This window comes from Hemitrygon akajei, chromosome 16 (assembly GCF_048418815.1).
Source record: "Hemitrygon akajei chromosome 16, sHemAka1.3, whole genome shotgun sequence".
Lineage (NCBI taxonomy): Eukaryota > Metazoa > Chordata > Chondrichthyes > Myliobatiformes > Dasyatidae > Hemitrygon > Hemitrygon akajei.
Window position 1 is genome coordinate 70,068,721 of NC_133139.1, and position 288,358 is coordinate 70,357,078.

General features: G+C 44.5%; 1 protein-coding gene across 2 annotated transcripts; it reads right to left on the reverse strand.

Annotated features, from left to right (window-relative positions):
* Positions 1-12,969: 12,969 nt before the first annotated feature.
* LOC140740161 (microtubule-associated serine/threonine-protein kinase 1-like) lies at positions 12,970-232,871 on the reverse strand. Of its 2 annotated transcripts, XM_073069135.1 has the most exons (27): positions 232,176-232,871; positions 193,437-193,468; positions 134,655-134,743; positions 130,489-130,564; positions 123,242-123,320; positions 121,210-121,370; positions 119,469-119,544; positions 117,605-117,814; positions 109,143-109,244; positions 105,008-105,140; positions 102,768-102,835; positions 98,343-98,428; positions 94,827-95,035; positions 90,155-90,293; positions 87,634-87,766; positions 79,582-79,747; positions 69,866-69,967; positions 63,793-63,915; positions 62,831-62,940; positions 54,058-54,212; positions 52,835-53,103; positions 49,347-49,556; positions 46,571-46,800; positions 43,395-43,517; positions 40,898-41,034; positions 36,017-36,207; positions 12,970-30,029 (listed from the first exon to the last, which is right to left on the reverse strand). In XM_073069135.1, exons 1-27 carry the CDS (start codon positions 232,212-232,214, stop codon positions 28,123-28,125), a joined length of 5,355 nt encoding a protein of 1,784 aa, XP_072925236.1. In that variant the 5' UTR covers positions 232,215-232,871; the 3' UTR covers positions 12,970-28,122. The 2 variants fall into 2 exon arrangements, with proteins under 2 accessions (XP_072925236.1, XP_072925235.1); XM_073069134.1 differs by lacking the exons at positions 193,437-193,468; positions 232,176-232,871 and adding an exon at positions 180,241-180,399.
* Positions 232,872-288,358: the final 55,487 nt, after the last annotated feature.

Sequence of the window (288,358 nt, forward strand, 5' to 3'; positions counted from 1 at the left end):
ATGAAAAGCTTAATATATGAGGAGCATTTGATGCTCTGGGCCTGAACTCGAGGGAATTCTGAAGGATGAGGCCATAGGACCAAATGAATTTCACAGATTCACCACCTTCTGACTAAAGAAAATCCTCATCATATAAATTCTAAAGAGTCTGTGTCCTCTGGTCTTAGACTCTTCTACTACAACAAACGTCCTCTCCATGCCCACTCTGTCTAGGCCTTTCAGTATTCAATGGGTCTATGTGAGATGACATGACTAAGATCAATGAGGGGGAAGCCTCAGTTAAACCTACCGAATACTGGGTAGATTAGATGTGGAAAAGGTCTTTTTTATTTGTAGGGGAGCCTAGGATCTAAGGGCACGGCCTCAGAATAAAGAGATGTCCATTTAGAACCAAGGCGAGGAGCAATTTCTACCACCCGTCTGTGGAATTTGTTGCCATGGGGAGCTATGGTACCCAAGTCATTGGATAAATTTAGTCAGAGGTTGATCGGTTCTTGATTGGTAAAGGGGTTAAAGGCCGTGGGGAGAAGGATGGAGAGTGTTGTTGAGAGAAAATATTAAGCCATGATTGAATGACAGAGCAGATTTGATAGGCCAAATGACCTATATCCACTCCTACATCTTATGGTCAAATAATGGAATCACAATAGCGGTTATGAGTTAAGCATCTCATAATGGGAAAAACTGGTTGATAAATAAAGTGCATGGAAATGTAAGGCAGCACACACAAGATACTGCAGGAACTCAGCAAGTTAGCCAGCATCTACAAGGGGAGTAAATAATTGACATTTTGAGCCAAGACGTTTCACCAGGAGGTTTAGGGCCTGTATTGGAAGAGTCAAATGTGAAGTGCTACTGATTTACACTCTCTAAACTGGCTTGGTTACTTTCAGGTGGATGTCTGATACCCATTACAAAGCTGACACGATTTCAAATCTTATCGGTACATTTCACAGAAATTAGTATAATCCTTGCAGTATTGAATGGGCAGAAATCTCCAATGCCTGACTAGAAGGAAATAATTACAGAATGGGAAATTTTATCCATTGCTATAAAACCATGTGGAGGGGAACGAGGTTGTTCTGGTGAAGACATTGAACTTCCTTTTAATGCATTGGGCAAGAAGAACCTGGTACTCGTCGAGGCATATTGTATTTTGACCATAGGCGTAGGAACAGAATTAGGCCATTCAGCCCATCAGATCTGCACCACAATTCCATCATGGATGATTTATTAGCCCCATTCTCCTGTCTTCTCCTTGTAACCTTTGGCACCCTTACCAATCAAAAACCTCTGCTTTAAATATACCCAATGACTTGGCTTCCACAAACAATTGTGTCATTGAATTCCACAGATTCACTACCGTCTGGATAAAGGAATTCCTTCTCACCTCTGTTCTAAAGGGCTGTCCATTCATTCGGAGTGTGCCAATGTTTAGAGTAACTTTAGCTCATCAGGCTTAGGTGAGAGCAGGTTTGGGTAAGGTACATCGTCTTTCAAGTTTCTCTCTCTCTCTCTCTCTCTCTCTCTCTCTCTGTCCTTACTTGACCATTCCCCATCTGTTAGGGCACAGTAGATTCCTGAAAATGGCTCCAGGGACAGTGTTTTGTACTCCACGTGGGTTGTGGAAAAATCTGTGAGAGAACACGTCTGCCCCAGGTGCACTGAGCTGCAGCTCCTGAGAGAACGTATCAAGGAACTGGAACTGCAGCTTGATGACCTTCGACTCATGTGGGAGAACGAGGAGGTGATAGGCAGGAGCTACAGGCAGGTAGCCACCGCTAGGTTGCAGGAGACAGGTAACAGGATAAGGAGGGGAAATGTACAGCCAGTGCGGAGTATACCTGTGGGCATTCCCCTCAATAATAAGTGTACAAATTTTTGATACAATCAAGGGGGACAACCTACTAGGTGGAGCCACAATGAATGGGTCTCTGGCACTGAATCTGGTACTGTGGCTCAGAAGAGCAGAGAGGTGAAGAGAATCGCAGTGTTGAAAAGAGATTCCTTACAGGAACAGAGACATGGTTCTGTGGGCACAATAGGCATCCGGATTGTATATTGCCTCCCTGATGCCAGGATCAGGGATGGCTTGAATCGTGTCAGTGGCATTTTCAAGGGCGAGGGTAAGTAGCCAGAAGGCTTGAAGCATATTGGCACCAATGACATAGGTTTGCAAGGTGAGGAGGTTCTGAAGAGAGATTTTAGGGGGCTAGGTAGAAAGCTGAGAAACAGGACCTCCAGGGTAGTAATCTCTGGATTGCTGCCTGTGCCACATGCCAAGGTAAGGATAGAATGAATTGGCAGGTCAATGCGTGGCTGAGGAACTGGTGCAGGTGGCAGGGGTTCAGATTAATGGATCATTGGGATCTCTTCTACGGAAGATATGACCTGTACAAAAGGGATCCAGAATTGGTTAGAGAGCTTAAGGTAAAAGAACCTTTAGGGGAAGATGATCGTAAAATGACCGAATTCACCCTGAATGTTGAGAAGGAGAAAATAATGTTGGCTGTATCAGTATTACAGTGGAGTAAAGGGAATTATAGAGGCTGGAGAGAGGTGTTGGCCAGAATTGATTGGAAAAGAGCACTGCACAGAGATGATGGCACAGCAGCAATCACTGTAATTTCTGAAAGCAATTCGAAAGGCACAGGACATATACATCCCAAAAGAGGAAGGAGTATTCTGAAGGCGAGATGACACAACTGTCAAGAGAAGTCAAAGCCAACATAAAAGCCAAAGAGAGGGCATATAGTGGAGCAAAAAGTAGTGGAAAGTTAGAGGTTTGGGAAGCTTTCAAATACCAAGAGAAGGCAACTAAAAAGTCATTAAGAAGGCAAAGATGCAATATGAAAGTAAGCTAGCCAATAATATTAAAGCGGACACCAGAAGTTTCTTCAGCTACATAAAGTGTAAAGAGAGGGGAGAGTGGAAATTGGACTACTGCAAAACGATGCTGGAGAGGTAATAAAGGGGTCAAGGAAATGGCAGATGAATTGAATAAGAATTTGCATCAGTCTTCACTGTGGAAGACACTAGCAATATGGTGAACATTCCAGGTGTCAGGGGTTATGACATACGTGAAGTTACCATTATTAGAGAGAAGTTTCTTGGGAAACTGAAAGGTCTGAAGGTAGATAAATCATCTGGACCAGATGGTGTATGCTCCAGGGTTCTGAAAGAGGTGGCTGAAGAGATTGTGGAGGCAATAAAACGATCTTTCAAGAAACACTAGATTCTGGAATGGTTCTTGAAGACTGGAAAATTGCAAATGTCACTCCAAGAAAGGAGAGAGGCAGAAGACATGAAATTATAGGCTCTGTTACCCAGACATCAGTGGTTAGGAAGATGTTGGAGTCAATTGTTAAGGATGAAGCCTCAGGGTACTTTGAGACTCATGATAAAATAGGTCATAGTCAGCATGATTTCCTCAAAAGAAAATTTTTTCTGACAAATCTATTGGAATTCTTTGAAGAAATAACAAGCAGGATAGACAAAGGAGAATTGGTTGATGTTGTGCATTTGGATTTTCACAAGGCCTTTGACAAGGTACCACACGTGAGGCTGATTTTCAAGTTACAAGCCGTGGTATTACAGGGAAGATTCTAACATAGATAAAACAGTGGCTGACTGGCAGAAGGCAAAGTGTGAGAAGAAAGGGAGCCTTTTCTGGTTAGCTGCCAGTGACTAGTGGTGTTCCACACGGGTCTGTGTTGGGACCGATTTTTTTTACGTTTTATGTTAATGATTTGGATGATGGAATTGATAACTTTGCTGCAAGTTTGCAGACAATATGAAGATAGGTGGAGGGTCAGGTAGTTTTGAGGAAGTAGAGAGACTACAGAGGGACCGAGACAGATTAGGATACTGGGCAAAAAGGTGGCAGATGGAATACAGTGTTGGGAAATGTATGATCATGCGTTTTGGTAGAAGAAATGAAAGGGTTGACTATTTTCTAAATAGAGAGAAAATACAAAAAAACTGAGGTGCAAAGGAACTTGGGTGTCCTTGTACAGGATTCCCTGAAAGTTAATTTGCAGGTTGAGTCTGTGGTGAGGAAGACAAATGCAATGTTAGCATTCATTTCAAGAGGACTAGAATATAAAAGCGAGGATGTAATGTTGAGACTTTATAAAACACTCATTTGGAGTATTGTGAGCAATTTTGGGTCTTTTATCTTAGAAAGGATGTGCTGAAGATGGAGAGGGTACAAAGGAGGTTTATGAATGATTCCAGGTTTGACCAACTTATCATGTATAGAGCATTTGATGATTCTGGGCCTGTATTCACTGGAATTCAGAAGAATGACAGGTGACCTCATTGAAACCTATTGAATAGTGTAAGGTGGATTTGGAAAGGTTGTTTCCTATGGAGGGAGAATCTAAGATCAGAGGACACAACCTCAGAACAGAGGGGTATCCCTGAGTAAGGAGATGAGGAGGAATTTCTTTAGCCAGAAAGTGGTGAATCTGTGGAATTTGTTGTCAAAGGCAACACTTGCGGGCTGCCCCCCCCCCCCCCCGCACATCCTTAGTGTGTTGGTTGTTAACGCAAAATGATATATTTCACTGTACGTGAACATGTAACTGTAATAAATAAATTTGAATCTGACTTGAATGCATTGCAGTTGTGAACTTTGAACCTCAACTGAGAGCTGATTGGCTACTCAATAATTTGTACCTCAACCAGTTACAAACTACCCACATCAGAAGATCTGGTAGTAGGTTCATGCTGGCTGGTGAACATTCTAAAGTTGGATCAATAGATCTTTTAAGTAAAATAAATCTTTCCTCAAGGTATTTTGTTAAACTTTTCTTCTTCCTATGTCCATACATCACTGTTTCATTATATAGGAAACTTACAAAGGATCCTCTTCATATTCTTCTGTGGTAGTCCCTCAAGATCGAGGGTGACAGCATTGTGTGATCTGTGGCACCTAATGCAGCCAATGTGGAAATTATGGACTCTTCCAGAGACAGGATGGTAGGTAGGATACAAACCCTCTCTCCACTTATGCAGGCCTTCTGTGCACTCCAGGTGCACAAAACCTCAGCATTCTAAATACGTACCATCCCCAATGCTCCTTCTCCACTTGACCAGGGCCAGGAACTTCATGGATGTTTCATTTCTTCAGGGAAAATTTGAGGAAATATTTTCCTCTCCCTGCCTGGTCACCTCCTCTGTTGACATAGGTTGAGAGAGCGACTTTACATAGGATTAGAAACATAGAAACATAGAAAACCGGCAGCACAATACAGCCCCTTCGACCCAAAATGCTGTGCTGAACATGTACTTACTTTAGAATTATCTAGGGTTACCCACAGCCCTCTATTTTTCTAAGCTCCAAGTACCTATCCAGGAGTCTCTTAAAAGACCCTATCGTATCCACCTCCACCACCGCTGCCGGCAGCCCATTCCACGCACTCACCGCTCTCTGAGTAAAAGACTTAGATAGATAGATAGATAGATAGATAGATAGATAGATAGATAGATAGATAGATAGATAGATACTTTATTCATCCCCATGGGGAAATTCAACTTTTTTTTTCCAATGTCCCATACACTTGTTGTAGCAAAACTAATTACGTACAATACTTAACTCAATAAAAAAATATGATATGCATCTAAATCACCGTCTCAAAAAGCATTAATAGCTTTTAAAAAGTTCTTAAGTCCTGGCGGTAGAATTGTAAAGCCTAATGGCATTGGGGAGTATTGACCTCTTCATCCTGTCTGAGGAGCATTGCATCGATAGTAACCTGTCACTGAAACTGCTTCTCTGTCTCTGGATGGTGCTATGTAGAGGATGTTCAGAGTTATCCATAATTGACCGTAGCCTACTCAGCGCCCTTCGCTCAGCTACCGATGTGATATCTCCCCTGTGCCTATTACCAAGCACCTTAAAACTACACCCTCTCATGCTAGCCATTTCAGCCCTGGAACAAAAGCCTCTGATTATACACATGATCAATGCCTCTCACTATCTTGTACACCTCCATCAGGTCACCTCTCATCCTCTGTCACTCCAAGGAGAAAAGACAGAGTTCACTCAACCTATTCTCATAAGGCATGCTCCCCAATCCAGACACCATCCTTGTAAATCTCCTCTGCATCCTTTCAATGGTTTCCACATCCTTCCTGTAGTGAGGCAATCAGAACTGAGCACAGTACTCCAAGTAGGGTCTGACCAGGGTCCTATATAGCTGCAACATGACCTCTCGGCTCCTAAACTCAATCCCATGATTGATGAAGGCCAATGCACTGTACACCTTCTTAACCACAGTCAACCTGCGCAGCAGCTTTGAGTGTCCTATGGACTCGGACCCCAAGATCCCTCTGATCCTCCACACTGCCAAGAGTCTTACCATTAATAGTATATTCTGCCATCATATTTGACCTACCAAAATGAACCACCTCACACTTATCTGGGCTGAAATCCATTTGCCACTTCTCAGCCCAGTTTTGCATCATAACAATGTCCGCTGTAAACTCTGACAGCCCTCCATACTATCCACAACACCCCCAAACTTTGTGTCATCAGCATATTTACTAACCTATCCCTTCAATTCCTCATCCAGGTCATTTCTAAAAATCACGAAGAGTAGGGGTCCCAAAACAGATCCCTGAGACACACCACTGGTCACCAACCTCCATGCAGAAAATGACCCGTCTACAACCACTCTTTGCCTTCTGTGGGTAAGCCAGTTCTGGATCCACAAAGCAATGTCCCCTTGGATCCCATGCCTCCTTACTTTCTCAATAAGCCTTGTATGGGGTACCTTGTCAAACGCCTTGCTGAAATCCAAATACACTACATCTACTGCTCTTCCTTTATCATTGTGTTTAGTCACATCCTTAAAAAATTTGATCTGGCTCATAAGGCACAATCTGCCTTTGACAAAGCCATGCTGACTATTCCTAATCATATTATGGCTCTCCAAATGTTCATAAATCCTGCCTCTCAGGATCTTCTCCATCAACTTACCAACCACTGAAGTGTGACTCACTGGTCTATAATTTCCTGGGTTATATCTCCTCCCTTTCTTGAATAAGGGAACAACATCCACAACCCTCCAATCCTCCAGAACCTCGCCCATCCTCATTGATGATGCAAAGATTATCGCCAGAGGCTCAGCAATCTCCTCCCTCACTTCCCACAGTAGCCTGGGATACATCTTGTCTGGTCCTGGTGACTTATCCAACTTGATGCTTTCCAAAAGCTCCAGCACATCCTCTTTCTTAATATCTACACGCTCAAGCTTTTCAGTCCGCTGTAGGTCTTCCCCAGTCACCAAGATCCTCTTCCGTAGTGAATACTGAAGCAAAGTATTCATTATTACCTCTGCTATCTCCTCCGGTTCCATACACATTTTTGCACTGTCACACTTGATTGGTCCTATTCTCTGATGTCTTATCCTATTGCTCTTCTCATACTTGTAGAATGCCTTGGGGTTTTCCTTAATCCTGTCTGCCAAGGCCTTCTCATGGCCTTCTCCTTCTGGCTCTCCTAATTTCATTCTTAAGCTTCTTCCTGCTAGCCTTATAATCTTCTAGATCTCTATCATTACCTAGATTTTTGAACCTTTCGCAAGCTCTTCTTTTCTTCTTGACTAAATTTACAACAGCCTTTGCACACCATGGTTCCTGTACCCTACCATCCTTTCCCTGTCTCATTGGAACGTACCTATGCAGAACCTCACTCAAATATCCCCTGAACATTTGCCACATTTCTTCCAAACGTTTCCCTGAGAACATCTGTTTCCAATTTATGCTTCCAAGTTCCTGCCTGATATCTCATATTTCCCCTTACTCCAATTAATCATTTCCTAACTTGTTTGTTCTTATCCCTCTCCAATGCTATGGTAAGGGAGATAGAATTGTGATCACTACCTCCAAAATGCTCTCCCACTGAGAGACCCGACACCTGACCAGGTTAATTTCCCAATACCAGATCAAGTACAGCCTCCACTCTTATCGGCTTATCTACATATTGTGTCAAGAAACCTTCCTGAACTCACCCAACAAACTCCACCCCATCTAAACCCCTCGCTCTAGGGAGATGCCAATCAATATTTGGGAAATTAAAATCTCCCACCACAACAAGCCTGTTATTATTACACCTTTGCAGAATTTGTCTCCCTATCTGCTCCTCGATGTCCCTGTTACTATTGGATGGTCTATAAAAAAACACCCAGTAGAGTTATTGACCCCTTCCTGTTCCTAACTTCCACCCACAGAGACTCCGTAGACAACCCCTTCATGACTTCTTCCTTTTCTGCAGCCGTGGCATTATCCCTGATCAACAGTGCCACGTCCCCACCTCTTTTGCTTCCCTCCCTGTTCTTTCTGAAACATCTAAAGCCTGGCACTTGAAGTAGCCATTTCTGCTCCTGCACCATCCAAGTCTCTGCAATGGCCACAACATCACAGCTCCAGGTGCTGATTCATGCTCTAAGCTCATCCACTTTGGTCATAATACTACTCACATTAAAACAGAACATCTCAAACCATTGGTCTGAGTGCGTCCCTTCTCTATCACCTGCCTATCCTCCCTCTTGCACTGTCTCCAAGCTTTCTCTATTTGTGAGCCAACCTCTCTTTCCTCTTTCACTTCAGTTCGGTTCTCACTCCCCAGCAATTCTCATCTAAACTCTCCCCAATAGCCTTAGCAAACCTCCCCGCCAGGATATTGGTCCCCCTGGGATTCAAGTGCAACCCGTCCTTTTTGTTCAGGTCACACCTGCCCCAAAAGAGGTCCCAATGGTCCAGAAATCTGAACCCCTGCCCCCCCCCCCCGTTCCAATCCCTCAGCCACACATTTATCCTCCACCTCACTCTATTCCTATACTCACTGTCGCTTAGCACAGGCAGTAATCCTGAGAATACTACCTTTGCGGTCCTGCTTCTCAACTTCCTTCCCAACTCCCTGTAGACTATTTTCAGGACCTCCTCCCTTTTCCTACCTATGTTGTTGATACCAATATGTACCATGACCTCTGGCTGTTCTCCTTCCCACTTCAAGATATCGTGGATGCATTCAGAAACATCCCGGACCCTGGTATCTGGGAGGCAAAATACCATCCATGCTTAGAAACATAGAAAATAGGTGCAGGTGTAGGCCATTCGGCCCTTTGATCCTGCACCACCATTCAGTATGATCATGGCTGATCATCCAACTCAAAACCCTGTACCTGCTTTCTCTCCATACCCCTTCCATACCATGCTTCTTTCCTGCATCCACAGAATCGCCTGTCTAACCCCCTAACTATAGAGTCCCCTATCAACATTGCCTTCCTCTTCCTTTCCCTACCCTTCTGTTGCTTCCCCCAGGTAGGTCGTCTCCTCCAACAGTACTCAAATAGGAGTACTTATTGTTAAGGGGGACAGCCACTGGGGTGCTCTCCAGCATCTGCCTCTTGCCCTTCCCTCTCCTGACTGTTACCCACTTATCTGTCTTCCCAGGCTCTGGAGTGACCACCTGCTGCAGCTCGACGCACCTGGTGCAGATGTGGCCATCTGGGAGGCTGGGAGTCTCCAGGACCTCCCACATCTGACATCGAGCACAGAAAACCAGCCTCACACACATGCTTTCTGTCTGTATTCTACCCAGATAACCTACCTCGCCTCGACCCTTTATCGCCGAAGCCCCGTTGAGCCAAAGCCTTCCTACTCTACCTCCCTCTACTCCGAGGCCACTTCTTCAATGTCCGCTGTAAAAATCTGTCTTCTTTTTAAACTCTTCTCACTGTTCTCACTGGCTTCACACTCCACGTGATTGTGCAGTCGTGCCCCGTTCAAACTGCTGAAGAATAACCATCACCTTTTGAACTCTTCTCGCTGTTCTCACTGGCTGACCTCTACACGTTTGCACAGTCGTGCCCCGTTCAAACCGCTGAAGAAATAAGATTCTGGTGTTGGACGTGGGCACATATGGCCTGCTCAGCTAAGAATAACTAGAACCATAATACTAGGGATGTTGGCCTGGGCAAGGATACCAACATGGCTTAATTTATCCATCCAACAAACTTGAATGATTTTTCTGCCAAGTGCTTCATTGCAAACTTGAGTAACTTACCTGTTTGATTGGTGCCCTTTTGGGAGTTAAGAATCTCTCTGTTCTCCCTGAAAGCTGCAGGTAGACAGGGTGATGAAGGTGACATTTGGCACGCTTGCCTACATCATTCAGTGCACTGAGTACAGAGGTTGGGATGTTATATTGCAAGTTGTACAGGATATTGGTGAGGCTGCATTTAAAACAGGAACTTGCTCATAGGAAAGATGGCATTACTTGGGAAGAGTGCAGAGATTTACAAGGACGTTACCAGGACATAAAGTTCAAAGTACATTTATTATCAGAAGTATGTATAAATTATATAACCTTGAGATTTGTCTCCTCAGAGGCAGCCACAAAACAAAAAAACCAAAAGAACCATTTAAAAAAGAAGACCCATGAACACCCAATGTGCAGAGAGAAGGGGAAAAGAAACTAATCATGAAAACAATCAATTAGAGCGAGAGAGAGCCTGTGGGATGTTGAATACTGGGTGAACGAGCAGTCTTTGAGGTACTGCAAGCCTGTGTCTTTGTCATTGTTTGAGTACTCAGTGGTGGAAGGGGGAATCATTGTTTGCTGCCAATTGTGCACGGGAGGGAGGGGAGCTGGGGGGTGGACTCAGGGGTTCTAACATTTGTCGTTCATTCTTTGGGGGCACTCCTCTGTTTTCGTGGACGGTTACGAAGAAAAAGAATTTCAGGATGTATATTGTATACATTTCTCTGACATCAAATGTACATTCGAAACCTTTGAATAGCAAGCAAATAGCATTCCAAATGAAAGTGAGTCCTCAGACACGAAGCTCAGAACAGCCACGGCAGGCCTCAGCCTCAGTGCAATGAACAGCGGAGTAAACGTCGTGGAGCAGAGAGCAAAACCGCCACAACGTTTGCCTCTGGTCCTAACACCCTGCCTTTTCAATCCATCTGGCCCGCTTAAATCATCCAAACATTGGGCTGTTCCACACTCCAAGTCCCAGGCCCCGTTGCACCAATACCTTCTGGGCCTGGACCCCGCTACCACGTTTTGGCGTACCTGAGTATTCCGAATTGGCCCGGCGTTTAGATAGATCAAACCTTGCTCTTGGTTTAGGCGGACAGGCTCCGAATCTGCCGCTCCCCCACTCCAACTTTGCTCTTCTCCGCTCAGCCTGACTTCACCTTGCATCCGCTCTCTTCAACTTCGCTTGCCTCTTTCTCATTTACCATCATTTGCTTTTGCAGAAGAAGTATCATTTATAATAAAGTATTTAGTTGCATTTCTTATTTTGTCAACCACCAGCAAGTTGGTGCTTGCCTTCAGCAGCGCCATGTTAAACCACACAGAGTTATAGAGGTTGAGCAGGGTTGGAATCTTTCTCATTTGAGCGTAGGAGAATGAGGGGTGAATACATGGAGGAGTATAAAATCATGAGGGCAAGGCACAAATAGGGCCAAAGTGCACCATCCTTTTGCCAGGGTTGGGGAACCAAGAACTAGAGGATCCAAGTTTAAGGTGAGAAGGTAGAGATTTAATAGGAATCTGAGGCGCAACTTTATTTTATTACCCAGGGGGTAATCAGTGTTAAGGCAGGTACATTGAGAATATTTAAAATGTACTTGGGCAGATACATGGACAGGAAAGGTTTAGAGCAGAAGTTCCCAACCTGGGATCCATGGGCCCCCTTGGATAATGATAGGTATAAAAAGCTTAGATGGATATCGCTCACCTATATAGATAAATGGGACTAGTTTAGATGGGTTTTTGGTCAGCATTGATGGCCCTTTTCCGTGCTGTATGACTGTTGTTGTTCCTTTTCATGGCTTGTGGAGCATCGGGAAGCATTTTTTTTTACCATTTCCGTAGCTTTTTGGCTGATTTTTATGAGGTTGAGTGACTAGCTCGACACTCAACCCAGCATAAATGGAAAGTGTTCAAGAAACTGGCTGGATTCAAACTCGGGACCATTCTCCTGGAAGTCCAGTACCGATGCTATTACAAAACCGGCCAGCTTTGTACCACTGTCACATGACCACAGTTTCGATTCCTGTGAGTGTCACGTGACATTAGTTTCATTTACTAAGTGTGATGTATCTATGGTCTTGTTTTGCTAGAAGCTTGTAGTTTCGATTCCTGTGGGCGTCACGTGATCGTAGTTTCGCTTTGCTGGGAATCCGTAGTTTCGTTTCTGTAAGCTTCACTTGATGACATATACCGATGGTATAAAAGGAGACGCAGTCGCTCGGTAAGGAGTCATTAAGGAATCGACGAGAAGAGAGAGTGAGAGTGAAGATTGCAGACTTTGAATGAACCCAAAGGATTGGGTTAGCCAGCAGCGCTCTGTGCATTTCGAATGTGACTGACATTTCGTATAATCGATTTGTGGATTCTACCACACATACTTTTGGTTAACCACTGCATGATCTCAGGTGTTGTACGGTGACCATTTTGGCGAAAGGAACATTCCCTGTCAATTACTCTGTGAAATCTCGCTCTTCTTGGATTCTTTGGAAAAGGTACTCCAGGGCGGCAAACTATGGTAACTGTTACTATGTCTCTGCGAGATCGCTTCTCCGCTGTATTGTGAATCTCCAAGATCGTCTCTTTGTTGCATCGTGAATATACAAGTCTCTCCTCTCACTTATTTCATGAATCACCTGGACTTTCTAAATTGCCACTCTAAGACTGTGCTTGAGTAAGACTTTGTTAAGAATTGTTTCTAAGTTTGACTGTTTGGGAGCTATAGACTCATAATGCAACTAACTTCTAAGTTAGTCGTTTGTTTAATTTTCTAGATTTCTGCATAAATGTTAATAAATTTAATTGTTTTGCAATAATTCCCCGACTCCATTCTACATCTATCGTTGCTGGTTCGTAACACCACTCTATGACTCCCCTTAACTGTGTCAAAAATATGCAACCTCAACAAACATGGATCAATTTTTTAAATTAAATTTTAATGTTTTTTTCCACACAGTGAAATACAGAAGCAGTGAGGAAAATAAATTTAAGGCAATAAGGAAATGAAATGTATAAATATTACATCAAGCTGCCTTGCAATATCCACTGTTTAACAGTGCGTGGGTATCCAGCCAGGAGCCCTTGACAGCTTTATTTTACTTTAAACATTATTCTGTAAAGATGACCCAATATGTACAAATCAGCTCTAACACATACTGGACATTTATAAAATACTGATCTGTTTATTTAATATCACTTCAAGCCCCATAATCATAATTGGAGACGTGCTGTATAACATATTGTTGAGAGTAGATTTTCCCTGGTCCACTAATATAACATTGTGGTTCTATTTTTATGCTTGTTTCTATTTTTTCTAAAATTACTGAACAGTCAAAAAAACCCTTCGGGTATTTTCCCCATTTGCCCCAGAGCATCCCATCCAGCACGCCTCCACCTGCACATCACTGTGTTGTTAATATGTACAAACTGTTAACGTGCAAAGGAGTGGAAGGGAAATTAATGAGTGGATTCCGCTGCAAGTTTGACCTGCAGATTTTTTCTTCCCCCCTTCACCTGCAGGATTATTGTTCCCGGGGTTCAATTTCTTGCAGTGTGTGGAGCTGCTTATTGACTCATCACTCCCTTTGCAGTGATCCGCATCTTTTGCAATGTTTCACCTACCTCATCTGGATTTTAACCTCAGAGATTTTGCATCCTTTTGGGACCCGTGCTTGAGGTTGGGTTGGATTCTCGCTGGGTATACTGCATCTGCTGCGGTGCAAACAGGTTTTGATGCCTCCTCCTTGCCTGCTGGGTTCTGGGAGATATAGAGGAAGGAAGCTGAGGGCTGGAGAGTGTGCAGAAGAGGTTTACCAGGATGCTGCATGGATTAGAGGGCACGTGCTGTAACGAGAGGTTGGACAAACCTGGGTTACTTTCTCTGGAGTGGCAGAGACTGAGGGGAGATCTGATAGAAGAATATAAGAATATGACAGATACAGTAGGCAGGCAGCACCTTTTGTCCAAGGGTTGAAATGTCTAATACCAAAGGTGAGAGGGATTTTGAAGGAGATGTGCGGGGCATAATTTTTGTTTTACACAGAGAATGGTAGGTGCCTGGAATGGTGGTAGAGGCAGATACATTAGAGATTTTTAAAGACATGTTTAGATAGGAAGATGAAAATGAGAAAAATGGAAGGACATGGACATGGCAGAAAGAATCAGTTAAGTTGGCTATTTGATTACTAACTTAAGTCGGCACATCATTGTGATGAAAGGCCTTTTCCAGTGCTGTACTGTTCTATGTTCTATAATTGTTAATGAGAAATTTGTACATCAAGGCCACATTCAATCCCACACTCAACATTCTACCAGGAGATCACAGTCCTGTGATCATGGGATAATTTCTGCACTCAGATCAGTTGTTGGATTCATTTTGCAACAGTGTACAGTGGACTGGACAAGTACAATTTGTTTATTGAAGTTTGATTCAAATTTGTCTTCATCTTGTAAGGTACTGTGCTGCTGCAGCAAATATTTAATTTTCAAGGAATTTACACCCTGTGTATGCACATCTATAACAATAAACGAACTTATTGCTAGGCAAATGTTTTAAGACTTAATTTTGTCATGAAGATCAAGTTCAAAATCTTTAGCAATGGCAGATACGTTTGATATTGTTACCTAAACAGCTTTACAAATAACATCATGAGTGAAATCTCGTCATAGGTTCTTGTGATATAAACTTTGTAAAAATTGTCTTCATGGAAGAGTGACATTGAAAACTCAAGATGTGGAGCCAATCACAAGTTATTTATTAGCTGAGTTAACTGGCCACGAGAAACATCTTCACGGAGTGAGGCAAATGATGTGTGTGTCATGTGATATACTTAGCAAGCTTTCAGACTTCACTGGGAGCAGAAGATGCTGTATGTGTACACATCTTTGGTCAGAATACAGTGCAAGTCTTCTTACCTTACTGAAGGTGTGACCATAATCATATCATGATGACGTCAAAAAATGGAATGTTAATTTCGGAAGCAATGATATATAATTGTAAATAATGTCCATACTTCTGTCAACTCTGAAGATCTATCCTGGACCCAACACGTTGATGCAAAAGCAGACTAATGGCTATATTTCATTAGGAGTTTGAAGAGCTTTGGTATGTCACCAAAGGTTCTAGCAAATTTCTACAGGTTGCCGAGGAGAGCATTCGAACTGGTTGCATCACCTCCTGGTATGGAGGTGGCACTCTACAGGATTGAAACAACTTCATCGTGGACACTAGTCTCCTCAGCATCAAGGACACCTTCAAACTCAAAGAGTTGGCATCCATTATTAAGGAGCCCTATCACCTAGGATGTGCTCTCATTACCACCATCAGAGAGGAGGTACAGGAACCTGAAGACACACACTCGGTACTCAACTACCTCACTATTTTTTCACTATTTATTTATTTTTAAAATGTACTGTATATTCCATATTGTAATTTATAGCTTTTTAATATATTGCCTTGTACTGCTGCTGTAAAGCAACAAATTTCACAGTAATTGTCAGTGATATTCTAATTCTAATTTAGCTGAATTTTATTCACTTTTTTAAATGGCCTTTAACATTCCAAAAGCTGCTTAACTTCTTAAATTTATAAATTCCATATTTATTGGGGAATTTGATTTATTGTGAGAACTTCAGAATCAAGATAGATTTAAGACAGAGTGCATCCTAACTGATTATAGCAACCGGCAGAAGGTTGGGCAGATCAGTCTTGGTCCTGTGATATTACAAGGACCAGCTAAGCACCAGAAATCTGAATGTGAAATTGAGCAGGAGAACCCAGTGCGTTGATCTAGATATTCATGAACGTTCAACCATCAGAACTTCTGAAAAGAGATTAATTTAGAACATAGAACATTACAGAACATGTCATATTATGCCTACTTTTTAATCTGCTTCATAATCAACCTAACCCTTCCATCTTACATAGCCCTCTATTCCTCTTTCATCCACATGGCTAAGAGTTTCTAAAATATCCCTAATTTATTGTCAGATTAATTAAGTCTAAAACTGAAACCAGTTAAAAAAAACAGGAGGAGGGTGGTGAAGTGAGGAATATAAGAAATACCATTAGTAGGAGTTTGATCCTCACAAGATTGGAGAATTTGGACAAATGTGAAGGTGTTCTGAGACAAATAGATGACCTCGCTGAGATGTATATATAATAAGAGGCACAGATCGTCAGTACTTTTCTCAGGGTGGGAAATGTCAAATATTAGAGGGCTAAGTTTTAACATGAGAGGGGAAAAGATTCATGGATATCAACAAGGCGCTTTCTTTTATTCAGAGGCACCAGAAACACACTGCAAGCAGATGCAATTGCAATGTTTAAGAGCCATTAGACAGACACTTGAACAGGTGATGAATTGAGGGGCATGGCCCATGTGCAAACAGATGTGCAGTGCAAATTGGCATGATGGTTAGCACAGACATTGTGGGCTGAAGGGTCTGTTCTTTTGTTGTACTGTTCTATGAGATTACACCAGCACACCTGGGCATTCCTTGAGCTCTACATTCCCACCCTCAGTAATGAATACAAATATCTGGGGGGGGATGGGGCACAAATGTCCTATCAATTACAACAAAAACATGCTTCCTACTGAGGCATGGCAATGTCTCTAAAGCTGCAATGACATAGTGATAACATGTTCTGTCCTTCCATGGATATGACTACTTCTATGTACATTTAACTTCTGAGTTTCATATTGCATGTGACCCCACCCATGTTCTTGAACTCTAGTGTTCCCAATCCTGATGTGGCTCTAGTTCTGTCTGAACACCCTACCCACACACTTGCCTCATGTTGTTCCCATCCCCAACCTCGTCACCACGTGCATCTGTGCAAAAAGTGGTCAGCAAATAAAAGAGACGTAACATATAAGCTGTAGAAACTATTTACTTCGGGCATGCTATGCTGGTGTGGTGACATTTGCGGGCTGCCCCCAGCACATCCTCAGGTGTATTGGTTGTAAAGCACATATAACGCCAATCATGGTATCTTTAGATCTGAATGTGATAAATAAACTTGAATCTTGAAATCAAAATTACCCCCCTGATCCTGAGACTCTCCTCCCAAGTTTTAAACTGAAGAAGCAGTTATCCACCTATGAAGAATTTATAGTTTCTAAAAATGTTCACACAGAGATGGATCAGGAAGTTGTGTGTAATTTTGGTCACTGCAGTACGGGAAGGGCGTGGAGACATTGGAAAGGGTGCAGGAGAGGTTCAGCAGGACGCTGCCTGGATCACAGGGTATAAGGAGATCGGAGAAACTTGGATTGTTTGCCCTGGAATGTCAGAGGCTGAGGGGCAACCTAATAAAAATTATACAATTCTGAGAGTCAGAGGGAGGATAGACAGTCAGAATCTTTATCCCAGGGTAGAAATATTAAAAACTAAAGGACATGCATTGAGGTGGGAGGGGGAGTTTCTAAAGGAGTTGTGTGGGGTGGGGTTCTTTTTAACGTAGAGAGTGGTGGGCCCAGGAGTGGGGTGGTGGTGTAAACAGGTACGGTGGTGGTATTGAAGAAGCTGTTAAATAAATACATGAATGTTTCAGATTCAGGTTTAGAGATATAACACGCTATGGCACTGTAATAGTTTTACACTAACCACCATGCTACTGTGTCACCCCAGAATATTCAGGGAATATAGGAATATGGATCATGTGCAGGCAATAGTGATTTTGAGTTGTATTCTCCATAGTGTTTAGTATGGACATTGGAGGTCAGGGGTCTGTTCCTGTGCTGTCCTGTTCTGCACACTGTGGCCACTTTTTTAGGTACACCTGCTCGTTAATGCAAATTTCTGTGGCAGCAACTTAATGTATAAAAGCAGGCAGATGTGCTGAAGAGGTTCAGTTGTTGTTCAGGCCAAAGATCAGAATGGGAAGAAATTGTTATCTAAGAATGGTGTGGTTAAAAGCAAACAATAACATCCAGTGAGCAGCAGTTCTGCGGGTGAAATCACTTCCTTATTGAGAGAGATCAGAGGAGAATGGCCGGACTGGTTTAAGCTCAAAGGAAGGTAGAAGTAGCCATGCGTTATGATAAATGTGCAGAAGAGCATCTCTGAACGCACTACACACCAAACCTTGAAGTGGATGAGCTTCAGCAGTTGAAGACCACAAACAAACATTCAGTGGCCATTTTATTAGCTACAGGAGGCATCACTGACTGTATGTTAAGACTTGAGCACAGAAACAGGCCCTTCTGCCTACAATGCCTACCGATAATTATGTCAAATTAAACTAAACCTGTCAGCCTGTTCTATGTTTTTAAGCAGTTCCGAAGTGCATTTAGGAATATTCCATGCTGCAGGATCAGACGGCTTTCAACCTTGACTACAACCCCCGAAGATCACATGGAAGATAAATCACCGCATAGGATCAATACATGTTATCATAAACTCAAGTGATTCTGCAGACGCTGGAAATCTTGAGCAACTATAACTCAGCACGGCAGACATGACCTAAGTCGTGGAAGAAACTGTTGGTGTTTCAGGATGAAACCCTTCATCAGAACTGGAAAAGAAATGGGGTGGAAACTAGAACAGGAAGGTGGGAGGAAGAGGGAGGATTACGAGATGGCAGCTGATAGCTGAGGTGGGTAGGTGAGATGAAGTAAGGAGCTGGGAGGTGATGGATGGAAGGGGTAAAGGGTGAAGAAGAACAAATCTGATATAGGAGATGACAGTGAATCATGGAAGAAAAGGAAAAAGGAGGGGCACCGGAAGAAGGTGATGGGCTGGTGAGGAGGAGAGAGGGGTAAGAGCTGAGTAAGAATTGTGAATCGAAAAAGCATAAAAGGGGGAAGAGGAGAGAAATGACCAGAAATGAGAGAAATGAATGTTCATGCTGTCATGTTGGAGGCTACCCAGACAGACGCTGAGGGTGAGAGTGGCTTCATGACTGTAGAGAAGGCCATGGACCAACAGGATGGAATGAGAATGTGAAGTAGAATTGAAACGGCTGGCCTCCGGAAAACCAATACAGGGTTGATGCTTTGCTCAGCAGGGGTGTCTAGTGCCAAGGATCACCACCTCGAATCAGGGATCAGCTGTTTAGAGAGGAGAGAGATTTTCACCCAGAGATGATTGGATGTGCACAGTTTCCATATCTCCCTTATTGTCTGACATACTCAGACACACTGAGAGCACAAGTTATAAGAAACCATCAAGGAGGTCTTTAATTCGCAGCTCATATGGGATGGTTGTTGTTTGTGCAGTGTCCACATGATGCTGAAGATGGTGGTGACCTCAGGAGGGTTATGTGAGGCTTGGAGAAGGTGCAGCACAATCCAAACACCATTTCTGTGGTTCTCTTTCCTCAGATGCTCCCTGACCTTCTGAGTATTTACCTCAACTCTGATTTCGTGCCAGCAACGTCACTAAGTGTCTCCTGTCGCCCAGCTCTGCCTGTTTCCACCACGACTATCTACTGACGTCCCCCTCTTGTGAGTTCTGAACTTCCTCCCAACAGCTGCAAGGGGAACCCCTGAGTTTTATGCGGAAGATGTGGCCCGATGCTTTTCATCTCATTCCCACTGTCTGCTCTGTCCTCGGTCTCCTACGCTCTTCCACAAAGCTCAGCAATACATCAAGAAACACTTCTAACCTCAGCACTTTACAGTCACCTGATAATAAGTTCAACAATTTTTTGTGTCTGCTTATCCCTCCTCTTCCTGACTCAAATTTTATTTCTTTCAGAATCAGAAGAAAAGCTGGAAGTTCACAGCAGATCAGGTGGTATCCATAAAGAGAAAAAAGTTAACACATTTTCTCCTCAGATGCTGCCAGACCTGCTGAGCATTTCCAACATACCCTGTTTTTAACTCAGTAGCAGCTGTATTTTGCTTTGTATCAATAGTTGCATTGTGCCCAGTGGTGGCTCATGGTTGCTCCTGTCCAACTGAATAGATCATGATCAAAATCTGGATCAGATCCATAATTTCAAAGGTGCAACTGCAGGATTTTGCTGGATAATAATACCTGCATGTACTTCAAAAAAATTATTTATCAACTCTGTGACTCTATAAGTGCTAGCAAATGGGACTAACTTGGATAGGGCAGCGTAGGCCAGTTGGGCTGAAGGGCCTACTTTGGTGTTGTATGCTGTTCAGTGTGTGGAACTGAATGCAAATGGTATCAAGCTCACAGAAAAAAAACAAATCAACAACACAGATAGGGCTGGAAGAAATGATTCAAGCCAGCTGAAAATGTAAGTAGTAAAGCCTTAATGGTGTGTTCAGTATTTACCCTGAATTTACAAGGAAACCTCAGCTTCTTTTGACAGGGTTATTCGTATTATTGTCTATTGTGCACAGTGATGGGCAGGTAGGTGGCAGCTGCAGTTCAATGCTGACCGATTCAATACCTTCTAGCCAAGAAAAGTGTTTTAAATGTCTTATGTTTGAAGTTATTAATAATTTATCTTTCACAGAACTTTAGAACAACTGTATATATTAAATAGTAATAATTCACATTTTTTTTTAAGAAACAGTACCTTTTTTCAAACCTACAGAATTACAGTATAACAGTGCAGATATGTTGCACTAACGCATCCAGGAAGTGTCATTACAGACAGCGACATTTTGCTTCAATGCATAATCATTGCAACTTTATGAAATAACACACAAGGGGAAAGTGGGGTGAGGGGGGGAAATTAGAACGAGAGCATCAAGCGAGTAATGTTCAACTTTGCATAGGGACACGATGAAGCACATGGTACAGCCAAAACTATTGGGTGACGTGGAGGATTGAGCTCGCACACGGGAAGCGGGGCCATGGGGTGCAGTGGAAGTCACTGCATTGACTGGTGGCGAGGAAGATCTTGCGATAAACTGCACGAGAATGCTAAACAGAAACTGGAAAGGCCCTGTGGTGCATTCAGTCTTTACCCAAAACCCATAAGCAAACCTGCACCTCCAACAATCTTTTGCAATACTGCCGGAACCAGTACGTATAGCTTTAACATGTTACACATAGAGAAGACCATTTAAGTTTGGAGCAAAAAGTAATGGAAATACTCTACAGGGCAGGCAGCATCTAAACAGGTCATTGTCCTAGGCTCAGATGAAAGTACAGTTAACTGAAATGTAACCTCATGGAAGCTGCCTGACCTGCAAGGTATTTTGAGAACTTTTGTCTTGCATTATGAAATGTTTTTCATACACTCAACTGACAGGCTGTGATCTGCTGCACTCAAGCTGATACATTAAAAAATAAATACTTCTGTTGCTTTTGACTACGGATATAGTTGGAGGTGTAACCATTCCTGTCCCAAGTGTCTGCCGCCCACAACCACAAAAATACTGAGTGAAATCTAGAATGAGACAGAGTTTCTCTTGCAACACTGCAGGATGGGAATAGCGTTTAAGTTACAGAAGGCTTTAGTATTGATCTGGAGAAAGGAATTCTGTTGTCTGGGAGAGTGGAGGGATTTAAGTTCAGTTGATGAAATGTTTCTAAATTAATAACAAGCATCAGTAATGACAATTTTCTGTGTTCCATACCCGTGAGGAGAAATAGCTAACTACATCGTTATTGGCCTGATTGATCAATCTATAGTTGATTCAAACCACAGCAGTGTTAATCCTCACTGAAATGTCCCAGCTACATTGAGGGATAGGCAACTAATGCTGGTGTTGTCAACACCACCCACACCACAATGATAAATAAGGTCTATAATAGCCATGGACACAAAGTGCAAGAGAAGGGGTGTAAAATCGATAATACAGCACATAAATTTGCCAGGTTTCTAACTCCACAAGCCTACCCTTCATTCCACTCTGGCTTCCACCTCAAGCTCCCCTTGAGAGGAAGTACTACAGCTGGATTAAGAGGGTCCTTTTGTAGATCACTAAAGTCAGAGAAGAACTTAGCAGATTTATTTTCCCCATTTGGCCTTGGGTGTTATTTTAATTCTTGCAGGAGATCACAGTAGAGTGATCAGTAGGGTAGTACAGCAGTTTGCGTGACATAATGACAGCTCAGAGCATTGGAGTTTGGTGTTCAATTCTCCGCTGTCTGTAAGGAGTTTGTACGTACTCCCTTCGACCATGTGGGTTTCCTCTGGGTGCTCCTGGTTGCCTCACAGTCCAAAGATGTACTGGTTGGTAGGTTAATTTGTCATTGTAAATTGTACTGTGATTAGGCTAGGGTTAAATAGGTAGGATACTGGGTGGTGTTGCTTGTTGGGCCAGAAGAGATTGTCCTGTGCTATATCTCTAAATAAGAAAAGCAGAAAACCATACATGGCTGGGGCTGAGCAAGGGGCCACAGGTGTCCACAAGAAGGACGGAGAAGTCATAACTGAATGACCACACCGATATGACGGATTAAGAAAGCAAAGGAAGGTTTGCCTGACTGTAGCTGTTACATCTCGCTCTCTCTCTCCAACGAGACCCCGTGAGTGGGGATAAAAGTGAGGTCTGGGGAGACACCCCTCAGACACACCAGGACACACACTAGTGAGCACTGCTTGAGTGTTGGAACCCACGTGAAGGTGTGGGGCATCGGAGACCGAACAAAGGATCGGTCAGTTTAACTCACAGTGTTTATAGCAGGGCCGGTGGGGGCTTGTGTGTGTGTCCACCCTTGCCTGGGTGACGAGTCCACCACAGAAGAACGGTCTAGCTGAAGGACAGAGGGGTCATACCCGAATGCCCACAACACATCGACGGATCAAGAACATAAAGGAAGGTTTGGCTGACTGTGCGGGAGGTTTGTCAGACCACTGCTCTCTTTCAAACCACTGCCTCCAGATATTCTCACACACAAAGCAGTGAATGGGATAAAGGGTTTTGATTTGGTTTTGGCATTTTAGTGGCTGTTAACTTCAGGATAGGACGCATAGCTAACCTACAAATTAGTTCTTCTCCAAATCGAAGAGGATGTGTCTTACCTAGACAGTTGATGCTGAACTAGCTGCCGGCTTTCCACACACAAAGGCTAATGGGAAGCTAATGCTGGTAGGATGTAATATGAAAGGATGATTTACTATCACCCCTTTGTGATAGCTTCTTCCTTGAAACACAATTGTTGTCATGCTTGCTAATGCAAACATCTAATCAGCCAAACATCTGGCAGCAACTCAAGGCATAAAAGCTTGCAGACATGGTCAAGAGGTTCAGTTGTAGTTCAGACCGAACATCAGAATGGGGAAAGAAATGTGATCTAAGTGACTTTGACCGTGGAAGGATTATTGGTGCCAGATGGGGTGGTATGCGGATCTCTGGAGCTGCTGATCTCCCGGGGTTTTCATGTACAACGGTCTTTAGAGTTTACAGAGAATGGTGTAAAAAAAACATCCAGTGAGCAGTGGTTCTGTGGGTGACTGACCAGAGGAGAATGGTCAGATTGGTTTTAGGCTGCCAGTAATTCAAATAACCAAGTAACAGTGGTGTGAAGATCATCTCTGAATGCACAACATGGGTGGGCTACAGCTGCAGAAGACCACATTGGGTTCCACTCCTGTACCCAATAAAGTGGCCACTGACTGTATCTTTGAATGGGACAGGACTTACAGAAGGGATTGCAATCTGCAGCAAGCTCTTAAATCGATAGCAGCCTGATGAGGTCAAAAATCAGCCCAGCCCTGACCTTCAGCTGAACATCTCAGCCCCCTCAGCCAAGGCAAGAAGCAAGCTTCTCATCCAAATCCTCACTGTATCTATCATCCATTCCAGTGCATAATTCCACACAACACCCCTGTCCCAAAGAAATAGTGCACAGCATATTTGCAGCTGCTATTTCAACCAGAAAGGAAGTGACTAATTAAGATATCTGCTTTAGACTCAGAAATAAGAAAAAAAATCAGAATGCCAGGAAAAATATTCGTTATGCTAAGAACACTTGATTTTGCTGTTTTGGACAAAAATTCTTTGTTGATTGCATTTGTTCTCAGTCACTTAAATATCATTGGTTCAAGAACATAGTCACAATTGCTTTCCCAGAAAACATCTAAAAATAGGTAATAAATGTCCGTACCCTAAAAAATTAACAAATAAAGCGCTGGGCAGAGCTGCAACAACAGTACTGGACTCTAAAAACATGATGGTGCTGTGACTGTTTTACAGGCAACAAAATAGGCACCTAAAGGTCCAAATGCCCATTCCCTAATGGCTGGTCAGCTCAACAGGCTACACTGACATTGAGTTCACTGGAAGGGCAAAGTGTGGGAATGGACATCTCAGTCCCTCTGCCATACTGAACGCAGCTGAGGCCAGCGTGTGCTGTTGCTTACCTCATTGTGAGGGAGCTATACTGTGCTTCTGCTGCAAGGCCTCCAACTCCAATGGAAGAGGCTACAGAGAGCAGTGGATGCAGCCAATTTCACTATGGGAACAGCTCTCTCCACCATGAACATCTACAAGAGATGACATCTTAGGAAGGTGACACCCACCGCTAGGTACACTCATCATCCGGGCCAATCTCTCTTTGCATCACTTCCATCAGGCAGAGGGTGCAGAAGCCTGAAGACCTACACGTCAGTGTTCAACAATGCCTTCTTTCCCACTGCCACGAGGGTCCTGTACTGGCCTGAAAAATCCCAACACTACCTCGGACTATATCCATCAATTTGCATTGGTCCATTAAGTTTTTGTAAATTTATTTCAGTTTAAGTGTATGCAATGTATGTTGTATTTGTAATGTACTGCGTTGCTGCTCCAAAATAAATAATTTTTATGGTCTTTATACCCTGGGTACATATTCCTCTGACAATGAACCTGAGACCTTGTGGTCTGCATGGTGCCCGGAGATGTCCCACTGTCAGAAGCTCTCAAGCAACTGGGGCTGCACAGTGGCTCTAACTGAGACACAGAGTGAACAGTTCATACCGTGAGGTCTATAATGGTTCTCAGAAAAGCAATTGCATTGATCCTAATCTCCTCCTCCTTATTCTCCTGAAACCCTATGTTATTGTACCTCAACTTAATTCCCTTTCTTTCTTTTCGTTACTTGTTTTCGCCAAAAGTAACTTGGCAGTCGACAGCTGACCTGATGCACACCTTTAGGATGTTCGAGGAAACATGTAGGGGAAGCCCACACGGTCATGGGGTGAGCATGTAAACTTCACAGACAGCACCGATGGAACCGGGGAAAGTACGGCAGCAAAGCGGCAGGCTCCATTGCTGTGGCCTTAATCCTGGCCAGGTGGCCCAGCTGCTCGACTCCATTGGCTGAACTTAGTGCTGACAGGAAGTGGGACAATTCCAATGGAACATCTACCTCTGGAAACCCCCTTACTCACGGTATCAAGTGACTCGATAATGAACTAGCAATTGAATCAACACTGGGCTTCGGGAGTGGTGTGGAGAGAGAGAGAGGGAAACATAGAGACAGGGAATGTGGATGAAGAATGAAAGAGAAATAAGGAAGAGAAAATGTGAGAGAGAGAGAGAGAGAGAGAGGATATTGGAAAGGAAGAGTGGATAAGGAAAAGTGGAATTAAATAAGTGAGGAGAGTATTGAAGGATATTGGGAGAGGGAGAGAGGAAAAGTAGAAAGAGGGTGGAAAATAGTGCAAAAATATACAGTGTGGAAAAGGAGAGCAGGAGAGAAATTGTGGAGAGATTTGAGGGAGAGAGCCAGTTTGAAAAGGGGGGAAAGGAGGAGGAGGGGGAAGGGAGACCCTATTTGAGAACTGGGAGGGATTCTTATAAAGAGGCAGTTGATCCTTCAATAAGTAGTGAGCAGTAATGACGTTTTGCCTTGTCACACAATATCCCTGCAATATCCTCTCCCTCCAAGCTGTGTATTGTTGCAAGGCTCGGTGGTGGCTGGGAACTGCTACAAACACTAGGGTCACTATCTGCAGTGCATAATTAAACTCTGCATTCAGCTAGAAACCTACTCTTCCCCAGCACTTAGACAATTCAAGTAAAATTTGAGAACATTCAAATAGAAATTGCTATTATTTCATCTAATGCCAGGATATAACTAAGTGCACGGTAATGACAACTTCATTAAACTAAATTAATCTCATAGCACAGCAGGACCATATTTGGCCCATTCATTACACCGACTCTTTGACAGAGTGAACAAATTAGCTCCAATCCCCTGCTCTTTACCCCATGCTCTTGCACCTTTCACACCTACATTTTTGTACCTAATTCCATTTTCAAAGTTTACTTAGTGCAAAATAATTAATTGTAGCATTTGGCTAGACTCGTGGAAAGGCACAGTAGAATTCAACCATTAAACCTTTTGCTACTTGCTGTGGCTACCACTGCAATGCATCGATGTTCATTTCTCTATGAGAGTATAACACCACACCATCATTCATTCACAAGGCCAATGCTCATCCAGTGACTGGGATAACCAGCTATGTGTAACCAACATGTACAGAAGTCTTTCAGGACCTGTGACCTCTCCCCCACCCCTCACCCCTTGCTACATCCAACCGTGCCAGGTTTAATTGGTCGTAAGAGTGAGTGATATTCTCAACATTTTCCAATGTAACAATTCAGCAAGCGGCTTTTAGCAGTGTTGGTTACTCCTTCTATCAACTTGAGAGCATTGTCAGTAGTCCAAGTGTTTTTCTCGCAACTTACGTACTTATTACAACAAGCCAGTAGGCCTAGGAACACAATCCCATCAGCCAACTCTCCTTCATCTAATTCCTTTCAACATGTTCTCACTCACATGCTCAACAACCTTCACTTTTGCGACTCAACTACATAAAGGGCCACCATTTAAACTGAGAGGTCACTCACACGGTCAGAGGGAGAGGTCAAGAGCACCTGAGGTCAGGGTCAAGCCATGTCTCAGGGGCAGCCCCAGTGGGCCAAAGAAACAAACTGAGGCGGGGTGGGGGAGGGTTTGGAAAATGGCAATCGTGTTTTTGTTCAGAGCCATTGGGACAGCAGCCCCAACCTTGCCTCACAGTCATCGGCAGCTAATACCATGCAGGTTTTTGGCAAGCTGGGTATTAACACGATGACTGTTTGGAGAATAAGCCACTGCCATAGCAACAGGCTAGGAATTTTCTGCGCTCAACTAGTGCGATCAGAACTCTTGTTTGGTCTGGGAGTTCTCTCTACACCTATATAGTGGCGTGCCATTTCACAAGGACCCGGCCCCACCTCGGAGAAAGCCGCCCGCGCTGTGGTTTTCTACTTCTCATCGCACTATGTGGACCTCCGGTCAACAGAACACATTGGGATTCATCATCCGGTTTAACAGTCAATGTCGGGCAACAGAAATAGCCATCAAAAGCCGGCCAGAGAAGTGCTACGGTACAGCTGTAACATGCATGAATGCTGTTGTTGAAACCAATCTGGTTCACTAGTGAAGGAAGTCCGCCATCCTTTCCCGGTCTGATCTCTACGGGACAGTAGACATGGATGCAGCGTGCCTTCTGCAAGATATTCGGAATCAGCCTGATGAGTCACCGTTCAAGGGATAAAAGGAGGTGGCCAATAGTGCAGGCCTTACTAAAAAATCCCACATCGTGGCAATGAATACCCCTTCTCCTCCACAACATTTCTATATTAGAAAAGAGGGGTAATAACTGCCTCAAGCACATTAACTATCTACTTTGCGTAGAAAAAGGAGGTTGTGTCCCTTTAAGAACACATGCAGCGCTGATTCCGAGCTGTTGGGTACTTCCTCAAGTCGAGAGGTGTTGATTAGGGTTAAATGCTAATTTGCAGCCAATTTACATAACTTCAATAAATTACTAACCCCTTTATACAAGAGCACTTCAGAATATTTAAGTATATGACATGTAAAAGCAGTTTAAGCATGTAATGCACTTAGCCAGTATACTTTATACACAAACATGCAGTCACGTGATGCTGATACACGAATTTTTTGTTTGAAACCTTTCACATTCTTTTGAGATATTCGTATTATTTTTTTCAACTGAATGGGCACCTTGGCAAATCAGAATCCTAGATTCTTAAGTGTTTTTTTTAAATTCCCCCAGTTGTGTTGTTTACCTCAGGAAGTGTTTGATTTTATATAAACGCCCAGTTATTTGCAGGTGTTTTTTTAAAACATACACACACGCACGTGCACACATACATGTGCACACACACACACACACACACACGCACACACAGCCCTTACTAAAACTTTTGATGGTTTATCGCTTTCTTTTCCAGGAGAGATGGGCACTCTGTGTCCTGTGTTGTTGCTGCAGATACGGGTTTAGGAACCGGTGCTGAGGGGGTGGTGGGACTCCCCTGATGCTCAGCGAGTGTCTTTACGCTGTCCCCTGGCTTCCATCTCTCCACAGTCGAGGGGGTCATGGGGATGGCCATTTTCACCGGCCCGAGTACACTCTTTGCCACTGTGGCCAAGTGGTTGACAAAGCTGGGCTTATCTCCAGATGTCACCACTGCAGTCGAAGAGCCTGGCCCGGCTCCGCACGTGATGGAGGCCGGGGCCTTCTTGACCTTGCCCTCTGGGATGGCGTTACTCTCTGTGGCGGTTTCCAGGACACCTTTGTCACAGTTGACGGGGGCACTTTTATCTGCAGCGTCTTGCTGTTTGGCTGGAGGAGGGAGGCGATCTGGAGGTAAGGCCTCGCTGCTCTCAAGCCCGCACGGTTCGTCAGCCATCTCTTTGGTCTCGATTGCTGACCTCCTCTTGTCTTTGCCATCCTCGGCAGCTGCAGTCACGTCTGGAACAGCAGGGGTTTCAGTAGTTTTCCCTCTTTCCTTGGACCCTAGATGGGAGCCGCTTGCTGGAGATGCATCTTTGGCCTCCGACACAGCGTCCTTGTCCATCTGTAGCGTGTATCCACCATCCCAGCTGGGGCAGACGGATTCCACAGGCTCAGTTTGCACTCCCTGGTGTCTCTTGCTGGGTGGGTCACCGGATGGCATCTTCTTGGGCTGGAGGGGAGGAGTTTTGTCCAGGGATTTGCCAACGGTGTCAACGTGGACGGAAGGGGTCATGCTAACGTTGAGGCTGGCAATTACGGCACCTGGAGATGCCTTCACCTCAGAGCGCGCTGTCAGCGTATCAGGGCGCAAGGCCTGTGGAGGTCCAGAGTGCTTGCCTGCACCCGCCGCTGGAACGGAGGAAGGAGGCGTACCACTCCTCCCGCTCGGTGAACTGCAGGGTGTGGCCTTGTCCTGGCCTCTGTTTGCAGAGGATGCGGTGGTCCCTTCCAAAGGAGGTTCAGAAATCTGGGGTTTCAGTGGACTGGAACTCTTCAGGGCAGGAGAGACCGCACAATCCCTCCCTGGGCTGACATCCACACCTTTTGCAACGTTGTTGGTCCCACCATGGACAGAAGGGACTGTAGACCAGGACCTCCTCGTTTCCTCTTTGACCCCTTCCTCATGATCACTCGTCTTAACTTCGAGCTCCTGTACAGGGTCAAGTCCTTCTCCCCGCTCTTGCCTGATGCTGGAGAATATATCTCGATCGATTAATGAAGACTCCTGTCTCCCCAGCTTCCTCACGGCCATCTGCCTGAAGGCTCCCACTTCGGCGCCATCGGCCTTTGACCCCAGAACCTCTCCCTCCGACTCCGCCAGGCTCTGGAGGCTGAGTTCCGCGTGCAGTCCCTCCTTCCGGAAGTCCGCGTGGGAAGCCTCGAGGCTGTGCTTGCGTATCGCCAGCTTCTTCTCGGAGCCAAGAGGCATGGAGAGCTTCTCGGCGGACTGCACCCTCTTCAGCAGCGGGGAGCGGGGGGGCTCGGCGCTCTTGGGCCGCGGCCGGACCACCGGGGGCGAGGAATGGAGCTTGACGTGAAAGGTCTGGGTGGTGTTGGAGCTGCCCACCGTGTGGGAGGGCAGGGGGAAAGGGGGGTGCTGGGGCGAAGGGTGCGTGGGCGACGGCGTGTGGGCCAGAGGGGACAGTGGGATGTTGCCGGCCGACTTGCAGCGCGCCGAGCGGTACTGGCGTTGCAGCTTTGGGGACAGACCGTGGAGGCTGCTGGGTCGGATGTGGTGGGGGGTGGCTGGGGAATTCGGGACACTGGAACCCGGAGAGCTGCTTTGAGATGAGTTACCTCCTCCTCCTGCAGAGATAAGAATACACAGTCTCAATATATAAACTCAAAACACATAATCTTGTTTTGTGATTAAAACAACTTGCAATTTTACTTTTAGGTTTAAAAATTAAAGTGATTAGCTTTACTTTGTCGCATTTACTTTGGACCGTACAGTGAACTGTGTTGTTTTGCATACTGGGGGTAGCCCATATCTCTCACCAGACTTCCAGCGCCAACATAGTGTGCCCACAACTTACTAACCGGAACGTGTTTGGACTGTGGGAGGAATCCCAAGCAGTCACAGACAGAGTGTATAAACTCCTTACAGAGCGCAGCAGGAGTTAAACTCCGATTTCTGGTGCTGTGAAACGTTATGTTAGCCACTACGCCACCATGCCATCCCATTTTAAAGGTTAATACAAGGTGGGGTGGGGGGGGAGGGGGGAATGACCAGTCAAAAAAATCGCAGACGCTGAAATTGTGAGATAAAAACAGAGCGTCCTGGAAGCGCTCAACAAGTCCGGCAACGCCTGTGGGTGAGCAAACCTGCGAATGTTTCCGGACTGAGACTCATGGTCTGAACTCCCCTTCCCAATTCTGAAGGAGGATCGCTGACCCAAAGCATTATCCTTCACTCTTTCCACAGTTGCATCCTGACCCGTTGTTTCTCCAGCATTTGTACGACAGAATGTCATTTGCTGGGAATGTGGAACTCACAGACTGCAGGTCAGGAAATGTGTGGAAATAACACAGATCAACGTTTCAGCCTGAAACATTAACTGTCTTTTTGTTTTTACGGATGCTACCTCACCTTACCGAGTTTCTGTAGCCTTTTCTGGGTTTTATCAAACTGATGGAAATCCACAGGCCCCTCTCTCAAAGTCACAATCAGTGACACAGTGCTGTAGTGGTCAGTGTAATACTTCACAGTACCAGCGATGGGAAGATCAGGGTTCAATTCTCACTGCGGTCCAAAAGGAGTTTGTAACGGTTTCCCTGTGAGTGTTTGGGTTTCCTCCGGATGCTGCGGTTTCCTTCCACATTCCCAAAAAACGTACGGGTTTGGGTCAGTAAGTAGGGGGCTGGATCAGTAACGGGTCAGTAAGTAGCGGGCGAGATTGGCAACGAGCCAGTAAGTAGCGGGCGGGATCGGTAGCGGGTCAGTAAGTAGGGGGCCGGATCGGTAACGGGTCAGTAAGTAGCGTGCCGGATCAGTAACGGGTCAGTAAGTAGGGGGCGGGATCGGTAGCGGGTCAGTAAGTAGGGGGCCCGATCGGTAACGGGTCAGTAAGTAGGGGGCGGGATCGGTAGCGGGTCAGTAAGTAGGGGGCCCGATCGGTAACGGGTCAGTAAGTAGGGGGCGGGATCGGTAGCGGGTCAGTAAGTAGGGGGCCCGATCGGTAACGGGTCAGTAAGTAGGGGGCGGGATCGGTAGCGGGTCAGTAAGTAGGGGGCCCGATCGGTAACGGGTCAGTAAGTAGGGGGCGGGATCGGTAGCGGGTCAGTAAGTAGGGGGCCCGATCGGTAACGGGTCAGTAAGTAGGGGGCCCGATCGGTAACGGGTCAGTAAGTAGGGGGCCGGATCGGTAACGGGTCAGTAAGTAGGGGGCCGGATCGGTAGCGGGTCAGTAAATAGGGGGCCCGATCAGTAACGGGTCAGTAAGTAGCGGGCCGGATCGGTAACGGGTCAGTAAGTAGCGGGCCGGATCGGTAACGGGTCAGTAAGTAGCGGGCCGGATCGGTAACGGGTCAGTAAGTAGGGGGCCTGATCGGTAACGGGTCAGTAAGTAGCGGGCCGGATCGGTAACGGGTCAGTAAGTAGCGGGCCGGATCGGTAGCGGGTCAGTAAGTAGGGGGCCGGATCAGTAACGGGTCAGTAAGTAGGGGGCCGGATCGGTAATGGGTCAGTAAGTAGGGGGCCGGATCGGTAACGGGTCAGTAAGTAGCGTGCCGGATCAGTAACGGGTCAGTAAGTAGGGGGCCGGATCAGTAACGGGTCAGTAAGTAGGGGGCCGGATCGGTAACGGGTCAGTAAGTAGGGGGCCGGATCGGTAGCGGGTCAGTAAGTAGGGGGCCGGATCGGTAACGGGTCAGTAAGTAGCGGGCGGGATCAGTAACGGGTCAGTAAGTAGCGGGCGGGATCGGTAGCGGGTCAGTAAGTAGGGATCATGCTACATGGTGCCAGATTCATGGCAACACTTGTGGGCTGCCCCCAGCACAACTTTGGGCTGTGTTGGTTGTTGACACAAATGATGCATTTCACTGTATGCGACAAATAAAGGTAACCTTTAATCTTTTCACTTAAGAGCAGGGTGAGGGAGTGACCTGTAACCTGAGAATTTGGGAGGGACATGGTGCAGTTGCAGATGGATGGGACTAGGCAGATCAGGTCAACATAGAATAGATGGGCTGAAGGGCTTGTTTCTGTACTGTAGTGCTCTATTTAATTGAGAGAGCTGCGCATGTGGGATTATGCTGATGGCTGTTATTGACTGATATGGTTTTGATGGCTAAATGGTTTCCTATGTCGCAAAATGGCACAGTTCCGTTAGTACACTTGCGACAGGGTTCATGATCATTGATCTAGAGATGTGAGTTTAAGTTCTACTAGGGTGGCTAAAGACTATAAATTCATATAGCAGTGAAAAGCCAGCCTCAGTATAGCTTCTTCCTCCCCAACATCAAGTTTTTGAACTGCCCATGAACCCATAAACACTATTTCACATACAGGATCCCATATCTAAGAGATGTGCTGGCTTTGGACAAGGTCCAGAGGAGGGTTATGAGAATGAATCCAGGAACGAAAGGGTTAATGCATGTGGAGCATTTGATGGCTCTGGGCCTGTGCTCACTGGATTTTAAAAGGATGAAGATCACGATGAATCCAAGTGAATGTGGAGAGGATGTTCTCAATAGTGGGAGAGCCTAGGACCAGAGGGGACAGCCTCAAATAGAAGCACGTCCAAAATGAAAGAGAAAATTCTTTCACCAGAGGGAGGGGAACCTGTGGAATTCATCACCACAGATAGCTGTGGAGGACAGGTCACTGGGTATTTTTAAAGCGGCTATATTTGAAGTTGATAGGTTAGAGTCGTAGAGGTCTACAGGCCCTTTGCCTCATCTGGTCTGTGCTAAACTGTTACTCTGCTTAGTCCCATTGTCCCATATCTGGCCCTTAACCCTCCGTACCCTCAACCATCCAAGTACTTATCCAAACTTTCAAGCAGTTCTTGATTTGTGAGGATGTCAAAGGGTACAGGGAGAAAGCAGGAGAATGGGGTTGAGAGAAAAAAATAAATCAGCCATGATGGAATGACAGAGCAGGCTCGATAGGCCAAATGGCCTAACTCTGCTTTTATGATCACTATTTCTCTTTTGCACTACTTACTTGTTTTTTTTTGTAACTTAAAATATTTGCTAATGTGCCTTGCACTGTACTGTCAATACAAAACAACAAGTTTCACAACATATGTCGGTGATAACGAACCTGATTCCGACTCTTTTACCACTGTAAAAACCCACTGGGTTCCCTAATATTATTCTGGGGAGGAAATCTGCCATCTTCACCTGATCTGGCCTATCTGGAACTCTACATTCATCAATATACCGTACAGTGCAAAAGCCCTTGGCGCACACACGCGCGCACACACACACACACACACACACACACACACACACACACACACACACACACACACACACACACACACACACACACACATATTCATTCCAACTCCCACCCCCCATGGGTGCTGTGTATGTTTGTTTTCCCTCAATCGCGGGTTCTCTATCAGAGGCCTGGGAGCTTGAGGGTTCAGTGCAGTATCCTTGCTGTTCCTAGTAGTGTGCTCTTCTAGAGGGAGAGAGGGGAATGGGGGGGGAGAGGGTGAGTGGGAGAGGGGGAGAGGGAGTCACGAGGGGACGGATAAGGTGGATGGTCTGAGACTTTTCTCCATGGTTGGGGAGTCACACAAGTTAAGCGGGGAAAGGGACAGCAGAGACAGGAGAGGTATCTTGAAGCAGCTTAGTAGCGTAGTGGTTAGCACAATGGTTTACAGTACTGGTGATCCGGGTTCAATTCCCACCACTGCCTGTAAGGAGCTTGTACATTCTCTCCGTGACTACGTGGGTTTCTCCAGGTGCTCCGGTTTCCTCCCACAGTCCTGAAGATGTACCTGTTGGTAGGCTAACTGTTCCATGTAAATTGACCTGTGATTAGGCAAGCATTAAGCTTGGTGTCGTGGCTCAAAGGGACAGAGGGAACTGTTCAGTGCTGAATCTCAATAAATAAGTAAATAAACAAATAAAATAAATTGTACAAGAAGTCGTGAATATCTGGAGTGAGGTGCCAGAGGAAGAGGTTAAGGTGGGTAAAAGTGCAACATTTATGAGGCATTTGGATAGGTACACAGAGGGGGGAGCTTCAAGGTTATGGGCTGAATGCAGGCAACTGGGACTAGCAGAGAGGATGCTGTGGTCAGTATGGATCAGTTTGGTCAAAGGACCTGGTTCCATGCTTTATTACGTTATGACTCTATGGAGCAGGCTTCTTTGGATCACAAGCATAGACCAGTTGGTTGAAACAGTCAGGGAGTGGGGGGTGGGGGGTGGGATCATGTGCAGGTAGATGGGATTTGTTAGATTAGCAGCAAAGTCAGCACAGATATAGTGGACGGAAGAGCCTGCTCCTGTGCTGTACTCTTCTATGTTCAAAGGGCCTGCTTCCTGATGTACGTTCTGTGCTCCGACTGCTTACTGCTTCAGCTGAACTCTGCACAGAACCACCCCCAAGCTACGCCACAAGACAATGGCTGTCCTTCTATCCAAGGAATCACACGAAACTCTCCCTTTCTCACAATGAGATGTGAGAAAGGGGCTTTCAGAACAGAATCAAATTGGTGCTGAGGAAAAAAGTCACCTGCAGGACTGCAGGGAAATAGAACAAACATAGAAGTCATAGAAAGGGTGCAGAGGAGATTTACAAGGATGTTGCCTGGATTGGGGAGCATGCCTTATGAGAACAGGTTGAGTGAACTCGGCCTTTTCTCCTTGGAGCGACGGAGGATGAGAGGTGACCTGATAGAGGTGTACAAGATGATGTGAGGCATTGATTGTGTGGATAGTCAGAAGCTTTTTCCCAGGGCTGAAATGGTTGCCACCAGAGGACACAGGTTTAAGGTGCTGGGGAGGAGGTACAGAGGAGATGTCAGGGGTAAGATTTTACTCAGAGAGTGGTGAGTGCATGGAATGGGCTGCCAGCAACGGTGGATACGATAGGGTCTTTTAAGAGACTTTTGGATAAGTACATGGAGCTTAGAGAAATAGAGGGCCTAGTAATTTCTAAGGTAGGGACATGTTCGGCACAACTTTGTGGGCCGAAGGGGCTGTATTGTGCTGTAGATTTTCTATGTTTCTAAACAGTTTTGTTCTTTACAGAGCTAGCACAGATTTACTGGTCTGAATGGCCTTTTATTGTTTATTTTTTATTGATTTAGTAACAGGCCCTTCCGGCCTAATGAGTCCACACTGCCCACTTACACCCACGTGACCAGTGAACTTACTAATCCGTAATTCTTTGGAATATGGAAGGAAGCCGGAGCACTGAAGGAAATCTACAGACATTGGGAAAACGTCCAGACTCCCTATTGACAGCGGTGGAATTGATCCTGGGTAGCTAGCTTTGTAATAACATTATAGTAACCGCTACACAATCAATCCGTCCCTTAAGTGCCTCCCCGTCAGGGAATCGAACGCCTGTCTCCCAAGTGAAAGGCCCATTATGCTAACAAAGAATCAATAAATAGAGCTGAAACTGGGGATTGAACCAGGAACCTTTAGGTCTTTAGTCTAATTCTCTCCCTACTGAGCTACCGGGGCTCCAAACGTGTTTTGAAAAATCCTAAACAGAAGTATATTGCCACTTAGGTCTGACTTCATCTTAAAAGGAGAATTTTACACCGAGACTCCCCACTTGTAATCACCCGGCGTGAAATGGTTCCTTGGATCAGCAGTACCTAAATAGCCAGAGTCAGGTGTCGGCCGGTAGCTCTGCGTAGGAGAACGGGCGGAGAGACTGTGGGTGGGAGAGCCAGGCAGACTGTCGCTGGACGAGAGCGAGCGGTTCAAGGACGAGAGGCTGCGGCTGGTGTGCAGGAGGTTGGACTGCTTTGTTATTTTCCGGAACAAGGAACTGCGTTTCTTCCCACTGCAAGGGGTTGAGGGTGGGGGAGAGAATGGAACAGAGAGACAGCCTGGATCATCACAACATAATGAGAACACCGTCAGTCTACAGGTACCTCTACCACCCCCCCCCCCCCCCGATTACAGAACAGAACCTGCTCTACTCGCCTTACACTTCTGACTGTGAGGCAAAGTACAGCTCCAATGCCATATTTAAGTTTGGTGATGGCACCACCATTGTTGGCTGCATCAATGGTGGTGACAAGTCGGTATACAGGAGGGAGTTGAAAATCTGGCCCAATGGACCCACAACAATACCCTCTCAGTCAACATCAGCAAAACCAAAGAGGTTAATATTGGCTGTTGGAGGAGATTGTTCCAGGAGCCAGTCCTCATTAGGGGATTGGAGGTGGAGAGGGTCAGTAACTTTAAATTCCTTATGATATGGTGTTATCTTATCAGGGGTTTAGTCCTGGGACCCCTTGAAGGTTGTAAATCTAGTCAGCTCCAACTTGGGTACTAGCCTAAAAAGTACCAGGACATCTTCAGGGAGTGGTGTCTCAGAAAGGACCTCCAGCACCCAGGACATGCCCTTTTCTCACTGTTACCATCAGGAAAGAGGTACAGAAGCCTGAAGGCACACACTCAGTGATTCAGGAACAGCTTCTCCCCCGCTGTCATCCGATTCCTAAATGGGTATTGAAGCTTTGGACACGACCTCACTTTTTTTTACTATACAGTATTTCTAATTTTGCACATTTCTTAAAACCTATTCAATATACATAATGATTTACTTGTTTGTTTATTATTATTATTTTTATTTTATTTGGTTTTTTTCTCTGCTAGATTATGTATGGCATTGAACTGCTGCTGCTAAGTTAACAAATTTCACATCACATGCCGGTGATAATAAACCTGATTCTGACCAGCACTTAAGTGCCATTTCAATGGCAGCACCTCCACTTCCTTAGAAGTTTGCACAGATTCAGTATGTCATCTAAAACTCTGACAAACTTCTACAGATCCACACCGGAGAGCAACCTGACTGGTTGTATCATGGCCTGGTATGGAAGCACCAATGGAAGAGCTCACAAAAAGTGGAGGACACAGCCCAGCCTATCACAGGAAAAGCCCTCCCCATCACTGAGCACATGTAGCACCGCCAGGAGAAAGCTGTGGCCACTCTCAAAGACCCCCACCACCCAGGCCATGCCCTACTCTCAGTACTACCAGAAGCCTTAGATCACATACCACTGTAGATAACAATCACCACTCCTCTGAACTAATTCTACAACCTACCGACTCCATTTCAAGGACTCTTTACAACTCATATTCTTAGTATTATTTCTTACTTGTCTTCTTTTGCACACTGTTTTTTTTTTGTTGGTCTTTGTTCATGATTCTTTTCACATTTGTATTTCTTTATTGTAAATTCCTGTAAGGTAGTAAAAGTAACATATATGTAGTTGGTTGTCATCCGTCTGTCTCGAAGGACAGTGGGTGATGATGGTCATCATCACAAGCCTAGGCAGAAGATGCCCAGTCATCAAGATTCCACTCTTGGCCTCACCAGGGTGGTCTAAAGGAAAGCTTATGAAGCAGTACGTTTGGCACCAGCTTGGCTGCAGGAGCTGCCAGAAGGATGTTCAGTGACGTTCAGCCGCCTAATTTGCTGTCTGGATTTACTCCCTTCATCTCTCTTGAGGCTGCCCACAAGGCAGTGGGGCTATTTACCCATAGCTGGGGATCTGGTTCACGAGCACCGGGGCATATCCACACACCGGTGGGCCTATGTGCCACGTGTGCAGGGGCCAGACATCCTCCCTGTCCTCTTAGTTCAGCCTGGGTCCGAAAGGAGTTCAGTTTCCGTGTGTCGCTAGCGAGGAGGCACCGCGTGAGGCTTGCTGTTGGAGAGGCTGCGTACTGACAAGGGAGAGACTGACACACTCTGCTCTCCTTTTCTCAAGACTGCAAGTAGCGGTGGAAGCTGAAAGCGAGAGCGCCAAGCACTACCCACTACACTACCACACTAGACACGTCACAACAACCATTATGTACTTTGTTAATAAATTCGTTTTGAACTTTGAACATTGAGGTACCTCTTCTTCTGATTACAGAATGGAACAGACGGCATGGCGACAACAAAAAAGGAAAATTATGGGATGGTGAGGGTAGGTGACACATAGTCCCCAAGATTTTACTCAAATAGAGCAAGTGGGTTAAGAACAAAGTTCTCTGATGTCTCTTACATAACAGAGATACTCTGCGTCAAGTTAAGACACCATTCACCAAGCACTGAGCATTGAGGTATGGAGTTTGCAATGCAGGGATTGTTACTCCTGCTGCTATTGGGTTAGGGTCTACTGTATACTACCTTGAAATTCATTTTATTACAGGAACTTACAAGAAAAATAAAGAAATTCAGCTGATTCTGTATTTTTGTAAACACACAAGAGATTCTGCAGATGCTCCACAAAATTCTGGAGGAACTCAGCAGATCAGGCAGCATCAGTGGAGAGGTATCAATACTTCAGGCGAAGACTCTTCAGGAGGACAGGAAAGGAAGGGGAGAGAAGCCAGAATAAGGTGGTGGGTGGAGAGGAAGGTGATTGGTGAACCAGGTGAGTGGGTGTAACCATAAGATTTATGCCTCACTCTTGGCTTCTAAAGAACCTCTTGGACAATAACATCTCCAGATCCAACACCACTGTAAGATGCAAAGTTACTATGTCACTACTGGAATGGAAATCATAGCCCTTTAACAGTCCTTGATGGCAGAGATCGGAACAGTCACCAGTGGATCTGAGAGGGTGAAACTCTGTATCTACCATACTGCAGCAAACTTGAGGACCTCTTGCATTTCAATCCCATGACTTGGATGGATTCCCACCATCCCTACTTGGAAATAATATCACCATTATTGTGACCCAAAAGCAAAACACTACGACTGCAGGAAATCTGGAGAAATCCTTCATAAATGCTGCAAATGCTCAACGATAGCAAACATGATAGAGTTAGAGAAAAGATGTCTTGAAACTGCTGTCAGAGGAGGTGCTGGAGTCAGCTGGAAAAGATTTTTAGACAGGAGCTTAATCGGGTTATTGTGCAGAACAGGCCCTCGTGCCACGGCATTGCCTGTGGCAGCCACCCAGGGGAGCAGAGGCCAAAGGTGATCTAGGAGAGAACAGAGATGTGGCGGGCATGCTGGAATCTGTGCTGGGCTGGGGACACCTCCCTGCAGGCCGACTCTCCCTCAGTACTGCTTTCCAGCATTCACTTCCAGGAAGACAAGGTGATTTGACATCATCTGCAGGCGACCCAGCATGAGATGAGAAGCTGCCGCATGCTTGTTCTTGCAGAAACATGGCTCCAGAATAACATCCCATGCACATCAATCTTCAGGCCATGCCACTCTGGGGCTCGTGCGAACATTATTTTGCGAGCGCATGTGCTATCATAACTCTATGTACTGTGTGTGTGTGTCAGTACATACTGTGTTTTGCACCTTGGCCCCTGGAGAAACAATGATTCATTTCACTGTATCGTGTGTATCGGTGAATGAAAAGTAAACTTGAACTTCAAACAGGCACAGCATAGAAGGGTGCGGTTCAAGTGCAGGGAAGTGGGATTTCATGGAGATGGGCAAAAAAAATCTGCATGGATATCGTGGAAGGAGAACCCATTCGTGAGCAATGAGGTCAGGCAGCGACTGCAGGAATTAATGTTTCACGTCGGTGACCTCTCATCGGAACATTCACTCTTCCCTCTCCACAGATGCTGTGTATTTCCAGCATTTACTGCTGTTACTCCCACTGTGATATGGCACCTCTTTACCACTGTCACTGACCTTCACTGAACACTCAATTGGTGGCATTGTGGTTCAGTTCCTGGGGTTATTTTCCCTGGAGGAATGGAACATTGACTTTGCAATATGATCTAGAATCCAAGCACAGCATCTTGATAATTAAGACAATTAAATAAATAAATAATTCCAACTAGAACGCTAGTATGTGACTTTGGTTATTATGAAACTCATCATCATCATTTCTGTGTATGATGTAGGAGATCACAACCAGGATTGTTCTTGGCAAATTCTTCTACAGAAGTGCTTTGCCATTGCCTTCTTGTGGCCAGTGCCTTCACAAGATGGGTGACCCCAGCCATTATCAATACTCCTCAGAGATTGTCTGCCTGGCGTCAGTGGTTGCATAACCAGGACTTGGGATCTGCATCGGCTGCTCATACGACCATCCCCCACCGGCTCCCAAGGCTTCACGTGACCCTGATTGGGGTGGGGGGGGGGGGGATTAAGCAATGTCTTACACTTTGCCCAAGGGTGAGAAGCAGACTAGCAGAAGGAAGGAGTGCCTTACACCTCCTTTGGTAAAGACGCAGCTCCACCCTGCCGTCTAATATACAATAAAACAACCAGACGGTTGTAAAGGCCTATCTGTGTCATTAATGGATAATCCACTATCACTAACCAGTCCAACTCCAGACCTAGCAACATGCTGCCTGTGATCCGACCGCTGAAACTAAAGGATTAGGGATAGTCAGTAAACACTGGCATTGTCAATGACGACCAACTTCATAATGAATATGAAAGGTACAACAAGGAAGCCTCTGGGGCCAAGCTGCTCGTAAGTCTCACAAGCATCAGGAGCGTGGATATAACGTTTGTGTGTGTGACAGACAGCATTAGTTTGTCCTCTTACCTTTCCTGTCCTTCCTTTCCTGAACTCTTCTTATTCCTTCTTGCCATTTTGGCTTTGTAGCTAGACCTTCTGGCTGGCCCAATCTTGATGGAAGTGTTCTCAAATGGTGTGGTGGTCACTGTCACTTTGTTTCCGCTCTGAGGAAAACACAAGGCAAGGGCTGATTAAGGTGTGAATTCACTGGGCCAAATCTCACCTCAGGCAGTGGCACCAAGAGGGCAAAACGTCACTTCAGCACACAGCACCATGCGACTGAATGCCAGAGGCCAAAAGTAGTTGTTTAAACAGGACACAGCTTGTCTGGGTCCACGACTGAAACCAATTGCTAACCTGCAGAATCACAGTGAAGTGTAACACTATATCAGCCAAAAACAGACATCAGGTCAATCTCATATCCCAGCTCTCCGTCCGCGGCCCTGCATATCATAGCTCCTTAAGTACTTGTTCAGATACAGCTGATATGTCGAGAGTGTTTCTGCTCTGGATTGATCATCCTCCAATCATCCTACTAATTCATTTAACTCCGAGCTCCTTAGCCACTAACCCTTTTGCTCAGGGAGGCTTCCCTTTTCTACCTATCCTGTGTAGTTCTTTCTTAAATTTCAACACTGCAGCTAAATCTTTTCTCAGTCCCCTTTGTTCTGAAAAAAATTAACCCCATCTTCAAAGTGCAATCACAAATAAGGCATGCCAGCAGCTATATTTCATTCGGGGTTTCAGGGGATTTGGTATGTCACCAAAGTCTCCCGTAAGTTTTGATAGACGTGCAGTGGAAAGCATTCTAACTGGTTGCATCACTGCTGGTGTGGAGGGTCCAATGCACAGGATTGTTAAAAGCTGCAGAACGCTGTAGCCTCAGCTGCCTCCATCATGGATACAAGCCTCCCCGCCAGATACAGAAGAAGTCGTAAGTCTGCCAATGCTGGAAATCTGAGCAACACACACAAGATGCTGCCTGGCCTGCTGGGTTCCTCCAGCATTTTGTGTGTGAAGACCCCTGTTGTGACGACTACTCATACCACTGGGTCCGGACTTCCGAGGCCGAGAGGGTGAAACTGCCCCAGTGCAATGGCTTTTCCACTTTACAAACTCTCCCGCACAGATTTCAACTGTTCTCATCGGATACCATGTACAACCAATCAGCCAGTGTGGAGAGCATCAGACTGCTTGCATCTGGTATGGTCTGGTATGGAGGCTGCAACGCATGGGACCGAGAAAGGCTGTAGAAGATTGTAAACTCAGCCAGCTCCATCATGGGGCCTAGCTTCCATTAGAGGACATCTTTGAAAAAGGCGGTGCCTCAGAAAGGAGGCATCCAAAATTAAGGACTTTCACCTTCTGGGAATTGCCCTCTTGTCATTACTAGCATCGGGCAAGTGGCACAGGGCCCTGAAGACCCACGCTCAACGATTCAGAACTTGCAACTTATAGTCATTTATTTTTATGTCTTGCACTGTACTGTTCCCAGAAAGGGTAGTGCTGAGCTGTCACCTTGAAAATCTGCAGTCCTATGGTTTGCTGTGGTGTTGAGTGGAGAGTTTCAAAGTTTAGACCCAACATTGGTAAAGGAACTGTGATGTAATCGAAGTAGTCAGCTCCATTCTGTCACGCTGCAGAGGTTTAATGGAACAAATGACATCTAGAGGAGATTCAACAGCGATGAACTTGAAGGGCTGATACTTTAATTGAATTTAATTCAGTATCCATCTTTCTTTGAGATACATCCATTGTCCCTTCTGTAACAAGAAGTCCACATTTTGGAACTCCCGACCCATCAGCCCTGCGAGAATACTCACACCACGGCTATGACACAATTTATGGCTGTGGCTCGCCTTCACTTTCTTAAAGAAGTAGTAGTGAGCTCCCCGAGTCGAGTATGACATTCTCCTAAGGGGCTGTCTATCGATGGGTCTTTAGTTGCCTGTTGAGGCTGATCTGGGGCACACATATTCTAAGGGGCTTCCAGACCTCACAATTCTGCCACTTTGCCACTTGCTGATCACCATAAGACTTAAGCTGGGGGGGTTATGGTGGATTTCATTAATGGAGAACACCAGTGCGTGACTTTGATTAATGTGGGACGGCTGATGCAGGGGCAGTCACCACAGGGTCCTCAACGGATTGGAGTCAGGGCCCAGTGGCAGGAAATGCAAGATGACTGGAGACCCCTCACTACCGCAGACTTCCTGTGCCCCTTCTCGAAGATAATCCGTCATAGAAAACAAATCCCACCAGTGAGTTTCCACGTTATAAAAAAAAACTCAAGGTTGCATCCAACGGCTTGTCTTAACATTGGCTTACACTGAGAATACAAGAAATTGGGAATCAGTATTTGATTATTTACAGCAGCTGACATTTGTTTAGCAACTTTAATGTACTTAGTGGAAAAACACCCCTAGAAACATCTACCAATCAAAACCTGACGTCAAGACATATATGGAGATTCTACAAGAGCAAGAGATTGGACAAAGATGGGCCGTAATGAGAGACCTCGTACCTTCAGTATAAGTTCCACAACTTCAGTGTGAACTAGTCCATGGACAGGCTCCCCATTGACGTGGGTTATAAGGTCACCAGCGCACAGCCCCGCATCGTGTGAAGGTCCTCCATCTTCCACATGCTGCAGCAGGGAAATGGAAAATTAATGAAAAGGAGGCACAAGAGAGACTGGAAATCCAGAGCAACACACAGAGAATGCTGGCGGAACTCAGCGGGTCAGGCAGCGTCTGTGGAGGGAAATGTTTTTGATTATAAAATCTGAATACTTCCTGCTCCGCCGGGCTTGGATGCTGCTTGCTATTCGCTAGGGAAAGTGAAGGGAGTGGGATTAATGGGATCGCTCTCCAAAAGTGTCAAAACAGAGTGAAGGTGCCAAATGGCCTTTGCTGTGGTCTAATAAAATAGTTCTATATTTCTGAAAATCCTATCTTCTGTGCGAGGGGCTTTGAGCATCTTTCACTGTCTTGTGGTATTTAAATTTATGGCTTCTCCCCTCTGATATATTTCCATGCTGATTTTCTTTGGGTGGCCAGTTGGGACAGAATGGAAATTAGATAGTTCCCACAAAATATCAGGAAAGGCTTGGGCTTCGAAGTTCAAAGGATATAGTTCAGAGGAAATTTATTATCAAATTATGTATATGTCGCCATTTACTACCTGAGATTCATTGTAATCACAGTGGAACAATAGAACCAATGAAAAACTGCACATAAACCAAGACTGACAAAGCACCAATGTGCAAATACACAAGAACGAACGAACAAACAAACAAATAAATAACACTGAGGGCAGATGTTGTAGTGTCTTTGAGAGTCAGTCCACAGGTTGTTGAATCAGCTCAGTGCTTTTCATTAGTTGGTCTAATGAAAACAGAACTAGGGATGGGTATTATGAAATTCCCAGGGAAAAGCAGCGAGACTAGCTTACTGGACAAGACCAGGAGTACTTACTTTTCTTAGGAATGTAGTGCCCCTAAAGCTATGTGATGCTGCACCAAGTGTGTTTCCCTTTGCACCTGTGCATACATGTCCTTGTGCACACTGTATGACAATAAAATCAACTTGATTTTGGCTTGTCCAAACACCACAAAAGAATCAAAAGCTTTTCCTAGTGAAAATTAATGTTATTAAATACAGTCGGCCCTCCTTATCCTTGGGGAATTGGTTCCGGGACCCCCCCCCCCCCCACAGATACCAAAAAACGCAGATGCTCAAGTCCCTTACTTAACCTGTTTCAGTGTGGTGGTCTTTAGGACCCAGCGGAACCCCGGACCTTATTTAACCTGTTTCAATGTATGGACGTTAGGACCCAGCAGAACCCTGGACCTTATTTAAGCTGTTTCAATGTAGTGGACGTTAGGACCCAGCGGCCGAGCTCTGAATCTGCAGTGTTTCTGTTCACGAAAATAATCACGATCACGATTGAAAATAAAGTGGAAATAATAAAGCGATCGGAAAGAGGTGAAATGCCATTGGTCATTGGAAAAGCATTAGGCTACAGTCGGTCAAAGATCGGAACAATTTTAACGGAGCATGTGAAAGGCCCTGCCCCAATGAAAGCTAAAATTATTACTAAGTAACACAGTGGTTTAATTATTGAAATACATACGTTTCATAAGTGTATTATATGCCTAGAAAGGTAAAATATATACTATATAGTAAGATAAACTGACGCTAAATATCACCGGATGTACCTGTTCTGACTTCAAATCAGACTTAAAGATGGACTCAGGAACGGAACTTGTTCATAACCCGGAGACTGTCTGTACTTTTAAATAATCTCTAGATTACTTATAATACCTAATACAATGTAAATACTATGTAAATAGTTGTTATACTATATTGTTTAGGGAATAATGACAAGAAAAAACAGTCTGAACATGCTCAAACAATAAGTGCTGGAGAAAGTACTTCTGGGTTTTCCCGACCCGCGGTTGGTTGAATCCACGCATGTGGAACCCGCGGATAAGGAGGGCCGACCGTACCAGTACAAGCGATTGACAAGTTTTAAAAAAAAGCAAAAGCTAAGAAACTGTTGTCATATGGATGAATTTTACCCAGTTCATCACAGGTAAAATCCTCCCCACCACTGAGCACAGCTACAAGGAGTGCTGTCCCAGGAATGCAACATCCATCATCAAGGACCTCCACTATCCAGGCCACACTCTCTTCTCTGTGCTGCAAACAAGAGAAAAATCTGCAGATACTGGAAATCCAAGCAACACACACAACAATGCTGGAGGAGCTCAGCAGGCCAGGCAGCGTCTATGGAAAAAAGCGCAGTTGATGTTTTGCACGGAGACCCTTCATCAGGACTGGAGAAAAAAAGATGAGGAGGCAGAGTAAGAAGGTGGTGGAGGGGAGGAAGAAACACAAGGTGATAGGTGAAACTGGGAATGAGGACAGGTGAGGTAGAGAGCTGGGAAATTGATTGCGGAAAGGGTTAAAGAATCTGATAGGAGAGGACAGAGGCCATGGAAGAAAGAGAAGGGGGAGGGGCACCAGAGGGAGGCAATGAGCAGGTAAGGAGATTAGATGAGAGAGGGAATGGGAATGGGGAATGGTGAAGGAGGGGGCATTACCGGAAGTTCGAGAAATCGATGTTCATGCCATCAGATTGGAGGCTACCCAGACGGAATATAAAGTGTTTAAAGTGTTGCTGTTCTAACCTGAGTGTGGCCTCATCATGACAGTAGAGGCGGCCATGGACTGACGTATCGGAATGGGACTGGGAAGTGGCATTAAAATGGGTAGACACTGGAAGATCCCTTTTTTCTGATGGATGGAGTGTAGTTAGACAGAAATATGAATGTGAAATGAATTATATTAAGAATTTGAATTGCATCATGATCAGAACAGACATGATGGGCCAAAGGGCCTGTACTTGCGCTGTACTGTTCTGCATTCCAAGTTCTAGTTCAGGTCTACGGTACCAGCAGTATTGCTCTTTTTTGTTGAAAATTTAACAAACACAGAACTGAAACAAAAGACAATTTGTACTATCTGGTGTTCATAAACATTCGTATTTAACACAACTCAGCCTTCCAGCATAGCTTTCTTACCTTGCTTTTCCCAGAAGCCGTCCAGTCACTTGGCTTCTGTGAGAGCAGGACACTGGAATGGTAAATTGTGGAAACTCTAGGTGTCCTTTCTGACGTTGATAGATGCTACTCACCCAGACCATGTGATGAACACTGTAGACATCTGTGTCCCCCATGTAGACCCGGATGGCGCGGAGCGTGAATCCGTACTTCTTCCCCGAACGGTGAATGGTGATCGGGGACCTCAAGCTGGTGACCGCCGGCGAGAAGTCTCGGCTGGGTGAGGAATCGCGGGAGGATGGATTGGATGAGAGCGAGCGTGGAGACATGGGACTGGCGAGAGGTGACCCACTATGCTGATCCACTGGACAATACAAGAAAGATACAATGCAATTGGCTGACAGGGCATACAACACCCATGCTATTATAGACATAGGAGCAGGCTACTCAGCCCATCGAGTCTGCACCACCACCATTCCACCAGGGCTGATCCCAGATCCCACTCAACCCCATACATCTGCCTTCTTGCCATATCCTTTGATGCCCTGACCGATCAGGGAACTATCAACTTCCGCCTTAAACATACGCACGGACTTGGCCTCCACCGCAGTCTGTGGCAGAGCATTCCACAGATTCACCACTCTCTGGCCAAAAAAATTCCTCCTTAGCTCTGTTCTAAAGGGTTACCCCTCAATTTTAAGGATTTGCCCTCTAGTTCTGGATAGCCCCAACACAGGAAACATCCTCTCCCACATCCACCCAATCTAGTCCTTTCAACATTTGGTAGGTTTCAATGAGATGCCCATGCATTCTTCTTAATTCCAGTGAGTACAAGCCCAAAGCTGCCAAAGTCATGGAACAATGTGGCGACAGATTAAGAAATAGACCACAGGAACACAAGAAAGTCTTTCAAATCTTCCTATTTCTGTCCTCTTTACCAACCCCTCCCCTTCAGCTTCCAATCACCTATCTTCAGCCCTATCCAGCCTCTTAGTTCCATCTGCTGACCATGCACATAGTTCACCCTGCAAGTATACCAACCCCTTCTCTTACCTGTTCTGGTTCCATCTGCCATTCACCTCTCCCTAATGGTTCCCATTGCCACCTCATTTCATGAGTCTAGCATTGGTCATTGACATTTTTATTGGCTTACTATTGTCACATGTATCAAAATGTTCTCCCCGGGTTTCCTCCGGGTGCTCTGGTTTCCTCCCACATTCCAAAGATGACCATTAGGGTTAGTGAGTTGTGGGCATGCTATGCTGGTGCTGGAAGTGTGGTGACGGGCTGCACCAGCACAATCCTCCAAATGTGTTTGCTGTAGACGCAAAACAACACATTTCACTGTATCAGTGTCTCAATGAAATGAGTGAGAAATAAAGCTGATCCTTGGGATACAGTGTCTTGCAAACTGGCCATAAAGGTCAACTCATTGCACAGTGCACTGAAGGGCAAGGCAAAATATAGCAGAATGCCAAACAAGTTGCAACAGCTACAAAGAAAATGCAGTGCAGGGAGACAACGAGGTAGTGCTGGGAGGTTGTGTTCCTGCTTATGCATTTGCTGCCTCCAACATCCTCTCACCTCGCTTCATCTGCTTCTCATTCTCTTTCTTGTTATATCTGCCCCCATCTATCATCTACCTACCACTGTTCCCCCAACTCTCCGCCCCACCCCATCTGACACAACCTGCTCATTGTTTTTTTTTACCACTGGGCAAGAAATCCCGGCTTCGATTCTGTTCCTTGACCTTATCAACATGTTTATCATGATTTCTCAAGAAAGATAACAAAATTGAAATGAAATTTTAAAAAATTAAATAGACCTTAAGTTCTTATATAAAGTATTTAAAGGGATGATATCCAAAATTGTCCTCTTCCTATCCTAAGAACACAAAAATATTTTGATTAAGTTCATGTTTTGTATTTAATAACTCAGTAATAGTTGAGTAATATTGTAAATACCTTGTTTGATAAAGCATTCTGTGTTTAAATAATTCATTATGGGTTATATGTAAAAGTATGGGAATGGCATACGTCATCACGCCACCACGTCATATGTACATGCAGTGCTTAAAGTAAGAGTGAATCTATGACACTCTGTGTTTCCTTTCAATTAGTTTTATGAGTTGGAGCCACAAAATATAACAGCTCATTAAATCCATTTCTTATTCCAAATTATTTCTGGACCTTCGAGGTATTCCTAGACTATTCCACATCATTCAATAAGATTGCAAAAATATCCCAATATAATTCCCACCACTTAGTGAGGTCTCTAAAGTACCCTAGAATATATCCTGGCACTTAGTGAGAGGCTCAAAATATCAAGGAACATTTTCCATCACTTGAAATATCACAGAAACCTTCTCAGCTTCACTGAGAAAAGTAATTTACCTCAGGATATTTTGCACAGCTGAGCATGATCCAATGCAAGTAGAGACCTACCAAGGGCTCATGACTTGAACAGACTCAGTTATACAGCATGGAAACAGGCCCTTTGTATCAACTCGTCCGTGCCCGCTGAGCTGCCTGCCTGAGCTAGTCCTGTTTTTCTGCATTGTCCCACACACCTCCAAACCTTTCCTATCCTCTACCTCTTCAAACGTCTTTAAACTAATTGTTTCTGCCTCTATCACTCTGGAGACTTGATTCATACACCCACGACTTTCTTCGGCAATAAAACTTGCTCTCGCATTCCCTTTAAATTGTTTTCCTCTCACGTTATGCCCTCGAGTTTGAGACTCCCTTACTCTGAGAAAAAAGACAGTGAGCTTCCACCTTATTTACGCCCCCTCATCATTTTATAAGGTTTCCCCTCCAGGGAAAGCAGTCCCAGCCTATCCAGTCTCTCCTTGTAACTCAAACCCAACAATATATCCCTGGTGAGGCGAACCGGTTTGCCATTCCATACCTGCAGGGATCATGACTGAGAGGGCGGTGGCCGAAGCTGATTTGATGACCTTGTTCATGGGCCGGGAGGTGCGCTTCTCCGCCGAATCCCCGGACAGTTGTTGGTGACGTGCTCTCCGCACTGCCAGGTCGCTGGTGGCCTTTGTGGAGGACGCGTCAGTTTCCTTGGTAACACTGGGCAACGATTCACTCAACTTCACTGGCCGATCAGCTGGAGGAACACGATTGAGAAAGGTTAATGGGATTTCACTCCCCTGGTCGTAGGAGCCGCATGGGGCCATTTAGCCTCTTGAGTCTGTGCTACCACTCAAGAAGATCTTGGCTCAACTTACGCCTCCTCCATTTTCCAACTTGATCTGCTGATTCTCCTCATCCCAAAGTTTTATGCCTCAGCTCTGAACTCGTTCAATATTCAAATACGTGTGGGCCAGCCACCCGAGCATTGATTATGTCACAGAATACTGAGCAATGTTGAGCAACGCACACAAAACGCTGGAGAAACTCAGCAAGTCAGCCAGCTTCTATAGACAGGAATGAACAAACGGCACTTTGGGCCAAGGCCCTTCAGCAGGACTGGAAAGGAAGGGGGCAGCAACTCACCCTCTGCCTGGGTAGTCGACAACCCAGTTGACAGGGTGGCAAGAGGGCATATGACATGTTTGCCTTTATTAGTTGAGGAACTGAATCCCCGAGTCTGGAGGTTATATTGCAGCTTTAGAAAGATCTGGAGTTTTGCATTCAGTTGTGGTCGCCCGTACCAGAACGGATGCGGAAGCTTTGGGGAAGGTGCGTTAGAGGTTTACCAGGGTGCTGCTTGGATTACCGGGGATGTGCTACAATGAGAGGTTGGATGAACCTCAGTAGTTTCCTCTGGAGAGGCAGAGGCTGAGGGGAGACATGATAGAGGTGTGCGTGGCTCAACATTTCCAGCAGGTGCAGAATCTTTTGTGTAAAAACAGCAAAATATGAGAGGCATAGATAGCTGGTATCGATCTGCCAGTGCCGAAATGTCTAATGCTAGAGGGCACAAGGGCACACATTTAAGGTGGGGGGGAGGTAACTTCAAAGGAATTTTGAAGAACAAGTGGTGGGTGCTTGGAACACACTGCCAGGGAAATTCAATACAGGCATTTAAGAGTTTCCTGGATAGGCACATGAATACGTGGAGAATGGAGGAATATGGACTTAGTGAAGGCAAAAGGGATGATTAGATGTTTAAACGTTAGTTTTGTTAGTTTGTCACAGCATGATGGGCTGAAGGGCCTCTGTTGTACTGGTCTATGTTCTATATTCAAACCCACTGGCATGAGCGTTGAGTTCTGCATTTTCTGATAACATGCCTTCCCCCCTCCCACCCCCAAGTTCCTTACTTTCTTTCTGATCCTGATCCACTCAGGTCTTCTCACTCATTCCCTTCTTTCCACACCACTCACCGCCCCTCCAGCCCACAATTCCCCTTGCCTACTTGGTTCTCATCCCCAGCCCCACCGTTCCCATCTGCCCACCATCCGGCCCCTTTTCAGGTTTCATCATCTGCAACCCCTTGCTGTCTCCTCGAGTCCCCTCCCAACCGCACCTATGGCTTGCCAGCTTCTCCTTCGCCCCTCCCACTCACCACCATATAGCAGCAAAGAAAACCAACCGATTTGTTTCTGGTAGACGAGAGGGTGGGTGCGTTGGGAAAGGTACCGTGGGTCGAAAGGCTACCTGTCAATAACAGAGTAAAACTGGCAGCTCCGAGGCAGATAGATCAGACTTTCATCATCCCCTCCCCACTGTGGTCACAGGGAGAAAGTGCCAGACAGCACCTGAGGCCAGGCTGGAATCGCTACAGTGTGCTGCCCATGAATTCATTCGGGGGAGGCTAGACAAGCAGAAGAAGGGGGTCAGAGGGTAATTCTTATAGATCCTGCAGGAGGTTTGACTGAAGCTTCAACATCAATTTCGTCTCTGGAAACACAAAATGCTGTGAAATGCCAGCATTGACTGGCTGGGCAGAATGGCCTGTTTCTAGGTTGTTAAACGTTAATAGGCTGAAGGACTGTAATACCAGTGTGTAACTGCCATACTATAGGTGCTGGAATCTAATACTAGCATGGACTGGCTGGGCAGAATGGCTTCTTTCCACATTATTTATCCTATCTAATCTTTCATAGGCTAAACAATGATGAGTGAATGTCGCAAACACAGGAGATGCTGTTGCTGCTGGAAATCTTGGAGCAACACACACAAAATGAGTGTTTCTGTAGTGGGACGTTCCAACACTAACATAAACATCCAGCAGGATAAATACATTTATTTTGTCATTGAAACATTTTATTTTGACTAAGGCCTAACTACCAGCAAGGCCAGTTAATAATTAGGACCTCATTGGGGTTAGTCTCTAATAACTAACACCCTGCCTATACTTAATGGAGTTAAAATGAATGACGAGGAAATCCAATGAACCTCTCGAATATTGAAAGGCCAAGATGGAGCTGATGTTTTGCATCGCAAGGGAATATAGGACCAGCGGGCACAGCCTCAGAACACAAAGACATCCCTTTAGAACTAAGATAAGGAGACATTTCTTTAGCCAGAGGGTGGTGAATCTGACACTTGGTATATTTAAAGTGTAGGTTGAAAGGTTTTTGATTAGTAAAGGTGTCAAAAGTAACAGGGAGAAGGCAGAAAAATAGGGTTGAGAGCGAAATAAATCAGTTGTAATGGAATGCCGGAGCTGACTTAATGGGGTGAATGGCCTAACTCTGCTTCTACAAGCAGTGGCCAGTTTAATAGTACCTCCTGTACCACTGAGTGTGTGTTCATGGTCTTCTGCTGCTGTAGCCCATCCACTTCAAGGTTCAACACGAGCATTCAGGGGTGCACTTTTGCACACCACTGTTGTAATGTGCGGTTATTTATGTTACTGTCACCTTCCCGTTAATCTGAACCAGTCTGGCCATTCTCTTCTTATCTCATTTTCACCCACAGAACTGCCACTCCCAGATGTTTCACATCATTTCTCGGTAAACTCTGGAAAATGTCATGCATGAAGATCTCAGGCGGATCAGCAGTTTCGGAGTTACTCAAATCACCCTGTCTGGTACCAATGGTCAAAGTGACATAGATCATATTTCTGCCCCATTCTGATGTTTGGTCAGAACCTCTTGACCATGTTTGTACATATCAAGCTGCTGCCACATGATTGGCTGATTCAATATTTACATTAACAAGCCAGTGTACAGGTGTACATAATAAAGTACCGTAGATACTGAGAGTATGTCTTACGGTCCAAAATGTTGGAGAAACTCAACAGGTCATGCAGCTTCTAAAGAGGGGAATTAAAAAGTCAATGTTTCGGCTCAAGCGTTTTCATCAGGACGTATGAAATTGACCATATATTCCCATGCATAGACGCTGCCTTACATTCTTGTGTGAGTGCCATACCTTCCCTGGGAAAACTTTTCCCACAAACTGACCCTGCATCAGTCATTCCCAGGGACCTACCTGGGAACGTCGGACTGCTGCCAGCAGTCCCCGTGCCGCGGGAGCCCTGCCCATCCGCCTCCTTCCTCTGTGGCTCCGACTGGCTGCCTTGGTCCAGGACGGACGCCACCGTCTGCACCGCCTGGTTTTTGTGCGTCACTTCCGTGTCGTCCTCGAGGGGCGCGGCGAACTTGTGGGTGTCCATGAGGGCGGAGAACCGCCTCCGTACGGTGAGCGGCGGGCTGGAGTCACTCTCCCCGTATGAGGATTCGGAGGCTGAGAGGCGCTTCCTGGAAAGGACAGCATGCATGGGGGGGGGGGGGGGGGGTGGAGAGGGACAGTGTGCGGTTGGGTTATGTGTGGAGTGTGGAGGGGTGGGGATGTGGGATAGGTGTGAGGGTAGGGTTCGGGTTGGAGTGGGGGTTGAGGGTAAGAGATGTAAAAGTGGCAAAGAGAGAAAGCACTGCCCTCGCCATAGTCAGAATCAACTGGCCCCACCTCTCAAAGTCTGCTCAAACTTCCCTCAACATTCCAACAATTTAAGAGATCTTTGGATAAACAGTGAAAATCACTCATTAGTCTAATGGACAACACGTCACACTGTGTCGGCATTAACAGATGGAATGGAATTATATTTGGTGGGTGTAAGAGGGTGTGGAAGAGAGAGAGAGACAGAGAGAGAACATAATAGAGTGAAAGTGAGAGAGGGAGAGAGAGCATGGGGGAGAGAGTGGTGGGGTAGAGAGTGGAGGGGTAGAGAAGGGGTGGGGGAAGAGAATGGGGGTAGAGCAGGGTGGGGGTAGAGAGTGGGAGTGAGAGTGAGTGAGAGGGTAAAGAGAGGGGGAAGGAGGTGAGAGAGGGGGAAGAGAAAGAGGGCAGAGAGAGAGGGGGTAAAGAGCAGGGAGAGATAGTCGAAAGAGATGGGAGAGAGAGAATGGGGAGAAAAAGAGTGAGGTAGAGAGAAAGAGAGAGACAGGCAGTGAGAGAGAGATGGAGACAAGTAGAGACAGAGAAAGAGAGAGAGGAAAGAGAGGGGGAAGGGAGAGACAGAAAGAGATCATGGGAAAGAGAAAACATGTTATGTTGGCACTGGACGCGAGGCAACACTGTGGGCTGCCCAGCACAATCCTCGCTAATTTGATTTGATACAAATAATGCATTTCACAAAGCTGATCTTTAGGAAACGCTACAGGGCAAAAAACATGCCGAATGTCACGGGGGAAGAACGCGGCTGGGCGACTCACATTTCCGGAGAGCTTGTCCTCCAGCTCTTGTCCCGGGTCCCGAGGGCACCGAGACCCTCGGTCTTCTCCTCCTTGTGCTTATTGAGGTTGCGCCTGGTGACCACGGGGGCCTTCTGCTCTTCGTGTTGAGTCAAGCGCTCCATGCTGCTGTAGACCTGCACACATTGCAATCGGAGTTAGTGCAGTACCCACTCTCACTGCCTCCACCCGCACGTACGGGAGGAGGGGGGGGGGCAACAGGGGTGGAACTGGCAAAGCTGGCAGAAGAGGGGTAAGTCTAAGTCACTGGAATTAAAGGTGGTCACAGTGTTACAGCAGTGCAGTGTAGCGCTAATAATCTACACTATTGACCCAGAGACATGCTACAACAAGTAGAGTGGCTGACTCACAGCTCCAGAGAACCAGATTCAAACTGACTTTGGTTGTTCTCTATGTGTAGTTTCCCTGTTCCCACATCCCAAAGACATGATGGTCTGTAGGTTAATTAATGACCCTCATGTGTAGGTGAGTGCTTGAACCTGAGAGGAGTTGACAGTAATGTGCTGCGCATAAAATGGAATCTGTGTGCAAGAGAGGTAGGCACACACCCAGGGGATGGAAGGGGGGCTAATTCTATGCTGTGTAGCAACACATGGGCTCAAATCTCATTGGAATTTAAATTAATTTAATTTACTCATTGGCCACTTTATTCAGTAAACCTACATACCTGCTCGTTAATGAAAATATCTAATCAGCTAATCATGTGGCAGGAACGCAAGGCATAAAAGTATGCAGACATGGTCAAGAGGTTCAGTTGCTGTTCAGACCAGACATCAGAATGGAGCAGAAATGTGACCTAAGTGACTTTGACCATAGAATGATTGTTGGTGCCAGATGGGGTGGTCTGAGTATCTCAGAAACTGCAGATCTCCAGCGATTTTCACATTCACCAGCCTCTGGGATTTACAGAGAAACAAAAAAAACATCCAGTGAGCAGCAGTTCTCTTGGCGAAAACGAGAGTTTGAGGAGAACGGCCAAGCTGATAGGAAGGTGACATTATCCAAGCGTTACAACTGTGGAGTATGGAAGAGCACTTGTGCACATTGAACATTGAAGTGGGTGGGCTACAGCTGCAGAAGACCACCGTACACTCAGTGGCCTCTTTATTAGGTACAGGAGGTACCTTTGGCTTGTAAATGGAATTAAAAGGCAAAAACTGGCCTCAGCAATGACAGCCAAAAAACCATCAGATTGTTGTAAAATTCCATCAGCTTCACTAACACAATATGCTATTGATGGTCTATTAATAAGCCTTGCCAATGTGATTCCAGATATACCAATTTGGGTGACTCTTCAAGGCCTCCTTAATTCCAGGCCTATCAGGGATCAACAAGCCATCAGTCAGGCTGCACGTGAAACATTGTGCACAGCTGAGGTCACCCTGCTATAGGAAAGGGGTCATTAGCTGTGTTTTCAGATGCTATGCTGCTACCCACAAAAGTACGTCTTGCCAGGTAACACACACAAAATGCTGGAGGAACTCAGCAGGCCAGGCAGCATCTATGGAAAAGAGTAGTCGACATTTCTGGCTGAGGCCCTTCATCAGGACTGGAGGAAAAAAGGCGAGGATTCAGAGTTACGGGGTGGGGGTAGAGCAGGAAGAAACACAAGGTGATAGGTGAAACTGGGAGGTGGTGAGGGGTGAAGTAAAGAGCTGGGAAGTCGATTGGTGAAAGAGATACAGGGATGGAGAAGGGGGCATCTAATAGAGGACAGGAGGCAATCCAGGGAGGAGCACCAGAGGGAGGGGATGGGCAGGTAAGGAGATAAGATGAGGGAGAGAAACAGGAATGGAGAACGGTGAAGACAGGTGCCATTCCTGGAAGTATGAGAGATCAATGTTCATGCCATCAGGTTGGAGGCTACCCAGAATGAATATAAGGTGTTGATCCTCCAACTTGAGTGTGGCCTCACTGCGACAGTAGAGGAGGCCATGGGTAGACATATTGGAATGGGAATGGGAAGTGGAATTAAAATGGATGGCCACCAGAAGATCCCGCTTTTTCTGGAAGACGGAGTGTAGATGCTGAGTGAAGCAGCCTCCCAACCTACATCGGGTCTCACCCATATGCAGGAGGCCACAATGGGAGCACCAGACACAGTATATTATTCTAACAGACTCACAGGTGAAGTGTTCCCTGACCTGGAACTGTTTGGGGCCCTGAATGGATCGCCAAGCACATTTCCCCTCCCCCCCCCGCCACTTTCTGCTTTCCACGGGGATTTATTGCTCCCTACGCGACTCCTTTGTCCATTCATCTCGCCCCACTGATCTCCCTCCCAGCACTTATCCTTGCAAGCAGAACAAGTGTTACACCTGCCCCTACACCTCCTCCCTCACTACCATTCAGGGCAGGTCTTTCATTCCCCAGTGTTCCGAGGAATAGAGGTGACATTAGCGAGGTGTACAAGATCACGAGGGCGTATAGACTGGGTAAAAGCACATTCTTTTTCCCCAAAAAACTTATCAAAAATTATAATTTTTAGACATAGATTTATGGAGAGACAGGAAATATTATGTACAGGTGATAAATAAATCTGAATCTGAGCAGCAACTTCACTCAGAGCGTGATGCTTGTGTAGAACACACTGCCGGTAAAAGTAGTTCAGGTGGGAACAATAACCAAAGGCATTTAGATAAATACACGGATAGGAAATGGTGAGCGAGATAGGGGCAAAATACAGGCAAATGGTACTAGATGAGGTGGGCACCTTGGTTAGCATGGATGTGTTGGGCTGAAAGGCCTGTTTCCATGCTGTATTGCTCTGTGACTGCACCAAATATACTTCTTGCCAATGACAACTACACCCATGAATGTACCAAATGTACCCCTTGCCTGTGACAACTACACCCATGAATGTACCAAATGTACCCCTTGCCAGTGACAACTACACCCATGAATGTACCAAATGTACCCCTTGCCAGTGACAACTACACCCATGAATGTACCAAATGTACCCCTTGCCTGTGACAACTACACCCATGAATGTACCAAATGTACCCCTTGCCAGTGACAACTACACCCATGAATGTACCAAATGTACCCCTTGCCAATGACAACTACACCCATGAATGTACCAAATGTACCCCTTGCCAATGACAACTACACCCATGAATGTACCAAATGTACCCCTTGCCAATGACAACTACACCCATGAATGTACCAAATGTACCCCTTGCCAGTGACAACTACACCCATGAATGTACCAAATGTACCCCTTGCCTGTGACATCAACATCCCACAAATGTACCCCTTGCCAGTGACAACTACGGTGTCTATAAAAAGTATTCACCCCCGCATGACATAATGTTATGAATATTTTGAAGAATATGCAGTATTAATGTTTTATTATTTTACAACATTGAATCACAGAGGATTTAATTTGGCTTTTTTGACATTAATCAACAGAAAAAGACTCTTTCATGTCAAAGTGAAAACAGATCTCCACAAAGTGATCTAAATTAATTAAAAATAGAAAACACAGAATAATTGATTGCAAAAGTATTTACCCCCTTTAATATGACACTCCAAATCATCACTGGTGCAGCCAATGGTTTTACAAGTCACATAACTAGTTAAATGGAGATCTGTTTTTTGAGGCCTGTGTGCGGCCAAGGTGCTTCAGCTGACTGTAGTAAAAATAGACCTATATCTGAAAGTTTCAACTGCTGGTGAGTCAGTATCCTGGCTAAAACTAAACCTTGAGGACAAAAGAACTCTCCAAGCTATTCCATGAAAAGGTTATTGAAAAGCACAAGTCAGGAGATGGATACGAGAAAATTTCCAAGTCACTGAATATCCTTTGGAATACAGATAAGTCAATCATCATGAAATGAAAAGAATATGGCACAGCTGTAAATCTGCCCAGAGCAGGCTGTCCTCAAAAACTGAGTGACTGTGCAAGAAGGGGACTAGTGAGGGAGGCCACCAAGAGACCTATGACAACACTGGAGGAGTTACAAGCTTCCAGTGGCTGAGATGGGAGGGACTGCGCAAACAACAACTGTTGCTGGGAGCTTCACCAGTCACAGCTTTATGGCAAAGAAATGTGTTTTTTTTTGACAAGGTGCCACACATGAGGCTGCTTACCAAGTTAAGAGCCCATGGTATTACAGGAAAGTGACTAACATGGTTAGAGCATTGGCTGGTTGGTAGGAGGCAGCGAGTGGGAATAAAAGGATTCTTTGTCTGGTTGGCTACCAGTGACTAATGATGTTCCGCAGGGATCGGTGTTGGGACCGTTTCTTTTTAAGCTGTACATAATGATTTAGATGATGGAATAGATGGCTTTGTTGCCAAGTTTTCAGATGATATGAAGATGAGCAGAGGGGCAGGTAGTGTTGACGAAACAGGTAGGATGCAGAAGGACTCAGACAGATTACCCTTAAATATTTGGATGGAGGAGTGGAGTTACTGACACTACTGTTTATATCCATTATAATATAATAGCCCAGCTTTGTTTAGTTTAGTTTGCAAGTTAGTTAGTTTTTATTTATATATTTCTTTAAATTCGGGGGTTTTTCTTTCTACTATGCAAATACAGTATGAGTTTGGGAGGTTTAGTACATCTGTGTTATCAATAGTTTATACTTGTATATACTGCTTTTTTTAACGATGTATTCCCAATCTCTCTGTATTTCTATTGTTATTATGATTTGTTTGGAAATCAATAAAAAGATTTAAAAAGAAAAGATGTGCTGGCATTGGGGAGGGTCCAGAGGAGGTTCACAAGGATGATTCCAGGAATGAAAGGGTTATCATACGAGGAACTGAATTTGAAAAGGGCTGTTCACTCATGATCCCCATGCAATCTGACAGAGCCTGAGCAGTTTCATAAAGAAGAATGGGGAAAAGCAGCAGTGTCCAGATGTGCAAAGCTGATAGCGACCTATCCACACAGACTCAAGGCTGTAATTGCTACGAAAGATGCAGCTAGTACATACTGACTTGAAGGGGGTGAGTAATTATGCAATCAATTATTTTGTGCTTAATACATTGTAATAAATTTAGACCAGTTTGTAGAAATTTGTTCCACTTTGACATGAAAGAGTCAAAAAAGCCAAATTAAATCCACTGTTGTAAAACAATATAATGTCTATATTGTATTGGTGTAATACAATATTGTAAAACAATAAAAAATGATAACTTCCAAGGAGGGTGGATACATTTTATAGGCATTGTTCATCCCATTAATGTACCAAGTGTACCCCTTGCCAGTGATATCTATACCCCACAAACAAACAAAACAATTATGGGAGCTTGCAATGCACAACTTGGCTGCTGAGTTCCCACGATCACCCCATCCCTGACATATTTAGTTGTTCCCCTCCTCCCCTTCTTACCCCATTCCTGACATATTTAGTTGTGCCCCTCCTCCCCTTCTTACCCCATCCCTGACATATTTAGTTGTGCCCCTCCTCCCCTTCTTACCCCATCCCTGACATATTTAGTTGTTTGCCTGTTCTCCATCTCCCTCTGGTGTGCCCCCCACCTCCTTTCTTTCTCCTGAGGCCTCCCGTCCCATGATCCTTTCCCTTCTCCATCTCTGTATCACTTTCGCCAATCACCTTTCCAGCTCTTAGCTTCATCCCACCTCCTCCGGTCTACTCCTATCATTTCGCATTTCCCCCTCCCCCCACTACTTTCAAATCTCTTACTATCTTTCCTTTCAGTTAGACCTGACGAAGGGTCTCGGCCTGAAACGTCGACAGCGCTTCTCCCTATAGATGCTGCCTGGCCTGCTGTGTTCCACCAGCATTTTGTGTGTGTTGTTTGAATTTCCAGCATCTGCAGAATTCCTCGTGTTTGCTATTTAAATTCAGCTCTCCTCACCTTGGGTAAATTTGCACTAGCAGTCCTTTTACAATAATTTTTTTTTAAAGAAAATTATGTTTCACTGGTTCCTATATTTTTTTCTGGTCTGTGACTGGAAAATCACAACAAACATGTGAGGCGCTTGGAGAAAAGTAAAATCAGGTGTAATTTGATGTGAAGGAGGTATTGAGTCAAGTGCCTCATAGGAATGAGCTTTGGGACAAAGGAGGTAGCTGGGATTCAGGAGGGGAAATTCAGAGGCATTAGGCTGTTGAAGGCCTGGCTTCCAATGGTTGATTGAAACCATTGCTGTAGTGCTCTCAGCTGGGCTGAAGGAGGTTAGAATCAGAATCAGGTTTATTAGCACTGATATATGTCATGAAATTTGTTGTTTTGTGACAGGATACACTGCAAGACATAAAAATAGTTGCAATAATAAATAAATTGGAATAAGATACTGTTCAGGAATTCATAGACCATTTAGATATCTGATGGTGGAGGGGAAGAAGCTGCTCCTAAAATACTGAGTCTTCAGGCTCTTGTACCACCTCCCTGATGGCAGGAATGAGAAGAGGGTGGGGTGAAATAAGATTACAGAAAAATCAAAGGAAGATGGGAAGCTTTAAAATCAAGATGCAGGATAGGAAGTTGTTGAGGACAGGGTGGATGAGTAGCACTTGATGGGGTGGGAAAGCTTTGGAAAACTTCACAGAGGATTGTTCTGGGATGGTTTCCCTTGATTAGGTAGCAGGAGGTGCAGTACAAATGTTGACCTGAAGGTGTCAGTGCAGTCTGAAACCCAGCTGAGGAAAGTGGTTTGTTAAAGAATAGATTTAGGCTCAGGAGTTACAATGACAGATAACACCGTAAGACCACAAGACATAGGAGCAGAATTAGGCCATTCAGCCCATCAAATTTTCAATCATGGCTGATTTATTATCCCTTTCAACCCCATTCACAGACTCAGTTTTTCAACATCAGGGATGTGGATATACCACTTTAGCAGCTGGAAATTTAAATTTAATGTTTTTATTACATAAATGTTAAGCAAAAAGCTGCCATCAATAACACAGGCCATGGCACTGCAGTCTTGTTGGAAAAGCCCAACTGATTCAGCAACACCGCTTGAGAAACGAAGTCTACCGTCCTTACCAAGCTGTGACCTGTACTGGACTCCAGTACCACAGTGACGTGCTTGACTTGTATCTGACCTCTCAAATGGCCCGGTGAGCCATTCAGCTCAAGGGGTGGGATTAAAAATGCAGGCATTGCCACCGTTGGGCAGAATGCATTGCCTGGGGAGTGACAGGGAGGCTAATCCATTTTACTCATCCTTCGCTTCTCGGGGGGGGGGGGGGGGGCTTGTACCTGATTATGAGAAATGTTTGGGTTTCTTGCAGCAAGTGTTGGAATCTCTCAGCTATCTATAAGGCGTGGACCTAGACTTCTGAGGTTGAGGGAGCGGAACTGTTCCAGAGCAATGGCCTTTCCACCTTAAAATCTCTCCTGCGCTGGTTTCTTGATGCAGTTCATAACAACAGACTGCACAAATCCAACCGTCATTATCAGATACAACGGACAATCACTGGTATAATGTCATTGGGTCAAAGGGCCTGTTTCCATGTTGCGTGACGATAACTTGCTCAAAGAAACAAGGGGAATGCTTCAGTGTCTGCCTCTGATGGGAGTTTTGGAACCGAATGTGCAAGAAGCATCTGTTTTGCAGAAGGGACATTTTCTCTCACTCATTTGGGGTCTGCTGATTGGAGGAGTTTGAGCAAAAGCTGTTCACCAGCTCCCAATCTTGGGCTGACCCCTCACCAAAACCAGCGTGTGGCAGCCGGGTCTGATGGCGCAGCCCCAACCTGCTCTTGTGGCTTGGTGACTGCAGGGCCAGGCAGTCAGTGGCACATCTGGCGAGGCTGCTTCACCGCTCCAGTGAGCCAGGTTCAATCCTGCCCTCAGGGCTCGAGACCAAGTTTGCACAGAGCATAATTGCAATGAAAATTAGCTTTCTGCAGCAGCAGAGTACATTACTAACATGATAAACTAAGTTAAATAAACTTAAATTAAGATAAATCATATTTAACTAATGCAGCAAAATAAATATAACACCACCAGTGTAAGCTGAGAGAGAGAAAAAAGGAAATAAAGACCGAGGTAGAATTAAGGCTTTGCAGATCAGTTCAGTGGGGAAGGAGATGTCATTCAACTTTGAGGTGTGGGTTTTTAGGCTGCTGATGACTGTATTGAGAAGAGGGGGCTTTCTGTGTAGAGTTTGATTGTTCCCCCTGTGACTTTGTGGGCTTCTGTTGGGTGCCCCAGTTCCTGTGGAGCGGCACGGTAGCATAGAGGTTAGCGTAACACTATTACAGCACCAGCAATCCACTGCTTTCTGTAAGGAGTTTGCACGTTCTCTGTGTGACTATGCGGGTTTGCGTCGGGTGCTCCATTTTCCACGGGCAGCGTGTTAGCCGAGTGATTAGCACAATGTTATTACAGCGCCAGGGACCTGGATTCAGTTCTGTAAGGAGCTTGCATGTTCTCCCCATGACCATGAGGGTTCTCTCTAAGTGCTGTGATTTCCTTCCACATTCCAAAGACATGTGGGTTAGGGCTAGCGAGCTTTGGGCAAACTACGTTGGTGCAGGAAGCTGGCCCAGCACAATATTCATTGATTTGATGTTATGCAAATGCCACATGTGACAAATAAAACTAATCTTTATCTTTTACCTTTGTTCTCACATCCAAAATTGAAGCTGGTATCGAGTCAATGAGCTGAATGGCCTCCTTTATATCATAAGATATAAAACTTCAGATTAATGGACACTCCACTGCCCTGGCATCGCACACTTGTTATCTCAACTCCCGTGGGGTTACAGGGAAGCGAGCAGGGGATCTGATCTATGTAAAATACCTTAATAAAGCGGGGGGAGCAGGAGGAAAACTGGCGAATTTCTACTGGCTCATCTTCGTTGGTGTCGTCCTCATCGTAGGAATTCACATGGTGATATCGATCAGAGCGAGCTACGCAGATAGCGGTTAGAGAGGGAGAGAGAGAGAGAGAAAGAACGAGAGGTTAGAGGGAGAAGAGACAGGGTTAGAGAGGTAGCAGGAGAGGAGATCACAAGAGAGACCGGGAAGGGAGAGGAAAGAGGAGGGGTACGGGTTAGATCAAAAGGAGAGTGAGAAGCAGAAATAGAGAGGAAAGGAGTGGAGGAGAGGAGACAGAGGAAAGGGGTAAAAAGTACAAAACTCTGGAAGAACTCAGCAGCTCAGGCAGCATCAAAAAAGAGGAATTAAAGAGTCAGTGTTTCAGGCCGAGACCCTTCATCAGGACTGGAGTGGGAGAGGGAAAGAGGGGGAAAGAGAGATGCAAAGCAGAGATAAAAAAGGAGAGAGGGAAGTAAGAAGAAACGGAAGATCAGCGAGGGAAAGAAGATTGCATGACAGGATGGGGGCGAGAAAGAGGACAGAGTGATATTGAAAATACAGAGAAAGGAAAGAAGGGTGTAGAGCTAAAAGGGATAGGAGAGTAGATTGACAGCTGGGGTGAAATCCTCCATTCTCCCACCAGCCCCACCCTGCCCAATATTTCCCAGATTCTTTACAGCAATCCTCCCCATCATGCTCCAGCTCTCCCAGCTGCCTCACAGAAGCTGGAGCCGTACTGAGAACGGTTATGGAAAAACAACGCTCTCCTCCTTGTAGGTGAAGTGAGTCTCTTCGCCCACACACTAAATCTCTCTGAGCAGAACAGTGGCCCCAAGATCAGTGTTGCCAGGTATTAACAAAATCTCAAAGCATTTACATGATCCGGCCTCAGCATCCCTTCCTCCACCTCCATCCCTCCCCTCTGCCCTTGGAAAAGATACTTGCTATCAAAGTAACTGGTGTCTTCCTCGGATTCCAGGTGTGGTATGAATTCAGCCTTCTGTCGCAACAAGCTATTCCAGTCCAGGTCTTTGAAGAAACTGTGTTGTTTCACCTCATAGGTGCCTCCTAGAGAGAGAGAACAAGGCTGTGATTAGGACAACAGGGCATCAATTATTCCTGGTCTTTGGAATCGAGGTATGCAAACCACGACCTTATCTCGGTGACTCTCCAGGGAGATGCTTAGAGGGATGTAAAGGACCAAACCTATGAGAGATGGGGTCAGTCACCTTCAGCTCTGGCTCCATTACACAATTGTTAATCAAAATTACCGATGAAAATAACTCAATGAATGAAGTAATACGATAGGGCGATTCCAGACAGCTGCAGCTATTGATTTTAAACAAATATGCCATCTCTTTTATTCTACTGCTCAGCTTCCTTATACAGCTCTCTTAAAATGCATTTTCTGAAACCTTCGAGCCATGCAGCTCAAGAACACGTGTTGCATTTGTGGGTTCTCCCCATGACTGCAAGGGTTTCCTCCCGCAGCTCAAAGCTGCACACATTGGTTGGGTAATTGGCCCAAGTGTCAAGGGGAGTGATAAATTCTGGGGTGACAGGTGGGAGTTGGAGGTAAGGCGGGGACATTACAAAACTGGGATTAATCTAGGATTAACATGAATGAGTGGTTGATGGTCAGTGCAGAGTCGTCGGATCGAAGGGCCTGTTTCTAATATAGGGAATAGGGGTGTACATATGTTGGAGCTCAGTTTGATGTTCGTAAGGTCAGAACCAAAACAACTATGATGCACGGGCTAAAAAGAATAAATAAAGCTCGAGGAACTTAGCAGGCCAGGAGGCATCTATGGAGGGTAATGGGTAGTTGACCTTTCGGTCAAGACCCTTCATCAGTCCAGATGAGGAGCTCCAACCCAAAGCTCTGACTGTGCACTTCCCTCCACAGGTGCTGCCTGATCTGCAGAGGTCCTCCAGCTCCAAGTTGCTCCAGGTTCCAGAATCTGCAGTTTCCTGTGTCTCCATGGCAGTCACCCGGGTCATCCCCTTGCTTTCCAGAGCACACATGGTTGGTGTTCTGTACGATGTTTATCGCTAAAACAGATGATTTGCCCATCGACACATTGCGGGAGTTTACTGTGCACTTAATAAAGCTGCAATTTCACCCCAAAGATACTTAATTTACTAATCCTAGCGAGAAAATGAATCTCAGATTTGTATGGTACATGGTGACATTTACGCACTTCGATAATACATTTATTTTTTACTTAATTGGGTGTAAAAAGCCGAGAGGTCCTGAGGTTGTGCAAGAGGTGATAGAAGTCCAACTTCCTTCCTTCAAGAAATAAACCAATATTTCAACAGGGCGAGTGTCATCTCCAGCACTCACTGAGAATGTTAAAAATAGCATGTGTTAGTTCCCACTCATTTAATAGCCTTTAAATCTCAAGCACTGCAAGGAATAAACTTCACAAATGTAATAGTTTATTTCCTCGACACTTTCTCTTTAGAATTCTCCAAATTGGGACTCCTTCTGCTTTTTAATTTACAGCGTGCTGCCTTGTACACTTTGAGCTCAGTGGAGGACAAGGGATTTCTAATTCTGTCCCTTGTGTCTCCTTTATTAACTTACTTGATATTCTTCCTCTTCAAAGTACCTATAACATCGCCATATTGCAACCCTGAGATTCATTTTCTTGTGGGCATACTCAATAAACCCATAATAGAATCAATGAAAGACTGCACCAAGTTGGGCATTCAACCAGGTGCAAAAGACTCAAACTGTGCAGATACAAAAGGAAAGAAACAATAATTAAAAAGCAATACATATTAAAAACATCAGATGAAGAATCCTTGAAAGTAAGTCCATAGGTTTGTCACAATGCTATGGACCGTGGTAACATTTCAATGATTAAGTGAATTTGAGTTAAGTTATCCCCTTTGGGTCAAGAGCTTGATGATTGAGAGGTAATAACTGCTCCCGAACCCGGTGGTGAGAGTCCTGAGGCTCCTGATGGCAGCTGTGAGAAGACAGCATGTCGTGGGTGGTGGGGGTCCCTGATGATGGATGCCGCTTTCCTGTGACCATGTTTCATATAAACGTGCTCGATGGTTTCCTCTTTCCTTGCCCCCAGGCTCTTACTAGCACGAGGCAGCTTATTTCTAGGCTGCCTAGTGGCTGTCTTAAGTTGGTTCCTCTGACTGTTGTAATGGGTTTCCCCAGTGCAGTGCATAAAGTTATGAGTAGCACAGATAGGGCTGACAGCAGTAAACTTCTCTCCAGAGGAAAGGTATCATTAATGAGTGAGCTCAGCCTTGGAGTAAGGAGGTTTCAAGAAGATATGAGGAATGTGTTCTCTCTAGATGCTGGGTGGGGTTTGGACTGCCTGGAGGGGTGGTGGAGGAAGAGTGTCACATTTAAGAAGCATCTAGACGAAGACCTGAATCTCCAGGGAAGAGTGGACTACAGACCGAGTGTCGGTAAGTGGCATTAGTACAGGCGGATGCTTGATGGTTAGAGGAATCAGATTCAGATTCATTTATTTATCACGTACATCACCTAGACTCTGGACGTCCATGTCATTGACCTTTGGGTGTGGAGTAATGAGGAGACTAGTCTCCAGCCTGACCTCTAACTCCTCCACATCCCTGTCCCTAAACCCTAACATGAACCCCTCTTCAACATCCCTGTCCCTGAAGCCATCCCTCCAAACTTAAAAGCTGAGCCATGACCTCGATAGAGACTGCAGCTCAACACCACCTTGACCAGAAGCAAGCAGCTGCTTGCATGCTGTCAGATTCCATGGTTACAAGAGCACTGCTTTACTCTCCAGGAGCTGACGGGAGCCCTGATCCTATCAAACATTTCTCAGCTTACAGTTCTCTGAGATAAACAGTCATTTCCAGATAAATGACCCATTTATTCAATTAAAATACTGAACTGGTCACATCAGGATAATGCTTCCACCTCAATTGACATTAACATAATAATTAACAATCTGAGCTTCTCTTTGCTTCATCTTATTTAAGGTAATCTCAGCAATTCAGTCTGAACAGACCCACTTAACAAAATCTATACTGTAACGAAAGTGATTAGATTTGAGAATTGTTTTGAATCCATCAATGAAATTTGGCAGTGGAAGAGCCGTGTTTAATGTGATCAGCTGGCAATTGTCAAATGTGTCATGTTCGAGGCCGGCCGATTAGGGAAGCGCACAGAGAAGGCAAACAGCTGCAAACCCATAAATGGAAGCAACGATCCATCTGCCTGGGGTAAAATGTCAGTGGACAGGCGCGAGCAAAAACTTTTTAAAAGTGAAAATGCTGGGAATCTGAAATGAAAGCAGAACGTGCTGGGAAGATTCAGATGCGTGAATGGGTGGGGCTGTTACTGGCATTTATGGCCCTTCCTCAACTGCCCATGAGAAGACGGTGGTGAGCTGTCTTCCGGAACTGTTGCTTTCCTTCAGGTGAAGGTGCGAGATAGAAGTTAATTCAACAGCAGGTGACTTGAGGCTTGGCAGAGTTGGGTGAATAGGAGGACTTAACCGAGTTGTGAAACTCAGCTCAGACTTGTCATATATAACAATGTAGGTTTTGACTCAGAATGCTGTTTCTGAGAGGGACAGGATTTGCGAGGTAATTGGACAGAAAGCATTGGTGTCGGGTTTCAGAATCAAGTTTATTATCTCTGACTTACACTGAGTAGCTGCTCTATTAGGTACCTCATTTACCTAATGAAGTGCCTCCCAGTGTATGTAGGCAGTCTTCTGCTGCTGTGGCCCACCCACTTCAAGCTTCGACGTGTTGTGCATTCAGAGATCCTCTTCTGCATTGTTGTAGCACGTGGTCATTTGAGTTACTTCCTGTCAGCTTGAGCCAGTCTGGCCACTCTCCTCTGACCGCTCTCATTAGCGAGACATTTTCACTGGCAGTCAGTGGCTTTTTTTGTTTCCCGCACCACTCTCTGTAAACTCTGGAGACTGTTGTGAACGAAAATCCCAGGAGATCAGCAGCTTCTGAGAGACTCAAACCACCCCGTCTGGCACCAACAATCATGCTGCCACATGACTGACTGATTAGATATTTTCATTAACAAGTAGGTGTATAGGTGTATGACTAATTTGGCCATTGAGTGTATGCTGTAAAATGTGTTGTTTTGAGGCAGTAATTCAGTCCTTAAAGTTGTTATAGCTGGGGGTGGTAATGGGGACAAGCTTCCACTACCTATTAAATGCTCCCAATGGCATGCGCCTCAAATAGCCTCTGACAACCAAGTCCAGCTCCTGGCCTTCATAGGTGGCTTAGCTACTAAGCCTGGCAGAACTGACAGGAGAAGGGGCAAAGGCGGGTTACTGGCCCCTTAGGACTAGTCGCTTTGGGCAGATAGGGCTTGTCAGCCATGGTTGGCTGCTCACCTAGAAGGAAGACTCTGATCTCAAACCTCAACTGCCTTGCGGCTATACCCAACTCATGGGGTAGGCTTCGGGAATAAACCTCCAAAGGAAAAATCTGGAGCTGGAATCCCTAAGGCAGTCCAACGCTGACTGGCAACTCCTGCAACGCTGCTGGTACCAAACTGTATCGGTCTCTGCCGTTCCTTTGGGTTCATCAGCTGCGTGGAGAGTGGGAGCTTGCTGCCTGAGAAACACCTCGCTCCATATCGTACTGCCCTGGCTCGCATGTCTAGACAGCGAGAATGCAACAACCATGGTCCATCCTGACTGACGGAGGCCTCACTTACTCATTCACAGTGAAATACATGAAATATACTATAAATTACAATAAATAATCATTTGGAGGTGACATTTATCCATGACATGCAGTATGATGGTACCAGAGGGCCAAGGGAGCTGGTGATGAGCTATACAACTTAATGTTTGCTTTATATTTATTTATTTATTAAGCGATACAGCGCAGAACCAACGAGCAGCACTGCCTAGCAACCCACCGATTTAACCCTAGCCTAGTCATAGGACAATCTACAACGACCAATTAACCTACTAGCCGGCACAGCTTTGGAATGCGGACTTCACCTGGAGTGCCCAGAGGAAACCCTTGCACTCACAGGAAGGGCGTGCAAACTTCTTATAGACGGTGTTGGAATTGTGGTCCGAATTCTGACGTACCCGAGCTGCAACAGTGTCACGCTAACCACACTATGTGATGCCCCATGTTGTATTTTTAGATGGTGTAAATTAGGGAGCGCTTCAGATAAGGAGAAGTGGGTAATAAATCCTCTGTGGGGAAGCCCCAATGATAATGTTCCAAGAGAAGGAAGAGGAGCTGGATCTCCCTTTTGGTAGAAGCACGGGAATGTGGACTTTTGACAGAGGATGTTATGGCCGACTCTTATCAAGGAGGACGTGGTGGGAAACTGTGAATGGAGCTACTTTCACTCCATAGAAAATCTGATTGGCGGGATTCCAATGTGGGAGTTCCTGAGCTTCTTAGCGTGGAATTGAGGGCAGCATGTCAAGGAGAACAAAGGGAGATAGGGAGACGGGTTTGAATTTATGTCCTGCGTGCAATAAAAAGGAGACGCAAGAGTCTGAGATTCTGGCGTCTGCAGCAACAAACAATCTGCTGGAGGAACTCAGAAGGTTAAATAGCATCTGTGGGATATTTCGGGCTATAATATTTTGGGTTGAAATATTGAAAATTCCTTTTCTCCCACAGATGCTGCTTGACCCACTCAGTTCCTCCAGTCAATTATCTGTTGCGATAGGAAAAGAAGGTTTGTAAATGATTTCAATTGTCAGCATTACTCACACCAGGAAATCACAGTATGTGTCCCAGTTAGGAATAAGCTGAACAGGACCCTGCCTTTTTTACTAAAGAAAAGAGTTACAAAGCTTCCAAAATGTCTTGATATTGAAGATCAACGTTGATCATGTTGAATGGTGGAGCAAGCGACTGAATGACCAACTACTTCCAGGCATCTGGGTTTCCAATCTCAGACTCAAAGGATAACAACTGAGCAGGAGGCATATGGGAGAGAAAGGCCAAACCACCAGAACGTCTCCAATAAATGATCCCACCAACAAACACGGTTGCCTACCTGTTCCCAGGCGGTCCAATGGGTTTGGCTGTAGGAGGCTGGAGATAAGGTTCTGGGCGTCAGCAGGGAGGGCCTCATCTCCATCAGGCCACATGATGTCATCTGGAAACAGAAGATGGCTTTCAATCAGACAGACTCGGCTACTGATGGTCTTTAATTATAATCCCGTCAAATGTTTGCTAACTCTTTCGACCAAATCTCACACCACCATTTCTTGTTCAAACAATGTGTGTGTACTTGATACCCTATTAAACAACTGACCTTTCTGAATGCCTCTGGTTTACACAACTGCCAAGTTTATTGCACCTAATCTCCCAGGCTGCTGACTGATGGTTATATCTGGAATGTGTCTCTGACCCAGACCAGGTGAAGGAGGGCGAATTCTGGGGCAACAAGCAATCCACTGGAGGAACTCAGTGGGTTGAGCAACATCTGCGGGAGAAGGGACTGTCGACACTTTGGGCTGAAATCCTCCATCAAGACTCAAAGGTTCCAGGATGGGGTGACTCTGGAGGTGGTGGAGGGATTAGATAGGAAACTGAGTTGTGATCTAATGGCAGAGAAGATACTGGGGCATTTTAAAAGAGGACAAGCTAGTTGCAAGGTTAATTTATATTACATAGTTTAAATATACCCTTTCTCCGAGATGGCGGGCATTGAAACCCTTATTCTGACATGTTGCTCCATGGCCTCCTCTGCTGTCATGGTGAGGCCACACTCCGGTTGGAAGAACAACACCTCAAATTCCATCTGGATGGCATAAATGTCACTTTCTCGAACTTCTGGTAATTCCTCCCCCTTCTCCCTTTTTCCATGCCCCATTCTGGCCACCCTCCCACTCCTTTTCTTCTCCTCACTTGCCCATTACCTCCCACTGGTGCCCCTCCTCCTCCCTTTTCTCCCATGGTCTATTGCCCTCTCCTATCATATTCCTTCTTCTTCTTCAGAGCTTCACCTCTTTCACCGCCAGCAGATTCATCCCCTCCCCACCCACTCACCTTCCTCCTTAACTGGTCTCACGTGTCACCTGCTCATTTGAACTCCTCCCCACCCCGCAGCTTCAGGCTTCTGCCCCCGTCCCTTCCAGTGCTGATAAAACCTAAAACTTTCAAAGTGCATTTATTATCAAAACGTGTACACAGAATACAACTCTGAAATTCGTCCTCCCACAGGCAGCCTCGGAACAAAGAATTCCTTCTATAGTTGATGCTTGACTCACTGAGTTCCTCCAGCGGTTTCTGTCTGTTGGTATTTCACTGCTATTTGGAGGAGATGTGATGCCCTCACCAAGGAAACAGAGCAGATGCAACACCTCTCCAAGGATTGTACTCTCAATCATCTTAGGAGGGCCAAGTTGTCTGACACCCCAGGGTGCACAGGACCAGTTTCCATGCCTTAGCTCCGCATCAATAATTGATGAGCTGTAGGGGTTTTGCCAAGGGTCCAGCACAAATTATCCACCATTGTTCCTGTACCAAAAAAGAGCAAGGTAACATGCCTCAACGACTGGCGTCCAGTCACACTCCCCTCAATAATAAGCAGATGCTTTGAGAGGCTGGTCAAGGATTACATTGGCAGCTTGCTGCCACCCAAACTGGACCCCCTACAATCCACATACCGACACAACCGATCGACAGACGACACAATAGCCACAGCTCTACACACCGTCCTTACACATCTGGAGAAGAAGGATGCTTATGTGAGAATGCTGTCCTTGGACTACAGTTCAGCATTCAACACCATAGTTCCATCCAGGCTCGACAAGAAGCTCAGAGACCTCGGCCTTCACCCTGCCTTGTGCAGCTGGATCCTGGACTTCCTGTCAGATCGCCAGCAGGTTGTAAGAGTGGGCTCCCTCACCACAAACCCTCTGACTCTTAATACAGGAGCCCCTCAGGGCTGCATACTGAGTCCCCTCCTTTACTCCCTGTATACCCATGACTGTATCGCCAACCACAGCTCCAATTTGCTAATTAAATTTGCCGACAACACTACATTGATTGGCCTTATTAGCCTACAGGGAAGAAGTCATCTCTCTGACACTGTAGTGTCAAGAAAACAACCTGTCCCTCAATGTCGCAAAAACAATGGAGCTGGTTGTGGATTACAGGAGGAATAGAGACAGGCTAACCCCTATTGACATCAACGGATCTGGGATTAAGAGGGCAAACAGCTTCAGGTTCCTCAGCATCCACATCACCGAGGACCTAATGTGGTCTGTACACACCAGCTGTGTGGTGAAAAAGGCACAACAGTGCCTCTTTCATCTCAGACGGTTGAGGACATTTGGTATGGGCCCCCAAATCCTAAGAAATTTCTACAGGGGCACAACTGAGAGCATCCTGACTGGCTGCATCACTGCCTGGTATGGGAACTGTACCTCCCTCAATCGCAGGACTCTGCAGAGAGTGGTGCGGACAGCCCAGCATATCGGTAGTTGTGAACTTCCCATGATTCTGGACATTTACAAGGATAGGTGTGTAAAAATGGCCCATAGGATCATTGGGAACCCAAGTCATGCCAACCACAATCTATTCCAGCTGCTATGATCCGGGAAGCGGTACCGCAGCACAAAAGCCAGGACCAACAGGCTCCGGGACAGCTTCTCCCACCAGGCCATCAGACTGATGAACTCACGTTGATTTGAGTGTACTCTATATTACACTGACTGTTCTATTTATTATAAATTACTATGATTGCACATGGCACGTTTAGATGGAGACGTAATGTAAAATTTTTATTCCTCATGTATGTGAAGGATGTAAGAAATAAAGTCAATTCAAGTCAATTCAAAATTTAGAAAGGACTTCAAGAAATTCACTGAAGATCAAACAAAAGCTCCTTGATTTCAGAATCAGGATCAGGTTTAATATCACCGGTATATGTCGTGAAATTTGTTGTCATGCAGCAGCAATACATTGCAGCAAATTAATAAGTAGTGCAAAAAAGTAGTGAGGTAGCATTCACGGGTTCAATATCCATTTAAATATCTGACAGCAGAGGAAAAGAAGCTGCTCTTGAATCATTGAGTGTGTGCCTTCAGGATCCTGTACCTCCTCCCTGATGGGAGCAATGAGAATGGAGCGTGTCCTGGGTGATTGGGGTCCATAATGATGGATGCCACCTTTTTTTTGAGGCACCATGCCTTGAAGACGTCCTGGACGCTGGGGAGGCTAGTGCCCAAGATGGAGCTGACTAAGTCTGCCACCTTCTGCAGCTGAGTTCAATCCTGTGCAGTGCCCCATCCCCCATACCAGACGGTGATGCAGCCGGTTAGAATGCTCTCCACGGTACATCTGTAGAAACTTGCTCGCCTATGCTGGCATACCAAATCCCCTCAAACTCTCGTCTGTAGCACAACCATCAGGCTGCTGAACCGGCGAGGATAACCTCACTCACTTAAATCTGAACGGATTTCAAACCTACAGACTCACTTTTCAAGGACTTTACAATTCATGTCGTCGGTATTATTTATTTATTTATTATTTGCACTATTTGTCTTCTTTTTCACATTGGTTCTCAGTCTTTGCTTAGTATAGCTTTTCAGGAGCTCTGTTGTTTTCCTTTGATTTTCCTGTGAATGCCTGAAGAAATTGAATGTCAAGGCAGTGTATGTTTTTAGAAAATAGATTTACTTTGTACTCTGGTGATCCTACATTGGCTTCCAACTACAGGAAAGGCATAAGCGGAGGTAGTGACTTCATTATGACTGAGAACAACACACACAAAATGCTGGTGGAACACAGCAGGCCAGGCAGCATCTATAAGGAGAAGGACTGTCGACGTTTCGGGCCGAGACCCTTTAGTGTGTTGTTTGAATTTCCACCATCTGCAGATTTCCTCGTGTTTGCTCATTATGACTGAGGCTGTCTGCAAGAAGGGTCAGAGCAGTCTCTATTTCCTGAGGAGAATGAGGTCCTTTAACATCTGCCGGACGATGCTGAGGACATTCTACGAGTCTGTGGTGGCCAGTGCTATCATGTTTGCTGTTGTGTGCTGGGGCAGCAGGCCGAGGGTAGCAGACACCAACAGAATCAACAAACTCATTCGTAAGGCCAGTGATGTTGTTGGGGTGGAACTGGACTCTCTGACGGTGGTGTCTGAAAAGAGGATGTTGTCCAAGTTGCATGCCATCTTGGACAATGTCTCCCGTCCACTCCATAACGTACTGGTTAGGCACAGGAGTACATTCAGCCAGAGACTCATTCCACCGAGATGCAACACTGAGCATCATAGGAAGTCATTCCTGCCTGTAGCCATCAAACTTTACAACACCTCCCTCAGAGTGTCAGACACCCTGAGCCAATAGGCTGGTCCTGGACTTACACTTGGCATAATTTACCTATTATTATTTAATTATTTATGGTTTTATATTGCTATATTTTTACACTATTCTTGGTTGGTGCGACTGTAACAAAAACCAATTTCCCTCGGGATCAATAAAGTATGTCTGTCTGTCTGTCATTATCAAGTTTTGCAGCTTCATTGGGAAGAACGGCCAGGATATCCTTCCCTAACACAGTTTTGTATGTTCTGCCCTTGCTCTGTGCCACTTGCCCCTCCCTCTGTGCTGATGGCTCAGCTCACTAACTTCTCCCACATAATTACAGGAAAGGTGTTCCCATCAGGGGCCAGGAGGTGCAGGGTTAAAAGTTTGCGCAAAAGATGAATGGGGGGTGTAAGGAAAGAAATGAGACAGATTATAACCTAAAACTCAGTAGCCATTGGGGTACAAACAAGAGAAAGTCTGCAGATGCTGGAAATTCAAGCAACACACACAAAATGCTGATGGAACGCAGCAGGCCAGGCAGCAACTATAGGAAGAAGTACTTTTGGTTAGTCCGGACGAAGGGTCTCGGCCCGAAACATTGACTGTGCTTCTTCCTATAGATGCTGCCTGGCCTGCTGCATTCCACTAGCATTTTGTGTGCATTGAAGGAACTCAGCAGGCCAGGCAGCATCTATGGAAAAAAGTACAGTCAATGTTTCGGGCTGAAACCTTTCGGCAGGACTTGGGGAAGAAAAGCTGAGGAGTAGATTTAAAAGGTAGGGGGGAGGGGAGAGAGAACCATCAGGAGATAGGTGAAACCTGGAGGGGGACAGATGAAGTAAAGAGCTGGGAAGTTGATTGGTGAGATGTGGTGAGAGGGAGAAGGGGATGGGAAATGGAGGGGTGGGTTTGGGGGGCATTACTGGAAGTTTCAGAAATCAATGTTCATGACATCAGGTTGGAGCTACCCAAACGGAATACAAGGTGTTGTTCCTCCAACCTGAGTGTGGCCTCATCACGACAGTGGAGGAGGCCATGGATGGACGTATCAGAATAGGAATGGGAAGTTGAATTAAAATGGGAGATCTGGGAGATGAAGCTTGTTCTGGCGGACGTAGTGTAGATGCTTGGCGAAGCGGTCTCCCAATCTATGTCGGGTCTCACAGACGTAAAGGAGGCTACACCGGGAGCCCCGAACACAATGATCCCAACAGACTCACAGGTGAAGCGTCACCTCATCAGGAAGGACCGTTTAGGGCCCTAGATGGTGAGAGAGGAGTTGTAGGGGCAGGTGTGGCACTTGTTCCGCTCGCAAGGATAAGTGCCTGGAGGGAGATCTGTGGGGAGGGACAAATGGACAAGGGAGTCAGGTAGGGGGCGATCCCTGTGGAAAGCATAAAGTGGGGGGGGGAGGGAAGGATGTGCTTGGTGGGGGGATCTCGGAGCTGGTGGAAGTTTCGGAGAATTATGTGCTGGACGTGGAGTCTGGTGGGGCGGTAGGTGAGGACAAGAGGAACCCTATCCATTGGGGTGGTGGAAACAGTGAATCAGGACCTTCAAAATGGATTTGGAAAGATATTTAACAAGAGAATAATCCGCAGAGCTGTAAGATAAAAGGGTTTGTTGGGGTGGGGGAGACAGATGGAATTGTTCAACTAGGAGCTAGCATAGAACTGTTGGTCTGAATGGCCTCATTCTGTACTATACTAATTCTTCAGATTGAATAAATAATGGGCAACTTGAATCTCTGGTGTAAAATTTGCAGTCAGTGACAAAACAATACTGCTCCCCTTGGACAAATGCCCCCAAGATCTGGTGATCTCACTGTTTACTGCTTTCAGGCACCAACCCCTGGACATCTCTGGCACCCAGCACCAGTGATGTCATCAAACTAGCTGAACAACCAATCACATTAATGTCACAGACAGGAAGCAAGGAAGCTATTTTAGTTGACTTTTCAGTACATCACGCAAAATGCAAAACAAAGACTGGAGCTAAGGGAGTTGAAATATCATAAATAAACTTACATGTATTTTAATTGGATATTTTAAATTAAAAAGAATTAAATTAGACACACCAAATTATGGTTTTAAGGGTCAGATAATTTCCTAAGCAGTTTTTATGGCTTACTGCATCATTATAACCAACTTGGACTTCATATGAATATACATAAGGTTTTCACAATAATTTACAGTGGGACTTGCTTGTAAATATCTGATTCACCACAGCTAGAGTGTAGTCCTTAGACATGCAGACTGGTAGGTTAATTAGCTGCTGTAAATTGCCCCAAGTGTGTAGATGAGGAAGATGATGAAAAAGGACAATTAAAAAAAAGTAGATTAATTGGGTAGCGGGGCAGGGTAGAGATACTATATGACTGTACGTAAGAAGGTGAAAGGTGCTCCTTCCCTCCACAAGCCTGCAGGTCACCCTTGGGGAAAGTGTAGCAACCCCCACTCCTCCCCGATCAAGGTCATGTGAAGCCACAGGAGCAGGTGGGGGATGGTTGTATGTGAGCTGGTGCATATCACAAGGTCCTGGCTATGCAACCACTGACACCAGGCAATCTTTGAATTGTATTGATAACGGCTGGGGTCACCCGTCTTGTAAGGACACCGCGCAGAAGGCGGCGATGGAAAATCTCTTCCGTAGAAAAATTTGCCAAGAACAAACATGGTCATGGAAGGACCATGATTGCTTCCATCATATGGCGCATAATGAACGATCGATTTGTAGAATTGTTGTAAATGGACCATCAATGGTCTACACAGGCTTCTTGGGCCGAAGGACACGTTTCTGCCCTGTATTTTCCTATAGCTCTATGACTTCAGTGTGCGTGAGTGAAGGTGACAAACCCACAGACTCTAAAAGTGTAGATGACTGCTGGGGTTAACTTTGGCATTTATTGTATGTTGGGCACCAGCTGGAGGTGTGAAGGAGGGTCCAATGCTTTTTACCCAACTCCCTCTCCATCTTAACCAGTCACGTAAGGTAGTCCAGCTTACTAATGCCCACACCAATATGGTGCCTCAGGGGGGTGGTTAGACCAAAAGGGTAATTAATCCTTATTTGCGAAATTAACAAACCCTGGAATTAATACTGTACAAGACCCACATGTAGACTTGTCTGCTGAGCTACGTTTTAATCAACTAACACAAACAGAAACATTCAAATAAATAAATTAACTTTAATTAGGGCCTAATTACTAGAAGGTCCTATTAATCATTAGGACCTTGTCAGGGCCTGATCAGAATCATAATCAAAATCACCAGCATATGTCACAAAATTTATTAACTTTGCAGCTGCAATACAATGCCATACATGAATTATAGAAAGAATTATTTACAGTAGGAATATATATATTAAATAATTAAATTAAATAAGTAGTAGACAAAAAAGCATTGAGGTAGTAATCATGGGTTCAATGTCCATTCAGAAATCAGATGGCAAAGGGGAAGAAGCTGTTCCTGAAACATTGAGTATGTGCTTTCAGGCCTCTGTACCTCCTCCCTGATGGTAGCAGAGAGAACAGAGCATGTCCTGGGTGGTGGAGACCTTTCTGAGGCACCGCTCCTTGATGATGTCCTGGATACTATGGAGGCTGGTGCCCATAATGGAACTGACTAATTTTACAATTCTCAGCAGCTTACTTTGACCCTGTGCAGTCGCTACTCTCCACGGTACACCTGAGGAAATTTGCAAGTGTTTTTGGTGACATACCAAATCCCCTCAAACTCCTAAAGAAATACAGCCACTGTTTTTCTTTCATTGATGTGTTGGGTCCAGGTTAGTTCCTCTGAGATATTGCCACCCAGGAACTTGAAATTGCTCACTCTCTCCACTTCTGATCCCTCAATGAAGACTGGCGTGTGTTCCTTCATCTTACCCTTTCTAGTCCACAATTAGTTCTTTGGTCTTACTGACGGTGAGTGCAGGGTTGTTGCTATGACACCACTTAACTAGCTGGTACGTCTCATTTCTGTATGCTCTCTCATCACCATCTGAGATTCTGCCGATGATGTTAACACTTTGTACTCATTGGAGCTTAGAGCTTAGAGGGTGGGAATCTCATTGAAAACTATTGAATATTGGAAGACCGAGATAGACTGGGTGTGGAGAGGGGTGTTTCCTATCACGGGAGAATCTAGGACCAGAGAGCGTAGTCTCAAAAAAGAAGAAAGCACCTTTAGAACAAAGATAAGGAGGAGGGTGGTGAATCTATGGAGTTCATTGCCACAGAAGTCTGTGGAAGCCAAGTCACTGAGTGTATTTAAAGCAGAGGTTAATAGTTTCCTGATTAGTAAGGGCATCAAAGGTTATGAGGAGAATGGAGTTGAGAAGGAAAATAGGTCAGACATGATGGAATGGCTAAGCAGACTTAATAGGCCAAATGGCCTAATAGTGCTCCTATGTCTTATAATCTAAGATCTAATCCCTGATCCAGTGAATTTCAACAGTTGGTCATCCATTAACTAGAAGGGCAGTCATCAAATCAGCTAGAACAGGCAGCGCTTATCACTGAAGGGTCTTTTCACTGGAAGGGCCTATGAATTGGTGGAAATTTGAATCAATAATCATGCATTATGTTCATAAAACTTAAGACAGGGAGGTACAAATGATTTTTTCTCCTTCTGCTTTCATGAGCCACAGAAGCTAACTCTAAAATTCAGGGAGAATATTCCACCAAGGCACTGGGGATAAAATGCACTCAGCGGCCTTGACACTGGGCACAGCACGGAATCCGCCATGGTTTCTGCTGCTGCTGTACTCACCCACTTCAAGGTTCGACGTGCTGAGCATTCAGAGGTGCTCTTTTGCGCACCACTGTTATAATGTGTGGTTGTTTGAGTTTTCACCTTCCTATCAGCTTGAACCAGTCAGGTCATTCTCCTCTAACCTCTCGCATTAACAAGGCATTTTTGCCCACAGAACCGCCTCTCACTGGATACTTTATTGTTTTTCACACCATTCTCTGTAAAATCCAGAACCTGCTGTGGGTGAAAATCCCAGTTCAGCAGTTTCTCAGATACTCACACCACCTCATCTGGCACCAACAATCGTTCCACCGTTCTAAGTCACTTTGATCACATTTCTTCCCAGTTCTGATGTTTGGTTTGAATACCTGAACCTTTTGATCACTCCTGCATGCTTTTATGCACTGAGTTGCTACCACATGATTGGCTGATTAGATATTTGCATTAACGAGCAGGTGTACAGGTGTACCTAATAAAGTGGCCAATGAGTGTATGTTTTTCCTGTTGGTACTTGTTCATGAATAATCCATTCACACAAAAATAATTCATCCAGTCCTAGTTTATAAATCTTCAAAAGAGCAAAATTAGGATAGAGTTGACGATAATTAGTTGGCCAGTGTTCCTTGGTCTATACTTCACTCACACTTGTTTACAGGTTCCAGCAGTAAGCAAATTCCGGACCACAAACTCACCACTGATGACTTGGCCAAAGAGCTCCTCGGGTGTGTCACCAAAAAAGGGCACACAGCCCACCAGGAATTCGTACAGGATGATGCCCATTGCCCACCAGTCAACTGGCTTCCCATAGCCCTGCCGAAGGATGACCTCAGGGGCAATGTACTCTGGAGTTCCACACACCTGCAATCGAAATAACAAGGTTAGCAGGTCCTGAGTAAGCTCCACTGCATTCCTCGACACCCGAACCCGTCCTTGAGTCCCACACTCTGGAATTCATTCCCTAGTTCCAATATCAGCCTTGCCAGAGACCCTCACATCCCACAAAGAGAATGATTAAAAATAGTAAACACTAGTGGACTGGCACATAAAAATAACAGCTGATAAAATGCCAACATATTCTTTATGAACTCCAGTACCTGATAGACATCCCAAAATTGAATACCATGACTATGCAAGATAGAAACTTAGAAAACCTACAGCACAATACAGGCTCTTCAGCCCACAAAGCTGTGCTGAACATGTCCTTACCTTAGAAATTACCTAGGGTTACCCATAGCCCTCTGTTTTTCTGAGCTCCATGTACCTATCCAGGAGTCTCTTAAAAGAGTTTATCGTATCCGCCTTCACCACCATCAGTGGCAGCCCATTCCAAGCACTCACCACTCTCTGCGTAAAAAACTTACCCCTGACATCTCCTTTGTACCCACTTCCAAGCACCTTAAAACTGTGCCCTCTCATGCTAGCCATTTCAGCCCTGGGAAAAAGCCTCTGATTATCCACACGATCAATGACTCTCATCATTTTATATGCTCTATCACAGAGGTGTCGAACTCAATTGCACATGGGGCCAAAACTCAAAGCACACTTTAGGTCGCGGGCCGAACAGGATAAACATTTATTGAACACACTAAAACTAAACATTTTTTGAACATAAATATGAATAAAAACAGACAGGAATATTATTCCAGAAAAAATAAACTAAAACTTTAAATAACTTAAATATTTTGCTCTCCATAAAAATATCTCCTGTCAGTATTATACAAGTTAGAAATATGAGCATGCTGCAAAAAAACCCTGAAAATATAAATAAAATTTGTGCTTTTCAGCAAAAGTTAAAACAACAACAAATCAAAACACTCAGTTTTCTTTGCTCTGTTTTGTCAGAGCTGGATGCTTGGCATCTTTTCTTGGCAATAAGTTCGTTTAGGTTTGGTGTAAGGTTCTGTGTTGTGGAGATTCTCAGGATGGACTGCAGGTGTTCATCAGTGAGACGACTCCTGTGTGATGTTTTGTTAATCTTCATCACTGAGAAAAGCTTCTCACACAGATATGTGCTACCAAACATGCACAAGGTTCGAGCCGCATGTAGACGGAGCTGAGGCATTGCTTCAGGAATGGAGCGAATAAACTGTACGGACCCTGCAGTGTCGTACTTTGCCTTTAGTGTCCCATTACACTGCAGCTCTATCAGCTCCATCTGAATCTGTACAGGTGCAGTTTCCACGTCGACGGCAAATGGGTTGCGAAGCAGCTCGAAATTAATTTTTTGTGCTTCAAAGTCACCAAAGCGCCGTGCGAAGAATAGCGTTGTATACAGCAACAGACGCTTGATGCGGGAATGTTCCCGGGTAGCCTATCGGCAGCTGTTGCGCTGCATTATGGGATCTGTAGTTTGTGTGTTATCAGCGCTTCATATCGCCGGGCCATTAATAATTAAAATAATAGATCTATCTAAAATGATCTCGCGGGCCGGATATAATTGTACGCCGGGCTGGATATGGCCCGCGGGCCTTGTGTTTGACACCTATGCTCTATCAGGTCACCTCTCATCCACCGTCGCTCCAAGGAGAAAAGGCCGAGTTCACTCAACCTATTCTCATAAGGCATACTCCCCAGTCCAGGCAACATCCTTCTAAATCAACTCTGCACCCTTTCTATAGTTTCCACATCCTTCCTGTAGTGAGGCAACCAGAAGTGAGCACAGTACTCCAAGTGGGGTCTGACCAGGGTCCTATATAGCTGCAACATAACCTCTCGGCTCCTAAACTCAATCCCACGATTGATGAAGGTCAATAAACCATATGCCTTCTTAAACACAGTCAACCTGCGCAGCTGCTTTGAGTGTCCTATGGACTCGGACCCCAAGATCCCTCTGATCCTCCAGACTGCCAAGAGTCTTACCATTAATACTATATTCTGCCATCATATTTGACCTACCAAAATGAACCAGCTCACACTTAACTGGTTGAACTCCATCTGCCACTTCTCAGCCCAGTTTTACATCCTATCAATGTCCCGTTGTAACCTCCAACAGCCCTCCAACACTATCTACAACAACTCCAACCTTTGTGTCATCAGCAAATTTACTAAACCATCCCTCCACTTCCTCATCCAGGTCATTTATAAAAATCACAAAGAGTAGGGGTCTCAGAACAGATCCCTGAGGCACACCATTGGTCTCTGACCTCCATGCTGAATATGACTCATCTATAACCACTCTTTCTTCTGTGGGCAAGCCAGCTCTGGATCCACAAAGCAATGTCCCCTTGGATCCCATGCCTCCTTACTTTCTCAATTAGCCTTGCATGGGGTACCTTGTCAAATGCCTTGCTGGAATCCATACACACTACATCAACTGCTCTACCTTCATCAATGTGTTTAGTCTCATCCTCAAAAAATTCTATCTGGCACGTAAGGCACGACTTGCCTTTAACAAAGCCGTGCTGACTATTCCTAATCATAAACGTTCATAAATCCTGCCTCTCAGGATCTTCGCCATCAACTTACCAACCACTGAAGTAAGTCTCACTGGTCTATAATTTCCTGGGCTACCTTCACTCCCTTTCTTGAATAAAGGAACAACATCCTCAACCCTCCAATCCTTCAGAACCTCTCCCGTTCCCATTGATGATGCAAAGATCATCGTCAGAGGCTCAGAAATCTCCTCCATCGCCTCCCAAAGTAGCCTGGGGTATATCTCATCCAGTTCTGGTGACTTATCCAACTTGATGCTTTCCCAAACCTCTAGCACATCCCCTTTCTTAATATCTACATACTCAAGCTTTTCAGTCCGCTGTGTCATCCCTACTATCGCCAACATCCTTTTCTGTAGTGGATACTGAAGCAAGGTATTCATAAAGTACCTCCGCTGTCTCCTCCAGTTCCATACATACTTTTCCACTATCACAGTTGATTGATCCTATTCTCTCACATCTTATCCACTTGCTCTTCACATTCTTGTAGGATGCCTTGGAGCTTTCCATAATCCTGTCGGCCAAGGCCTTCTCATGGCCCCTTCTGGCTCTCTTAAGTTCATTCTTAAGCTCCTTCCTGCTAGCCTCATAATCTTCTAGATCTCTATCATTACCTAGTTTTTTTAACCTTTCATAAGCTCTTCTTTTCTTCTTGACCAGATGTACAACAGCCTTTGTACACCACGGCCCCTGTACCCTACCATCCTTTCCCTGTCTCATTGGAACGTACCTATGCAGAACTCCATGCAAATATCCTCTGAACATTCACCACATTTCTTCCATACACATCCCTGAGAACACCTGTTCCCAATTTATGCTTCCAAGTTCCTGCCTGATAGCTTCATATTTCTCCTTATTCCAATTAAACATTTCCTAGCTTGTCTGTTCCTATCCCTCTCCAATGCTATGGTAAGGGAGATAGAATTGTGCTCCCACTGAGAGACCTGACACCTGACCAGGTTCATTTCCCAATACCACATCAAGTACAGCCTCTCCTCTCGGAGGCTTATCTACATATTGTGTCAAGAAATCTTACTGAACATACCTAACAAACTCCACCCCATCTAAACAACTCACTCTAGGGAGATGCCAGTTGATATTTGGGAAATTAAAATCTCCCACCATGACAACCCTGTTGTTATTACACCTTTCCAGAATCTGTTTCCCTATCTGCTCCTCGATGTCCCTGTTACTATTGGGTGGTCTATAAAAAAACACCCAGTAGAGTTATTGACCCTTCCTGTTCCTAACTTCCACCCACAGAGACTCCGTAGAGACCCCACCTCTTTTACCTCCCTCCCTGTTCTTTTTGAAACATCTAAAACCTGGCACTCGAAGTAACCATTCCTGCCCCTGAGCCATCCAAGTCTCTGTAATGGCCACAACATCATAGATCCAAGTACTGATCCATGCTCTAACTCATCCGCTTTGTTCATAATACTTCTTGCATTAAAATAGACACATCTCAAACCATCGGTCTGAGTGCATCCCTTCTCTATCATCTGCCTATCCTCTCTCTTGCACTGCCTCCAAGCTTTCTCTGTTTGTGAATCAATCGCCTCTTCCTGCGTCTCATCAGTTTGGTTCCCAAACCTCAGGAATTGTAGTTTAAACTCTCCCAATAGCCTTAACAAACCTGCCTGCCAGGGTATTGGTTCCCTTGGGATTCAAGTGCAACCCATCCTTTGTGTACAAGTCATACCTGCCCCAAAAGAGGTCCCAATGATCCAGAAATCTGAATCCCTGCCCCCTGCTCCAATCCCTTAGCCACTCATTCATCCTCCACCTCACTCTATTCCTATAATCACTGTCGTGTGGCACAGGCAGTAATCCCAACATGACTACCTTTGTGGTCCTGCTTCTCAACTTCCTTCCTAACTCCCTGTAGATGTGCAGAAGTGTGTAGGTAATGCACTGGCAGAGCTCTGGTCTAATTAATTACCTAATTGCATTGTGGGGCTGCTTTCCATGACCTCATTTTCTAAACTTAACGTCTCAATAGTAAATAACCACTTCACCATCACACTACTCCAATTTTCCAATGGAAACATCAAAATCAAAACTGCATATTGTTGGATTAGGCTGTTGAATTGTATTTTTTTTCTTGTAGTTTAACTTCCTTATGCTTGATTATAATTTTTATATAATGATCTGTAAGTGTATAATTGTTCAATAGATTTTCAGTAATTGTAGTGTAGCTGGTGTATTTTTCTAGAAGTTACTCTGCAGCCTGTGCCATGTCACTGAACTTGACTATTTTTCTTTATCACTGGATTGTGTCTTCCTCTCTAGTCTGAATATGAAACGACCAGTTCCTTTCCTTTCTCTGTTTGTTCTTTGTTCTTGTGACATCCAGTAACTACCAAGTTTTATGCCTCGTTCTTGACTTTCAAAGAACCTCAGGATCAATATGACAGGATCCAACAGTTTTCCTTGAGAGATCACCAGCACCTTAGCTGGGACACCGCAGACAAGCATTGGGTTAGTACCTTCGGTAGGAGCTGATATTTAGACGGCATTGAAGTAGTAAAAATAAAATCCTTGCTTGACGAAAGTAAGTACAAGATTGAAACTCAGGAGCTTGCAGATTACATCAGTGCTTTTCTTGCCCAGACTTGCCAATGTTCTTTTGACGTGCCACCATATTTAACCTGGGAAATGTGGCAACAAATGAACAGAGCGCATGGCAATGCGATAAACTAGGGTGGTAGAGTAGAGTAGGGGATGGCACAGCACTGTAACACTATTACAGAGCCAGCCGCTCAGTTTCAATTCCACCACTAACTCAGCATAGATACCGGGGGCCAAAGGACTTCTCTGGAGATACAGCTCTGGAGATTATACGCAGAAGCAGACAAAATTGGGGTGATTTAATTGAAAAGGAATCCTACAGGAGGCTAAACTAAAAACCACGTCTGATATTACATGTCATTGAGGAGTAAACTTGGGCAGGGGAAACACTTAAAAGACATCAATCCCCTCAGGGAGAGGATGTCATAGGCACCAGGGAGAACACAGGCTTGATACTAGAAATGCTTAGTCTTCTTTGTCACTCGCTTCCCTTCTCTGGTTTGAAGCTGGATTATTTGTTCACCTTTTGAGAAGATCCTTGTCCTTCCAGACGCTGCTGAAGGTTGGTTTAGAACAAGCAGTTACCTCAGGACTAACGTGGTAACACTGCTGACTGCTTCCCTGGGTCCACCCGACTAAGGCAGTACTGGATGAACGATGAGCAGCTGTGAGATAATTAAACCGGGAGGCTTGGGAGACAAAATAAAAGTGGACATCTTGCTCCTCAATCACTACTCAAATGAGCTGTACAAATGGAACAGTTCCAACCCTTCACCAGATGAGTCCACTCCAGCAAAATATGGTAGATATGATTTCTTTGGAGTGAGTACTGGAGACTGCAGAGGAGGTTCACTGGGATGGTGCCTCAATTTAGTTATGGAAACGCTACAGCAATACACAAATGCTGGAGGAACTCAGCATCTAAGGAGCAGAACAAACAGTTGACACCTCAGGATGAGACCCTACCCCAGGACCAGAAAGGAAGGGGGAAGAAGCCAGAATAAGGTGGTGGTGGTGGTGGTGGGGGCAAGGGGAAGGAGTACAAGCTGACAGGTGATAGGTGAAGCCAGGTGAGGGGGGAGGAGAGGGATGGGGGAGGGGAAATGAAGTAAGAAGCTGAGAGGTGATAGGTTGGAAAGGAAAAGGTTCAAAGAAGGAATCTGATAGGACAGGAGAGTGGAACATGGGAAAAAGGGAAGGAGGAGGGGCATGAGAGGGAGGTGATAGGCAGGTGAGGAGAGGGGAAGTGGTAAGAGGGCAGCCCCAATGGGGAATGAAAGGGGGGGGGGGGGAATGAGAAATTACAGAAATTTTCACTTGCCAGTTTGTACACCTCCCCTCCCCCCAGTAGCTTTTTTTTGGCTTCTTGCCTCGTTCTTTCCAATCCTGATGAAGGTCTGAAACTGGATTATTGAGTTCTTCCAGCATTTTGTGTGTTGCTCTGGATTTCCAACGTCAGCCGATTCTCTTGTAGTTTTGGCTGGGCTGTGCTTGTTTTCCTTGGCATGTAAGAAGCTGAGTGGAGTATATATGACCATGAGAACCAGAGATAGGGGAGATAATCAAAATCTTTTTCCCATGTTGGGGAATCAAAAACAAAAGTTTAAAGTAAGGTGAAGAAATCTGAAAGGGCATCTGAGGATAGATTTTAGATGAAGTTATTGAAATCAAGGGCAGCTGGTAGTGTGATTCTCACCGCTGTCTGTAAGGACTTGCTACGTTCTGCCTGTGACTAAGTGGGTTTCCTCCAAGTGCTCCAGTTTCCTCCCCTATTCTACAGACATACGAGTTAGGGTTAGTAAGCTGTGGGCAAGTTATGTTGGCACCAGAAGCAAAGCCAATCAACTGGCTTTAATGCTTAAGGATTCTTCAATCTCTCTCTTCTACTGTCAGAGGTTCCCAACCTGCTTCAAAAGGGTGACAATATCATTGACCACGAAGAGCAGGGTGAGCTGCCACAATGACTATTGTCCAGTTGCACACACACCTACTGTGACGAACAGCTTCAAGAAGTTAATCGTGCCCAGAATCAGCTCCTACCTATGCAAGGACCTGGACCCCCTGCTGTTTGCCAATTTCCACAATAGACCTAGAGCAGATGCAGTCTCACTGGCTCTCCACTCAGCCTGAAACCCCCCCCCGCCCACCACAGACGACAACAACATCCACAGTACTCCAGGCTGCTGTTGACTGGCTACAACTCAGCATTCAACACAATCATGCTAACTTCATTGAACTTAGATTTCACCTGGGTGCTCCCGCATATAAAGATATAACTTGTTAATGCAAATCTCTCCTTGTGCAGATGGATTGGAGGAGGATTGGGAAGCATCAATGGCTATGTGACAGAGAATAGGTTATAGGGAAATAAGAGGGAGAAGTGGACTGACAGCATGGGACTGATGGACCAAATGGCCCCATTCTAGGTCATAAGAAGATTTGAGAAACATTGGAAACCCCCCCATCGTTTGAGCCCAGTTCATCTGAACTATGATCTTCTTCTGGCAGCTTGAAAGACAAGGCTGCATCCGGGTACAGTACTTCACACAGACAACCTACTCAAGGGCAAGTTGTGGTGCAAACTTTTAGGAGGAGAGGGAGCTTTTCCATAACTGAGTCAAGGGCAAATGGACAATCTCTTTTGTTTCGTAACTGAGCCAAGGGCAAACAGAAAATCTCTCTTGTTTGTCAGCATCATTCATAATGGCCATAAAAATTAAAGGAAGAATTTAATAATGTTACCTGCTTATCCAAGAATTCCCTGGCATCCTTTTCAATGTGGCCCTCGTAAAGGTTCGTCGTGAGACTCATCAGTCCAATTTTTGAGAGGCCGAAGTCGGTCAGCTTAATGTGACCCATTGACGTTATCAGCAGACTGTAAAGGAAGAAGTGTTGGGGTAGTGACCAGGCAGAACAAAATGCTTAATGAGATTCGGTGAGTAACCCGACTGTACGAGGCTTCCTGCAGCTTTACAGACCAGCTCGTAATTCGACAGGGAAGGGGAGAACATCAGAAGAATTTTCACTCCTCAGAGCCAACTAGGATAATCCTTTCATCTACTGCAGAAGTATTGATGGACAGAAGGACCATGCCTTGAGATACGTGCAGGCTAGGATAGCAAACTGAGCCCTATTTCTCTTTGCTGAAGACAAAAGATTATGTAAGTCTTTATTACCTCATTGTCTGGTATGGAAGGACTAGTGCACAGGGTTGGGAAAAAGATGCAGAAATTTGCAAACTTAGCCAGCTCCAGCAAGGGCACTACTGTCCCCAGCATCTTCAAAAGGTGGTGACTCAAAAATGGGACATCCATCATTAAGGACCCCCATCATCCAGGATGTGCCCTCTTTTCATTGCTACCATCAGGGAGCAGAAGACATGCACATGTGTAAGGGAATACACCTTCTCTTCTACCATGAGATTTCTGAATGGACAATGAACCAACCCATTAAGATTGCTTCACTATTTTTGTTCTTTTTTGCACTATTAATATAATTCAATAATATTTAAATGAGTAAATTAAATTAGTAATGCAAGAAGAGCACATATATTTCTTATTGTAATTTATAGCTGTTTTGTGTATTGCTCTGTACTGTTGCCACAAATCAACAAATTTGATGACGTAATGTATGTCAGTGATAATAAACCTGATTCTGACTCGAATTCACTTAAAAAGGAATGTGATGATGCACAACTGTCCCATCATTTCCAACCTAGGACACTGATGCACAATATATTACCCATTTGCTCTACAGAATTTCAAAGGATTAAGCTACTTCTCTCTATTTTATTCCCATTGGTTTTCATGTGTGAGTATTGTTTTTTAATTGCCTCTAAGGACAATGTCCTCAGCCTTTCTCCCTCAATGATGCTGGGCTGAAGCCTCTAATTATTCACTCAGTGGCCAGTTTATTTGGCACACCTGTGCAATAATGCAAATATCTAATCAGCTAATCATCTAGCAGCAACTCAATGCATAAAAGCATGTAGGCATGGTCAAGAGGTTCAATTGTTGTTCAGACTAAATATCAGAATGGGGAAAGAAATGTGATCTAAGTGACTCTGACTGTGGAATGATTGTTGGTGCCAGACAGGGTGGTCTGAGTATCTCAGAAACTGCTGATCTCCTAGGATTTTCATTCACAACAGCCTCAAGAGTTTCCAGAGAATGGTGCAAGAAACAGAAGAGAAAAGCTGCTGAGTGCCAGTGGCAGTTTTCTGTGGGTGGAAATGACTAGTTAGTGAGAGAGGTCAGAGGAGAAAGGCCAGATTGGTTCAAGCTGACAGGAAGGTGTCAATAACTCAAATGACCACATGTTACAACAATGGTGTGCAGAAGCAGATCGCTGAATGGACAACATGTCAAAACTTAAAATGGATGGGCTACAGCAGCAGAAGGCCATGAACGTCAGCTCAGTAGCCATTTTATTAGCTGCAGAAGGTACGCATGAAAGTGGCCACTGAATGCACTTGCCTTTTTGCTCAGGGCTAAATGATTACAGCTTCCCTAAACAGAAGAAGCAGTGAAACTGGCTTCATGGAGTGGTTTGGGATACCTAGCCACTACCTCAAAGGATTGCCGCTATTTAACCCAATTAGCGTAGGCAGAAACTTCTGGAATGCCACCAGCTGCTGGGGAAATGAACACAGGCTTTCCTTGACTCTGCTTGAATGCAGTGATATACAAACATATCAGTCTGTGGTTCTATTAAGTATTAATCCAGGTTAAGAACAATGAATGGCACACACAAAATGCTGGAGGAAGTCAGCAAGTCAGGCAGCATCTATGGATGGGGATACACAGTTGATGGTTTGGGCCTTGGTCCTTCTGCAGGACTTGAAAAGAAGGGGGCAGAAGCCAGTACTTTCCAGTCTTGATGGTCTCAGCCCAAAATGTTGACTATTTATTCTCCTCCATAGATACTGTTCGATTTGCTGAGGTCCTCCAGCATTTTGCGTGGAGTTTTCCAGTCCACAGAATCTCTTGTGTTTAAGATGGACAAATGCCTGTGAGGGCAAGGAGGAGAAAGGAACAAAACGAAGTGAAAGGAAGCTTGTGTACAACAGTTGAGTCCTAATGAACTACTCTATTATGAAGGCAGAAAATGCCCAAGAGGTCAAACAGCATCAGTGAAGAGAGGTAAAGACCAGTTCAGACTTCATCAAGACCAATCTGAAGTATTAATTCTACCTCCCAGCAGATACCACCTGACGTGATGAGTTTTTCCTGTCTGTATTACCACATTCCAGCCTTAAACTTACTTGTCTGGCTTTAGGTCTCGGTGAACAATGCCATAATTGTGTAGGTACTCCAAAGCCAGGACAGTTTCTGCAAAATACATCTGGGCCAGGTCCACTGGTAAGGCTCCAATGTTCTTCAATAACGTTGCACAGTCACCCCCTGCAAAAGGAAATGACATGAGGGCCAAATGGTGAGGAGAGGTTGCCAGGCTAGGCCAGTATTCACTTAAATGCAGAATAACAGGTGAACTAATAGAGTATTTGATAAGAAACAGAAAACTTCCTACTTGGAGGGATGAAGCAAAATTGTGTCATTCACAGCATCATCAAGCATTTCATTCTACAAACTTCTGTGAAAAGTCTGTGAACTCTCTCACTTAAGTGCTGCTAAAATGTTTGGAGATTTTAAAGTCTAGCTTCCAGGGCTTTAGCTGGGGAAAGTATATGGAACTAGTGAGTAAGCGCTATTTATATAAAGATCACTTCCAGTCTAACTTGACAGGTTTGAGGAGCTGAAAGGTCAAACGTTCCAAAGAAAAAGATCCACTATTTATGCATCATCCTAACTGCAGGTTCTGTGCTTGCTTGCAAGAGTCAAGAATTTCAGTGCTTGCAAAGTGGAATGCAACTTTGCATGGGAAAGTGCTGGAGAGGAGATTCTGAGTGAGAACAGTTCATCTGGCACAGCTATATTCAGCAACTGTTCAGCTTTCCTCTATCAAATATTAACAGCTCAAATGCACAAACCAGTTCACCATGGAATCTTAGTTCTTAAATGGGAAAAATCAAAGTTTAAAGTACATATACATCATCATGTACTATCTTGAGATTAGTTTTCTTGCAGACATTTACAGGAAAATAAATACAACAGAATTTATAAAATACTATAAATAACTCAGTGGTCAGAAGAGTGTATTCTATGTTGTATCTCTAAATTAATCAATCAATAAAGAGTGACAACCAATGCGCATAAAAGAGAAACTGGGCAAATAATAAATAAAGGCAAATAAATAATACTAAGTTGAAAGTGAGTCTGTAATTGTGGAGTCAACTCAGTGATGAGGTGAGTGAAGTTACTCCTTCCTGTAAGCTTTCTTCCACTGGGATGGGAGGTGTTGATTGCAAGTTTGAAAAGAAGATTGAAGCCCCCAGTGTATTAAGAAGATCCATTGTTTAATTTACACATCTTCATTGCTGAGACCGTTAGAAGCAACATCATATCATCCAGTTACTAAAGGCAATCATTAAACCTTGGGGCAGAGGGGTTGTGACAGGGATGTACAGAATCTGTCACTCAAATATTTCCAGGTACTGCTGATCTAGAATGAATGCCAGGAAGAATGCAGCCAAATAGGTCACAATTATTCCAAAGAATCACACAATTCCTACATGTTCTAACATACATTAAAAAAAAAGATTTTTAACAGGTGCACCATCACCTAGGACTAGCCAAAACACTTTACATGAACTAAGTTCCATTTTACAGACAACGCCTGCAGTCAGTTTGGGAACAGTGTATTTCCATTACTGTGAAGCAGTAAGAAGACAATTGCCAAAATTCCATCATACACTCAGTGAACTGAGTTCTATGATTGTGAAGTTACGCATTGATAGCATAGTTTGGATTTTTCGTTCCAGATTCTTCCTGCATCTGTCAGTTAACATACACAGGACCCCTTGCTATGCAGATACGGATGCCAGTTCCTGGATTTTCAATCTCCGTGGAGTCTCAAGCTAATCCTACTATAGCAGGCTTTCCCATACTTGCTTGGTCTATTTCCATATGAATCAAAGAAGGTCTCAGAGTAGCTGTTCAGCCAGTGAAGAACACAGAACATAAAACATTACAGCCCTTCAGCCCATGATATTGTGCCAGCCTTTTAACCTACTCTAAAATTAAACCTAATAAAACCCTTCCTTCCTACATAACCCTCTATTTTTCTACTATCCACATGCCTATCTAAAAGTCTCTTAAATGTCTCTAATGTATCTGCCTCTACCACTATACCTGGCAGCACGTTCAAAGCACCCACCATTCTCCAAACGTATCTCTGATACCCCTCCCATATATTTATCCAATTACTTTAAAATGATGCCCCCTTGTGTTAGCCACTTCTGCCCTGAGAAAATATCTCTGGCTGTACACTCGACCTATGCTTCTCATCATCTTGAGCACCTCTATCAAGTCACTTCTCATTCCCACACGTTCCAAGGAGAAAAGCCCCAGGTTGCTCAACTTATCCTCACTAGGCATTCTCTTCAATCCAGACAGCATTCTGGTAAATCTCCTCTGCACCCTCTCTAATGCTTCCACGTTCTTCCTACAATGAACAGAATTGAACACAATATTTCAAGTGTGGTCTTACTGGGGTTTTATAGAACTGCAACATTTCCTTGTAGTTCTTGATCTTAATTCGCCAGCTAATGAAGACCAACATACTGTGTGCCTTCTTGACACCCTACCACTTACACGGCAACTCTGAGAGACTGACAGATGTGGACACTCTAGGAGGACCCATTTTAAGCTATGTACTCCCCATGTTTCCATTGGGCCTCAATCCCATCATAACTGAACTCTAAAGGTCACATTTTTCAACCATGTTGACCTTTATCCCATGCTCTAATTATCCATTGTGGATTCCTATCCCTCCAATCAGCAACTGGAATATCTCCCAAACCAATCATCAACCATCACCCGTCTCCCACCCACTTCTGACCTTCAACTTTCTATCTCAGCTCCACCCCCATTGATCAGAAGCTGTGTGCCCAACCCGGGCACAACATCAACCCCTAGAGTCTCATTTATTCAGGCCTTGCTGCTCTCTGCACTGTGTAGTGCGTAAATGTTGGGTCAGTAGCACCCAAAGCTTTGAAACTTGTCAGCAGCTTGGCCAAAACAGCTGTCAGAAGACGGTGACAACCTAATGCACCTCTGTGAATGTCAAGGGATTCCTTGACTAGTATGTTTTGCTGTTGTTGATTGAGTGATAAATATTGGCCAGGTCCTAGGGGAATTTTCCCTGATCTCCTGTAAGATGGTCCCAGTGCAAGGCTCTGCTTGTGTATGCCAGAAAAAGCCTGTCACATCTAAAGGCAGTTCATTTGCCACCGTCATTGTAAAAACCATAACTAATTCCCATTGGCTTCTCTCATGCCCACCGCTTCCAGCCTGAATTGGCAGATGGAGTGAAGATCAATTATGATATTACGCTTGATTCAATGGTACAGTTAGGGTTAGGCGTCGAAGACAGTATTCACTTATATACTCAGTTACTCCTCTGACATAGAAACCTCAAGTCATTGTAGATTGCAGATACCTTTTGTCCAACATTTTATACTCTCCCTCTCACATGCAAAGTCATCCATTTGATAATGCGCTATCTCTATTGATGATGCTGTGGCTTTGGGTTCACAGTACATGGACAACATACAAAAACAATTTACTCAGAATATCAGCAACACTGGGGGTTCAAATAAAAAGCAAAGGAAACATAAACTGAAGAAAAGTCTACCGATAAAAGCAGGCCAACTATTCTGTAAACATGCAGTGAGCGCAGAGTAGGTACGAAAGGAACAACGTCAAGCTCAGCCAATCACAGCAGTGTGGTTACCGAGGCATGGCAGCAGAGCAATTAGTGCCAGTGATCACTGTCTGGGGTCCGATTCCTGCCGCTGTCTGTAAGGAGTCTGTACGTTCTCGCTGTGGCCACGTAGGTTGCCTCCAAGTGCTCCAGTTTCTTCCCGTATTCCAAAGACGCACGGTTAGGTTAGTGAATCGCGGGGCAGGCTATTTATTTATTTTACTTGTTTAGAGATACAGCCCTTCTGGGCCAATGAGCCCCTGCAGCCTAATTACACCCATGTGGCTAATTAACCTACTAACCTGGACGTATTTGGAATGTAGCAGGAAATCAGAGTACCCAGAGGAAACCCATGCAGTCACATGGAGACCACACAAACTCCTTACAGACAGCTGTGGAATTTAACTCAGGTCGTTGGCGCTGTGAAATGTTATGCTAACTGCTGGCACTGGAATTGTGTCAAAACTTGCGGGTCTCCCCCGTCACAATCCTTGGAATGTGACAAACGAAGGACCACAGTCTAGGGTTCTTCTCTCGCGGGAGTTGAAGGGTGGGGGGGGGGGCGGGGTGTATACCCCTAAACAAGTGTATTTAAATATGGAATAACAGAGTGCCAGGTGGGTGGCGAAAAGTGTGAAAATGTAAAGACAGCAATGGATTTGAGAGGGTGATTTTAGATGCATATCATATTTTTACTGAGTTAAGTATTGTATGTAATTAGTTTTGCTACAATAAGTGTATGGGACATTGGAAAAAATGTTGAATTTCCCCATGGGGATGAATAAAGTATCTATCTATCTATCTAAAGGATTGAAAGTCATTGAATGGTTTATTGTATATAATTTTATTTTTGAATATATTATGTTTAATTAAAAAAATAAAGCTTTCTTTCTTTCCTTCTCCATCCCTTTCTTTCATTCACTCTTTCTACCTCTCACTTGATCTCTCTCTTCCTTTCTTACCAACCATCTCCACTCTGATAGGGAAAATATACTTCCTGCAGGCCACTTCATTCATATTAAAGTAATCAGAAACATGTTTCAGTATTTATTCACTAATGCCAAAGCACTAAGATTGCCCACCATTGGTGATGTGACACTCTAATGACTCACCTTCTACATACTCCATTACCATGCACAGGTGCCGCCTGGTCTCAAAGGAGCAAAACATACTGACAACAAACGGGTTCTCCGCAAAGGTCAGGATATCACGCTCCACAAACGCCTGCTGAATCTGGTTTCGGAGAATCAGGTTCTGTTTGTTTATCTTCTTCATTGCAAAGCGCTGCCTGGTCTCTCTATGCCTCACCAAATATACAGCACTGAAAGCAAAATGAGAGCCCATTCATTTAAAGTAACCAGTTTCTACAGTGAGTACAATCAATTCTGCTGTCTAATTAAACTACTTATGCTGCCAGTATGTCTTAACTCTTCTCCTACCAGTGATGTGAGTTTGAAATGGTAGGTTTAGAATTTAAATCAGATATACCAACACTATCCCCAGGAAAGACACAGTATATCTAATTTGGTCCAATCTGCAAATGCGAGATCAGACCAAGAGGAGGGATTGTGGCCAAGATGTTCCCCAGAACAGGGAAGCTGGGACTTACAGAATGGTTGGCCAAACTGATCTCGGATGAGTAGAAGATCTGAATCCACATCAACCTAGCTAGAGCAGACGTTCAGTCTGAGCTCTCAGTGTCTTGTTTGCACCAATCAGTCCGAGAACTGGTCTGGCCACATACTGCACCCTTACTTGCCTCTTCAGGGTGAAATCCGGAAATCCGGAAATTGGTCCCCCAGTGCCTCTGAAGCCAGGTGAACAATTTAGGGCCCCTTACCGATAAGCTCGTCAGGAAGGCTGGGGGTGGGACTGGATTCCCTGGTGGTTGTGTCGGAGAGGAAGAGGCTGCAGAAGCTACAGAGCGTTACGGACAATCCCTCTCACCCCCTCCATGACATACTGGACAAACAGAGGAGCCCCTTTAGTAACAGACTGATTCCACCGAGGTGCACCACGGAACACCACAGGAGATCCTTTCTCCCTGTGGCTCTAAGACTCTACAACTCCTCCTCCTCAATATATAAATACATGGTTTCAATGCACATTTGTATCTTGCACTATTACTTTTTAATGCACGTTTTGTATTTTTTCGTACCTCAGTGCTTACATTTTGTATTTTTAAGTATATATTTCTGACTGAACAACCTTGCAACAATTATTTCCTTCGAGATAAATAAAGTTTTATCTTATTTAATCTAAAAAAGGATGTGCTGGTATTGGGGAGGGTTCAGAGGAGGTTCGCGAGAATGATTCTGGGTATGCAAGTGTTTGATGACTCTGGGCCTGTAATCACTGGAGTTTAGCAGAATGTGGAGGTAATCTCATTAAAACTACTGGATATTGAAAAGACAAGATACAGTGGATGTGAGAGGATGCCTCCTATCTTAGGGGAGTCTTGAACCAGAGGGCACAGCCTCAGAATGCAAGTGCGTCCCTTTACAATAGAGATGAGTTGGAATTTCTTTAGCCAGCGGATGGTGAATCTGTGGAGTTCATTGTAACAAGTGGCTGTAGTATTTTTAAAGCGGATGTTGATAGGTTCATGATTAGTAAGGACATCAAAAGTTACGGGGACAAGGCAGTAGGATAGGGTTGAGAGGGATAATAAATCGGCCATAATGGAATAGTGGAACAGATTTGATGGGCCAAATGACCTAATTCTGCTCCTCTATGGTCTTAAGCGAGATTAATTAATGTTTGTTCAGTCAAGATGTTACCCGCTAATTCATCCTCAGAATTATCTCCACTATCTTCATTTGGATATAGAGGTGAACCTGACTCAGAAATCCATTGACTTCAATGGTCCTGAATTTCAGAAGTACAGCTGGACGCACAGTTTCTAATCAAGGAGCCAACCAGAAAGTTTCAGCAAAGGAATTGGCCAAGAGCCCAGCAGAAGGGCTGAATGTTCCCCTATTGTCCCTATGGTGTTTCACAACATTCCTTGAGATACTTATGCTAATTAATTTCCATTTATCTCTCCCTCCACACTGCTATCTGCCAACTAGTGTTCAAAAGTGAAGGATTATTGAACCCTTGCACAAAGGTTCCCAATATTCATCATCTGAACATGAAGCATAATGTTGGCATCCATCTGTTTGTCACACAAATTCCACCCCTAGGGGTCATAACATTTGTACCATCTGTTCTAATTGTACACAAACAAACTCCCACACGTAAGAGAGCGGCTGCTAATATCCTCCAGTGCTTCATCTGCTCCTCAGCCAGTGAGAAATTTGGACTCCAATACATGGCTCCCACCTCCTTGTGATGGCCCTAGGAGTTAAAAATTATTCAGGAATCGGCTGAGCAGTCTGGGACACACTGACTAGTTACACGAAGCAAATGTACATTTTCCTAAGCCAATGATTGTGTCTATTACTATTAAAAATAAGAAATCAACTAAGAAAGGATGTGCTATCCTTGTAGAGGATTCAGAGGAGGTTCACGAGAACGATCCCGGGAATGACAAAATTAACACATGAGGCGTGTTGATGACTTTGAGCCTGTACTCACTGGAGCTCAGAAAAATGAAGGGGGTTCTAAATGAAACCTATTGAAATGTCTGGACAACGCGTACGTGGAGAGGATGTTTCCTATAATGGGTGAATCTAAGACTAGAGAGCTTAACCTCAGAACAGAGGGACATCCACTTAGAACGAAGTTAAGGGGAGATTTCTTTAGCCAGAGGGTGCTGAATCTGTGGAATTCATTGCCACAGATGGCTGTGGAGGTCAAGTCCTTCAGCACATTTAAAGTGGAGGTTGATGGGTTCTGGATTAGTAAGGGTGTCAAAGGTTACAGGGAAAAGGCAGGAGAATGGGATTAAGAGGGATAATAAATCAGCCATGATGGAATGACAGAGCCGTCTTGATGGGCCAAATGGCCTCATTCTGATCCTATGGTCTATGGTCTATGGTCTATGGTCTAAAAGTAGTTGGAATTGGGAAATTATGTGATGTAATTCCAATAACATGCCCATGCGGACATTGCAACTTCATTTCCAACATGTTAAAAATCAATGGAATTATTTTATTTATTTCTGAATTTTCCCTCCATATAATAAAGCAACATCTCTTCTTTTTCTAGTCTCAAGCAAGCACATAAAGTATTTCTATTTCTATTTTTTCCCTTCGTGGAACATGGGTACCATTGCCAAGGTAGGCATTCATTTCCAATCACCATTTGGCATCTCAAGGAAGTTACTGACAGCCCAGACCTTTCAGTGCCAGGATTTTCATAAAAGATGAAGGGGAATGTTTGCACATCTCAAAATGTCCCTGGACTGAGCTGAGATAGTTTGTTTCAGGATAGAACTAAAGTCAACAACATTTCTGTTTTTCTGGAAACATGTGCAGGCCCAGAGCAGGTAAGGTCTGGTGATTTCTATCCCTGAAGTTATATCAGCAATGATCCCAATTTGTGGCAACTTATTTCCAGACTAATTCTAGATTTATTTAATTAATTGAATTTAAACTCACCAATTGCCATAGCATGCTCAAACTCTGCTCTCTGGTATGTCATCCACCATCCAGGTACTTGTCCCATGACTTCACCTAACTTACCCATATGCTCCGTTGCTTATTAGTTTGATGGTGTCAAAGTCTTCTTCAGATGGCGCCTTTGTGGGTTTACCGGCAGATCCGCGACCCTGTGGCAAATGAAACATCAGGTTGTGGCTGGGATTTTTCAACACTTTGCATCGATCAGCTCCTTAGATGAAACCCAACTCGTCTAAAAGAGCTTGACTGTGCAATCAAAAAATTGGGCATCAAGATGAAGGAGGTTTTAAGAGGGATGAAAGGGGTGAGGTTTTGTCTAGAGGGAAATGGGGGAGGTAGGGTATCTAGGGAGTTGTAGAGGTGTCCAGACAGTACAGTCTTCACCATATAGAGTTAACAGGGAGTTACTGGAGTACTGGAGGGTTTATTAAAGTTAGAGAGCAGCTTAGGGCGGTGGGGGGGGGGGGTCATGAAGATATTTAAAATGAGGACACTCAGCTGGAGGAGAACCGGGTATAACAAAGGCAGCAGCGTAATTGTACAATTCATGGATCGCAAAAGGGAGGGAGATCGTCCAGACCAAAGCAGAAGTGGAAGTGGAAATTTTTCTATAACTTGATGTAAGAGAGCTATCCTTGTGTCTCTCTTTCTCATTGCTTTTGAATTTTGCTTTCCTCTGTCACCATGACCTCTCCCCAGGGTGAGCACGAGGATTACATCTGATCCTTTTAGAGATACACCATATTGTAATTAGATGTACTGTACACACACAAGCTTCCTTAATGTACTTAATGTGTATTGGGGCGGAGGGGGGGACGTAGCTGGACTCCCCTGCCCTATGCATAACTGTGCTGTTGGCTGGCGAAGGAAAGCAAGTGGCAGTAAATGGCACCATCCAGTATTTGAGTTTGTGGAAAGGGGAACTTTTACTGGTTGTCTGTAGAATTATTAGCTTTAGTAGATTAGCGTGATTTCATTGTTTAGGAGGCTCCTGGTCAATAACATCTCCCTTCTCCTCCGACTCAAGCCCATGCTAAATTTGGAGACAAGCTTCCATTTGGTTTGTGAGACGTAGCCAGTTCCAAAATCAACCATTCTTGCTGTTACTCTGGACAAATGTCCACTTTCTGTCAGGCATCCTGGAGACAGTTCTTTGCTCCATTTCAGGCTGGTGTACGTGTCCACAGGCAGCAGGGGTGGGGCAGAGACAGCAGACAAGAGGGAGGGAATGATCACAGATAATGGTGTGAGAGATGCAGAAGAAATAACAGAGAAAGTCAAGTAACACACACAAAATGCTGGAAGAATTCAGCACCTCTGGAGAGGAATAAACAGTCAACGTTTTGGGTTGAGACCCTTTATCAGATATGGAAAGAAAGGGGAGCGAAGCCAGAAAAAGAAGGTGAGGGGAGGGGAAGGAGTACAAGCTAGAAGCTTGTGAAGGTACGTAGGTGGGGGAGAGGGGGTGAAGTGAGAAGCTAGGAGATGACAAGTGGAAAAGGTAAAAGGCTGAAGAAGAAGGAATCTGACAGGAGAAAGGAGTGGACAGTGAAAGTGCTAAAGCTACACAGAACAGAGTGCAATGAAGACAGCAATTTCAAAGTATGTGAATACACAAGAGACTGGAGATGCTGGAAATTCAAAGAACTACTGTGTCAGGCTGCATCTGATGAAGGAAATGGACAGTTGATTTTTGGATCAAGCTCCCTTGTCTGGACAGTCAATCCAGATGAAGGGTCTCAAACTGAAACTTCAATTATCCATTCCCTTCCACAGGTTAGGAAAAAAAAAGAATTATCTTTATTTATCACATGTACTTCCAAACAAAGTGAAAACAAGAACAGTCCTGGGAATGAAAGGGTTAATGTGTGACTGGCACTTGATGACTCTGGGCTTGTAACCACTGGAGTCTGGAAGAATGCTGGGGTGGGGATCTTACTGAAAACTATCGAATACTGAAAGGCTAAGAAAGAGTGGATGTGGAGAGGATGTCTCCTGTAGTGGGGTGGGGGAGGGGGTTCAGGAACAGAGAGCACAACCTCAAAATTGAAGGACATCCCTTTAGAACAGAGAAGAGGAGAAATTTCTTTGTGAAATTCGTTGCCACAGTGGAGGGCAAGTCAATGGGTATATTTAAACCCATATATAAGGGGGGGCAGGGTGCTGCAGTAGTCTGGCGAGCTGACCTCTACCTTGCTGAAGCCAGGTGACAACTCTGAGACGACTCCTCTTACTAACCCCTTGAACAGGACCCCACTAAGGAGCACTAGGCCATTGTCTTCCACACAATCACTAACCTTATTAACTCTGGGGATCTCTCATCCACTGCCATCAACCTCATAGTTCCCTTACCCCAAACCTCCTTTTTCTACCTCCTTCCCAAGATCCACAAGCCTGCCAGTCCAGGTAGACCCATTGATTCTGCTTGTTCCTGCCCCATCAAACTTGTATCTGCATACCTCAACTCTGTTTTAATCTTCCCACTTCAGTCCCTTTTTACTTACATCCATGACACTTCACGCACTCTTGATCTTTTCAATGATTTTAAGTTCTTTGTCCCGATCATCTCAATTTCATTACGGATGTCCAGTCCCTATACACCTCCATTCCCTATCAGGAAGGTCTCAAAGCTCTCAGATTCTTTCTGGACACCAGACCCAACTAGTTCCCCTCCATCACCACTCTGCTCTGTCTAGCAGAACTTGTCCTCACTCTCAATAATTTCAACTTTGGCTCCTCCCACTTCCTTCCAACAAAAGGTGTAGCCGTGGGCACTCTTCAAGGGTCCCACCCATGCCTGTCTTTTGTCAGCTACATGAAAACAGTCTATATTCTAAGCCTACACAGGTATCACTTCCCAGTTTTTCCCACGCTACATCGATGATTGCATTGGTGTTGCTTCTTTCACCTCTGCTGAGCTCGTCCACTTCATCAACTTCGCCTCAAACTTCCACCCTGCCATCCACTTCCTCGATTTCACTGTCTCTATCTCTGGAGACAGCTTATCTACTGATATATAATTTTACTGATTCTCATAGCTACCTGGACTTGTAAAACTGCCATCCCCTTCTCACAGTTTCTCTGTCTCCACAGCATCTGCTCGAGGATGAGACTTTTCATTCCAGAACTAATGAGATATTTTCCTTCCTCCACCATCAATACATCCCTCAGCCACATCTCTTCCATTTTGCACACATTTGCCCTCACCCCAAACACCCACCACCCCACCAAGGTTAGGGTTCCTCTTCTCCTCAAGTACCACCCCACTAGCCTCCATGTCCAGCACATAATTCTCCGTAACTTCCGCCATTTCCAATGGGTGTTGTTCAATGAACCAGAATTGATTAGAAAGCTTAAGGTAAAGAACCTTTAGGGGCAAGAATTCACCCTGGAATGTCAGAAAAAGAAGCTAAAGTCAGATGTGTCAGTATTACAGGAGAGAAAAGGGAATTACAGAGGCATGAGAGAGGAGTTGGCCACAACTGATTGGAAAAGAACACCAGCAGGGATGACAGCAGAGTAGTAATGGCTAGAATTTCTGGAAGCAATTTGGAAGGCACAGGATATATACATCCCAAAGAGGAAGTATTCTAGAGGAAAGATAACACAACCGTGTCTAACAAGTGAAGTCAAAGCCAACATAAAAGCCAAAGAGAGGGCATATAATACAGTAAAAATTAGTGGGAAGTTAAAGAATTGGGAACTAAAATACTGAAGTAAGAGTGATGAAGTGCTTTGAGAGTTTGGTGATGAAACATGTCAATTCCTGCCTGAGAACTAACTTGGATCCACTCCAGTTTGCCTACTGGCATAAAAGGCCCAAAGCAGATGCCATTTTATTGGCTCTTCACTCAACTCTGGAACATTTGGACAGTGAAGATGCGTACATCAGGATGTGCTTTATCAACTACAGTTTGGCATTCAATATTATCACCCCTGAAAACTAATCTATAAGCTTCAATACTTCCTTGTGCATTTGAATGTTTGATTTCCTCACTTGCAGACCCCAGTCAGTTCAGATTGACAACAACATCTCTTCCACAATCTCCATCAGCACAGGTGCACCACAAGTTGTGTTCTTAGCCCCCTGCTCTACTCACACTATACTTATGAACATGAGGCTAAGTACAGCTCCAATTCCATATTTAAGTTTTACAACACCACTGTCGTTGGCCAAATCAAAGATAGTAATGAATCAGCACATAGGAGGGAGATTGGAAATATGAATGAGTGGTGCCACAACAATAGACTCACTCAACGTCAGCAAGACCAAGGAGCTGATTATGGACTTCAAGGGTTTCCTCCAGGTGTGCTAGTTTCCTCCCATAGTCTAAAGATGTATCGGTTAAATAAAATAAAAATCACACAGAAGAAATGAGGTTAATGATGGGTCCAGCACTGAGCAGCACTGGGATCATGGCCACCGTGACTCTGCATTGATTAGCGACAAACAGAAGTACAAAATATCATAGTGTCAACGTGACTCACATCCATCAGGTCAACCAACTCTTGGGTGTTGAGGGTTGCGTTGTCGTACGTATCCAGGTGGGCCATCTCTGTGTGAAAGAACACAAGGAGAGGTAACTTAGCATGTTGGGTCCAACAGGTCTCCCTTTCACACATGCGGGAACTGGAAAACCTTTACTCCCCAACACTGAGCTCCAGCACGTAGAGTTCGAGGGTGAGCTGTTAGAAGACAAACACAAGATGGTGGCTGGGTGGATTAATCTGTCAGCAGTCCTTGCTTCGAATTACCTTAACTGCATTATTAAGATGGAGTTGTTGCATTAAGACCATGTTCAGTATTCTATACCTTGTGGAATATAAATGTGTAGAATTCATTGCCACAAACAGTTGTGGAGTCCATTGGGTATTTTTAGAGGACGTTGATAGGTGTTTGATTAGTAAAGGCAGGAGAATGGGGATGAGAGGGTTTAGCCATGATGGGTTGGCGAAGCAGACTCGATGAGCCAAATAGTCCAATCCTACTCCTATATCTTATGGTCTTATAACTTAAATTGCCATTGTACCAAGGATCAGGGTTCTTCTGGCAAACGGGTAATCCTTTACTCGAATTATGTCAATTCATTTTGTTTTCAAAAGACTCCTATTTTCGTCTCTCAAATGCTACTGGTGCATACTTCCAGCAATATCCTAGGGGCCTTTTTCACTCGACTGATATTCTGTGTGGCCAATGCTTATGGGATTTCCCAGCTTTGTTCACATCCATTAAAGTCAAGTGGGCATCGAGACAGATGTTAGCCTCTGGTGTTGTTCCCTTTTGGATATTCTGTCAACATTCAGGGGTTGAGAACCAAAGGGCTTGCTTTCATTTGGCACCTCTGTTGGTTCGGCTCAAATTGGAGATTTGATCTCAATGGTCAGGAAACAAGTGGGCAATCTGGGCTCAGACTTGGCACTGATCCACTTAACCACTACAATCTCCCAAAACAGTGTACTGGCTCTTAAGCAGAGGTACCAGGGCCCTGCAAGAGCAAGGACGTAACCAAGGTCATTACACCATGTTCTCTCTTTGAGAGGATACCCTTTACCTCTCAATCTTTTCCAACTCCTTGCAAATGTTCCTTTTTTTTTGTACATGTACTCATTTGACTTTTGAAATGCAGTTATCACCCCCCCCCCCAAACTTTCAATCAATATTGAAACCACAGGCTGAAATAAATTTCCTCTCCCCTTTGCAAATTACCTTCAGCCCACACACTTCTGTCAAGGCCTCCCTAAGAGTTATAAGAACAAAATGGCTTTATACTATTCCTTCTGAATTATAAATATTACATGTTTTGTATGGATTTTTCTGACTGCTGATTTTCAGCATGTTGCCAGAGGAGGTGGTCCAGTCAGATACATAGAACATAGAGCAGCAATGTGCCCTCTAAGGTGTGCGTGCGCACACGTCTTTGGCTACTGCCGCACAAAGGAATTTAAACTGTACACAAAAGGTTGTCGCTCTCTACCTCAATAGCATGCTTACATCTGACGATCGTGCACAATCCCATTTCCTCTTCCGGTTTCTTATCCGGATAGTGTTGACAAAGCGGAGCTTGCAATAATTTATCTGCAGATTTTATAACTGGCTTATTTATACTGTTTTTTGTTGAAGAAATTAGTCAGTGTGCACATGTTGTTGCCACTGGGAAACAAATTCCACAGCACGAGTTTTTGCACACACTGGTTACAATTTAGAGGGAACATTGTAGAGCTATACAATACAGTACAGGCCTTTCAGCCCACAATATGGTGCCAAACTTTTAACTTACTCCACAATCAATCTAACCCTTTGCTCCTACCCAACCCACAACCCAAAAAACTTTGTTCATCTATGTACCTATCTACGAGTCACTTGAAGTCACTAATGCATCAGCCTCTTACAGCACTGAATTCCAGTACCTTACCACTGTGTAAAAAACTTTCGTCTTACATCCCCACTAAACTTTCTTCCACTCGTACAATTACGATTCCATCACCTCCTCTAGCAACATGTTTCAGAGGCATTTAGATACAAACTTAACGAGCAAGATTTTGAAGGATACATCTGAATGTGGGAAGTGGGATTAGTGTAGATGAGCATAAAGTCTGGCATGGATGTAATTGACCGAAGGGCCTGTTTCTTCACTGCATGAGGTGCTGGAAGTTGGCAATGTTGTGCATTGAGCAATATGTAACTAAAGGCAATGAAGACACGAAACAAGAAGACAGCCTGTTCCTACCCTCCAGAGGATCTCGTGTCAATCCCAGCTGGCTGATGATGTAGCGTGGGATGTCAATTTTGACACCGTGACCCTCCTTTGCATGGTCTTCTGCTGCTTCAAGTAGATGGTAAAACTCTTCCGGATTAAACTCCTGTCAGTGGGAGGAGGAGAGATAGAGAACAAGTTCTGAGAAAGCTTCACGCTACACCAAATTCTTTAAAATCCATTACCTTGGAGCTGCTTCTGTGTAAGTGTAGCCCACATCATTCTTCCTGCTAAGTTACTGAGGAGCTCCGAGGAAACCCCTCTCAGCCTGGGATCGTTTTCCAAAAGCAACATGGACAAGATGCTGGAGGAACTCAGCAAGTCAGGCAACATCTATAGAGGGGTATAAACAGTCAATGTTTCTGACCGAGACCCTTCAGGACTCAGTCCGAAATGTTGACTGTTTACTCCCCGCCATAGATGCTGTCTGGCTTGCTGAGTTCCTCCATTATTTTGTGTGCATTGCTCAAGATTTCCAACATTTGCAAAATCCTTTGTGTTTATCCTTTTCCAGAAGTCAACTTTGAATCTCTTTAAAGATAAAAATGCTCCTGAGGCTACTAAAAGTTAATAACCCATATGAATGATTAATGCTGTGTCAGGAAGGAGATTCGACATTTCTACCTTTGTCTGAAGCTATATGTGCCTCCAGTTCTGCTCTAATGGCAGAGTCCTAGTGAGGGGGAGAATGAGAGACAAATTGATAAAGGTGTTCAAGATGATAAAAGGCACAGATGGAGTGGACAGCCAATGTATTTTATCTCAGAGCAGTAACGGCTAATGTAAGAAGATATATTTTTAAGGTGATTGAAGGAAAGTATGAGGGGGTGGGGTTATCAGAGGCAGAGTTTTTAGTATAGAGCATGTAAGTGTATAGAACATACTGCTAAGTGTGGTGGTGGAGGCATATACATTAGGAATATTTAAGAGACTCTTAGATAGACACATGGATGAAAGAAAAATGGAGGCTATGTAGGAGGGAAGGGTTAGATTGATCTGTGAGTAGGTTAAAAAGTCAGCACAACTTTGTGGGCTGAAGAGCCCACACAGTGTTGTAATGTTCTATGTTCAATATTAGCAAGGTCAACAGATCGAGAAAATCTTAGAAGAATAACTCAAGTCAATGATAAATGTTGGTCGTGCCAGAAATACCTAGTCCTTCCAGGTGAGGCAATACTTCGCCTGAGTATCTGTTAGGGTCATCTACAGTATCCAGTGCTCCCAATGTGGCCTCCTCTCCATTGGTAAGACGCAAAGTAAATTGGAGGGCGACTTTACTCCATCTGCAAAAGCCAGGATTTCCCAGTGGCCAAACGTATTAATTCCTATACCCATTTCCATTCTAACAAGTCAGTCCACGGCATTTTCTCCTGCATGATGAGGCCACTCTCAGACTGGAGGAGTTAAACCTCATATTCCATCTAGGTAGCGTCCTACCTGATGGCATGAACATCAATTTTTCCAAATTCTGGTATTTTCTCTTTCCCTCTTCTTTAATTCCCCACTCTAGCCACTTCACCTCACTTGCCTATCACCTCCCCTTGGTGCCTCTTCTCCTTCCCTATCTCCCATGGTCCACTCTCCTTTCCTATCAGATTCCTTCTCCAGCCCTTTACCTTTTCCATCCATCATCTCACAGCTTCTTAGTTTATCCCTCTTTCCCCACTTACTTGACTTCACCTATCACCTTCTTATCCCCTACCTCCTCCCTTCTCCTCCCTCCTCCCTAGTACCTTCTCCCTTCCTTTCCAGTCCTGATGAAGGGTCTCAGCTCAAAATGTCGACTGCTTATTCATCATTCAATGTTGAATTCCTCTAGCATTTCATGTGTGTTGTTCTATCAAATCTCCCCGCATTCCTCTCTGCTCTAAGGAATAAAGTCCTAACCTATTCAACCTTTCCCTAAAACTCAGGTCTTCAAGTCCTGGCAACATCTTTGTAAATTTCTTCTGCAGTCTTTCAATCTTATTGACATCTTTCCTGTAGGTATGTGACCAAAATAGGACAAAATACTCCATATTAGGCCTCACCAATGTCTTATACAACTTCAGTATTACATCCAGCTCCTGTATTCAATACTTTGAAGGCCACTTTCAAGGAATTATGCACCTGTATTCCCAGATCCTTCTGTTCTACCACACTCTTCAGTGCTCTACCACTCACCCTGTAAGCCCTACCCTGGTTTGTCCTCCCAAAGTGCAACAATCCACACTTGTCTGCATTAAATTCCATCTGCCATTTGTCAGCCCATTTTTCTAGCTGGTCCAGATCCTCCTACAAGCTTTAATGGTCTTCCTCGCTGTTAATCACACCTCTAATATTGATGTCATCTGCAAATTATCATCCAGACCTTTGTTACAGGTGACAAACAACAATGGACCCAGCACTGATTCCTGTGGCAGTCCGCTAGTCACAGACCTTCAATCAGAGAAGCAACCATCTACTACCATTCTCTGGCTTCTCCTGCAAAACAACTGTCTAATCCAATTTACTACCTCATCTTGAATACCAAGTGACTGAACCTTCTTGACCAATCTTCCATGCGGGACTTTGTTAAAGTCCATGTGGACAACATCCACTGCCTTGCCTTCATCAATTTGCCTGGTAACTTCCTCGAAAAACTCTCTAAGATTGGTTAGACACAACTTACCATAGACAAAGCCATGTTAACTATCCCTAATTAACGTCTGTCTATCCAAAAGAATACTTTCCAGTAACTTAACTACTACTGCAATCATAGTGATGATTATTGAAAGATTTCCTATGATAATTAACCAGGGCCATTATCACTCGCAATATGAGCATGTAACAGTTTTCAGCATCATTACGTCTGCTGAAGAATATTTCTTCCAGGCATTCCTATTAATAATTTTACTCAAGACATCTGTGGATAAGACCTCAATAGCTCAGGTGTGAACTTGTGTGGATGGGAATCACAGCCTCACTGCCTAACCCAAAGCCAACAGGACCTGACTATACATTTCTGGATCAGATCAGATTGCGTGTACATCCTGAAAAACAAGCCCAGAGATCACTTTATCAGGTCAGGCTCAGTTACTACAGTATGTGTCCCATGTACTTAGTCGATGGGTTGATGGTCAACAGATCAACTGCATATCTGAAAAGGTTATAATGTGGTCAGGTTAGGCAGAGGAAAATATTACAAGTCTTCATGCTTGGGCCAAGTTTGGATTGGCCTTGTCTAATTGAGTTGGGATTGGCTGTGGTCACATTGGGTTTGTATTGCTTCTGGTGGGGCTGCGTTGGTCAGTTGGTCAGTGGTCATAGTGGAATCCCATTGGCATTGGCCATGTTGGAGTTGAGTTGACTGTGGTGAATTTGGATTGGGTTGGCATTGTCTGTGCTGGAGTTGGGATGGATTTGACACTGACTGCGATGGAGTTAGGAGCTTCTTTCACTCAGCCAGCAGATCTCTGAATAGTCCATGAACACTACCTCACTCTATTACTCTCTCTTTGCACTTTTAAAATATTTCTTATGGTAACACATAGTTTTTTTTATATATTGAACTGTACTTCTGCAGTAAAACGACAAATTTCACAACATATATCAGTGATAATAAACATAATTCCAATTCGGAACTCACTGCCTGGAAGAGTGGGGCATACGGACAAATTCAACACTTTTAAAAAGCTCCTGTGAGAACATTGAAGGCCTGTTACTAGCAGTAAGTGTGATAAAACCAAAAAGGTCTATGTTGGCTCCATGGCCACAAATGGGCTGTACAGCCTTCTCCTATGAGCTTCTACATCAATTTTGGTGTTGGTGTTATCACAAGTTGGACAGGCTTAGCAAGACTACTAATTAATGATTATGGGTAGTAAATCTGCTAGCAATATGACTTGCATCGGTCCACCCATGAGCTGTTTGGTAAGACTCCATTTTAGTGATCACACCGGAGTCACCGGACAGCAATAGCACACTCCTCTCCTGATGAAGGGTCTCAGCCTATAATGTAGACTCTTTATTCTTCACCATAGATGCTGCCTGACCAGCTGAGTTCAGAGAGCATTCTGCGTGTGTTATTTTGGATTTCTGGGTGCAGAATCTCCTGTGAATATAATTTCATAACACAAAGCACACTCACCAGGCACTCCAGCAAACGTGCGGGCCGGGCGATGATGATCAGCAGTTTCTTCACCAGTTGTGTCACAAAAGCAACTTCTGTACTCTCTGACCGCTCATGAGCCTGCAGGGGGGTAGATACATTGGCTATTAGAGAGCTGACCCACAACACACTAATTGCTGCAGTGCTGAGGGAGTCAAAGTGGCACACATGAAGGGTGACGATCACCAAGGGTAGCAACTGGTGTTAATTCACTTCCTTAGCACCAATATGGTCAAGAGATTACACTTAGGGGCTACTTTATCAGCTACACCTGTACGCCTGCTTGCTAATATAAATATCTAATCAACCAATCATGTAGCAGCAATTCAATTCATAAAAGTAGGCAGTCATGGTCAAGAGGTTCAGTTGTTGTTCAGACCAAACATTAACAAGGGAAAAAATATGATCTAGGTGACTTTGACCATGGAATGAGTGTTGATATCAGATGGGGTGGTTTGAGTATTTCAGAAACTGATGATCTTCTGAGATTTTCACACACAAGTGTCTAAAGTGGCCACTGAGAGTACACCCCAATCAGTTCTGCAGACAGCCAAATTATAGGAAGAATAATATTACTAGTTTGCTTATTTATTTTATTTAAAGAGAGGACAGTAACAGCCCCTCCAACCCATGAGCCCATGCTGTTCAATTACACCCATGTAACCATCTAACCTACTAACCCTTCCTTATGTTTTTGGAATTTGGGAGGAAACTGGAGCACCCGGAGGAAACGCCATCACAGGGAGAACATACAAACTCCTCACAGAGAGCAGTAGGCATTGCTGGCGCTGAAGTAGTGTTATACTAACTGCTTTGCTACAGGAAGGCCCCAAAAATAAAAATCTTCTTTCTTGTTCTTTTTAAAATTTTTCTCTTTCCATGAGAAATAGTAGAAAAGAGTGGTGAGGGGTAGAAGGAATGGTTGGTTGGCAAAGTAAGACCTTAAAAGTTCTTGTAGCACATGAATCTATCATTTTTAATTTTCTCACAGGTTCCACTGGCAAATCATTATTAATTACCCTCGCTAGTTGTAAATGATGCTCGTGAGGCTGCAGTTGGTGTACAGTCTTAGTTACTCTGTATATGGGAGAAACATCATCAAATCAGAAAGAGTACAAAGATTTGTCAAGTCAAGTTTATTGCCATATGCACGAGTACATCTATGGACAGGTGCTATGAAAAACATACTGCCCAGTCTCATAGCATCACAGGCACATGACACTGGAGACACAAGAAGAACAGAAAATAAACATAAATTATAGAAGAAAGAACACAAATATCAAAAACAAACAGTTCATTGTAGTGCAAAGATGTCACTGTGTTGCTATACTCAGTTAATGATTGGGATTTTGCAGCTTCAAGATTCAAGATTCAAATGTATTTATCACCTGTACATCAAAACATACAGTGAAATGTTTTATTTGTGTAAACAGCCAACACACCCGAGGGTGTGTGAATGGAATGGTTTACGGGAAGCAGCTGTGTCACAGGACTTTATAGTCCTGTACCCCCTGCCCGTTGGCAGCTGTAAGGAGATACATGGAGAGGAAGGCGGAGGTCATTGATGGTAAAGCTGTCTTCTTGAGGCAGCAGATGCAGATACTTTCAATGGCAGGGAGGAACATGCGAATGTTACTTGGACTTGAGGCCCTGAGTCATAGAGAGTGGTTGGGTAGGGACTTTATTCATTGGAGCATAGGAAAGTAAGGGTGACTTAATAGAAATGTATAAAATAATGGGGGGCAATAGATAAGGGTGAGGGCACACAGTCTTTTTCCCAGGGAAGAGGAATCAAAAACTAAAAGGAAGAGGTTTAAGATGAGAAGAGAATGACTTAGAAAGGGGACCGGAGTGGAAACTTTTTCACACTGAGGGTGGTCAGTATATAGAACAAGCTGCCAGAGGAAGGGGTTGAGGCAGCTACAATTGCAGCATTTAAAAAAAATACTTGGACAGACAAATGATTAGGGAGTGATTAGAGGGATATGGCCGAAAACAAGCAAATGGGATTAGCTTAGATGGTTATTTTGGTCAGCATGAATGAGTTGGGCTGAATTGCCCATTTCCATGACATGTTGCTCTATAACTAATTGATCCCAGGCTAAGCAGCTTCCTGCTTGAAATGGTATTGAAGCATCTCCCATATTGTTGTAGGTCTGTCGTCACACTGTAGGCTAGACTGGGAAAAGCCATTAAGTGGTAATTCTATGGTTACTACCACTGATAATAGCTTTTCTATTTCAGGTTTCTCTAATTAACTGAATTTAATTTCCCCTGTTAACATGGTGGAATTTAAACTCCTGACACTGGCTCAGCAGTTTAAGTCGGTAGATTTACAATTCAGTAACAAGACCATTTACTCAGCGAAGCCCCTAATGAAATAGTTCCCTCAAAACTCCAACATAGCTAGAACAGACAATGGGGCTTTTCCTTATGCCACAAATGTCTTTGAATGAGACTGCACATGAAATAAAGATGTCATTAGAATGAAACCTGATGGCTTTTTTTCTGGATATGGAGCTTTTTAAAAAAATCTTTTGCAGGATCTACTGGCAAAGTCACCATTTACTGCCTATTATTATTCCTCCCTTGATTAAGTAGCTTGTTATGATTCGCTTCCTCCCAGAGTCCTGCGGTCTCCTATGTCTCTTAAAATTTGTGTCTACTGAGACAGATAACATGCTGGATTTAATATTTCAAAATTCTCTGGAATGAGAAAGGATGCAGTAATGTATCTATGTTCCTCTTGATTTTATACATTTCTATTGTACAAGATTGGATGTGTAACTCAATTATTCAAAAAGAGAGGAGATAGAATGCGGGGAAAAAACATACCAATTAGATCAGAAAGCATACAACAATGTAGGCCCTTCATTGCATGATGTTGTGCTGACCTTTTAAACCACTCCAATATCAATCTAACCCTTCCATCCCTCATGGCCCTCCATTTCTTTCATTCATCTGGCTAAGTCTCTCTGATGTATCTACCTCTACTACCACCCATGGCCAGGCGTCCAACGCATCCAGCACTCTGTAAAAATCCTAGATCTGACATCACCTCCAATTTTCTTCCAAACTCCTTCAAACTATGCACTGTTATATTAGCCATTTCTGCCTAGGAAAAAGGATCTTGCTGTCCATTCTATCTCTGCCTCTAATCATCTTACACAAACCTCTATCAAGTTTGATTTCTGAGGATTGCTCTGCTATGTCACCAGCGAGGGGAAAGCCTGCCGCTGTGCCCAGAGAATGTTGCCCAGGTTTTCTGTGTTTTGGATGTGGACTTGGACTCTAGACTTTTCCCAGTCTTATAGTTTTTTTGTTCTGTTTTTGGCCCGATCTTTCACATCTTTGTACAGGTGAGGGGATGGTGGGGGGGGGGGGGGGGGGTCAGGGTGCCAGTTCTGTTTTGTTCATTTTGTGCAGGAGGAGAGATTTGGGAGTTGATGTGCCTATCCTGTTATTTGTTCATTTTCTTTGTGTAGGGAGGGGGAATTTATGGTTTGATGATCGTGCTGCTTTTCTTTCGTGGTTTGATGGCTACCAGGAGAAGAAGAATTTCAGATTTGTATACTTTGATAATAAATGAAACAGTGAAGCTGTCCACTTCGCACGATAATGAAGCAGAAGCACATTGGTCTAAATGCTGAGACATTACAGAATTCTGGGATCAAGGTGATCTGGTGACCTGGTGCGTGATTCACAAAAGGCTAGCATGCTGACCAAGAAGGAACTTGGAAAATGAGCAAAGCATTATGGTTTTATTGCTAGGGAATTAAACGCAAAAGTAGCAGGGATGTTGTATCAATTGTGTAGAGCACCGATGAGACTACATTGAGTATACTTTGTACAATACAGCTTGCCATACTAAAGGAAAGATGTCATTTTATGTGAATCAGTTCCAAGAAGGTTTACCTGGAATGGGTAGATTGCCTTTGGTTGAGTGACCCAGGTTTGTACAATACATCTATTTAGAGTTTAGGATGAATTTTATCCAACTATGAAATCCTAAATGGTCTAGACCAGGTGGAGGTGGAAAGAATGTCTCCTCGTGTGGGATAATTTAGAACCAGGAAGCAATGTTTAGAATAAACACAAGTGGTTCTGCAGATGCTAGAAATCCAGAGCAACACAGAAAATGCTAGAGGAACCCAGCAGGTCAGGCAGAATCTATAGAGAGGAACAAACAGTCAACATTTCTGACCGAGAACCTTCATCAGAGTTCTGATGAAGGATCTTGGCCCAAAGTTTCGACTGTTTAGTCCTCTCCATAGATGCCCGAAATGTTGACTGTTTATTGCTCTCCACAGATGCAGATTGAACTGCTGTGTTCCTCCAGCATTTTGTCTGTGTCACTCTCTAGAAATAAAGTATGGCCTACTTAAGGGTGGACAGCTTGATGTCTTTCAGAGGGTCACAAGTCTTTGGAACCCTTCTTCCATAGATAGTGGAAGCAGATTCTCTGAAAAGTTATTATGGCAGAGGTAGGTAGATAAGCAAAGAGGTGAAAGGTTGCCACAAGTTAACAAGACTATGCAGCTGAGGTTTTAATCAGATCAGACATAATTGTATTAAATGGTGAAGAATAAGCTTGCGACAGGTAGAGAGAGGGAAAGAGTAAGAGTTTGTATGATTGACAAGGTACCCGTGCAAGCGTGGGGCTTGTTTAATCAAATATGCACAAACCTGGTATACCCAAGTCAATGTGGCCATAGCCCGCGGGCTGAACCCTGGAGAACGGAGACACAGAGGCCTGTACTGGAGTTGGAGGAGTGTCCGTGTGTGGGTGGAGGGGAGGGAGGGGAAGGGCTTGTTTTGCTGTTGATGCTTTGTTGCTTGTTGTGCTCTGTGTTGTTCTGGTGAGCACTGAACGTGTGCTATGCAGGTACCCAGAATATGTGGCAACATTTGTGGGCTGCCCCCAGCACATCCCTAGCTGTGTCAGTTGTAATGCAAATGATGCAGTTCATGTGATGTTAATTATGCACATTTGATAAATAAATCTGAATCTGTAGGGATTGGTGTACATGAACAGCAGAACTACAAAACTGTGTTGGAAGTATTCTTGATCTCAAGCGACTGCCTCAGAAGGGTGTGTGTAGATACGTATGTGTCTAGGTATATATAAATATATATCTATTGTACAAAGGAAATGGTAAGTCACCTGACCTGGAAGCCTGTCCAGCATTCAATGTGATCATGATAGATCTGTCCCAGGCCTTATCTCCTCTTCTATACCAGATCACCACAGCCTTTAATACCCTTATCTTTCAAAAAAATTATCCATCTCTTCATAAGATATCTCCAATGATCCAGCCTCCACAACTGTTGGGATAGTGACGTCTAGGTATTCACCACACTCTGTGAGAAATTCCTGCACTTCTCAGTCCCTCGTTTGAGGCTCTCCCACTGGTGGAAGCATCTCAGCATCCATCTTGCACACCCTCTTAGGATCTTAACATTTCAATGCATCACCATTTATTTTTCTGGATTCTGGAAAGTACAGATCCAACTCCTTTAAGCCATTCCTGATGGGGCAACTATCTCTTCCCAGAAATTATCCCAGGGAATCCCTTCCATACTGCCTCCATTGTCAGTTTATCCCTTCTGGGATAAGGGAGAAAGAACAGCACAGTACCCAGCTACGTTCTCACCAGCGCCCTGTGCAAATGCAACAAGATCTCCCCATTTCTAAAGTCCAACTCTATAGCATGAAAAGGCTATTGAGTATGCCATTTGTCTTCCTAACTGCTTGCTACATCTGCCCGCTTACCTACTTTTCATTCAAGCACCAGAACACGTACATCACACATTTGCAATCTCTCCCCCCCCCGTTTAGATAATAATCAGCCTGTTGATTCTACTTTCCCTCATCCTTTTCCCATCTATATCTATATCTCTTGTAGATTTGAGGGATTGCATTGATAGGCATGGATCCCTTACACCCTGCCCCATTCTCCCCATGGACATGTGGATTTCCCCTGGGTGCTTCGATTTCCTCCCACGTTCCAAAAGACATATGCTTAGGGTTAGTAAATTGTGGGCGTGCAACGTTGGCACTGGAAACATGGCAACACGTACAGGCAGCCCCAGCACATCCCCGGACTGTGTTGGTTGTTGGCGAGAACGATGCATTTCACTGGATGTTTCAATCTGCGTGTGCCAGATAAAACTAATCTTTATCTTTAATTCATTTATGTAAATAGTTGTGGTACAAGAAGTGATCTTTGGGGCATTCCATTACAACTACCCAACCTGCAGAAGACCCATTTGTCCTGACTCGGTCTTCCCTGTGATAGCTACCCTTCAACATTCAAGATTGTTCATTGTCATTCATTAGTACTACAATGAAATGATTGTTACTCCAGATCTCTGCACCTTAAAAAACACAAAAATGAAAATACATGTGGTTGGCCTCTGTCAGTCAGAGTTGTCCATGAATATTGTGTCCTAGCTGTCTAGACATGAAAGCCTGGGCAGAGCGATATGGAGAGCAAGCAGTTGCCCATGTAGCAAGCTTACTCTCCCCACACAACTAATGAACCCAAAGGAACGGCAGAGACCGATATAGTTTGGTACCAGCAGCATCACGGGAGTTGCCAGCCAGCATTGAACTTAATGTAGGACTGCCTTAGGGACTCCATCTCTGGATTTTCCCCTCGGGGTTTACTCCCGAAGCCTTCCCCATGAGTGGGATTAGGTGCAAGGCAGCGGAGGTTTGAGATCAGAGTTTTCCTTCTCCTAGATGAGCTGCCAACCACAGCTGACAAGCCCCATCTGCTGGAATCGACTGGTTTTAAGGCTTTGCCCCTTCTCCTGTCAATTGAAACAGTTCCGCTGGACTTAGTAGCTAAGCCACACATGAAGGCCAGGAGCTGGACTTAGTTGTCAGAGGCTGTTTGAAGCGCACGCCATTGGGAACATTTAATAGGTTGTGGGAACATGTCCCCATTACCACGCCCGGCTATAACAACCTTAAACTTATATAAAGAGTCTGACTGTATGTACGTAAAGTGACACTGGGTGCAGGAGTATTTGTACATCAGGTGAGTCTGACAGCAATGACATAGTGGTGCTGAGGTGGGTTAATGGGTGGGGGAGTTTGGGGGAATAAACTGTTTTTGAGTCTGGTGGTCCAAGCATGGATGTTAGGTAGCCTCTTCCCTGGTGGGAGAGGGACTCCGTAATCACGCCTCCTTCAGTACTGTGAGCTGCTGCTGCTGCTGCAAAAAGCAGCTCATTTTCATAACATCTTTAGCCTGTGACAACCACAAACTTGAACTTGTGCAGCAAGCTTTTATGTGACAAGCTGTCAAAGGCCGTCTGGAAATGTGTGAGGGTAAAGGTAAAAATTGTGTCCGTAATGTGGATTCATTATAGTGTGATTGATAGATTAGGGAACACTGTGCATTACACGGTTACAGCAAGATCGAGAACTGGGACAGCTATTTAAGCCTGTGCTCTGAAGAGAACTGCAAGTTGTTCTATTATAATTCAACTTTCTACAACATGAGGACTCTACAGAATATAACAATCATGTTACAACAGGCCTACCTGCATAGATCAAGTTGTGAGCAACTTTGGCCCCCATACTTCAGGAAGGACATGCAGGCCCTGGATAGGGTCCAGAGGAAGTTCACAAGAATGATTGTGGGTATCAGACTTATCTATGAGGAGTATTTGACATCTCTGGGACGGTACTCAATGGAATTCAGAAGGATGAAGGGGGTTCTCATTGAAACTTACCAGAAACTGAAAGGCCCAGATAGAGTAGACGTGGAGAGGATGCATCCATGAGTAGGCGAGCTCAGGATACAAGGGCACAGCCCCGTAATAAAGGGACTTCCCTTGAGAACTCAGATGGGGAACAATTGCTTCAACTAGAGGGTAGTGAATCTGTGGAATTTGTTGCTACAGAGGGCTGTGTAGGCCAAGTCATTGGGTGCATTTAAGGCAGAGGTTGTATGGTTCTTGACTGGCAAAAGGGGGATGGGGTCAAAAGCTGATAAGGGGCAAAATGAGGCTGAAAACAAAATCGGCTCTCTTTGAATGGCAGAACAGGCTCAATGGGCTGAATAGCCAATTTCTGCTCTTATATTTAATGATTTATATCATGTATACGTGAGGAAAAGATGTTCTAACCAATCAGATTTAACTTTAAGCCTGTGACGTGCTTTAGTTGAAACGCCTGCTTAGCTTTATTCCAACCTTTCTTAGTTGTCTGGGTCATGCCCATTTTTAAGTTTCAGATACCTCTACAGATTTAAAGGATTTTTTAGGAAAAAAAGTTAAAAGCAGCTTGTTGAATTTTTTTTGTGGATGTTTTCGCATCGACTAGGATGCAAATATTTCCAAGCATTTTGATTGGCCCAAAGGGCAATTGACAGCCCTTGAGCTAGTGTGAGAGGATGGGTTGCATGGCGACAGACAAATCAACTCACATCCTGAAGCAGCTTCTCCAAGTTCTCCTGCAGCTCGTAGAAGTAGCGAGAGGTGATGAGGCCCTCTTGTGACTTATCCAGGCAGTCTCTGGACATCTCAATGATCTGGTGATGGATGAAGCTGAGGACCCCATCGGCCAACGGGAGCACGTTCTCAGGCGCGTTGACCGTGAAGAACTCCTGTAGCCTCTCCTCCATCTGTGCGGTGGCCTACAGAATCAATGACAGCACAAGATTGACATCCACCTAAAGAAAAACTTAATTGAGGCTCCAAGAACAAATTTCACCTGTTACGTGCAAGATTGTGAATTTCTTGCAGGCAATAAGAAATCTTTCCAAACAGTGTAAACCTTCTGTCTATTAAGGCTTTGGAAGAGTTAGGGCCAGTAAAGCCCACTCAGCCCCTCCAGTATATTCTATCAGTCAACAAAATTGTACCTGACCTGTGAACTAAGCCCACAAACTAGCATTCTTCACAATCCCTTGCAAATCTCTCAATGTCTGACTGAAAATGAAGAACTGGCTCAGGAATGTGACATTTGGAGAAGAGAATTTAATGTCAATACCTTTGAGTGTAAAAGTTTCGCCTAACTTTATTTCTGCTATCCCCTTGATTCAAGACATTCCAAACAGTGAAAAAAGTTTATGTGCAAATCACTGGGCCCTTCAGTGCAAACACCTTCCCCTTTTCCACTAGTCTGTGGCCAACCCAAGTCACTTCTCTGCTAAATATGGAGAAACAGTAGGCTATAATACTGAAGTAAATTTACTATCAATTCACAACTTTAACATACTATACTGTGCCTTCTGTTTCGTCTTACTCCCTTAATATAATTCTGTGTGGTGTGATCTACCCAAATGGCATATGAACAGAAGTTTTCCACTGACAGTAATGAAACAACACAAACAGCTGTTTTTGCTGGTTGTATGTGGAGCTTACATGTTCTACCTGAGCGTGTGTGTGTGTGTGTTTCCCCGGGTAACTGGTTTACTTCCATGTCCCAAAAATGTGCTGGTTGGCAAATTATTTATTTGGCTTCTGTAATCTGCCCCTAGTGTGTAAATGAGTAGAAGGATTAGGGAAGAGCTGATGGGAACATGGTAAGAATTAAGTAGTAGTTGTGTAAATGGGTGCGCCAAGGTCAAAGTGGAATAGGTGGGCAAACTGAGTGCTCCACACCTTCAAAGGTATCTGTATTGGTTCATTATTGTTACATGTACCAAATTATAGTGAAAAGCTTGTCTTTCATACTGTTTATATAGATCAAATATGTATGGACAATATGCATTGAGGTGGTAGAATGAAAGACAATAACAGAATGCAGAACAGCTATAGAGAAAGTGAAGAGCAGGGAAACAATAAAGTGCAAGATCACAACAAGATAGATTCTGAGGTCAAGAGTCCATTTTTTGCTACAAGAGGTCCATTCAAGTGTATAGCAGTGGGATAGAAGCTATCTGTGAGCCTGGTGGTATGTGCTTTCAGGTTTTTGTATCTTCTGACTAATGGGAGAGGGGCAAAGACAGAATGTTGTGGTGGGTGCAGTCTTTAATTATGCTGGCTGCTTTACTGAAGCAGAGAATTCATGGCAGGGAGGCTGGTTTTTGTAACGGTATTCAGACCACAGGAATACTGATATTGAGTGGAAAACAGAAGAGACTTCTAAATGAGATGGCAGTCCATACGTAGCACACAGCAACAAACCACTTCAGGCTCCAGATCAAAGTTGGAGATGCTTAGTCACTTTTTGTGTCACGCCCTCACACTCAGTACCAGCTTGTTACAGTCACAACACCTGAAGCAAGTAGGTCATTCACAGTCTGGACTAAATGGACCCTGGACCAATTCCCTTCTGCTCCCTACCTTCGGAAATCTTTCCTTGTAGACATGGTTCATCATCACTATTTCATTGTCGTAGCAGGAAGGAGAGCGCCCGGGGCTGGAACAGATCAGAAGCCAAAAATTATTTAGGTCAACAACCCATGGAGAACATCTCCCCATTCTGATGTAGTATAAAGAATTACAAGAACATGGGTCACTCGTTCACAATCCATACCATTAGAACAGAAGTAAGCAGGAACTTCTTCAGCCAGAGCGTAGTGAAACTGTGGAATTCATTGCCACAGGTGGCTGTGGAGGCCAAGTCATTGGGTGTATTTAAGGTGGAGGTTGATAGGTTCTTCATTAGTAAGGGCATCAAATATTATGAGAAGATGTGAGGATGGGGTTGAGAGGGATAATAATTCTTTTCCTATATCTTATGACCTCAGCTCTCTTTCCTTGCTATTCTTCAGTATGTTAGTCTATCGAGGCAAATAGACATCTCTATCACAGGAGCACAAGGCCAACGTTATCAGGGCAGCTTATCTTTAAGGATCTAATGGTGTTTGTGGTTCCATGAACTGGTTACATGTTTTCTCATGATGAATGAGTATATCTCAAAGCTAATTGGTTGGAAGGCACTGTGGTCATACAAGATTCCACTTTATGAGTCTGGTCCGATTCATATCCTCACTTATCCTAACAACCCTCCACACCAGGGCTTGCCGACCTTTCTTATGCCATGGACCAATGCCATTAATCAAGGGGTCCGTGGACCCCAGGTTGGGAACCCCTGCTCCACACTACCCACAACTCCACCAACCTTTGCAGATGACAGAAACGTAGGTGGAGTTGTGTATTGTGTGGAGGGCTGTTGCAGGTTGCAATGGGACATTGACAGGATACAGTGCTAGGCTGAGAAATAGCAGACAGTTCAGCCCAGAAAGGTGTGGAGTGATTCATTCCGAAAGGTCACATTTGAAGGCAGAATACAGGGTCAATGATAGGATATTTGGCAGTGCGAAGGAACAAAGGGATCTTGGGATCCATGTCCCTCAAAGTTGCTGTGCAAGTTGATGGGGTTGTTAAGCAGTCATATGGCGTGTTGGGCTTCATTGGTCAGGGAATTGAGTTCAAGACCTTCACGGTGATGTTGCAGCATAAATTAGAGAGCATGTCTTGTGAAGAAAGGTTGAATGATCTAGGTTTTCTGACTTTGGAGCAAAGGAGGATGAGATGTGACTTGATAGAGGAGTACAAGATAATAAGAGGCATAGATAGTGTGGACTGCCAGAGACTTTTTCCAAGGGAGGAAATTGCTCTTACAAGGGGGCAAAATTTCAAAGTGATTGGAGGAAAGTATGGGGAATAGCACTGGTAAATTCTTTACACAGAGAGTGTGGATGTGTGGCACCCCCTGCCAGGACTGATGGTAGAGGCAGATACGTTAGGGGCATTTAGGAAACTCTTAGATAGGTACGTGGATGTCATAAAATGGAGGATTATGTAGGAGAAACTGGCTAGATTGATCTTAGAACAGACTGAAGGTTCGGAGCTACTTCATGGGCCAAAGGGCCTGTGGTGTGCAATAGTTTTCCATGTTCTATGAAATCAGTGAGAGAAGTTTCAAGTATTTGACAGTTGTGCCTCTTTGATAAATTTATAGAGTGTAACAGCACAGCTGATTGCCATTTGGCCCTTTGTGGCCACACCAGCTCCCTACCAGAAAAACATCACCAGATCATTAGGAAAACGTCACAGTCACAGCCGGGGAAGTGCTGACCTGAGGCTCCGGGAGCGCGGGCGGACAGCTGGTGAGCGGCGCCCCCCATCGTCATCGGTGATGCTCTCTGTGCTCCCAAAGTGCTTGGACAGGAAGTGCAGCTCGTCCACCGTGGGCTGGAAGGGTAACTGGTGGAGCTTCTCCTGCGACGAGCACGAAGACTGCGAGGATTCAAAGTGAAAGAAGGTCTGAATGAGAGAGGATGTATTGAGCCCCAGCATCCAGAAATCAGTATGAATGCAGCTCCCTCCTCTGATAGTGCCCAATATGGCCGCTGGAACCATTGCTCACTACCCTCCATTTTGGAGCTCCTGGATTCATGCTTCGCCGCTCCCTCCTCCCCAACCTGGCCAACAGAGGAAGGAAGGAGACTATTCGGCCCTTTGAAGCTCTTCCTCAAATTCCCCATGTACCTCTGTCCCAAATTCCCTACTCCCAATTGGAGCACCTGAAACTAGCCCAGTATAATCCAGCAGCCCTCCTCAGTTCTCTTCCCTCTTCCATGGAGAACAGCTACCAGTCTCTCTACCTTAAACTTGCCCCCAAAGTCCTTCATCCATAGCCACATTCTGGAGTATCACCTTTCTGCCCTTTTTAGCTCACTCTCATCATCCTTAGGTATTGGGACTAGAACTAGAATTGTAATTGAATTTAACCAACCCTGAAAGCCCCAAATGCTCCCACAACTCTCACCTGGGCTCTTTAGGTTGGTTTTCCCCCGCCACCGTAAATGATTCCTAATCCTCACTCAGGAGTAACTACTACAAGGGGTATAGGCAGGGTAGATGAAAGCAGGCTTTTTCTGTCGAGATTGGGTGAGACTACAACTGGGTCTCATGGGTTAAGGGTGAAAGGTGAAATGCTTAAGGGAAACCTGAGGGAGAACTTCTTCACTGCAAGTGTGGAAGTGGTGGATGTGGGCTTGATTTCAAAATTTAAGGGAAATTTGGATAGTTACGTGGTATGGAGGGCTATGGCTTGGGTGCAGGTCGATGGAACTAGGCAGAATAATAGCTCGGCATGGACTAGATAGGTGAAAGAGCTTGTTTCTGTGCGGTACTGCTCCAATAATCTGTTTCCACCTCCTAGCTCATCATCAGCTCAACAGTCAGTTACCTTCAGGCTAGTTCAGCCTTTCCTCATCTCACCCTTCAACTGTCTCCGGCCACTCAATGAGTCACTGCAGCCAGGTAAAGGATCCCCATGAGAAATACATGGAGACATCCCATGAAGTTAATACCTTTCCTCATTCTCCCGTCTAAACTCTTTCCTTATCTCCATGCCCTCGTGTTACAGACATCCCCACCAGGGTAAATAGATTCTCACTATCCACCCAGTCCAAGCCCCTCATTGTACTATAAACCTGTCTTCTGTATTCGACTCCTTCTCCACTGCAAGGGGATCAATATTCCTGCTGGGAAGTAGTTTGTTCATGTAGGCTTTAAACTAATGTGGCAGGGGGTGACCATGTGGCTCAGCCCCATCCGTCTGGCTAAATTAGCTAGATCCCTCCCTAAATGCACAAACAAGCTTCCCTACAAGTATATTTATCCCATTCTTGTTCAGGTGCAGCCGATTCTGTCTGTACCAGTACCAGAAGTAGCTGTTGTACCCTCTCCAAGGAGGCATGGCAGTGTAACAAAACATTATTACAGTGCCCAGTGAACTAGGTTCAATTCCCACCACTGTCTGTAAGGAGTTTGTAGATTCTCCCCGTGACTGCATCGTTTTCCTCCAGGAGCTCCAGTTTCCTCCCGCATTCCAAGGACGTACAGATTACACAATTGGCCACATGAGAGTAACTGGGTGGCACGGGCTCGTCAGGCCAGAAGGGCCTGGACTGTGCCACGCCTCTAAATAAAATCAGTAGATATCCCTTGTGTGATGGCACTCCAGTATACAATGCATAAATGTGGGTTGCTGTTGATGAAATTAGAAATGGTTCACACCGTAGAGAACATCCAGCATTGACTCTTAATGCATGCTTCTTTTTTAAACCTTCAGTGGTGAAAGTGAAAGAAGTAGCACATACAGACACAGTGGAACTGGGAGTGTTGGTACCATAGCCCGAGGATGGCAGGGAGGCAAGGGACCATCGACGTCCATCTGCCCTGAGAACACAAAAGGAAACATTTCAGACAATGGTGTGCACATCCATTCTAGTTTGAAAGTAACAATGGCCTTTAATCCCTTTAGCTGATAAACTATGTTGATGATCATCAAATCACCTCTCAAACCAAATTTTCAGGAACCATTAGATTTAGGAGCAGAGGGTGTTAGACATTTGAACTTCCACTTAGATTCCTTGTTCAGCTTGGGATGCTTCCGATTTCTCTTCTCAAGCCAGAAATAGTGTTGGGCCAGGGGAAAGTCATTTTTGCCCTGAAAGTCTTCAAATACAAATTGTCTCTTTGTAGCTGTTGGGAAAGTAGCAAAAGAAAGAAGTCTAGAACGATGCGGGGAAGTTTCAGGTTTTCAAGATTACCTTGGGACGAGAGAAGGTATATTCACCGTATCTCGAATAATAAACAGCTTCTGAGAAAAACAACACTATGAGGCTGTGGGCCAACAGCATTGAAGTAGGATTGATCTAAAATTAATTTTAGACACCCCCCCAACCAGAGTAAACAGATTCTTACTTTCTACCCCATGTGTCCCCTTGATAATATGGTAAATCTATCTTGTGTATGAGATTCCTTCTTCACTTCAAGGGGACCAATATCCTTGCAGGGAAGCTTGCTACTGCAGTTAGGAATGCTTCAAACTAATTTGGTAGAAGGGTGACCCTGTGGTTCACCCCTCCCCACCCCTGATAAATTAGTTTAAACCTTCTTGAAATGTATTAGAGTTGCTGAACAGTTACCGTATATGGTCCCCTATTGCTTGTAATTTTTTTCATGCAGTTAGCTTCAAATTTAAAACTATTGCAATATTAATGAACTAAGTAGTAATGGTTTATTCAAATGTCATAAGTAACCCTCAGAACACAATTGTTAAGGAAGGAGAAATAAGTAAATAATTTGATTTATATTCCATGTTAGAAAAGGTTTAGCTAAGCATTTGGAAGACACCACCTTAAAAAAAAGCAGAGTCAGTTTCATGGGATAAGGATTCCTCTGGATACTGTCTCTGGTTTATCTCCCGTCCGTTTACTTATGGGTCAATGAGGTTCCACCTCCCACTCTCACCCTCCTAGCCTCACTCTTTTCCAGCCCACTTCCTCTTTCCACAGATGTTGGCTGGCCTGCAGATCGATTCCAAGTTTCCCTATCACATCCAATACCCTAACCAATACTTACCCACTCATTACAAGGATCTCCGAGAATTTTTTTTTGGAGGGCTTGGGTGGGAGGGGGGCGGTGTTGTTGAGCAGAAATTAGCCACAATGTTTCCTACATTCCAACAATGACTTCCCTCCAGAAATCCCTGGCTGGCTGTTCCAGACACGGTACAAAGTTAAAGCAATTCATTATTTATTGGTGCTAGACTGTAGATTTGTGCTGGTTTAGTTGCAGTTTGGTTAATCTCAGAAGCACATTGAGGATTAACATGCATCACACACACATAGATATAGAAAAGGACCTAGGGAGGCCTAGTCACATGACATCACTACGTGTTCCAAGATGGCAGCCACCTTGAAGCATAAGACAAACCTGAGCATAGGATCAGACCTAAAACACCCGGCACAGAGAAGAGTTACCTGTCACTGCGATGACCATGGCTGTAAGGGAAAAAACAGGTTACAGCAACAACTGGTTGAGAAATATCAATGGCTCCCCAAATAGTACGAGCTAGATTCTACACCACAGTTGACTCTCAATTGGTTTAATGCAAAGATTCAATGGAGCATCAGAACACAAATTAAGACAAAGCACAGACTCAACCTGATGGAGCTCTTCTTTAACATTAATGCACTGGGACATGCGCATGGGAGGAAGAACCAGGCAGTGGTTATTGCTTCACTTCTGTCCAGACTCAGTAACGCAGGGGTGCAGACACCATTTGAGTCCTGCAGCGACTCATCTGCACCCACGTTCGGAAATCACACATGCAGAAATTTTGATCGAGTTAGGGGATTAAAGAAAAGCTTCATGCATCACATGCATGTCGAAACGTACTGTGAGATGTGTCATTTGCTTCTATGACCAACACAATCTGAAGATGTGCTGGGGGCAGCCTGCAAGTGGGGTGGGGGGGTGGAAACCAGATTGTGGGAGGAAACCCATGGGGAGAACGTACAAACGTTTTTACAGGCAGCAGCTAGTTTTTAACCTCGATCCTCTGATTGGTGGCGCTGTAACAGCGTCACGCTAGGCGCTACGCTGCCACGCTGACGCAGGAGGAAGGACGCTGTCTGTGATAACCAGCTTCCTCATGCAGATGCAAGTACGGCAGCAGAAAGGACTTTGGAAAAGTTGGCAGAGCAGAGAGGTGAGAGAGAGGACACTACAGGTGGAGGTGGGAAGCAGTTAGCCAGGAACGTCTCTCCTTAGGTCAAATTTAAACCAAGCCGGTAGAATTCCACTAAAGACGACCATGCAGACTCCAGCACAAATTCCAGGCTGATGAACCTGAAGCACAGAGATGTTAACTTGACTTCTTCTTTCAAGTGGATCTGATAGATCCCAGGGGGTCTTGACCTGAAAAGTCAACCACCCCCCGCCTCCACAAATGCTGACCGACTCCCCAGCATTTTGTGGTTTTAGTCCAGATTACAGCATCTGCAGTCTCTTGTGTCTCCAAAGAGAAGCGTATATTTGTACACCATTCCTTTTCACTGAACCTCCTCAAGGGTTGTTTATACAATTTGCTCTTATTTGCACTACTTATTTAATTTAATCTTTTATCTACACTTATTTTTGTAACATAAGGGTTTTATTTTATTATTATTATTATGTGTTGCAATGTACTGAAATGTGTCACCAGATTTCATGACACATGCCAGTGATATTAAACCTGAGTCGGATATGTAGAAAAACCTGGAGACCTTTTCCAAGAAGAGCAACTGTTGAAATGCACAAAATGCAGCAAGTTCCGAGGAACAGCCCTGCAATCTTGCAAAAAGCAGGTCCCAGCCGCTATTTCTCTCAGTAATGAAGTCAAATTTGTTTACAGCGTTATTGCCACGTTGCTGTTTGTGGGACATTGAAAAACACAACTTGGTTGCCATGTTACATTGGAAGAAAGGAAACACTTCAAAAGTATCTAACTGCTATGGTGTAGGAGGTTGGAAGAGGCAGCATAGAAATAGAACACATAATCTGCTGGAGGAACTCAGTGGGTCAAGCAGGATCTGTGAGAGGAAGGGGATTGACATTGTTTCAGTTCAACTTGAAACGTTAACAACTCCTTTTATTCCACAGATACTTCTGGGCCTGCTGAGTTCTCCCAACAGATTGTGTATTGCTCCAGATTCCAGCATCTTAAAGAGGTGTTTTTTTTTAAAGATTAGCTTTATTTGTCACATGCACATTTAAATGTACAGAGAAATACGTTGCCTGCATCATCATTCATGATGTGCAGGGGTAGGACAGCTTGCAAGTGTCACCACGCCTCCAGCGCCAACACAGAAAGCCCATATCTCGCTAGTTCTAGCCATACATTTTTGGAATGTGGAGTGAAACCGGAGCACCAGGAGGTACTGTACCTATAGGGTCATGTGGGGGGGGAATGTACAAACTCCCTACAGACAGTGGTGGGAATAGAACCCTGATCGGTGATCCCTGGTGTTGTAAAGTGATTGCTATCATGCCACCCCATTATGCTACAATGCCGTCCCCAGTTTCTTGTGTTCCCAGGGTAGAAAAGCAAGCCTCATTCTTCCTTTCTTGATAGTCACCGAAATGTTAAAACACTAAATTTAGCTGAATGATTAAACCCTGCCGTGCAGTCTCACCTCTGCTGCACTCAGCCATACCACCCTCACATTCACACATGTAGACGTTTCAATCACTCATTCACACTTACTCTCCCCCCTACAGACACGGTACAACCTGTTCGCAAATACTGTTATACACACACCTCCACTCATAAGGATCAATCTGTTAACTGCTATGAGTAACACACGCAAAACGCTGGAAGGATTCAACAGGCCAGGCAGCGTCTATGGAAAAGAGAGAACAGTCGAGGTTTTGGGCCGAGGCCCTCTTTCAGGACTGGAAAGGACAGGGAGATGTCAAAGGAGGAGGGGAAGAACTAGAAGGTGACAGGTGAGGTAAAGAGCTAGGAAGTTGATTGGTGAAAGAGATAAAGGGCTGGAGAAGGGGGGAATCTGATAGAAGAGCAGAGAAAACCATGGAAGAAAGGGAAGTGGGAGGAGCACTAGAGGGAGTTGATGGGTAGGTTAGGAGGTAAGGTGGTAGAGGGAAACAGGAATGGGGAATGGTGAGGGGAGGGGGGGGGGAGGCAATTACCAGAAGTTCGAGAAACTGATGTTCATACCATCAGGTTGGAAGCTACTCAGATGGAATATGAGGTGTTGCTCCTCCAATCTGAGTGCGGCCTCATTGTGGCAGTAGAGGAGGCCATGGGCTGACATGTTGGAATGGGAGTGGGAAGTAGAATTGAAATGATGGGTATTAGTTTAGTAGAAAGCCTTTTGCCTCACTTACATATTTCCTAATCACACATTAATTTAATTCACCTGTCCTATTTATTCATTGTTATCTTGGAGTGGCACAGCGGAGGTGCTGCTGCCCCACACTCTGAGTCCCGGGTTCAATCCTAACCTCGGGTGTTGTCTGCGTGGAGTTTGCACTCTCTCCCTGTGAGGCGTTTGCTCTATCCAGGTGTTCTGGCTTCCACCTGGAGTTTGGGAGGTTAGTTAGCCACTGATAATTCCCCGTACCGTGCAAGCAAATGGGAGAGCCCGAGGAAGGTCAATGAGAAAAAATTGGATTACTGTAGCATTCATATAAATGGGTGGACAATGAGTAGCACAGACACAGTGGGCCAAATGGCCTATTTCTGTACTGAACAGCACTGTGCAAAAGTATTAGGCACATACATATAGATAGTGTGCCTAAGAAATTTACATAGTACCATATATTATTCTTTCCAGTTACTAAATAACACTTAATACTACCAAGTTAACACAAAGCCAAGTACTTTTATTTCTGTTCCCCAACCACCTTCCTATTTTATCCATTATACAGTACTGTGCAAAAGTCTTAGGCACCCTTTGTGTGTGTGTGTGTGTGTGTGTGTGTGTGTGTGTGTGTGTGTGTGTGTGTGTGTGTGTGTGTGTGTGTGTGTGTGTGTGTGTGTGTGTGTGTGTGTGTGTGTGTGTGTGTGTGTGTGTGTGTGTGTGTGTGTGTGTGTGTATATATGTGCCTGAGATCTTTGTACAGTACTGTATCTCTCTAGGACTCTCTGAACATGAATCAGAGTTGGACAGTAAGAAAAAAATGTTCCCTGGCGTACTGAGTCCGCACTGTCGATTAAGCTCTCATGAACACTAATCCTAAATTAATCCCCTTTTTTTATTCTCTCCGTATTTAACCACTCAGATACACAGTTGGAGCAATTTACATAAATCTACCGACCTATGCATGGGAGACGAATGGAAGCTAGAGCACCCAAAGGACGCCCAGACTCGGAGAGTGCGTAGACTGAAATCACGAGATAACAAGCTTACTGTCAGAGTCATTGTGATAACTCTAACTTCTGAAGAAGGATTTTGCTAACCTCCCCAAAAGCAATCGCCACAGATCAGTGGACATCTTGCATTTTTGCAAACCTCAGTAAAAAGTCCCCTCCCCATGACCTCCTCCACACAGGCCCTCCAACTCCAACCCCTTGTTTGATTGGCAAGAATGGGGTCAAAGAGATCAGTTGAAAGCACATATAAAAATGGCAAATGCTAGAAATTTGAAATGAAAAAAGGAAATGCTGGAAACACTCTCCAGGTCAGCTAGTGTTGGTGTAGAAAGAAACAATGTTTTAGGCTGAGGTTTTAAAATTCTTATCCTTGACCTTACTCGGTGCTTTTCTTCTGTCGTGCAACCCTCCAAGATATCTGCAGCTATGACCTCCTGCTCATCTCCAAATGGAACTGTCGCAAAATGGCCAATTAGCCTTCAGCTGCAAACCACCTGCTCTGGAATTTCATCTTTCAGTCTCTTTACAAAACTTTTACTTTAAATGTCAAAACAGTACATCTGCAACCAAACTGTCTACTGCCCCTCATGCGGCTTGGTTTCAAATTCTAGACTTTAAAATTCATTTCGGTCCGGATGAAGTGTCTTTGACTTGAAATGTTGCCTCTGTCCCTCTCACCAAAGATGCTGCCTGACACACTGAGTTTTCCCAGCAGTTTCTGTTTCTATTCCATTATGTATGTGCGGAGCAAGAACAATAACTGAGCATTAGGGTTAATTGTTCTTGCTGAGCCAAGTTAGTCATGGTACACACTGGGCAGGAGCAATGAATCGGGCCAAATGAGATGAAAATATACTAAAAAGCGCATGTGAAAGAGAGAGCTCTCCGCACAGAGGAGGTCCGATCAATTCATCATGTGATCAATCAACCACATGTGTACTTGTCACATTCTCACAATCAGTTCAATACAATTCATATTCGGTCTCAATTTTTATTTGATAACAATCCCAAGGATGCCACCCAGCAGTCCCACAATCTCTTTGACCCCCTATCATCAGGCAGGAGGTATCATATCATTAGAACAGGGACTGTTAGGATGGGAAACAATTTCTTCCCCCAGTCCATGAGACTACTGAATTCCCTGATACCACCTAGGTCTCATTGTGTATGAAGTGCCAATAGCGTTATAACTTGTGTTGTAAATGCCCCTGATGCTAAATGTAAACATTCTGGTATGTATTTTATAACTGACCATTTATTTCTGGTAATATTACTTTATGTGTTGTGTGTGAGTTATATGTACTGTGTTGTGCACCTTGATCTGGAGGAACATTGTTTCATTTGGCAGGATATATGTATATGGAAGAATGACAATAAACTTGACTTTGATCCGATGAGCTGCTTTGGGGCATTTTACTATATCAATCACACTTGACAAATGCCTGCTTGCTTGCTGGACAGAGGAGCGGTTGTGGTTTGAGGTCAAAATCCTTCATCAGTCCTGAAACAGCAACCATGCCTCTTCCTACGCAGATGTTGCCAAACCTTCAGAGTTCCTCCTGTAGTTTGCTTTGTTTTGCCCCAGATCACAGCATCTGGATTTCCCCTATGCGCCCATGTTTACTACTGCCCTCTGGACCACACCCAAGAGCTCTTCCCTCCAGTCAAAAGTGGCCATACCTTCGAGAAGTCACAAATGAGAAGTGAGCCGGGGCATTGGGAGAGAAGTTCCGAGGACTGTCCAAGGGACTGCTGCCTGAATAAGGGAACAAAACACATGACAAGTCAGCTGGGGCTTCTTCACACCGAACACCAAAACAAACTCAGCATCAGTGGACACAGACACAAACTTATCTATTGTTCTCCTCTCTCTACAGATGCTGCCCGACCTCAGAGTTGCCACACGTACATGAAAGCATAGTGTGAAATTGGTCTTTTGCATTAACAACCAACACACAAAAGGATGAGCTGGGGCAGCCTGCAAGTGTCACATATGACCTGTGTACAGGACATGAGCAGGACACCCAGATGGTATGTTGCCTCCAAGGTTGTACGGTCATGGACGTCTTGGATTGTGTCCACAAAATTTTGGAGGGGGAGGGAGAGCAGCCAGATGTCTTGGTACATATTGCTACCAATGACCTAGAGGTCCTGAAGAGAGAATTTAGAGAGCTCGGCGGAAAGCTGAGAAGCAGGACCTCCAGGGTAGTAATTTCTGCATTGCTACCTGTGAGGATTGCAACAGGATGATTTGGCAGATAAATGCGTGGCTGAGAAGCTGGTGCAAGAGACAGGGCTTCAGGTTCTTGGATCATTGGGATCTCTGGGGGAGGTATGACCTGTTCATATGGGATGGGTTGCACTTGAACCTGAGGAGGGCCAATATTATCGTGGTCAGGTTTGTTAGAGCTGTTGGGGAGGGTTTAAACTAATCTGGCAGGGGTTTGAAACCAGAGTGAAAGGGCTCAAAATAGGACAGCTGGTAAAAAAGCGAAGTTAGTGTGCAGTCAGACTGTCAGGAAGGGCAGGCAGACGACAGGACAAAATTGCAGCCAGCAGTGTGAGTATCAGTACAGTAGGGATGCAGAATCAAAAAGGGTAGCAAATACAGTACTCGAAGTGTTATATCTCAATGCATGGAGTATAAGAAATAAGGTGGATTGTCTTGTTGCACTATTACAGATTGTCAGATATGATGTTGCGGCCATCACTGAATCATGAGTAAAGGAAGGTTGTGGTTGGGAGCTGAATGTCCAAGGTTACATGTTGTATCAAGGGAATAGGAAGGTAGGCAGAGGGGTGGCTTGATTCTGCTGGTAAAGAATGGCATCAAATCAGTAGAAAGATGCGAAATAGGAATGGAAGTTGTTGAATCCTTGTGGGTTGAGTTAAGAAGCTACAAGGGTAAAATGACCCTGATGGCCGTTATCTACAGGCCTCCCAATAGTAGCTGCGATGTGGGCCACAGATTACAATGGGAAATAGAAAAGGTGTGTCAAAAGGGCAATGTTATGATAGTTATGGGAGATTTTAACATGCAGGTTGAATGGGAAAATCAGGCTGGTAATGGATCTCAAGAGAGTGAGTTTGATGAATGCCTACGAGATGGTTTTTAGAGCAATTTGTCATTTAGCCTACTAGGGGATCAGCTATTCTAGATTGGGTGTTATGTAATGAACCAGAGGCAATTAAGGAGCTTAAGGTAAAAGAACACTTGAGAGACAGTGATCACAATATGATTGAATTCAGCTTGAAATTTGATAGGGAGAAAGTAAAAGTCTAACATAGCAGTATTTCAGTGGAGTAAAGGAAATGACAGTGGTATGAGAGAGAAGCTGGCCAAAGTAAACTGGAAGGAGATGCTAGCAAGGATGACAGCAGAGAGCAATGCTGCGAGTTTCTGGGAAAAATGAGGAAGAACCAGAATAGATGTATTATGTACTTAAGGGTACATAAGTCACCTGGACCAGATGAACTGCACCGTAGAATTCTGAAAGAGGCAGCGGTAGAGATTGCGGAGGCATTAGTACTGATCCTTCAAAAATCATTGGTCTCTGGCATGGTGCCAGAAGAATGGATAATTCCAAGTGTCACTCCACTCTTTAAGAAAGGAGGAAGGCAGCAGAAAGGAAATTACAGACCTGTCAGCCTGACCTCAGTGATTGGGAAGATGTTGGAGCCAATTGTTACAGATGAGGTGATGGAGTACTTGGTGAGACAGGACAAGATAGGACAGAGTCAGTGTGGTTTCCTTAAGGGACAATCTTGCCTGATGAACCTGTTGGAATTCTTTGCAGGGATTACAAATAGGATTGGTAAAAGGGATGCAGTGGATGTTTTATTCTTGGACTTTCAGAAGGCCTTTGACAAGTTGCCACATGTGAGGCTGCTTACCAAGTTAAAACCCCATGGTATTATAGTAAAGTTACTGGCATGGTTAGAGCATTGGCTGATTGGTAGAAGGCAGCAAGTGTGAACAAAAGGATCCTTGTCTGGTTGGCTGCCAATGATTAGTGGTGTTCTGCAGGGGTTGCTTCTTTTTATGCTGTATATCAATGATTTAGATGATGGAATAGATGGCTTTGTTGCCAAGTGTGCAGATGATGCAAAGATTGGTGGAGGGGCAGGTAGTGTTGAGGAAACAGGTAGGATGCAGAAGGTCTTAGATTAGGAGAGTGGGCAAGGAAATGGCAAATGAAATACAATGTTGGAAAATGCACTTTGGTAGTAGAAATAAATGTGCTGATTATTTTCTAAATGAAGAGGAAATCCAAAACTCTGAGATGCAAAAGGACTTGAGAGTCCTTGTGCAGAACACCCCAAAAGTTAACTTGTAGGTTGAGCTGGTGGTGAGGAAGGCAAATGCAATGTTAGCATTCATTTCAAAAGGTCTAGAACACAAGAGCATGGATGTGATGCTGAAGCTTTATAAGGCACTCGTGAGGGCTCACCTTGAGTATTGTGAACAGTTTTGGATTCCTCATTTAAGAAAAGATGTGCTGGCATTGCAGAGTGTCCAGAGGAGGTTCACAAGGATGATTCCAGGAATGAAAGGGTTATCATATGAGGACGATTTAATGGCTCTAGGTCTGTACTCGCTGGAATTTAGAAGGATGAGGGGGGAATCTCATTGAAACCTTTCAAATACTAGAAGGCCTAGATAGAGTTGATGTGGAAAGGATGTTTCCCATGGTAGGAAAGTCTAGGACAAAGGGCACAGCCTCAGGATAGAGGGGTGTCCATTTAAAACAGAGATGCTGAGAAATTTCTTCTGCCAGTGAGTGGTGAATTTGTATAATTTGTTACCACGGGAAGCTATGGAGGCCAGTTCATTAGGTGTATTTAAGGCTGAGTTTGAAAGGTTCTTGACTGGAGACAGCATTAAAGGTTATGGGGAGAAGGCCAGGGGGTGGGGCTGAGAAAGCGGAAAAGGATTCAGCCATGATTGAATGGTGGAGCAGACTCGATGAGCCAAATGGCCTAATTCTGCTCTTATGTCCTGCGGTCTTATATAGCTATATACATGTGTACGGTTGAATAACAAACTTGAACTTGTAAAAATGAGTGTATGTACACACTATCTGAATGCAGTAATACAATGGGAGCACATTCACGCATAAGCTGAGCATTTGTAACCCCAGGATTGCCTGTAATTTCACAGTTACCATTACTGACAATAGCTTACTTTGGGTATATATATATATTTAATTAACTGAATTTAAATGTACTAGTTGCCATGGTAGTTGGCTCAGGTAGCCAGCTTAGTATATCACCACCCTAATTCTGTGACATCCAGATGATTAGTTTTTGACGGCCAACAAGTCTATTTGGAACCAGGGTCACTGGAAGTATTTTGCGACTGCGGGAAAAACGTGGGGCGGCAAGGTTATGCCATGCTTTCCAGTGCCGGCTGTAAGATCACGGTTCTATTTCCACCACTGTCTGTAAGAGTTTGAATGTTCTCCCCATGACCATGTGGGTTTCCTCTGGGTGCTCCGGTTTCCTCCCACATTCCATAAGACATTCGGTTAGGGTTAGTGAGTTGTGGGCATACTATGTTGTCACCAGAAGTGTAGGGACATTTGCAGGATGTCCAATACAATCTTCGCTGATTTGATTTGACACAAATGATGCATTTCACTGCAGATGACAATGAAAGCTGATCTTCCACCTTCCTTTTCACTTAGTAATAGTATCGTACAGCATAGAAATAGGCCATTCAGCCTGATGAGCCTAAGGCTCGAACTCAGTTGCCATTATTTGGTCCCTATCCCTCTAAACCTTTCCTGTCCAGTGGTATTATTCTCAGTGGTAAAGGGCCAAAGCCAAGGAACCTGACGCCTTACCTAGGTGTCCTGGGAGTGGTGAATGAGGCCGTGGAAGGGTTGGTGAGGTGCTGGTCAGAATCAAGCTTTTCCTGTTGCTGGTTCGACAACTGCAGAGAACAACAAACATAGAAGAGAATCAGAACTATTAATGCCAGCATACAGATAAACATCTTCAGAGCCATTGGCTGAGTTCATTATAAATACAGAAATATCAAAAACAGGGGCAGGAGTAGGCCATTTGCCCCTTCAAGCCTGTTCTGCCACTTAATAGGATTGTGATTCACCATCTAAGTTTGGTTCCTGTTCCTGCTTTCCTTTTCTGCCTTGATCTCTCCCAGTCTTAAGCACTATATCTAACTCCTTTTATTAGGTACACCTGTTCACCTGCTTGTTAATGCAAATATATAGTCAGCTAATCATGTGACAGCAACTCAATACACAAAAAAAGCATGCAAACGTAGTCAAGAGGTTCAGTTGTTGTTCAGACAAAATGTCAGAATGGGGAAGAAATATGATCTAAGTTTCTTTGACTGTAAAATGATTGTTGGTGCCAGATGGGGTGGTTTGTGTATCAGAGAAAATATGATCTCCAGGGATTTTCGCACATAAGTCTCCAGAATTTACAGAGAATGGTGCGAAAAGCAAAAAAAAAAAAATCCAGTGAGTGGTAGTTCTGTGAGAAAATACTCCTTGTTAACGGGAGAGGTCAGAAGAGAATGGCCAAACTGGTTCATGCTGTCAGGAAGGCAACAGCAACTCAAATGACCACACGTTATAACAGTGATGTGCAGAAGAGCATCTGTGAATGCATAACATGTTGGACCTTGAAGTGGATGGGTTATAAACACAGAAGACCATGAACTTACACTCAGTGGCCACTTTATTAGGTACAGGAGGTGCCTAATAATAAGCAGCACTGCTATCAGATTTTAGAACCAATCACTTTTTTCCACATCCCCTTCCCCGGCGGTGACACATTCTCAAACTATTGACCATACCTCCCTGGATTATTCCATTATTGTCACGTCAGCATTTCTTTTTGCAATGCTTCAGAGTGCACCACAGTCTTTGCGTCTTTCTTCTGTTTTGCATTCACTGACATTACCATGTACATTGAGCTTCACCGTCAGCTTCATTCAAGCGAGGAATTTTATTGCACTCTGGTGTATTTGACAATGAAGTAATTTGAGTCTGGCTTCTAATGCTTTCTGTGGTAGAGAATTGCACTGGTCATCTCGCCACTCTCAAGGAGAAGATTCTTCCCTTCTCACCTCACATGGTTTACTCCCTTTTGTTTGCCCTGGTCTCCCCTGTAACCAGGATCATCCTTTCTCCATCTGCCCTGCTCAGCTCTGGTAGTACTTGTAGGTTGTTGTGAGATCCATTCTTGGTCTAATTCTTTTTTTTTTGGTAATTTTTTTTGATTGAAGTTCATCATCAAACAAACATTTCCATAAGATGTACTTCAGACATTGTACATATATAATATAATCATATACATCATAAATCTTCACTAAGTATTTATCTGAGGTATACACTTATGGAAAAGAATGGAAAGAAAAATCAAGCAAAAGGAAAGAACTATGTACAAGTAGGGAGTGATCTTTTTTTTTACAACATATTCATTGATTTGTGAGAATAAAATCAGGCCTATGAGGCATTATGTAGTTAAACCATTTTTCCCAGTATGAATCTGATGACCGTAATCTTCATTGATTCATTCTCTTTCATATATTAGTTCTGTCAAACCAGGAACCAGTCCAATGAAGCTTCACTAGATTCCCTGCATAGCATGCATCTGAGAAATTATCTTCCTCTGATAGGAAGACCAAAACTTCACTGAATACTCAAGATGTGGTCTTATGAAGACTCTGTATGTTGTCAGGATAAATCAAGGTCACGATCCACCCAGCCAACACACTTTTTGTCCCTCTTCCCTCCGGGAGAAGGTTCAGGAGCTTGAAGATTCGTACAGCCAGATTTGGGAGCAGCTTCTTTCCAACTGTGATAAGACTTCTGAACAGATCCTGACCCAGATCTGGGCCATACCTTCCAAATATCTGGACCTGACTTGCGCTACCTTACTTTCCCTTTTCTATTTTCTAGTTATGATTTATCATTTAAATTTTTATTATATTTACTTCGATTTGTACTTCAGGGAGCGCGAAACGCAGAGTCAAATATCGCTGTGATGATTGTACACTCTAGTATCAATTGTTTGGTTGCAATAAAAGTAAAGTAAAATAAGACATTCCTTTTTTTCTCAATTTGATGGCCAACAAACTATTCACCTTCTGAACTACATGCTACATATGCATGTTTACCTTTGGCCACTGGTTCATGGGGTTCTCCCTTGCCCAATCTGTCATTGCTCAGATAATAATATTCCTTAAGCAAAGAACAAACCACTGGAGGAGCTCAGAGGGTCATGTAGCAACAGTGCAGGCAAAGGGATGGTCAGAGTTTCAGGCCAAGACCCTGCACTGTGTCCAACTTGTTATGGACTCCAGCACCTGCAGTCTCAAGTCTTCAATAATTTGCCTTCAAGCTTTTGGTATCAACTTGGATAACATCATTTTTTTCCTTATTCTGACACATATTTGTCTTCTTGTTCAACCTGTCAAAATCACATTGGAGCTTTTCTGCATTTTCCTCACCTCCACCAACACTACCCCTGCAAACTCAGAGATCTATCTTTTCATTCCTTCGTGTGAGCTCAATTTATTTTGGGAATCACTGGGATACTGGCATCTGATTCCTACTATACCTCACCAATCATCCTCCTCCAGCTGGATACACAGCAATGTCCTGATGAAAGGTCTCAGCCTAAAAGGTCAACTGTTCATTCCTCTCCATAGAAGCTGCCTGACCTGCTGAATTCCACCAGCATTTTGTGTTTGTTCCTCTGGATTTCCAGGCTCTTCAAAATGTCATGTTTATGAAACACTGGTGTCTATTCTTCTTCCTGACAGCTATCTAGTTCCCCACCAATGTCTCCACCTTCTCCATAGTTCTATGTACTTAAGTTTGCACACTAACGGACCTTACTGAAAGCCTTCTGAAAATCCGTAGACCATGCACATTGGTTTTCCTTTATTACATCCTCAAAAAAAGTTCCAATAGATATGTGACACTTGATTTCCCTCTCAGAAATCCATGCTGATTTTGTCCAATCCTGTCCCCGTTTTCGTCACATTCCACTCCTTTACATTTTACAATGGACTCCAGCATTTTCCCTACTGGTAATGTCCAACCAGTGGATCTAAAATTTTGTGCTTATTAATCCCTCCACCTCGTTTTTAAACAGTGGGTGAATGAGCTACTCTCTGAACCCTTTCACTTACTTAAGTTCTCTGGAATGTAAATTATTTGTCCCAGGGGATTTACCAGCCCTCACTCTCATGGACTTCTCCAACATCACTTCCCAACTAATATTAATTTCACTCAGCTCCTCTTTTTCAATAAAACTTTATAGAACTCCAATATTTCCCAGAGATTATTTGTGTGCCAAAAGCAGACTGCATTTAATTGGTCCACCAATCTCTTGTTCCTCAGTATAAATTCCACTGTTTCTGACTGAGAGGAACAGGAACAAGATAATCAGCTTCTCAATCCTATTCAACCATGGCTAATCAACTCTGTCTTGACACCCAGACGTGATAAAAATCTACTGCATAGAAATTCATCCCATTTGCTCTATTATTGCATCAACCCATTATACACGACCTCTGAATATTTTGACATTGGAATCGCAGTTCAGATTCTACATTGTGTTCCAACCATCAAAGTCTTAGGACTTTGAGAGTCAAGGTATATGGAGAGAAGGCAGGAACGGGGTACTGATTGTGGATGATCAGCCATGATCACATTGAATGGTGGTGCTGGCTCGAAGGGCTGAATGGCCTACTCCTGCACCTATTGTCTATCGTCCATCACGTCTTCCATACATCCCACAGCTAAGCTTGGGCGGAAGATACAAAAGCTTGAGACCATGTATCTCTAGGCCGAAGGACAGCTTTTACGCCACTGCCATCATACTCCCATACACTAAAAGATGAAGTCTTGATCACCCCCTCTACCTCAGGGTACCCCTTACTCTTTACTTATCTACCCTCAGTCTTCTCTGAAACTGCAACACCATATTTTTTCACTCTACTACCTCTATGTACCAAAGTAAGGCATAATCTTGCTGTTTGGCACACAAGCAAAAGCTTTTCACTTTATCTAGGTACATGCAGTAGTGGGATGACTTGAGTTGAGCATAATGTTCTCCCATGAAGCTGTCCACTGGCAAGTCCTCAGGTGGCTGCAGAGGCCAGTCCGGGGTCCACATATTTAGGGTTGATTCCCTTAATGGAGAACATCTGTGATGTCTTGGTTTAACCTGGGGAGGCTGATGCATGGGCAGCCACCACACAGTCCTTGACAGATCGGGCACAGGGTGCAGCGGGTGGAATGCAAGATGACTGGGAACGCTTCATTTCTATTCTGGTGTGCCATCATCTTTTGCCAGCTTCTGCCGGGTCATGGTTAGATTGCTCCTTGTCTGGAATCTCCCCTTTGATCTTACCACCAAGGGCAGCCCCACCAGAGCTAAGCGCCAGATGTCTAAACTTCAGATGACATTGTTTTCGGAATCTCGGGAACTCACAATCTTCTTCACCGCAACGAGGAGCCAACCCTCAGAGAAGATTATCCTGAGAAACAAGCCTCTTAACATCTGCCCTGTCAGTTGCTCTCAAAACCCTACATCTCAATGAGATCTTTCATTCTGCTAAGCTCCACAGACTCACCACGTTCATCCTCACAGACCAGCCCTCTCATCCCAGGAATCAATCCAGTGAATCTACGTGGCACAGTCATACTGCTCTCCCAGAATAGGGACAAAAGACACAGTAATTAAGGCTGCCTCGTTGGTCAGACGGAGCTGTCGTTTTAATAATATATATCCAAACTCTAAGCCTTTCTCCTTTCATTGAGCCTCAGATAATTATAATCTCAGTCAACACTGCCAAGTACCTTAACAAGACTGTAGACCATTTAAGAGAGCAAACAAGCCTCCCTAGCATGTAGCAAATAATAGCCTCCGCCAGTTTCTCCCTTCAAGGAGACAAATTAATACCTAGCGGATAATGATTATTGCAGTGCTGTGTCACGAACACCTTTGAGATGGAAGCTTTTATTAAAGAGAATTAACTCAGAAAGCAGCTCATTAAACTTCAGCTGCAGCCCTTCTCATTGCAATGCCAGTTACAAGCCCACCAATCCCTTGCTGCCATTCAGAGAGTGTTCATTTGATTCGGCCCCCAAAGCTTGTGTTTATTACATAATGCCGGCGCTAACCCTGAGATGCCTAACTCTGTGCTGCGACTGTAAGAGGCTTCAGCTCGTCGGGAAGGGAATTGGCCACTGTCAGAGGGGAGGAAGGTGGACCTTCTGGATGGTGCTCCCAGCAATTGGTAATTTGGCTTAATATTGTCATATCTACCAAAGGTTTAGTTTGCATGCCATTCATACCAATCTCTTTATCACCTCAGTGCATTGAGGTAGTACAAAGGAAAAACAATAACAGAAGGTAGAATAAAGTGTTACAATTACAGAAAAAGTGCAGTGCAGGTAGATGATAAGGCACAAGGCTACGATGAAGTAGACTGTGAGGTCAAGAATCTTCAGATGCTAATGTCACCGGCAGCAGTACAATGCAATACTACAGTATTGCAAAAAAAAACCTCTTACAGTAAATGTTTATATATATATATATATTAAATCTAATAGTTTAATGAAAAAGTCAAATAGTAGTGCAAACATAGAAATAAAAAAGTAGTGAGGTAGTGTTCATGTGTTCAATGTCCATTCAGGAATCGACTGGCAGAGGGGAAGATGCTGTTCCTGAATTGTTGAATGTGTTTTTCAACATGAGGGTGATTTTCAACATATAAAAATTTCAACTGAAAATAGGAAATACTCAGTAGGTCAAGCAGCATCTGCAGAGAGAGAAACAATAACCGCTTCAGGTGGTGTTACAATCCCAAAATGTTAACCATTTTTCTTTCCACAATTACTGCTGGTTTTCCCTGCACTTTCATTTTTTTTAAAAAATATGTTGTGTATTTACAGTTTCTATTGATTTTCATTTAAGCAACATTGCAGGAATATTTCCTGCTGGGTGGCGGGCAGCACTTTAATTCAGAGTAGATTTTTTCCACTTTCACCACAAAACACTCCTTGCTGAACCAAATGCAAGTGACACTGGCTGTAATAATCACTGTTTAATTCAGTTTCTGTGATTAAGTGGAGTAGAGAGAAGAGACTGATGGTGGAAAGGCTGTAGGAGAGGGGGACAGTGGAAGGGAAGAAAAGACAGGCAAAAAAGAATGAAGAATGGGGAGGAGGGAAAAGACAAACAGTCATATTTTGACAGCACATTTTCTGTCCACAGAAAATCCCACTGCACTTTACAGCCAATATGGATGTAGTTACTGTTGGAAACTAAAAATAACAGGAAAAATATCAGGACACAGCGAGCTCCCAAAAGTGATAATATTCAAAGAAACGGCCTATTCCAGTCCTTATGGGGTGACAAGACACCAAAAACAGCTTCCTTGTGTCTTCAATAAGATTTTACACCTTCTTTGAAAGGTAACACTCTGATAGGGCAGTGTTCTCTCAACACACCCACTGCCACTTGAAGTCTTATTCAAAAACCATGATACTGGAGGAACTCAGTGGGTCAGGCAGCATCTGAGGAGGGAAATGGTCAGCTGACGCTTCAAGTCCAAATCCTTCACTTGGGCTGAAAGAGTTGAGAGGAGATAGCCAGAAGAGGTGAGGGGAAGGGTTGGAATAAGAGCTGGCGAGTGACAGCTGGATCCAGGTGAGGAGGCGAGAGTGTACGAGGTGGGAGGTAAGAGCAAAGATGCTGAAAACTGATAGGAGAGGAAGGAGGAGAATGAAATCAAGGGTGGGGAGCACAGATGTGAACAATAGTGGAGTGGTGACTAGTTGGAGGAGTGTGTGTGGGTGAGGGGCAGATGGAGGAGGGTAAAAACAGGGTGATGAGGTCTGGGGCAATTGTAGGAAGAACTGGGCGTTAAGACGTATGCCTAGGAACTGATCAGATCTGATAATCACTAAGGGCACTTCCAGTTAATTTACTCCCACTGAAAATCTGCGTCAACTAACTGGCAAGATTGCTCAAGAACATCTTCCAATCTCTCGCTGCTGCAGTAGGAGGCTCCCACCAGCTTCAAAAGAGGAACAATCACGTCAGTGCCCAAGAAGAGCAGGGTGAGCTTCCTCCACAACTATCACCCAGTGGCACCCTCGTCTACTGTGATGAACGGCTTTGAGAGGATGGTCATATCCAGAATCAACTCCTGTCTAAGCAAGGACCGAAACTCACTGCAACTTGCCTGTAGCAACAAAAGGTCTACAGTAGATACAATCTCCCTGGCTCTCCACCTTGCTTTGGATCACCTGGACAACAGTAATACTTACGTCAGGCTGATGTTTATTGATTACAGCTCAGCATTCAACACCACCGTACCCTCAGTAATAATCAACAAGCTCCAAACCCTGGGCTTCTATACCCTCCTTTTGACTTTCTTGTTGGGAAACTACAGTCAGGGCAGATCAGAAATAACATTTCCCTCTCACTGATGCTCAAAACTGGCACATCTCAAGGATGCGTGCTTAATTCACTGCTTGACTTTCTCCAAACCCACGACTGTGTGGCTAGGCACAGCTCATACAGTATCTATAAATTTACCAGCTACACAACTATTGTTGGCAGAATTTCAAATAGTGATGAGGAGGCATACAGGATGGAGACAGATCAGCTGGTTGAGTGGTGTCAGAACAACAACCTTGCATTCAATGCAGTAAGACCAATGAGTTGATTGTGAACCTCAGGAAGGGGAAGCTGAGGGAACACACATCAGTCTTCATCAAGGAGTAAGCAGTGGAAAGGGTAAGCAGGTTCAAGTTCCTGGGAGTCAACACCTCTGAAGATCTATCCTGGGCACACCATGTTGATGCAATTACAAAAGGCACGACAGCGGCTATATTTCATCAGGAGTTTGAGGAGACTCTCACAAATTTCATCAGATGTATCGTGAAGAGCACTCTAATTAGTTGCATCACTGTCTGGTATGGAGGGGCCATAGCACAGGATCAGAAAAAGCTGCAGGAAGTTGTAAACTGAGCCAGCTCCATCATGGGCACTAGCCTCCCAAGCATTGAGCACATCTTCAAAAACCAATGCCTCAACAAGGAGGCATATCGTGATTAAGGAACCCCCCCCCCCCCATCACCCAGGACACGTCCTCTTCTCACTGCTGTCATGAAGCAGGTGGTACGGGATCCCAAAGGCGCACACCCAATACTTCAGGAATAGCTTCTTACAGCCACAGACTTCTGAATGGACAATAACCAATGTACACTACCTCAATTTTTTCTCTCTCTTTTTGCACTGCTTATTTAATTAAACATTTAGAAATATATTTTAATTGTAATTTATAGTTTTTTTATTACCTATTGCAACATACTACTGCGCAAAACAACAAATGTCACATTATATGCTAGTGCTATTAAACCTGATTCTGACGTACCACACACACAAGATGCTAGAGGAACTCAGCAGGACATGCAAAGGAGGGCAGTCAACGTTTCGAGCTGAGAGCCCTCATCGGGACCGGAAAAGGAAGGGAAAGAAGCCAGAATAAGGTGGAAGGAGTACATGCTGGAAGGTGATAGGTGGAGCCGGTGGGCAGGGGAGGGTGATGAAGTGAGAAGCTGGGAGATGATAGGTGGAAAAGGCGAAGAAGGAGGAATCTGATTGGAGAGGACCACGGGAGAAAGGGAAGGAGGAGCGGCCTTTCTGCCTCTCTGCTGACCTGGCTTCACCTTTCACTTTCCAGTTTGTACTCCTTCCCCTCCCCCTCCTTCCTATTCTGGATTCTTCCCCTTCCTTTTCCACTCCTAATGAAAGGTCTCGGTTCTGAAACATCACCTTGAATTGAATTGACTTTATTTCTTACATCCTTCACATACATGAGTAAAAATCTTTATGTCATGTCTCCATCTAAATGTCAATCGTAGTAATTTATAATTTATAGAACAGTCAATGTAACATAGAAATACACTCAAATCAGCGTGAGTTAATCAGTCTGACGACCTGGTGGAAGAAGCTGTCCCGGAGCCTGTTGGTCCTGACTTTTATGCTGCAGTACCGTTTCCCGGATGGTAGCAGCTGGAATAGATTGTGGTTGGGGTGACTCAGGTCCCCAATGATCCTACGGGCTCTTTTTATACACCTGTCCTTGTAAATGTCCTGAATCATAGGAAGTTCACAACTACAGATGCACCGGGCTGTCCGCACCACTGTCTGCAGAATCCTGCGATTGAAGGAGGTACAGTTCCCATATCAGGCAGTGATGCAGCCAGTCAGGATGCTCTCAATTGTGCCCCTGTAGAAAGTCCTTAGGATTTGGGGACACATGCCACATTTGTTCACCTCTCTGAGGTGAAAGGGGGGCTGTTGTGCTTTTTTCACCACACAGCCAGTATGTATAGATCAAGTGAGGTCCTTGATAATGTGTATACCGAGGAACTTAAAGCTGTTCACCCTCTCAACCCCAGATCCATTGATGCCAATAGGGGTTAGCCTGTCTCCATTCCTCCTGTAATCCACAACCAGCTTCTTTGTTTTTGTGACATTGAGGGAGAGGTTGTTCTCTTGACACTGCTGTGTCAGAGAGATGACTTCTTCCCTGTAGGCTACCTCATTACTGTTTGAGATTAGACCAATCAATATAGTGCCGTCGGCAAATTTAATTAGCAGATTAGAGCTGTGGGTGGGAACACAGTCATGGGTATACAGGGAGTAAAGGAGGGGGCTCAGTACACAGCACTGAGGGGCTCCTGTATTGAGAGCCAGAGGGGTGGAGGGGAGGGAGCCCACTCTTACCACCAGCGATCTGACAGGAAGTCCAGGATCCAGCTGCACAAGGCAGGGTGAAGGCCGAGGTCTCTGAGCTTCTTGTCGAGCCTGGATGGAACTATGGTGTTGAATGCTGAACTGTAGTCCAAGAACAGCATTCTCACATAAACATCCTTCTTCTCCAGATGTGTAAGGACGGTATGTACAGCAGTGGCTATTGTGTCGTCTGTCGATCGGTTGTGTCGGTAGGTGGATTGTAGGGGGTCCAGTTTGGGTGGCAGCAAGCTGCCGATGTAATCCTTGACCAGCCTCTCAAAGCATTTGCTTGTTATTGAGGTGAGTGCGACAGGATGCCAGTCGTTCAGGCATGTTACCTTAGTCGTTTTAGGTACAGGAATTGTTCATTCCTCTACATAGATGCGGATGTTCTACGAGTCTGTGGTGGCCAGTGCTATCACGTTTGCTGGGGCAGCAGGCTGAGGGTAGCAGACACCAACAGAATCAACAAACTCATTCGTAAGGCCAGTGATGTTGTGGGTGTGGAACTGGACTCTCTGACGGTGGTGTCTGAAAAGTGGATGCTGTCTAAGTTGCATGCCATCTTGGACAATGATTCCCATCCACTCCATAATGTACTGGTTAGGCACAGGAGTACATTCAGCCAGAGACTCATTCAACCGAGATGTAACACTGAGCGTCATAGGAAGTCATTCCTGCTTGTGGCCGTCAAACTTTACAACTCCTCCCTCGGAGTGTCAGACACCCTGAGCCAATAGGCTGGTCCTGGACTTATTTCCACTTGGCATAATTTACTTATTATTATTTAATTATTTATGGTTTTATATTGCTATATTTCGACACTATCCTTGGTTGGTGTGACTGTAACGAAACCCAATTTCCCTCGGGATCAATAAAGTATGTCTGTGGGTCTGTCTGTCTGGCCTGCTGAGCTCCTGTGGCATTCTGTGTGTGTTCCTCTGGATTTCCATCATCTGCAGAATCTCTTGTGTTTATGAGCACCAGCATGAATGGCCTGGCCTACAATCACCCAGTGAACAGTGTTTCACTGCCCCTTTTTAATCTGAGCTACTTACAGGACTATTAGCATTTGAAAATGATCTTATTAGCATTGAGGCAAATACATTCAGTGAAAGCCTAGCACTCTAAATTAAAATTGGCCTCATTAACTGCCCACAGTGCGTAACAAGTTCATCCACCTGAATAAGGGAACACTTGATGGTGTGAACAGCTTCCACTTTCTAGTACCTCAACGATGAAGCATCACTGATTTAAGCCGTTAACTCTACTTCTCTCTCCACAGACGCTGCTAGAACCGTGGAATATTTCCACTAATGTTAGGTCTGGAAGGAGGAGGTGCAGGAGAGATTGAAATGGATGAAGCCAGAACTGGAAGGTTCAGTTCAGTAGGAAAGAGTAAGCAAGTGAGAATCCTTTATTCTGTAGAGATGGCTAAGGACTGACCTAATCATGTCAAAGTCTAGTTTATTGTCATGTGTATGAGTACACAATCAAAGAGGATGGAGAGGGTCCAGAGGAGAGTCACGAGAATAATCCTAGGAATAAAAGGGTTAACGTATGAGGAGCATTTGATGTCTCGGGGCCTAAACTCGCTTGAATTTTGAAGAATGAGGAAGGCTCTCATTGAAACCTATTGAATACTGAAAAGCTTAGATAGAGTAGCATGGAGACGATATTTCCTGCAGTGGGACCAGAGGATGCAGTGTCAGAATACAAGGACGTCCCTTTAGAACAGAGATGAGAAGGAATTTCTTCAGCCAGAGGGTGGTGAATCTGTGGAATTCATTGTCACTGGTGGTTGTGAAGGCCAAGTCACTAGGTGCACTTAAAGTGGAGGCTGATGAATTCTTGATTAGTAAGGTAGTCAAAGGTTATGGAGGGAAGGCAGGGGAATGGGATTGAGGGGATATTAAATCAGCCGTGATAGAATGGTGGAGCAATCTCAATGGATCAAATGGCCTAATTATTGTCTGATGGTCTTACATGTCTGCACTGGTGCAATGAAAACTTTACTTGCAACAGCATCAGAGGCATATTTATCAGAACTATGACAATCAAAAGAAAATCATAAATATTCAGGAGAGAACAGAGAGCACAAAGGTCCATTGTAGTGAAAAGTGGTCACCACGCTGCTATATTGAGGGAGTTCTTAGGTTGGGCTGAATCAAAGTCAAAGCAAATATATTATCAAAGTACACATACAGCATATAAGCCACCAGAAGCTACCTTGCGATTCATTTTCTTGCAGGCATTTACAGGGAAGTAGAGAAATACAATAGAATTTATGAAAAACTAATACTGACAAAACACCAATGTGCAAAAGATGACAATTTGTGCAAATAAAGAAGAATAAAGAATACTGGGAGCGTGAAGTGTCGAGTCCTTGGCGGTGAGTCTGTAGGCTGTGGAAACGGTTCAGAGTTGTGGTTCAGAGGCCTGAAGATTGTAGGGTAATAACTCTACCTGAACCTGGCAGGGTGGAACTTCAGACTTCTGTACATTCTGTAACTAGTCTTCTTCGGCTGTCCATGGATTCTCGATGATGATTAAGGCCTGGGCATGGTTGTTGGAAGACCGGCAGTTGCCCATGCTGCAAATCTCCCCTCTCCATGCCACTGATGTTGTCCAAGGAAGGGCATTAGGACCCATATAGCTTGGCACCAGTGTCATTGCAGAGCAATGTGTGGTTAAGTGCCTTGCTCAAGGACATGCTGCCTCAGCTGAGGCTCGAACTAGCAACCTTCAGATCACTAGACCGATGCCTTAACCATTTGGCCACTACTAGTGGTAGTTATGGGAACATGGCATTTCCTGGATGGTGGGGATCTTTGATGATAGATGTTGCCTTCCTGAGGCAGCACCTCCTGAAGATCCTACCAGTGGTGTGGAGCGATATGTTGGTAATGCTTTGGGCAGAGTCCACCACTCTCTACAGCTTTTTACGTTCCTGACATTCAAACAGGTGAGACAGACCACAAATGATGCAAGCACAGAGTCATAGTGTAATCCAGCTTGGAAACAGGCCCAGCAGCCCAACTGGTCCAGTCCAACCACAGCATCCTCCCTATCAGTCAACAGCAGAGCTGCCAATGTTTATTCAAGGGGTCAATGATCTCCTGAACTTCCTTAACCCGCAAAGGAAATAAAGATGTTGACCCTCCTTCCTTGTGATGGAATCTATGCGCTGGGCCCAGGACAGATCATTCTGCCCACCTTTAAGATCATGAAGAGTTTGACCATCATCGAGGGGGACTGCTTCAGATCACTTTGGAGAGTCGAACCCAGCACCACGGGCAGCTGTACTAGATAGTCAGAAGCTCTGCATGTGTAGTCCGGGTGTTCCAGGTTCTGAGTGACGGGTGATCCGAGTCAGCATAATGTAGCAGACAGCTGGCTCTGTAAGGTATACCAGTCTGAGGCTTTGTTTCTCAACCAGACAGATGGCATCTGAGGAGTTCACAGCTGTGCCTGTGTTTGTTTTCATTCAACGTTCAGGCTCTCGCACTTCCTTGCTGGAGCAAGTGACTGAAACCTCTTCTCCTTTTCTAACTCTTTAATCACTCCTCCACTGATGGCAGTGCCTTTAGGAGCTGACGCTTTGAGCTCTGGGATTTCCTCTTTGTGATGGCACAAGTGTCATCACAAAGGAGGCACGACAGTGCCTCGACATCCTTACCAAAAACTGCGCAGATTCGGCATGTCACCAAAAACTTTGACAAACTTCTATTGATGCACAGTGGAGAGAATCCTAACTGGTTGCAGCACAGCCCGATATGGAAACAGCAATGCACAAGAACATAAACACCTACAGAAAGTGCTGGAGGCAGTCCAATACATGGCAGAAAACACTGCCCCACCATTGAGTATGTTTACTTGAAACACTGTCACAAGCAGCAGCATCTCCACCATCTAGTTCACGCCCTCTTCTCAATGGGAAGGTACTGAATCCTTAGGTTCCACCCCACCAGGTGCAGGGACAGTTCCTACCCTATAGCCACTGGACTCCTGAAGCAGCGTGGTTAACTTCAAACACCACTACTCTGAACTGATTCTGCAACTTGCACACTCACTTTCGAGGACTCTTTACAACTCATATTTGCAGTATTATATTTTATTTGCACAGTTTTCAAACAATGGTTGTTTGTCATTCTTTATGTGGAGCTGTTGGAAATTTATTGTATTTCTTTTTTCCCCTGTAAATGGCTGCAAGAAAATGAATCTCAAGGTAGGACATCATAACATATGTGTACTTTGATAATGACTTTGCCTTGAACTTTTAAATCTTTGCCATTTTCTCCCCCCTTTAAGATGTTAGATAAAACCCACAGATTTTCCTCTCTTAACCCTGTCTTAAGTGGCTCAGTTGAGTTTTAGTTGACGGCTGCTCCTTTTAAGCTCCAAAGAATATTTCACTCTGTTGAAGACCGTGGATTCATTGCATGGTGGTCAGAAATGAGATCTTGGGCTGACCCTCCTGCTGACCTGACACTGTGCTGTCAGGTGATACTGTCAATATTATGCTCACCATAGATAAATCCAGGAGCTCTCCCTCCCTGAGCAGTTCTGTTTGAACATGCGTGTGTAGACATCTGCGAGAGTGCCTGCCTACACATATCTTTGTATAATTGAGACCGTAAGACCATAAAGCATAGGAGAAGAATTGAGCCATTCAGCCCATCGAGTCCACTCCACCATTCAATCATGGCTAATTTATTTTACTTCTCACCTCTATTATCTTGCCTTCTCCCCATCAGCTCTGTCACGCTTACTAATCAAAAACCCGTCAAATTCCACTTTAAATATAACCAATGACTTGGCTCCACAATGAATTCCATAGATTCAGCTTCTGGCTAAAAAAATTCCTCCTCATCTCTGCTCTAAGAGGATGTTTTTCTATTCTGAGGCTGTGTCTTCTGGTCCTAGACTCCCCCACTATAGCAAACATCCTCTCCACATCCACTCTACCTAGGCCTTTCAATATTCGATAGGTTTCAATCAGAACCCCCACCCCTTATTCTTCTACACTCCAGCGAGTACAGGCCCAGAGCCACCAAGTGTCACCACAATAGGCATCTTTGCCACCACACTCACTTCTTCATCATCAGCATCTTCCCAACTACTATTTTTTATTTATCAAAGGTCTATAATTAAAGGGAAAAGACAGCACCTCCAGACTACCTTTTAAGACCTTAGGATGTGTCTGGATGCCTGACAACCAGAGAAGGAATTTGTTTACATCGTAGGCAATGCCTCGAGCCAATTTGAACACAGACAAGTTCCCACACACACCAAGTCAAATTATTTTTTTTACGTGGTGCCAGCTGCAGAGTACGTTTTGGCCCACATGCTTGCAGTGGGCAGATGCAGCCTTTGTTGAGTTTTTCATCCAAATTTCAGTGTCCAGCACCACATCTTAGAGTGTGTGACAGAATGACTAGAGGAGAGGCCTGGAGCCTATGACCTTTGACCTGGAAGTCAAGGTGCTAATCACTCAGCTATGGCTGTAAATGATTTCCATTATTATCCTCTGCTACTCACCCCAAAGCAAGAGATTGGATCACTGCACATTGAAAGGAAGAATATAAAATGATTTTGATCTGACAGGAAATTAAAGGACAGCACTCATCTGGGGCCTCTGGGCACAATCTGACAAACATAATTTCACATCTTATACTCTCCGTTTCATCCTCTGACTTCATTTCATCTTCAAAGTCAGATATATTTTACTTGGTAATTCTGTGATGTTATCACCTGCTTTATCCTCAGCTGTGTAAAAATGATTGATACCTCGACTGGGTTATCTTAGGAGGGCAGGTTGTGCAGGCTAGGCTTCAATTGAAGAGTAAAAGTAGGCCTGATTGGAATATTTAAAATCCTGAGGGACCTTGACAGATGCATGTGTGGGTGAAGGTTTCCTTCCTCTTGAGGAAGAATCCAGATGAAGAGGTCATTTTTAAAAGTAAGGAGTGAGGTGAAGTGAAATCTAAGGGCAACGCAGTAATGCAGTTAGTAGATTAATTATAGAGTTATACATTATGGCCCTTCAGCCCAACTTGTCCATGCTGAGAACATAAGAAATAGCAGCAGGAGTCGGCCATCTAGCCTGTCGAGCCTTCTCCGCCATTCAATAAGATCATAGCTGAGCTGACCACAGACCTCATCTTCACCTACCTGCCTTTGCCCCACAACCCTCAATACCCCTACTATGCAAAAATCTATCCAACCTTAGTGAAGTAGCCTCCACTGCTTCACTGGGCAGAGAATTCCACAGATTCACCACTCTGGGAAAAGCAATTCCTCCTCATCTCCATCCTAAATTTACCCACCCCCCGAATCTTGAGGCTATGTCCCCTGTTCTAGCCTCACCTGCCAGTGGAAACAACTTTCCTGCCTTTATCTTATCCATCCCTTTCACAATTGTATATGTTTCTATAAGATTTCTAACTAAGGTGTCCAGCTAAGATCCCATTTGCTTGTGTTAGACCCACATCCTTTGAAACTTTTCCTATCCATTTCACCATGCATTTTAAACATTGCAACTGAACTCACCTCTACCAGTTCCTCATGCCCAACATTCTCTTACCCCCCCCAGGTCCACGTTAACTTTGCCTTCTCACTTTAAGCTTATTTTTTTCATTCCTCTAGTTTTTGATTCCCTATTGGTTGTCATGGTCTCCGGCCTCCAAGCAGGTGGGATTAGTTTGGACTGGCATCACTGTCAGTGTAGAAACCTCAAGGCAAAGGGCTTGGACTGTACTGTTCCATGTTTGAAGCAATCCTTGCATAAGCAAGAAACAGGGAGATGGAAGGCCTAGGCCGACTGTAATACAGAATGGAAGCTACAATTAGATCAGCTATCCACACGAATGTTCCATGCACATGGAAAGGTTGAGACTGCACTGGAGAGACTGCAGAGGAGACTTGCCAGGATGTTACCTGGATTTAGTCAAGGGGGAGTGGTTGGAAACGCTGTGCCTGCTTTCACTGGAAGCAGAGGGCAAGGTGACCTGACACAGGAATTCAAGTCCAGGAGGCCGACACCCTGATCTTCCATTCTACGTTTGGACCCACCATTGTCCCTGACCTAGTACAGAGAGTTCATGCCCCTCCTTAACGCAAGGAGGGAGGAGAAGTAACCCATTAACTCAAATGGAGTCTCATACCGTATGGGGAAAGGTGGCCATATTGTTAGGTGCCTCCCGTACCTGATAAAATGTTAACTTAACATATGTTCATGGTCTTCTGCTGGTGTAGCCCACTCTGTTTGAGGTTTGACAAGTTGTATGTTCAGAGATGCTCTTCTGCACAACACTGTTGTAACACATGGTTAGTTGAGTTATTGTCACCTTCCTGTCAGCTTGAACCAGTCTGGCCAATATCCTCTGACCTTTCTCATTAACAAGGCATTTTCGCCCACAGAATTGCTGCTCACTGGATGTTGTTTAGTTTCTCATACCATTCTCTGTTGTGCATGAAAATCTAAGATCAGCAGTTTTTGAGATACTCAAACCACCCCATCTGGCACCAAAAATCATTCCACAGTCAAAGTCACTCAGATCATACTTCTTCCTCATTCTGATGTTTGGTCTGAACAACTGAACCTCTTGACCATGTCTCCATGCTTTGATGCATTGAGTTGCTGCCACATGATTGGCTGATCAGATATGCAGGTTTATAGGTGGACTAACAAAGTGGCCACTGAGTGCAGGCAGGTAAACCAGAAAATGCTGAAACACTCAGTGAGTCAGACAGGTGTGGAAAGAAGAGATCGAGCCTCACCTCAGAGTCCCTCTGTCAGAACAGGAACTCAAGTAAAATATTGACTGTTTCTCCCTCCACAGATGCTGCCTGACCTGCTACGAGGAAGCCAGTGGAATGGGGTTGTGGGAGATAATAAATCAGCCATGATGGAATGGCAGAGCAGACTCGATGGGGTGAATGGGCTAACTCCGCTCCCGAGTCTTATGTAATTTTGTTTTGATTTTTGATCGCAGTCAAGTGTAGAGCTTAATGTTGTTAATTATTTTCCAGAATTCAAAGCATTTTAAGTAACTCTGTGGGTGTTTTTGTCTAACTTTGTAAATTGTTCTATTTCTTTTAATACTTAAATCCATATCAATACTCTTGTAAAAAATTATTCACTATTGGAGACATTTGCATACATACACAGAAAGGAGCCAGAAAGGGGGCAGTAGCCAGCACCCAGGGCATGCCTGTTTCTCACTGTTACCATCAGTTAAGAGGTACAGAAGCCTGAAGGCACACACACACTCAGCGATTCAAGAACAGATTCTTCCCCTCTGCCATCCAATTCCTAAATGGACATTGATCCCTTGAACACTGCCTCCCTTTTTAAATACATATTATTTCTGTTCTTGCACTATTTTTAATCTATTCAATATACGTATACTGTAATTTATTTATTTTTCTTCCTCTGTATTATGCATTGCATTGAACTGCTGCTGCTAAGTTCACGGCACATGCTGGTGATAATAAACTCGATACTGATTCTGAACATTATAAAGGATCCCCTCCCACCCCACCTGCTCACGGACTGTTTGCCCCACTCCCATCAGGGGGGAGGCTACACCAGGACTACCAGACTCAAAATCAGTAACCTTCCCCAAGCAGGAAAGCTGATCAACAGCTCCACCACTAACCCACCCCAGCACCACGATCTCTTTTATTTAGAGACACAGTGTAGAACAGACCCTTCCAGCCCAACGAGCCACACTGCCCAGCAAACATATTTAACCCTAGCCTAATCACAGTGCAATTTACAATAGCCAATAAACATGCCGTCCAGTACAGCTGTGGAATGTGGGAGGAAACAAGAGCAACTACAGGAAAGCTATAAGCTAACAGGGAAAATGTACAAAGTTCCTACAGACAGTGCTGGAGTGGAATTCTGAACTCCGATGCCCCGAGCTTTAATAGTGTCACGCTAATAACTATTGTACTGTGACGTGAACAACTTTATAGTTTCCTATCAGAGTCACCCTCTGAATGGACATTACTGTACCTAGAGTCGCCTTATGTGTATATAATCAGTCCATGTACACAAGCTACCATGTATTTATTTTTATTGTGGTTGTTTTATTACTTTGTTCTTCATCTTAGTGTGTTTTGTTTCTGCTGCATCAGATCCAAGCCACAATTATTTTGTTCTCCTTTACACCCGTGCACTGGAAATGAAGTTAGACCCGCGCCTTTGCTGTTGCAGCCTCTAGACTGTGGAACAGCATTCCCCTCCCTATCAGATCTGCCCCCTCCATCGACTCTCTTAAGTCCTGGCTCAAAACTTACCTTTATTCGCTAGCGTTTGAATCTTCCTGATGTGGCTGATTTTTGGCTTGTGCCTGGGCTCATGTGTTGTTTATTTTGTGTCTATAAACTGAGCGCCTTGTTGTTTATATCTGTGTTTCCTGTACTTGTGATTTTAGCTACCTGTTATGGTTTGTACAGCACTTTGGTCAACATGGGTTGTTTTTAAATGTGCTTTATTAATAAATTTGACTTGACTTGAAATTTAAGTATACTTATGAGGTGCCAAAGACCACCAGGCCATTTCTGCCCCGTTCCTCCCTCTCACCCACACACAAGCACAGTCCTCTAACTCCAAGACAGACCAACTTCGTCTTCCTCCAACCGACTTGGAGGATAGGTAGGAAGTCCCAAGATTTAAGCCCAGTGATGGAGAAGTGCGTGGGAGGTGCCGCCAGAGAAACCTTGTTGAGTTGCTTACAAGGAATCTGTTGGATTGTTCACACTGCAGCTACAACTTGCTGGCGGTAACAGAAATGGATATTTAAGGTGATAGATGAAGTTTCAGTCTACAATGGCATTTGCAATAAGACACTGTTAAGGCTTTCTGCTTGGGATGTTTTAATGATTAATCAGAGTGCGTTTAATTAAAGTTATTTTCCAACAATTCCGTGGCATTACTTTGAAAACTTCTGAAGTTAAGCAATGCTGAATGCAAAAACCATGGTGCACAAAACCTTCACAGAATAAGATGCTAGGGTCTGGTGGCACACACAGGGCAGAAAGGTTCTTATAAGAATTTGATGGTTTCACTATTACTGAGATATTCCGCTGTTATAAGACTACTGATTTGATAAGATGGACTCTTGACCTCACAATTTACTTTGTTAAGAACTTTCTCCTTATTGTGCGCCTGCACTGCACTCCTGCAGCTGTTACACTTTATTCAGCTTTTTTTTTATTGTTTTGACCCCTGTTTCCATCCAAGGAGTCAGTGTGGACATGGTGGAGGATTACAAATACCTGGGGATATGAACTGACAATAAACTGGACTGGTCAAAGAACACTGAGGCTGTCTACAAGAAGGGTCAGAGCCGTCTCTATTTCCTGAGGAGACTGAGGTCCTTTAACATCTGCCGGACGATGCTGAGGATGTTCTACGAGTCTGTGGTGGCCAGTGCTATCATGTTTGCTGTTGTATGCTGGGGCAGCAGGCTGAGGGTAGCAGACACCAACAGAATCAACAAACTCATTCGTAAGGCCAGTGATGTTGTGGGGGTGGAACTGGACTCTCTGACGGTGGTGTCTGAAAAGAGGATGCTGTCCAAGTTGCATGCCATCTTGGACAATGTCTCCCATCCACTCCATAATGTATTGGTTAGGCACAGGAGTACATTCAGCCAGAGACTCATTCCACCGAGATGTAACACTGAGCATCATAGGAAGTCATTCCTACCTGTGGCCATCAAACTTTACAACTCCTCCCTCGGAGTGTCAGACACCCTGAGCCAATAGGCTGGTCCTGGACTTATTTCAACTTGGCATGATTAACTTATTATTTAATTATTTATGGTTTTATATTGCTATTTTTCTTCGCTATTCTTGGTTGGTGCGGCTGTAAGGAAACCCAATTTCCCTCGGGATCAATAAAGTATGTCTGTCTGTCTGTTGCCTTGTGCACTCAATGCACTGTGTAATGATTTGATCTGTATCAGGAGTATGCAAGACAAGCTGTTCACTGTACCTCTGTACATCGAACATTACAGCACAGTATAGAATGTGCTGAGATTTTCACCCACTCTAAGATCAATCTAACTTTTCCTTCCCACATAACCCTCTAATTTCATCTATGAGCCCATCGAAGAGTCTCTTAAATTAATGTAACCAGCCCTGGCAGCATGTTCCACATGCCCAAAACTCTCCATAAAGAGAAACTACATCTGACATCCCCTATGCTTTCTCCCAACCACCTTAAAAGTATTCCCCACTCATATAAGCTATTGCTATCCTTGGAAAAAGGTGTTGGCTCTCTGTTCCACCCATGATTTTTATCATCTTATACACCTCCATCAAGTTACCCCTCATTCTCCTTCACTCCAAAAAGCTCCAGCTTGCTCAGTCTTTCCTGATAAGACATGCTCTTTAGTCCAGGCAGCATCCCAGTAAATCTCCTCTGCACCCTCTTTAAAGCTTCTGTAACCTCTTCCTATAATGAGGCAAGCAGAACTGAACACAATACCCTAAATGCAGCCAAACCTGTTTCATAGCTCTCAGCTCTTGAACTCAACCTTCTAACTAATGAAGGCCAACACATCATATACCTTCTTAACCACCCCGATCAACTTGCATGGCAACTCTGAGGGGTCTACGGGTGTGGACCCCAAGATGTGACAGTAATAAACTAAATCAAATTCTAATGAGGTTGGGAGGATCAGGAATGGAAGGGTTGAAGGAGAGGTCCTCAGAGGGCAGGAGGAAATACCAGAGACACTGTAACTATTATTAGAAGGGAGGAGGAGAGCCATGCAAAGGTTGAGCTGGTCACTGGGGGAGGAAGATGGTTAGTAATGACAGTACCTCAAAGTACAATCTTTCACGCCACACAATAAAGGACTATCTGAAATCTGATCTACTTCCTTTTAGATGGAGGACATCAAATTGTTTCCGGGTATTTGTGGACACAAAATTCAATCCACAGACAGCATGCATTCAATAAATGTCTGGCCTGTTTGGCAATGGCAGTAGGTCCAAGTTTAAAACCTCTTGCAGCTAGGCACCTCCTACTTCCTCCTCCCTGTCATTCTCCCTCAAGCTCCCCACCAATCCATTCAGTGGCTAAATTTGAACAGCGGGATATTGGCCCGATTGCCTTAAGTCCCAGCTCTAACGTCACGGCATCCAGCCCTCACTCAGGAGTTGTTCTTTCCCCACCCACCAGCAACCACAAGCCACCCAAGTATCACTACTACAGATAGGACAGGGACAGCTTTTGTTTACATTAGACTTACAAGGGCTCTCCTTGCATGTTCCAGACACCCAGGTTCAATCCTGACCACAGGTGCTGTCTGAAAGGAGTCTGCATGATCACATGGGTTTCCCCTGGGTGCTCCAGTAACCTCCCACTTCCACAAGACTTGCCTGTTGGCATGTTTATTGCTCTTAAAAGTAGAGCTGAGTGGTAGACTCTACAGGAGTCAATGAGAATGAAGGGAGGTTAAAAATGGGATAAATGGAAGATTAGTGTAAGTGGGGCCAAAGGATCTCCTTCTGCTCTGTTAATCTAGACGTCATTTAAGTTCAGAGAAAGGCCAGGTCAAAGCCTTTGGGCAGTTTTCCAAACGCCTGGAAGACAGGATATTTGATTCAGTGAACAGCAGAGGCAGCTGAGCAAATGGTTCTGATGAAGGTTCTCAGCTCCGAATGTTGACTACCCGTATTTACTCCTGTCCATAGATGCTGCCTGACTTGGTGAGTCCCTCCAATATTTTGTATGTGTTACTCCGAATTTCCAGCATCTGCAGAATCTTTTGAGTTTGAGAAATGAATGGGAAATGCAGCTCGAAACTGAAAAAGGATCAATCACCATCACCATTCCGTTTCAGAAACTATAGCTGAGCTTAAGTAAAGCAGACAACTCCATCCGATTTTGGACACAGTATCTGTAGCATATTCTTTCTCATTGAGGGGAGGGCAGCATTAAATAGAAGTTGCTGAATGAAACTTGTCATGCTCCTGAAGGCTTCATCACATGATCTTCCCTCTCCAATAAACTAACTGAGGCAAATTGTCTTTCCATTAGTTGGCATCATAAGACACAGAAGCAGAATTAGACCACTCGGCCCATCGAGTCTGCTCCACCATTCCAGCATGGTCGATTTATTATTCAGCTTTATTCTCCTTCCTTCTCTTTGTAACTTTGACACCTTGTCTAATCAAGAACCTACCGATCTCCACTTTAAATATACTCAATGTCTTGGCCTCCATAGCCGTCCGTGGCAATGAATTCCACAGATACACTACTGTCCTTTGGCTAAAGAAATTCCTCTTTATTTCTGTTCTAAATGGATGGCCCTATTCTGAGGATGTGCCCTCTGGTCCTAGACACACCATCTTGGAAGCATCCTCTCCACATCATTCTAACTAGGCCTTTCAATATTCAATAGATTTCAATGAGATCCCCCTCATTCTTTAAACTCCAGCAGATTCAGGCCCAGATCCATTTAAACGCTCCTCATATATTAACCCTTTCATTCCCAGAATCATTCTCGTGAACATCTGGACCCTCTCAAATGCCAGCACCTCATTTCTTAGATAAGGGGTTCAAGACTGCTCCAAGTGTGGACTTATCAATGTCTTATAAATCCTCAGCATCACATCCTTGATCTGATATTCCAGTCCTCTCAAAATGATTACTAATATTGCAATTGCCTTCCCTATCACCGACTCAATGTACAAGTTAACCTTTAGGCAATCCTGCAAAAAAATACTCCCAAGTCCCTTTGCCCCTCTGGTTTTTTTTTTTGATTTTTCACCCCATTTAGGAAATAAGGGAAGAAAATTACATTCCATCTGCCAGTTCTTTGCCCATTCTCCCAATCTGTCTCAGTCCTTCTGCAGACTCCCATCTTCCTCAACACTACCTGATTCCCACCTACCTTTGTATCGTCTGCAAACGTGGGCAGAAAGCCATCAATTCTGTCATCCAAATCATTGACATATAATGTGAAAAGGTACAGTCCCAAAACCAAACCCTATGGAACACTACTTGTCACTGGCAGTTAACCAAAAGGCTCCCTTTATTCCCACTCTATGCCACTTGGCAGTCAGCCAACCTTATATCCATCCTTGTATCTTTCCTCTAATACCATCTTGTTAAGCAATCTCATGTGTGGTACCTTGTCAAAGGCCTTCTGAAGATCCAAGTAAACAACATCCACTGACTCTCCTTTGTTTACATTGCCCGTTACTTCCTCTAAGAATTCCAATAGATTTGTCAGGTAAGATTCTCCCTTAAGGAAACCTGCTGACTTTGGCATATTTTATCATGTGCCTCCAAGTACCCTGAAACCTCATCTTTAGTAATGGACTCCAACATCTTCCCAACCACTGAAGTTAGGCTAACTGGCTTATAATTTCCTTTCTTCTGCCTCCCTCCCTTCTTAAAAAGTGGAGAGACAGATGCAATTTTCCAGTCCTCTGGAACCATTCCAGAATTTAGAGATTCTTGAAAGATGATTATTAATGCCTCCACAATCTCTTCAGCTACCTCTGTCGGAACCCTGGGTTGTATCCATCTGGTCCAAGTGACTTGTCTAACTTCAGACCTTTCAGCTTCCCAAGCAGTTCTCCTTAGTAACAGCAAGTACACTCATTTCTTCCCTCTGGAATTTCTGGCGTACTGCTAGTGCATTCCACAGTGAATACTAAAGCAAAATACTTATTGTTTGTCTGCCATTTCTTTGTTCCCATTACTATCTCTCCAGCAGCAGTCTGATATCCACTCTTCTCCCTCTCTTTTACTTGTTACGTATCTGCAATATCCTCTTTGATATTATTGGCTAGCTTACCTTCATATTTTATCTTTACTCTCCTTATGTTTTTTAGCTGCCTTCTATTGGCTTTTAAAAACTTCCAAATCCTCTAACTTCCCAATAATTTTTGCTGTATTATATGCCCTCTTTTGCTTTTAAGCTGCCTTTGTCTTCCTTTGTCAGCCATTCTCCCTTTAGAATTCTTCATCTTTGGTTTTTATCTACCCTGTGCCTTCCAAATTACCTCCAGAAACTCCAGCCACTGCTGTTCTGCTGTCATCCCTGATAATGTCCCCTTCCAGTCAACTCTGGCCAGCTACTCTCTCATGCCTCTGCAATCCCATTTACTCAAATGTAATACCGATACATCTAACTCTCTCAAACTGCAAGGTGAATTCTATTATATTATGACCACTGTCTTCTAAGGGTTCCCTTACCTTAAGCCCCCTAATCAAATCCAGTTCATTAAACAACAGCCTTACCTTTCCCCTAGTGGGCTCAACTCCAAGCTGCTTTGGAAAGCCATCTCGTGGGCATTCTTCAACCCTTCAGTTCCTATAAAACCAGCCCATATTCGAGGGTCCTCATTAGGAGAGGGGAGGTGGAGGGGGTAGGTAACTTTAAATTCCTTGGCATTATCATATAAGAGGATCTGTCCTGGGACCAGCACAAAGAAGGCACAACAGTGACTCTACTTTCTTGGAAGTTTGCACAGATTTGGCATGTGATCTAAAATGCTGACAAACTTCAATAGATGCACGGTGGACAGTATCCTGACTGGTTGCATCATGGTCTGGTATGGAAACAACAATGCCCAACAACAAGGCCCTTTGTGTACAACACTGCCAACAAATGCCACAAATGGGCCTGGGGGGACGGAGACCCCGGGGACCCTCTGAGCTGTGTGTACAAGTACATTGCTAATCAGGAATCTACCTCCTCCTATCTTTAAAAAAAACATTCAAGGTCTCTGCTTCAACCACCCTTTCAGAAAGAGAGATCAAAATAGCCATTATCCTGACAGAATATAATTCATCTCATCTCTACGTAATTTGAAACCTCTTTTTTCTCCAAAGTGACCCTGAGATTCTCCCACTAGAGAATCCACTCTATCAAGCCTCCTTGTATAGCTGTAGGTCAGACTACACTGAAGTATTGTGAGCCACTTTGGACCCCCTATCTAAGGAAGAGTGTGCTGGCCCTAGAAAGGATCCTGAGGAATGATCCTGGGAATTAAAAGCCTTAGTATAAGAGGAGAAATAGATATGTTTCAGGCTGTACTCCATGGAATTTAGAAGGAGCAGGGGAGATCTCATTGAAAGCTACTGGATGTGGTATGGATGTTTCCAGTAGTAGGGAGGGTAGGATCTGACAGCACAACCTCAGAAAAAAGGGACATCCCTTAAGAAGTGAAATGAGAAGGAATTTCTTCAGCCAGTGAAGGGTGGCTCTGGGAAATTTAATCCCACAGAGGGCTGTGGAGGCCTGGGCAGTGGGTGTATTTAGTAGAGATTGATGGGTTTTTATCGGTAAGGGGCATTATAGGTTACAGAGAGATGGTGGGAGAAAGGAATTAAGGAAAAAAAAAATCAGCCATGATTGAATGGCAGTGAAAACTCAATGGGCCAAATGGCCTAATTCCACTCCTATATCTTACGGTTATTTCAAGTTGTCTCACATCTTTTCAAATCTGGTTGTCCACTCTTTTCTTCAATGACATATCCATTCCGGTTATCAGTTTCATACACCACCTCAGAACTGATCCCAGTGCCAGCTCCAACTGGGTGCCCAGAATGTTGCACCTCCAATGGAGTAAAGCAGCCTTCGGCAATTCAAGGAGGTGTTAACAACACAATACAATGAGGAGTATAGACAGAATGAACATGCACTCTCTCTTTCCCAGGGAAGCGGAACTAGAGGCATAGGTTTAAGGTTTGAGATGAAAGGTTTAAATGGGACACGATGGACAATTACTTCATACAGATGATGGAGCATAAATGGAACGAGCTGCCAGAGGAAGTGGCTGAGGTAGGTACAGTATACTAGCAACATTTAAAGGATATTTGAATAAGTACACAGAGAGGAGGATGCTCAGGGGATAAGAGGCTAAATGGGACTAGTTTGGTGGGAACCATGGTCAGCAAGGACATGTTAGGCCGAAGGGCCTGTTTTCCTGCTACATTACTCTCTTTACTGAGTCACATAGGTTGGTAGATTTTTAAGACTAGTCTTTAAGGAGGGGAGACGAGCAAATTGATATATTCTGAATCCCTTCCCCCTACCTTCCTATTCTGCCGTCCACTCCTTTCCTTTCCAGTCCTAATGAAGGGCCTCAGCCAGAAATGTCAACTGGTTATCTCCCTCCATAGCCGCTGCCTGACCTGCTGAGCTCCTCCAGCATTTTGTGTGTCTTGCTCTAAGGAGAGGAGGGAGGTTTAGGGAGAGGATTGTTGTAGGCCTTGGCAGCCAAAAATGTGACCAGCAATGATGAAATGATTAAAATCAGGGATGACCATAAAACCAAAATATGAAGATGCCTCAGGGGATTGAATGGCTGGAGGAATAGAGGGATTAATGAGTGAATTCCTGTATGAATCATTCAACCCCAACACTCAATTGGTGGGCACCCTGTCTACCTGCAACTAATTGGAAAAAGAACAGACACTTATTCCTCAAACACGAGGAAATCTGCAGATGCTGGAAATTCAAGCAACTGGTGGAACGCACCAGGCCAGGCAGCATCTATAGGAAGAAGTACAGTCGACATTTCGGGCCGAGACCCTTCGTCAGGACTAACTGAAAGAAGAGATAGTGAAAGATTTGAAAGTGAGAAGGGGAGGGGGAGATCCAAAATGATAGGAGAAGACAGGAGGGGGAGGGATGAACGTCGACTGTACTTCTTCCTATAGATGCTGCCTGGCCTGCTGCGTTCCATCAGCATTTTGTGTGTTGTGTCGCTAGACACTTATTCCTACTGGACGAAGCTTCACAAAAAATAAGCAGCCATTTTCCTCCATCTCCAACTAATGAACTAGGGTTCAAGGAAAATGTAAGAAACACATTTTTCTCCTGGGAATTGCTTGCAGCTGTCTCCTGGAGATAAATCTTCAACTCCTACAGTGCTGGCAAGCACAGTGCTCGATCAATCAATATGGATAAGCTCAGAGTCCACAGCACCAGTGAGAAAATGCTCAAAACGTCACTTCGGAATCTCAAAACACAGGGCAGAAACCCTTTTAAATAAGTAAATGCTTTGCCATCTATAGTAAAAAGACAATCAGACAGAGCAATTTCCCAGAAAAATGTTAGAATGCAACTGCTAACATCAGGCACAGCAGTATGTAGGCTACATGGTTGTTGGGAGTTATCCAAATCCTTTGGGGTTTCAACAGCAGCTAAACTGCAAATGAAGAGAATGTGAGGCAGTGAAAGAGGATTAAAACATTTAATCCATAGTAACCTCTTCGGAAAAAACATTCTCGAACTTGATGTTCCAATGTTTCCCATTAACACTCTGTAACCTGGCCCCTGTAACTGCCCAAGTCGAGTCATTCACCCTGACCTTGGACACGAGGGCTTGGCTCACCTTCCTCCAGGACGATCCTCAAAAGAGGAAACACCCATCTGACCTGATCATACAACCTGCCATTGGAAAGGGGCTACTACAGAGGAGAGAGGGCAGAAAAAGCTAGCGAGGATGTTGCCAAGATACAAGGGACTGTGTTGCAGAGAGAGATTGAACAGGCTAGGACAGGAGGTTAGGAAAATGAGGGGTGACCTTATAGCGGAATATAGAGCCATGAAGGGAACAAATGATAAATGATAATGGTGCATCAATCATCAAGGCCATGCTCTCTTCTCATTACTACCACAAGGAAGAGGCATAGGAGCCTTGGATCCCTAACATCAGGTTGAGGAATGGGTATTACCCTACAACCATCAAGCTCCTGAACCCGTGTGGATAGCTTCCCTCAGCTCAAGTCTGAACTGATTCTACAACCTATACACTCACTTTCAAGGACTCTACAACTCATATTCCCAGTATTATTTATTCATTTTTGCATTTCCAGTTTGCCTTCATTGGTTGCTTGTCAGTCTTTGGCCGGGACAAGTACATTACAAAAATTTTGAAGGAACTTGGACAGGTGCGTGGATTGGAAAGGTACAGAGGTAAATGGGACTAGTTTAGATTGGCAACTTGGTCAGTCTGGACCAGTTGAGTCAATGGGCCTGTTTCTGTTAAATGACTCAATGTATAGGCCTCATTAAAAAACACCACAACACGAGCGTGCGCACTGAATGGCCACTTTACTAGGCACACTTGTACACCAGCAAATATCTAATCAGCCCATCATGTGGCAGTAACTCAATGCATATAAGCATGCAGATGTGGTCAAGAGGTACAACTGTCGTTCAGATCAAACAACCGAATGGAGAATAAGTGTGATCCAAGTGACTTTGACCGTGGAATGACTGTTGGTGCTCGATGAGGTGGTTTAAGTATCTCAGAAACTGCTGATCTCCTGGGATTTTCATGCACAGCAGTCTCTATAGTTTACAGAGAATGATGCAAAGAACAAAAGTATCCAGTGAGTAGCTGTTCTGTGGGTGAACATGCCTGGCCGGGCTGGTTCAAGCTGACAGGAAGGCAAGAGCAACTCAAATAACCATGTGTTATAGCTGGGGTGTGCAGAGGAGCATCTCTGAACACACAAAGCATCGAGCCTTGAAGCAGATGGACCTCAGCAGCAGAAGACCACCAACAGACACTCAAGTGGTCACTTTATTTACTGCCTGTACTTTGAGGTACAGAACTCTGAAATAATGATCAGCTGCACCACCCTCTTACAACTCCTCTGCAGTTCCTTAAGGTGACAGTGAGAAGGTGACAGAACCGTTTCACAAGCCCAAATACTTCAGGTGGGAGTCAAGAGTCAACTTCAAAATGGGGTCAGATTCACACATCAGCCAGAGCTCGAAATAGTAGTTTAACACTCTTAGTTAACTATTTCAATTTCTTTGACAATGGGAGAGCTTATGCACAATTCTTCTACCAATTGCTTTACAGATATGTCTTGGGTCCTGTTAAATAAAATAAGCCATTCATATTTACTCAATACTGGTATCATTTCTCACACCACAATTCAACTCCCCCTCAGCCTCCTCTGTTCAAATGTAAATAATCTTGGCTATCCTATATTTTGTCATAGCCCTGGAAACATCCTTAGAAATCTCCTCCCAGAGATTTGTTCTAATCTGCTCCAATCTGTTGTATCCGATTGGGGGGTGGGGGGGGGGGGGTTGCTATTCGACCGCGAGTGGGAAGCGTGAAGACTAATTTAAATGGTCTAGATCTTACAGCTCTATCTGGACTTCCTTACTTTTATCCTCAAATGTCTCATGTCAGTGAAGTCAATATGGCATATCTGTGACCCTCTCTCCTCCGCTTCTCCTGTCCTCCTCACCTCATGACACACCCAATACCTCTCTCTGGTTCCCCAACTCCTTCCCTTAATTCCATGGTATACCATCCCCTCCCATCAGATTCCTTTCTCCACCCTTTTTCCCTTTTACCTACTTTCTCACATCATTCTCTTTCATCTTTCCCACCCCACCCGCCTACCTTCCTCCCTCACCTGGTCTCACCTATCAGCTTGTCACCCATCTCTCCTCCTCCACCTTTTTACTCTGGGTTCTGCCCTCCCTCCTCTCCAGTCTGGATGAAGGGTCTCAGCCCAAGACATCTTTCCTCCATAGATGCTACCTGACCTGGTAAGCTCCTCCAGTATTTTGCTCCAGATTTCCAGCATCTGCAGGATCTCTTGTGTCTCCAGTCTTTTTGTTTTACCTTCGGCATTTCATGAAACAAAGCTCAAAGTTCCACAGCACTCCACTTTTAATGGCTTCCTGGTTAATCGGTATTCTGTTTTTCTATGTTATTTAATAAAGTGAATATCCTCACATTTTCGCACATTACACTCCTTTTGCCACGTTCTTGCCCGCTCACATTGTCTGTCTGTGTTATTTTGGCATCAGAGGCATTGATCCAGACCATCTTCCTTTGTGGCATTTAAACAACATGGCAGATCACCCTTGTAAGTGAGAGCCGGATAAAGATCAGATGGTTGACTCACAGAAGAGCACTAATGGATTTCTCAGTGTAATATTGATCATTTCTAATTATTTAGAGATAGAGTGGGGAACAGGCCCTTCTGTTCAAGGAGCTACATTACTCAGCCTAGGACAAGTCAATTACTGACTTACTGCCCATTACCACACTGGTGTTTCGGGCAGCAATGTTTATGGTCCTCCATCTCTGGCGATGTTCAGGGTTTCCTTCATCATATCAGTAGCAGGACAATTTACAATAACCAATTAACCTACTAACCAGTACGTCTTTGGAATGGGGGATAAACCGGAACAGGTGGTAGAAAACCACAGGGTCAAGGGCAGGAAGATGCAAATTCCTTACAAATGACATCGGAAATAAACTCTGAATTATGACGCCTCGAGCTGTAATAGAATGACACTGACCACTACACTACCACGGTGAGCCTAAATAATAGTGTAATGGTGCACTGAAATGAAGTATTACCTCCAGTGCAGTCAGATACTGGAGCTATCCTCTTGTGGTTAAAGAAAAAAGAGAGCAAGTGTAACAGTATATAGAACAAGAACAAGCCCTTTGGACCACCTTGTCTACACCAAACACAATCCCCAATTAAACTAAATCACACAATCCCTAACCCTCCATTCCCTCCATATGTATGGGCCCATTTAAAAGCCACTTCGGCCACTTCCCTAAATAGACTATTCCAGACACCAACCACTATGTGTGGAAAAAAACTTGCTGCAAGCATCTCCTTTAAACTTCTCCCCTCTCAACTTAAACCTATCAACACAAGAGGTTCTGCAAATGCTAGAAACCTAGAGCAAGACACATAAAATGCTCAGCGTCAGTAAGACGGAAGAGCTCATCGTAGACTTCAGGAAGGATAACACAAAGGAACACATACTAATCCTCACAGAGGGATCAGAAGTGGAGAGAGTGAGCAGTTTCAAGTTCCTGGCTGTCAAGATTTTTGAGGATCTAACCTGGTCCCAACATATCGATGCAGTTATAAAGGAGGCAAGACAGCAGCTATACTTCATTAGGAGTTTGAAGAGATTTGGCATGTCGACAAATACACTCAAAAACTTCTACAGTTGTACCATGGAGAGCATTCTGACAGGCTGCATCACTGTCTGGTATGGAGGGGCAACTGCACAGGACCGAAAGAAGCTGCAGAGGGTTGTAAAGCTAGTCAGCTCCATCTTGGGTACTAGCCTTCAAAGTACCCAGGACATTTTCAGGGAGTGGTGTCTCAGAAAGGCAGTGTCCATTATTAAATACCTCCAGCACCCAGGGCATGCCCTTTTCTCACTGTTACCATCAGGTAGGAGGTACAGAAGCCTGAAGGCACACACTCAGTGATTCAGGAACAGCTTCTTCCCCTCTGCCATCCGATTCCTAAATGGACATTGAACCCTTGGACACTACCTCACTTTTTTTTAAATATACAGTATTTCTGGTTTTTTCATGATTTTTAATCTATTCAATATATGTATACTGTAATGAATTTATTTATTATTTATTATTAACACTGATGATGTGCCCTAGCTTAGCATCATGCAGATGATTCTATAAGAAGATGATTATTTATTATTATTTCTATCTCATTTTTTTTCTTCTATGTATTGCATTGAACTGCTGCTGCTAAGTTAACAAATTTCACGTCACATGCCGATGATAATAAACCTGATTCTGAAAATGCTGGAGGAACTTGGCAAGTCAGGCAGCATCTATGGAGAGGGATAAACTGTCAACATTTCGGGTTGAAACCCTTCATGAAGTCTGGAACGGAAAGGGGAAGAAGGCAACTGATGGCCAAAATGTCAACTGTTTAATCTGCTCTATAGTTCCTACCTGACCTTAAACTCATAAGACACAGGAGTGGAGCTAGGCCACTGGACACAATGAATCTACTTTGCCATTCTATCATGGCTGATTTATTATCACTTTCAACCCCGTTCTGCTGCCTTCTGCCTGTCTGTCACCTTTGATGCCTTGACAAACCAAGAACCTATCAACCTCCACTTTAAATCTACTCAATGACTTGGCCTCCACAGTAATCCGTGGCAGTAAATTCAACAGATTCAGGCTAAAGATATTCCTCCTCATCTCTGTTCTAAATGGATGTCCCTCTCAGGCTGGACCATCTGGTCCTAGACTCCTCTACTATAGAAAGTATCCTCACCACATCCACTCTATCAATATGCGAGATGTTTCAATGAGATTCCCCCCCCCCCAATCTTTTTAAGTCCAGTAAGTACAGGCCCACAGTCATCAAATGCTCCTCACACATTAAAAGTTTCATTCCCAGAATCATTTTTGCACACTTTCTCTCGACCTTCTCCAATGCCAGCACATTACTTCTTAGATAAAGGTCCCAAGACTGCTCACCATATTCCAAGTGTGGTTGGATCAATGCCTTATAAAGCCTCAGCATCACACCCTTGCTCTTACATTCTAGTCTTCTCAAATGAATGCTAGCATTACATTCGTCTTCCTTACCAATGACTCAACCTTTAGGGAATCCTATACAAGGACTCTCAACACCCTTTAACACCTGATATTTTGAATGTTCTCCCTGCTTAGAAATTAGTCTATGACTTTATCCCTTCTACCAAAATGCATGACCCCACACTTCCCTACACTATATTCCATCTGCTACTTCTTTGCCCATTCTCCTAATCTGTCTAAGTCGTTCTGCAGACTCCCTGCTTCCTCAACACTACCTGCGCCTCCACTCATCTTTGTATTATCTGAAAACTTGGCCAAAAAGCCAACAAATCTGTCATGCAAATCATTGGCATATAACATGAAAAGAGGCGGACCCAATACCAACCCCTGTGGAACACTACCTGTTACTGGCAGCCAACCAGAAAATCCCCCTTTATTCCCACTCTTTGCCTCCTGACACTCAGCCAATCTTCTATCCATGCTAGTACTGTATCTTTCCTGTAATACCATGGGCTCTTCTCTTGTTAAGCAGCCTTATGTGCGACACCTTGTCAAAGGCCTTCTGAAAATCCACTGACTCTCTTTTGTCTATCCTGCCTGTACTCCAATAGATTTATCAGGCAAGATTTCCCTTTAAGGAAACCATGCTGAATTTGGCCTGCTTTATCATGTGCCTCCAAGTACCCTGAAACCTCATCCTTAACAATAGACTCCAACATCTTCCCAACCACTGAAGTCAAGCTAACAGGCCTATCATTTCCTTTCTACTGCCTCCCTCCTTTCTTAAAAAGTGAAGAGATGCTTGTATTTTTCCTGGCCCCTGGAACCATTCCAGAATTTAGCGATTCTTGAAAGATGATTATTAATGCCTCTTTCGGAACCCTGGGGTGTATCCATCTGGTCCAGTGATTTATCTACCTTCAAACCTTTCAGTTTCCCTAGCAGATTCTCCTTAGTAATAGCAACTAGACTCACTTCTGCCCCCGGTATACTGCTTGAGTGTTCCTCAGTGAAGACTGACACAAAATACGTATTAAGTTGGACTGCCATTCCTTGGGTTCACCCCCCCCCCCCCCCACCCCATTACCACCTCTCCAATGTAATTTTTCCATCAGTCCACTCTCTCACCTCGCTTTTACTTTAATACCTGGGGAAAAAAAACTTTTGGCATGTTCTTTTATATTATCGGCTAGCTTACCTTCATATTTCATCTTTTCTCTCCTTATGTTTTTTTTAGTTGCCTTCTATTGGTTTTTAAAGCTTCCCAATCCTCTAATTTCCCACTAATTTTTGTTATATTATATGCCTTCCCTTTTGTTTTTATTTATTCTTTGACTTTCCTTGTCAGCCACAGTTGCTTCATGCTAGCTTTAGAATACTTCTTCATCTTTGTGATGTAGCTATCCTGTGCTTTCTGAATTGCCCCCAGAAAATCCAGCCATTGCTGTTCTGCCAGCATCCCTAATAGTGTCCCCTTCCAAACAACTTTGGCCAGCTCCTCTCTCATGCCTCTTTAATTCCCTTGACCACTGTAATTCCGATACATTTGACTTTAGCTTTTCCCCCTCAAATTGCATGGTGAATTATATCATATTATGATCACTGTCTCCTGAGGGTTCCTTTACCTTAAGCTCTCCGATCAAATTTGGTTCACTACACAACACCCAATCCAGAATTGCCTTTCTCCTACTGGGTTCAACCACAAGCTGTTCTGAAAAGCCATCTCAAAGGCATTCTCTCTTTGGATCCAGCACCATACTACTTTTCCCAATCTAGTAGCACATTGAAATCTCGTCTGACTGTTGTTACACTGACCTTATTACATGTCTTTTCTATCTCCCATTGGAATTTGTATCGCGCATCCTGACTACTGTTCGGAGGCCTGTATACAACTCCCATCAAGGTCTTTTTACCCTTGCAGTTTCTTAACTCTACCTACAAGGATACTGCATCTTCCATTCCTATAAGAACTTGATTTCATTTTTTTACCAATAGAGCCACCCTGTGCCCTCCTGCCTGCCCACTCAATACAGTGCGTAGCCTTGGATGTTGAGCTTCCCTCTGTGATCTTCTTTCAGCCATGACTCAGTGATGCCCACAACATCATACATGCCCACCTCTAACTGTGCTACAAAATCATCTACCTTATTCCAAATACTGTGTGCATTCAAATATAACACCTCCAGTCCTCTATACATCACCCCTTTTTTAAATTCCGCCCCGTTACACTTCGATTTTCCCCACTGTCTACAATTTTGCCTCATCATCTGCCCATCCTTCCTCACAGACTGACTATATAATTTATCATCTTGTAATGTATACCAATTGCCCCATCCATAGCCCTGTCACTTTGGTTCCCATGACCCTGCCAGCTTAGCTTAAACCCTCCTGAGCAGCTCTAGCAAATCTGTCTGCAACAATATTTGTTCCTCTTGAGTACATGAAACCAGTCCTTTTTGTACAGGTCGTACCTTCCTCAGAAAAGATCCCAATGATCCAGGAATCTGAAACCCTGCCTCCTGCACCACCTTCCTCAGCCACTCATTCATCTGTTCTATCATCCTAGCCCTGCCCTGACTAGCACGTGGCACTGGGAGTAATCCAGAGATTACTACCTTGCAGGTCCTGCTTTTCAGCCTCCTCCCTAATGCCCTACACTCTATATACAAGATCGCTTCTCCCTTTCTACCTGTCATTGGTGCAAGTGTGCACTACAACCTCCGTCTGTCACCCTCCCTCTTGAGAATCGTCTGCAGCCTATCAACGACATCCTGCACCCCAGCACTTGAGAGGCAACACACCATCCTAGCTTCTCTTTAACAGCCACAGGATCTGCAGTCCATAACACTAACTATCGTGTCTCCTATCACTACCACTCTGCTCGACTTTACCCTTCTCTGCTGAGGCTCGGAGCTGGCCACAGTGCCATTAGCCTGGCTGCTGCAGCTGTGCCCTGATAGTTCATTCCCCCCAGAAGTATCCGAAGGGATAGATCTGTTGCAGAGGGGCAAGGCCACAGGGAAACACTACACTGACTGCTTTCTTCCTTTACTTCTTCACGTGATCACCATTTATTCTCTGAAACCTGCACTCTGGGTGTGTGACCTGACCACTGCAGTAAAAGTCTCACTTGTGAGGTTTTCAGCCCCACAGATGCCCCTGCATACATCCAGCTCCAGTTCCTTGACCTTGCCAGTCAAGAGCTCAAGTTGGGTGTACATCCTTATATATATACCCTAAAATCTCACATCTCACAGCAGGAGCATTCTACTGCCTAAACTTATTATGTCTAACTTCTCAAGCTTAAATTCTAGCCTGTGGAGCCAAAGTCTGACCACCATAACACTGGTCTGCTCCCACAATGGCCACTCTGCTGACTCCTCGCTTCCTTTTACTGACCCCTGCCAAGTGCCTAAAAGATTGCAAGGACTGCAGCCCCCCAAAAAGATCCAAAAGACCCCGAGATCTTTCTAAACCTCGCACAGCCTCACCAATGAACAACCACTTTCGATGATTACAGTCCATGCCTTCTAGTACTTGACATACAATACTGAATATATGATGTTCCAGCTCTCCAAAACTTCAATTAGGCTGCACTTGGTGTATTGTGTGTCATTCTGGTCACCCTATTACAGGAAGGATGGGGAGGCTTTGGAAAGGGAACAAAATAGGTTATTCAGACACTACCTGGATTAAAGGGTGTGAGCTGTAAAGGGAGGTTGGACAAACTTGGCTAGTTTTCTCTGGAGCAATAGTGGCTGAGGAGTGACCTGGTACAAGTTCATAACATTTTGAGGGGTATAGATAGACAGAGTCTTTTACTCAGCATAGATATGTCAAGTGCCATATCTACTAAATGAAATTTGGATGACCACCCACTCTCCTGCCCAATGCAGTGAACTGCAAGATGTAGGAGAGAACATCAACGTCTTAGAATGATACTGGGTACTAGCTAAGTAACATGTCCTTGATCACCATGGGAAAAGTAGTTCAAACAAACATGAAGCAGAATTTTAAGGTTATTAGCCTAAGTAAAGACAAATACTTCTGTTTTGAGTACAGGCCCCTTAAATGAACCACTTCAAGTAAAACACAGTTACAAGACTATTCTGTAGGTAAGTAAAAGAAGTTTTTCTGGCCAGTAAAATTTAAGAATCGCACTGAACAAATTCTGAACAAGTGCAATATGCACAAAATGCTGGAGGAACTCAGGCAACATTAATGGAAGGAAATAAACAGTTGACGTCTCAGGCTGAGACCCTCCATCAGGACTAATCCAGTATCCACAGAATCCTTTCTGTTCATATTCTGCATCAGTGCTGAAGGAATCAGTGGGGGAAAGTTAAAATCCAGTAGAAAAATGAGGTGATTCATTTCCCAAACAGCATCTAGGAAAGTTTGCAAAACTGCTATTCCAGCTTAACCTGATTCCCAACAGCAGACCGTTGTGTGAACAGTTTCCAGCTCTTTGTGCCTTACACATTGTTGGCATTGTGTGAACAGTTTCCAGCCCTTTGTGCTTTGCACATAGCTGACTATCCAGCCTGGTTTTGTATTGCCTGCAAACCTGGATAAATTATACTTAGTCTTTTCGTCAAAGTTAGCATGGTTTGTACATTGCAAATAGCCAAGTAGAGGCTCTTTCTGCAGCCCTTTTCTCTACAATACCAAGTTTCTAAAAGATATAAACAATGACAACTGGAAATTTCTGTAAAATTTATATAGATTCTGTTTTTTTAAAACTAAATTAATGTGTCAAGTGGAAAAAGGAAGTTTGGCAAGCAAATCCAATCACAATACATTCAGTGCTCACTTTATTAGGTATGCCCATACATCTGTTTGTTAATGTAAATATTTAATCAGCCAATCGTGTGGCAGCAATTCAAGGCATAAAAACACGCGGACATGCTCAAGAGGTTCAGTTGTTGTTCAGACCAAACATCAGAATGGGGAGGAAATGTGTTCAAAGTGACTTTAACCGTGGAATGATTGTCGGAACGGGGTAGCATGAGTATCTTAGAAACTGCTGATCTCCTAAGATTTTCATGCACAACAGTCTCTAAAGTTTACAGAGACTGTGTGAAAAACAAAGAAAAATATTCGGTGAGTGGCAGTTTTGTGGGTGAAAGCACCTTGTTAATGAGAGACATCAGAGGAGGATGGCCAGAATGGTTCAAACTGACAAGAAAGCAACAGTAACTCAAATACCCACACATTACAACAGTGGTGTGCAGTACAGCCTCGCTGAATGCACGGCACCTTGAGCCTCGAAGTGGATGGGTTACAACAGCAGAAGACCACGCCAGCTTCTGTTCCTGTACCTAACAGAATGGCCACAAGGCAAAGTCATTCTGAGGAGAAATCTAACCAGCCACACCCTTTGAAGCACCTAGCGTTCTACAATCCAGCTCAATCCAAAATGCACTTGAACCTATTCACACTGAAGAACGGTTTGTGGCTCATGTTTCCAGGGCTGGAGACAAAGAGAGCAAGTTGAAGGGAAGCTGAGAGGCAATCTTATATAGGTGAATAAAATTATGAGGGGTGCAGTGCCACCAAATCTTTTCCCCAGAGTTTGGGAATCAAGAACTAGAGAGCATAGGCTTAAGATTAGAGGGAAAAGATTTAATAGCAACTTGGGGGGCAACATTTCCTTTTTCACAAAGGTTCAAAGGTCCAACTTAATGTCAAAGAAATGTATACAATATACATTCTGACATGCTTTTCCTTCGCAAACAAAAGCAGAGAAGTGCCCCAAAGAATGAATGACAGTTAAACGTGAGAACCCCAAAGTCCCCCCAGCTCCCCTCCCTCCCGCGCATGTGGCAGCAAGCAACAATCTTCCCCCCCCATCAAAAAAAAGCGCACCTGCTACGGAGCACAGACATGAGCTAGGCGATAGCAAAGACACAGTTACTCCAAAGACTATCGCATTTCATCTGGCATTTGACAGAATAGGTTCTCTCCATTTTCACAGCGAGCGGGTGACACAACAACAACCCGCTGGTCTACAACGTTAAAAAGTCTGCTTCGCCACTTTTTACGAGCTCCGGGCCTGAAGATCGCAAAGATCTTGGGTCTTCGGGCCTACAGCGAAAGATTTTCTGGCCTCCCCGACAACACACGAGTCTCCTGCTGTGACACCGACCCTCGATCCACCCATTTCCAGAGCCCCGAGGGAGGCATCTATTTGAAAAGAGCTGTCAGGGGAAGCAGTGAGAAAGGGCAATTGGATGGTCCAATTGGCCTGGAAATGTTTAAAGAGTTATGGACCAAAGTTCAGTAAATGGGACCAGCTTGGATGGGGCATCTTGGTCACCATGGGCCAGTTGGGCTGAAGGACCTGTTTTCAAGCTGTAAAACTCTAAGTTCCCAGGTGAGCTTTACGTAAAGGCAAGTCTAATATCCTAAGAAATGTTCCAAAATGGATTTTGGGATTTTGTCTGTGGTCAGATGAATGATTAGTTTTGTTACACTGCAGATCAGAATCTTTCCTGGGGTCTTTGTTATTGCTTGCTTGGTGGGTGGATGGTGCTGATGTTTTTTTTTGCCGAAGTAAGTGGGGGAGGGGGAGGGCCGATGCTTCGCTGCTGCTTCAGCGTGGGGGGGGGGGGCTAGCGGGGTTTTGAGGTTTTAACATTTTTACTGTCACTCATTCTTAGGGGCACTCATCTGCTTTTTGTGGATGTCCGAGAAGAACAAGAACTTCAGGATGTATATTGTCTACTTTTCTCTGACATTAAATGGAACTTTTGAATTCAGTGCTTCTGAGGTCTTGCCAATTATACAAATACAAATGATCTCCTGATGTTTAGAAATACAAGATGCCATGACTGTTCCACTTATGGAAGACTGAGGCTAGGACTGAGGTATCCATCATTAAGGATACCCATCACACGACTGCTTCTAATTACAGCCATTAGGGAGGAGGGCCAGGAGCCTGAAGACACACACTCAACTTGAGCAGGGGTAAAAGTTGTTCCTCAAGAGTGTTAGAAACACCTTCTACCCCTCCACCATCAGATTTCTGAATGGACAATAAACCAACCCATGAACACCATCACTTTATGCACTCATTATTTACTTTTAATATATATTTCTTGTTGTAATTTACAGTATTTTTAATGTACTGCACTGTATTGCTGCTGCAAAACAACAAATTTCGTGACATATCTCAGTGATGTTAAACCTGATCCTGATTCTCAAGAGTTTGAAGTTTTTCACACTATAATTGGAGGTTAAGTTCATCATGTCACTAGATATTATTCTATTATGTAATTCCTCAAGATAGGCACAGTCAGTAGTAGATAACACGTTTCTCAGGCCAGTCTGATTACACCCCCACCACCCCTATTCCTCAGACTGATTACGTCATCAGTCACTACCCTCCTTAAGGGCTGGAACACTTATGGAGTCACTGAGTGGTGACACTAACTTTGTTGTGTCGACTGCTTTTCCTAAACCCCTCATGTCATCTTCCCAGAGGGATGTCCTCCAGAATCCCTGGCCAGCCTCTTTCTGTGATTCACCATCTGGTGTTCCAAATAATTAGCCATCTCTTCCCGGCTCCCCTCCTGACCGTGACTCACCATCCCCGTGTTATGCAGCTTGTGGTCATGCCAACAAAGGGCAGGAATTTGCAATGCTTGGGTCAGAAACATGTGTTGGAGGAACGCAGGAACATCCTGGTGGGCACAGAAAACACCGGGTGTCCAATTCAAAGCAGAATTCTGAAAATGTACAGCATTAAATCTATTGGCAGGATTTTCAAATCAGACGACTGAACCTAAAGGGTTGCAAGGAATGCTTCACACAAGATAACAATGGCATTAAAGGACACCTACAACGATAGGTCATTGTGTTAATGTGCAAAAATGTAACAGTATTGGTCTGAATCTCCCATAAGTGCAAGTCAAGTTATTAAAACCAATTACACATGCAACAATCATTACTTCATACATGGAAGAATCACAGAAATGAACCAGGTCAGATCCAATCTGTGGCCACTTGATTAGGTACACCTGCACTCCCACTTGTTAATGCAAATATCTAATCAGCCATTCATGTGGCAGCAACTCAGTGCATAAAAGCATGCAGGCATGGTCAAAAGGTTCAGTTGTTATTCAGACCCAACACAAGATTGCAGAAGAAATGTGACATAAGTGACTTTGAACATGAAATGATTGTTGCTGCCAGACAGGATGGTTTGAGTATCTCAAAAACTGCTGATCTCATGGGAGTTTCACACCCAACAACCTTTAGAGTTTACAGAGAATGGTGCAAAAAACTAAAATAGAAATCCAGAGAGTGGCTGTACTGTGGGCGAAAATGCCTTTTAAAGAGAGAGGTCAGAGGAGAATGGCCAGACTGGCTCAATGCACACTCTGAATGCACAACATGTCGAACATTGAAGTGGTTGGCCTACAACAGCAGATGACTACCATCGTACACTCAGTGGCCACTTTATCAGGTATAATAAAGTAGATATGCAATAGCTATGCTATTGAAGAACTACAGAGATGTAATAAATAGCAAGGCCTCTTATCCATTTAAGAATCACAGCTTTATTCTCTCACGTCCATGACAGTAAACATAAGTTTTAGGACATAGGAGCAGAATTAGGCCACTTGGTCCATTGAGTCTGCTCTGCTATTTCATCATGGCTGACTTTTCCTCTCAGCCCCATTCTCCTGCCTTCTCCACAAAACCTTGAACACCCTGACTAATCAAGAGCCTATCAACCTCATCTTTAAATATACCCATTGACTTGGTTTCCTTAGCAGACTATGGCAATGGATACTATATATCCGCCTTCCTGTGGCTAAAGAAATGCATCCCCATCCCTATTCTAAAAGGACTTCCTTCTAATCTGAGGCTGTGCCCTTTGGTTCCAGACTCTCCACTACTGGGAACATCCTCTGGACATCCACTCTTTCCAGGCCTTTCAATATTCAGTAAGTTTCAACACGATCCCTCCTCATTCTTCTGAACTTCAGTGAGTACAGGGCCAGAGCCATCAAATGCTCCTCATATGTTAACCCTCACATACCATTCCCCATATGTCAAAATAACAGCATTAAAATACCTTGGAATGAAGCAGCCAAGACATTAAAGAACCCTCATACATACTGTAATTATCATTTCAGTCTCACACACATGCATGTAAATTACTGGATTAAGAATTCTATGTACATGATGTGTCAATGTGCACGCAGGTCAGCTTACTAAAATGCCCCATTCATGGAAAATCAAGGATTTTGTACTCAAACAACAGCAACAGAATGCTGGGGGAACTTAGCAGGTCAAGGAACATCTATGGAGAGGAACAAACACAGATGCTGCCTGAACTGCTGAGTTCCTCCAGCATTTTCTATGTGTTGTTCTAGATTCCCAGCATTTACAGGATCTCACGTTTATATTTTGCACTTGAAATTTTTTTTAGTGTTTCTAATGTCTTGCATATAGAACATTTTATGCAATCATTAAATATTATTAGATATCTGCCATTATTTTTTCCTACACTGGGTAGAGTAACAACGTTGAGCAGAGTACATTGAGAGACCTAAGGGTTCATTTGAGAAAATGAAGTTCAGGTAGCATGGGATCAACAGTAAAAGTACTGTCGTGGGTCAAATTCCTGGAGCACCCTCCCTAGCAACTTGTTGGAGGGACCTTTGCCAAGAGGACTCCAGCAGTTCCAGATAACACCATCATCAGCATCACCTTCTCAACCATGGAGGAGCATTCCAGTGACACCCAGACCTCAAAAAGTAAACTTGAAAAGGTACCGTCGGCCACTGGATCATTGGATATCAGCAACAACTCTATGCAAAGCAAATTTACTTTATAATTGAATTTATGGAGGGGAATAAACAGTAAATGTTTCAGGCCAAGACACTTCATCAGTACTGGAAAGAAAGGGGGATGAAAGAATATGAAAGTGAGGGGATGGAGTTGGCAGATGATGACTGTCACACACAAAATGCTGGTGGAACTCAGCAGGCCAGGCAGCATCTATGGAAAAGAAAAAACAGTCAATGTTTTGGGCCGAGACCCTTCATAAGGACTTAGGGAAAAAAAAGATGAGAAGTTAGAGCATGAAAAAGTGGGAGAGGGGAGGAAGTAAAAGGTGGTAGATGTTAGGTGAAACCAGGAAAGAGGGAGAACCAAAGAAAGGATCTTGGAATTTGATCGCTGTAAGAGATATGCTGGAGAAGGGGGGAATCAATTGGACAGGGTAGAAGACCATGGAAGAAAGGGAAGGAGAAGGAGCACCAAAGAGAGGTGATGGGTAGGTAAGGAGATGGGGTGAGAAGAGGTAAAAGGAATGGGAATGCGAAAGGGTGGGGGCAATTACTGGAAGTTCGAGAAATAAATGTTCATGCAATCAGGTTGGAGGGTAGCCAGACAGAATACAAGGTATTGCTCCTCCAACCGGTGTGTGGCAGTAGAGGCGGCCATGGACTGCCATGTCAGAATGATGAGTGAAGCCAGGTGAGGGGGAAGGTGGGTGGGTGAGAAAGGGAGGTTTAAAGTAAGAAGCTGGAAGCCAATAGGTGGATCAGGTAACATGGATAACATACCCCTATAAGGGAGGGTAACGTTCATCAGATGGGACTTGCTCAGGTAAATCACTTGGTCAGCTTAGATGAACTCAGCTAAGTGGCCTCCTTTCGTGCTACATAACACCGTGAATTGATTGAGGAGTCATACAGTTGTTTCAGGGCCAGTGATCTTCCAGTGGCAATCACTTCGGCAGCCTGCTCTAGCCCTGCAGCCAACTAACATTATCTCCATCCAGCCTCCTTCTGGAATTTTCCACCGCCTCCATTCCCAACACTTTTATCCCAATTTTCGAAGGTTTTGAATGGGAAAAATATATATATTTCCAGCCATGTAGGATACCCAGCAGCCAACCTGCATACGACCGTCAACCACTACATGGAATCTGGAATTAATTTATCTTTGGAACTCTTTTAAAGAGTATAGTATCTCAGTAAGATGTAAAGCAAATGTCAACCTCATTGAAATACACAAGGACAGGCTGGAAAACATCCGACTGCAAGACCCAATCACGGGAGGGGAATGAGTTTGCATGTGTTTGGGCGCCTTTCTACACTTGAATGTAAGAGCTCTGTCATTATATCTGTGCACACATGGCGCATCTGCGAATGCATCTGTATAAGGTATCTATTTTCAATGTGTGTCTGTTCCTGTTGTAGTTCTTCTAGATGCTGCTTATGCTGTGTGTGTGTGTGTGTGTGTGTGTGTGTGTGTGTATACCACAGCTGTATTGCACCAATCTTTGCACCAAGTTTGTTCACACCTCTGAACCTGCTGACTGTTTCTAGCATTTTTATGGGGTTGTTTTCTGTCTGGCTGCCTCGCTCCTCTCACACACAATAACGCCCCCCCCCCCCCCACCATGCCTGCGTCCAACTGGACTATTCTTTCTTCTATTTCTCTGCACGGGTTTCCCTTTGTAGTATCCTTCCTCCTGTTTAACTGCTGTCCATGTACCTGTCTCAGTGTGTATAGTACCTACCCTGTCTGTGTTTTGTGTGCTTATACATATTTGTGCATATCTGTGTTTGACCAGACTGTGCATTTGTCTTACATATGTGCTGTTTATGACTATGCTGTGTTTAACTGGATGGTATGTTTAAGTTCTGTGTGTGTGTGTGTGGTGTATTTATCTGTGTGCATTGTGTGTGTGTGTGTGTTTATGTTCTATGCCTGTGTGTGTGTGGTGTGTGTGTGTTATGTGCATGTCAGCTCGGCGCTCCACCGGAGGAGGGCCGAGTGAAACAATGGAATCCACCCCGGCGTTTGCTGAAGCCTTTCTCCATCCCGACAACAGTCACACCTTGCAGCGCGTACCGATCAGGGGGCCCCGATGCCCCAGACCACAATCCCGCAGCCCCTCGGCTCTTGGGCACAATGAGCGATCCAGACGTCGGGCACCTCTGCGTTGCCAAGGTGAACCGACCACTCGCAGCACCGGCCGCTTCATGGCTACGAACAACCCAGCCCGGCTGAGAAAGGGAGAGGGAGGGCGGACACAAGACCTCCGTCTCTGTTTCTGTCCTTTAACTATAGCCCTACACCCTTCAAACGCCCATCTTGCTAAAAAAAAATCCCAGCCCGGTTACAACTATATCTCCGCCCAAAGGAGAGAGGGCAGGGGTACCAAGCGAAAGCGGGTCTCGCCCCAACCAGACTCTGTGCCACGCTTGCTTTGATGAATGGGACAAGGCTGCTCGTTACCTTTTGGACCGCCGGAACATGTTGCTTTCAAGAAAATAGGGCATGGAAAAATTAGAGAGCATCGTCCATAGAGTCTCCGACATGGTCCGGTTGAGCTGACATTGTGGTTGGCGCCGTTACGTGGAGCCGCGGCTACAATCAACGCTGTGCTAATTCCCGAACTGGGGCTGGTAGATTATTCCAACGACCTGAGAGGGGAGGATGCTCCCGAAGTGTGTGTGTGTGTGTGGGACTGGGCGTGTGTAGACTCGCGTGTGAGTCTATTGCCACCAGCTGTCGGCCGTTGGAAGAGCCCACATCCCTCCCTCACTCCCCCATTCATTCCTGCCTCAGCCTTCCCACACGCTCCGTCCGGAACCGGACCGGTCTGGGAGTGTCGGGATGTCTGCGGTCACTTGGAAGCGGCCGATTATTCACCCAGGTATCAAATCAACCGCAAAACCAGCTTCCAGTGAGACTACATTAGCAGCAAATCACACGGAGAGGGTGGGGGGGGGGGGGGGGAGCGATGCGGGGCAGTGCGGGAGGGAGGGGGGAAGAGATGCAGGGAGGGAGGATGGAGGGGAAGAGAGGGATGGAGGGGAAGAGAGGGAAGGATGGAGGGGTGAAGAATGGGAGGGAGGATTAATGGAGAGATAGGGAGGAAAGGATGGAGAGTGGGATGGAGAGAGTGAGGGAGAGAGGAGAGGGGAGGAGAGAGAGGGGTGAGGTGGGAGAAGGGAGGGGAGGAGTGTGATGTGGAGAGGGTTAGTGAGGGAGAGGAGGGGTGAGGTGGAGGGTGTGAGGGGGAGAAGGGTAACGTTGGGGATGAGGGGGTAGTGATGGAGAGGGGGTAGTGATGGAGAGGGGGTAGAGTGGTGGAGAGTGGGAGTGAGGGGGATTGAGAGGGGCAGTGAGGAAGGAGAAGAGAGGAAGTGAGGAGGGAGGAAAGGGGAGAGAAAGAGGATGAGTTGTTAGGACAATCACTGGGGATGGTGGTGTGGGTGGGTTGAGGATTGTTACTGGAAGAAGGATTGAATAAAGTGGGTTGGGCCATAGCGATAAATGGTGAGCCCTGGGTGTAAAGTGGGGTTGAACAGAGAGAATATATAATAGACAGTGAGACGCTGCAAGTGGGATATAAGAACACTAAAGAGAGAGTCATGCAGAAACGGGGAGAGAGAACAGTCACAAGGTGTCTGTGTGTGAGAGAGAGAGAGAGAGAGAGAGAGTGAGACAGACAGACAAAGGAAAATTAAAGCCAGAATATGTTGGAAACTGTTGGCTGGCTCTGAAGCCTCTGTGCACAGAGAAACGTGTCAGCCTGGTGACCTTTGAAGGTCAGTCAGCTGAAATGTTCGCACTTTTGAGGATTTCCAGAATCATGTTTTTTTTGTAAAGTTGAGAATCAGAGGGAGCTGAAAGAAGACAAAATGGGCATGGGGACCCAAAGTTCAGCTTCTCAGGCTCCAAATCAAGGACAGACAGAGAGGCAAAACTCCAGAGATGTGGAATCTAGAGAGAACAAGTTGTTGTGGTAGAGAAAAAGACAGATATTGAAGGCAGAGATGAAAGAGACACACACATAGGAATAGATATATATTTATAGATATCAGGAAAATATGAGTGAAGTAGAAATAGAAGTCAAAGAGATAACAATGAAAGAATAAAAAAATTAAAGATTGCTTTTAAAATGGTTATGTACAGAAAGCTGTCAGCTTTGAGCCCAGAGAGGGGCACCGTCACCATACTCCCTTGTGAACTATGTCCTCAGCTTTTCCCAGAGGTGTGGGATGGCACTCCTGCAGCTCAATCTGATGGTTAAATGGGGGGGGAGTGGTCACCACTGTCACTGACAACCAGATCTGCAGCTAATGAGCCTTACCCTTGACCCTCACAATCACTTGTCTGTGTCTTCTGGCTCCAATAGCCTTACATACATTTTGTTCAAGATGCACTAAGTGTTCTAACTTGCATCGTGGTGAAGTTGCCAGGCCGAAGTAGACAACAAGCCATAAAGTTACCTTGGTCATGGAGCACAGACACAAGACCTTCAGCCCACTGTCCATGCTGACAAAGAAGGAGCCATCTTCCTTAATCTCAATGTATCCTCTCCACATTCACATAAACTCAACCCTAAATTCACCTACAGGCTTGCAGTGGACAATTAACCTACCAACCTATGTGCCTTTGAAGTATGGGAGGAGACCAACATCAAAGTCAAAGTAAATTTCTTATCAAAGTAGGTGCAAGTCCGTAAGACATTGGTGCAGAATTAGGCCATGTGACCCATCAACTCTTCTCCACATTGAGTCACCATATACAACCTTGAAGTTCATTTTCTTGCAGGAATTTACAGGAAAATAAAGAAATACAACAGAATTTATTAACATCTATTCATAAGCAAAGACTGACCAATAACCAATGGGCAAAATAGGACAAATTATACAAATAACAAAAAAAACTAGATAATACAAGAACATGAAAGTGAATCTATAGGGTGTGGAGTCAGTTTAGCATTGAGATGAATGAAGTTATCCGCACTGGTTCAGTAGCCCAATGGTTTGAGGGTAATAACTGTTTCTAAACCTGGTGGTGTGGGATTTAAGGCTTCTGTACCTTCTGCTTGATGGTAGCAGTGAGAAGAGAGCATGGACTGGATGGTGGGGGTCCTTGATGATGGATGCTGCTTTCTTGTGGCAGCTCTCCTTGTAGACATGTTCAATGGTGGGGAAGGTTTTCCCTGTGATGGACTGCTGGGTGAATCCATGCAGTCACAGGGTGTACATGCAAACTCCACACAGTCAGATGTGGTAGAGTTGAGCAGACACTTGTTGAAAGAGGGAGGTTTCAAAACCCAAAGCAGGGAATTCCGGGGTTTTGGCACCTGAAGGCTGGGATGCAATGGTTTGGCAATGGGAGTTACGGATGGGGAGAGAAAGGTTGCAGAGAAGTCTGCGGACAGTAGAGGTGGAGGAGAGAACCCAATTCAGGAAGGGGGAAAACCGCAGAGGGATTCAAAAACAGGTCAGCTGTTATTGTCCCACCTAAAGCTATAGAGTTCTGTCAGACTGTGGGCTCATTTTGGTGCCTTGTGACCTCACCTCAATGAAAAATCAATTATAACTGGAATTTTTTTTAAAAACTGGGGTCCTACTGCAGGTCACAACCAGATATGATTTTCACTCCTGGTCTTCCATGGCTTATGTACAGTTATTCCAGATATGCACAGTGATATCCATGCACAAATGGTTAGCATAATGCTATTACAATGCCACTGACCCAAATTCAGTTCCCACCACCATCTGTAGGGAGTTCACACGCTCTCTCCACGACCACGTGGGTTTCCTCTGGGTGCTCCTGTGTCCTCCCCCAGACGTTCCGAAGATGTACAGGTTAGGGATAGTGAGTTGTGGACATGCTTCACTGTACAACATGTTTCTAAGTACATATGACAAATGAAGCTAATCTTTACAAGAGTGTAAAACAGGCCTGGGAGAATCCACCGACATGACCTTAGGTACAAGCTGACTCCTCCGCCCACCGTGAGTCACTCTTGCTTCTCATGACAACGTCAGAGCCTTTGTGCAAGATCACAGAACTGAGCTTCTTCCTCCTAGAGACCTCTCCCTGTGGTCCCATCCCAGACCCCTGGGTGTCAATTACTCCAAGAGTAATGCCACAGTTAAAGGCATCACGCCAGATAATCTGCTAGTTGCGAATGTCACTGCGTATGGAGGAGACAGTGTGAAATGATTGGACTGACAGCTGTAGGCAATGCAGGATGCAGTCAGGCATAGCACACGAGCTCCCCTGTAAAATTCAATCAGTGCTAACTAACAGACACCAGGTGTGCTCTTCTCTCTGTAATTTAATTCTGCCTTTCAGATTACAGCTACAAGCCACTGAGTGTGTCACCCGAACCAGTTAAACTACCAATCATGAGTATGCACCCCACATTCAAGATCCTTCATTAGATTCACTTCCAGATAACTACTATTAGTACAGAAAACACTCAAACCCTTTAATTTTATTCCTGCTGGTAACTCATTTTCAGATAGCTGTCAATTTGCATAAAGACCATGTACAAACCATCTGAGTTGCTCTTTAGACCCATGGATTAGAATGCTACATGCAAACTGGGTATCAATAACAGAATATTACACTGCAGCTATAGCACAGATATCAGTCAATCAGTCCAGGATCCAGAGTAGAATCTGCTCTACGTGAGTTTCCAATCTCCTCATACTCTCAAAGATGCTTTTCCAGTCTTTTAGTGACTCCAGCTGCAAATACACCCAGTGACCCCTTTATTAGGTATACCTGCTCGTTAATGCAAATATCTAATCAGCCAATCATCTGGCAGCAACTCAATGCATAAAAGCATGCAGACATGGTCAAGAGGTTCAGTTGTTCTTCAAACCAAGAATGGGGGGGGGGGGTAGAAGGAAATATGATCTAAGTGATTTTGACTGTAGAATGATTGTTGGTGCCAGACAGGGTGGTTTGACTATCTCAGAAACTGCTGATCTCCTGGGGATTTTCATGCAAAACAGTCTCTAGAGCTTACAGAGAATGGTACGAAAACAAAAGTTTCCAGTGATCAGCAGTTCTGTGGATGAAAACACCTTGTCACTGAGAAGTCAGAGGAGAATGGTCAGACTAGATCAAGTTGACAGGAAGGCAACAGTAGCTCAAATAACCACATATTTCAAAAGTGGTGTTCAGAAGAGCATCTCTGAACACACAAGACGTCGAACCTTGAAATGGATGGGCTACAGCAGCAGAAGACAACAAACAGACAGGCCATGGCCAGTTTATTAAGTCCAGCAGATATCCAATGAAATGGGAACTGAGTGCGGTATTGGGATTGTTATAACAAATTGTCTGTAATCTGACTTCAGTTTCCATCTCTTATACAACAAAAACTATCAGGCAAGTTCTCTCTTTTCCCATTATTGGACCATGTGCTTGCTTCATGGACCTCTTACGCTGACTTTCACAGAAATGTGTGCAGTTCGGGCCGCTCCATTACACAGAGAATGAGGAGGCTCTGGAGATGCTACAGACGAGGGGTCATGAGGATGCTGCCTGGACTAGAGAGCATCAGCTATAAGGAGATTTTGGACATACCTGGACTATTTTTATTTTCATTTTACTTACTTAGAGACACATCATAGCCCTTCGGCCCAACGAGTGTACAAGATGATGAGGGGCATTGATCGTGTGGATAGTCAGAGGCTTTTCCCCAGGGCTGAAATGGCTAACACGAGAGGGCACAGTTTTAAGGTGCTTGGAAGTAGGTACAAAGGAGATGTCAGGGGAGTTGTTTTACGCAGAGAGTGGTAAGTGCGTGGAATGGGCTGCCAGTGCTGGTGGTGGAGACGGAAATGATAGGGTCTTTTAAGATACTCCTGGAAAGGTACATGGAGCTTAGAAAAATAGAGGGCTATGGGTAAGCCTAGGTAGTTCTAAGGCAAGGACATGTTTGGCACAGCTTTGTGGGCCGAAGGGCCTGTATTGTGCTATAGGTTTTCTGTGTTTTTAAGCCCACACTGACCAATTATACATGTCTTTAGAATGTGGGGGGAAACTGGAGCACACAGTCACAGGGAGTCCATACAAACACCTTACAGACAGAGGTGGGAATTGAACCCAGGTCTCTGACACTCGTGGCACTACCGCTAATCACTACTGTGCTGCCTAGAGCTAAGAAGAAATCTGGTAGGAATACATAGAATTTTGTGGAACATAGATGAGGTAGATAGGCAGAATGTTTATGCCTGGGTGGAAATGTCAAATACTAGAGGGTAATTGTTATGTTTTTACACAGTGTGATAGGTTCCCAGAATGCACTGTCAGTGATGGTGGTGGAAGCAGACACAATTGTGGTATTTACAAGGCATTGAGACAGACACGTGGACATGGAGAGTTATGGATCAGGTAAAGGCAACAGTCCTGCTGAAGGGAAATGTCGACTGTACTTTTACTGCCTGGTCTGCCAAGTTCCTCCAGCATTTTGCTGGGCTTAATTTCATTCCGCATCATAGTCAGCAAGACATCATAGGCGGAAGGGCCTGTTCCTGTTCTGTACTGTTCCATATCTGTACAGATTAACTGAGGCATCGCTCATCTCTTTACATGGAAGTAGAAGATTCCATGGCACAGCCCCGAAGATGGAACAATTTATCTCAGACGCCCAGTTAAAAGGTATTCACTGTTGGACTAGAGCCTAAATTGTTCTTTTCTTTGTCGTTTAACTTTCTTTATACTTGCTTAGATGTTTGTATAATCACCTGTTCGCCTGTAAGTGATTGGTGAGTATTCATTATTTGTAGTACCTCTGTACCACAGTCTCTTTATCTGTAAATCTGAGCTGTGGTGTCCTTGTAGGGATTTTCTCTCTGGAGCAAAGGAGGATGAGAGGTGACTTGAATTGGGGTGTAAGAGTCATAGATTAAGTGGACAGCCAGGAACTTTTTCCCAGAGCGGAAACAGCTAGCGCGAGGGTCATGCTTTTAAGGTGATTGGAGAAAATGAGTATGCCACAGCTGTCACCAACTTTATTAAAACCTGTGTGGATAGTGTGTGCCTATGAGAACATGCCGTAAATACCCAAATCAAAAGCCGCGGGTGACCCAGAGGTTTGTAGTCAGCTGAGGGCTAGATCTGTGACCTAGTTCGGTACAAGAAAATCAGGTATGGCTTGTGGAGGGCAATTTCAGGAGCTAAGAAGCAACTCCGAGTGAGGGTGGAGGTGACATTGGATGCACGTCAACTCTGGCAGCGTTTGCAGGACATTACTTCCTACAAAGCAAAACCCAACAACAAAATTGGCAGTGATGCTTCAGTCCCCGATGAGCTCAATGCCTTTTATGCATGCTTTGAAAGGGAGAATAAAACCACAGCTATGAGGATCCCTGTAGCACCCAATGACCCTGTGATCTCTGTCTCGGAGGCCAACGTCGGGCTGTCTTTCAGGAGAGTGAAGCAGAACCCAATGGAGTACCTGATAAGGCACTGAAAACCTGTGCCAACCAACTGGCGGGAATCTTTAAAGACTTTTCAATCTCTCAGAAGTTCCCACCTGCTCCAAAAGGGCAACAATTATACCAGGGACAAAGAAGAGCAGGGTGAGCTGCCTTAACAGCTATCATCCAGTAGCACTCACATCTACAGTGAAGAAGTGCTTTGAGAGGTTAGTCATGGCTAGAATCAACTCCTACCTAGATTCAGCCCCTGCTCAGCAAGGACCTAGACCCATTGCAATTTGCCTAACACCACAAGTGCAGCAGTTAAAAGAAGTTTGGATAAGTACATGGATGGGAGGGATATGGATGGTTGTGGGAGGTCTATGTTGGATGTGATCTCACTGCTCTCCATGCAGCCTTGGATCACCTGGACAATGCCAGGATGCTGTTTATTGACTATAGATCATTGCCATCAATCCTACAGTCCTAATCAAAAAACAACAGTACCTGGGCCTCTGTACCTCCCTCTGCAAAAGGATACTTGACTTCTTAACCAGAAGACCAGAGTCTCTGTGGATTGGTAATAACATCTCCATCCCGCTGACAATCACCACTGGCACACCTCAGGGATGTGTGCTTAGCTCACTGCTCTATTTTTTCTGCGTCCATGACTGTGTGGCTGGACACAGCTTAAATGCCATCCATAAATTTGCTGATGATGCAGCCATTGTTGGGCAGAATCTCAGATATTGACAACAGGGCGTACAGGAGCAAGATATACCAGCTAGTCAAGTGATGTCATAGCAACAACCTTGCACTCAATGTCAGTAAGAGCTGATTGTGGACTTCAGGAAGGGTAAGATGAGGGAACACAAAGTAATCCTCATAGAGGGATTGGAAGTGAACAGAGTGAGCAATTTCAAGTTTCTGGGTTTTAATATCTCTGAGGATCTAGCCTGGTCGCAACATATTGATGCAGCTCTAAAGAAGGCAAGACAGCAGCTATATTTCATTAGGAGTTTGAGGAGATTTCAGGAACTGTTTATTCCCTCTGATTTCTGAATGGACATTGAACCTATAATCACTACTTCACTACTTTTTACTTTCTGTTTTTGCACAATCTATTTTATTTAACTATTTTATATATATATATATATATATATATATATATATAACTATAATTCTGTTTTTTTCTATATTATCATATATTGCTTTGTACTGCTGCCATAAGATTAACAATTTTCACAACATACAGCGGTGATATTAAACCCAATTCTGATTCTGAGAAGTACTGTACAGGGAGGGAGATTTTTTTCACAAGAGTGGTGACTACATGAATGCCCTGACAAGGGTGGTGGTAGAAGCAGACATGTTAGGAATACTTAAGAAACTCTTAAATGGCAACATGGAGGATAGAAAAATGGAGAGCTCTGAAGGAGGGAAGAGTTAGATCGATCTTAGAGTAGGTCCAAATGTCAGCACAACATTGTGGGCTGAAGGGCCTGTACTGTGTTGTAATGGTCTATGTTCTATGTAATAGCAGCATAAGTCAAGACACCTTCGTTGTCTCACAACCTGTTCTTATCAGAGAAGACTTCCCTATCTATAAATCTTGAACCAGTTTTCAGTATTAAGAAAGACCACAAGGCAGATTCTTTGATATAGAGTGAACTGGTTACAATTAACATTAGTTACCCTGCTGCTGTTGCTGTTACCTCTTTGTTCTGAACAGCTAATAAAATAACTGTATCCACACTTTGCATCTCACTCTTGACTTCTGAAGAAACATTTTTAGACAATATCATCTCTGTATGTAATATCAGCTTATCAGAGTCACCACACTGTTGGAATATGCTGTGCACAGAGTGGCTGCTATGTTTCACAGGAACATTAAAAACCTTAAGATTCAGCAACATGTGCCTTAAGCCTAGTTTGTCAGCCAATAACATTATGGCTTGTCTGAACTTGGCCTCAGTGTCAGTTTCCTGCCTGATCCCCACAATCCACAACTCCACTACAGTATCTGTTCCTTCTCTGGACTCATTGAGGACCTCCAGCACCCAGTGCATGCCCTTTTCCTCACTGTTACCATCAGGTAGGTACAGAAGTCTGAAGGCACACACTCAGCGATTCAGGAACAGCTTCTTCCCCTCTGCCATCCGATTCCTAAATGGATATTGAACCCATGAACACTACCTCACTTTTTATTTCATTTTTTTGCACGACTTTTAATCTATTCAATATATGTATACTTTAATTGATTTACTTATTTTTTATTTTTACTTTATTTTTTCTTCTTCTTCTATATTATGTATTGCATTGAACTGCTGCTGCTAAGTTAACAAATTTCACGACACATGCCGGTGATAATAAACCTGATTCTGATTATTCAAAGCTCTCCAGGTTCCTCTCTGAGGAATCACAACATTTTGGGAAGATATTCCTCCTTTGTTGCAGCCTGAAATGGTTAATCCCTTACCCTAAACTTGCTCTTGAGTTTGTGACTCCTCCATAGAGGGAAACAGCTCAAAGTACTTAACCTGTTAGAGCCTTTCAGAATTTCAAATGAGATTATCTCCTACCTTCCTAAACGCTAGAGGGTATAACAGCCAATTACAAGAATGACCAGATGTGGTTCATTAGCTGTAAGGATTTATAAAACATTCCACAATGTGGGAAACATGATCTAAACAGATGTTCCTTTGCATTTTGGTGCATACAATTAAATCTAACGAAGATGTAAGGTCTGGCCACCGTTAGTGTTAATGGAACATCATTCATGCCTGGTTTACCACCTAACAGGTAAAACAATACACAGATTGCTGGAGGAACTCCGTGTCAGGCAGCATCTGTGGAGGGAAACGGACAGTCTAGTTACATCCACAATGAAAGTTTCAACCTGAAGCATTAGGATTAGGGCTTGGGTTTGAGTCACATATTATACTGTACCTCCTCTACCTAATAAAGTGCTCTCTACATTCAATGTCTTCTGCTGCAGTAGCCCATCCACTTCAAGGTTCGACATGTTGTGCATTCACAGATGCTCTTCCACACCACTGTTGTAACTCATGGTTATTTGAGTTACTGTCACCTTCCTCTAAGATTGAACCAGTCTGGCCATTCTCCTCTGACCTCTATCATTAACAAGACGTTTTTGACCACAGTACTGCTGCTAACAGAGATTTTTCCTGTTTTTTGTCTGTTCTTTGCACTATTCTCTGTAAACTCCAGAGACTGTTGTATGTGGAAAACTCTAGGAGAGCAGCGGTTTCTGAGATACTCAAACCACCCCGTTAAGCACCAACAATTATTCCATTGTCAAAGTCGCTTAGACCATATTTCTTTCCCCGTTGTGAAGTTTGATCTGAACAACAACTGAACCTCTTGACAATGTCTGTATACTTTTATGCATTGAATTGATCGACATTACATATTTGCACTAATGAGGTGTGCGAGTGTACCTAATAAAGTGGCCACTGGGTTGGCATATATAGACTGGCAGCCCATGAATCACCCTAAGCATTCATTCTCTCCACCACTTGCACACCACTCCAACGGCATTTCCCAACCCTGAAGAACAAGGGTGGTCGACAGAAGACCACTATCACCTATCCAGCTTCATCATCACTAGGTTAAAACCCAAAGCCCTCATTCAAAAGTTCAGTGGGATTAGCTTCACCAGATGGACTGCAGTGGTTCAAGGCGGCCCATCCCCACCATCTCCTCCATGGTAGTGAAGAATGGACAACAAACAGAGTCACAGCACAGAAACGGGCATTTGGCCCATCTAGTCCATACCGAATTGTTATTCTGACTAGTCCCATTGAATTGCACCTGGACCACAGCCATCCATACCCTTCCCATCTGCGTACTTATCCAAACTTCTCTTAGTGTTGCAATTAAACCCGCATCCGTGACTTGTGCTGGAAACGTTTCCTCCACATTTGCAACAACCTCTAAGTGAAACAGTTCCCCCTTGGGTTCCCTTAAATATTTCACCTTTCTTCCTTAGCTTATGACCTCTTGGTCTAGTCTCACCCAACCTCAGATGAAAAAGCCTGTTTGCATTTACCCTATCCCTACCCCTCGTGATTTTGTATATCTCTATCAAATCTCACCTTCGTCTCATAAACTCCAGGAGAAAAACTCCTAACCTATTTAGTCTTTCCATAGAAACTCAGATCCTCACATCCCGATAATATCCTTGTAACTTTTCTGTTTACTCTTTCAATCTTATATTTATCTTTCCCGTAGGTGGGTGATCAGATCTATAAACAATACTCCAAATTTGGCCTCACCATGTCTTATACAACTTCAACCTGACTTCCCGACTCCTGTATTCAATACATATGAAGGCCGATGTTCCCAGAGCCCTCCTTATGTCCCTATTTACCTGTGAAGCCTCTTTCAAGGAATTACAGATGTTTATTTACAGTTCTCTTTGTTCTACCGCATTCCTCTGTGCCCTACTGTTCACTGTGTAAGCTCTACCCTAGATTGTGCAGCACCTCATTTTTGTCTGCATTAAATTCCATCTGCCTTGCTAGAGATTCCCTGATTCAAAAAAAAATGAATACATATTTTTAAAAGTTATGATCTCAGAGGCACTGTTTGAATGTGCTAGGAACAGATTTAACAGAAAGTTCACTTTGCACACTTATACTCGACCCCATCCAAATCCATGCATGCCATGGTTTGAAGCTCTCAAAATGGATTCCAAATCATGGCCTTAATCTTTCCAACCTTCACCCTAAATCTCTCAGTGTACTCTGCACAGCTCTGGCGATTGTCTGTCTCAATCTCCTATAAATCTACAACTCCCAGAGTACTCTGCACTGCTCTGGCGATTGTCTGTCTCAATCTCCTATAAATCTACAACTCCCAGAGTACTCTGCACTGCTCTGGCGATTGTCTGTCTCAATCTCCTATAAATCTACAACTCCCAGAGTACTCTGCACTGCTCTGGCGATTGTCTGTCTCAATCTCCTATAAATCTACAACTCCCAGAGTACTCTGCACTGCTCTGGCAATCGTCTGTCTCAATCTCCTATAAATCTACAACTCCCAGAGTACTCTGCACTGCTCTGGCGATTGTCTGTCTCAATCTCCTATAAATCTACAACTCCCAGAGTACTCTGCACTGCTCTCTCCTTTCCTCTTTTCCATTGCCCACAATTGCCAAACATGCCTTCAATTCAGCAGTCTCAGAAAGTCTCTTCCTGAATCTCTCTGCTCCAGTAAAATTTTCTGTAAAATCAACCTCTTTGCCGGAGCTTTTTATCATCCGTCCTAATTAGTCCCATTGCTCAGTTATGTCTCCGCAGTCACGTGATGTATTCTGTGAGGTAATATGATAAAATACGACAAGATATATCTCCATTAGTTCAGCCTGACCTACTGGGCAGGTCCCAGAGCTCTGCTATTAGCAGCACAGAACACAGGCAAAGGTAAAGTAATCATCTTGTAACTGCCCCAGTTAACCCATTTGACCCTGTGCACACCTATCACAGAGCCATCTCTCCTTCCGCCCTCTTTCTAACTAAACCATACTTTTTTTTTAAATCTCTCTTACAGTTCTGACAGAAGGTTTCTGGATTTTAATGCTAATTGCCTCTATCCACAGATACTGCCTGACCTGTTGAGTGCTACCAGCATTTCCTGATTTTATTTCAGATTTACAGCATCTGCAATTTTTATTTTAAAGGCTTTGGAACTGGAATTGGAAGCGGTGTATTATTGTCGTACGTACTGAGGTACAGCGCAAAGCTTGTCTTGCAAGAACACAAGAGATTATGAAAATACTGGAAATCTTGAGCAACACACACAAATGCTGGTGGAACTCAGCAGGTCAGGCAGCATCAAGGGAGAGGAACAAGCAGTCAATATTTTGGGCCACAGCCCTTCATCAGCAGTCCTGATGAAGGGTCTTGGCCTGAAACATCAGCTGACCAGCTGAGTTTCTCCAGCACTTTGTGTGTTTTGACTTGCATACTGTTGATATAGGTCATTCATTATACAGTGCATTGAGGTAGCACAAAGTAGAACAACAACAACAAAGAATAAAGTTAGTCAGCGACATACAAAGTGCAGAGCCAGCAAAACAATAAGACACAAGATCATAATGAGGTAAATTAAAAGGTGAAGTGTCCAATTTATCATATTAGGAACATTTTAACAGCTGTACTTCTTGACTACCACTCCATGCTTCCAACTGCGTCGTAGAAGGCCAGGAAATACTTCACTTACCTGCTTCCTTTCCGCGTTAGAGGCAGATCCTTCTGTAAATAAGGGGAAAAGGAAATAGGTTAATGTTCTCCACAGGCGTGCAAGAACAGTGCAATGATTTCTGAACAAGTTTGTAAAACTGGGAATTCCAGACATTGATTGACCCAATTTTCCTGATCCGTTGTCTTGCTAACATTACCTCTAACTGATGGTTGGAGCCATGGTCCTTCAGCCGCATGGGTCTATCTGTCCATCATTCCACTAAACCCATTTCATTCTGCCTGCTATGCCATCAACACCCCCAGATACCGCACTTACCTACACACTCGGGACAATTTACAGAGGCCCGTTCACCTATTTGTAGTGTATTTGATATTTCAATATTTGAGTAAACTTGTATATATATATATTGGTTGATGACTATTCTTGTTTGTAAAAATAATTAACTATGGGTTATATATAACAATATGTATATGTCAACAAAAACATTCAAAAACTTCTGTACCATGGAGAGCATTCTGACAGGCTGTATCACCATCGGTATGGGGGCGGAGGGGGGCACTACTGCACAGGACCGAAAGAAGCTGCAGAGGGTTGTAAATTTAGTTGGCTCCAACAGGACATCCTCAGGGAGCAGTGTCTGAGAAAGGCAGCATCCATTATTAAGGACCTCCAGCACCCAGGGCATGCCCTATTCTCACTGTTACCATCAGGGAGGAGGTACAGAAGCCTGAAGGCACAAAGTCAGCGATTCAGGAACAGCTTCGTCCCCTCTACCATTCGATTCCTAAATGGACATCGGATCCATGAACACTACTTCACTTTTTAAATATATATTATTTCTGTTTTTGCATGATTTTTAATCTATTCAATATACATATACTGTAATTAATTTACTTACTTATCTTTACTTTTTTTCTTCTGTATTATGTAATGCGTTGAACTGCTGCTTCTAATAAATTTCACGACACATGCCGATGATAATAAATGTGATTCTGATTCTAAAAATATGTTAATTGCATACATCGTCACACTACAATGTGATACGAGCAGCGCCTCGCTTAAAGTAAAGATGAAGATATGCTCATATTCCATTAAAATAATTTACTGTTTTGAAGTTACAAGACAGAACACTGGTAATGAGTTATTTTTAAAATGACCCTGAGGTGGCTTTCAATCTGTTAAAAACAGAGTAAGACTGAAACAAAAAACACTTTGAGGAATGGTAACAGTGCAGCACATGATCTTTAGAAGGAAAGACCCGGTCAAGTTGTTAAAAAAAGAGGCTGTAAATGGAAGAATTCAGGGTTCATAAAGAGAGAGTACCAGGTGATAATAATCATTTAAAAAATCAGAAATGACTGGCTACATTGGAAAGATCGATGAGTTTGATTGCACAACGGATAATTACTGGAACAGTATTTTGAAGCAAATGAAATAGCCAATGAGAAACAAGTACTAATTTTGCTCAGAGCAATGGGTTTAACTGCTCCAACCAAACCAACAGAAACATGCTTAGCTGATATTGTCAAAGTAATGCACAAACATTTAGAACCAAAGCCATTGTTAATTCCAGAATGCTTCAGGTTTCACAAGTGGAATCAAAAGGAAGGGGAATCCATTTCAGTGTACATGACTGAACTGGTGAGATTGTCTGAGCATTATCAGTTTGGTAATGAGCTTAATGATACGCTAAGAGATCATTTAATTTGTGAAATCTTAAAGAAAACATTCAACAATGGCTCCTGACTGAAGCACATCTTACATTCAAATGAGCCGTGGAAATCGCTGTTTCAATGGAAACCGCTGACAGAGACACAATTGAGTTGTAGCCAGGAATGAAAGTGAGCATGAACAAAATTACATCACCTAAACAGAAACCGGCCTGGCCGAACAAATTGCTTTACCATTATGGCAGGGGCTCACATACACCAAATTAATGCAGATTTAAAGGCCAAACTTGCCGAAAATGCAACAAAGTAGGAAACATACAAAGAGTATGTCAGGTAGACAAAAATAAATGGACTGCACAAAGAAAAAAAAAGCTACAAAATGCCAAGTTTCATTTTCAAAAAAAGTACCAAATGTGCATGTTGTTGATGAAAAATCTGATAATGATGGGAGTTACAAGGGACTGTGCAGCCGTGAGATTTACAGTGCGAAAGTTAACAGTAGATGAGCAATATGGCTTATGTTAGAAGTGAACAGCAAGCTAATTAAAATGGAATTGGCATGGGTTCTGCTGTTTCAGTCATTCCACAAAATAAGTTTGAATGGCACGTCAAAGATACTAGACTGAAGCCTGCAGATATCCAGCTAAGAACTTAATATGGAAAAAAGATAACTGCCATGGGAATGACACTTGTAACAGTGAAATGCAACAACCAACAAGCCACATTGAGCTTGTATGTGGTAAAAACAGGAGGGCCAGCATTGTGGGGGCCTGATTGGCTGAGACAACTACAGCTTGATCGGCAGTCCACCCACTATTTATTGACTGGAAGAATGAACAACACTACATCCTGGAGAATGAGGCCGGGCTCAGGCCTCAATCGCCTTTGTACAGGGGTCTGTGGGAGGAGCCACAGGAGCAGTCTAGACAGGTATATGTAGTTCACCACAACAACTACAGCTTGATCGGCAGTCCACCCACTATTCGCAGGCCACATTTCCTGCAATTTTTGCCATCTGAAAGCGCACAGAATGATACCACAACTATCTCCATGCCGAACACCATGAACCGTTGCCCAACAGAGGGCAAGTAGCTGTTGCTGCCAACTTCTGAGCCTTTGGTTGGGAAGTACATTGGATGAAGGATGGACCATGCTGCTGAGAGGAATCGTGAAAGTTTCAAAAGCAGTGGGGTGACCACCACAGTTTTTGTAGGCAGCATATTTGAGAAAGCTTCTGATATGTTCAGGGCAGTTACATGCAAAATGTGGCTTGGTTTTAAGCTGAAAGAGAGTTTAAAGAACTTTAGGAAAGTTGCAAGCATTTGGCTTTTTTTTTTGAGTATAAAGAACCAGAATGTATTCTGTGTGCATTACATTTATTGGATGAACTTCAAGTGGGAGATAAAAAGCTGCTTGTAAAAGTAGACGCAAAGACCAAAGCCTAGCTGGACGAATGAAAGGTCAAGGTGTCAATGGAGATTCAAAAGCAGAGAATTTGTCAAATGATGTTGTGGATGCAGAGACCAAGAGGAGAGATCAGATGGATCATAAAGGGAGCAATTGAAGGATTAATAAGAGAATATTTCAGTGAAGTAAATGCATCTTCCCAAGATCAAGATGGAGAAACAAGAACAAGACAAACAAAGAAGATGTTCCAAGCTGTCAGAATCACCTCCTACAGTCTCAGAGTCAACTCCTGCCACTACCATGGAGGAGGCCCCAGAAACTGAGAATGTTTTCACAGCCACACATCTCACCTGTCTGGCAGAATGATTCCCTTTGTCAGGAAACAATACCCCACAACAGTAAGAAAACCTCCACAGTGATGAAATCTTTTGGCCTTAAAGAGACAATTTAAAATTAATTTACAATACGGTGGATGTCTGTACAGTAGTTGTATTATATATTATACTGTGTAGAGAGTCGTATTAAAAGTTAAAGTCTCATCTGGCTGGTGCTTATGCCGGTTTCCGTGACGTGGAGCGACTGAGAGTACGAGACTCCCCCCCCCAGATAGGACACCAGTCTATCACGAGGTTAACCCCCAGCATTTTGCCAGTACCCATTTTCAGCTGGGTGGACTGCAGCAGTGTGCCTTGCTCAAGGACACAACATGCTGCCTCAGCTGGGGCTCGAACTCACAACCTTCGGATCGCTAGTCCAGCGTCTTAACCACTTGGCCACACGCTGCACTACTGTGCAGAGAGTTGAGGTGCATTCTCTGTTGAGTTAGAGTTTGTAGATAAGCAAGGAGTGTGCTAATTTGATATTTCAATAGTATTTGAGTAATCCTGTATAAGTATATATAGAAAATAGAACATAGAAAACCTACAGCACAATACAGGCCCTTCAGCCCACAATGCTGTGCCGAACATGTACTTACTATAGAAATTACCTAGGGTTACCCATAGCCCTCTATTTTTCTAAGCTTCGTGTACCTATCCAACAGTCTTTTAAAAGACCCTATTGTATCCGCCTCCACCAACGTCACCGGCAGCCCATTCCATGTACTCACCACTCTCTGTGTAAAAACTTACCCCTGACATCTCCTCTGTACCTTCTTCCAAGCACCTTAAAACTGTGCCCTCTCATGATAGCCATTTCAGCCCTGCTTTAAATAATTAATTACGGGTCATACGTAAAAATATATGTTAATTGTATATTTCATCACACTACCACATGATACGTGTGGCGCCTTGCTTAAGGAACACTCGTATTCCTGGACACCCATCTTCCTTCGAATTAATTTACTGTTTTGAAGTAACATATCATAACACTATTAACCCACATGACTTTGGGAAGTGGGGGTGGGAGCCAGTGCACTTGGGGTAAAAGCACTCAAGCAAATTCTTTACATAGAGGGTATCCAACACCAGGATTGAACACACATCAGTGAAGCTATGAGGCAGCACCTCAAGCAATGACTCATTGTACTGTCCTTGTTTCAGATGAAAAGAAGTAAAATATTTTTCAACTCAGAGGGAGGTCAGACTATTCCTAGAGCTTATGAAACTTATTTATTGTTCTTCTCACAAGCACAAGATATCTCAAACATTTCTATTGTCAGTGCAGTTCTTCGTTTGTAATCACTCTTGTAAACCGGGACAAGGCAGCAACTCTGTTGGGGACGTATTACTGAGGGAGTGCTGTACCGTTGGGGACGTGTTACTGAGGGAGTGCTGTACCACTGGGGACGTGTTACTGAGGGAGTGCTGTACCGTTGGGGACGTGTTACTGAGGGAGTACTGTACCACTGGGGACGTGTTACTGAGGGAGTGCTGTACCGTTCAGGACGTATTACTGAGGGAGTGCTGTACTGTTGGGGACGTGTTACTGAGGGAGTGCTGTACCACTGGGGACGTGTTACTGAGGGAGTGCTGTACTGTTGGGGACGTGTTACTGAGGGAGTGCTGTACTGTTAGGGACGTGTTACTGAGGGAGTGCTGTACCATTGGGGACGTGTTACTGAGGGAGTGCTGTACTGTTGGGGACGTGTTACTGAGGGAGTGCTGTACTGTTAGGGACGTGTTACTGAGGGAGTGCTGTACCATTGGGGACGTGTTACTGAGGGAGTGCTGTACTGTTGGGGACGTGTTACTGAGGGAGTGCTGTACCATTGGGGACGTGTTACTGAGGGAGCGCTGTACCGTTCAGGACGTATTACTGAGGGAGTACTGTACTGTTGGCGACATGTTACTGATGGAGTGCTGTACTGTTAGGGACGTGTTACTGAGGGAGTGCTGTACCGTTGGGGACGTGTTACTGAGGGAGTGCTGTACCACTGGGGATGTGTTACTGAGGGAGTGCTGTACCACTGGGGATGTGTTACTGAGGGAGTACTGTACTGTTGGGGACGTGTTACTGAGGGAGTGCTGTACCACTGGGGATGTGTTACTGAGGGAGCGCTGTACCATTGGGGACGTGTTACTGAGGGAGCGCTGTACCGTTCAGGACGTATTACTGAGGGAGTACTGTACTGTTGGCGACATGTTACTGATGGAGTGCTGTACTGTTGGGGACGTGTTACTGAGGGAGTACTGTACTGTTAGGGACGTGTTACTGAGGGAGTGCTGTACCATTGGGGACGTGTTACTGAGGGAGCGCTGTACCGTTCAGGACGTATTACTGAGGGAGTACTGTACTGTTGGCGACATGTTACTGATGGAGTGCTGTACTGTTGGGGACGTGTTACTGAGGGAGTACTGTACTGTTAGGGACGTGTTACTGAGGGAGTGCTGTACCGTTGGGGACGTGTTACTGAGGGAGTGCTGTACCATTGGGGACGTGTTACTGAGGGAGCGCTGTACTGTTGGGGACGTGTTACTGAGGGAGCGCTGTACCGTTCAGGACGTATTACTGAGGGAGTGCTGTACTGTTGGGGACGTGTTACTGAGGGAGTGCTGTACCGTTGGGGACGTGTTACTGAGGGAGCGCTGTACCGTTCAGGACGTATTACTGAGGGAGTGCTGTACTGTTGGGGACGTGTTACTGAGGGAGTGCTGTACCACTGGGGACGTGTTACTGAGGGAGTGCTGTACTGTTGGGGACGTGTTACTGAGGGAATGCTGTACTGTTGGGGGTGTGTTACTGAGGGAGTGCTGTACTGTTGGGGACGTGTTACTGAGGGAGTGCTGTACTGTTGGGGACGTGTTACTGAGGGAGTGCTGTACTGTTGGGGATGTGTTACTGAGGGAGTGCTGTACTGTTGGGGACGTGTTACTGAGGGAGTGCTGTACCGTTGGGGGTGTGTTACTGAGGGAGTGCTGTACTGTTGGGGACGTGTTACTGAGGGAGTGCTGTACCACTGGGGATGTGTTACTGAGGGAGCGCTGTACCGTTCAGGACGTATTACTGAGGGAGTACTGTACTGTTGGCGACATGTTACTGATGGAGTGCTGTACTGTTGGGGACGTGTTACTGAGGGAGTGCTGTACCGTTGGGGACGTGTTACTGAGGGAGTGCTGTACCGTTCAGGACGTATTACTGAGGGAGTGCTGTACTGTTGGGGACGTGTTACTGAGGGAGTGCTGTACCACTGGGGACGTGTTACTGAGGGAGTGCTGTACTGTTGGGGACGTGTTACTGAGGGAATGCTGTACTGTTGGGGGTGTGTTACTGAGGGAGTGCTGTACTGTTGGGGACGTGTTACTGAGGGAGTGCTGTACTGTTGGGGACGTGTTACTGAGGGAATGCTGTACTGTTGGGGACGTGTTACTGAGGGAGTGCTGTACTGTTGGGGATGTGTTACTGAGGGAGTGCTGTACTGTTGGGGACGTGTTACTGAGGGAGTGCTGTACCGTTGGGGGTGTGTTACTGAGGGAGTGCTGTACTGTTGGGGACGTGTTACTGAGGGAATGCTGTACTGTTGGGGACGTGTTACTGAGGGAGTGCTGTACTGTTGGGGATGTGTTACTGAGGGAATGCTGTACTGTTGGGGACGTGTTACTGAGGGAGTGCTGTACCATTGGGGACGTGTTACTGAGGGAGTGCTGTACCATTGGGGGTGTGTTACTGAGGGAGTGCTGTACCGTTGGGGACGTGTTACTGAGGGAGTGCTGTACCATTGGGGACGTGTTACTGAGGGAGTGCTGTACCATTGGGGGTGTGTTACTGAGGGAGTGCTGTACCGTTGGGGACGTGTTACTGAGGGAGTGCTGTACCGTTGGGGACGTGTTACTGAGGGAATGCTGTACCGTTGGGGACGTGTTACTGAGGGAGTACTGTACCATTGGGGGTGTGTTACTGAGGGAGTGCTGTACCGTTGGGGGTGTGTTACTGAGGGAGTGCTGTACCATTGGGGGTGTGTTACTGAGGGAGTGCTGTACCGTTGGGGACGTGTTACTGAGGGAATGCTGTACCGTTGGGGGTGTGTTACTGAGGGAGTGCTGTACTGTTGGGGGTGTGTTACTGAGGGAGTGCTGTACCATTGGGGACGTGTTACTGAGGGAGTGCTGTACCGTTGGGGGTGTGTTACTGAGGGAATGCTGTACCGTTGGGGGTGTGTTACTGAGGGAGTGCTGTACTGTTGGGGATGTGTTACTGAGGGAGTGCTATACCATTGGGGGTGTGTTACTGAGGGAGTGCTGTACTGTTGGGGACGTATTACTGAGGGAGTGCTGTACTGTTGGGGATGTGTTACTGAGGGAGTGCTGTACCATTGGGGATGTGTTACTGAGGATATGCTGTACTCTTGGAGTTACAATATTGAAGGTTGATGCATTGAGAAAACAGTCAAACACATCCTGGTTGGCCTGGAGCTACATGTCAGCCATACTGGGTAAAGACTACTCTTCAGTGGGTGAGACAGCTTTTTATGACAGTCCATCAATGAAGTTTAATTGTCAGCTCTACATCAAAACACACAGTGAAATGTGGCAACAGTCAACACAGTCTGAGGATTGTGCTGGAGCTAGCGCATAATTGTCACCACAATTCCAGCGGCAGCACAGCCTGGCCACAACTCACTGACCTTAACCTTACACCCTTGGAATGTCGAGGAAAACGAGAGGACTCGGAGGAAACGGATGCCTTCACAGGCAGAATTCACTAATTCCTGGCGGTCACTGTTGGAATAAAGTAGCAACACGTGAGCGAGGCCCTGCTGTAAATCATGGTCTGCCTTGAGTTGTTGCTCCACGGGGCTCTCATCATGTTGCACCTGTTTGTAGGTTTCTGTACCTCACTTTAACAGCCATTCACTAGTTGACGGCGTCTGTTGAAGTGAGTTGACAGAAAACACTTGCTTACCGTGAAGGTTATTCTATGATGGCATTAGCTAGTTGCCATTTCATTGTATTGACATCCAGAGTGGCTGCACTATTGATTTGGAGATAGGGGGGTCTGAACAAGCTAAGCGATTTAGATTCAAGTCATTAAATAAATCCGATAAAAGATGCTGGACTCAATCTGGCTGACCAGTAAACTACGGACTGTTATAAAAAGCTGCCTCTGTCACCGGTGTACCGTTTTAACCCAGTCTGGCCTACATGTGGCTCCAGATCAAACAAGATGGCTGACTGCGTCTCAGATGCAGCTCCCTTCAACACCTTGTCTCCAAGAGTGGTGCTGCCCTGTGTAACACCAGAATCATCAGATCCAGGTTTATCATCACCAGCATGTGATGTGATATTTGTTAAGCAGCAGTTCGATGCAATACATAATCTAGCAGAGAATAGATTTTAAAATGTGCAGAAATAGAAATACCATATATTAAAAAAAGTGAGTCAGTAGAACATAGAACATGGAAAACCTACAGCACAATACAGGCCCTTCGGGCCACAATGTTGTGCCGAACATGTCCCTACCTTAGAAAATACTAGGCTTACCTATAGCCCTCTATTTTACTAACCTCCATGTACCTATCTAAAAGCCTCTTAAAAGACCCTATCGTATCCGCCTCCACCACCGTTGCCGGCAGCCCATTCCACGCACTCACCACTCTCTGAGTAAAAAACTTATCCCTGACATCTCCTCTGTACCTACTCCCCAGCACCTTAAACCTGTGTCCTCTTGTGGCAACCATTTCAGCCCTGGGAAAAAGCCTCTGACTATCCACACAATCAATGCCTCTCAACATCTTATACACCTCTGTAAGGTCACCTCTCATCCTCCATTGCTCCAAGGAGAAAAGGCCGAGTTCACTCAACCTATTCTCATAAGGCATGCTCCCCAATCCAGGCAACATCCTTGTAAATCTCCTCTGCATCCTTTCTATGGCTTCCACATCCTTCCTGTAGTGAGGCGACCAGAACTGAACACAGTACTCCAAGTGGGGTCTGACCAGGGTCCTATATAGCTGCAACATTACCTCTTGGCTCCTAAATTCAATTCCATGATTGATAAAATCCAAATGATAGTGTCCAAAGTTTCAATGTCCATTTAGGAATCGGATAGCAGAGGGGAAGAAGCTGTTCCTGAATCGCTGGTACCTTCTAACTGATGGTAAAAGTGAGAAGAGGGCATGCCCTGGGTGCTGGAGGTCCTTAATAATGAACGCTGCCTTTCTGAGACACTGCTCCCTAAAGATGTTCTGGGTACTTTGTAGGCTAATACCCAAGATGGTGCTGACTAGATTTACAACCTTCTGCAGCTTCTTTTGGTCCCGTACAATAGCCCCTCCATATCAGACAGTGATGGAGCCTGTCAGAATGCTCTCCATGATACAACTATAGAAGTTTTTGAGTGTATTTGTTGACATGCCAAATCTCTTCAAACTCCTAATAAAGTATAGTTGCCGTCTTGCCTTCTTTATAACTACATCAATATGTTGGGACCAGGTTAGATCCTCAGAGATCTTGACACCCAGGAACTTGAAACTGCTCAATCTCTCCAGTTCTGATCCCTCTATGAGGATTGATAGGTGTTCCTTTGTCTTATCCTTCCTAAAGTCCACAATCAGCTCTTTAGTCTTACTGACATTGAGTGCCAGGTTCTTGCTGTGACACCACTCTACTAATAGGCATATCTCACTCGTGTACGCCCTCTCGTCCACACCTGAGATTCTACCAACAAAGGTTATATCATCAGCAAATTTATAGATGATATTTGAGCTATGCCTAGCCACACAGACATGTGTATACAGAGAGTAGAGCAGTGGGTTAAGCACACATCCCTGGGGTGCGCCAGTTTTGATTGCCAGCGAGGAGGATATGTTATCACCAATCTGCACAGATTGTGGTCTTCCAGTTAGGAAGTCAAGGATCCAATTGCAGAGGGAGGTACAGAGGCCCAGGTTCTACAAATTCTCAATCAGGACTGTGGGAATGATGGTATTAAATTCTGAGCTATAGTCAATGAACAGCAACCTGATGTAGGTGTTTGTACTGTCCATGTGGTCTAAAGCTGTGTGGAGAGCCATTGAGATTGCATCATCTGCCACTGACCTATTGTGGCAATAGGCAAATTGCAATGGGTTCAGGTCCTTGCTGAGGCAGGAGTTCAGTCCAGATATGACCAATCTCTCAAAGCATTTCATCACTGTTGATGTGAGTGCTACCAAGCGATAGTCGTTAAGGCAGCTCACATTATTCTTCTGAGGCACTGGTATAATTGTTGCCTTTTTGAAGCAAGTGGGAACTTACACCCGTAGCAGTGAGAGGTTGAAAATGTCCTTGAGTACTCCCACTAGTTGGTTGGCACAGGTTTTCAGATCTTTACCAGGTACTCCATCAGGACCTTCCACCTTGCGAGGGTTCACTCTCTTTAAAGACAGCCTAACATCGGCCTCTGAGACAGAGATCACAGGGTCATCAGGTGCAGCAGGGATCTTCACAGCTGTAGTTCTGTCTCCCTTTCAAAGCGAGCACAGAAGGTGTTGAGTTCATCTGGTAGTGAAGCATCGCTGCCATTCATGCTATTGGGTTTTGCTTTGTAGGAGGTAATGTCTTGCAGATCCTGCCAGAGTTGACATGCATCCGATGTCACCTCCAACCTCATTCAAAATTGTCTCCTTGCCCTTGAAATAGCCCTCTGCAAATCATACCCGATTTTCTGGTACAGGCCTGGGTTGTCAGACTTGAATGCCACAGATCTAGCCTTCAGTAGATGACGTACCTTCTGGTTCATCCATGGCTTTTGGCATGGGAATGTCTAGTAAGTCTTTGTGGACACACTCTCATCCACACAGGTTTTAATGAAGTCAGTAACAACTGCAGCATACTCATCCATATTCGAAGATGAATCCCTGAATACAGTCCAGTCCACCGATTCAAAACAGTCCTGTAGGCACTCTTGTGCTTCCCTTGTCGATACCTTCTTGGTCCTCACTGCTGGTGCTGCAGTCTTCAGTCTCTGCCTGTACTCAGGGAGTAGAAGTACAGCCAGATGATCAGACTTCTCGAAGTGAAGGCGTGGAATAGCACGGTAGGCATTCTTGATGGTGGTGTAGCGATGGTCCAGTGTGTCGTTTCCTCTGGAACTGCAAGTGATCTGTTGATGGTAATTGCTTAGTGATTTTTTTCAGACTGGCCTGGTTAAAATCTCACAAAACAATGGTGAAGGCATTAGGGTGCGCTGTTTCGTGCATGTTGATCCCATTGCTCAGATCATCTAAAGCCTGCTTGACATTGGCCTGAGGGGGAATGTAAACTGCTACCATGGTAGGTAAAAAGGATGGCACTTTACTGTTAGATATTCCAGGTCCGGTGAGCAGAATTGGGACAGCACTGATATATTTGTGCACCAAGAAGAGTTAACCATGAGGCATACTCCTCCACCTCTGCTTTTGACAGACTCTATAGATCTATCCTGATGGTGTATAGTAAACCCATCAATCTGGATCGCTGTATCCAGTACGGAAGGGATTAACCAGAATTCCGTGAAACAAAGGACCTAATGTCCCTCTGATTCAGCCCCCTGGCTCTGAGATCATCGATTTTATTCATCAGAGACTGCATGTTCGCAGTAAGGTAGTCAGTATAGGGAGTTTAAAACCCTGTTTCCTTAAACGCACTTGTAATCCCAATCTACACCCGCGCTTCCTCCGAGGTGTCCTCCGTGGGCACTTCCGACCACAATCAGTGTTGCTTCCGTCGGTCTTAAGCAGCGATAGTTCGTTTAAACACATTAAGACAACTTTGCTGACTGTACTGACCTTGGAAGCAGTTGTGCCTTTTAGCTGTATCAGGCTGAAACAGGAATATTTAATCGTATCCATTGAGAGTACTGCTGCTATTCGAGTCGCACCTCGGTCCCTGGAAATGCAGCAGTCCCTCAGTAACACGTCCCCAACCGTGGCGAATTCCTTGTCACTTTCCCTCAATATTCTCCCAGTATCCTGGTCTTTTTTACTGTTGAACTAAGTACCTGATCATTCTCACACTGGGAGCTCGCTGCGTGCTGAAAGACTGCCTGGTGCTCAACTTTACAACAGTGATGATACTTTAAGAATAGTTCTTTCTTTCCGTATTCATGATTAATAATTCTCACAACATGGATGCATTTGTTACTGTCGCCCATGAACTGAGGAATGGAAGACCCAGTCACACTGGTAAATCTGGAGTCAGTGACCGAGTCAGGCTTTCATTCCACAAGGAACCGAAATGAACCAGATACGAATTTTTAAAACAATCTTGTCTATGTTACTGAGAGTGGTTTTGGTTGCCATGGTGGGATTTGAACCGAAGCTTCTGGTTCACTGGTCTGGAAATCTGGCTGCTAATTCAGTACGTTGAAGGAAAAGACAAAGGTTAGCTTTATCTGTGACATGTACATCAAAGCAAGCAGTCAAACGTGCTGCATTTTTGCACCAGTGACTGGAAGAGTCTGAGGATTGAGCTGGGGGCAGCTTGGAAGTGTTACTATGCTTCCAGCAGCAACATAGCATGCCCACAACCAGCTATACCTAACTGTAGGACTTCAAGTCAAGTCAAGTCACTTTTTATTGTCATTTCGACCATAACTGCCGGTACAGTACATAGTAAAACGAGACAACGTTTTTCAGGACTATGGTGCTACATGAAACAATACAAAAACTACACTGAACTATGTAAAAACAACACAGAAAAAAATCTACACTAGACTACAGACCAACCCAGGACAGCATAAAGTGCACAAAACAGTGCATGCATTTCAAAAAATAATAAGCAAGACAATAGGCACAGTAGAGGGCAGTAAGTTGGTGTCAGTCTGGGCTCTGGGTATTGAGGAGTCTGATAGCTTGGGGGAAGAAACTGTTACATAGTCTGATCGTGAGAGCCTGAATGCTTCGGTGCCTTTTCCCAGATGGCAGGAGGGAGAAGAGTTTGTATGAGGGGTGCGTGGGGTCCTTCATAATGCTGTTTGCTTTGCGGGTGCGGCGTGTAGTGTAAACGTCTGTAATGGCAGGAAGAGAGACCCCGATGATCTTCTCAGCTAACCTCACTATCCGCTGCAGGGTCTTGAGATCCGAGACGGTGCAATTTCCGAACCAGGCAGTGATGCAGCTGCTCAGGATGCTCTCAATACAACCCCCGTAGAATGTGATGAGGATGGGGGGTAGGTTGGGAGATGGACTTTCCTCAGCCTTCGCAGAAAGTAGAGACGCTGCTGGGCTTTCTTTGCTACGGAGCTGGTGTTGAGGGACCAGGTGAGATTCTCCGCCAGGTGAACACCAAGAAATTTGGAATGTCGGAGGAAACTGGAGCACCCAGAGGAAACCCACACAGTCACAGGAAGTACTTAGAAACTCCTTACAGACAGAAGTGATTACTGGAAACGTAAGGCGGTTGTGTTAACGATTATGCCTCTGTGCTGCCCCACTTGTACTCGTGCACTTGCCTGCGGGAGGAAGAGTCTCGGGGTTGTGTGCTGTATACATACTTTGATAATAAATATACTTTGAAACTTTAACACGAAACTAGCCTGTTTTCAGATTCTGGAAGGAAAGTATCAACTCTGGGAAGTAATTTCAAAACAAAGCTGTAATGTCACACTGTAGTGATTCACTGCAACTCCCCAAATGAAGGAGGTAGAAACAATGTGCTCCAAGCAGAGTTCTCTTCACAGCTTATGGGCAACAAGAGAGTCAGGAATCACTCGCAAAGTGCTGGAGGAACTCTGCAAGTCAGGCAGCGTCTATAGAGGAAATAAACAGTGCCAAAATGTCGACTGTTTATTTCCCCTCCATAGATGTTGCCTGACTTGCTGAGTTCCTCCGGCATTTTGTACACGTTGCTCAATATTTCCAGCACCTGTAGAATCTCCTGTGTCTAAGAGATGTGTCAACTGAAATCGTCAAGACCAAGATCAACAGAAAAATGTCTGTTGGTAACAGCACAAGGGGTAACAGCAGGTACATACTAAAGCAGCAAGTCCAATTTTCTACGAACTCACAAATTTCTACAGATGTACCCTGGAAAGCATTTTGACTGGCTGCATCACCATCTGGTTTGGGGAGGGGGGGTGTTAGGGGCTACTGCACAGGATCGAAGTAAGCTGCAGGAAGTTGTAAACTTAGTTGGCTCCATCATGGGCACTAGCCTCCATGGTATCCAAGACATTTTCAAGGAGTGATGAAAGGCGGTGTACATCATTAAGAACCCCCACCACCCAGGACATGCCCTTTTCTCATTGCTACCATTCTTCCTAGACATTGAGGCTGTCCCCAGCTTAACTGGCTGTACTTGCCCCCAAGAATTCCTTATAGGGCAACACTATTTACAGGCAACAGAAAAAAGGAAGTTAGACTATTGCATGCACTATCAGTTCAGTAGAGTTTTTGCCCCACAGCTTCTATGACCTGGGTTCAATCCTGACCTTCAGTGCTGTCTGTGTGGAGTTTGCATGTTCTCCCTGTAACTAACTTCCCTCTAACTTCTAGTACTTTCTACAATTCCTCCCCTTCTCTCTTTTTCCATTCCTCTGTCTGGCTCTCCTCTTACCCCTTCTCTTTTACTCACCTGCCCAACAACTCCCTCTGGGCTCCCCCTTCCCTTTCTCCCATGGTCTACTCTCTTCTTCTATGAGACCCCTTCTTCTTCAGCCCTTTATCTTCTCCACCTATCACTTCCCAGCTTCTCACTTTATCTCACCCCCCCCCCACCTTCGCCCTCACCAGATTTCACCTATCACCTGCCAATTTGTACTTCTTCCCCTCTCCCACCTCCTTAATCAGGCCTCTTCTCCCCCCTTCCTCTCCAGTCCTGACCAAGGGTCTCACCCAGAACAACAACCCTTTATTTCTTTCCATGGCCCGACCTGCTGAGCCCCTCCAACATGTTGAGTTACCCCTTCGGGTTACCCTGGGTGTTCTGGTTTTCTCCTGCATCCCAAAGGTCTACCGATTGGTTGGTTGACCCACCACTGGGAATCGTCCTATTGTGTGGAATCTGTAGGGAATTATAGGAATGGAGGGAGAATAAAGTGGATCAGTGTAGGATTAGTATAAATCGGACAGCACTGACTCAGGAGGCCAAATGGCCTGAGTTGCTGCTGCTTGACTGCTTGCTCTCCTTGACACAGTTTGGTTCCCATCCGTGATAGGAACGGCTGCCTAAGGTGCTTCTTCTGGTCTTTGTCTTGATACACCAGTGTGTGTATTAGAAGAAATTCATCATCATCATCATCACCATCATTATGTGCCGTGTTGTATGACGTGGGCAGTCCTGGTCTTCCATCTGTCTTTAACACTGTCTTCACATCGTTGTTCTTGTTCTTCTCTTATCCATGAACTTGATTGTTCTGGGCTATTTTTTCTACAGAAGTGGTTTGCCATTGCATTCTTCTGGGCAGTGTCTTTACAAGTTGGGTGAACTCGGCCATTATCAATACTCTTCAAAGATTGCCTGCCTGTCAGTGGTGTCAGTGGTCGCATATCCAGGACTTGTGATATGCTCATATGAATTGACCATCCACCCATTGACCATGGTGCATATGAACATCCACCAATTGTGCCCATGGCTTCATTTGACTCTGATTGGGAGACTAAGCAGGTGGTCTGCAGACGAAAGGAGCACCTTATACCTCCTTTATCAGAGATATATGCCCACTCACCACTGAAATTAGAAGAAATTGGATAACTCAAATATATTAAATTAATTTAGCAGAAAGTGTGGGTGGAAGATGAAAATACTAATTTCTTTTTAAATGAACCAAGAACGACAAATACTAAGTGTAAAGATTTTGGGCTGACACACATATAACAAGGATGAAACCAGACTGGTTTTATGTCCTGGGTGGCAACAGATTGCAAAGCGATGATACCTTGTGCCATATGCTCTTTTTCCTGTGCCCATTTCCGAAAACTCCTGTCTTCCAAGTCTCCTAAATCAGCCTGGAGTCTCCCGAAGCTGAAATTGAAAACTCCAGTGCCACACCCAGGAAGACTGAGAATGAGATAAAATTCCAACTTCACATTCTACAGTTGCAAAAAATTTTGAATGAGTTTGGAGAGAGAGAGAAAGGAAATGGCTATTAACCAACTTTTAAAGCAGATATCAAAGGGCCCAAGGGAAGCAGAGAGAGTTTAGTGTCTTTATGACAGATGTCTTTAAGAAAATCAGAAAAGGCAGGAAACATTCAGTAGGTCAGGCAGTATCTATGAAAAGAAAAGTAGTTCATGTTTCAGGTGCAAGGCACTTCATTCTAACTGAAGAAGGAAAGTTTTACACGAAAATGGTGCATAAGTGCATTGACCCTTTGTGATCTGCTATTAACAGAACTATTAGCATAATTACTATAATCATTCAAATCTCAATTTTATTACTTGCACTGCACTTTTTCTATCACCGTAACATTACATTTTGCTCTCTGCTATTATGTTCCCTTGTCTACCAGGTCTGTGCACATGCACAGAATGATTTTTTCCAACAGCATTTAAACAAAAGCTTTTCACTGGATTATTTACTGCATTCAACACAGGCCACCTGTTTCAGGAAGGATGGAGAGGCTTTGGAGAGAGGAACTTTACCAGGATGATGATTGGATTAGGGGGCATTGCATGCGATGTAAGGAGAGGTTGGTCAAATTACAGCTGTTTTCTCTGAATGGTGCAGGCTGAGGGGAGACCTTACAGAGGTCAGTAACGTTATGAAAAACGTAGACAGACAGCTAGTATCTTTTGTCCCAGGGCTGAAATGCCTAATATTAGAGGGTATGCATTTAAGGAAAGAGGAGGAGTGTTTCAAGGAGATGTACAGGAAGTGGTTGGTGCCTGGAATGCGCTGCCCGGGATGGTTGTAGTGAAAGCAGATACAACAGGAATTTAAGTTTTAGGCACATGAGTATGCAGAGATTGGAGAGGTGTGGGCTATATGTAGACGGGATCAATTAGGAGTAACTTGCTTAAGTAATATGCCACAGAAGGTGCCGTTTGCAGTATGTTCTAATGACAACAATAAACCATTTACTAAATGAATAGTTCTATCCTGTTCTCCTTGGCAGCCGGGACAATTGAAATGTCCTTAGTAAGGTGATGCATACAGGTACTGGGATTGGTCACGTGTACCGCGATACAGTGAAAAGCTCCCCTTGCATACTGTTCATGCAGATCAGGCCATTACACAGGGCACGGAGGTAGGACAGGTTAAAACAGTGACAATGCAGAATAAGTGTAACAGCTGCAGAGGAAGTGCAGTGCAGGTAGACTACAAGGTGCAGCATCACCGTGAGGTCAAGAGTCCATTTTATTGTCCAAGAGCCTGATAACTGTGTGATGCAAGATGTCCCTGAGACTGGTGACGTGGGCTTTTGTATCATCTGTGCGACGGGAGAGGGGAGAGGAGCAGCTGTCCAGGGTGGGTGTCATCTTTAATTGTGCTGGCTGCTTTATATTTTTTTTTTTAAAAGTTAAGGATACAGCTCGGTAACAGGCCCTTCCAGCCCAACGAGCCCGCACCGTCCATTTAGACCCATGCGGTCAATTAACCTACTGTCTATTTTTGGAAAGTGGGGGGGGAAACCGGAGCACCCAAAGGAAACCCATGCGGTCACAGGGAGAGCATAGAAAATCCTAACAAACAGCAGCGGGAATTGGATCCAGCTGGCGGGTGCTGTAAGACAATACTCTATCATGCTACCCAAAACTCTGCCATAGCCTGTATTGATATTCCACTATTTCAGCAAACAATCTATGCAGCCCAGGTCACTTTCTCTATGCAGTTATTTTTTTTCTAAAAGGCATCCTTTAGCTCTTTACAAACTATGTGTTAAATTTAGATCAACCTTAAGTTTCAGTCCAATAAACCTTCCTCCCACGCCTTGTCTGTTCAGAATAAGTAAACAACGTTTCCCATGGTTACATGCAGTTCTCCAGTGGTAACCAACACTCCATGGGTATGTCCAGCCTCCGAAGGATGGTGTCAAGTTAACTCGCCCCTCCGCCGCCCACGACTGGCCTTAAGCTTTCTGGCAGTTACTGCTTGGGGTCACAGTGGAATGCACCCTCCCTCCCCAAGAACTGCTCATAAGCCAATTTATCCCTGAGCCAGGAATGTCACTGTTCAATAGATACCCATATCATATCACATTAGAATGGAAGAAATAGCAGGAGTCCGCCATCTGGCACATTGAGCCTGTTCCGCCATTCAATAAGATCATGGCTGATTTGGCTGTGGACACAGCTCTTCCTCCCTGCCTTTTCCCCAAAACCCTTAATGGTCCTGCTATGCAAAAATCAGTGTCTTAAGTATAGTTAATGAGGTACTGGAGCTACTACTGCTTCCCTGGGCAGAGAATTCCCCTCTGCATACACTTCTCCCATGACTTCATATTCCTCATTGAGTTTGCACTCTCCCGCACTGCGATCAGCAGGGCGGATGGAAGATGGCCGGGACGAGGAGGGGAGGGGAAGGGGTGGAGCATGAGTCTGGTAGAAAGGCAATCGGATGTGCAGAGAAGGGAGGGATATAGACAGGCAGAGAAGGGATAAATTTAGTTACACATTTGATTTGATTGGTTGTGCACCATATTCCAATGATGACAGAAGAAACCTGTGCAGGAGAGGCTTTAAAGTGGAAAAGCCATTGCACTGGGACCGGTCCCCACTCTCCGCCTCAGAAGTCCAAGTAGTCGTCACAAACGGGGTCCAGCTCAGTTGCAGTGCATGACCGCAACTTCTTCGGAGTCTCGTCGTGCCCTTTGTTCTCCACAAAGTTTTGCAGAACTGCCTTCCTGGCCATTAGATCTCACGGTTGATCTCTTCCCACCGGAGCTAATTTCACATGCTGGAACAGGCATGTCCCTGTCTCAAAAGGCCTGCGGACTACCCTCATCTGATTCAGCCAGCCTTCCAAAGCAGCGTTCCAGGGTGAGGCCACGGTCGCATGCAAATGGCTACTTGGAGCCGCAGCTGAGAGTCCAGTGGGGACCAAAGGTGAGTGAGCTGCCACAGAATGGACACAACAGCCTTTTTATCAGAGGTGCTACCCCTCCCTGGATACCCCTTACACTCTAGTTAAGCACTGAATTACTAGTTTAATTAGTTCAGCCCAACATGTGTGGTCTGAAGGCGTGCTCCTGCACAGTGCTGTTCTATGTTCTAAGAGCTCTTTACCCTGGCCATCTCCCTTCTGCTCACAGTCCAAGTGAAGGGTCTCAACCCAATCCATTGACTATCCATCCCCCTCTACAGATGCTGCCTGACACGCTGACTTCCTGCAGCAGTCTGTCTTTACACCTGAGGCTGGAAGATTAAGTGTGTTAGGAGTGGCCTGTTTTACTGGGTGTAGGAGCAGTGAATCCAGAGTTCCTGAAATGCGACCAACAGAATTGTTTCATCCCAAACAAGAACATACTCAAAGGGCCAAATGGCCTGCTCTTCTGTCATAACAATTCAATGAGAATATAAAAGCACAGCTCACCACAGCAGCATAGAGTACTACAGCATAGAAACAGGCTCTTCAGCCCAGTAGTCCTGGCCAAACTATTATTCTGCCCAGTCCCACCTTCTTGCACCTGGACCATAGTCTCCATACCCTCCAGCCATGTACCTGTTCAAACCTCCCTTAAGTGTTGCAGTAGGACCCACATCCACCATTTCCACTGACAGCTAGTTCCACATGCTCACCGCCCTCTGAATGAAGAAGTTCCCCCTTAAATATTTGACCTTTCCCTCTTAACCCATGACCTATGGTTCTCATCTCACCCAACCTCAGTGAGGGAAAAAAACCCTGCTTAAACTGATGGTATCTGTACCCCTCATAATGTTGTATACCTCTATAGCAATCCCTTAAGAGCGCTGAAATCATATATCAGGAATAAATCTGAAGCAAGCCATTTTGCAAGGCCTCAACCCTCCTGAAACATGGATCCTGCCTTAAGTGCCGGCTGCCAATAGCCTTTTAGCAATCGAGCTGCTGACCTGATCGATAGCACCTAATGGATCATTACTAAGCTGCAGTGCATTAGAGACAAGCCTTCTAATCTGCCGCTTGATGGATTGTTCCGACCTCCAGTTGCCCTCCATCTGTACTGCAAGCCTTGTTCTGACAAAACGTTCTTCAATTAGAAAGAAAGTCCCATAAATTTCCATGGTGCCTTTCATGACTGCAAGATGCACCAATTACTTTACGGCTGGTGAAATTTTTTTTTTGCAGCGTAGCCAGTTTTCTGTGAAGGGAGTATGCATCGTGAGCAGCAGTGACACAGTGGTAAGATCATTCGTTGCTGAGATGTTTGTTAAAGTACTGTCTTGGTCTTTGAAAGAGTGTCATGGGATCGTCTATAGATGAGGCCTTCAGATTTAACAGATCATTCAGTACTGCACCAGATTGTCAGACTAGTTTTTGTGCTTAAGTCTCTGGTGTGGGACTTGAACTCACTACCTTCTGAAGGAAGTCTGAAGATGCTGGAATCTGGAGCAGCAGGCAAAATGCTGAAGGAACTCAGGGGGTCAGGCTAAATCTGTGGAGGGAATTGGACAGTCGATGTTTCTGGATGAGACCCATCACTTGGACTAAAGGGAGACTGTCAGAACAAAAAGGTGGAGGACAGGGGTGGAGCAAGAGCCGGCAGGGGATTGGTAGATTCAGGCAAGGGGCTTTGATTGGCAGGTGGGGAGGGGGGAAGTGAGAGAGGGAATAGCACAAGAAGCTGTAGCATGATGGGTGGAGGTGACAAAGGATGAGGGAATCCAGAGGAGAGGAAAAAGGAGCGTGGAATCAAGAGAAGAGGGTGAGGAGCACAGGAGAATCAAAATGACTACCAAAAACTCTTCTTCCCATTCCCACATCGCCATGTCTGTCCCCAGCCTCCTCCTAGGACTGCTAGGGCGAGGTCAAACACAAACTAGAAGAACAGCAGATATTCCAAGTGGTCTACAAGCCAACAGCCTGAACATTGAATTCTCCATCTTCCAGGATTGCTTTACCTGAAACAAAAATAGATTTGATGGGCCAACTGACCCCACTCCTCTTCCATAACATTTAAACAAGCCCTTAGAGGCATGGCACAGAGTAGAGTCATAGTGCCATTCACCCCGCCTAGACTGTGCCAAGCTATTATTCTGCTTTGTCCCTCATCTTCCACCTGGACCATAGTCCTCCACACCCCTCCCATCTACAGTACTTATCCAACCCTCTCTTAAATGTTGAAATCCAACTCCCAACCACCACTTCCAATGGCAGTTTGTTCCACACTCTCACCACCGTCCGAGCGAAGAAGATCCCCCTCGTGTTCGCCTTTCACCCTAAACCCATGACATACAGTTCTGCCCCTTTGAGCTACCCAGTTCTTCCAACACACAGCTGAGAACCCATCACCCTGTTTCTTTCCCCTCCTCTACCCTCTCCATCTGCACACTCTTCCCACTGGTTCTCCTCCCCACCTCCTTTCCTTTATCCCAGACTCCACCTTCCCCTCCAGTCAGAGATTATCACCATCAACCCTTCGTTGCTTCCACTACTACCCCCCCCCCCCCACTTCTGACACTCTTATTGATTTTTAGAAGTACAGTATGGTTAAAGGTTCTTCCAGAGGAATGAGCCCAATTACACTCATATGACCAATTAATCTACTACCACTTGTGTCTTTGGACAGACAATGGTCGAACTGTACACAGGTTGACGGCACTGGACTCGTGTTCTGTTAACTACTACACTACTACGCTACACCCCACCCTCCCTACCCTACCACACTGCTGCCAGTAGGCACCATTCCACCCTCCTCTGACCCATCTGCCTTTCTTGGATCCATGTTTATACTGGCCACCTCCCTTCTACCGTTCAGTCCAAGTGAAGGGTCTCAACCCTACTTGTTGGTTGTCCATTTCCCTCCAATAGATGCTGCCTGACCTGCTGGGTTCTTCTAGCTTTTAGTTTGCCCAGCCTAAAGGAAGAGGGAGGGGTACCATGTGAATCATGGCTGGCCCTCACGAAGAAATTAAATTGTATAAAGTCTGAGCTTCCATGAGAACGTGGCACTGTGAATCCCACATTACAATCCAATACCTCGCTGGCGGCTTCAATGAGGAAGAAATAAGGCCTTGGCAGTTTTGTCTGTACACAAGACCATAAGATATAGGATCATACTTAAGCTATTTGGCCCATCAAGTCTACTTCACCATTCAATCTTAGCTGATATTATTTTCCAGTCCCATTCTCCTGCCTTCTCCCCATAACCAATCAAGAACTCATCAATCTCTACCTTAAATACTCCCCAATGACTTGGCCTCCACCACTGCCTGTGGCAATGAATTCCACAGATTCACTACCCTCTAGCCGAAAAAATTGCTCCTCATCTCAGTTCTCAAGGGTCGTCCCTTTATTCTGAGGCTGTGCCTTTGGATCCAACATTTTCCCACTATTGGGAACATCCTCCTCACTTCCACTCTATTCAGATCTTTCAGTATCCGGTAAGTTTCAATGAGATCGCCTCCCACTCTTCTGATCTCCACTGAGTACAGGCCGTGAGACATCAAATACCCCTCATACATTTCACTTCTGAGATCATGAGTCATTAATACCCCAAGTTTACTTAAAACTGATCAGGCGCTTACACTCACCTAAGAGTGCTGGAATCAATTCCAGCCCCCACCCCACCCAAGGCAAGTCAACTGTGTTTAACCCGAGAATCAATCAGAAGCCAGCGGCACTTCTGCAGTTGAAATCCCACCAAGTGGGTTATCAGAGCAGCTAACAAGAATCCTCTTTGACGTGAAAGTTCTCCCTCAGCCCCTGGTGATAAACAATTCATAATTCAACGCACCGGCTTCCACAAATCAGGAGCTACATTTCAAAGAGATGGGTGACACTCCCATCTCAGCATGTGTGGTTTCCATGACAACTCCCACAAGAGAATTTTATCTCTGTGCAGATGCTTCAGCATTTCTTCTTGCCTACAGTTACTGGGGGCATGACTTACATCCATCTGACACATAGAGCATGCACACGTAGGTACGAAGCAGATAGACAGCTGGACCATCAATACAGAGCATCAGAGTTATAGCCACGTTCACTGTCAAAACACCTATCAAGGAGGCTAGACTAAGTTTTAAAGGAAGATGTGAAATTTTGCATACTCGTCCCAGTGTCTTGCTATTAAATCACACAGAGAAATTTCTAGGAAGTTAATAGGTTGGTTGTATGAAAGCAACTTTAAACGCCTGCTGCTTAAACCTAATAAGATTTTTGAGGAAAAAAGCCAAGGATTAACCATGGATGTATGCATACAAGAATAGTGCATGCAGGGAGTATGTGTGGGGGGAAGTGTTCTTACCCGTGTGAGCGCAGGATGGTGCTCAGGCAGAAAATGCACTCATAACTGTGTTTTCGTATCCTTTAGGATCTGCAGTTTATTAGATCTGTACTCGAACAAGATGAAACTATCCCGAATAATATCACTACAAGCGCAGTTCCATCAGACTGCTGTCCATTACGTCTCTGAACAAATTTTCACAACCACAGTATTCCCATCCCAGCCGTATCGCTACACTTGCAGCTTGTTATTCTAATTTTGGAAATGCAGATTTCACAAGCAGGCAAAGATATCCTGTGCTAATGACCAGGCATTCTGTTTTAGCTAGGGATAAATGTTGGCCAGTTCTCAAGGGAGACCTCTCCTTGGTTTGTTTTCCCAAAAACGCCTTAGGATAATTTACACCATGCTTTGGGCGGGGTTGAGGAAGAGGGGCTGCACTTTAAGTGTAGCACCTCCATTAATGACGTACTCCCTTGCTATTGTTGTGGGGCTTCCGCCTAGACACAAACTCAAGCCTATAAATCGTGGTTTTGAAAAACTGGGTGAGCAAGTCACTGACACCCTACTGGAGCAGGGCAAACATAGGGCTGTAAAGAATACTCCCCCTGTTGGCTACTGATGGTTTTTGTGATCCAGAGGCTCTTTGGAGTCGAAAATAATGCATAAAACATATTGCTAGCAATTTTTATTAAGCATTATATAAACCAACACCAAATAAAGACAAAGGAGAAAGTAGTCATGGTTCTCTTGTACTGAGGCTAGACATAACCAAAAATTCCAGTGATTACAATTGACCTGTAAGATGACCAGATTCAAGTGGGGTGACACCTGCTACTGAAAACAAAGAGGTTTCTAGAAAAATACATAAACAACTGTACTATAAATACTGGAAAATTCACTGAACTATTATCTATTTTATTATTTATTGAGATACAGTGTGGAATAGGCCCTTTGAGCCTTGTCACCCAGCAACCCACAATTTAACCCTCGCCTAATTGTGGGACAGTTTACAAAGACCAAGCTGTCCGTCTTTGGACTGTGGAGGAACCAGGAGCACCCAGAGGAAACCTGCACAGTCATGGAGAGAACGACAAACTCAGCAGCAGGAATTGAACACAGGTCACTGGTACTGTAAAGCATTGTGCTAACCACTACACAATAATACAACTGCAGATGCTGTGGATCAAAGAATACAAACACAACACCGGAAGAACTCAGCAGGTCAGGCAGCATCCGTGAGAAAAGAGTAGCCAACGTTTCGGGCCGAGACCCTTCATCAGTAATGGGGGGGGGGGGGGGGGGGGAGGGGGAGGGAAAGAGAGGACCGAAGCCCAGTAATAGAGATAGGGGAGGGGGTGGGGCCTAGAGGCGCCAGATGGAAAACCAATCCGAGGAAAGATAAAGGGGGGAGGGGGAGGGGATAAGCATGAAAGAACTGTAGAAATAAAGAAGCAGAAAGTTGAAAGGGGAGAGAGGCAAGAGAGGGACCTGGGATAGGGGAAGGGGGAGGGGGAGGGAATTACCAGAAATTGGAGAATTCAATTTGCATTTGCAAATCTACACCTGCCCCCACACCTCCACCCTTACAACCATTCCGGGCCCCAGACAGTCTTTCCAGGTGAGGGCAACACTTCATCTGCGAGTCTGCTGGAGTCGTCTATTGCATCCAGTGCTCCCGGTGCGGCCTCCTCTACATCGGCGAGACCCGACGCAGATTGGGGGACTGCTTCGTCGAGCACCTCCGCTCCGTCCATCACAATAGACAGGACCTCCCGGTTGCCACCCACTTCAACTCTGCCTCTCATTTCCATTTGGATATGTCCATACATGGCCTCCTCTACTGCCATGATGAGGCCAAACTCAGGTTGGAGGAGCAACACCTCATCTACCGTCTGGGTAGCCTCCAGCCTGGTGGTATGAAACACTGAATTCTCCAATTTCCAGTAATTCCCTCCCCCCCCCTCCCCTTATCCCAGGTCCCTCTCTTCCTCTCCCCTTTCAACTTTCTGCTCCTTTATCTCTACAGTTCTTTCATGCTTATCCCCTCCCCCTCCCCCCTTTATCTTTCCTCAGATTGGTTTGCCACCTGGTGCCTCTAGGCCCTACCCCCTCCCCAATTTCTATTACTGGGCTTCGGTCCTTTCTTCCCCCCCCCCCCCCCATTCCTGCTGAAGGGTCTCGGCCCGAAACATTGGCTACTCTTTTCTCACTGATGCTGCCTGACCTGCTGAGTTCTTCCAGCATTGTGTTCATGCTAACCACTGTGCTACCATGCTACCCCCAATTATATATAGAGAGAGATTTATATAAAATTACAAGTATAGGAAGTTAAACTACCAGAAAAATAACATCTCTAGACCCGTGCCCTGTATGGTACCATCTTCCCAGTCCTGACGAAGGGTCTCGACCCAAGACATCAACTGTACTTCTCCCTATAGATGCTGCCTGGCCTGCTGCGTTCCACCAGCATTTTGTGTGTGTTGCTTGAATTTCCAGCATCTGCAGATTTCCTCATATTTCCATCTTCCCATTCGTTCAGGGAAGGAATGATGGGTATTGAAAGGAACACAAATGCTGGAGATTGGAGCCATGCTTCTGTTGTCTTACATCTCACTGCTGGCTGTTGCTCAATGGGCAGCACTCTGCTCCCAACAGACAGAAAACCTGGGCTGACGTTCAGTCCATTACCGGCGAAAAGCTGAACTATGTTGTCAATGAGACATTAAGTAGGCGGCCATTTGGCCCTCTCCAGAGGGGTGAATAAAAGGAAATCTGTTTTCACCCTCAGGAATGTTTAAATTAAATCCCTCACCAACATCGAGTTGATCTGGTCATTATCACATTGATGTTTGTGGGAACATATGTGTACAGATTAGCTGCCCTAAATTTCTGTATTTCAAAGCACAAGGGATCATTAAAGATAGAGCATGGAACTACATAGCCCAGTACAGACCTTTCAGCACATCACATTATACCAACCTTTTAACCTACTCTAGAAGCAATGTAATGCCTCCTTTCTACATAGCCCTCCATTTTTCTATCACCCAGGTGCCTATCCAAGAATTCCTTAACTGTCCCTGACGTATCTGCCTCCACCACCACCCTTGGAAACGTGTTCCATGCACCTACCACTGTGTTAAAAAAAAAACTTACCTCTGACATCTCCCCCCCCCTCCATATTTTCCAACAAATTTCTTAAAGTTATGCCATTTCCGCCCCGATGGTGCTTAGCTCTACAACACAGATACGGGCCCTTCAGCCCATCTAGTCCATGCCAAAGTATTATTCTTCCTGGTCTCATCTCCCTCCACATCTCTCCCACCCATGTACCTATCCAAACTTCTCTCATATGTTGAAATCTAACCTGCATTCACTACTCCTGCTGGTGCTCAATCTATACTCTTACCACCCCCACCCCCTGAGTGAAGAAGTTTCCCCTCATGTTCCCCTTAAGTATTTCACCTTTCACCCTTAACCGGTGACCTCTAGTTCTAGTCTCACCCAACTCCAGCGGAAAAAGCCTGCTTGCATTTACCCTATCAAGACCCCTCATAATTTTATCTACTTCTATCAAATCTCCCCTCAATCTCCTATGCACCAGGGAATAAAATCCTAACCTGTTCAACCTTTCCCTATAATACAGGTCCTCATGTCTTGACAACATCCTTGTCAATTTCCTCTGTACTCTTTCCATCTTATTGATACTTCTTCAGTAAGTAGGTGACCATTATAATGCATTAAGTTCCAACTAAGCTACTCGCTTGGAAGTCTCGGTGAGCCATATATTATCTGACCCAGAAACATCAGACAAACTGTCCAAACTCAGTTTCCTTCTCACCTTGACTGACCCTGAACCTGCACTAGCCTAACTCAAAGAAAGGCCAGTGGTGACCCAGTTCCTATCCTACCCTGATACTGGCTGCCTTAAACAGAAGAACAGCACCGTTGTCCAGAACTCTGAACATGCAGAAGATTCCATCTTAGAATAACCTTAATGAATGCAAGACTGATTGGCACAATTCTCAAGAGGTGATGAGTGGACTGACGTCTAAAAGTACCAGTAGGTTTGGGCTTGGAAAGGTTCAGCAACTTGCTGTGTGTGGGTCACTTTGCTGTTTTCAACATGCCTGACACCTCAATTAGCCTGCACCACTGCTACTGCGCTACCCGACGGCAATAACTAATTGGTTTATAGATGAGTCTCCTGCCATTATTTGGCCCCAATTATGTTGCGGATGCAGAGCAAGTTGAAAAACAGAGAAGTCAGAGTGAGCCATTTGCATCTGTTCCACCATTCAATGTCAATGCTCCACTTTGAAATCATATTCCTGCTCTCTCCAGCTACCTCGATATGCCTCTGTATGTTCACAGACTGAGTTCAGGAGCCACAAAATAAAGCTGCAGCTCTATAAAACCCCGGTTAGGCCACATTTGGAATATTGTGTTCGGTTCTGGTCACTCTCACACGTGAGAGTGTGCCGAGGAGATTCACCGGCATGCTGTCTGGACTAGAGAGCATGCCTTATGCGGATATTTTGGGCCTTTCTTGTTGGAGTGAAGGAGGCTGACAGGCGACTTAATAGAGGTGTACAAAGTGATAAGCGGCATTGATCGAATGGATAGCCAGAGACTTTTATCAGGCTGGAAATGACTAATATGAGAGGGTATAATCTTAAAGTGATTTAGAGGAAAGTATAGAAGGGATATCAGAGATAAGGTTTTTTTAATACAGAGAGTGATGGGTGCATGGACGCCCTGCTAGGTGTGGTGGCATATATAGGCAGATATATTAGGGACATGGATGATAGATAAACAGAGGGCTACGTAGGAAGGAAGGGTTAGATTGACCTTAGAGTAAGTTAAGAGGTCAGCACAACATTGTGGGCCGAAGGGACTGTACTGTGTGGTAACGCTCTATGTTCTATATTCCTTCCTCAAGTAGAGACAATATTTCCTTGGTTCAATGTATAACAATACGCTGGGCTTTCCCCTGATGAGCTGGTTGGTTGATCTCACTGTTACTTGGTCATTCCATGTTGTTTGAGCTTGCTGTTCATACTTTGGCTGGCAGGTCTCCAAAGTTACAATGGTGACACCACCTTTTCCACCGGCTGCTAATAAACTTATTAGGGGTATGGACAAGATTGATTGTCACAGTCTTTTTCCTGGAATGGACAAGTCGAAATCTAGAGGGTGTCGTTTTCAGGTGAAAGGAGAGAAATTTAAAGGGCATTTAAGAGGGAAGTTTTTTTTGCACACAGAGAGTGTTGGTAGTGTGAGGTGGTGGTAGTGGTACACGGATAGGAAATACTTAGAGGGAAAGGGGCCACATGCAGATAAATGGGTTTAGAGCACAAAAGGTTCTGCAGATATTGGAAATCTAGAGTAACACACACAAAATGGTGAGGGAACTCTGAGTCCTAAAGAAGAATCTTGGTCCGAAAAGTAAACTTAATATTGCTCTCCCTAGATACTGTCTGATCTGCTGAGTTCTTCCAGTTGTTTGAGTTTGTTACAAATGGGACTAGCATGGCCAGCACAGACACATTGGACGACAGGGCCTGTTTAACTCTTGAGCCTCTAATCTGCCCCTATGATTCAGTTTCTGCTTCATGATACATTGCACAGATTCAGATTTATTTTTCACATGTGCATGACGCTATTCAGTGAAATGTGTCATTTGTGCTACAACCAACACACAAAGGACGTGCTGGGGCAGACCATTCTGACGCCAACATAGCATGTCCACAATGCTCGGGAGAGCCACACAGAAAGTAAGACAAAACAGAACACGCAAAGCCACAAAACAAACAGCAGCAATAACAGCAAAACTGACCCCTTTCCTCACTCCCACCCACACATGGACAGTCCTCCAGCTCCAGAACAGACTAGTCTCTAGTCTTCATTGACGGACCTTCAACTTCCAGACCTCCATTTGGGTTGGATATGACAATGGGGAGATGCCGGCCAGTCGAGGATGAGAATAGAGTGCAGATTTCACCCCAAGGCTAGAAGCTCTGATGGTGCCACCTCTGTCCTGCAGTGCGCCCTTCTGAGCTCCCGAGTGAGATTTGAAACTTCTGACTCAGAAGTGGCCGAGCTTTCAGTTGAGCTGTGGCTGAGACGAACTGAAAACGGTGACTGACCTTTCTCTCTCATCGGCAGCCAGCCAGGCACGGCTGCAGGAGGGAGCCGCTTGCATTATCGTACACCACAGCGCACCGTGAGCCCGCGCTGATGTAGATTGGCAGAGACAGCCCACTGCATCCCTGTGCGAACCCGAGCTCGCTCCGACAGATGTCTGAGCTCACAGGACGCACAAGAGGGGGGAGGGGTTGGAGCCACTCAGCCACACTGGGCTGCAGACGGATGCATCAGACGGCCAAGCCACTGGAAAACGTCACGTCTGCCCTCCACAGCAGCTGATGTGGCTAGCGCAGTCAAATGCTTGACTGAACAATGCAGACACAAATTCAGATTAAAGATCACCTTTATTTGCCACACGCAGATCGAAACAACCGAGACGTGTGGCTCGCCTCAACGAGCAGCACGTCTCGTGGGTCCGAGGAGGCAGCCCGCAAGTGTCGCCACGCTTCCAGTGCCAACATAGCATGCCCATAACCCGCTAATCCTAACCTCTACACCTTTGGACTGCGGGAGGAAACCGGAGCACCCGGAGGAAACCCACGCAGTCACGGGGAGAACGTGCGGACTCCTTACGGCAACGGCGGGAACTGAACCCCGATCGGCGAGAGCTGGATCTGTAAAGTGATGCGCTATGGTGCTGCCCCTGTGTGGTCAAGTACCACCACAGCGGCTGTCGAGTTTAAATACAACTAATTAATTAAATAAACATAATTAAAAAGCTATTTTTAGCAATGCTAACCATGAAACGATTACACCTTTGTTAAAATCCCTGCCTGGTTTACTACTGCTCTCTAAAGAAGGAAATGTCCTATCCTTTTCCAGTGCCTCTGTAGCCACCAGCACAATTACCTCCTGAAAGGGCCAAACTGGCTGCCCATTTATGTTAAAATCATTTTGATATTGGGCACAGCTTATTTTGGGCAAGCACCTCTGTGCCAGGTGCATATTGTGATCGAAGGTGACACACTTTGTGGGTTCTGAGTTGGCTGAGGAGGCCGAGGTTGAAACCACGGACTCTTCAATAGATGGGACGGATGCCAGGAGAGTGATTTGTGAGAAGGCACACTCCTTCCTCAGCTTAAGCAAGTTGTGGCCCCAGTGTGGTATCTCACATTCCTCGAGTCACAAAATGCTGAAGCAACTCAGGAAGTTAGGAAGCATCTATGGAGGGAAATGAACACTTGAAGTTTCAGGCCAAGGCCCTTCATCAGGACACTAGCAAGTTTCTAACGTACAGTGGAAAGCATTCTGATTGGTTGCATCTCTGTCTGGTAAGGAGGCTCCCGTGCAGGAGACTGAAGCAGCCCACAGAGGTTTGTGGGCACTGGGCTCACCACCATCTAGGACACCTTCGATAGGCAGTGCCTGGAGAAGGTAGTATCCACCATAAGGACCTTCAGCATGTGGGAGATTGCTACCATCAGGAAGGAGGTACAGGAGCCTAATGACTGACACTCACGTTTCAGCAACAGCTTCTTCCCCTCTGCCATCATATTTCTGAATAGTCCATGAACACTACATCACTATTCCTCTTTAGCTCTTCTTTATTTTCTGTTGGAACTTACAGTAATTTTTTTATGTTTTGCACTGCGTTGCTGCCACAGAAAGAAAGAAAACTCACAATATACGTCAGTGAGGATGAACCCGGTTCTGGCCAGAGCGTCTGTTTCAGGAGAGACGGCCGTACGAACGGCATAACCTGCCCAATGCAACGGGCCGAGTGTAACCAGGGCCTCGGTGCCAGGCATGTCGGCCAGGGAGAGGACACCAACGCTCATTCACATGGACTGGAGCAGCCTGCCATCACCTTATCCATTAACTGGACTCTGAAGTGAGAAAGCTGAGGATAATTAGGGAGGGGAAGTGAAAGTAGGCCTTGGCAGCTGCACTCACAGCCCTGTGATTAATGAGAAGAATCTAATTAGGTTAATATCGGTGTCTGAGACTTTGGATTCTGAACCAGTCGATGTTCCCAAGGGAAGCTGTACACTGTAGATTCTCGTGCCCTGCCCTAGCTGATCCCTCTGGACCTAATATCCCCATGTTTTTTCCTGGTAATAATGAATTTCCTCTGGATGCGCAGAGGATATGCACTGTTACCAGAAAAAACATTGAGATATTTAAACACACACAAAATGCTAGAGGAACTCAGCAGGCCAGGCAGTATCCATAGAAAAGAGTACAGTCGACATTTCGGGCCGAGACCCTCAGCAGGGATATTTAAAAATATTATATTTGCTTTTCAAGTAACACCCATTGGAGAATCCACTGTCTCTATACAGTTACAGCTGAAATCTTGGGATTAAAGGTGCTTAATAGATGCATTGGTTTAATGAATTAAGAGCAATGGTCAGAAGTCACTGTTCAGAATTGAAACTAATAAACCTGACATACAGTATGTCATGAAATTTGTTGTTTAGAGACAGTAGTACAGTGCAAGATGTAAGAAATGGCGATAAGTTAGAATTTAAAAACTAAAATAAAATTGTGCAAAAATGGTACTTTGAGATAGACACAGGCCGAGTTGGAGGACCTCAGCAGTTCAGGCAGCTTCAATGGAGAGGAACAAGCAGTTGACGTTGTTACGAATGTGAAGCAACTCTGAGGGGCCGAAGGGTACAAAGTCGCCCCCTCCTTTTTGAGAATCGCAAGATCGCTATTAATTCGGGTCTGAGACCCAGGAAATGAGAGCGAGCGGCATCCAGAATACACAAGGTTTGGAATGTGTCCTGACATCAGCGGAACGGAACCACTGATAACGGCCATTGTCTCTTGGAGACGGAATTGTGTATTGAGTACTGTACTATTCATTGAAACCCCTCAGGGGGCAACCAGAGTGGGCTGGTTTGATGGGATTGCATCATCCCAACCTGATTGATATCTGAGGCCCCATGAGTAAGGATAAAAGAGGGGTCTGGGGAACAACACCTTTAGACGCACCAGGAGAAACGCTAGAAATCCCGTGACAGCGTTTAATAGCGAAAGCCGGTGGGGGCTCGTGTGCGTCCTTTTCCCTTGCCAGGGGTGGCGGGCTCACCACAGAAGAATGGTTTAGCTAAAGGAGAGGCCACAAGTGAACAGCCACGACAACGAGACATCGATGGATCAAAATCATAAAGGAAGGTTGGAAAAACCCGTAGCAGTAAATGTTCCCATTATCTCTCTCGCTCTCTCTCTCTAACAAAGTGCAACACAGCGACAACCAAAAGACGGCAGCTGTATGAACTGAACAAACTAAATATTTCCATCGGACAATACATTATCCCCTAGACAACGATAGAGCTATTTCTTATTGATTATCATTATACCCGCACTTTTAGATTTAGTATTGACGACGTATATTATCTGTATATTTGCCTTGATATTATTTTTGTGTATTTTTACTAATAAATACTGTTAAAAATAGTATCATCAGACTTCAACGGACGTCTCCATCTTTGCTGGTAAGTTACCCAGTTACGGGGTTCGTAACAACGTTTTGGACCGAATCCCTTCATCAGGACTGGAAGGTAAGTGGAAAGAAGCAAGAATAAGGCGAGAGGTGGGGAAGGAGTTCAGGCTGGCAGGTCTTAGGTGAAATCAGGTGAGGAGGAAGGGGGATGAAGTAAGAAGCTTGAAGGTGATAGGTGGAAGAGGTAAAGGGCTGAAGAAGGAGGAATCTAATTGGAGAGGACAGTAGACCATAGGAGAAAGGGAAGGAAGAGTTGGGCAGGTGAGGAGAAAAGATGGGGTGAGGGTGACAGAATAGAAAATGGGAAAAGAGAGAAAGGGGGTGAGGGAGGGATTACCAGATATTAGAGATATCAATGGACATATCATCAGGTTTATTCCTTCCCATAGACAGTGTCCGACCTACTGAGATCGTCCAGCATTTTGTGTGTGTCACTCAGCACCAGAATGCCTGAGTCAACACTAGCCTGTAGTCAATATTTCTCACTAGGTTCAATGGATGGCCACCATTTAGGAGGATCATAAGAAGAAGCTAATGAGTTTATTGGGCATGAAGATATAGTTGTAATTTTTTTAATTGTATTCTTTATCTTACTGTGTGTTTGTGCTGCATCGGATCTGGAGTAACAATTACTTTGTTCTCTTTTACACTTGTGTACTGGGAATTACATTAAACAGTCTTGAATCTTGAATACTGCTTTACCCGTGGAGTTTCTCCAGCAGACTGCATACACATAAAACATCAACATTAAAATACATTACCCATTTTCATACATATAAATCTATACACACTAATGCTTTTCACCTGTACATAAAGCAGAATCTGGTTTATTACGTTGTGTAATTTGCTGCTTGTGACAGCAACACAGTGTAAGACATACAGAAAACAACTATAGGTTACAATATGGCATGAAAAAGTAAATAAGTAGTGCAAAAACAGAGCAAAATATTGAGGTACTGCTCATGGATACATGGATCATTCCAAAATCCGATGGTGGAGGGGAAGAAGCTGTTCCTAAAATATCGAGTGTGTGTCTTCGGGCTCCAGTACCTACTCCCTAATGACAGTAATTATACATATAAATAACGGGTCCACTGTCCTCTCCTATCAAATTACTTCTTCTTCAGCTCCTTGCATCTTCCACCTCTCAGCTTCTTACTTCCTCCACCCTCCCCACTTAACCACCTTCCCCCTCAACCGATCTCACCTATCACCTGCTAACTTGTACTCCTTCCCCTCCCACCCCATCTTTTTATTCCAGGTTTTGCCCTCTTCCTTTCCAGTCCTGATGAAGCGCAGGCCTGAAATGTTGACTGCTTATTCTCTTCCACAGTTGCTGTCAAACTTGCTGAGTTCCTCCAGCACTTTGTGTGCATTATTCATACATACACCTAGCCCATATAATTATGTGTTACTTATGGAAATGTACAAAAACCAAACACATATACGGTCTACATGTACAAACGTACAAAGGCAATATGTAGAAATGCATGTCACCTACAATCGAGAATGAGAACTAGAGGGCCGTTTGGGTATAAAACTGAACTCCAACCTGCAATCTGACCCTGACCTAACCCAGGATAGTATTCCAGAACCTGGCCCCACTTGTGGCTGAGAACTCAGGCACTTGCTGGGAAATTGGGCTCTAAAGGACCCCCATCAGTTCAACAATGCACTAGGTATCCTGGGCTAGGACCTCGGGGGGTGACCCAGTCCCTCACCTGACTGAATTGCCTTTGGCAATGGTTGCAGTGCCAGCCACAGCTTATTGGGTGGCTCTGAAGCTGCATGCTTTGTGTGGAGTCATTTCTCTTTAAATTGTCAGAGCCAATTTCTGCTTCAGATCCTCTGCCAGGGACAATGAAATGCACTTGTCCTGCTTCCCCATTGATCGGGATCAGTTGCAGAAGTCCTCACATCTCACACACATGCCTCGTTTTAGCATGTCATCCCAGCTTTGAGTGAGTTGCTGCCGTGAGTGATAGGCAACACTGCACTCCCCACTATTAAGCACATTTACATGGGGCGTTGCCATAAGAAAGCAGCATAAAGGACACCCCCCATCCAGGCCATGCCCTCTTCTTGCTACTACCATTGGGTAGAAGGTACAGAAGCCACATCACCAGCTTCAGGAACAGTTATTCACCCACAAACACTGGGCTCCTGAACCGGCGTGGATAACATCACTCACCACAACTCTGAACTGATTCTACGACCTACAGAATCACTTTCAAAGACTCCTTACATCTCATGTTCCCGGTATTATTTTTTATTTTCACAAGTTGTCTTCTTTTGCATGTTGGTTGTTTGTCAGTCTTTGTGTATAGTGTCTCATAAATTCTATTGTATTTACTTTTCTCTGTAAATAAATCTCAGAGTAGTACGTTCTCCCCATGATGTGTGGGTTTCCTCTGTGTGCTCCAGTTTCCTCCCACAGTTCAAAGATGTACCAGTTGGTAGGTCAATTGGTCATTGTAAATTGTCCTGTAGTTAAGCTAGGATTAAATGCTGGGCACATAAGGCAGGGAGGGCCTATTCCACATGATATCTCAATGAATAAAAAATTATATATAGAAAAATAGGGGGCTAATGTAGGAGTGAAGGGCTAGACTGATCTTAGAGTAGGTTAAAAGGTTGGCATTAACACTGCGGGCCGAAGGGCCTATACTGTGCTGTATTGTTTAAATGGTGAGATTGAGTGGACAATGTTTCTCCAGCAGCCAAGGCAAGAATAGCTCCAACAGCTCGAAGAGAAAAAAAAAGCACATCCAGAATCCCAAATTTCTAATTAGGACACATGCACTTGCAGCTATTGGAAACCTCACACCAGACAATGCAAGCCATCTATGTCTTAGACTACCAGACTCATTTTTTCCAACAGATGGAAAAATGCCAACAAATGTGAGAATATCCTCAGTCTGGGCAAGGTCCTAGAAAAACGCATCTCTTGTCTCTTCGTAAGGCAGTATGACTTACACAGCACAAATATGCTTACATAAGTAGAGAAGGCTACGTGAAACATCTTTTACATCATCACTTGTGAAAATCGTGGTCTTAGGTACACATTGGCACTGACTTACACAACAAAGGCTAGCACAGCTGGAGGGTTGAAGTTATCTCATGTTCTACCAGGATTCTGGTCATAGTAAACATCCAGCAATCTCCAAAATGTATACTTAATTGGTAATATTCAAGGCCTGAACTAAGCTCACATACGACGGGCACTCCATCACGTCAGTCTGCCTCCGAGCAGAAAGGAGACGATGTATGGATAGTCCCCACAGGAGGCTGAAGGCAGCATGGCCTAAAACGTTTCCACAGCCTAATGAGGGCCAGAGAATAAGCCACACCCATCCTCTCGGAAGTAGATTCTTTATACAGTAATGCATTTTTAAAATTTGGGCAATCTCCAAAGAGAGTTTTGAAGAGCATCTGTGACTGTGCAAAAATATCCTTTAAAGGGTCAAGTTGCCACGGCACCACACTCCCGGGACTCTTTAAAGTTCCCTTGTATTGGACGTACTCGAGGCAGGGGTTCTTCACACTACAGGTTATGAAGACCTGGTCTCTCTGCCTCCCGTCTGCTCATTGAAAAGCAAAAAAACTGGGAGATCAAGAATAAATAGTCACTCTATACCTCTGTTGTACTGCGTACCATTCTGGTCATTACTTACAGGAAGGCTTTGAGAGAACTATGCAGGGTTTATGAGGCTGGTGTGAGGAATTGGGGCAGTTGGGTTCTGGACAGAGATTGATGAGCAGGAAGTTTAATTAAGCTGTGTTACATTATGTAAGGCTGAGGTGTGCACAGTCCTTTGGTCCACAGTTAGAAACTAGGAATAGACGGTATGTTAGAAGTAACTGACGCAGGGCTTAGAAAAATAATTTCAGCCAAAGAGTGATGGGGCTGTAAACCCAAAGCTCAGAAGTGTGATGAAGCCAGCAACATTCACATTAAAACTTAGGGCAAAGGCAAATGAGGGGGGAGTAGGGGGGGGGGCACAAAGGAGTAGAGGAACAAAAAAGCCAAAGAACTGGGGTAAAAAGTGGCACAAACCAGTAGTGTGTGTGAAGAGGGTAGGCGGAGGGGGAAAGGGGTGAAATGTAGGGCAAAGGGAGGAGAAAGGGGCAAAGAGGAGGGATGCAAATGAGGGAAAGGGACGGAAAGGGAGGGGATAGAAGGGGAGGGAGAGTGGGGGAAGGAGAAGAGGGGGTAGGGAAGGGGAAGAGGGGGAGGAAGGGGTGGAAGGAGTAGGGGATGAGGGGGGAATGAGGGGGAAGAGGGGGAAGAGGGGGAAGAGGGGGAAGAGGGGGAAGAGGGGGGAAGAGGGGGAAGAGGGGAAAGGAGGGGGAAAGGAGGGGGAAAGAAGGGGGAAAGGAGGGGAAGAGGGGGGAAAGGAGGGGAAGAGGGGGAAAGGAGGGGAAGAGGGGGGAAAGGAGGGGAAGGGTGAAAGTGAGGGAGAGGGGGAAAGTGAGGGAGAGGGGGAAAGTGAGGGAGAGGGGGAAAGAGGGAAAAGCAGGGCAGGGGAAAGGGAATGGAGAGAGGGTGGGGAAGGGGGTAAGAGGAGGTAGGAGGGGGTAGGGGATAGAGGGGAGGGGTAGAAGGGGAAGGGAGGGGAAGGGAAGGGGAGGGGGAAGGGGAGGGGAGAAGGGAAAGGGGAGGGGAGAAGGGAAGGGGAGGGGAGAAGGGAAGGGGAGGGGAGAAGGGAAGGGGAGGGGAGAAGGGAAGGGGAGGGGAGAAGGGAAGTGTGGGAGGGGAGAAGGGAAGTGTGGGAGGGGAGAAGGGAAGTGTGGGAGGGGAGAAAGGGGGAGGGGAGGGGAGCGAGCAAAGGAGGCAAAAGTGGGGAGAAGGGGGTAGGAGGGGATGAAAGAGGGGAGGGTGGAAGGCGGATAGAAGAGGGTTACGGACAAAGGTATAGGGGTGAAGGGGCATAGGGGGCAAATAACAGAGGGCGAAGAGGCAAAAGAGGGAGAAAAAGAGGGATTGAAGAAGTGGTGTTAAAGAAGTGGGCTAGCAATTAGACGCATATTTTAAATCCAGTTGGCTGATGATCGGTAAACGTCTGCCTGACAGAGCAGTTAATGCAGATTCTGCTAATAACTTTCAAAGCGGGAATCGGGAGAACTATCACTATCATTATTATTTCAAAATAACATAAATCATGGGGCTATGAAGAAAAACCGTGGCGAAGAGAGAGGGAGAATGAGCTCCTGGAATGCGCCAGCAGGAGATCACAGGGCCGAACAGCCTGCGTGCCATTGAAGCAGCGTTTCAATGCAGAGTTTGCAGTGCAGAGCAGTGCCACCGCCCCGGGGATGATGGTTCCAGCTGCCGCGCTGAAACAAAACAAAAGACGGAATTTGGGGACACTCACTCACCTGCACTCTCCTTCGCCTCACAACATCGGAGTCGTCCATCGCGACTTCTAGGCAGCTCTTCCCGCTCGCATCTCCGGAGATAATCAATCGCCCGCTCGCTATCCTTCAACGGGAGGCCCGCGGCTGATTTGGCAAGAAGGTACGTGCCAGGAGTCCGCCAGCAACTTCTAAAATCCCATCCACATCCCTGCGCCAAACGCAAAATATTATTTGTTTTTGGACGCACTGACGGCAGGGGGATATCAGGATGTGAAGTATCGGAGGCGGGAGATCATCTGTTTTTTAAAGGTTCAGCAATAAAGAAAACCCAGGAGGACCGGGTCATTTTCCGTGTTGCCAGGGGTCCTGGGTTCACTCGCTGTCTGGACATGGTCAAAGGTCAGATAGGAAGCTTCATTCCCCGTGCTCTGCATCAAGCGGCTCTCTCCTGGGTCCGAACGGTATCCAATGCGGGCTGGATCCCGCCCTGGTTTAATTGCACTGGAAACCTCGGCACATGGTGCATTAAATGTTGTCCCAAGAACTGTCTGCATTTACTAGACGCCGTTCCCTAACTCTCCACACAAAGCATGACTCAGGGTTTTATCTTGCAATGGCTCTGATCTCCCTCCACACAGACGCGGTCAGACACTGACAAGACAAAATACATAACCTATCAGCTAGTCTGCCAGAGGAAGCCAATGAGAAATAGGATGTTCCTACCTTGACACAGACTCATGTCTTCCTGTATTGGTCACGGGTTTGTGTGAGCACTCCCCCTCCCTGCTCGAGAAAAATTCAATAACAAAGATTAACCATTTCAACACGGGAGGGTGTTTCCATCAACACTGCCTAATACATGCTCCTGTCGGGTGTAGGATATATCTCAGCACTGGAAGCCTGTTTATAACAACACTGCTTTGTACACGCTCCCACAGAGAACCAGATGCATCCCAACGATACAATACAGTGGTGGGGCAGCTGGATCAAGACTTCGGCAACCTGGGGTTAATCCTGAGCTCCGCTGCTGTCTGTGGGGAGTTTGCACGTTCTCCCGGGTGCTCTGGTTTCCTCCCACATCCCGAAGATATTCAGATTACTAGGTTAATTAGCTGCTGCAGATTGATCCAAGTGACAGATTCCAGGGGGAAGTTAATGGGAACGTTTTGGGACGGGATAGGTTATGGAGAGGATTGGTAGGGGAGTTGAGAAGTTCTGAGAGCTGGTATGGGCTCAAAAGACTGAATGGGCTTCTTCCATGTCATGAGGTGAAAGATCCCATTTGAGTAAGATCTTTGATTTCTCCCAATCGCTGAACTTCCTAATTTTTCAAATCTTTAACTCATTCCTCTTCAAAAGTTGCCAATGAATTGCACTTAACTAAAGTTCACGAGCTGTGATGTAATGTTACCTACACAATTACGATGTAATATAGGAAGGACGTGGAAGCTTCAGATAGGGTACAAAGGAGATTTACCAGAATGCTGCCCGGACTAGAGAACATGCATTATGAGGATAGGTTGGGTGAGATAGGGTTTTCCCTTTGCAATGACGCAAGATGAGAGGTGATCAGATAGAGGTGTGCATGATGACAAGAGGCAACTATCCAGGGTGGAAATAGTAAACACAAGGGAGTATAATTTAAAGTGGTCGGGGAAAATATTAAGGGATGTCAGAGGTGAGATTTTACACATGGACTGATGGGTGCATGGAACACCCTGTCAAGGGTAGTGATAGGGGCAGATACATTAGGGGCATTTAACAAACTCTTAGATAGGTACATAGATGACCGAAAAAATTAGAGCTATGTGGGAAGGAAGGGTTAGATTGATCTTAGAGTAGGTTAAAAGGCTGGCACAATATCATGGGCCAAAGCACCTGCAACGTGCTGTAATGTTCTATGTTCAAATGAAGCAGCTAACACTGGTGAGAACAACACCTTTTAAAATGTTGGTGCAGAGACACCAGTTCATAAGGTTTCCCTTGGTGCCCAAGATATCAAGTGAATTCATTCAACAATATCATCCTAAATAATTGGTTTCAGGGTAGGGAATGGGTGAGTGGCCTCGATCATTCCCTGGTGAACCCACTGCTCTGGTGCATCCCCAGCTCGGCATTAAATTCAGACTTCTCGGAGGATAGTCACCTTGTCTTGGTGGAGAGGCTTGTGGGTTCCTATGATCCCAAGAGTGACGCTGCATGGAGTTTAGTCATCTGGCTAAACTAAAGTCAGCTGCTTCTAGGGTCACCCATGGCGGTGAGGTCAAAGAGTGATTCAACCGGACCTCCAACGGTACAGCTGGTGGAAGATGCTGACACATCACAACGGCAGTGAAGGCAGATGAAGGCAGCAGCCGTCAAGGGTCCCCAGTCGTCTTGCATTCCATGTCATTGGACCCTGACTCTGGTCTGTCAAGGACCGTATGGTGGCGGCCCATGCATCAGCCTCCCCACGTTAAAGAAAGTCATGCACGGGCATTCTCCATTAAGGGAATCAACAACCCCTTAGGGGAATATCCTACATGATTCGAGTGATTGCACTAACAAAATTCAAAAGCAAATTGAACTCTGAAGTGAAACCAGCCATCGGTGGAAACACTTATCAAGCCAGGCAATATCTGTGCAACGAGAAACAGAATTAACACTTCAGGCTGAAGATCTCTCAACAGGACTCTCTGAACATGAAGTGTAAAGTTTGGTATTCTGTTCACTTATCATGATATCCCATTTAAAATGAGTAGGGAATCTCCATGCATTACTAATAAAATTTACAGTCAGGATTTTCCCATACTATACCAGGGTGGTATGATATTGTAACAGTTAGAGTAACGCTATTACAGTGCCAGTGATCCAGGTTCAATTCCCACCACCGTCTATGAGAAGTTTGTCCCCATGACCGTGTGGGTTTCCTCCCACATCTCAAAGAGGTACAGGTTAGTAGGTGAATTGGTCACATGGGTGTAATTGGGTGGCATGGACTCATTGGGCTGAAGGGCCTGTTAGTGTGCTGTATCTCGAAATAAATAAATGTTCCCATTTTCCAGTGACATCAGTTCAGGAATGCATATTTCCATTTTTCTTCAAGACACAGAAAAAGGCCTTCTGGCCCACCGATTCTATGCTAGTTTACAGAGCAATCTTCTTCCCCCAATAATTATCAGTTCCCTCTACACTCCCATCAACTCTACCACTCACTTACATGCGGGGCAACTTACAGTGGCTAATTAACTTAGCAACGCAAGTGTTTTTGGGAGTGGACAGAAACCGGAGAACCAATTGGGTACGGGAGAACTTTCAAAAAAACACGTAGAGGTCATGATCGAATCTGGGTCACAGAATTGCGAGGCAGCAGAGTTAACTGTCATATATTACCCAGAACACACTGCTGCTTTCTGAGCTGGTCAGGTGGGGTCTTTTACAAATCGGCTGAGGGAAGAGTCAGAATGAAAACACAAATCTGGAGTAACGCGCAAAAGGCGCTGGAGGAACTCAATGGGTCAGGCAGCACCTTATGGAGTTGAAATGAACAGTCGATGTTTCGGGTCGAAACCCTTCATCTGGAGACTGTGTGTTGTTGCTTTCCACACCCTGTGGCACATTGGGCAGCAACCTTGCTGTTTCTTTAGCATCTTGGCCTGTTTTTTTACGAGGCTGTGTTGTTAGCTCGACGCTCAATCCAGCATGGAGGGGAAGTGTGCAAGGAGCTGGCTGGATTCGAACCCAGGACCACTCACTGGAAGTCCGGTGAGGATGCCGCTATGCCTCTGGCTGGCTTCATCTGGAGTTTAATGGGGCCTAATTCCATTCCTACGGATGTATTATGGTGTTACAGTTCTATGGCTCAAAAGCATCCCCTCCAATAGTAGGGCTCTCCCCAAACAATGCATGGGAGTATCAGGGTGAATGAAATGCAAAAGTTCTGACTGCAAGTTCTTGTCTCAAAGGTGAGAGTGTTGTGTGCAGAACCAAAGGTGACGCCCTTTATTACAGTCCTGTGAATGAGTTGAGCAAGGTTTGTAGTGAGTTATTTGTGCTAACTGCTATGTTCTGTCTCGAAATTGCACATAAAATTGATTGTTGCCAATTCAGTCACATTAACTAACACCACAGGACATCGTGCCATCATGGCATGGCACCGTTTCTCTTGACTGTTGGAGGACTTTTGCAAATCACATTTATCAGAAGTCCTGGCCTGTCCTTCAGTAAAAGGCTGGAAAATTCACGAGAGTCCAGTGATGTGACAGAACCAGCACAGAGAGGCAGAATACCTCGTCATAAATATCTGAGTCCATTAGGGACAGAAGCCATCAGAGGGTAGAAAAAGATCTCCAGGCATGTGAAATATATAAACAGCTAATATTGCACCAGGTTATAGGCTACTGTTCCTTTTGTTTGTACTTAGCAGCAGAGGAGACCAAGGTAGACATGCCAGTATGAGGATAGGAAGGAGAATTAAAATAGCTGGAAACTAGGAGATCTAGACGGACATGGTGGAAGGTTGCTCAGTGAATCAGTAACCGAGATTGTGTATGGTCTCACCAGTGTAGGGAAGACCACATCAGGAACACTGGATGCAATAAATCACGCAATAAGTAACTGTCTCAGCTGGAAGAACAGCATTCTTCTGTTAACATTTCTTAAGCTTTTTTCAAGGATCTGTTAGTTGAGTCTGCTCATATTCTTCCATTGAATGGGTGGCCCAAGCTTAAGACCCAATCATTAACATCAAAACTTGAACTGAATGTCTTTGGAATTTCCCATTGCATGTGCCCTAACCAACACCAAGTACCATTCGTTAATCATCCCTGTTTTTGGTGACTTCTGTCATCCTGACTAAAAATTCTTTTAAAATTCTCATCCTCAATAGCATTGACCCTCACTATCTTTGCAAACTCCTTCAGCCCTACAGCCGCCTCCCACCCCAATATCTCTGCCCTCGTCCCATTTGCACGTTTCCCATTTTAGTCTCTCCTGCAGATGCAGTGGGAATCAGATCAGCCTCCCTGTCTGAAGCCCTCCACTTTGCTTTCCTCTCTGACCAAGCTTTCAGTCACCACACCTAACGTCTCCATAAAGCCATAGACAGAGCAGGAAAACAGGCCCTTCAGCCCATTGAGTCCATGCTAACCATCATGCACCCATTACACCAATCCCATCTTAATCCCATTTTTGTTATTCTTCCCCACATTCTCAGTAACTCCCTACAGATTCTAACAAAATTGGAATTAGAAATAGATTTATTCTCATTCACATATGTTATAAAATTTTGTTGTTTTGAGGTGGCAGTATAGCGCAATATATAAAATATACTATAACTTACAATAAGAAATATATTGTATATACATTTAAATAAATAGTGAGGCCGTGTTTATGGGTTCAGAGTCCATTCAGAAATCTGATAGTGGAGGGGAAGAAGCTGGTCCAAAAATATTGAGTGTGTGTCTTCAGGCTCCTGTGCCTCCTCCCTGATGGTAGCATCACTCACCCACGTGAGGGGCTGCGTCCCTGCGTCCAATTAGTCTTCCAGCCCACTTATCTTTGAAGCGTAGAAGGGAAACAGAGCATTGGAGGAAGCACAGGGAGAACGCACAAACTCCGCACAGGCAGTACCTGAGAACAGGATTGAACCACATCCCTGGCACTACAAGTCGGTAGCTTCACCAATTGTGTTACTGTGCCACTTGTAGTCGGTGTGACATCTGTTTGCTCAATAACTCTCCTGGGAGGCACTTTAAATTGTCTTACTATCTTAAAACTGCTACATAAATGCAGAAGAAGTACTGAGTGGGTGTCTCCAGTGTAGGCGACACCTGTTGTCAATATTCCTACTAAACCATCATCCCATCTGTCAAGTGTAACACTGACAGACTGTTAAATTCTCAAAGATACAAATCGTGGCATTCATGGAGGAACATAAAGATTAACTTTGACATGTTTTTTTTGAATGTTTTAGTTTGCTTGAATATTTTTAGTTAAACAGCAAACACCAGTGACATAACTGAGAGAACGAGCTGGAGGGAGCTACAGGATCGGCTGTGTGAAGGTCTTAAATTAGAATCAGTAGGAGGTATAATTTATTTATTTTTTGAGATACAGCACAGAATAGGCCCTTCAAGCCGGGCCACTCAACAATCCCCCCCCCCCCCCGATTTAACCCTAGCCTAATCACAGGACAATTTACAATGACCAAATAACCTACCGTGGGACTGTGGACTAGGGGAGGAAATCGGAACACCCGGAGATAACTCGCACATTCCCCAGGGAGGCAGACTCTTTAAAGGTGACATTGGAATTGAACTCCGAGCTCCGACGCCCTGAGCTCCAATGGCATTGCGCTAAGCGTCAGTGACTGGCTGGGTGGAAATCTCGGGACTCAGTGACTTCACTCAAGTACAGTACATGTCCTGAAATAAAGAGGCACTTACTTAATAAAGATCAGGAAATATTCCTTCTAAGAGCTTAAGAATGATTGCAATCTATTACCTTGTACATCTAATTGCATGACATATAAAAGCATTTTGTCAGTGCAGCTCTTGGTCCACTCTCGACATCACACAATTTTAGTTATGTAAAAACATAAAGAGACATAAATTATTGTTGTGGAATCTGGAACCAAGAGCATAATAAACTTCATGGCCTCTCCATCCTGCAATGCCACTTAATAAGATTGTTTAACCTCGACCTCCATTTTCCTGCCTGTTCCCCATAACCCTCAACTCTTCTAGATTAAAGATCCAGCCACACTGCTTTTCAATGCATTCAGTGGCTTAGTCTGCATAGCTCTTTAGGAGAGGGAGTCCCATAAACTCATAACCCCCTGATGGGAGGAATTTTTCCAACTTAAATTGGCAAATGCTTATATTAAGAAAGCTCCTTCTGTTTCTAGATTCCCTTCCTGAAAGGAAAAGATATTCAAATTCCACCAGAGTACTCCATGTATATGTTCCAGACACTGGGAGAGTCCAGTACCAGAGGGCATGGTTTGAGAATAAGGGGTAGGTCATTTAGGACAGAGTTAAGGAAAAACTTCTTCTCCCAGAGAGTTGTGGGGGTGTGGAATGCACTGCCTCGGAAGGCAGTGGAGGCCAATTCGCTGGATGCTTTCAAGAAGGAGCTAGATAGGTAACTTATGGATAGGGGAATCAAGGGATATGGGGACAAGGCAGGAACCGGGTATTGATAGTAGATGATCAGCCATGATCTCAGAATGGCGGTGCAGGCTCGAAGGGCCGAATGGTCTACTTCTGCACCTATTGTCTATTGTCCATGTATCAATGTGGCTGAGGGCATCTCAATACTGCTTAAAGATCCTACATTATAAACAATTAATTTCCTAGTGGCCCTATCTCGCTGTTACTTAGCAACAATTACCCCAGTAAAACTCCAGTAATCTGACCATTCAGAAACCCAGGGGATGTGGCCTTTGGAACATCAGGTCATATTCCCAGCATTCCCCGAAAGCTCACCAGTCTCTGTGCTTGCTCCACCTCATGTTCTCTGTCTCCTCTGAGGTTGACTGAGGACCATGCACGCCCGGTCTCACTGGTTTCCACTCTTCCCAAAGACAGACAAGGGGCCGCTCTCCTTCAGAGCCCACCAGGGCTTGCACAACGCTGACCTGGGCCCATTCTCCCTCTGGACTCACAGGTCTCCATGCTCTCCTAAGACTGACAACTGGGGCATGTTTCCCCTGATACCCACTGGATCCCTGGTTTCCCTGAAGCTTACTGAGTTCAAAGGAGAACAGTCTGAGACATGAAAAATAAAACCAATTAAATGTGTGTTGGGAATGAATATAAATAACATCTAACAGAGAGGAAAATACATCATTCCCTTGTCATCAAAGTCCTGACTGATGGTACGATAAGAAAGTAAAGTGTTCTAACATCTGTTGCCTGAAAAACATCACCTCTCTCCAGTGCCATCTTGATGTTAAGAAGGTGGCATTTATCATAAGGATCCCCACCATTCAGACTTCCCTCTATTCTGAGGCTGTGCTCTTTGGTCTTAGATTCAACCACTGTAGGAAGCATCCTCCCCACATCCATCCTATCTAGGCCTTTTCATACTGGATAGGTTTTAATAAGATCACACCTCATTCTTCTGAACTCCAGTGGGTACAAGCATAAAGCCATCAAGTGTATTTCATATGATAACACTCTCACTCCTGGAATCTTTCTCATGGACCTCCTCTGGACCGTCTGCAATGCCAGCACATTTTTTCTTAGATAAGTGGCCCAAAACTGCTCGCAATATTCCACATGCGGACTTACCAATGCCGTATAAAACCTCAGCATTACATCCTTTCTCTAATACTCTATTTCTCTTGAAATTAATGCAAACAGTGATCAAAGAATTCAAATATCTGCCTCTGCCAACACTTCTCCTTAAGGAAACAATGCTGACTTCCAAGCACCAGGTACCACGAAACCTCATCCTTAATAATGGACTCCAACATCTTCCCAATCACTGAAGTCTGGCTAGATGGCCCCTAACTTCCTTTCTTCTGTCTTCCTCCCTTCTTAAATACTGAGTGACTTCTGCAATTTTTCAGTCCTCCGGAACCATTCCAGATTCTTTAAAGATGATTACTAATGCCTCCACAATCTCTTCAGCTACCTTTATCAGAACCCTGGGATGTAGTTCATCTGGTCCAGGTGACTTACCTACCAGCTTCCTAAGGACGTTCTCCTTAGTACTAGCAACTACACTCACTTCCGCCCCAGAGTCTCTTGAATTTCTGGCATATTGCAAGTGAATACTGATGGGAAATTCTTATTAAGGTTGTCCACCATTTCTTTGTGTCCCCCCCCCCCCCCATTACAGCCTCTCCAGCATTATTTTCCAGCAGTTTAATACCCACTCTCACTTCTCTTTTACTCTTTATATATTTGAGAAAAATTTTTGGAATCCTCTTTTATATTACTGGCTAGCCTGCCTTTATATTTCATCGTTTATTTTCTCCTTATGGCAGTTTTAGTTGCCTTCTGTTGGTTTTTAAAAGCTCCTCAATCCTTTAACTTCCTACTATTATTTTATGCCCTCTCTTTTGCTTTTATGCTGTTGTTGACTTCTGTGGTCAGCATGGTTGTGTCATTCTCCCTGTAGAATACTTCTTCCTCTTTGGGATGGAGAAGTACGCTGTGTGATATAGCATGCATTTCCATGCTCTATCACTTCATGAACTGGAATTGGAATCTAGGTCATCCCCTCTTCTCACTGCTAGCATTGGGCAGGATTTGCAAAAGCATGAAGTCCCACACTACCAGCATCAGGGACAGATATTTCTCTACAAGCATCAAGTTCTTGAACTGACCTGCACAACCCTAATCCTATCTTATCTACGGAACACTATAGGTTACCTCTTGCACTACCATGGACTTGTCTCTGATAGTGGCTGGTTTACACTAATAATCTGGTTTTGCACAGTTCTTTTCTTCATTATCTTGTATAGTTTATGTATAACATGTTCTGGTCTGAATCTTCCTGCCTGTGATGCTGCTGTAAACTTTTCATTGTACCTGTACCTCCCAGTGCCTGTGAACATGACTATAAACTTGACTTGACCTGAAGTATAACTGGAACGATTGGCACAAAGAGCATACTTCCAAGGAATATCACTCAATGAATTGGAAATGGAATTGGCTTTTTATTGTCGCATGTACCGGAAATACAGAGAAAGGTTTGTGCTGCATACTGTTCATACAGACTAGATCATTACACCGTGCATTCAGGTAATGCAAGGTAAAACAAGAACAGAATGCAGAATGAACTGCAGTGTAGGTAGACAACAAGGTGCAAAATCATAACAAGGTAGATTATGAGGTCGAGAGTCGATCATATCAAACTAGGGACTCTTTCCTAGGAAGTAAGGCTAATACTTTATAAGGCATTGGGCAGACTGGCCCTTACCTAGGGAAGGATGCGCTGGCATGGGAGTGGATCCAGAGGAGATTCACAAGAATGATCCCAGGAATGAACAGGCTAATGTATGAGAAGTGCTTGATGAGTCTGGGCTTGTACTCACTGGAGCTTAGAAGAATGAGGAAGGATCTCATTGAAACCTATTGAATACTAGAAAACTTAGATAGAGTGGGCATGGAGAGGATGTTTCCTACAGTGTGGGAGTTTAGAACCAGATGGCACAACCTCAGAATACAAGGATGTTTCTTTAGAATAGAGGAGGTATTCCTTTAGCCAGAGGGTGGTGAATCCGTGGAATTCATTGGCACAGACAGCTGTGGAGGCCAAGTCATTGGGTATATTTAAAATGGAGGTTCATAGGTTACAGGAAGAAGACAGGAGAATGGGATTTAGAGGGGGCAATAAATCAGCCATAATGGAATGGCAGAGCAGACTCGATGGGCCAAATGGCTTAATTCTGCTCCTATGCTTTATGGTAATTCAATAGCCTTATAGGAGAGGGTTATGTGCTCTCAGCGGTTGTATCTTCTGCCCAGTGGAGAGGGGAGAAGAGGGGATGGGGGGTGGGGTCCATTATGTTGGCTGCTTTACTGAGGCAGAGAGAAGCATGCAATGCATGTAACTGAATTACTCAGCCTGAAGTAATCTTCCAGATCCCCCATTGAATCATTGTCTATTCTAAGGTAGCTGACCTCAGCAACTGAAATCAGTCCAGCCACAGCATTTCCACAGTCCTGCTGTGCAAAGTGGAGGAGACATTCCACGACTTCTGCTCCTGTTTACTGACCAAAAGCTCTGAACAGAAGCAAGGTCAGGCAAAGTGGATCACTGGAATTGAGCTTTCTCCGACAGACACTGGATCGGATCAAGGAAAGGGTTGAACAACCTATGCCCATGACGTCACCCCAGCAACAAACCAGTGCAGAACTAAGGGGTGGAGAGGTGGCTGTGGGGCAGGGGAGAGCAGTCAGCATGTGTCAAAATCATCAATCTAATCAATCAAACCCTGTTGTCTACAATATACACCTCGTGGCCACTTTATTAGCTCCCTCCTGTACCTAGTAAAATGGACACTGAGTGTATGTTCGTGATCTCCTGCTGCTGTAGACCATCACTTCAAGGTTTGAAGTTTTGTGTATTCAGAGTTGCTCTTCTGCACCCCGCTGTTATAACACGATGTTATTTGAGTTACTGTCACCTTCCTGTCGGCTTGAACCGGTCTGGCCATTCTCCTCTGAGCTGTCTGTTCACGCCCACAGACCTGCCGCTCACTGGATGTTTTTTTTTGTTTTTCTCTCTGTTCTCTGTAAACTCTAGAGACTGCTGTGTGTGAAAATCCCAGATCAACAGTTTTAAAGATACTCAATCCTACAAATGTCTGCCATCAACAATCATTCCACAGTCAGAGTCACTTAGATCACATTTCTTCCTCACTTTGATATTTTGTCTGACAACTGGCCCCCTTGACCATGTCTGTGTGCAGTGAGTTTCTGCCACATGATTGGCCGATAAGATATTTTCATTAGTGAGCCGGTGTACAGGTGTACCTAATAAATTGGCCACCGAGCGGTGTTCGTTAATCAGAAAATGCACCCAGCTCACGACTGTGAGTCATCATAATGAAAATAAAAATCAATACATCTACATCATTTCCCAGCCAATCCCTCCCTGCCCAGGAAACTGCATCGATGCTCATGCAAAATGCCATTTCCATTCTATTCAGGCTGTGGAGTCCTGTCGCTCAGATACTGAGACAGACCATAAACCTCTCCTTTCCTTAGCTGCAATGTCTAGACTGAAGACATTACTTCACAGCTGAGTACTGATGTCACTTCCAACATCCGTCAGGTACTTATGTCTTTGTTTTTTTCATGAACACACTGACACGAACTGTGATCACCCTTATGGGAGATACATTGCTGTACCTGACACGACCTCAGGATGTTCCGAAGAATTTTACAACAACTGAGGTGTAATTAGAGAATGCGCGTAGCGGCTTGTGAAGGAAGTTAGCAGTGAAACCAACACAGTGACACTGGCAAAATGTTACCACCGTGGTAATACGGTGACGTAGTGGTTATTGTACAGCACCAGCTGTAAGATCAAGTTTCAATTCTGCCACTATCTGTTATGAGTTTGTTACCTCGCCCCGACTGCATGGTTTTGCTCCACGTTCTTAATGATGTACGGTTATGCTTTCTAAGTTACGGGCATTCTATATTGGTGCCGTATATATCCAGACAGTTGTGGGCTGCCCCCAGCACATCCTTGGACTGTGTTGATTGTTGATTTAAGTAACACATCATGTTACTGTGTGTTTTGATGTACATGTTACAAATTAAGGCAATCTCCCTTTAATCCTTTCTTTAATGAATGGTCTGGGGATAGTAAGAGCAGGCAGACGGTTTAAACTACGATAAGCCCAAACCTTTCCAGGATACCAGCACCATTTCTTTGGTCATAAATCCTCCTCACTAACTTGTAAACAGAACCACACTTGGCCCGTTGCCCTGTACTGTGAGGTTGGGACCAAAGTTTAATCAAACATTACCTCAAGGATATTTCCCCTTGCTCCCCAATTTAGATGCACTGATTGTATTGCTTGTCATTGTCCATAATCATAGAGGCAATCTTCTCTTCTGAGCAACCGTTCTCTTAATGCAGCTTGGGTTGTAAAATTATGCGGTGTGCTAGGATTACCACTACAATGTTTAATGCATCATCTGAAGTAAATCTTAGAGATTACAAATAAATGTGATTGAATATGAAGCTTAATGTTTTCTGCACTGGGGGAAGGGCTTCTCATGGTGAATATTAGGTACATGGGACACAGATGGTATCTGAAGTTAATCCGGAGGAAGAAGGGATGAGATCCCCCAATAACTATTTTGGGGAATCACATTGAAAACTACAGAATATTGAAAGGCCTAGATATAGTGGAAGTGGAGAGGATGTTTCCAGTAGTGGGGGAGTCTAAGACTGGAGGGCACAGCCTCAGAGTAGAAAGATGTCCCTTTGGAACAGAGATGAAGATGAACTTCTTTACCTGATGGTGGTGAATCTGTGGAAATCATTGCCAAAGTCAGCTGCGAAGGCCAAATTGTTGGGTATATTTAAAGCCGATGTTGATAGGTTCTTGACTAGTAAGCATGTCAGATTACAGAGAGGAGGCAGGAAAATGGGGCTGAAAGGAAAAGTAAATCAGCATCAGACTCAATGGGCCAAATGGTCTTATTGGGCGAGGAAGAACTACCTGAAGATTTCATGAATTAAGGCTGCAGGAGCAGAGAGTGAATGGACTCATGAGATCTTGCTTATGGTCGAGCTCAGAGGACAACATGCCTCATCTTGTAGGGTTGCTGTCTCACAGCTGCAGTGATTCAAGTTCAATCCCGATCTCTGGTGCTGTCTGTGAGTTGGTACGTTCTCTCTGTGACCATGTGGCTTTCCCCCCGTGTGCTCTAGTCTTTCCCACATCCCAAAGGATCACACACACAGAGTCCTCTATCTCTAGGACAAGCCACCTTTGACCTCCAGCCTCCAGTGGTCTCAGACCTGCTAACATTGAGCCATGGACTTCCCTGACACACTCACAGAGATCCGTCCTCGAGCCATGACTTCGGGAATTCCGATCGACCTTCGCACTCTGATCGTCAGATGAAGTGCAGACTAGTAGGTTAATTAGCCAATGTAAATTGCCTCTATTGCGTTGGCGAGTGACAGAGGCTGGGGTGAGTTGGTAGGAATGTGCAGTGAAGGGTAAGTGTAGCATTAATTTTCATGGGCGCTTTGTGGTCAGAGCCGACAATAGGCTGAAGAGCCTGATTCCATGTTGTCTCTTTATTCCACTATGTTGAAGAAAAATACGGATCAGGCAATCCTTAATCCCCTGGTCAATCCTTAATCACCAACTAACCTCAATGCAAAGTCCATCTGGACGTTATCATATTCTAATTTCTGTGAGCATATTGAACAAAAATGGCTTTGATTTTTTTCTTCTTACATCAGAAGAATGAATTTCTCTGTGGTTAAGAAAGTCAAGAACATCCCAACATCATGAAAGAATTTGAGTAAATGCAAATCTGACTTCCATCACTGTTTCTGTGGGCCATAATACGTTAGACTCGTAGAGTCATTGGAGTGGAACAAGGCGGTCACTCACCACCATCTCCTCAAGGGCAGTGAGGGATGGTCAATGAATAATATCACAGAGCATTACACCACAGATACAGGCCCTTCACCCCATCTAGTCACATTGCCCGGCACATGGACCATAGCACTTCCATCTATATAGTTATCCAAACTCCTCTTAAATGTTGCAGTCCAACCCCATCCCACCAATTCCACTGGCAGCTTGTTCCACACTCGCACCACCCTCCCAGTTAAGAACTTGCCCCTTGAGTTCCCCTTCATTATTTCATTTGTCACCTTTAACCCATGACCTCTGGTTCAGATATCACTCAACCTCAGTGGCAAAAGCCTGCTTGCATTAACTCTATCTATACACATATAGGGGAGCAAGGCTGAAGGCCAAAGAAGACAGCATGACCTGGGGTGTTATGTGTGATGAAAAACCAGATGGAAATGGGGTCCAGCGCTGACCACCACCACCCCCCCCCGGGAACTATGCTGCTAATGAGAGAGAGAGAGATGAAGAACAGAGATAAAGGCATCTGCTACAGATAAGAGAGAGAGAGACGGATGATTTATGTATTATGGCTTTTTCAATGATTATTTACCTTTTGCTGCAAGGACACTTCTTTGCTCGTTAACATTCTTGCTGAGACAAAAGGGAGTGGCCTAGTTTGATGGACATGGACATGTTGAGTTGATGGATGGCTGATACCCCATCAAGGGGGGATAAAAGACGGATCTGCGGAGAAACCCTCAGACACACCAGTGGACACTGAAAGAGTGTTGTGCACCCACAGGAAGGTGGGGGCCTGGAGGATCGGTTCAGGGGAATCGGTCCGGAGTACGGTGGATGAAGGCAGACCGGTGGGGACTTGTGTGTGTGTCCACCCTTGCCTGGGTGATGAGTCCATCACTGAAGAACGGTCTAGCCTGGTACGGAAGGGTCATAATCGGTGACCCCAATGGTACGATGGAACAAGAAGATGACAGAAGCTTTGCCTGCTGCAGCTGCTCATCTCTTGCTCTCTCTCTCTCTCTCTCTCTCTCTCTCTCTCTCTCTCTCTCTCTCTCTCTCTCTCTCTCTCTCTCTCTCTCTCTCTCTCTCTTTCTCCAACATTGCAACACAACAACAACTACCTCAACACGAACTGAACTAACTCTATATTACCCCTAGACTTTGATAGAGCTTGGTTTTGATTCTTATTCCTACACTTCTGTATTTATCATTGCTAACCTGTTTTATATGTATATTGGCATTTTTGATACTGTATTGCTTAGTTTACTAATAAACACCTTTAGTTACAGTACCACCAGACTCCAACGTATCATTCCATTTCTGCTGGTCTGTTAACCCAGTTACAGGGTACGTAACAGGGGTTAGAGGACTGTGTATCTGTGTGGGTGAGAGAGGGGAACAAAGCCTTTTTTAAGCTGTTGTTGTTTTGCTTGTTGTGTGCTTTTTTGTTGAGTTTTGTGTTGTTCCGCTGGGCGCTGTGGGTATGATATTCGTGTGGCAATACTTGCTGGTTGCCCCCAGCACACCCTCAAGTGTGTTGGTTGCTAAAGCAAACAACTTATTTCAGTATATATTTTGATGCACACATCATAAATAAACTTGAATCTTGAGTGTTGAATGTACATGGATAGGAAATGTTTATAGAGATATGAAGAAATGGGACTAGCTTAGATGGGAACCTTGGCTAGCAGGGATGTGTTGAGCAGAATGGCCTGTTTTTGTACTGTTTAACTGTATGAATCTCCAGCTTTTCCCATTTTCTCTACATGCTGAAAGCTATTCATCTTATTCAACTCTGATGGAAGATGGCTGACATGAAACATTAACCTCATTCCTCTCTCTGAAGATGCTGTCTGGACCAGGACAGATCCCCAGCATTTTCTGTTTCATTTTGATGACCATTGAAACAGACGGCAGAGATTTAGCCTGTGCAGCGGGGAAGCGAGATCTGAGCCAGGACCTGGCAGGGAGTGAAGGAAAATCTAGGCCATCACCATAGATTGCTTGTAAACAGCCCCACGTTCCCAGTCCTGCTGGGGAAATGCTCTTTCCAACGATTGTTCTGTGCTGTGACGACGGAAGACACTTGTACAATGGGAGAAGGGTTTCTGTAGACTCCCCGCTCCACGATTATTCCAAATACTGCTGCAAGGGGCATCCTCTGCAACAAGCAGGGTTCAAGGTTTCAACTGGAAAACATACTCCTTGCCCTGGATGGGACAGCTGGGCGGTGTAATTCAGGGAAGCACTGGGCTAATATCATGGGTTCATTAATGCATGGGTTTAATGCGTTAATGCATTAAATGCATTAATGGTAACACTTGTCACCAGCCTGTACGGACCACTGCTAGTGTGTCTGTCACTCACTGTGTGTCTCCCAGTGCCTGACCATTTGTATGTGTAACTGTGGGTGAGAATTTGGACAAGGAGTAGTTAAAAGATTAGCACAGCATTGAGTGCCAGAGGGCCTATACTAATGTACTATACATGTGTTTGTATGTGTGTGTGTGTGTGTGTGTGTGTGTGTTCACGTGTGTGAATGTGAGTATGTGTGTGTGTGTGTTTGTCTCGTCTCTGTGCTTCAGTATTTCATTGTGCGATGCTTTAGGTCTGTCCCCATGTGGTTCTCTCAGACATCGGAAAACCGAGAGGAACATTACCTGAGATCCTGAGTGGATTTGACAAATTGGATGTGGAGAGGATGTTTTCTTTCTGTGGGAGTGCAATCCCCCTCCCTATCTCCATTACTCCCTCCTTCCCATCTCCTTGACCCCCCCCCTCCTGTGGGAGATTAAAGAACTAGGGGTCATTCATTTCAGACCAAGAAGGCGTGAAGATTTTTCTCAAGGGTTGCCCGTCTTTGAAACTCCCTTCCTCAAAGTGTAGTGAAAACATTTAGAATATTTTTAAAACAGAAATAAACATGTTCTTGATAAATAAGTTGGTAGACAGGAATGCAAAATCGAGGCTCCAGCCAGAATGGCCATGATCATTAAATGGTGGAGTAGGACTGGAAGGCTGAGAGGTCTCCTTCCACTCCTAATTCATATGAGCTCACGCAGGAATGTAACTACGTGTGACACTGTAGGTTTATGCCTGTGAGTCTGTCTGCACGGGATGTCCCCACCTTCTAACTCTGACTCCTCATCTTCTTTTCTCCAGTCCTGCTGAAGGAACTCGGCCTGAACCGTCGACTGTACTCTTTTCCATAGATGTTGCCTGGCCTGCTGAGTTATTCCAGCATTTTGTGTTTGTTGCTTAGATTTCCAGTGTCCGCAGATTTTCTCTTGTCATGGAGTGTCTGTCAGTATTTATGTACATGAGAATGCACACTTTTCAAGAATACATTTGTGTGTCGCTATCTTTTGCAAGTTTGTGCATATTTATATGAATGCATTTGACCACTATCTGCGTGGTGTGTGTGTGTGTGTGTGTGTGTGTGTGTGTGTGTGTGTGTGTGTGTGTGTGTGTGTGTGTGTGTGTGTGTGTGTGTGTGTGCGCGCGCGTGTGTGTGCGTGTGCGCGCATGTGTGTGTGTGTGAGTGATTGTGTGTGTGTGTGAGTGTGTGTATACCTTCACATGTGCATGGATATTAGAAGAACAAGTTTTGAACATAACCTTCTCCATACTTGTACATCTCACCAATTCTCACTGTTATGGCCTCTCACAGAAAGATGGAGCCATTGGCGAGGTACGGTGAACCCTCGTTCTGTACGGTGAGGAAAGCTTGTACAGTGAGAGAACTAAGAGTGCTTCACAGAGTATCAAGGTTGGCATAATATGTGGGAAGATGCTTGTTGGCAGTCAAACTGTGGGTCTCTGGACTAGGGTAAAAAGGTTCATCCCACTTCCTAACAACAACAAAGCAGGAAGGCTGTCACAAGAGGTGCCTCACCTTGTGAATACAGCCTCACTACACTGCACCCTCGTTCCCCACCCCCCACCAAGTAGCAAAGCACAAAAAACCTGGGAGCAGTTATTTCAGAGTTTAGTTCAGAGTTGTATTCTGTACATACACTTTGATATTAAAATGAACCTTTGATAAACGATAAAACCACAATGAAAAGTTCTGGTTCTGATGACCCACATTCAACCCGGACCACTGATGGTATCTGTGTGGATCTCACAGTGATGGTATGTATTCCCCCAGGTGGACCCATTTGCTCCCACGTCTTGAAGATGTCCTGGTGGGTTAATTTTCCACTGGGAATTACTTAGGAGAATCAGGAGGGAACAGAGAGGGTGAACTGATGAGGATGCAAGAGGAATAATAGGATTAGTGCAGATGGTCAAAGTGGATTCCGTGGGATGAGGGGCCAGTTTCTATGATATCTGGAGTTATGACCCTGATCATGTCCGGGCTGCTTCACTTGTGGAAAGGCACCACCATGTGGTCACAGCACTGAACTACTTGAACAGCACTCAAAGTGCTGCAGGAATTCAGCAAGTCAGGCAGCATCAATGGAGGGGAATAAACAGTTGATTTTTCAGTCCGAAACGCTTGACCGTGACTAGAAGAGAATGGGTCGGAAGCCAGAATGAGAAGGTGGGGGAGGAGAAATGCAAGCAGCTGACAGGTGAGAACAGGTGAGGGGAAGGTGAGAAGGGGGAAGAGGGGCGTATGAAGGTGTGGACAGTGAAAGGAGTACAAGCTGGCAGGAGATAGGTGAGTCCAGGTGAGGGGGAAGGTGCTGGAACACAGGAAGAGCCATATCTCTGCAGGCGGTGAGCACTCATCTGAAACTTGGCAATCTCATCCAATACTACCAACCAAACAGACATTATTGAGATGCAGAAATTAGCAACCAGGGTGCCCAACAGTTGCTCTTGACTTACGGCATGGAGCAAGTTCATGAAATTTAACAGTTGGTAAGTCAAGTACACCCTCTCAACTTTCTCTACAGCTCTACAGGGAACAGGTTGCACAATGATACAGCACTGACCGGAACCAAACTGTGAAATAGAGACAATCGGCAAACCTGCCAACACTGAGGATTCCTCTGGAGGTGTTCAAAGTGAACTCAGCTTCACATACGGGGTCAAGAACCATCTTTGGGGATTATCAGACCTTATGTGATTGGTCAATCACACTAACTGGAATAATATGACGGTAGATTGCCGAACACCAGCTCTATCTTAACTAACATTCAGCTTCCAATCTGGACCCTTGTCAACATAATTTTCGCTGTTTTGATTTTCTTAATCTTCATCTTGTCATTTCTCTGTGTGCTGTTACCACCATTCAATTCATGTCAGCTCACTGCTGGTCGTCAATACCTGATAGGCATACCCAGTTTGTGCTAATTTTTTTATTTTAATTTAGCCCCATTAATGATGGATAAACACATATGGCACAATTGCTATGAGTCCAAAGGCAGTGAAGCCTTGAATTGTAATCCTGGTAAGAAACAGAAACTACAGAAAGTACATCAAAACAATCTTACATACCTGGAGTGTGGTTTTATTCCATCCCATCAGATCAGCAAAGCCCCATGTGTCTTATTTGTAATACTGTACTGTCAAATCAAGCCATGAAACCATCAGGACCATCTGTAAAAGTCACCTTGTAAAAATGATTTTTGTTATTACTCAGGTGAAAGAAGCATTTGAAAAGCTTTGCACACTCGAGTCATTTGCCAAAAAAGCTAAAAATGACCTTGATAGTGGTCTCATTGCTTCTTTTAATATTTCCAAAATGATAATGAGGTGTAGAAAATCTCATACAATTGGTGAAAGATTAGTAATGCCTGCTCTATCAGAAGTGCTCATTGCTGTTCTCAAAATGGACACCAGTACTGTAAAATCAATTCCTCAGAGTAATAACTCACCATATTGATGAAATGAGTGAAGTGGCAGCTATGCACAGAGCTACAAAAAACAGAATTTGGGATACAACTGGATGAGTCAACTGTGTGAGACAATTAGGATTGCTAATGGCATATGTACAGTTTATCAAAAATGGAAAAGTTTATGAAGAGAGTCTTTTTGTAAAAAGTTAAAGACAAATAGCAATGGAAAAGCAATCTACAATGAGCTCAAAATGTATACTGAGGATTGAAGTATTCCGATTTGGAGCACGATTTCTCATGCAACAGATGGAACACCATATATGACAGGTCGTCGTGCTGGTTTAGTGGCATTTATGAAAAAAGAAATTCCAAGTCAATTTGCAATCCATTGTATAATTCATCATCAATATCTCACAGCCAAAAACCTCAGCCAGCAACTTTTTCAAGCATGACTCCTGCAATATCTGTTATCAACAAAATAAAAACTCATCCATTAAATAGCAGAATATTTCACCAGTTATGCCAAGATAATGATGAAGAATTTGAATGCTTGCTTCTTCACACTGAAGTGCATTGGGTGTCAAAAGGCTGTTGGTCAAAACATTTCTTTGATCTTTTTGACACTCTGGTTGAATTTTTGCTCAAAGTTGATAAGAGTTTGGGAAACAAGATTGAACTTCTATGTGGAGAGGTGGCATACCTAGCCGATCTGTATGACAAAATGAACATTCCAAATATGAAACTGCAGGGTGAGAATTTCAATTTAATCCAGACAAAAAGTGCAGTGTCCACTTTTATTGGAAAATCAGAAATATGTAAGCAAAACATTTGAAGAAGAACATTTTTACAGTTTCTCTGCCTGGAAAGTACGGCACTCTCTCTCACAAACAGTTATTTGCTAGAATATTGAATTGAATTGAATTGACTTTATTACTTACATCCTTCATATACATGAGGAGAAAAAAATCTTTACATTACATCTCTGTCTAAATGTGCAATTTATAGTAAATTTGTAATAAATAGTATGTACAACAGGACAGTCAATATAACATAAAAATACAATTGTATCAGTCTGATGGCCTGGTGGAAGAAGCTTCTTATTGGGGTGACTCAGGTCCCCGATGACCCTTCGGGCCCCTTTTACACACCTGTCACTGTAAATGTCTTGAATAGTGGGAAGTTCACAACTACAGATGCGCTGGGCTGTCCACACCACTCTCTGCAGAATCCTGTGATTGAGGGAAGCACAGTTCGCATACCAGGCAGTAATGCAGCCAGTCAGGATGCTCCCAACTGTGCCCCTGTAGAAAGTTCTTAGGATCTGGGGGCCCATACTAAACTTCTTCAACTGTCTGAGGTGAAAGAGGCACTGCTGTGCCTTTTTCACCACACAGCTTGTATGTACAGACCACGTGAGATCCTTGATGACGTGTAGGCCGAGAAACATAAAGCAGTTCACCCTCTCAACCCCAGATCCATTGATGTCAATAGGGGTTAGCCTGTCTCCATTCCTCCTGTAGTCCACAACCAGCTCCTTTGTTTTTGCGACATTGAGGGAGAGGTTGTTTTCTGGACACCACTGTGTTAGGGTGATGACTTCTTCTCTGTAGGCTGCCTCATTATTATTTACAATTAGGTCAATCAATGTAGTATCATCAACAAATTTAATTAGCAGATTGGAGCTGTGGGTGGCGACACAGTCATGGCTATACAGAGAGTAAATGTGGGGGCTTAGGACACTGCCCTGAGGGGCTCCTGTGTTGAGAGTCAGAGGGGTGAAGGTGAGGGAGCCCACTCTTACCACCTGCCAGCTATCTGACAGGAAGTCAAGGATCCAGCTACACAAGGCAGGGTAAAGGCCGAGGTCTCTGACCTTCTTGTTGAGCCTGGAGGGAGTCCAAGAATAGCATTCTCACATAAGTATCCTTCTGCTCCAGATGTGTAAGGATGGTATGTAGAGCTGTAGCTATTGTGTCATCTGTTGATCAGATGTGTCGGTAGGTGAATTGTAGGGGGTCCAGTGTGGGTGACAGAATGCTGCAGATGTAATCCTTGACCAGCCTCTCAAAGCATTTGCTTATTATTGAGGTGACTGCAACAGGACGCCAGTCGTTCAGGCATATGACCTTGGTCTTTTTCGGTACAGGAACAATGGTGGATGTTTTGAAGTGGGAGGGCACTCTACACTGGGAGAGGGAGAGATTAAAGATGTCTGTAAACACTCCTGCTAGTTGTGCTGTGCACTGTACTACTTACTGCTTACACCTGCGGTCGCTGAAGAAGGATTTTCAGAATCAATTCAAGGATTTGAACAACCTGCAAATTCCGGACTGGATAATTAACCTATTTCTTTGCAAGGTGGAAGAACAGGAAGAGAGCTTGAAAGAAGAAATTATTGAAATTCAGAATGATGAAGCTTTTGTGGTATGTGGCTATACTGCTACACAAAATTTCCTGGTCTTTGAAGAAGAGCCAAACTGATCTTCATTGCATTTCCATCCTCCTACCTTGCTGGAAGAGGTTTCAGTGCAGTGAAGCACATACTCACAAAAAACAGAAACCACTTGGACATTGTTATGCATGGGGACTTAAAGCTTTTGCTGTCACAACTTGAACCAGATATTTCAACTTTTGCTAAAAACCATCAAGCTCAAAGATCCTTTTGATAACAAAGCTGCTGTACAGTGCACAGGTACTGTGTAAGCTAGCCTTAAAAGACAAAAAAAAATGTAGAATGATTTTTCTCATGTTAGCATTTGGCAGACATGTTTGTACACTATGGGGAAGGTATATAGTGCCTAAGAAGGGTTTTGACAAATATAAAGGTGCTTTGGGGGCATTGGAAAGTATAAATGTGCTTTGGGGGGCATTGGGCTAAAAAGGGTTGGGAAACACTACATTAACATTGCCCTCCATAAATGCTGCCTGATGTGCTGATTTCCTTTAGCACTTTGTGTGCATTGCTCAAGATTTCCAGCATGGTAGAATCTCCTGCATTTAACAATTTGATAATGACATTAAATCCATTGCCAGTAAACACAAAGACATAAAAAAAAGTTCTCCCCTCTCTCACTCTACCTGGTAACAAAGCAGGACTGATCTGTAACTCTACTTTCCTGCTAGATCCCCTTATTCCTTTTCCCTGTTATCCAATATTCTACGTAAGTTTTGAATGATCCAAGTTTTGTTGTGGTGGAACATTTCAATGATGTGCAAAATCAATCTAGCATCTGCAGATTTTCTTTTGTTTCCAATCAGGTATTAAATGGAATTGCATAAAAGGCATGAAAATCTTACTTGTGTCCAGATGTATCAAAGCTTGGCCTATCTGAGAAAGCACTTGCCGGGGTATAAATGGGCTGCACCGTAAAATGAAAAACTCGGTGCTGCGTGAAAATCTCCAGGTTTGATGCAGAATCTAAGCATCAAAATGTCAACCATCCCTATGTCTCTGCAATGCAACTTCACCTGTTGAGCGAGGTAGATCAGCTGGTCGAGTGGTGTTGCAGCAACAACCTTGCACTCAACATTAGTAAGATCGAAGATTTGATTGTGGACTTCAGAAAGAGTAAGACGAGGAAACACACACCAATCCTCATTGAGCGATTGGAAGTGGAAAGCGTGAGCTATTTCAAGTTCCTAGGTATGAGCATCCCGGAGGATCTGTCCTGGGCCCAATGTATTGATGCAATTACAAAGAAGGCATGACAGCAGCAATATTTCATTAAGAGTTTGAGGAGATATGATATGTCACCAAAGACACTTGCAAATTTCTACAGAACTTTCCAACTGGCTCAATCACCATCTAGTATGGGGGGGGGGCACTGTACAGGATTGAACTATGTTACAAACTCTGTCAACTCCAGCACGCGCACAAGCCACCCCAGCATTCAAAGCATCTTCAAGGAGAGATGCCTCAAAAAGTCAGCATCATCAGTAAGGACGACCATCACCTCAGACATGCCCTCTTCTCATTGCTACCTTCAGGGAGGAGGTACAGGAACCTGAGGGCACTCACTCAGCAGTTCAGGAACAGCTTCTTCCCCTCTGCCACCAGATTTCTGAATGGTCACTGAATGGACACTACCTCACTATTTTTCTTCTCTCTTTTTGCACTACTTACTTCACTTAACTTTTTAAATATATATATATTCATATATTTCTTACTGTAATTTACAGTTTTTATTATGTATTGCAATGTACTTCTGCTGCATAACAATAAATTTCACAACATATGCCAGTGATATCAAACCTGATTCAGATTCTGATTTTTCTTTCAGCAGTTTGGTTTTTGCTCCAAAAACAGCAAATGCCGATGAAGATCGTACCACTGGTGTAAAATAACAAATCTCACAACATATGTCAGTGATAGTAAACCTGATTCTGATGCTATGGTTACTCATTAAAACTTAGGCAAAAGGCTGTGACGTTCGGTTTAATATACACGGAGCTGTCTTACTGATTGTCAGGCCTCTCTAGGAGACGCATGGAACTGTCCATGGTCCTGAAACAAGCCCATTCTGTTAGTGGTGCTGAAATGTCGGTCGAGCTGCAGAATCATAGAGCACAGAAGGGGGTCCTTTCTCAACCCTGTCTGTGGTGACCATTAAGTAGCAATGTATACAAGTCCCATTGGCCAGCCTCTTGTAGCCTTCTATGCCTTGGTGTTTGAAGTACTTGATTTGATTCTTCTTAAATGTTGTTGCAGTATGCATCCCCATCTTCTCAGGTGTTGTTTCAAACTCCAACCATTCTCTGGGTGAAAATAAATCTTCTGTATGTCTGGTTTGAACTTCTTACTCTTTACCTTAAACCCATGTCCCCAGTTATAGACAGCTGTGTTGTTGGAGATAATCATACAACTGTCAATCCTACCTCTATCCCCCAGATTGGTACACCTCTAGTATGTCAATCCTTTTCCACTCCATGGAAAACAAAGAGCATTGATGCCCTTTCAATATAAAAATAACCAAAGCTGCATGCAATATTCTAAAACTGGTTTCATCACTGTACATAATTGTCTTTAATTATAGTTTATGCCCCAGGTAGTCTCCCATGCCTTCCCTATTCACTTGAGCTGCCACCTTCACAGATCTTTGGACTTATGCACCTTCCTCAATACTTCCAAGGGCCCTGTCTTTAGCAGACCTCCAAAATGCATCACTTTGCACTTATCAAGACTAAAATCCATCTGTCATTATTTTGCTTAATTTAACAGCTACCAATAACTTTCTGTAGCCTGAATCTATTCCATTCTGAACCCAGACCACCATCAATTTTGTGACATATGCATTGATGTATTTAGTAAATATTTCTATGATATTTCAATCAAATATGCATATACGATGAGAGCTTTCATCTTTTTTTGGGGGGTATATGGGATATCAGGGAAGACATAAGAACAAAAGGAAAGCAAATTTAAAAGGTTTCAAACACCAGAAGCTGCACCAAATAATCTGGAGAAATAAATTATCTTCTGTTTCACAGGAGTGGACATGTGGCTGGGGTCATCCTGTGCCCTCTGACCAATACAAATGTCATGGATAATAAAGATTCAGGGGAACTGATTTTAGAACAGAGATAAATTATGGTGAAGGATAGGTCTGAGGTTGAGATTCTAAGTTGGAGAAAGGTCAATTGAATTGACTTTATTTTTTACATCCTTCACATACATGAGGAGTAAAAATCTTTATGTTATGTCTCCGTCTAAATGTTCAATGTGCAATATATAGTAATTTGTAATAAATTGTAATAAATAAACAGGACAGTCAATATAGTATAGAAATATAATTGTATCACGGTGAATTAATCAGTCTGATGGTCTGATGGAAAAAGCTGTTCCAGAGCCTGCTGGTCCTGGCGGTGCAATTTCCCAGATGGTAGCAGCTGGAACAGTTTGTGGTTGGGGTAACTCGGGTCCCCAATGGTTCTTTGGGCCCTGTTTATGCATCTGTCTCTGTAAACGTCCTGAATAGTGGGAAGTTCCCACTAGTGGGCCCTGCCTAGGAGTTATGCGGCCAGACCAGAGGTCTCTGCCCCTACCTATCTTGTTGTTGATGGGTTGTGCCCTGCTACCTACCCAGGTGTCCCGTAACCTGCCCAGTCCCCCTTGTTCCTGCCTGGGAGGTCCAGGCCCTGCCCAGGAGTTATGTGGCCTGCCCAGTGAACTCCTAGACCCTGCCTGAACTCTGGGATCCTGCCACCTTGCCTGAACTCTAGACTCTCTTGGAACCCCAGCATCACCTTGAGTGTCATGTCCCTCATGCACACCATGATCTCCATGCCTTGTCTCTCGTTTAGTTGTTCCTGTCCTGCCCCTAGTACTTCAGTGCCTGCGTCCTGCACTTGGGTCCAGCCTCCTGTCCCCCTATGATAGTATGTACAGACCATGTGAGATCCTCAGTGATTTGTATGCTGAGGAACTTAAAGCTGTTCACCCTCTCAACCTCAGATCCATTGGTGTCAGTAGGGGTTAGCCTGTCTCCATTCCTCCTGTAATCCACAACCGGCTCCTTTGATTTTGCAACATTGAGAGAGAACTTGTTCTCTTGACACCAATGTGTCAGGGTGATAACATCCTCTATGTAGGCTGCCTCATTATTATTTGAGATAAGGCCAATCAATGTAGTATCACCAGAAAATTTAATTAGCAGATTGGAGGATTGGAATTTTGGTGGCATCAGAAGGATCTTGCAAGTGTGAATTGGGACAGGTTGTTTTCTGGCAAGTGGTTGGTAAGTGGGAGGCCTTCAAAAATGAAATTTTGAGAGTGCAGAGTTTATATGTTCCTGTTGGAATAAAAGTCAAGGCCAAGAGATTTATGGAACCATCCTTTCTGAGAGATATTGAGGCTCAAGTTAAGAAGGAGAGAAGGAGGTGCATGGCAGTTATAGGCAGCAAGGAATAAATTAGGTACTTGTGGAGTATATGATATGTAAGAGAAAACTTAAGATGGAAATGAGGAGAGCTAAAAGGAAGCATGAGGCTGTTATAGCAAACAAGGTGAAGAATCTCAAGGGCTTCTATAGATATATTAAGAGCAAAAGGATAGTAATGGACAAAATTGGTCCTCTTGAAGATGAGAGTGTCATCTTGAAGTCAACAGAGATGGGGAAGATCTTAAATAGAGTTTTTCATCTTTATTAACTTGGAGATGGACAGACATTCTATAGAGGTGATGCAAAACAGCAGTGAAGTCATGGACCATATACAGATTACAGAGGAGGAGATGCTTGCTGTCTTGAGGAAAATTAAGGTGAATAAATCCCCTGGGTCTGACAAGGTGTTCTCTCAGACCTTGTGGGAGGCTAATGCAGAAAGAGGCATTTAAAACATCCTGTCCCAGTGGATTGGAAGATAGCCTTTGTTGTTCCATTGTTGAAGAAAATCTCTAAGGATAAGCCAGCAAATTATAGGCTGATGAGATATATATGGATAGATAGATAGATAAAGTTTGGATTGATTAGGACATCTAACATGGTTCTATGCATGGTAGGAGATGTCCAACCAATTTTATAGAGATTTTTTGAGGCTATTACCTGGAACGTTGATGAAAGGCTTCAGCAATGCCTTTAACAGGGTGCTGCATGACATTCAGGAAGAGGTAGTAAATTGGATCAGACATTAGCTTGGCAGGAGTAGCAAGAGACTGGTAATAAATGGTTGTCTCTTTGACTGGAGGTTTGTAACTAATGGTGTGCTGCAGAGATCAGTGTTGAATCTATTGTTTATCATCTATATCAATGATGTGGATGATAAAGTGGTAAACTGGATCAGCAAATTTGTGGATGACACCAAGTTTGGGGGTGAAGTGTACAGCAAGGAAAGCTATCAAAGCTTGCAGAGGGATCTGGACCAGTTGAAAAAATGGGCTGAAAAACGCAAGTGGAATTTAGTGCAAGTAAATGTGAGAAGTTGCTCTTTGGAGAATGGCAGCAACCTGCAGAGTGCAGTGGAAAAGAGCAATCTAGAAATACAGATCCATACAGAAGTAGATAGAGTTGTAAAGAGAGCTTTGGACGCACTGACCTTCATATATCAAAATATTTAGTTCGGTAATTGGGCTGTTAAGTTGAAATTTTATATGGGTGAGGCCTTATTTGGCATCTTGTGTCCAGTTCCAGACACCTACCTACAGGAGAAATACAAATAAGATTGAAAGAGAGAAGAGAAAGTTTACAAGGATGTTGCCAGAACTTGAGCACCTGAATTATAGGGAAAGATTGAATTGGTTAAGACCATATTCCATAGAGCACAGGTGAATGAAAGGAGATTTGATAGAGATATTCAAAATTATGAGGGTTCCAAATTATACAAAATTACAGAGTAAATGCAAGGAGGCTTTTCCACTGAGGTTGGGTGGGACTATAACAAGAGGTCATGGGTAAGGGTGAAAGGTGAACTGATGGAAAACTTCTTCACTCAGAAGGTTGCGAGAGTGTAGAACGAGCTGCCAGCACAAGTGCTGCATGTGAGCTCAATTTCAATGTTTAAGAGTAGTTTGGATAGGTACATGAATGGTAGGGCTATGGCCCGGGTTCAGGTCAATGGGAGTAGGCACGTTAAATGGTTCAGCATGGACTAGATGGGCCGAAAGACCTGTTTCTGAGCTGTATTTTTCTATGTTCCATTGGTAGGCAGAGCTGTTGACGGTGCTGTTTGTTGGATCTAAACATCAGACACACTTGATAAGATATCCTATGGCATTATCTGAAATAAATACAGGGGTACTTCTATTGAAAGTGTTTGTAATTTTTATGCCTTAAATAACAACTAAACGACATAAATTATACAGACTCCATAGCAGTGAGCTTCATGGAATGTTTCTTGGCACCAAATAATCTGCATTGCAACAACGTGCACATATCTAAAGGATGTTGCAAGAGCTGGAAAATGTATTTGGTCGTCATGGAATTGAGCAGATTAAAGACAAAGTCAAAGTTGATTTTACCGTCATATTCACACGCCTATGCATGCACAGGTGCAATAAAAATCACTTGCAGCAGCATCACAGGCAAGCAGCATTCACAAGAAAAACATAAAACTAACTATAAATGAAAGAAAAATGTTACAAGAAAGGACATTATACAAATGTTATATAAATGCAGGTGGTCTATTTAACAGTTTTGGCATGTGATTCTTTCCTGCCCTCTCTGCTCTCACCATCTCACATGTCAGTCCACCACAAATGGCCTTCAGACAATTGAATTGTGATGTTGGCCCTGAGAACCAAGAGGATACTCCCGCTCTCACTGCAAACATCGTCATAACCATTGCTTAATGGCCACGGGAAGGGAAGCAGTTCCCGTGAAACATGTGGAGAGATCAGGAGCTGTGTGACTGAGAGAAGCAGACCGAGAGGTAGAAACTGTCAACTCACTGATAGGTTCTACTGTTTGGAGGGAGTACAGTTAAAGGTGAGGATAAATAAAGGTAAGAATAAACAAGAAGAGTGACTAGTAATGGGGAAAGGCATAAATGATACAGCATTGAAATAGGGTTGGTGAGGAAAGGCAGGTTCAAATGAACTTAGCACAAAGTTGACAAGATTGGGCAATGACTAATACAGTCCAAGGATTGTGCTGGGGGCTGCAAATGTTGCCACGCTTCCAACACCACATAGCATGTCCGCAACTTACTAACCCTAACCCTAACTGTATGTCCTTGGTATGTGTCAAAGTCAAAATAAATCTATTATCTGAGTATGTATGCATGCATTTGTTATCATATACTACCTTGAGATTCTTTTTCTTGGCTAGCTTTTACAAACAAAAGAAAAACAACAGAATTTATGAAAAGCCATACATTAACAAAGACTGACAAAAAAACAATATGCAAAAGTCAATTTGTGCAAATAAACAAAATACTGAGAAAACAAGTTGTAGGGTCCTTGAAAGTGAGTCTGTAGGTTCAGGAAACAATTCATGAAGTTATCCATGTCCGTTCAGGAGTCTAATGGCTGTAGGGTAATAACTTAATGAACCTGGTGGTGTGGGTAGTAGTGAGAAGAAAGCATAGCCTAGATGGTAGGAGTCCTTGATGATGCTTTCTTGTGGCAACGGTCCATGTAACTGTGCTCAATGGTGGGGTGACCTTTGCCTGTGATTGACTGGGAAGTGATGGATGGAGAAGGAAACTTGGAGCACCTGGGAGAAAATCAGATGGTAATGGGGAGCAACACACACAAAATGCTGGTGGAATGCAGCAGGCCAGTCAGCATCTACAGGAAGAAGCGCTGTCGACGTTTCGGGCCGAGACCCTTCGTCAGGACGGAGATAATGGTAATTGGGAGAATGTAATAACTCTTTTCAGTCTGCAGCAGGAATTGAGCCCCAATCGATGATCCTTGTCACTGTTAAGTGTTGCACTAACAGCAAGGCAAGGGTTAAGATAGTGTCCAGGCAAGGATAATTTTCAGTTAGAGTGCAGTCATCGCATGCAAGAAAGGTCTTTGAAGAGCATTGCTTATCTTTGCACAGCAGGGACAGGGGCCATTTCGTATACAGAGACAAGATGCAAATGAAGGATGCTAGGGTAACATTTTCTATTGGTCAGTTACATTACCAATTCTAAAAGATTATTGGCTATTAATGTGTAGATTCTATTGGCTATTAACACCTGTATTATCGTAGTCCGATTGGTGAATAATGTTGCAAATCAGGAATTTGAACATATGAAAGGTTACCAATTGGTCAGTATCTCTATCCAATTAGTCAATTCTGAATAAAAAGTCTTTTTTTGATCAAGCTTCAGAGCAGCGTGGTGACAGGGGCTATGCTGTTCTCCTTGTGCTCAAGTAAATGAAGTGTGATTGAGGAATGAATGTGAGTTTTCAGGGTCCAGTTAACCGGTGACAACAGTCCTACACAGCGAGCAACACTCAGCAACTCAGACTAGCAAGTGAATGTTGCCAAAGAAGTCGGCCTTAAATAGAAACGTCAGACCCAAAGGGTACAGAGAGACAGGTGGATCACCAGCTGAGGGGATCGTTCTAAATATACGTTCAGAATGTATGTAATTGCTCAAATGTATGATTACCTCACATTCATGGGATAATTACTACAATAGTAGACAACTTCATCTGTGGATCTCCAGAGGCTTCCCTAACTCATCCTTGTATTTTTAACAAAAGCCAGTAATCTCTGCAGTCTGGATTGTGGTGAAATCACAGGATGTACACTGACTAAACATACTGTGTGTAGCTAAAGAACACTGTACAGACGGGAGGAGACATAGAACCTAGCATAGTGCAGGCCCTTTGACCAATGATGCTGTACTGACCCTTTAACTTACTCCAAGATCAATCTAACCCTTCCCTCCTCCATTTTTCTTTCATCCATGTGTCTATCTAAGGATCTCCTAAATGTCCCTGATGTATCAGCTTCTACCACAACCAGCGTGTTCCAAGCACCCACAACTCTTGTGTACAACAAAAACCTACCTCTGACATCACCCCAATACTTTCCTCCCAAAAGCTTACATTTATATCCCCCTTGATTTAGCCATTCCCACTTCGGATAAAAAGCCTCTGGCTCATCTTGTATTCCTCAATCAGGTCAGCCCTCATCCTCCTTCCCTCCTAAGAGAAAAGCCCTAGCTCACTCAACCAATTCTCATTAAGACATTCCCTCCCTCTCTCTCTCTTTCATCCAAGCAGCATCCTGATAAATCTCCTCCGAACTCTCTCTAAAGCTTCCACATCTTTCCTAGAATGAGCGGACCACAAATGAACACAATGCTCCAAGTGTGGTCTAGTTAGAGTTTTATAGAACTGCAACGTTACCTCTTAGTAATAGGAATAACCCTTGGAGACCTTTTCTGATACCTATGTCTTCTCAATAAGATCACTCTGCTCTGTAGTTTAACTTCTGGGCAGATGGGGCTCATCAGCCGTGGTTGGCACCTCACCTAGTGGAAGGGAAACTCTGATCTCAAACCCCTGCTGCCTTGTGGCTATACCCACTCATGGGGAAGGCTTCGGGAGTAAACCCCGAGGGAAGGAAACAGAGCTGGAATCTCTAAGGCAGTCCTATGTTGAGTTTAACGCTGACTAGCACCTCCCGCAACACTGCTGGTGCCAAACTATATTGGTCTCTGCCGTTCCTTTGGGTTCATCAGATGTGTGGAGAGAGGGAGCTTGCTACATGAACAATAGCTTCCTCTCTACATTGTACTGCCTGGCTTGCTTGCATACCTAGACAGCTTGGACGCAATATCCATGGTTGACCCTGACCAATGGAGACCTCAGTAGTTTAACAGCATTTCCCAATCTTGCTTTGCTATGCACAATCCCAACATTACCATCTTCGATTTATGTAGCATCTTTAATAGAGCAAGATGTGTCAGAACACTTCACTGGAGTGATATTAAACAGCAACCCAACACTATGTTGAGGGAATGGGGATGTCTTCAACGTTTAGTATCCATCCCTGTTGTCCACAGACCGATGAAGTCATCAGGTCTATGTAAGAAAGCACATTTCCAACAGTGGTGAGGGACTTGCCTGTCGGAGCATAGGAAGTCAGCTCCAGCCAACTGGACAGATGAGATTCAATGTCCTGGAAGGTGGTTCTGCAATGCTTTGTGGAGAGTAAAGGGCACAGAAGGAATCATGGTCAACCACTGCAACCAAGGGAGATCCCAGTTTGTAACACATACTCGTACCACTGGACCCTGATTTCCGCGATTGAGAGAGTGGAACTGTCCCAGTGTAACGGCTTTTCCACTTTATAAACTCTCCTGCACAGATCTCCCCTCATTGTTGGATACAACGGACAGTGACCACAACAGTGGTGAGCAGGAGAGCATCTCTGAATGCACAACACATCGAACCTTGAAGTGAATAGGCTACAGCAGCAGATGACCATGAACATACACTCAGTGGCCACTTTATTAGTACTGGAGGTTGCCAATAAAGTGGCTACTGAGTGCACTTGTGTCATTTTTATTATTGATACAGCAAGAATAAGAAACACGGTAAAAAGCTTTTGTTTGTTTGCCATCTACACAAGACAGGCAGAGACACCTACCAGAATGGAGAGCCTTAACCTGTGGCATTATGAAGCGGGTGCTGGGAGGTGGGGATTAACCTCAGTCTCCTCATGAACATTGGGCTGAGTGGCTTTCTGTGCTGTAGATTTGAATGCTTCTGCACTTCTACGATAGATGGAAACTTCTTGAGACTTAATAATATGACAAATCATCAACAACCAAGTTTATATTCTTCCCGCAATTAAAACAGAAAATGCTGAAAATACTCAGCACGTCAGGCAAAATCTGTGTCGAAAGTCCAATATTTCCTGTTTTCATTTCCAGAATCTGGAGTTTATTGTTTTTGAATTATATTCTTCCTATTAATACTTTGATTGTTAAAAAAAAGTCTACTCAATGCAAACTTTAAAAAGATATTCAGTTATTTAACTCTTCACTGGCTCCTTCTGTTTCAGGTTAATTCCTGCCAGCTCTCAGGGTTTTGCCTTGTTCTGTTGTATTGTCACAAAGAGTACAGCAGAGGGCAGTGGTGCTCCATCACGTGTGAGCCCGGCCAACATCCCAGATAAACAGGTTGTTTTCCTCTGAAGCACAGTACTGTCCGTTCCTCTCAGCTACTGACTATTCCCTGCTTCTGTTCCAAGAAAGGAGAAGATTGCCTTGGCAATGCACTGCAAGATGCCAAGATGCATAATCCTTGTAAAAAAACCAAGTTGTTCCCTTCGCATATCATCAGCAAGCTGATCATTTAGTTTAGAAAACAAGGCAGCCAATTGAAGAAATTAGCAACTTTAGCTTTCTTTAAGTAATGATATCCATGGTACAAGACTAAGCAAATCCCTGTATTCGGTACAGGGGGTCAAAATGGCTGAGGATGTTGTGGACAGCAGGCTCACTGGGACAAATCAACACCCCTAAAAAATAGCTGGAAGAACACAGCAGGTCAGGCAGCATCTGTGTAGGGTAATGAACAGCTGGCCTTTTGGGCTGAGACCTTTCATCGGGCTGGGAAGAAAGGAGGAAGAAGCCAAATTAAAAGGACAGAGGGTGGGGAAGTAACACGGTCTGTCAGGTGACTCCAAGTGAGAGGAGGAAGGTAGGTAAGTGGGGGGTTGTTATGAAAGGAAATAATGTGAGAGGCTGTGAGGTGAAAGGTGGGGAAGACAAGGTGCTGAAGAGTTTAAAGATCAGCTTTAGTTGTCTCATGTATATCAAAAGATAGAAACATACAGTGAAATGTGTTGTTTGCATCAATGACCAACACAGCCCGCAACGACAACAATGCAGGACAGCCCACAAATATCGCCACACTTCCGATATCAACGTAGCAGGCCCACAACTTACTCACCTTAACTCCTATGTCTTCTTAACGTCAGAGGAAACTGGGGAACCCGGAAGAAATCCATGTGATCGTGAGGAGAATGTACAAACTCCTTAGAGAAAGCGGCAAAATCGAATTCCGAACTTACAGCTAGCACCGTAGAGCATTATGCTAACCGCTATGGGAATATGAAAGGACAGGACATACCGGGATGGAGAAAGGGAGACAAGAGTGAGGGGGAAATGTCTTCTTCCTACAGTCTCCTTTTACCTAGGAAAGTGATAAAGCAGCACTGGGGAAGATTCACCGGACTAATTCAGGAATGAGAGGTGTGTCCTTTCAAGAGAGGTTGGACAGTTTGTGTCTGCTCTCTTTAGAGGTTTAGAGAAACAAAGGGTGACCTGATTCAAATATATGTGAAGGGGATTGTCAGGGTAGACATGGAAATAGTTTCTCACATGGGAGAGTTTTGAACGAGGAGACATAGTTACAAGTCAAGGGACCAGTTATTAAAAATGGAGACCATGGAATCATAGACACAAGGGATTCTGCAGATGCAGGAAATCTTGAACAGCAGACACTGGATGCTAGAGGAACTCGGCATGCTAGGCAGCACCATAGAACTGTAGAATAGCACAGCACAGAAACAGGCCGTTTAGCCTATGATGCCCCGATAGCCATTATGCCAACCTACACATCTCCCGCCTGCCTGGATACCTCTACACCTTTCTTGCCAAAGTACCGTCGAAATGCCTTCTAAACATTGTACGTATGCATAATGTGTGAAAAACCCACATGTCAGATCTCCATTGAATTTCTCCCCCAACCTCAAACCTGTGCCCTCCGGTTCTAGACTGCCTTGTCCTGAGAATTAAACACTGACTATCTATTCTATCTTACCCTTGTGCCTTAACTTTCTGAACCAGCCCACCGAGCAGGACCTTCTCGGAGACCCTGCTGAAGCGTGTAACCACATCTACCCACGATGCTTCTATCCATTTTCTCAACCATCCCCTCAAAGAGCAATTTCCCTGACACAGGACACAGTGACCATCCACAATCAATCCCCACTTTCCCAAGTGACAATAACTTCTCTCCCCCAGTAGACTCAAGGGCTCTCGGAGGGTGGCACAGCAGCGTAGAGAGAGGCATGGTAACGTAGCAGATAGTGATCACTGATTGTGGTTCAGTTCCTGCCACTGACTTTATGAAATTTGTACCTTCTCCCTCTGACTGTGTAGGTCTCCTCTGAACGCCCTGGTTTCCTCTCCCATTCTAAAGATGTGCAAGTTATGGTTAGTGAGTTGTGGGCGTGCACTGGTAGAGCTGGAAGCATGGCACATCCTCGGACTCTGTTGGCCATCGACACAAAAGACGCATTTTGCTATAGGTTTTGATATTTTGATGTAAATGTGACAAGAAAAGCTAATCTTTACCTTCAATCTTATGACTGAATTTAATGCTCACAAACCTGCAGGTTCCAGTCTTTCATCCTCACTTCCCTATTAGAATAAGGGGACAAGATTAAGTGTTTCTTTCTCTGGGTGTCTCAAGCACGGGTAATAAGAAGAGCGGAAATTTCTTCTCACAGTGGGTGCCGTATCTCTGGAGTTCTCTACCATAGGGATTGTTTGATAAGATGTATTTACGGTGAGGGTATGTAAACATTTGAAGAATCAGTGGATTAGCACAGGAAGAGTTGAGACCAATGTCGATCAGCCAGGATTATTTTGAATAGCAGAGCAGGCTTGCATGGCCTACTCCTGTTCATACTTTCTTGTGCCATGTGTTTATTTGCCATATTACTGATGAACCAGATAAAACCATGGGAGGGTGCTCACACCGCAGCTTAGGAGCACAGTGACAGAGAGGGAACAGTGGACAACCTAGAGGAGCAGACAGATATTTCCCTGAGTCTTCTCTTTATGCCTGAATATCTCCTGGTTATCAACAATATGGCGTGTTTCCCTCGGACTTTGGGGTCTAAGTGATTAAATGTCTCCTCATCTCTCCTCACCCGGGAGTGAAAGGCTGACGGGTTAATTTATAAGGAGCATTTGATGGCTCTGGGCCTGTACTCACTGGAGTATGAAGAACGAGGAAGGATCTCATTGAAACCTATCGAATATTGAAAGGTCTTGGACTTGGAGATGATGTTTCCTATATTGGGATATCTAGGGCCAGAGGGCACAGACTCAGAATAGAAGGACATCCATTTAGAAGAGAGATGAGGAGGAATTTCTTAGGCCAGAGAGTGATGAATCTGTGGAACTCAATGCCACATGGCTCTGGAGGCCAATTCTTTGGATATAAGTTAAAATTGAGAGGTTCTTTAGTAGTTAGGGTGTCAAAGATTACTGCGAGAAGAATGGGGTGAGGATAATAGACAAGCTATGATTGAATGGTGGAACCTCAATGGGCTGAATGGCCTAATTCTGCTCCTATGTCTTATGGTCTCAGACCTAACCAGATGAATCTACTCCAGGTTTGCCCCTGGTTCTAACTCTACAACTTTTGCCATTATCTTTTTTCTCAGTAAAGACTCGTCCGGGTCACGTTTCATGTTGTGGGAGTGGCTGTCCCTCCATCCCCAGACCGTGGCTGAAACATGAGTGTACTCTTACAACTGTATATCAATAAAACTGAAAGAGAGCAAAGAAAATTTACAAGGATGTCGCCAGGACTTGAGGACCAGAGTTATAGGGAAAGGCTGGATAGGCTAGGACTTTATTCCTGGAGCATAGGAGAATGGGAGAGATTTGACAGAGATATACAACATTATGAGGGGTATAGATAGGGTAAGTGCAAGCAGACTTGAGATTGGGTGAGATTAGAACTAGAGGTCATGGGATTAGGGTGAAAGGTGAAATGTTGAAGGAGAACATGAGGTGGAACTTCTTCACTCAGAGGGTGGTGAGAGTGTGGAATGAGCTACCATAGGAAGTGGTGGATGTGGATTCGATTTTAACACAAGACGAATTTGGATAAGTACATTAATGGAAACAAATGGGTCTAGGAAGAATATTAGGTCAGCATGGACTAGTTGGGCCGAGGGGGCTGTTTCTGATCTGGAATGCTCTATGACTCTAAGTACTGCTGGTGCTTGTCAGACAGCAGCTCACCGGAGTAATTACAGCTGCTTCACATGACTGAAAAGCCTCCAGTATAAACCACCCCTTGTTTACTTCCCACAGCTCAGTGATGCCATCAGCAGAAAAGCTTATGAACAATCACAGCCTTTGTTCACTTTCTTCACCCAACACATTTAAGATGCACGAGTGTAGGACAGCAGAGATTCGAGCTGACCTCCACTTGACTACAGGTCTCCAAACCCAGAGGGTCGGAAAAAAGGGGGCAGAGGCAGAAGCTTCCCCACCATCGAGGATACCTTCAGTAGGTGATGCCTCAAGAGGGCAGCAACCATCATGAAGGACCCTCATTATCCAAGACAAGCCCCCTTCTCATTGCCACCATCAGGGAGGAGGTAAAGGAGCCTGAAGATGCACACTCAGCCTTTGAGGAACAGCCTCTTCATTTCTGCCATCAGGCTTCCAAACAGTCCATGAACCCATAAATGCCACCTCACTACTTTTCTCTCTTTTTGTGCTACTTATTGAGCTTTTTTATATTTCTTAAAGTACCTAGTTTTTTTGTGTTTTGCACGGCAACAAATTTCACAACATGTATCAGTGATAATAATCTGATTCTGATAATATTGGTTTATTATCATCACCTAAGCCCAGGCACAGTGAAGAAACGTGGCCGGCTCTCTCTCAACGAACACGGAGCAGCACAAACAGGCCCTTCAGCCCACAATGTTTTGTCAAACAAGTAAACTAGTAATTAAACACTTGACTACACTACTGCCTTCACAAAGTCCATATCCTTCCATTCTCCGCACATTCATGTTCCTGTGTAAGAGTCTCTTGAACACTGCTATTGTATTTCCCTCCACCACTGCCCAGGTAGCGCATTCCAGATAACACCACCAAAGGGAAAGCTTTCATCGCATATCAAACCAAAAATCTGTGTGGTGTTCATTTTTGACAAGTGCCTGTTCTGATGCCTCATCTGGTGACAGTTCGAGAGGCCAAAGCAGGAAGATGCAGCTTGTGGTGTGGCTTTTTCTGTCCATGAGACAGGTCATGGATCAATTCTGAATCCATCTGACTGAGTTCTGAAAAAGGAGGGCAACGTCAATGGCATTTAACTAAAATTCTCAGGGCGTTCAAAGAACCGCAAACAGGAACGATACTGCCCTCATCCACATCTCCCCCATTTCCTGTACATCAGTGCTCACCCTATCTTCCTGCCACCTTAACAGTGATAGAGAAATTCTTGTCCTTATCTACCACCCTATGAGCCTCCATTCTCCGACACTTCAACCATCTCCAAAGGGATCCTACCACGAAACCTGCCCCACTCTCTCTGCTTTCTGCAAGGATCGCTCCCTCCGTGATTCCCTTGTCCATTCGTCCCTCCCTACTAACCTCCATGTACTTATACCTGCAAGCAGCCTAATTGCTACACCTGCCCATTCACCTCCTCCCTCCTCCATTCAGGGCCCCAAACAGTCCTTCCAGGTAAGGCCACACTTCACCTGTGAATCAGTTGGGGTTGTCTATTGTGTCGGGTCCTCCCGATGCAGCTTCCTCTACATCAGTGAGACCCGTTGTAAACTGAGGGACAACTTTGTCGAGTATCTCCACGCCAGCCGCCAAAAGAAGAACTTCCTGGTGGCCAAACGTTTTAATTCTGATTCCCATTCCTAATCACACATGTCAGTCTATGGCCTCATCTTGTGCCAAGATGAGACCCCATTCAGGGTGGACTGGTGACACCTTATATTCCATTGGGATAGCCTCCAACCTGATGGCCTGAATATTGTTTTATTTTTTCCAGTTTAAAAAATGTTTTCTTTCCCCCCCCCCACCCCTTCTATTCCCCACTTAGGCCTCTGACTTCAGCTCACCTCCGATCACTTCCCCCTGGGCCTCCTCCTGCTTCCCTTTCTCATGATCCACTCTCCTCTCCTATTCGATTCCTTCCTCTCCAGCCCTTTACCTTTCCAACCCACTTCGCTTCACCTTTCACCTTCTTGCTATCCTCCTTCCCCTCCCCCCTCCACCTTTTTATTCTGGCATCTTCCCCCATCCTTTTCAGTCCTGAGGAAGGGTCTCAGCCCAATGCATCAACTGTTTATTTATTTCCATAGATGCTGACTGATCTGCTGAGTTCCTCCAGCATTTTGTTGTGCTGCTTTGAAACAGGGAAGATATTTCTTTTAGCTGAGGAATCTCAGACCAAGGCTTACAGGAGTGGGCAGTCTTTCCTGGAGGGCAGTGCAATCTCAATCAATGTACTCAAGACCCTTAGATTTCTGGACATTAGACAAATCAGCACGGAGGACAGCAGACGGAAGTGGAGCTGAGGTGGAAGATCAGCTATGATACAGATCAATAGCAGGCAAGGCTTGAAGAAACAGATGATTGACTCCTTTCCTTCGCTATGTTGAGGCAGATACTCTAGTCCTGTACTGATGATGAACAATTGTTCAATTAAGATACTTAACCAAGATCTTCTTTGCCCTCTTGTGAGCTGGTCAGAACTCCTCCTCAGGGTATCCTGAAGAAAAGTTGGAATTTACTCCTGTGTCCTCACTGACTCCTAGCCAATAAAAATCAAAACAGCTGCAGATGCTGACAATCCGAAATAAAAACGTTGTTGGGATCACTCAGCAGGTCTGGCAGCGTCTAAGGAGAGAAATAGAGTTAATGTTTCAGTGGAAGAGCCTTTAGTTGAAATAGGGAAAAGTCTTTGTTTTAAGTTGCAGAGAGGGTGAGGAAGGGGTGGATGAGACAAAGGGATTTTAGTGATTTTATGTAACTCAATTTCTTTGAAATTCTCAGTTGCTTGAATCACCCTGTTCAACTGCAACTCATTCATCAGCAGTAGTTACTCAAATTTTCACTGTACACTGACCCTGCTTGATCTCTCACAGCCCAGACCTGCATTTTACAGCCTCTATACCATCCTTTGCTTGTTTCCTCTTTCCTGACCTCATTAACCTATCAGCCCGATCTCTTCTTGTACGATAAGTTGGTCTCTTAACCTCACAATCTACCTCGCCAAGGCCCTGCACCTTATCGTCTGCTTGCACTTTCTCTGTAACTTTCCATTCTGCCTTTCCGTAGTTGCTTTTCCCTTGTGCAACCTCAACGTACTGATGTGATAAAATGACCTGTACAGATGGCACGCAGAACAGAGCTTTTCACTGTGACAGTAATAAACCAATTTACCAATTTCACCAGCGGCTTATCACCACGGCAACCCTGACCTCACCGTCTCAGGAATAATCTCCTTGTCCAATCATCCGCCCTCCTCCCACTCTCTCTGCAATTTAAAATGAACGCGTTTTCTCAAAGGTGATGAAAAGTCTTCAGCACAAAGTGTTAGCCCTGTTTCTCTCTCCATAGCTGCTGCCTGGCCTGCTGATTGTTCATGGCTTTTTCTGTGAATATTGCACTAATATCCTTGTCGTATATGAACTGCTTGTTGCAGATGATGGGATCTTGCCATGCACACGTTTTTTTTTTCATAGCACTTTGAGAGGTAAGTTGGGGAGGCGATTGGCCTGAAATGTCAATCCTTTTTATTCCTCTACAGGTGCTGCCTGACCGGCTGAGTATATCTTGAATTTTCTATTTTCTTTTTATGTTAAATTTCCGTTTGCAGCTTTTGTGTAATAGTAAGGTTCTCTTTCTCCCTGGACTTTGTTAATAGGCAGCACAGACCCGGAGTTTATTTTATAGGTGAGGTTACCTTTGAATAATGGTTGAGGGGCCCACGTGACTAACTCTCTACCATGTCACTTGTTTGGCTGCTGTTAATAATTTCAAACTTGGTTTTACGGATATCAACTCCAAGCAGATTACAGCAGGCACTCAAAATATTCTGTGCAGCCACGAGGGCCTTAAGCACTTTGCATCAGGGTATAATCCTCTGGCTGACAGCTAAGTCTGCTGACCAAACAGGGAGAATGAAGCTGTAGTGTTGCTCGGGGAATTACACAGACACTAACAGCACCATCCATTTTGCAACTATGTAAAACAGATTAAGTGAATGTTAAAACCATTTATTTTCCAGTTCCATGTGCTAAGTCCAGACATTAAGTGATGGATCAAATTTAAAGGCATCTTATCTGGCATAATAACTTTCTATCGACCCACCACCTTTCTCTGGTTCCTCTCCTCCTTTCCTTTTTTCCATGGTCCTCTGTTCTTTCCCATTGGATTTCTTCTTCTTCATCCTTTTACCTCTTCCACCTATCCCCTCTCAGCTTCTTACTTCATCCCTTTACCTCTTCCACCTATCCCCTCTCAGCTTCTTACTTCACCCCCCCCCCCTTCCCCCTCACCTGGCTTCACTTACATGCCAGCTTGTACTCCATCCCCACCCCCCACCTTCTAACTGGGGCTTCCCTCTCCCTCTTTTCCAGTCCTGATGAAGGGACTCAGCTCGAGACACTGACTGTTTATTCCCCTCCACAGATGCTGCCTGACCTACAGCTTGCGTGCGTTGCTCAAGATTTCAAGCACCTGCAGAATTTTTTGAGTTTATTGTGCGCCAGGTTAAGTGCTTTGGCCCTTGTTCAGTAGTCTGCATTTCCACGACTGGTCATGTTGTAGCTCCACAGCAAAGATGCTGGAAGGCTTCTGCCAATATCAGAGTTGATAAAGCTCGAAGACATAGCTTTAAGGAAAATAACTTAGAGAGGATCTGAGGACGACCTTCATCACCCAGACAGTGGTAGGAACCTGGTATATAGTGTCTGGTTACATGGTTCATGCTGGTTCACTAACAGCATCTGAGATTTGTTTGGATAAGCACCCGAATCACTTAGACATAGAGGATTCAGAATCACATTTAGAATCACTGGCGTATGTCATGAAATCTGTTGTTTTGTGGCTAAAACAACAAATAACTATAAATTACAATAAGAAGTATATATAAAAATTATATTAAATATGAAATTAAATGAGCAGTGCAAAAAGAGGACAAAAAAAAGCGAGGTTTTGTTAATGGATTCATTGCCCATTCAGAAATCTGATGGCTCCTGCATCTCATCTTTAATGAGAGCAATGAGACGAGGGCTTGTCCTGGGCGACGGGGGGTCCTTAATCATGGATGCTGCCTTCTTGAGGATGAAGATGTCCAGAATACCGGGCAGGCTGGTGTCCATGATGGAGTTGGCTGAGTTTGCAATTTTCTGCAGCTTTTTCCAACCCGGTGCAGTGGCCCCTCTGCACCAGATAGTGACACATCCAGTTAGGATGCTGTGCTCTGCGGAAATTTGCAAGAGTCTTTGATGACATACCGAGTTTCTTCAAACTTCTAATGAAATACAGCATCCAGATACTGTTGTGCCTTCTTTATAGTTGCATCAATATAGGCGCGGGATAGATCTTCAGAGATGTTGACACCCAGGGACTTGAAACTGCTCACTCTTTCCACTCCTGATACCTCAATGAGGATTGGCGTGTGCTCCCTTGACTTCCCCTTCCTTAAGTCCACAGTCAGTTTCTTGGTCTTACTGACACTGAGTACAGTTACAATACCACTCAACCAGCTAATGTATCTCCACTCGGTACACCTCCTCACCACCATCCGAAATTCTGCCAACAATAATTGTGCCATCGGCTAACTTAGATGGCATCTGAGCTGAAAACTAGCCACAGAATTGCTGGTGTAGAGAGAATAGAGCAGTCGGTTAAGCACGCATCCTTGAGGTGCTCCGGTGCTGATTGTCAGTGAGGAGGAGATGTTATTTCTGATCCGCACAGGCTGTAGTCTCCCGAGGAGGAAGACAAGGATCCAATTGCAGAGGGAAGTATAGAAGCCCAGGTTTTAGAACTTGTAGATTAAAACTGAGAATATGATTGAGTTGAATGATGAGCCGTAATCACTAAACAGCAGACTGATGTAGGTATTGCTGTTGTCCCGGTGATCCAAGGCCGAGTGGAGCACTAGTGAGATTGCATATGCTGTAGACCTATAGTGACGATAGGCAAGATGCAACAGGTCCAGCTCCTTGCTTCGGTAGAAGTTGATTCCATCCATGACCAATGTCTCAAACCATATGGAAACTTCTCACTGCAACAGTGAGAGATTTAAGATGCCTTTGAACAATCTGATCAGCTGATTGGCATAGGATTTCAATCCCCTACCAGGTGACAACTGAGGTTCCGACATTAACCACTGAGGCAGAGATCGGAGATGATTCAGGGATTCATGCAGGAGTAGTTTTATTCTCTCCTTCAAAGCCTGCATAAAAGGCACTGAGCCCATCTGGGAGTGCAGCATCATAGCCATTCAAGATACTAGGTTTCGCTTGTAGGAAGTAATGGCCTGCAAACCCTGCCAGAGCTGATGTTCATCCGATTCCGTTTCTCGCCTCAGTTGGAATTGTTTCTCACTCTGAAAATAGCCTTCTGTTGGTCGTACCTGGACTTCTTGTATAGTTCTGCATCACCGGCCTTGAGTGCCACAGATCTAGTCTTCAGGTCCTGGTTCTCCTGTTTCATCCACGGCTTTTGGTTTCGAAATGTCCAGAATGTTCTTGAAGGTGCACACACATCCATTCAAATCTTGATGAAGTTGATGACAACTATGGCATGTTCATTCAGGTTCGAAGATGAATCCCTTAATATTGTCCAGTCCACCCACTCAAATAGTCGTGTGAGCACTCCTCCGCCTCCTTTGACCATACCTTCTTGGTCCTCACCACTGGTGCTCCAGTCTTTAGTCTCTGCCTATACATTGGGAGTAGAGATACAGACAAGTGATGGACTTTCCAAAGTGTGGGTGTGGGAGCACATGGTAAGCGTTCTTGATGGTGGTGTAACAGTGGTCAAGTGTGTTGGCTCCTCTGGTTCCACAGGTGAGATGTTGGTGACAATTGTTCAGAGACTTCAAGCTGACCTGGTTGAAATCCCCTGCAATAATACGGAAGGCATTCAGAGAAGCAGCTTCGTGACCGCTGATCACAGGGCTCAACTCCTCCAGATCCTGCCCAATATTGGCCTAAGCTGGAATATACACCACTCCCAGGATGACAGTGGAAAACTTCCTCAGCAGATAAAATCCCCGAAATCCCTCTGGTACTGCAATCTTACGTTGAGATCTTCAATTTTATTTTCCAGAGACTGTACATTGGCCAGCAGGGTAGTTGGCAGTGGGGATCAATGCTTCAGAAATACCTATAGACCACCTCGTCTTCCATGCTTCCATTTTCTTAAAGGGGAACTACAATCGCCGCCCGATTCTGCAGTCTGGGATCCACTGATTTTGAGTATCAATAGATTTTTGTAATGTCTTAAGACAAAGTTGGGATATGGCTGGGAGGTGGGATTACTTTTATTTTCACAAACACCAGAAAATCTGCATTGTATTTAGAGATGAAGCACGGTAACAGGCCCTACTGGCCCATCAAGCTCGCACCACCCTATTACACCCACGTGACCAATGGACCTACTGACTTGTAGGAGGTTGGAGGAAACTGGAGCACTCAGAGGAAAGACTCACGGTCATGAGGAGAATGTACAGGAAGTGACGGGAATTGAACCTGCATCACTGGCGCTATAATAGCATTATGCTAACTGCCACGCTACCTTGCTGCCCCAAGAAGGAGCAATACAGAAGGATTACAACTGTTTGGTCCGGAAATGTTGGGCCAAATGGCCTGTTTGCCTTCTTTATGATTCTCTGATTCTCAGATACACAATAAAGACAGCGATGATCACAAAAACACTGGAGCGGAGCAAAGCAGTGCGCCACGGTTGCTTCGGTTAGAGTGACACCGCTGTATCCTGGGGAGATGGGGCTCAATTCCAACGTCATCTGTAAGGAGGTTGTAGGTCCTTACAGGTTGAATGTGCGGGTTTCCTCCGAGTGCTCCGGTTTCCTCCCACGTTCCAAAGACGTATCGGTTACTGGGTTATTTGGTCATTGTAAGTTGTCCTGTGATAAGGCAGGGATTGAATAGGTGGGTTGCTGGGTGACATGGCTCATTGGGCTAGTAGGGCCTGCCCCACATTGTATCTCTAGATGAAATAAAAGAAAAGAAATACCAAAGTGATAATTGCAGAAGAGGTTGAATTTGAAAATGTGGAGGCGTCAGTGGAGAGAGGATGTGGAAGAGGGAACTGGATCAGAAGTCTGACAGCAGTGGGGAAGGTACTGTTTTTAGGTCTGGTCTTCTGGATTTTTGAGCTCCTGGATCGCCTCTCAGAGGGCAGAAGAGAGAAAAGGGAATGGACAAGGCAGCAAGGATCTTTGATGAGACTGTTAGGCTTTCTGGTGCAACACACTGTGAAGATGGACTGGATGGAAGGGAGTAACGAGCCCATGCCAGACTGGGCATAGTTTACCACTCAGATTATATGAATAAATCTTATATGAAACTCTACTTCACTCACTGCATTTGTCTGGAGAAATTGCCCTGGTGTGATTGAGAGAGCTTACAGTATTTTCTTCTTGCCTCCGAGATTCAGTTTTGTTTTATACATCCCATGCACGGTATATCGACTCTCACAGTGAAGCACATCATTTGCGCTAACAACCAACATGAACTAACAACGTGATGGGGGCAGCCCGGAGGTGTCACCACTCATCCCAGTGCCGACTTAGCATTCCCACAATGTTCGACAGAACACAACAGGCAACAAAACAACAGCAGAACAAGCCCAGTTCCCCTCACACAGCCATGCCCCCATGCACATACAGGGTCCTCTAACTAGGAAAGGCCATTTCTAGCCTCCAGTAGACTGGTGCATTCACAGACATTGGCTTCAACTTTCTCAACAGACTCGCAGACCTAGGCTTCTGCAGGTGTCTAGACTTCCAATTGACCTTCACGCTTTGACCCCTGGTATTGATCCTAGACGCTCTGATGACAATGAATGAAGGCCCCCCCCCCCCATAAGAGTCCCTCCTTACTGAGTAAATTGACTTGGTGCACTGTACAATTGATCTTAATTACAGTCATACACCTGACCTCGCCTGCTCTTTATTGAATGATGCAGAATTTAGAATATTGTGTACAGTTTTAGGTCCCTTACCTAAGAAAGAACATGCTGGCATTGGAGAAGGTCCAGAGAATGTTCACAAGAATGATCCCAGGAATGAAATGGTTAATGTATGAGGAGCATTTGATGGTTCTGTGCGTATACTCATTGGAGCTTAGAAGGATGGGGGGGGGGGTGGTTGAGATCTGATTGAAATCTATTGACTATTGAAAGGTCTAGATAAAATGGACTTGGGAGAATGCTTCAAATAGTAGGAGAGTCCAGGACTGGAGGGGCAGCCTCGGAATAGAAGGACATCCCTTTAAAACAGAGATGAGCAGTAATTTCTTTAGCCAGAGGGTGGTGAATCTGTGGATTTCTTTGCCACAGGTAGCCATGGAGGCCAGGCCATTGGCTGAGTTTGATAGGCTCTTGAGTAGTAAGAGTTCAAAGGTTATGTAGAGAAGGTAGGGGAATGGGATTGAGAGGGATAATAAATCAGATCTGAAGTACAGTCAGTGGGCCAAATGGCCTAATTCTGCTCCACTGTCTTTTGGTTTTGTGGTCTTGTGATTTGGTTATTTATTACTTTTATGGTAAAATTGATGAATGCATTCAAACAGTACAATATTAGCTCTATTCTCTAGTCCCTAAGGAGGAGGACTATTGCTGAAGGAATTGCTTTTAGTTATATAGACCATAAGACATAGGAGCAGAATTAGGCCATTCAGCCCATTGGGTCTGTTCCACCATTCCACCATGGCGGATTTATTATGCCTCTCAACCCCTTCTCCTGCTTTCCCCCCATAACCCTTGATGCCCTTACAAATCAAGAACCCATCAACCTCCACTTTAAATGTACCTAATGACCTGCCTCCACACCCAGCTGTGGCAATGATTTGCCACCCTTTGGCTGAAGGAGTTCAACCTCATCTCTGTTCTAAAGGGATATCCTTCTAGAGGCTGTCCCCTTTGGCCCTAGACTCCCCCATGATAGGAAACACACACTCCACATCCACTCTATCTAGTCCTTTCAAAATTCAATGAGATATTCCATCATTCTTCTAAACTCCAATGAGTACAGGCACAGAGCCATCAAACACTCCACACACATTAACTTTAGATGGCGTTATTAACATTTAGAATCAAATATGCAGAAGAAAAGGCTGCATTTGGAGGGACAAGCGTGATAACAATTTATTGCAATAGAATTCAGTAACAACTGGAGGTGTCAGTATAATGACATCTTCATTCCATTCATCCAGTTCTTCCTCTCCTCCCTCACTGATCAGGTGGTGTCAATGTGCCTCAGCATTCCACAGAAATCAGACTGACTGTTCTGTGGTGTGCAGAGGTGCATAAAATGGAACGTCTCATTGAGAACTTGCCTGCTTGCATCTCCCTTCATAAATAAAGAATAACTCCGCCAATTAAATGCAGAGCTCTACCCCAATATGTCTTCTTTGAGAAGTCAGGGATACTCACTCCGGGAACTTTCTGATGTGACAAGAAAATATGATTTTCAACTTAATCCTTTCACTGTGGTCAACTAGGTCTATGGTAAATAGTGCATTTCAAAGCTCTAAACTGGGAGAGGAATAAACATCCCCTGGCTTCTGTAGCTTGGCCATGAAAATTTCTTGTATAATACAAGGGATTTTAGTGCTACACCAAATTTTAGCTCTGAAATATGACGTTCTAAAAACAATTATCACTTCTGGCCAATGATTCCACACAGAATGTTCAATCAAGAATGTTTTTATTGTCCTAGCTTTCTCCTATTTCATCTAATTTGATCTAATCCTTTCCTTCCGCATAGCCCTCCATTTTTCTTCCATCCAATTGCCTACCTCAGAGTCTCTTAAGTGCCCCTAATGTATCTGCCTCTACCACCGCCCCTGGCCGTGTGTTCCACACACCCACCAGTCTCTGTGTAATAAAACCTACGTATGACTTTCTCCCTATGATTTCCTCCGATCACCTTAATATTCTGCCCTTTTGCATTAGCCACTGAAGCCCTGGGGAAAAAAGTCTCTGACTGTCCACTTTATCTGTGCCTCTTATCAATGTTTACATTTCTGTCAAGTCTCCTCACCTCCTCCTTCGCTGTTAAGAGAAAAGCCCTAGCTCGTACAGCCTTTCCCACAGAAGACATGCTCTCTAATCCAGGCAGCATCCTGGTAAATTTCCTCTGTACCCTCTCTAAAGCTTCCACATCCTCCCTATGAAGCCCTCGATGAACAGAAGCCAATTCTAACACTGCTGAGCACAGCTCAATCCATGCACAGAGCCTGGGAGCGTATGATCTGCAGTGCTGTCACAAGCTAACTTTAGCAATGCAGACACAAGGAATTTGCTTTGTGATGTTGGAACGTTTGCATCAGAGTAACATATGATAAAAAGACTTTGTCAGCCCTCTCCTAAGCATTCCCTTGATAACTTTAAATACACAGAGTAAATGTTTCCGAAGTGACCTTTGCAAGTGGAGAGCTCTCTGGCGATTTCATCCCATTTCAATTTAAAATCATAGCTTTTTATTGGTCACTTTGTGAACGGTGACTCACTCTTTCAGTAACCCTTCCCTGGATGAGGTGGGCAGCACTGTGCAATGCTGGGTGAGTGGTACAGTGTCAGAGAAAACTATGTCAGATGAGACATAACTGAATTACGGACCAAAACTGAGGTCCCTGGTTGTTTTCTCATGTGGATGCCCCAAAGCATTATTGTGAAGGAGTCAGGGGATTCTCCCTGACATGACCATTAATATCACAAAAATAGTTTATTTAACCAAAGTTGCTTTACTGTTGACTCCTGTGTTTCCTTTAAGACAACCTTACAAAAAGTACTCTGGTGTCTGTAGAAAGTTTGGGACATCCTGATATCATGAACTGTGTCAATGAATGCAAGCTTTGTCCGCCATTATCAAGAATTTGGAGTGTATTGCAATGTACGCCTCATGAACCAATTTCAAGTAAGAAAAAAGCTTAAGTGAGTATCAGGAACTGACAGCAAGTTCCTCAAGAAATGGGCCTTAAATTGCTACTTCGCTGGTAAGTGTGTCATCAAGTCATACATCAAAAGAACAGGGAGAATGGCCTGTTTACATCCATATGAATCCGTAAGACACGTTGGAAAGGAATAGATCATAAGACCATAAGATACCAGAGCAGAATTAGGCCATTCAGTCCATTGAATCTGTTCCACCATTCAATCACGGCTGATTGCTTTAAACCCTATTTTCCTATCTTCTCCCCATAACCCTGAACCCCTTTACCAATCAGACAGCACAGAAACAGACCTTTCTGCCCATCTAGTCCAGGTCTACCGAGATGCTCATGTAAGCTGGTTCCATTTGCCCATATCCCTCTAAACTTTTCCAACCTATGTTTCTATCCATCCAAGCATCTTTCAAATGTTGTCCTTATACCTGCATCAACTACTTTCTCTGGCAGCTCACTCTGGGTGAAAAAATGTTGCCCCTCGTGCTTCTATTAAGTTTCTCCCCTCTCACCTTAAAACTATGACCTGTTGTTCTAGGTTCCCCAATCCTGGGGAAAAGGATTGAGCACTGACCCAGTCTCCACGTGATTTCATACACCTCTACAATATCATCCCTCATTCTCCTATACTGTCAAAGCCAGACCAAACGCAGATTCAGGTTCAGATTTATGTATCACATACACATTGAAGCATACAGTGCAATGTGCTGTTTGTATTAACAACCAACACACCCCAGGATGCGAAGGGGACAGCCCACAATGTCACCACCCATTCCAGCGCCAACGTAGCATTCCCACAATGTTCAGCAGAACAACACAAACAACAACCAAAAAAGCAAAACAAGAAACAACAGCAAAAAAAAAAGTCCCTTTCCCAACCTCCCACCGAACCACCCATTCACACTCACACAGGTAGGCCTTCAAACTCAGAATGGCCTCTAGTTCCTGGCCCAGGACTTTCAGACTCACAGACGCATGACAAAAAAAACTTGACTTTGTTGACGTAGCCATGCTGCACTTCCCTGTAACCTCCACCTATAACTCTGCCTCTCAAATCCTGGCAATATCCTCGTAATCTTTCCTGAACTCTTTCTAACTTTATGGCATCCTTCCTACAGCAAAATGACCAAAATTTAACACAAAATTCTAAATGCAGCCTCACTAGCATCCTGTATCACTGCAGCACGACATCCCAACCTTTATGCTCAGCGCCCCAGCATGTCAAAAGCTTGCTGCAACACCCCATCTACATGTGATGTCACTTTTAGGGAACTACGTACATGTACCCCGATGTCCTCTATTATTCAAACTAGCAGCCATGTAGCCTAGCAACCGCTCACCAAGAAAACCAACTAATCGCTCAATGGAGGTTAAACAGCGTTGAAACAAAGGTGGTGGAAGATTAAAGTGTCCAAGGCCCAAGAGCAGAGAATGAAACATTGTTCAGCAAAATTTGACTTGTCAGCCTCTCTTCTCGCTACTACCATCGGACGGGAGGTGTGGGAGCTTGGGGTCCCACCCCACCGTGTTTGGGAGCGGCCGTTGCCCTGCTGCCATCGGGCTCCTGGACCGCCTACCCTCACCTCAGCGCAGAGCTGCGACCGCAGCCCGTGGACTCGTGTCACGGGACTCTGCAACTCGTGCTCTGTGTATTATCTGCTTTCCTTTTTCGCTCTTTGCACGATTTGCCCTCTTTAGCACGCTGGTTGTTTGTCAGTCATTGTGTGAGGTTTTCATGGATTCTATTGTATTTCTGTTTTCTGGGTGTCTGCAAGAAGATAAAACTCAATGTTGTATGTGTCTTACAATACATACTCTGACAATAATATAGAACTTGGAAACAGAGTGTGAGGAGGCCATAAAGAAGAGAGAAGCGATTAGGAGTCATTGGAACCAGAAGACTGAGGATTAGTGGGGAGAGGTGGGAGGGGTGCTTTGGTGGAAGAGAGCCTGGCCAGAACAAAGTGTCTCTCACTTATCATAGGGACTGGCTGGTCAGGAATGTTCTGTTACTGTCCTTTCACTGAATGGAAGGTTTGACAGAATGCAAAGTGCTGGATATTGGTAACTTTGTTGTTCTTTTGGGGAGATTACAGATGTAGCAAAAGGTTTTGCTGCTATTTTTTTTTTGCACATGGAAGTCGGTCGAGTGTCACTCAGGCCGAGGATCTAATCTGGGGAGCAAAACTCCCCACAGCACCATGGCTGCAACTTGGCCACGAATCCTCAGAGCTCACAGTGTGACTGTCCAGATGAGGGGCTTGAGAGGTTACTCTCAGACGAGTAACTGAGACTCTTAAGAGCTCTATGTAGTCAGCCTCTCCTTTGATCCATCAATGGTGGCAGTCCCTTCAATGACCTCGATTCTCAGTTCTGTTATTCAGTATCTGGAATATTGGAAGGAATTTCGGGAATGATGTTTTGGCCCTGGAGAGGGTCCAGAGGAGCTTGCCAAAAAGGAGCCCAGGAATTAAATGCTTAAAGTGTAAAGAGCATTTGATATCTGTGGGTCTGTACTTGATAGAGTTTAAAAGGATGAAGGGAAGGTTGGTCTCTCCTACTTGATACTAAAAGATCTGGATAGAGTGGACTTGGAAAGCTTGTTATCATCAGTAGAAGGGCCTAGGATTCGAGGGCACAGCCTCAGAAGAAAGGGGCGTCCCTTTAGAACTGAGGTGAGGAGCGATATCTTCAGCCAGGGGGTGGTGAATCCATGAATTCCTTGCTGCAGATGGCTATGGAGGCCATGTCTTTGGGTATATTTAAGGGAGAGATTCATAGGTTCTTAACTGGTATGGAGGTTAAGGAGTATGGGGAGAAGCTGGGGAAATAGGGTTAAAAAGAACAAGCATGATTAAATAGAGTAGATTTGATGGACTGAATGCCTAATTCTGCTCTGACACTTTAGGGTCTTATGGTATATTCAATTCTAATTTCTATCATTGATCTATTTAGACATTGCAGGCACTTCTGCCTAACTAATCCATGTTAATCAAGCGCCAAATCCACTTACAGAACTGTCCACTCCTCGCTTCCTTTGAGTTCCCTCAAAGAATTCTTCTTTGACTAAACTTTATTATTTTCACACCCCTCGTCACAGCTTGGTGTCAAAGGGCACGGGATAAACCTCCTGTAAACTGCTTTCAGACATTGGACTAGATCGAAGATATTATATAAATGGAAATAGTAGTATCTTGTTGGAATAGATATTCTTCCACCAGGATCAAACAAGTGCATTGTAAAAATTTTTTTAACTGTGCTGAAATTTGGAGGGCATAAATTTCTGGGCTGAAGTTGCTCAGACTCCATCCGAAACTGTCTGTCATCAAACGACCTGGAGTAACTTGAAAATTCTCAATGTGATGTTGACTGAGGCTAGTCAATAAAGGCAATCACTATCTTAATATAAGCCATTGCATGCAAGGTCAAGCCCAGGCACTGATAGTGTCTTTGCCATCAGCTGCTATGAAAAACAATCTCTCTGGTATCGACCATTATTATTGCAAAATTAAATTCCCAACAGATAGCAGCTTGCAGCAACTGATATAATATTAGGATAAATGACACCCAGCATGTTAGATTTGATCTCTAGTCTCAAACATGCTGATTAATTTATATCACTTTAATGTTTTTTCTAACCAACTTCTCCTCCCTGCAAGGCTTGCTAAGACATAGTTGCGAACAAACAACTTTGTTGATAAGCCGAAGGGAAAGAAAGATCAGACAGAAAAGGACACAGGCATGCAACTAGTCTCTGAAGTAGGTTCTCAAGGGAAAGCAAGAAAGGTAGCCACTGAGATGTGGCTGAAAGAATTAGGGGTACATGAAACGGATAAAGAAGGAAGTGAAATAGCCTAGAATTGGTACTAGAATATGGAGAGTGTTGTGGACATTATCAGTCAAGTCAAATCGCGTTTATTGTCATTTCAACCATAACTACTGGTACAGTACACAGTAAAAAAGAAACAACGTTCCTCCAGGACCATGGTGCTACATGAAACAACACAAAACTATACTAGACTACCTGAAACAACACAAAACTATATGAGACTTCAGACCTACACGGGACTACATAAAGTGCACAAAACAGTGCAAGACAGTGGAATAATTAATAAACAAGACAATAGACACAGTAAAGGGCAAATTACAATATAATAATAAATGATGTAAATGTAAATAGTGTTTTAGCAGGAATTGAGAAAGAACTGAGCAAAAATTGCAAAGGGAGTGGGGGTGTGTGTGTGAGACTAGACTCTGGGAATTGCGGAGTCTAATGGCTTGGGGGAAGAAACTGTTACACAGTCTGGTCGTGAGAGCCCAAATGCTTCGGTGCCTTTTCCCAGATGGCAGGAGGGAGAAGAGTTTGTATGCGGGGCGGGTGGGGTCCTTCACAATGCTGTTAGCTCTGAGGATGCAGCGTGTGGTGTAAATGTCTGTAATGGCGGGAAGAGAGACCCCGATGATCCCTTCAGCTGACCTCACTATCCTCTTGATATGGGTTTGATAAGAAGACAATGGGAAGTTTGTGATATAAGGATATGGTGAAATTGATACTATGATATTCTGAGAAGAGAGCAAGGCTGATGCTTTGCTTTACGGTTGTCACAAGTTTAAGGCAAGACATCAGAACAATAGGGTTAGTGTTACAATGAGATGGAGTGGTTGAATTAATTTGATATTGATTCAAGTGTAGACAAGAAGGGAGAGCAAAGTCAAAGTCAAGTTTATTGTGATATGCACAAGTCCAAAGTGGGACCAATTTAGTATTGAACAGATTTAGAGGTAAAGGCAATGGCAGTCAATAAAGTTAATTTGGGATTGTTACAGAGTTAAGGAGGGATTGAGAAGTTTGATTTGGGAATGATATAAAGACATGATAGCAAGGAATTGTGGCTAGCTTGGCAAAATGTACAAATAAAGCTAATTTTTCTCTTTAATGGCCCAGATGTCATCTTTCTGAATGATACACAGTCAATATCTATAGCAATGAATTTATCAAATAGATATAGATACTTTATTGATCCCAAAGGAAATTACAGTGTCACAGTAGCATTACAAATGCACAGGTATAAATATTAGAAGAGAAGTAGAAAGAATAAAACATAAATTACCACAAGTCTAACATGAAGGGGTCATCTCTTCTCTGGTTATGGGTTGACTCGTTATGGAGCCTAATGGCTAAAGGTAAGAATGACCTCATTTAGCACTCTTTGGAGCAGCACAGTTGTCTTAGTCTATTACTAAAAGTGCTCCTTTGTTCAGCCAAGGTGGCACGCAGAGGGTAAGAAACATTGTCCAGAATTGCCAGGATTTTCCATAGGGTCCTTTGTTCTACCACTAAGGTGTCCAGTTTGACTCCTATTACAGAGCCAGCCTTTCTAATCAGTTTATTGAACCTTAACAGTGATTACTGTTGGTGCAGCCACTATACAGTGACCAAGCATTAGAATTTGGAAGAAATGTGATCTAAGTGACTTTGACCCATGGAATTATTGCTGATGCCAGACCAGGTGGTTTGAGTATCTCAGAAACTGCTGATCACCTTGTCCAACTGGTTTTGCTCAGCTGGGTTAAAGCATGAAAGCAGCATGCTTTTCATCACCATCCATATTCTTCTGGCTTACCATCACACCAACACCATACAGAGAGACTTCACAGTACAAAACTATTGGCACCCTATGTCTGGAGTGCATTAATGCTTGCGATTGAGTCAGCTTTAGTTTGGCTCTCTGAAAAACAGATTCCTCTGCCTGATCCCAATGTCACCTCATATCTTTCTTCAATAATCTGGAATGACGATTGAACATGTCCAAAAAGGAGCCAAGTTCAAGTATGTTCCTTGTTGCTGGGCTTCAAGAATGGAGTGAAGCTTTTCTTTAATTGGATTTGGAATCCAAGTGAAGACCCAGGTATTCTAAATGATCTGCTGGAATGATGCATTTCTCATGTTTTAGTCGTAGACCACACTGCAGCAGTCAGGAGAAGGGTTTATTAAGATTATTCAGGTGCTCTTCCGGGGTCTACCCAGTAATCTGAATATCAAAAGTTTCAAAGATACATTTAATGTCAGAGAAATGTATACAATATACATCCTGAAATGCTTTTTCTTCGCAACCATCCCCGAAAGCAGAGGAGTGCCCCCAAAGAATGAATGACAGTTAAATGTTAGAAACCCAAAGCCCTCAACTCCCCTCTCTCCCACGCATAAGCGGCAGCAAGCAACAATCTCCCCACCACCCCCAGCAAAAAAAGAAAGCATTGGCACCCACCACCGAGCACTCAAGTGTGCAGCAAAGCAACAGCAGTACTCCAAAGACTACATTGTTCACCTGGTATTCGACATACCATTGTGTGTGTGTGTGTGTGTGTGTGTGTGTGTGTGTGTGTCTCTCTCTCTCTCTCTCTCTCTCTCTCTCTCTCTCCCCCTCCCTTCCCCCCCCTCCCTAATAAAGAAGAAAGAGGTGTCCCTGTTTAACAGCAAGAGGGGAGACATAACAAACAAATCGCTGGTTTATGATGTTAGAAGTCCATTGGGTCGCTTTTTACAAGCTCTGTGCCCAAAGATCTCAGGTCTCTGGGCACACAGCCATCGATCTTCTGGCTCCCACAACACACCAATCTCTGCCGGAACACCGACCTTCGACCTGCCCGTCTCCATAGCCACGAGATCTCAGACCTCCGAAGGCAAGCTTAAGCTGCATCCTTGGCATGTTGAATAACGGCCAGTCGTCAAACCCTGAGAGTGGGTCCCATTCCCTCAAAGGACCAATGTCAGTGTGTAATTCCAGGACAGGATCCTCAAGAGAACCCTGAAAGGGAAAAATTGAGATATTAAAGATGGAAATAGAGCTGTTTCTGAATATGCAAGCAAAGGAGTCATGCAGGTTCCAACAACATTGGAATATTGTTGGAGATGAACATATGCAAACGGGAGCCTCATACACTGGAAGAAGCCTCTGTGGGTTG

Excerpts from the sequence above, each read along its gene's own strand:
- LOC140740161 (XM_073069134.1), bottom strand. The coding sequence starts at position 180,323 with ATGTCGGAGACTCTATGGACGATGCTCTCTAATTTTTCCATGCCCTAT. Across the intron at positions 119,545-121,209 it reads CCGCGCTCCCGGAGCCTCAG|CCCCGGGCGCTCTCCTTCCT; the intron begins GTCAGCACTTCC and ends GATCTGTTCCAG. Across the intron at positions 95,036-98,342 it reads ATAAGCAACGGAGCATATGG|TGCTGTATATTTGGTGAGGC; the intron begins GTAAGTTAGGTG and ends TTTTGCTTTCAG.